This window comes from Phocoena sinus, chromosome 16 (genome assembly GCF_008692025.1).
Source record: "Phocoena sinus isolate mPhoSin1 chromosome 16, mPhoSin1.pri, whole genome shotgun sequence".
In the NCBI taxonomy this organism is placed as follows: Eukaryota; Metazoa; Chordata; class Mammalia; order Artiodactyla; family Phocoenidae; genus Phocoena; species Phocoena sinus.
This window is the reverse complement of record NC_045778.1, coordinates 49,324,409-49,612,766: the sequence shown is the minus strand read 5'-3', so window position 1 is coordinate 49,612,766 and position 288,358 is coordinate 49,324,409. Positions and strand designations below refer to the sequence as shown.

Below are 288,358 nucleotides of genomic sequence, written 5' to 3'. Positions count from 1 at the left end.
AAATTTAAATGTGAAGAGCAAAAATTTAGAATTTTTAGAAAACAATATGGGAGAATATTTTGGATGTAGAATCATGAACAGATTTATTAAATAAAGAATACCCACAAATCTTTAAAAGATTTATGATTTTGACTACATTAAAATTTTAAAGTTTTTTACAACAGAGGATAATGTAAACAAAATAAATAGGCTAGATACAGTTTGGGAGAAGATATTTGCAATTCAAATAATAACTTTAGAATAAATAAAGGACAGTTACAGAAGTATAAGAAAAGGATAAACCAGTGTTTTCAAAGGAGCAAAGGATTAGAACTGGTCTCTCCCTTTCCGTCTCCCTTGTGCACACACACATACACACACACACACACACACACACACACACAAAACTGCTAGCAAACATACAAAAATGCTTAAGCTTATATGTAATCTGGGAAATGTAAATTAAGACAATAAAGTGCCTTTCATACTATCAGACTGGAAAAATATAAGTCTCACATGGTGAGGATGCAGGAAAATAAGAATTTCTAATCTGGTAGAATGTGAATTGGTATAACCACTTGGGAGAGCATTCTGTCAATATTGAGGAAAGGTGGAAGTACATTCCCTATGACTTAGCAATCCCACTTCTGGATATCTACACTAAAGAAATAATGCACACGTGCACAAAGATACATCCCCAACCATGTTGACTGCAATAACCACAGAAAAGCAACTAACTAACTAACCGTCCCTCCATAGAGAAATGGAGAAACTGTGGTGTACTAGGCTGTGGTTAGAATGAATGAACAAGGTCTACACTGTATCAATACAACCTGAACAAGTCTCTAAAATACACTGTTGAGTGAGAAAAGTAAGCTGCAGAAGAATACAGACAACATAATGCCATTTAAGTAAATTCTGAATGTACATAAAATGATAGTAAACGTTGTTTTGGACATAGATATTTAGTGAAAGTCCAGAATCATACATGGGATCAACACATACCAACTTGAGGCAGAGATACCTCTACAGAGGGAAGAAAAGAAGGGATAAGAGTGAAAGGGGAGTGGGGAGGGTAGTTAGCTGTTTGTTTGTTTGTTTAAATCTGGCTTCTATTACAAGTGACCTAAAGTAAATGGAAAAATATTAACAGCTGTTTAATCTGGATGTTAGCCATATGGTGGTCTGTTTTATTTTCTGTCCTTTTGATATGTTTGAAATAGTTCTTAATTTTAAAAATTAAAATATAGAAACATTTTTTCAAAGCTAAGAACCAGAATTCAAGTCTTTTCCCTCTGAGTCTTCTGCAGTGCAGTTTAATATGACAAACATTTGTGCACATTCCCTGGGGCAGGTACAGGAAAGTCAGTTGTCAGAGAGATGTGGTCCCAAATTGAAGGACCACATGTCCTAATGAGAATGGTATCAATTATTCCTCAGCCTTTTTAGCTATTGTTTGGTACCTGCCACTGAGGAAAACAACTGCAGTTTTTCATTTGAGCTAAATATAAATGCAACAAGGAAAGACCCATCTGAAGGACTTTCTCCAAGGTCACATGCTTGGCTGTCATGTCTACAGGTGACAGTCACAAGCTCCCTCTGACTGCCAAGACGTCACTGGATGATGGTGCCTCTCACTGTGCACATGTCATAAACAGGGCTGCTGGGATTCTAGGCCATTTCATGGACTTCAGATAGCAGGAATTTTCTGCAGAGGCCATGTTCTCCCAGGATGACCCTGGATAATTGGCTTATTGGGAGAGAGATTGAAAAAAAGGATCTTACTGTGGATATGGTAAAAGGACCAGTGGTTGCCAGGATTTGGGGGGCTGTGGGTGGGGAGGATAAATCGGCGGAGCACAGAGGATTTTTAGGGCAATGAAACTACTCTACAGTAATGGATCCATGTCATTATACATTTGTCCAAACCCATAGAATGTACAGCACCAAGAGTGAACCCTAATGTAGGCTATGGACTTACAGTGTAGGTTCATTGATTGTAACAAATGTACCACTCTGGTGGGGGATGTTGATTTTGGGGGAGTCTACATGTGTGAGCAGGGGGTATATGGGAAATCTCTGTACCTTCCTCTCAATTTTTGCTGTGACCCTAAAACTGCTCTAAAAAAAGTCTTAAAAAAAGAGAAGCTCACAGTCTGGTGGGGAAGACAAATATACAGACCAAGATACACGGTCCGTATAAGAGGTAGAAACAATATGCTAAAAGAATTAGGGGCAAGGGAAGAAATGAGATTGCAGAGGATTTCTTGGAACCAACAAAATTTCAGATCAGCCTTATTTCTGGTCAATGACTATGTGAGGATTGTTCTTCAAATCCCTACCTGAAGGGTCATATGGTATCATCCCAAGTTGCTACTAACAGAGGATGCTTTACAGAATTGACACAGGAATCTGACAATTAGGCTTAAACCACTATCCCACTCCCTTCCCTTAACCACTCCTTCCACACCCCAGGCTATAGCATGCCTAAGAATGTTATCCCAGCATAGACCAGACAACCACGAGGGTGACTGCAGACGCAAAATTAGGTGGGTTAGATGGTTAGAAAGGAAGAAAAAGAGAGAGAGACAGAGAAAGAGAGAGACAAAGAACAGAGAACAAGTTCTAGCATTAGCAAGTAAGAATTACTGTTGTTTCATAATAAAGGCCAGAATCAAGAAGTAGGTTTCCCAGCTGAGACCAGGCTAGTTGGGACAGTAGCAAATGGATTGCAAAAGGAAGATCTGGGGGCCTCCTCACTTTCAGGTAAACAACTACAAAGTACAAATCAAAATCAGAATGTGTGTCCCCCAGGGTTTACTCTATGATTCTGCGCAGGCTAAACCACGGCCTGCAGAGATAGCCAGGCCTAACCCCTAGAATCTGTAAATGTTGCCAGATACGGCAAGAGAGACTTTGCTGTGGGATTAACTGTAGGCTCTTGATGGGGAGATTATCTTGGATTATCCAGCTGGGCCCTAAATGCAATCACAAGTGTGCTTATAAGAGGGAAGCAGAGGGAGATATGACAGAATAAGAAGGAATGTGACCACTGAAGCAAGATGCTCTGTGGCTGGCTTTGAAATGGAGGAAGGGGCCTTGAGCCAAGGAACGCAAAGAATTCAGCTCTAGAAACTGAAAAAGGCAGGGAATGGATTCTCCCCTAGAGCTTCCAAAGGGAGCCCAGCCCTGCCAACACCCTGATTTGCTCCCAGTGAAACTGCTTTCCCACTTCTGATTCACCAAGTTTGTTGTAATTTGTTACAGCAGCCACAGGAAATTAATGCAGATTTCTTTGGTTATCTTGCTAAAAGAAGATTTCTAGGCATTTTGATATGGCCTAGAGGTTGATGGCCATTTGACAAGGGTCAAGATTCTGGCCCCAAAGAAGGCAGGGGGCGGGGTGTGTGTGTGTGATATTTTGGGACAAAGATTTGCATGTAGGTGGTTAACTGGGAGTGCTCTGGGGAACAACATCATATAGGCGTGAGTGAAGCCGGCCTGGGCAGAGAGGGTTGTACTTTGGGGCAGTAGCACAGAGGCCCTAGCCAATCCCACAGGGAGCTCTGGAGCTGGGGTAGCCCTGCAAACACATCCTGAATTGAGCAAAGGGGCCGATCCTTTGTACCCCTGACAATGACCAGTTATCAGATGCAGGCTGTTCCCTGGGAAGGGGTTATGATCCTGAGTGATATTCAAAAGGTAATCCCTGGGGAGGGACCCAGCTGTGGGTCATCCATGGGCAACGCTCCTGGCACCTGGCGGGGGAGGGTACATGCCTTGGTCCTCAGGTAGGGGTCAGAGCAGTACACGTGGCATCTACCACAGCACAGGCGCAGCCCTCAACACAATTTTATCTGATTAAGTCCCTGTACAGAGACGCACAGGAAAGTCTGCTATTGAGTCTGGTCTCAGACCATTCCTTCAGAGACACAGTTCAAGTCGCTAAGTCTGTGTGATTCTTTGAGAAGCTTGCTGAAAGCAGCTCAGGGACACTTTGAGCAAAGAGGCTGACATAACTCTAAGTGCTTTGGTCTTGGACTGAGGTCTGAAAATAAAGCTCCCCATGGACTATTTGGAAAGCCTTCTGAGAAAGCCCCTGAATAAATACCGTCATCCCTTGTGCCATTGGTCACAATTGTTTTGGCCTGGTTTTCTGGGACTCGCACTGTGCCCTGGCTGATAAATGAAGCCATGTGGAAAGCACAGGGAGCCCAGGGCCAAACCCTGTCCCCGCCATCACCCCACACCAGGCACCAGCCAGCTCTGGCTTCACGCACCAATGCCGAGGCTCTAAGGCAAAGCAGAGCTGAGGTTGATTTCCAGTGAGCCTGCCCTCTGGAGAGACCCACTGTCAGAACAACCTCAAACAAGCTGCAGGCCTTTGATTCCAGCTTTTGTTGCTCTAAATCCTGCTAAAAGGGCCTGACCGCACTCATCTGCTTAAGTACTGCCCTGAGCATAATTTAGTGGTATTTTAGTGACTTGGAACCACTCAGGGGCTCAGAGGCGTCACTCCAAACTGACTGTGGTGTCTGAAGGTCTGGGCTCTGGTCTTACTTCTGACACTTCTTAACAGTGTGACCTTGTGTAAGGCACTGCTCTCTGAATCTGCTTCCCTTCCCTGTAGAACGGGTGGCGCAAAATTATCTCTAAGGCCCTGTCTCATCTTCATGCTCAGGGAATCTATCTCCTCCTATGGGCATGGAGGTTGCAGAGAATGACATGCATTTGTACAGATGCTGGCACATGCGAAAATCTGCGAATTTGGGAGCAAATTCCTGCCATCGGATTTCTTTCAAATGGATGAATACATGAAAATATCATGTTTACTTGCATTGGCTGCGTTTGCTCAAAATCAGCAGCTTGGTATTTACTTGCATCACCAAAATGGACCCCTTTCATCAGCCTGTGAATTTTCCAGGGGCTTAGGCATGAGCGGCTGTTACATTTTTTTAAAAATCCACAGGATTATTTTAGAAGTTTAGTGTCATGGCAGAATGGAAAGCCAGCTAACTTATTTATCAGAATGTTTGCGTTGCAATCTGTGACAACGACTCACCGTGTGACACTGGCAAGTCATTTAATCCCACTGAGCTGCTGATAGGGTTGCCAGTCAAGGTCAGCCCTGCCTCCCTCATGTGGTAACTGCAGACAACAAATGAAAAGGAGCTCATGCGAGGACTCTGGAACCTGTAAAACTTATCAACATTTACGCAATTATTATTATTCATACGCCACACAAGGGGAATCTATTCCATCAGTTGCCTTTGCTTGGGATGAGCCTTTTCTCTTCAAAGGAGAGGCTTTTAGTCAGTGTTGTCAGAATATGAACAGAGTACAAAGATTTATTTTGCCAGCTTATTGCTAAAATAGTTTGTGAGGTCACCTGCTCTTAGCAACCGAGATTGGTAGGGAAGGAACTAGCCCCGAATTCACCCAGAGGACTGACGCTCATGCCGGGCCCTACAGCTGTAAGGACAATTGCTTATTAAACCTGCAGTGCCCTGAGCCGCCGCTTCTGCTTTAGAATAGCCAGTTGTGTTCGTGCCCTCACGGCACACATTAGTCAAGCGGCTCTTCTGGTTATGAGGATGACTGCAGATGTGAATCCAGTCACAAAACGAAAATCGCAATCCTTAAGCCCTGAGCGTGCAAACCTGATTCCTTCCAGTTTGCAGCAAGGTCACAGAGCAACACCTCACCTGTTTCCTTCCCCCAATTTGGACTCTGAGAAAAACCCTACAAATGAAAAGACAACTCCACCAAAAGGTATCATGGCCATAAATACCGCATGATTCTGCTTCTAGATCTGAAAACATCTTGAATTCAACTGCCCTTCAAAAAGATTATTGAGAAAACATCACCACAAGCCAATTGACAGCCGATTTCCTAGTCTCACTGCAAGCTCCAAGAACCTAGATAAAGCAGTACTGGAGGAAATGCGAACTGTGCCAAGATCAGAATGACTTAGAGAAGCTCTGCTTTTATTGACATTTACTGAGTCTCCATTTCCCTCTTTGCCCTCTTGGGAAACACAGATGCTCAGTGCTGGTGTGTGGGTGGGGACAGGCACAGCACGTCTGGAGGGGCCAGGCTGAGGGCTGGGGGAAGTCATCACAGATTGGCAGGTGGCCTTGCGCAGAGCGAGAGGAAACTCTGGGGGGATGGGGTTTGTTGTTATAGAAACCAGAGTGTTCCTGGGTGCACACAGGCAGGGGCAGCAGAGAAGATAGTCAGACCTGGAACAGCGTGGTAGGATTCAGCGCCAACTGACAGGCAGACCCACGCACAGTGCACCTGAGCGTGACAGCAGAGCACAGGAGAGGGGATGGCCCTCTTCTGCTCAGGGTTGAAGCCCTGTCTTCCTTCCTCCAAGCAGATGTTGGCTGCCAGGTGCACCCTGCTCTCTCCTCAGCCAGGCAGAACTTTGCAGGTGCTTGTGATTACAGAGCCAGCAAGGGTTAGGTCTTCCGGGAGGTTCTTAACGGCCCTAATATCAGTTACCTGAGGGTTTCTAATTCTCTTCAGAGCCAATTAACTAGAATTTCCCATGATTTAAGGTAAAAGTTGGAGCCACTTGAGTTGCCTTCCTCTGTCCTGGTCTGAATTTCACAAACATGCAAACACACACATGCAGGTATACGAGTAACACAAATATACACAATCACCCAGACAAACACCCTAACACAGACATATTCTCACAAACCCACTCTCATGGGCCCTCCCGCATATACACTCACATTTCTGAGGTCAGAGAAGGCTTATACATCAGAGAATAGAGCTTAGCTGTGTTTTTTAAACATCGCGGCTGGGAAAGGGATGTTCGTTTCAGAATGGAGTGGTTGCCAAGCTCACAGGAATTTGGGCCTGAAGTAATGCATCTCCAGCTCTTCTTAAAATAGCTGGGATGCCTTGGTTATTGTTGTTTGTTTTGTAACTTCCCTGAGATTTGTCATGGTGTGTGATTTCAAAATAACCCTGCCAGGGACCCTGCGGTTGATACTTGCTGGCTCACTAGTTTCTCCAGGATGGAAGGGAAGTGTGTAGCACTGCAGACAGGAATAGGCCTGCCCAGGGTGGCCATCCTGAAGGTGAACCCCTTCCTGCTCTGTGCCCTGGGCCCAGAATCTTGACCTCAGTTGTCAGCAAGACTCTCCCTGCCCAGACACCTCATGTTAGAAATACCCGGTAGGGTTCTTTAACCCATGACCTTATAAAGACAACAAAAATGGCCAATTGAGAATGACTGACTCCAACTATGAAATGAGAACTGTGTGCACTTTGTTACACAGTCCCAAAGCTATCAATAATAGACACCCTAGTTCTGGAATCAATTTCCACATCCTTCTTACCAGAGATTTGTCTATAGACAAATATCTCTGCAATTCTTTTCAGATCTTTTTTTCTTTTCACTGTCCCAGTTCTAATCTATTTGGTGCCCTCTTCTGTGTCCTTTACCATTTAAGTTCTGAGCCCGTTTATGTTGATGAAGCAGAGAGATTGCTGTGTGTTTACCCAAATTCTTCTTTTTCTCCTGAGCACAGTGGAAAACTCATTTCCCAGCCTCCCAAGCAATGGGAACCATTCTTTGAGCCCTGGCCAAGGGAATGCGGCAGAGGTGATGATGTCACCTCTTCCGTGATCGCAAGGAGTTCAGCCCCCTCTCCCCCATACAACCACTACCTCATTGTGACGCAGGTGGGAAGTAAACTTTTCTTGTGTTATTCCAGTGAGATTTGAGAGTAGCTTGTTATAGCACTCGGAATAGATGCTTTCAGAGACCAAGGTTAGAAATACTAACTTTGAAGAATTCTTGGTTGCTATGTTTACTATGGCTTAAAGTTTAGACTGAGTACATTTCTTGTTGACTGTATATATACACACAGAGTAACTCCCATCAATACAATGCCTATTGTTTGGTGACCCCAGAAGGGCTTGCAATGCTGGAGTTCTTTGCTCTTTTCCATGCCACCCTGCGTTGCATTGCATGGGAAGGGTTTTAAATAGTTCATGGCATTTTAGAGCACATAATATGAAAGGGTGTTCCCCACTGTGCAAAATTCATTCCCCTCTGGTTCCTTCTGGGTAGTGGTATCAACCAAAGCTCAGACTTACCTCTTCCCATCTTGGTATGTGAGCCACGTAAGACTGTAGGCAAGCCTGGAAGACAGAGGCCTTTCTGGATCTCCCTTGTTTGAAGATATCTTTTATTCCTGAGAGATCCTCTCTGTTCATCTTCAGCATCTGTGGAGCAACAGGACAAAGTCATAAATAGAGAGGCAGTCATTGGCTGTGCATAAGCTGAGACCTCTCTTGAGCCCAGTAAGTTCAGACAGTTCCATTATTTTTGAGAACTGGAGAGCTGGAGCAGCAGTACAATATAGATTAGTGGAAAGGGCACAGAATTAGGTTATTGGCCTGGATTGATTGATTGACTGATTGATTGATTGATTTACCTGGATCTTAATCCAGACTCTTCCACTAACTTGCTGGGTGACATCAAACAAGTTGCAACTTCTCTTGACCTCTGTCCTTTTGTTTCCTTACCTATCATAGCAGGTAATCACTTTCTCTGGCTAACCTGATGGGATTCTTGAATTTTTACAGAACAAAACAGAAAATATGTATGGAAATAGGGACTTCCCTGGTGGTCCAGTGGTTAAGAATTCACCTTCCAATGCAGGGGGTGCGGGTTCGATCCCTGATCAGGGACCTAAGATCCTGTATGCCTTGTGGCCAAAAAAACCAAAACATAAAAACAGAAGCAGTATTGTAACAAATTCAATAAAGACTTTAAAAATGGTCCACATCAAAAAAAAAAAAGAAAAAAAAAAAAGGGCTTCCCTGGTGGCTCAGTGGTTGAGCGTCCGCCTGCCAATGCAGGGAACACGGGTTCGTGCCCCGGTCCGGGAAGATCCCACATGCCGCGGAGCGGCTGGGCCCGTGAGCCATGGACGCTGAGTCTGTGTGTCGGAGCCTGTGCTCCGCAACGGGAGAGGCCACAACAGTGAGAGGCCCGCATACCACACACACACAAAAAAAAAAACAGGCTTCCCGGGTGGCGTAGTGGTTGGGAGTCCGCCTGCCGATGCAGGGGACGCGGGTTCGTGCCCCGGTCCGGGAAGATCCCACATGCCATGGAGCGGCTGGGCCCGTGAGTCGTGGCCGCTGAGCCTGCGCATCCGGAGCCTGTGCTCCGCAATGGGAGAGGCCACAAAAGTGAGAGGCCCATGTACCACAAAAAAAAAAAAAAAGAAAGAAAGAAAGAAATATGAAGGAAGTTACATTGAGAAAAATGTAAGAAATTATTTAAAGAAAACGTCTGTATAGTCAAGTAGTTATATTATAGACTGGCCAGACCTCTGTCAGAAAGAGCTTCTCTTTGAAAATGGACATTTTTTTCTTGGGGTTCATTTGATGGTTTTCCCACTTTAGTACACGTACAAACGTGTGGTGCAATGGTTTATGAGTGGAATACATATCACCACTTTTCTGGCTACCTTGTCAGATTATAGAGCTCTTACTCAGTTCCAATATCTACTCAAGAGTATTAGAGTTAAGTTTGCCTATGTTAAAAACTATTAAAACCATGGCTAGACAATTCCATGTCTGGGAATTTATCCTCTGAGTAGATATAGGTGAGTAATAAAACATATTAGAGGTTCTTTGGCGTTGGAATAGCAAAAGAATACTAACATCTAGATTTGCACCACAAAGGAGGACTAGTTAAATCAACTGTGAACCATCCATGCACTGGCAAAATAGGTAGCTATGAATGTTGGAACTCTGATATACTGATACGGAACATTCCCGAAGAAATTTCATTAAGCTAAAAGAGCAAATTGCAGAACAGTGTAAGATTTGATATCACTTGTGTCAAAAAAATTTTTTTAAGTATTTGCTTGGGTCTGCATAAAATATCTCTGAAAGAATATCAAAATGCTGGTATTACTGTTTGCCTCTGTAGAAGAAAGTGGATTGGCTAGGAAATAGACCATAGAGGTGCCATTTCATTTGTTAAACTTAAAACCTTGTGAATATATTAACTGTTCAGAACAAAGCATAACAGAACCAAAAACAGGATTAGATTCCGTTTGTTTGTTTGTTTTACAATAGTAAGACATATATAAAATTGATCATTTTAACCATTTTTAAGTGTATGGTTCAGGGGCATTAAATAGATTCATATTGTTGTAGAACCATCACCATCCATGCCTAGAACTTTTAGATCCAGTTCATTTTTGATTCAGAGCTGCTGTACATTTCCATAAAGGACAAGAAACTTATATTCCTTCCCCAGGAGGGAAAAGCATCAGAGGAAGGTTTTTCTGAAGGCTTCTCAACTCTTCACTCCCCCTCCGCAAGGGTAGGTGAATGACCAAGCTGACTGATGATTTGGGAGAAGACTGCAATTCAGCCTTCTCTGGGTATTCTCTTTCATAGTATCCTGCCTCAGGACGCACATATTTTCTGCTCCACCAACAAGTAAACTCACGCAGGCAGTCCCTGCCCCTGCCCAAGAAGGCCTGCAGTTCTGGGAAAGTGAGATCAACTCAGGAAGAAAGCATAGAAAGCTTGTCTGGGTGAGACTCAGAAAGGTATGCCTTAATTTGTCCAAGACTGATTCTTAGCAATCAGCCTTCTAGAAGAAGAGGTGGTTGCAAAGATCCAAGGAAGCAAGTTACAGCCCCGGATTGAAAGCAGCCAATCCCAGGTAATCTCTAGGCTTGTATCTAGTCTCCTGAACAGGCCAGGAGAAAGGTGGTACTTCCCCAGTCACGAATCCAGGGATGAGCCTTGCTGCTACAGCTGCAGAGGCAAAGCCTGGACCCATCCCCCAATCCCAATTATGCAAGGGGAGGGGCCAGGGCCAAGGTTCTACCATTAGAACCTTGTGTTGTACTCTGACCACCAATCACTCCAGAGGACGGCTTGCTGTTTCCTTAATAATGCAGCTTTAAACTTCACAGCCTAAGAGTCAGGGTCTGTTTCCTGGAATCTGATGTCTGGCTCCACTGATCACTGTCTTCTGCCCTAGAAGGAAGAGGGCAGTGGGGACCCACACACCTGTTACTGTTCCTGTCTCTGTGTTTTCCCCAAGGAATACTGCTGGTGTGTCAGAGCTGGTGTGTCTCCTGTCTGGTCATTTGTCACATTTGTATGTAACATCCAAGTCAGTGCTAGTGGTAATATGCTGACATTTTCATATTTTGACCCCTATGTCTAAATCTCTGTCCACTCCAAATTTGGAAGGGGGATATGGGATTGCTTTATCATAACCTACTTAAACCCCAACAATTTTTATTAAATTGTTAAACTACGACTTTGGCCACTGTCTGCTCCTGTAGACTTTCTCCCAGCTATTTCAGAGAATCCCTTATGGGGTGTCTGACGTCCCATGTCTATTAACAATATTTCCTTGCGAAGCCACCAAGCCCCCACCACTGCTGCCCATGGTACCCAGGGATTGCTGCTCTGTGGCACATGGCATTTTGTATAATGCATTCATCACACTGGCCTCTGGGAGGGGCCCTGCTCTGCCCTTCCTCACTAGGACCCAAACATGTCCCAGACCATTCTTCATTCCCCACAACCTCGCTCAAGCTGAAATTGACTCAAGGTTTGGGGAAGCACAGGAAGAGAACTGACGATATGGTTTCTCTGAATCTATGCTGACTTACCGTTGCTTAAATGTTGACCTGCCTACAAAGAAGTCATCACACGCACCTTTGGAAGTACTACTCCAAGCATGGCCAGACCCACTACTCGAGTTTCAGTGAAAGAAAGGAGCTTCTCCTCCTCTCTAGTCTGAGATCAACCTTCTCAATCTTTATTTCCTGTCCTAGGATCTACTTCTTCCAAGGGTGACTGACAGCAGTGAAGTTCACTCCTTTCAAGAGAAACAGAGCCCTTCCCCACAGGTGTATTTCTGGGCAACCACATTACGACACAGCAGTCTTATAATAGTACTTTCTGAGTTAACCAACCTTCAGTAACACCATGGGCAGGAGACCAGAAGTTCAGTCCAGACTGAATACTGCCAAACCCAAACCAGTCCCCTCGGGAAGATGAGGTCATTTCCGGCTCACCATTCCCACCCTTTTGCCTTCTGGTCTCCTGTGAACATCGCCTGAACAAGAACACACCCATCCAAGTAGAACACATATATCTGCCAGCGGGTATAAGAAACCATTTTTCTAGGAGAAACATATCTGCAGAGATGCAGCTCTTTCTGCACCATCAGTAGTCACCTCTTCCCTTATCTTACAGAGGATCTTAGCCTCTGGAGATAATAATATCTCCATTTTAGAAAGCCACACTTACTTTACATTTTTTGTAGTATAAAGACTCATTCAGATGGCTTCCTAAGAAACAGAAGTCTGTACTTTTTAAATTTAAGTTTCTACTTCTTGAGTTCCATTAAACTACTTGTGGTTTTAAAATTTCAGTTTTTCCAGGTTGTATTCATTAAGGTTTCAAATAAAAGTCTCAGCCTGGGCACCACATACATGCTAATTTCAGTTGCAATCCAAACTCCTTAGCACAACTTTCAAGGCACAACACACTTGGGCCTATCTTACCAGCACATATGAATGTATCTTCCCATCATCTCAAACATGCACATATCTGCCCAAGTCGGGGAAAAGCCTTCCCAGAAGATGCCACCCTTACATCTTTATTCATGCCACATTCCCATCTAAAATCCTCATCACTCAAATCCTCCCTGATTTGATGAAGTCTTTTACTTCATTTGATGAAGTTCATTTCTCCCTTTGGATTTCTCCAAGGGTCCTCGCATTCAGCCACCCACCCACCTGCCCAACAGGAGTACATCAGAGGCCTAACCTTGTCCAAGAGGCCAAGTTGGCTCTATAGGGTTTCCAGAAATGGGTAACACATGGGTCGTCCCTCAAAGAGTTTACAGTTTTGTAGAAAAGTATACAAACAACAAAGTCATGTTATTTTTCCACTCAAGAACTGTTTACATTTCTTTTCTCACTTCAAGTCTTCAATACTCTTTCTCTTGTTCCTCATCCCCAATAGTCAGGAGAGTCATTTTGGACAACAACATTATTTACCGATTCTAGAGCTGATACACATTTGGTGGTGTTTTTTATCCTTCCAGTTCTTAGTCATTTCAAATACATTTGCTATAAACATTAAAAAAAAAAAAAGAATAGCCATTCTCTGATTCCAAACTTGTCCCATGCCGTACAGAGAAAATAGATGCAATCAGCTGAGGACACCTCATGTTCCCAATGCCAAATCCACCCGCCTACCTGCACTGGTAACCAGATTCTCTACCAGCCCTCTGTCCTTGCTCTTACTTAAGCTAAATGCTTCCATTTAGACGCAGATCCCTCTGCAATTATCCCCATTGTTTCCTACATCATCAGTTTTCCTCTCTATTGGCTCATTCCCATCCACACACAAATATGCCTTAATATCACACATTTTAAAAAATCCAAACACACTCCTTTGAGCCCACACCCTCCGCCAGCTACTGCTGCCTTTTTCTGCTCCTCTTCACAGCCATACTCTGCAAGAGGGCTGTCTATAGGCACCGTCATTGCTTCCTCACCGTCCATACTCTCCCAAACTCTCTCCACACCCAGTTGTGCTTTACCCACCATTTTGGCGAAATGGCTCCTGTCAGTCACCAATGGCCAAATCCCTTGGCCAGCTCTGTCTTCGTCTTTCTTGGCCTCGCAGCAGGGTTTGGGCTGACTGACCTCCCCTCTTCCGTGGAGTCCCTTCCTCTAGTCCTCTGGACCGCCCACTTTCCTGGCTTCCCCGCTGTGTCATTGGCTACTGCTGCGGAGCCTGCTTTCCTGAGTCCTTTTTTTATACTAAACTTCTAAATGTTGAGGACCTCAGAGCTCTGTCAGGAACTCACTTCTCTTCCTTCTCTGTAAACTCCTTCCCTAGCTAATTTCTTAGACGCTTGGGCTTCAAACACCAACTAGGCACTGATTACACTCAAACTGATGTCTCCAACCCAGAACTCTTGAGCTCCAGACTTACTGATCCAACTGCCTAGATCCACTTGGATGTGTAAGAGTCATTTCTAATTTAACCTAGGTTCACCCCTCCAAAAAACAACCTATTGATAATCCCACATACACCATATCCCCCCCCAGACAACGACAATCTTCTGCTCCCTGCCAAGCCTTCCCCATCTTATAAGTGATGCCACTAGCCAGGGGCAGGTTTTGTGGGCCTAAAGCTGAAATAATTTATAGAGTCCTGTTTAACATAAAGAATACAAAATTAAAATACAAATTGAGTATGAAAATAAATATTCATTCAGGCTGAGAAATCAAATGAATTACAAATTTCAAAATGCTGAAAAATAACATAATCATCACAAAATCAAGAAAGATCATGGAAGGACATCCCTGGTGGTCCAGCGGTGGGGACTCTGTGCTCCCAATTTGGGGGGCCTGGGTTCAATCCCTGGTTGGGGAACTAGATCCCACATGCTGCAACCAAAGATCCCACACGCTGTAACTACGGATCCCTCATGCAGCAACTAAAATGATCCTGACACCGCAACGACGATCCTGGGTGCCACAGCTGGGAGGACCTGGCATAGCCAAATAAATAAATGAATAAATAAATATTTAAAAAAGAAAGATCGGGGCTTCCCTGGTGGCGCAGTGGTTGAGAGTCCACCTGCCGATGCAGGGGACACGGGTTCGTGCCCTGGTCTGGGAAGATCCCACATGCCGCGGAGCGGCTGGGCCCGTGAGCCATGGCCGCTGAGCCTGCGTGTCCGGAGCCTGTGCTCTGCAACGGAAGAGGCCACAGCAGTGAGAGGCCCGCGTACCGCAAAAAAAAAAAAAAAAAAAAAAAAAAAAGAAAGATCATGTAATGTTTTATTAATTGCCTGCCTGGCACATTTTATAACACTTTTCTCCTTACACTTTGGCTGTGCTCTCTTTGACCGCCTCTTTGTATAAGAACACTTTCTACAAGCAAGAGAGATCAGCTTGTTTCTCTTGCTAAGTTATTCAAAATTAATTTTCTAAAATTATGGAAAAATTCGAAACATTTATTTTACCTTCACAACTCCTATTTGGTAATAAAGAAAATTCATTTAAAACTTGATAGGCATAGACTTTGGACTAATCAGAACTGTGGCAATAAGAATTCCCCTTCAAAAATGGACCTCATTTTGAGAGATTTTATGTGGCAGCTTTCATAGCCTTGTACATGTATGGTGGCTTGGAATGACCCATGAGTGGGGTCCATATCATTGCTTATCCAGGTAGATTTTCAGACTGGTGTTCTTGGTCACTTAGTGCCATGACCCAAATAGCTGCCCAGTACTTCTGGGTTCAAATTTTCTGATGTTGAAATATGTCCTAGACATAGTTAAGCCATCCTACTTTTCGGATTTATCCTACAGGTAGATTCTTTCCCTTTCTCTACACTCTATATCTCATCCATCAGTAATTCTTGTAGGCTTTTTCTACAAATTATTGCCCCAATTTAACCCCTCCTACAGCTTCACTCTTCTCCTCTATCCTGAGCCACTGTCCTTCCCCTTATGGACAACTGCCTTAGTCTATGGCCTTGCTGCTAGCTGGCTTTATTCTTGCTTCCCTGTCATCGGCTGCCTCTTTTCCTAGCATCTGGAATGATCTTTCTAAAGCACAACTCAGCTCCTATCACTCTCCTGGTTAAACTTCAAATGGCTTTGGGCTGCACTGAGAATAATACGCAGTTCCCTCAGGGTCCCGCCCATTCTGGCCCTGCCTGTTTCTCTGGGCTCACTTCCCTCCACTCCTCCCCCGCCCACCGTGCTCCAGCGACACTGGCCTAATTCCTGCCACTCCAAACGCACCAAGTTTATTCCCAGCGGGGCCTTTGTACTTGCTGTTCCTCTCCTTAGAATGTGCTTCCCCAGCTCTGTAAGCTGCCTAAGCTCATCCTTGGACTCAAATTCAGTGGCACCTGTCATGAGGCCTCTCCCATGGCCTTATCTCACATAGCACCCACCTTCCAGGATTTTACCATTTGCTGCTTCTTTACAGAACTTTTTAGTACAGTTCCTATATTTTAATAAATTTTTCCTTCTTTACTGGAACATTGACACTCAAACTGAGATGCACATTTTATTTCATAGGTTTAATAAGTACCTTTCTAAGGGATGAAGGTATAAAGAGTGAGTTTTAAGGGAGCCTTTTTCCAGAGCCTTAATTTCCATATGACTATTGACTGGCAGAGGAGACATCATGCCAGTCCTCCTTTCCCTACTCTCATCACAACTGTGCTTCTCTGCTTTACGTGCCATTCATCCATCCTGAATCTCACAATGGGTATAAAAGTCTGGGGCTTGCAGAAAGGGGCAATTGAAATGGATAGTTTAGAGAAAGTAAATGACTTTAATGATAGGATTTAAAGAATCATTTTCTAAGTATTATGATGTCCAATGCTTTGCTTTCAGCTAAATTAAAGGAGGCCAAGGGACTTCCCTGGTGGTACAGTGGTTAAGAATCCGCCTGCCAGTGCAGGGGACATGGGTTTGAGCCCTGGTCTGGGAAGATCCCACATGCCGCGGAGCCACTAAGCCCGTGCACCACAACTACTGAGCCTGCGCTCTAGAGCCTGCGAGCCACAACGACTGAGCCCGAGTGCCACAACTACTGAAGCTCGCGCACCTAGAGCCCGCGCTCTGCAACAAGAGAAGCCACCCAATGAGAAGCCTGCGAACCACAACGAAGAGTAGCTCCCGCTCGCCGCAAATAGAGAAAAGCCCACGCGCAGCAACAAAGACCCAAGGCAGCCAAAAATAAAAATAAATTAAAAAAAAAAAGGAGGCCAAGTAATTTTTTCAAAGATCACTAAAAATTATTTTAACGTGGATCACTGTGATTTTCTAAATAAAACTTAGAATATACAAGAATCATACACATATGAATATATAACATATTATATATTAATTATATATTATATTAATTAGAATTATATAAGAACTTAGAGTCCAAATATAAATAAATATAAGACTACAACTGAGAATATAATTGAGTTGAGAAAACAAAATCCTTTCCATTCCCATCTAATTAGTTATGTGAACCAAGTTTATTAATGCTTATGCTTATAAAAACAAAAAGAATAGAATTGATGTTGAATCCTGTCTCATTCTATCAGTAAGTAATACTCATCCATGAGTATATGAACTAACTGAAAAAAACCAGTCCCATCTATCTCATTAAGAGGAAGCTATTTCATAAAATGTTATTTCTTATGTTTAATAAGTACTTATTATAATTTGTAATATAGTTATGTTGTTTTGATCAATTATGTATTAATATCTATGTAATGTTAACTGAATCCAGATGAAAATTTCAACACTAAGAATTTTATAGTCACAATAATAAAAAGAATTAATTTCGATTTACAAAAGTATATTTGTTCAAGATAAATATCAATAAAAGACTTTTAAATATAAAAATATATTACATTAGAATGAAATTCTATGAAAGAAATGAAATGGAAATACAAGGAGGAAAAGGAAGAAATTAAAATTCGTGCCTATTAGAGATGAACCTGTTCATACATTTTAAAAATGGATAATGGCCATATAAATAAAAAGAGTTGGTTGGACACTGTTGGGCTGCACCCCGCAGGCCTATAAGGCCTGTGCTTGCCCAGTTTCAAGACCGAAGAAAGAGCCTGGAGTCAGCAACAGAGACATCCATAGTTTAACGAAGTGGGGGAGCTTACACGTCTGAAGCAAGGTCCTGGAGAGACACCCCACTGTGTCAGGTAGGACGTGGTGGCAGTCTTCACTCGCCGGGGGGGCGGGGCGGGGGGGGAGGGAGGTTACCAGTTATAGGGGAATTGACGTCAGGTGGGCTCATTAGTTACCAGGGAAACCAGTAGAGGGGCACGCCCCTCACGGCCCCTTTGATAAGAACAATCACCAGCTGGGGCCTGGGGCAAGTACGTAGGAAGGTCAGTCATGACTAGGGTGTAGGTGAAGCAGGCACTAGTCAGGCAGGAGATGTACAGAGAGCAAGAGAACAGCCAACTTGAGTGGCCTGACTGTACAGACACACAAAATGCTAAAACCTAGCTTCCAAGATTATATTCAGAGGGTGAAGTGTTATTAGGGATTTTATAGACTTTTCGATCTCAATAGGAGCAGAAAACCTTTATTAGATATACTTCTAGGATGCAATTATCACACATTCAACTCACATGTGTTAAGAAACACCTTCTGTCACCAAGCAGGGGCTGCCTGCCTTTGAAATCCACAATGCTAGCCACACGGTTAGCACTGCAAATCATAACTACAATGAGGTATCACATCACACCAGTCAGGATGGCCATCATCAAAAGGTCTACAAATAATAAATGCTGGAAATGGTGTGGAGAAAGAAGACCCCTCTTACAATGATGGTGGGAATGTAAATTGATGCAGCCACTATGGAGGTTCCTTTAAAAACTAAAAATAGAACTACTATATGACCCTGCAATCCCACTCCTGGACATATATCTGGAAATAAAACATAATTCGAAAAGATACATGCATCCCTATGTTCACTGCAGCACTATTTACAATAGCCAAGACATGGAAGCAACCTAAATGTCCATCAACAGATGAATGGATAAAGAAGATGTGGTATATTTATACAATGGAATGCTACTTAGTCATAAAAATCAATGAAGTAATGCCATTTGCAGCAACATGGATAGACCTAGAGATTATCATAGTAAATGAAGTAAGCCAGATAAAGCCAAATGTCATATATCACTTATATGTGGAATCTAAAAAAAAAATGATGAAAATGAAATTATATACAAAACAGAAATAGACCCACAGACATAGAAAACAAACTTATGGTTACCAAAGGGGAAAGGGTGGGTGGGATAAATTAGGGGTTTGGGATTAACATATACACACTATTACATATAAAATAGATAACAAATAAGAACCTACTGTATAGCACAGGAAACTATACTCAATATTTTGTAAAAGCCTATAAGGGAAAAGAACAGATATATATGTATGTATAACTGAATCACTTTGCTCTACACTTTGCGTTAGTTTCCGTACAGCAGAAACTAACTCAACATGGGGACTTCCCTGGGGTCCAGTGGTTAAGACTCTGAGCTTCCATGCAGGGGCATGGGTTCGATCCCTGGTCTGGGAACTAAGATCCCACATGCCACATGGCATGGCCAAAAAAAAAGAAAAAAAAAGAAAAAGAAAAAACTAACACAACATTGTAAACAACTATACTTCAATTAAAAAAAATAGCAGCCTCATTTAAAAAAAAAAGAAATTCATTAGATTAAAAAACGACAAAAATCCTATGTCTCTGTCAGATCGCAGGCAGGAAGGCTCCTTTAAATCAGGGAGGGATCCCTTCTAGGAAAATTAGAAAGGAAGCCTCCCTCTCCTGGCCCACTCTCTTCTTTGCATAAGACAGAGTTTTATGGCATCAGAGTAAAAATGGCTTTAATAGACAATGATTCATCCATCTAATTACCATAGAATATAAGATGCAGATCAGCTTCCCAAAGCAAAGGAATTGTAACTGGTTTATGGCGCCAAACCATTCAGTCACCTAGAGGTACAGTGTGCAGCTTGTTCATCTTCGAGGGGTCACTTTGACCAAGTGTGTTAGCAGAGAGCCACATACAAGACTGGCATCACTCCCCCGACTTTAAAGCTGTCCTTGTTGAATTGGGCTTTGGTGTTAGGTCATCAATCCACTTCGCAAGATGTTATAAGAAACAGTCCCATGTAAGTTATTAATGCATTGTTGGATTTATTGTAAGAATATTATTGAGGGTGTGATTCACTGTTTCACACAGCATCTTTACAAGGAGCCAAAGGGGGAAATTCCTTTCAATTTTTATCATCAAGGATAGTAATCTTTCTCCTGAGCATTTGCTTAGTTTTCTTCTTCTGAGTCCTCTACTTAATATTAGTGAGCAGATTCCACCCCTGCTGACTGCTGTGGAGTTTGAGGTGAGTTTGTGGGCCAGCACTAACAAGGATACTGTGTTCATGGCAAGCATTTTGTGGGTATGTATGCTCACCTTACTACTAGTCTTATTTTTTCTTCTCTATGCTAATTTTTTTTTCTCTCTACTTTTCTCATACACTGAATTAATCAGGACCCTCAGCTGAGAGTGGCTAGAAACTCAACTTAATCAAGAAAAAAGGGACTATATTAGGTCTACTAAGAAAACCCACGACTTGGTCTGGCTTTAGCCATGGCTGGAACTAAGAATTCAAAAATTCTCATCAGTGGGGACATCCCTGGTGGTCCAGTGGTTAAGACTGTGCTTCCAATGCAGGGGGCATGGGTTCGATCCCTGGCTGGGGAATTGGATCCCACATGCCAAGTGGCATGGCCAAAAATTTTTTTTTAATTTTAAAAATATTCTCATCAGTACTCAGTCTCTTTCCTTCCATCTCTTAGCTTTGCTCTCTTCTATGGTACCTCTGTTCTCAGGCTCCTGCCTCCCCACCTGGTGGCTCCTGGCACCACGAGGCTTATATCACCCTACAGACAGCAATGCCAGTGGAAGAAGAGCTTCTTTTTCCCCATGATTCCAATAAGATCTCAGGAATTGAGTTTCCATGGGGGACTTGACCAAGCCCCGGAGACCAGGCTCATGGAATTCTCATATTGGCCGGGTATAGGAACTTGTGATGAGATGGTACCAGTTCCACCTGAGAGGTAGATAGTTCTCTCCAAGAAAATGTAGATGAATAAGGATAAAATGGATATAGGGCAGGGACTTCCCTGGTGGTCCAGTGGTTAAGACTTCACCTTCCAGCACAGGGGGTGCAGGTTCGATCCCTGGTTGGGGAGCTAAGATCCCACATGCCTTGTGGCCAAAAGGCCAAAACATAAAACAGAAACAGTATTGTAACAAATTCAGTAACGACTTAAAACCAAAACCCCACAGTAACAATTTATATTAAATTTTATTTTTTAAATGGAAGCATGTGCGCTTTCACAAGTTCCCTCGTAGCTTTCTAGAACAAAGTGGGGTATTAATAAATACATGGGAAGTCAAATTGTAATCTGATTACAGTTACAGTTGCTTAGTGAACATGAAATCAGAAGAAGGGGAATTGCATGTATGATTCAAATATTTTATGGCTCCAGGCTCTGGGAGCTGAATCATCTGTCTGTACAACCCGGGACAGACAGGTCACACCTGAGGGTCAGCGCTGGAGATACATTGCAGGCTCTTTTTTCCTGGTCTGTCCTCTACTACAGCTACAGTTATCTGACCATCCTTCTGGGTTATAGTAATACCATTCACTCTATGAAGCTTTAGACAAGTCAGTGGAGACAGAACTGCCCAGCCTTGCAGCCTCAGGCCTGGAAGCCAATCTATCTTTTGCCTGTCTTTGTATACATCTCATCTCATCCATTATGGACTGACTTTATAGTACAACTCAGAGCTTGGGGGGATGCTGAACTTACTGAACATTTACAAGGGAGACAAAAGATTCCTCTTTTCTTTTCACAAAATGTTGTGTGCAAGGGGTGGTGGGAGGGCAGCTAGCATGCCCTTAGTTTCTGGTGGTGGGTCAGCCTTTGCCCTCAGATGGCTCACGGCCTTAGGTGTGGAGTGGTAGAGATGGATAAAACAATTACACTGAGTTGTGTATGGTACTCTTAGTATACAGGAAAGGGTAATTCAAGCAGCTTCTCTAGAAATCGTGGAGAAGGCAGTTCGATTTCTCAGGGGACCAACACTTCCTTGGAATCCTATGGAAGGATGCTGTGTGAATTGACATTAGCTCTTGTAATCCATTGTTATAAGGTTGGCTGAACCTCCACTATTACCTGCCTCCTATTCTTCAACCTGGAAAGGGGGAGAAATCAGGGATAATAGGCATCCATCATTGTCAGTTAATGCCAGGAAGCTTCACAATTACCCAGAATATGGAGGAGACAAACTCTCTCTGCTCGATAAGGCCAGATTTTTTTTCTCACCAGAAACAGGTCCAAAGTTCTGTTCAGAGAAGGAGTAGGAACTCCTCACCCAGGTTACACTGGAGTGGGTATTAGCGGAGGAAAGTTAGTCTTCTGGCTCACCAATAGTGTGTGATTTTAGATTATTGAGGAGGAAATTAATGGCAACCTGAAATGGAAATTTCCTCCCCCTCCCCCTCCCCTCCCCCTCTCCTCCCCCTCCCCCTCCCCTCCCCCTCCCCTCCCCCTCCCCTCCCCTCCCCCTCCCCCTCCCATTCTCTTCTGCTGCATCCCCCTCCCCTCATCCATGGGACCAGAACTCACACTCCTCCAACCTTAACCTTCCACCCTGGAAGATCAGAGAGAACTGGCTGGAGGAGAAAGAGCTGGAGAAGCGGGAGGGTGTCCACGGGAGAGGCCCTGAGTGCCTGCAGGGTGAGGACTTGCTCCTTTCTGGGGTGCAAGGAAATTAGGAGAGGGGGCAAAGCCAGGAGGACGATGCACAAATAACTCTCCTCTTCACCTCTGCCCTGGCCCCCAGCTTTTGCAGCTCCAGATCTCTGAGGCAATAAGTGAACATTTTAGAAAATAACTGAATAGCTCCTTAACGTCCAATACGTATTTGTTTTAGGAAAACGGGGCAGCTAACGGGCAGCAGCAGCTCCCTCTCTGTAGGCCACCAGAAAGCCAGAATCATCTAGCTAGACCACAACTCTGGTCCCAACAGTTTCTACTCCCAAGTAATTCCCTAGAGTCACACATTGTGGGAGAGAAGAGGAGAGACTGCCAGGTACCTGATTTGAACATTCCTAAAGACCTAAAGACAAAGCTTATTCCTTTTTTTTTTTTTTGTGGTACGCGGGCCTCTCACTGTTGTGGCCTCTCCCATTGCGGAGCACAGGCTCCGGACGTGCAGGGTCAGCGGCCATGGCTCACAGGCCCAGCCGCTCCACGGCATGTGGGATCTTCCTGGGCCAGGGCACAAACCCGTGTTCCCTGCAATGGCAGGCGGACTCTCAACCACTGCACCACCAGGGAAGCCCCCAAAGCTTATTCCTTGATTGTCCTTCTCCCTCTCCCCCCAGCAAAGTAACCAGATTTGATGTCTTGCCCAGAGTGAAATCTTAATAAATGATTATAAATATTTTTTGCCAAAATCAAGAAAATGATAAACATTTATGGAACATAGGCTCCCAGCTTGGCACTGTGTCAACAGTGGTGGAGGAGATAGGATGAAGTATTGTAGGTGATAAACACTGCATCTAAAGAGTTAAAGAATATAACACAAATGACACACCACAAGAAAAGCTAACCATTCAAGTGTTTATGAGAAAAACTTAGAGAGGTTAAGTATATTCCCAAGGGCACACAGCTGGTAAGCGATGGAACCAGCATTCTAGCCCTAAGACATCAAAGCATTTTGCCACTAAAGGCAGCAGCGAAGGAGCTCTGTGCCATTCATCAAACTCCAGGCTCCAGGGAGAAGGTTTTTGAAAAATTAGCGTCAAAGCCTGGGCTAGGATCTGGGTCTGTAACTTTTGGCTCAAATTATTGTGAGGTCTGGAAATTATTTCCAAAAAGAAAGAAAGAAAGAAAGAAAAATGGCCAAAGATGTCTGAATAATAGGCAAAGTTTCACTTTTTCTTACTGAAGCCTCTTTCTCAAATCTTAACGTGGTTAGCAGGTTCTGACACTGTCATTATTTCTAGCCAAACTTTTTAAATGACATCTTTAACTCAACAGGACAACTGTCTCCAGAATCATGAACTAGGGATGTGGGAGTCTTCAGGCCTTGTTCCCATCTTTCAGGGGTTGAAAGTTTTCTTTTTTAAACATTAATTAATTAATTTATTTATTTATTTTTGGCAGCGTTGGGTCTTCATTGCTGCGCACGGGCTTCTCATTTCTGTGGCTTCTCTTGTTGCAGAGCACAGGCTCTAGGTGCGCAGTCTCCAGTAGTTGTGGCACATGAGCTCAGTAGTTGTGGCTTGTGGGCTCTAGAGTGCAGGCTCAGTAGTTGTGGCGCACGGGTTTGTTTAGTTGCTCTGCAGCACGTGGGATCTTCCCAGACCAGGGCTCAAACCCATGTCCTTTGCATTGGCAGGCAGATTCTTAACCACTGTGCCACCAGGGAAGCCCAGGGAGTTGAAAGTCTTCAATCAACTCTCCCTTTCTTGTTATCCAGTGCTTTATCTTTTTTTTTTACTGGTGATCCTAAGGCACCTACAATTTAAGCTTCGTAGGCACTCCTTGGCAGCAAAGGCCATTAAAACCAGAAGCACAGTAATCAAAACTCAAGACTTAGTTTTATTAAGAAAAAGGCTCACTGAGATATTTGCACTTTGTCGTACACTGTGTCATCAGTTTGTCAACCCTGCCTACACCTCCTCCCCAGTAAAAGGGAAGTACAGGCATATCTCTGTTTTATCGTGCTTTGCTTTGTTATATTTTTTACAAATTGAAGGTTTGTGACAACGCTGCGTTGTCAGATGATGGTTAGCATTTTTTATCACTGAAGTATTTTTAAATTAAGGTATGTGCATTTTTCAGACATAATGCTATTGCATACTTAATAGGCCACAGCGTAGCGTGAATATAATTTTTATATGCACTGGTAAACGAAAAAATTCATGTGACTTGCTTTATTGTGGTGGTTTGGAATTGAACCCACACTATCTCTGAGGTCTGCCTGTACATATGCAGACAGAAGCCGAGATAAAAGGCCATGTGCCCGGATAGCTGGTAAGGAGGACTGCCCCAGCCCCTGGGACCAGTCCCCATGGGGTCTGCCGCCCGGCCTCCCCTTGGGTTCCAGGAGATCCCACGTGTCATTCCAACAAACCCAACTTGTAGTTTTAAGATCATTTTAATAGTGCTGGACAAAGACATCCCTGCTTGTTCCTTCTCCATTTGTCATTGGACTCCTTTAAGAGATTCTATGAGTTACAGTTGACATCTTTGCCGTGACACTCTAGTTTTATGAGTTTACTTACCAGTATGAAGTACAAGTTACTTGATTTTTGCTTTTATTTAATCAGGACATCTATTTGGCTTAACTCACAATGGAATATAACAGTAAGCCAGAGAGTAATTGGGGATATTTGAGATAGGAAAATATTATCTCGGGTTATAAATCTGAATTCTATCTCTAGTCACAAATTGTGAAGGGGATTTCCAGATAGCTAAAAAAAATGACTGGTTTCTTTTATTTATACAACATCAGCACATTCCATCATCTTAACTCTTAAAAATCTGAGCTGGGAAAACCAGGCAGACTAATTCAACGCTAATTTTACAGGTCAGGAAACTGAGTCTTAGAGAGGTTAAAAGTCCCATTAGGCTGCTTGGCCCAGAGAAAGTTATTTTAGGCCAGAATCTCCACCCCTGGCCTTGACATCGGTGGGAAATGGATATTTCCACATCTCTGCTGTTGATAGGAATTTCCCTCATTGCCTTGGGCAGGGACCGCTATTTCTGATGTGTGTCCTTAGGGACAGACAGGGCTCTCTTCATGGCAACAACTCATCCTGTACATCATGGGATGTTGCGAAGTATTAAGGTTTTTTTTTCCCCTGCTCCTGAGTTTGCTTTATGGAGCAGAGATAATACTAGTGAGATCTTAAGTTCTCAGCGCTCCAATTCAAAGAAAGTCCCATTCTGGCTACAGGACCACTCCTCTCACCTGCTACCACCCACCATCATCACCTGTGCAAGACAGGGCCCCATGGGGAGAAGAGATATAAGAGGGGACTGGAATCTGGAAGGAGGTTCCCTTTGAGAAAATGCATCATTTTCAAAGAGAGGCTGCCCCTCTCTCAGGGAGAAGGTCACCCACCATCTCTCCCTCCAGCTAGGGAAGTGAGGCCCCAGATAACTGTCTAAACTCTGGTGGATAGATTGCCATTTCGATCCCTAGAGATGAAAGTCTGCACTGCCTCTTGAGCTACAGACCCACCCCAGTGGTCTGAGCCCTGGGGAGAGATCAGGAGCAGGCGGGGAGGCAAAGAGGGATAAGAACGCCACCCTCAGGTTCTCATTCCCCTAAAGGCACATAAAATGGAGCCCTCTTGCTTCCAAAGTCTCCAAAGGGTAGATGAGAGTGGGCACCAGAGGGAGAACAGGGCTGCCAGGGACCACCATAGTGAAGGGCACAGAGGTGCTTGCCTCAGAGAAATGGGGGAGCTGCTTGGAGCTGAATAACTGCCCACTGGGGTCATTGTGTCCAGCACGTGTCCAACCCACAGAGAAGGAGCCGGGATCCAGGGAAGGACCTTGCCTCAGCAGCCATATTCAAAGAGGTCGTCTTGTGGCGTCTTCCATCTCCATACTCCACATGGAAGTGCCACCCTCCCAATTACTCAGAGAAAACCCTCGGGGTCATCTCTGACTCTCCTCTTTTTCTCACACTCCACCACTTTTCCAGCAGAAACATTTGGTTGGTTCTACCTTCAAAACACATCCACGCTCTGATCACCCTTCCTCACTTTTCCTTCTACCATCATCAAGCCACAGTCAAATGTCACCTGTCTTACTGCAATAGCTTTCTAACTGGTCTCTCTCTCTTTGCAATCAATTCTCATCAGAGTGGCCAGAAGATCCCTGTAAAACTTACATCAAGAGTTGTCACTCCCACCGTAAAATTTTACCTCCGTGAGAGCAAGGACTCAGTTTTGTCTGCTGCATCCCCAGAACATTACCTGGCACGGTGTTAATATTCAATATGTGAACATTAGCTATTGTCAGGTGTTATTAGGCATTATGACTGTTAGGTAATAAGTGAGGCATTATCATACCCCTCGTTTGTCCAGAAGATGCCTGAAATGGCCCAGGATGAGAACTTGGGTCTTTTACCTCTTAATTCTGCGATCCCTCTGATACATTCTGGGAACTTGACTGCTGCGTTCGAGGCAGGAGCTCCAAGTGGGAAGATTCAGACTCAGGTTTTCCCAGATCTCACAAGTCCCAGCTTTCATTGTTAGAGGCCGGAAACTGTACGTTTCTGTTTCTGTGGTTAGGCTACGGCTGCGTCTCCTGCACAGGATGTCAGTTAACCATGGCAGTACTCAGAAAGCAAACTGATGCAAGGTATTTCTTCTCAGGTTCGTCTCGGAGCAGTTCAATTACCAGTGATGAGGACGCCGAAGGAAGGAATAAACTGTTTTCAGCTGTTTTCAGGCGTTCTCATCTGAATCATAGGCTACCAGTCTGTTGGCATGAAATCCTGAAAATCAGAGATAAGGAAGAAATCCATTGTGAACCGAGGGCATTTAACATAGTTCAGTGGAGACTTTTGGTTCTACTAATTATTTGCTCTCTAGACTGTTAAATATAATTACCTGAAAAATCACAAATGTGCACATGAAAAAAAAAGTTCGAGAAGTTTGGTTTAGATCCTCAATGTTTTGAGAGGTTTTTGGTTTTTTGCTAAAACAGACATGTTTTGTTTTGGCTTCATATTAGAAATTATTTTTCACTTAACTGGAAGTCAGATAAATAAGTGTTTTGGTTATCCATTGCTGTATAACAAGCCACCCTTAGACTTAGTGGTCTAAAATAAGGATTTGTTTTCCTGATCCTGCATCAGGATCAGGTCCTAGCCTCTGCCTGCTTCCTTTGTGCCCACTCACCCAGCTGTATTCAGTTGGAGACTCAGCTGTGCTTACTTTTTTTCTATAAAGGGTCAGCTATTAAATATTTTAGGTTTCTATGGTCATAAGATCTCTGTCACAAATACTCATGTCTGTTATTATAACACAAAAGAAACAATAGACAATTTGTAAACAAGTAAGTGTGGCTATGTTCTAATAAAGCTTTATTTGTGACTCTAAAATTTGCATTTCATATAATTTTCATGAGTCACAAAATATTCTTCTTTTATTGATATTTTCCAACCATTGGAATGGTTAAAACCATTCTTAGCTCATAGGCTATACAAGAAGAGCTGGGCTCGATTTGGTGCAAGGACTGTAGTTTGCCAACCCCTATTTACAAGGTCTGGGATGGTCTCGCTCATATGCCTGGCAGCTGCTGGCTGTTGTCCGGGGCACCTTGGTTTCTCTCCACAAGGCCTCTTATCCTCGGCTTCGGTTCCTGGCTGTCCCAGGGCTGCATTCCAAGTGGGGGAAGACAGAAGCTACAAGGACTCTTGAGGCCTAGGCTCCAGTCCTCAAACATCAACACCGTTATATTCTCTTAGTCAGAGTAAGTCACAAGTCCTGCTCACACTCAAGGATGAGAGAATAGACTCCACCTCTTTTTGAGAGGAGCTGTAAAATATTGTGGCCATATTTTTCACTCTACCATAATGAGTAAATGTTATGGGTTAAATTGTGTCTCCCCAAAATTCAAATGTTGAAGTCTTAACTCCTAGTACCTCAGAATACAACCTCATTTGGAAATAGGGTTGTAGCAGATGTAGGTAGTTAAGTTGAAGTCATATTGGAGTAGGGTAAATCATTGGAGTAGACTGAGTGACCTTATTTGGAAATACGGTTTGTAGCAGATATAATTAGCTAAGATGAGGTCAGATTGGAATAGGGGATGGGCTCTAATCCCATATGAAATGTCCTTTATCAAAAGGAAAAATTTAGAGACAGACATGCGCATGGGGAGATCGCCATGTGAACATGAAGGCAGAGCTCAGGGTGATGTGTCTACAAGCCAAGGAACACCAGATTGTCAGTATGTTAGTTTCCTAGGGCTACTATAACAAAGTACCACAACGTGGGTGGCTTGAAGAACAGAAATTTATTGTGTCATAGTTCTGCAGGCTAGAAGTCTGAGATCAAGGTTTTGGCAGGGTTGTTTTTTTCTGAGGGCTGTGAGGGGGAATCTGTTCCAGGCCTCTCTTTTTGACTTACAGATGGCTGCCTTCTCCCTGTGTCTTCATGTCTTCTTTCTTTTGTGTGCGTCTGTGTCCAAATTTTCCCCTCTTATAAAGATACCAGTCATATTGGATTAAGACCCACCCTAATGACCTCCTTTTAACTTGATTAAATTTATAAAGACCCTACCTCTAAATAAGGTCACATTCTGGGGTACTGAGGGTTGAGATGTCAACATATGGACTTAGGGGGAACAGAAATCATCCCATAACAGCTAGTAAAACAACAGAAGCTAGGTGGGAGACATGGAACAGTCTTCCTCAAGACCTTCAGAAGGAACGAATCCTGCTGACACCTTGATCTCAGAATTCTACCTTCCAGAATTGTGAGAAAATAAATTTCTACTGTTTAAGCCACCCTGTTTGTGGTACTTCGTGATGGCAGGCCTAGAAAACTAATACAATAACCAGAAGTAAAAGGCAATTTTTCAAGAGCTGAAGCTGCAACTAGAAATCAATGACAGGTTGTAACACATTGAAGATCTGAAGTTCAGCACTCAAATGCTTCTATTCAAATCTGTTGACAGATAAAAATATTTCAGAAGTCACTTTGAGGGATTTTACATGTGTTAGTTACAAATACCAAGGGTTGGGAATTTTCACATATCACACTTTTTCAAAATAGAAATTCAGGCAATAGTCTTGATCTTAATTTATATTCCTACACAAACATGAAAACATAAATTGAAGCAAACCAACAGTCAAATATCAAAATAGGGCTTCCCTGGTGGCGCAGTGGTTGAGAGTCCGCCTGCCGATGCAGGGGACACGGGTTCGTGCCCTGGTCCGGGAAGATCCCACATGCCGCGGAGCGGCTAGGCCCATGAGCCATGGCCGCTGAACCTGCGTGTCCGGAGCCTGTGCTCCACAACGGGAGAGGCCACAACAGTGAGAGGCCCGCATAACGCAAAAAAAAAAAATCAAAATATTTAGGGATAAAAAGGGGTATTTGATAACAGCTAGTCTAACTTCACTTAATAGCTGAGAAAAATGAAGTTCCAAAAATATGTATGATTTATCTAAATCCAGGAAGTTAGTCAAAGTGTTAGGTCATTTCCTGGGACCCACTATGCAAGAACCGTGATTTTTTTTTTTTTTTTTTTTCTTGCGGTACGCGGGCCTCTCACTGTTGTGGCCTCTCCCGCTGTGGAGCACAGGCTCCGGATGCGCAGGCTCAGCGGCCATGGCTCACAGGCCCAGCCGCTCCGCGGCATGTGGGATCTTCCCGGACCGGGGCACGAACCCATGTCCCCTGCATCGGCAGGCGAACTCTCAACCACTGCGCCACCAGGGAAGCCCTAAGAACTGTGATTTTAAAATTCTTGACCAAGTGCTCTTTCTGCCAGCCAGCTAGCTTGTCTCCTTCTTTTAAATTTAACTGAGAAATGTCATATTGCATAATTTCAGTTTAGGGTTTATATATATTTTTACATATATATCCTCATCTTTGTCCCGAATGATAGGATTTATTATCTCAGTTTTATAGGTGAGAAATGGGAGCTCAAGATCACTCAAGATAACCAATTTGGACTTTCCTGGTGGTCCAGTGGCTAAGAATCTGCACTCCCCATGCAGGAAGGCCAGGTTCGATCTGTCTTCAGGGAACTAGATCCCACATGCCGCAACAAAGATCCTGCGTGTCACAGTGAAGGCCCAGCACAGCCAAATAAATAAATAAATATTAAAAAAAAAAAAAGATAACCAATTTAAGTGGACAGAACTTGAACTCAGGTCTTCAGATTCCAAACTTGATCCACTTTCTACTACACTTCAGCTGCCTCCCTAATAATGAATGAAGACATCTCAGAATACAAAGCCAATTGGACCACAGAATCAAGGAAATTAGATCTCACCTTAAGTTGTGAAACCAAAGCTTCACTGTAAAAGCGCTATGAGTCAACTTATTTTTTAAACCAATATTTACTTATAAATATATTTTATATATTTTAAATATATATGTATGTATGTACGTTTATATACATATATATTTCTCAAATTCCTGCCGTAAATTTGGTGAGAGGGATATGGATTCTCATTTTGTGGTATGAAAGACGAACTAGCATGGAGCGTATCCCATAGTGGGTGGAGTTTTCAAACACTGTTAACCATCGTCATCATATTGCTGTGCTTCCCATACTGTGAGATGTCACCAGTGTATTCACTCCTCAGTTGACCAGAGCACCCTGGTCCTTGAGCACCTGGGCTAAGAGGGAGCTATCAGTATTTTCTCATTTCTCATAACAGCATTAGAGAGTTGGGTTTAGTGAAGAGTGTGGGCTTAGGAACCAGCAGACCTGACTTAGACTCTGGCTCTGCCACTTGCTAGCTGGGTTGATATAGCCTAGTTACTTAATCTCTACAAGCCTCAGGGTCCCCATCTATAAAATGAGGACAGCAACTAGAAGTACTAGTACTCAGCACATGGTTCTCCAATATAGTCATCAGTATTTTTCATCTCATGCATATTATTAATTGGAGGGCATAGCTAAGCATTAAAGCAATGGAGGACAGGGAATTGGACGGTGACAGCCACTGGTGTTCATTGCCTAATCACACTGCACACCATCCAGAGCATTTTTATTTTGGAAATTGTTAGCGTATTTTATCCCTGTTATCAGTTAAGGGGTCAAGTTCCTCTTTCTGCTTTGGCTGCTAGAAAATCAGAACCAAATTAGTGACTTAACCCTAATGGCAGGGCAGGACTGGAAGGCCTGTGGATCTTTGACTCGACTTTTCTTTCTTCTTGATTATCATACTGTTCAGTTTGTATTTTTTTTTCTTATCATAGTTTTCATTTTCCATTGTATCAAATGGCTTCTTATAAATGACTTTAAGTCTTTTGTGGGACAAGGTCAGGCATGTAACTAGGTTACTGAAGAATTTTGACTTGTTGGAGTATAAACATGAAACATTTTGATTTCTTTCAATAGCTGTTCCCAAGTTCCAATTATACTCCATCGAATCACTCTTTAGGCTTTAACAGAAGTTAGGTATATTCCATAAGCTTCCTGTCACTTTCTGCTGTTACAATTTAGCCTGATACAGTATAAAACTTCAATCTCTTACGTGGTTCAAAGCTCTATACTTTTCCTCCCCACTTGTCAGGGTGCTAAATACATACAGAGGGAACTATACTCAGTATTTTGTAATACCCTATAAAGGAAAAGAATCTGAAAAAAGTAGATATATCTGTATGTGTAACTGAATCACTTTGCTGTACACCTGAAACTAACACAACATCGTAAATCAACTATACTTCAATAAATAAAAGAAAAGAAAGAAAAATAAATATATACACAGAGAGATTTATTGTAAGAATTGGCTCAGGTGATTATGGAGGCTGACAAGTCCCAAGATCTGCAGTGGCAAGCTGGAGACCCAGGGCAGCTGATGGTATAATTCCAGTCCAAGTCTGAGTCTGAAGGCAGGTGAAGACAGATGGATGTCCCAGCTCAAAAACAGTCAGGCGGAGATCAAATTCTCGCTCACTCAGTCTTTTATTCTATTCAGGCCTTCAACGGGTTAGATGAGGGCAATCTGCTTTACTCAGTCTATGGATTCAGATGTTAATCTCATCTAGAAGCACCTTCACAGACACACCCAGAATAATGTTTAACCAAATATCTGAGCGCCCTGTGGCCCATCAAGTTGACACATAAAATAAGCCATTGCAAGTGAAGAAGAGGAAGGAAGAAACGGAAAACTTGTCTTCACTTAACTAGTTAAGGTCCTCACCTGTTGCGTTGCTAATTATCCAGTTTATGCCACCCCCTGTTCCCCCTGCTGCTGTGTAACTCCCTGACCAAAACATTTGGCTCCAGCTCCATGTCCTCTGCTCCTGGGCTCTCCTTCCATCTCAGCTCCCACTGAAGGTGGCATAGGCAACATCCTCTTCGTGGGTACTTGCACTGGATAGACAAGGTGGAATAACAGCAAGATGGCTCAGGCCCAGCTCCCTGCAGTGCACTGTGTCCAGCTGTCCCATGGGCAGCTCAAGCTCATTGCCAGGCCCAGTGGCGGGCATGCAGCTCCAAGTGGTGGATAATTTCTCTGCACCTTCCACATCTCTCCAATCCTCTTTGATGCAGAGACAGAGGAGCTAGTCTGCTGTGAATATCCAGCTGGGGGAAGGAGATGCCAATCTCCTTTTCATGCTTCCTCGATCTCTATACTCAATTCTCTTGGCACCTGCCCTCCTTACCATGTAACATCTTATTACAGGTATAAATTAATTAATAATATTTAATATTATTAATTTATTGGTGATTCCTGGATATTGGAAATGTCAGATAGGGAGATGTTCTGTGTTTTCCTTCTCATAAATTCTAGCTCTGTTCCTGTTTTATTGAACTATTTCACTCTGTAATACATTGATCACCAGGCCTACCATATTTACTTTGGTCCAGGTACATTTACTTTACCTTAGTTCATTCAATTCAGTTCCATTTCAGTTAGAATCAACTCAATTCAAATTCTGAGAATTCTCAGAATTTCTGAAGCTGGTCTCCATTTCCTCTTCTGTAAAATTATGGGACTGCACAAAATAGATCAGCGGTGACATAATTGTGGCAAGTGTGCTACCAATCCTCATTCTGGTGTCCATGCCGACATGACTAATCAATCATGACACTTTTTTCTTGCCAAGTCTTGATCCTTCCTGAGACTATTTTTCAAAACAACCCTTCAGACTAGTAATGCTCAGTTGAGTGTAGTTGGCCCAGGAGAAGCCACTCAAAGGACAAAAGTGAGATGAACCTTGGCCCAAGTCTTGGCTCTGTCAGTTCCCAGGTATGTGACCTTGAAGAAGTCACTTAACCTCGTTGAGTCTTAGTCTCTTTTTCTGTTAAAATGGGAACAATAACCTCTAAATCACTAAATTCTAGAAAAAATCACCTGAGATAATAGATATCAGGCTTTGCAAATGTATAGGGCTTAACAAAGCTAAATAGTTCTTACTACAATGGTCTCCATAATCTTCCCATCTGGGACATTCATTCCCATTGTGGCTTGGAGCCAATTTTCTCTCTGTAGCTGAACTCCTGATGTCAAGTCTAGCCCTGGGACAGGTATTTAAAAATACAGACTGTAAGGTCAGCAGACCTGGGTTTGAATCCCAGATCTCTTCCTTCTTAGCTGTGTGAACAAACTGCTTTAACCCATCAGGCTCAGTTTCTTCATTGTAAAATAGGGAATATTAATCTTACCTGTATTAAAGGATTACTGTGAGATTTAAATGAGCTAATTAAACATTTATCCCATGATGTGGCATATGGTGAATGCTCAGTAAATGGTAATAAATAGGCTGGGTTGAGGGGAAGGTCCCATTACAGTTTAGAATTTGTCCTATAGGTGGGAAGTTTCACACCCTACATAGCCCTTCCACAAGACTTAAGAAAACCTTTCTAATCAACTTCATGAGCCATGAATTTAAGGGATAGGATTCCCTGCCTTTTTGATTTGGACTCCTCTTTAAAAAAATAAATCACAAAAGGGAAATACAGAAAAATGAAGCTGTACCCTTGACATACTGCACTATAGCCTATCTCCCCTAACCTTCACTGCAGCTGTGTTCTGCAGCTGAAGTTAGTGCTGTCCATTTTGGTCTTTCTGCAGGTTCTGGAAGGATTCAGTAAAAGTGAAATCCCTAAAATACCATAGACGAATGCTTGATTAAGCAAAGTCCTTTAACAAAAAAGTTATTTCCCCATAGGTTGGTTGAACGTTTTTCCATCAGCCTTTTGCTCAAGGAGGACCTTGGAAAAATACTTCTCAGGTGGGTTAAAGCTCAGGCAAACAAAATTATCCTTTATCCTTCACTCTAAAGAACAAGCAATTGCAGTGTTCTAGAATGTTCCTGGCATTAGCTACAGCAAGAAATGAGAGGAATTCTTGACATTTCAGAACTCTGATGTGGCAATTTCTTTGAACATTCTTTTAAAAGGAGGGTGAATTAAAAAAACAAAAAGATCTTTCAATAGTTTCATTGTTGTACCTGAGCATTCCTTATCCAGTGGATTTACTCTAATTATCTAAATGATTCTAAGGAAGACAGTTTCCCCTCCAGTAAGGGCACAGCAAAGTGATCCTTACGGAGACATGAATGTAAATTGCTTTGGGATGGAAAATTGACTGAATTTTAACAAGGGGCGTCTGCCAACAGAGAGCCTCTGATGCCTTTTATAAACCAGGATTTGGCTACATCTCTCTGTCTCCTCTTGATCTCAGGAGCCTGGATGTGAGGTGGGCCAGTGTTTGCGATGGTCCTGAGTTCCCTGAGCACTGTGCAGGGTACAAGCACTGCCTGGCTACCATGATCTCAACCCTGACTGAAACCCGTTACCGTATTTGGTCATCCTGAATGCTCACGCCATCAACAGAAAATGCATCATAGCAGCAGGGGCAGCAGCACATCCAGAGCAAAAGGCAAAAGTAGGAAGGGGAGGGAGACAGAGAGAGGAAGAGAGAAGGGCAGACAGCCTATGACTGACAGAAATACACTGAGCTCCATGAAGAGACACGCAGAGAAAAGAACTACCTACTGGCAGACACACAGGGAATAAAAAGCAGAGGCAGAGAGTTAGGCCAGAGAGAGGGGGGAAAAGAGAAAAGAGAACGCAAGGAATGGAAAGGGAGAGATAGAAATAGGACCCAAATTAGTATCTGCCTATCTACCTATAGGTATATACATGTATAGACATACACATATACAAATAAAAATACATATGTGTGCGCGTGTGTTCAATCCATCTACACACCAAAAAACCTTGTTTGTCCATCACCTAGTAGGATTTCCATTCTACATTCCCACAGAGTTTGGAAGTATTTATTGTTTTTTGTGTTTTTTCTGCCACGTGGCATGTGGGATCTTAGTTCCCCAGCCAGGGGCCGAACCCTTGCCCCCTGCCGTGGAAGCGCACAGTCTTAACCACTGGAACTCTAGGGAAGTCCCGGAAGCATTTATTGGATTTGGATGTAGAACATAAGGTACCTGTGAGCTCAACTACATTAATTTTCCCTCAAGTGTTCCTAATTTATTCATTGCCTAATTTACACTTACCAGACAAAATACTATAGAATTGCACTTACTAGTTTTAGGTTTCCTTTAATATCAACTCAAATTGTGTCCCCCTCAAAAGACATCATTTAGAACCTAGGTGCCTAGTCCACAGACAACCTTCACCCTCATTAGCCTCTTGACCCCTTTCCTCCACTGGCCCAAGCCCTGCTGGAGAAGATGAGGTTTGTTTAAGAACTGAGCACTTTAGTTCCTTACTTTTCCTTACTTGCTTCTCATCTGTGAGAAGCTCTAAGCTACATCCTCACTCGCTTGCCTAAAACATGGTATATATGAGTTGAAGTAACTGGGTTTCTCTCTGTATATATTTCCATTTCTGGCAGGAAGGGGTTCAATTTTCTGGCATAAATTCCTTTCCTGGATTCATGCCCACAGTCCTGGAAGAGTTTAGCTATCAATCCTTTAAAGTTTGATTGATTTGTCATTTTCTGATGCGGGAGTGAGTTTGTTAGGGGAAATTTATGAACACATTACCCTAACTGGCAAGGGCCTTGAGTGCTTGAGGATTTCCTGAAGAGACACTCCAAGAACCTTCTGTGGCTTTTTGTTTTTCCTTAGGATGTGGTGTGATCTTCACGGTCTATTTGTTATAATGCTTCCCTGACGTAAAACACTGGTAACGCGTAAATAAGCTCTCCCTGAAATACTTTGAATCTTTCCAATCTGGAAGTCTGAGCTTAAGCTCCTGCTTTAAATACACTGCATACAAATTATCCACTGGAAGAGACAGCAAGTTCCTATCGAGCCCAAAGAGTACCTTTTACTCAAGTGTACCCATTCTTAGCATGCCTGAGTACACAGATTTGGTCTTTAGAAATTTTGATGCTATGCTGTTGACTGCATAAAAATAATTATTGGTAGAAATAATTGTTGGATGGTGTTTTGCATCCTTCTTTGTCTCATTTAGTGCTTTTTTGCTTTGAATTTATTTTGTCCGATACTAACATTGCCCCTTCTGCGTATTTTGGTAGCATTTACATGGTATCTCTTTGTCCATCCCTTTATTTTCATTCTCTCAATGTCATCCTGATATTAAGTGTGTCTCTTACAAAACAGCAGATAGTTTGGTTCATATTGTTATACCCCATATAAGAGCATCTGTCTTTCAAAAGAGACATTTAACTCATATTTATTGATTTGGACATATTCCTGCCACTTTATTTCACGTTTACACCTATTCATTTACTGACGTGCTTAGCAAATATTTTCTCTGCTTTCTTGTTGTTTCTCAGATATGGAGTCTTTGTAAATTGCACTTGAGTTGTGGTTGTAACCATAGTGATGTTGATGAATAATGAAAAGTGCCGCTTTTGCTAGCATGCCTTGAAGAAAGAATACTTGTCCTGAAGTTAATGATGTCCGAACTTGGTGAATCTCCTTGAGAGTGATTGCCATCGGGGTCGTGCATAGTTGTGATGGGATTTAACTACAATAAAAGTGCTTTGGACTTGGAGTCAGCCTAGGGTTTGAATTTGCCCCTCATCGTCAACACACACACACACATACACACACACACACAAACACACACATTTGTTATGTGACTGTGGATATTTAATTAACCTCTGCACCCACTAATTTCCTCATCTGTAAAAATCCTAAAATGATTGAGGGGATTAACTCAGGGAACAGCAGTAACATGGGAAAGCACTAGGCTTATTGCAGAGTCTTAACAATGTCTATATAAAAATAAAAACTCCATCTCTCTTGGTTTGTGGTGCATTTCCTTTTCGAAGCTGGGGTCTGGTTGGTATGCAGGAAAAGGAGAAGGCATGTGAGCTATGTTATCTGCTTGTCATCACAAGGGGAGCCAAGTGGCAGGCCATGGATTGAAGCACATCCGGAGCACTGGGGTGGGCCTGGGAATTCCACAGTGAAGACTGTGAGATAGGAAGTGCCAAGGGGGGAAGCTGCTGAATGGCTTGAGCTTCTGCTGACCCGGCCAGGGTCTTATGGGATGAGAGATGAGGAGGGAATGTGGCTTCCAGAGCCACCAGATAAGGAAGAATGTCATCTCTCTCCATCTCACCCAAGTGTAAATGTCAGCCACCAGAGCAACTCATCCCACACCATCTCAGGAGCCCCAAACATGGTTTTGAAAGGATCTAGGACAAGCTCTGAGCTAAGTGGTACACTAGGAAACATTTCTTTTACTTTTCAATATGCTTTCTCACCTCTCAATTTTTTTTCTTTTTCTTCTTTTGCAAAACATAATTTACCAAGAGGACAGCTGTCCTTTGAAGGCAGGAGTTGCTTTACACATCACAAAGCTCTTGTGATCCCAGCCCCCTCGCCTGCCCCACCTAGTGTGCTCTGCCCAGGTTGGCGGTTCTGATCTGTCACTCACCCAAACTGCTTCCCCAGGGAGCCACTGGGCTGAGCCTCCAGAGGTCATTTCCTTGCCAAACATTCCTTTTCAGTGAGAGGACGTTTTCATCCCCTGGTAAACAATCCCAGTCCACACAAAGCAGAGAGGGGTGCCTGTCCCTCTTCACGCTCTCCACTCGGTCCTGAGCCCATTCCAACCCCAGAGGCGTCAGTCTGCTCTATAAATTCCTTTGTGAAACCTGAGCGCCTGGGCTCCGAAGGGGAGCAAAGATCTTGGAGGGGTTACAGTTTCCCTCCTCTCTAAAGATCTGCTTGTGTTGGCAGCAGAAGGGGATGTTCTTCCAAACAGGCTCTTCCCTTTCTTATGTGAATTCAGTTCACAAAGCACTGCCAGTCTCCTTCTAAGTGGGAGAGGTAAGATCACCTCCTTTGCAGGTCTACACAGGAAAGAGATGACAGGCCTGGGGGGATTTTCTGAGTTAAGAGGGTCTAACTTCTTTCTCCAACTGTCACTATTAGGAGGGACATGGCTCCACTTATGGGGGGTGTAGGGGTGGAGGCTGGGTTCAGCCTGAGCTTCACGTGATTTTTTTTTAAGAAAGAGAGAAAAAAAGGAAAGAAGGAAGGGAGGGAGGGAGGGAGGGAGGAAAGGAGGGAAGGAGGGAGGGAAGGAGGAAGGAAAGAAAGAAAGGAGACAGTAAGAGGATAGAAGAAAGAAGAGAAGGAGAAAGAAAAATAAAGAGGAGGATGGAGACATTTTTAGTGGCAGGACTTTCACTGAGCACCCTAGTCCCTCACCACCAACTCCTCCATTAACTTCCAGTTCATTTTTTGAATTCATATTGTATCATTTCTTAATATATACGTTTCCTTAACCCCAGAATTTAAAAACAAAGTAGTAAGCCATCAACTGGTAGAATCTTAGAAAACTCATCTTTGAAAAACAATGTATTGTTTTGGTGGCATTACAGGAGATAAAATGCAGAAAAGAAGTCAGCTGTGGCTCTCCTGCAAGACTTTCCATTTCCCCATTTGCCTGGGGTCCCCGGGAGCTTGTGGTCCAGGAGGTTTTCCCCTGAGTCCACGGGGTGGCTGAACCCGTGTGTGCCGACGGGTGCTACATTTTAATACTCTCATCAGAAACATCTCCGTGTCATTTCCAGTTGGATCGTGGCGGATGGTGAGAAAGCGGGTCATGGGAAAGCCATTCTGGCTGAGTGACTCTTCTTTCCCCCAACCTTCTACCTAGCTGGCAGCACCAGGCTAGCACTGGAGCCTCCTGAGGGAGCTCAGAACCATGCTGACAGGCAGGGCGCTGCTGGGCAGACACGCCTGCTCTCTGGCCTCCATCCAGCCCCCTGAGTCCAGGCTGGGGCCACCTTTTTTGTTTGTTTTTCATTAAACAATGTTTATTGAGTGCCTACTATGTGCCAGGGGCTGCTCTAAAGACTTGTGGAACACCAGTGAGAGAAACAGACAAACATACATTCCTTGCTTCATGGAGCTATGTCCTAAGGTTCCCATTTTACTAAGAGGTTTTATTTATTTATTTTAAAATTTTGAAAGGGACAGAAACATTGAAATAGTACAGGGAGCACCAGTAAGCTCTTCACCTAGATTCAACTGTTAATATTTTAAAGCTGTGCTCTTTTTCTTTCCACCTCTCTCTCAACACACACACAGACACACACACACACATTTTGCTGAACCATTTGAAAGCAGGTATCATGACACCTCACCCCTAAATAATTCAGAATGTATTTCCTAAGAATAAGGACATTCTCCTATACTACCTCAAAATCATTATTACACACAAGAAAACTATCATCAAGTCAAATACAGTGCCTAAACTACAGCCCAAATTCAGATTTCTTTAATTGGCCCCAAAATGTATTTTATGGCTTTTGTTCTTTAAATTACAGGATCCAACCAAAGTTCACGCATCTTGTCTGATTGTTCTGTCCCTTTTGTTTCTTTTACTCTAGAACAACTCCCCACTTCTTTTTTGTTTGGTTGTTCAAGTCATTGACCTTTTGAGGAGCCTAAGCTAGTCGTCTTGCTGACTGTCCAACATTCTAGATTTGTCAGAATGTTGCCTCATGATTGGATTCAGGTTAAACATTTTTGGTAAGAATATTACGTAAGTGATGCTACTTCTTTTTTTTTTTTTTTTTCGTGATACGTGGGCCTCTCACTGTTGTGGCCTCTCCCGTTGCGGAGCACATGCTCCGGACGCGCAGGCTCAGCGGCCATGGCTCACAGGCCCAGCCGCTCCGCGGCATGTGGGATCTTCCCGGACCGGGGCATGAACCCGTGTCCCTTGCATCGGCAGGCGGACTCTCAACTGCTGCGCCACCAGGGAAGCCCCCATCATTCTTTTTGACATGACATATCCCAAATTTGGAGAGCAGGAGCCCTTACAGCCGTTACAGCTGCATCTTTGGGCAAGTTCCCCATAGTCCATGAGTACCTCCTTGCTTTCCAGCACAGTGTAGTCTGAGCTCATCTTGTACCTTCTCCATTCCAGACCTGGAATCAGCTATTTCTCCAAGGAATGGGAGCCTATATATATTAAAGTGACCAAGGTATAAACCTCTGTATAGGAGGAGGCAAAACATGAAATGATACAGTGTGGGCATTTAAATACTTGGAAGGGAATAGACCACTGAATATCAGCTAGCGTGAAGAAAAATAACCAAGATACTTTTAAGCTGGGGATGGAGTACTGGCCTGGAAGTAGGGAGACTCGATTTGGATCCTGACTCTGTGTGTGATTTGGGATGAAGTACTTAATCTCTTCTAGTGTCACTTGCTCCACTGTGTTTAATTTGGGGACTGGGCTAGACAGTACTGAAACCCTTTCTATGCTCCAAAATTTGATGTCCTGAAGAGTTTAACAATACATAGTTATAAGAAGGGTTTTGAGCCCATAGAGGGGATTGTTCCTGTAAGATTTCAAGGGCAGAAACTTCACCTTTTAGCTTTTTCTCCTCTTGATCTAACAAAACTCATTGTAAATGTGCTCAATCAACGTTTTTGGTGGTGATGATCTTTCCTGAAGCTAGAATGAAACAAACAGACTGAACTGCCAAGATTTCGGTAAACCATAAAAAAACAAAACAAAACAAAAAAACTATGTTAAAGTGAGAGTTTAAGCATTGGGATGTTTACAAAGGGAGGTTTTAATCTTTAAAGTAAGAGGGTCCTACCTGCCTAAACCTGGCCCTTCCTGATGGTCAGCAAATGGACTCAATGACTGCTCAGTGCTTTTCCTGGCCCTCAAGTTCTCTTCTTCCCAAACTTAAGATGTTTTGCAGCATTTTCTCTTTTATTAGGAAACTCCAAACTACACCAAGAAAAATTTTTTTTCTAACACTCCTTAAAGTCAGAAACTGTATTTAAAAAATAATTCTCCTCTGCTTTAATAAATGGACTAGAAAGCTTAAATGGACTTTCTTTCTGTTTGCAGTGACAGAAGCACTTATCTCTCACCCCAAGTGGATGTCCTATGTAATTGAATGTGAAGTAATTCCAAAGTTGCATCAAAATCTTTTCAGAGTGTTACTATGACAATCATACTTCTTTTTTAAAAACCACTTCAATGCAAACTCTCCATCATCCCACTGTCCATTCAGTACAATTTCATCGCATGAAGTAAGCTTAGCTTTTCAGAAAGCTTAGGGGCAGGAGGGGGAGTCATTATGCACTCACATTAGCTGCTTCTTCCACACACCCATTCTTCTCCGAGTGGTAACAGGCAGTCCACTCATCTTTATCACCATCTCACAATGTTGGTTGTTAAAGGCTCTGCCTTCCTAAGACTGGGAATTAGGACAGAAGCCTAAAAGAGAACACACTGAGGAAATAAAGTCACTGACAGCTCTTCCTGCTTATTGATACCTTTCCTGCACGGACTCTGGCAAAAGCAAGAACCTGGGCAGAGATTCTCAGAGGGGAAGGAGGAGGGAAGGAGCCTTATCAATATCTCGAAGGCCTGGGAAACTTTGGAAAAGCATATTACCATTTCTTTCATTGGTTTGGGCCCCAGGCTGATCTTGACATTTCTATTCATGTTAACAGAGGGTGTGAGATCTTTATGTTTATCAAGTGAGGCATGTCTTAAAAATGGTTGAAATACACTGGGCAAGTGAAGGCTTTACCGGCCATTTCCTGTTTCAGAGGTTTTGGAGAATCAACTTTGTGGTCTGCATGTGACCTTCACACGTGAGTGTTGTTTATTTCTATCTTTTGATTCAGTGGTTTTGAGACCTCAATAAAACTTTAGGGGCCCAGAAATCATTTTATTCAAAGTTCTCCTTTGGTAACTTGAGGAGTCGAAGGGACTTGCTCAACTAGTCCCAGGGCAGAGGCAGGATTAAAAGCCAGGTTCCCTAATTCCTCATCCTACACCCTTCATCCTTTACAACTTCATATATATACAACTGCTGCCTTCCCTGACCCTCCTTGGCTTTGTGCCAGAAGAAGCATATTCTATTGTCTGCAGTTTTCCTTAAATAGCTCAGTAAAACTGAAAACTCCAAAAGGGCAGGAGAGTTTGTCTCTTGTGTGCATTGGTATATCTCAGCTCTAAAAAATGCCTGACACATAGTAGGGCCAAATAAATATTGATGAGTAAATTTTATGTGTGTGTGTGTGTGTTTGTTTCCCATAGTCGTAGTAAAGGCAAAGCCTTTCACAATCAGAATTCTGAGACTGGGATAAGGATGGCTTGACTGCCTTCTACATCTTCAAGGATATATATTTATGTACATATTCATTTAAATCTATACCCTGGAGCGATGTTCTCAATGCTGGGTGGAAATCAGAATCAACTGGAGAGTTTGTTTTTTGTTTTTTTCAAGACAATACCTGGATATTAAAGCAAAGATTCAGATTTCATTCACCTGGGTTGAGGTCAGGGCATCAGCACCTTTTAAAAGCTTCACAGATGATTCTAAGATACACCCAGCCTTGGAATCACCCCCTAGGAAAGGGCACTTCTGACGTGCCCTAACTGGGAGGTTACACTTGCTGTGGTTAGTTAGCGTTTGAAAGATGCTAATAAGTTGCTCACACTCCAGAGTAGGTCACCCACTTTAACTATCTTTACCTCTAATTAGTATTAGCAGATTGTTTGTTATTTAAGAAAAGAGGATTCAAGATATGTGGTTTGGCTAGAAAAGAATGTAAGACTCCTGCCAGGTGTCAACTAAATATTTAGCCTCACTATGTGTCAGGCACTTCGCTGTGCCCTTTAGAGTCCTAGGCCTATATTCAGTAATAGGAATTGGTCAGATCTTGTGTTGGGTCATCCACGAAAGGTTCTGTCATCTGATTAGACTAGAAAGTTAGCTGAAATCTACTGCTAGAATGCTTTCATTTGCCTCAAGTAAACTTTTTGTGCCGGGCACTGTCTTAGGATCTAAATGACCAGGGGCTGCTTCATTGAGTTTACAGAACAGTCATGTGGCTGTGTGTACCTGTTGGCTGACATGAATCCATATGTGTGGCAGAATTTGGCTGGAGACACAATTTACATAATTTACAACAAGGCACCTGCTGCTGTAAGGTGTGGAAGAGAGACCTACAGCCTTCACCTACATCTACCAAAGGAGGCCGCCCATATCTGCGAAAAGGCAGCTTGTACTGGGTTGCTTACAACAATGTGCATGCACTTTCTATACAGAGCCCTGGATACAGGAGGACTTTGGTCTTGACTCTGTCCTTTTTTTTTTTTGTGGAACGCTCACCGTTGTGGCCTCTCCTATTGCGGAGCACAGGCTCCGGACGCGCAGGCTCAGCGGCCACGGCTCACGGGCCTAGCTGCTCCACGGCATGTGGGATCTTCCCGGCCCGGGGCACGAACCCGTGTCCCCTGCATCGGCAGGTGGACTCTCAACCACTGCACCACCAGGGAAGCCCTTGACTCTGTCCTTTGAGAGGAGATAAAGGCAGATGCCACAACTCTGCTCAAAATGTCTCAGTACGTGTGGCTTTTCAAATGCAGGTGATTCCATCCCTGGTTGGCAGGGGAGGGGAAACAACCTTGAACCTCATTTGCTTCAGCCTTATGACCTCCCTTTGGTATTTCTGAGTGTGTAACTGAGCCTTGGCTTCCTTGTAGGGATACTTGGGTTCCTAGTTGCACAAAGTCAGCTATTTCACTGAGCCAAGAGTGGTGAGTAGCAGCTGGGACTGGGAAGGCAATTAGGAGGGATGGCAAAATGAGCAATTACAGGTGCAACAGCAGAACAATGTGGCTTCCAAGTCAGAATCTGGCTACAGTCCCCCAAGTCCTTCCTTTTAGTATCAAGGTGGGTGCTCTAAGGGAAAGGAGTATTAATAACAATAACATTTTTGTGCTATAAAATACTTTGGATTGTAGCAAATAAAAGGACCATTTTGAAACACAGCCTGAATGTCCATAAATAGGAACATGGTTAAATAAGCAAGGGTATGTCCACACAGAGAAATCCATATAGTTGTTGAAGATAATGAAACAGACTTATCTGTGCTGTTAGAAGATGATCTCTAAGACAAGGATCAAGTGAAACAAATCAAGTACCGAATCAACACTCAGCAAGATTGCAATTAAGCAACCTTCTCTCTGTGTTGTTTTAATTTTCAGCAACATATTTATATATTACTTACACAGTCAAGAAAATATAGTAAAAAGTCTGAGTAGAAGTATAATATCCTAAAATTTGGAAAGACAAAATAGTCCTTGGAGCTGAGCTGTGGCCCACGAACCCTGGTGGTGTCTGGGCATGTCTCTCAAACCCTGGGGGACAGCAATAGGTGCTTTAGGCCCTGCTTCTCTGCCTCTCACTTTCCTCACCTGTAAACAGGGTTATAAGTCTGGTCTTGTTGAAATGCATAAATCCTGAGGGGAGGGGAAAGGTTCGTCAGGTAACTCTGGCCAAGCTCAGGACTATTCCCCTGCTCATTCCAGCCATAGATAGTTGGCACTGGGTTGCTAAATCATTCTAGAACCAACTTGCAGGTCTCTTGTCTTAATTCATCTTGGTAAGGAAAGGTTATGCCTAGTTTGAGGTTATGATCAAGCCAAATATACAAATTTCAGAACTTATCCCACTAGGGGAACTTTTATGGGAGGGAAGCTCCTGAAAAACAAGTGACAGAGAACTCTCCTCTAGTTGCAAAGTTTGGTTCTCAATTTTGATGAATAAGAATGATTTGAAAATACAATTTTGTCTGATGTGTTGTTAGGGAGCTAAATGTATCTAGAATTTCTTTCTGAAGAGCAAAATCCTCTCATGTTTTATAATGACAAATTATGATTTTCCTCGTCTGAAGATACCCAAGGATCTGGCCAGCTGGCTCCTTCTTTAAGTTCTGCCCATTCCATCAACCCTTCCTCAAGCGTCATCCTCTGCAAAGTTTTAATACTTCTTGGACTCTCCTGCATACAACCAGTCAGGTTTGAGGGGATGATTAATTGACCAGAGGAAGGAATGGGCTTGGTGAGCCCTCCCACCCACTTTCACTTCCATTTTTTGAGGTGATCTGAACACAGAAGAGCCCTTTAATCAGTTTTGGTTGGGCCCTGAGTGGGTCTAGGTATGAACCACCATGGGAAATCTGCTCTGGCCTCAGTGATTCTCTGCTTCTGATGGATGGAATCCAAACTCTTCAACCTAGCATCCACCAACTAGCTGTGTGTCTGCAGCCAGTGACAACACATTTCTGTGCCTCAGCATCCTCTCTGCAGAATGAAAGCATTGGTCTTGTTTGAACTCTGAGGGCACTAACAGCTTTGGGATTCTATATCCAAGATGCTTAAACAACGCACAACCCTTCCCTCAAAGATATCTCCTAAGGCTCCCTTCAGTTTGGGTCAGGCCTGGAACAAAAAGCCATAACACAAATGGTAGGAAAACCTTAAATGGCCACTTCTTATTTAATGAGACCAATGAAAATGGTTATAGCTGTCTCCACCTCAAAGAAAATGCCAGGAAATTTCCTTTAAGTAAAACCTTTTAGGATAGAACTTTAGGAGACCAGAATATATAACAGGAGTTATTGCAAGGGTCCCTCTTTGCCAGCACTTTGTTTTTGGGGTGTGTGTGTCAATGTCTCATTCTGAAAGTTCCAGAAAAAACATCAGTTCAAGGGGGAAGAGATTGGCAGCCATGTTTGTTGTGTGGACACGTTTAAGGGAGTGATAAACACAGGTCAACATAATATCCTAATGAACACACTTGTTCCATTCAGACTCTCACTCCCCCACTCCTTTCTTTCACTAAGAAAAATTAGGTTTTAAATGGCTTTGGAGATAGTAATCTCAGTTTCTCCTTGAACTGTAAAGAGACCTAAGTATTTTCACATAATTAAACACCTCAGAGATGAGAAGCCAGAAACAGAGGTCTTTTCACCCCATCCCAAAGCAAAGCTCTTTGCTCCTCTGGCAACCTGTCTCAAGCATTCATGCATCAGAATTACCTGAGTGCTTTGAAAAATACAGATTCCTAGGACTCACCATAAATCAACTCAGAATGCCTGAGGTGGGGCCCAGGGATATGCATTTTTTATTATTATTTTTTTTTACTTACTAATTAACTTAATTTTTTCCAGGAATTTTAAATTTCCTTTTTTTTCCCCCACAACTCACACATACACACTGTATTTTATTTTTACAAGAGATAAACAAACTGACACCAAGCATTGTAAATGGATGACCGCAACAAAAGCAACAATGATTGCAATTACCAAACACGAAACACACTCATACTATGTCATAATATTGACATCCAGTCCGGGAATCCTCCACTGTAACAGCTCCTTTACTTTGCAGTGAAAATTGATTTGTATATTTTTTGCCTCTGAGTCCTTGTGGGATTTTTTTTTTATTAAAACGGAGAGTCACAAAAGTTATAATCATCCTCATCAGTTCACTCAGTCCCACGTAATTATTTTTTTTATCTTGATCTTTTGTTAGCACTTTTATGAATTCATCAGTTTTCCATTGACCAGCTCCCACAGGTTAGTCTTTTATCCATAGCACCTGAGCACTTTGGCTCTATGACCTAATCAAGGTTATATTGTTACTAATAACCAGTCTCATACAACCTATCTTGGGACATTTTGGAAACTTTTTGAATAAAAATTGCTCCAGTAAGCATGCTGTTTAAGAAGACAGTAAGCATGTCATGTGCTAATTATGGCCTGTGACACCATAAAATAAAAGTGCATTACTGAATGCTTTCAATTTCTTATAATGATGGGAAGGTGGCATGTCATGGGGCCTTTTTAGCCCCAGACATCACTCCAGAGAATTCCAAACAGATATAGACAAGGGCAATTAGGACCCGGATCCTTTCCTCTCAGGCTGTTTACCCATGGGAATAGGATGTCCTGAAGCAACACTTCCCCCAAGTGACGTGTCGATAAGTCTGGTTATCAGAAAGATATTATTGGCGGTGTGATATGCAGGGCATTTACATTTTCTTGATAGGGTTAGTCATATGAAAGCTGACAAAGAAGGAAAAGGAGCAGTGGTGTGGTGCAATGTCAACAGACAGCTGTCCCCTGGCTTCCCGATAAATAGGATGACTTGCATTGCTGAGCGGTGTGGTCACTGCCAAAGGAATGGCCCTCTCACATTTCTTCCTGATTCACATATTCAGTGGGGTTACTTGTCATCCCCTCCCTCTCCTGCTTCCCAGACACCGAGTCTGGAATGAAACTTCACCTGCCTCTGAGCTGGCCCCGGGTGGGGGCAGGGGTGTTACTTGGGTTCCCAGGTTGGAAGATTAGCTCACCGGGCCCTAGCTATATAAGCTGATCAGAGCAAGGGGGCTCCCCAGGGCCGACTCAACGTTTCAACCCCCAGGAGGAAAACAGACAGAGGAACTTTAGGTCAACATGATGGTTCTGAAAGTAGAAGAGCTGGTATGTAAAGCACATTATTTCTACGCAGTGAAAAATGGGGCAGCCTTGATTTTTATTTGAAAATTGAAATGCCCTTTTCTTTCCTGCATAATGTGCTGGTACTCCGAAAATGTCATATCTGGAAAATGGTTGGTTTATGTGATGAAATAAGTGAAACTGGAAAAAGGGAGCTGGCAGTAATGAATTCTCTACATATTTCCTATCTATTATCTTCTCCTTCGCTTTTATTACTAAAGTGTGTGATCACGTATAGTTATCAAAATACCTTAGGGGAGAAGTTCTATTGCAAGAATATATGTCTGGAAACTATAACTCAAGGCAAGGGACCATCAACCTAAAATGAAAGAATTTTAAATAATCGGTGGGGATGTGGAGGACAGATTGTGATTTTCCTAGGAGAAATGTGATTAAGTAGATTAAAAGTAGATTTAAACATTTCAACCTAACCTAAACCTTGATTTAACCAAGAGAGGGGGACAAGCATCTGAGGGCTATCCTGGAACACTGCAGCAACTCGTTGTTGCCTGAGATAAGAGAATGTGCTGCAGTGGAGGCCACCGTCAGCAGGGAGGGAGGGCCGGGGGCTGCCTGCAGCATCTTCTGTGGAGAATGACCCCAGGACAGGCCTGCTACTTCTGACCCTGCCATCTTCCCTTGTAGGTTACAGGGAAGAAGAATGGCAGTGGGGATGCTGGGGAGTTCCTTCCTGAGGATTTCAGAGATGGAGAGTATGAAGCTGCTGTCACTTTAGAGAAGCAAGAGGACCTGAAAACACTTCCAGCCCACTTTGTGAGCCTGCGGGAGCAACAGTGGAAAACTGAGAAACAGCGAGAGGCAGAGGTAAGACCCTTCCATGAAATTCATGACTGGGAGGTTGGGGACAGGGCAGAGGATGGAGGTGCCAGACAGGAAGGAGAAGAGAGAGAAACCAAACAAATGCAACCATTCCAAAGATGTTTCTTTACCAGATTCTAACCTATAAAGAGGTAACTTCTGTGGGACAGGTTGCAGAAAATAATTCTTTGGCAAGACTATGACCTCTGGATTCCAAATCAATCACTGTATGTTCTATGACTGTGTTTTGATTGAAAGACTTGGAAAGAGAAATGTGTCCTGTGAATTTCTGATGTCTTACACTGTCTGATTAATCCCAAACAAGGGAGCCTTCTTTTTCTTAGTAATGTGGTTTGTGGTCCATGGATCATTGTTTGACTGTGGCCGCTTTCTGTGTTGACAAAATGTGTTGCTGGGTGAATTTTCATTACTTACTAACCACAGATAAAACATGCATTTGTTGGCTGTAGTCCAGGATAGTCTATTTCATGAGCCCTGCTTAGTGGGCCACCTGAAAGACACTGGCATTGACATTTTAGAGCTCAAAACTTATTAGTGGAGTCTTTTGGGTAAAAAAAAAAAATTCATGAGCATGATACAAAATTCTACAGAAATCTGGGGTTTGTTTATGGAAATAATTACAAAATCATCACTTAGAGACTAGATCCTATCTCCAGTGAAAAGCTGATGCTATGAGAAAGGAAAGTGAAGATGAAGGCAATTAGCTGAAAAATTTGACCCCTAAGTACTTGAATAAGAAATCACTAAATCCAAGTCAAAGACTTATTATAAATTTTTTATCTTTTTGCGCAAACTGTTCACGTACTTAGCTCAGACCTTGCAGATTCTGTTTTGACACAACCAGAATGCTTGTCAGTAGAACTCACTGTATTTTGAAACATGGATTTCTTTTTTAGCTCAAGAAGAAAAAACTAGAACAAAGATCAAAGCTTGAAAATTTAGAAGACCTTGAAATCATCATTCAACTGAAGAAAAGGAAAAAATACAGGAAAACTAAAGTTCCAGTTGTGAAGGAACCTGAACCCGAAATCATCGTAAGGGCTGCTTGGTTTTGCAGTATTACACCTCGGCATTAGGCTACAGGGGAATAAATATCTGTGGAGGGTGTGACTGAATGTTGGAAAACCCATGGTAACTCTCACACTGTTTTTTCGGCTTTAGACAGAACCTGTGGATGTGCCTAGTTTTCTGAAGGCTGCCCTGGAGAATAAACTGCCAGTAGTAGAAAAATTCTTGTCAGACAAGAACAATCCAGATGTCTGTGATGAGGTAAGGCTTATACAAAGCACTGCAAAATCCAGCTCATTAGTTTTGTGTTTCTTATGCTTTGCTGCAGCCCTGCTAATCTGGTGCCAAAAATCAATCCACCTGAAACAGTCTCCCCAGCTGTTGCCACATATGCCAATAGCATAACAGGGGAGTGCAGTGGTCCAAAAAAAGAAAATGCTGGATTAGTGCTACGGATTGCATTATTTTTTGCACTCTAATATACTTCTGACTGCTTTTTCAGCTTGTCTTTAATTTTTAGATCTTTGGGATAGACTCTTAATACGGCAGGACCAACGAGTCACCAATGGAGAAACATATTATTAGCATTATCTTTGATTGGACTCAAATACATCAGCTCCACATAGGGAATCTGTAGACTGGAGTTCAAGTGCTAGCTCTATCACTACTGGCCTATTTGATTTTTAGCAGCCAATCTGCATTTTCTGGACCTCAGTTTCCTTATCTGAAAATAGAGGGCATTGGAGTGAAATGCCTAAAAGGTGTTCCAGCACAGTCTATTAATCCATTTATATGAAGCCATTTACCAGAAATCACTAATCCTTTTGTATCCTTTCCCCCATGAATTGAAATGGGGAATCATTTCTCAAGTTGAATGAAAAATGTCTCCCATTTTCTTAAAAATGAATTGAATGCTTTTTGATATTCAACCTATTAACCGTCCCAGATGGAAGAAAACAGCCTGAACTGCATGGCAAATACTACAAACACCATGAAGGCACAAAATACAAGAAAGGGAAATGTCAGCATTTAGGTAGTTTTGAATCTTTAAGCCCAGGTGCCTCGATGTAGACCTTGAAGCACTTACAAATGTATGTTGCAGGAGGCGCAAATCTCAGTTGCAGAATAATTGTTGTCGACAACAGGTTTAGTAAATTTGACATTTCTAATTCATAAAGAAGCACTCAAGTTTCTATCAGCTAGGTCATCAGAGTCCCCAGCTTCATACTTCTTAGAAAGGATTTATGCTCATTTTTATATGCATCGCTCCCTCTCTCTTTCTTAAATCTCTATTTTGACAGTATAAACGGACAGCTCTTCATAGAGCATGCTTAGAAGGACATTTGGCAATTGTGGAGAAGTTAATAGAAGCTGGAGCCCAGATTGAATTCCGTGATATGGTAAATATATTTCTTTGTTTGGATGTGAGCCAAAGTAAGTAGACTATATGAAACTTGAGAAAACCTACAATGGAAAAGGGGGCTGACTGTATTGAAAATTGATCCGCGAGAACTAGGCAGAAGCTCATTTCTCCATACAAAGGGAAGTTGGGAGATGGGACTAGGTCATGTGGGAAGTATTTTCTACACATACTGAAAGGAGAGGAGTGTTCCAGGGAAACGAAGGAAGTGAGAGCTGCTGGACAGAATTCAATATCCTCATCGAAGACTTGGGTCATTATCAAGTCAGTAGTAGCCTTACTGAGAAGTAACGCAGTCAACACTTGCCTTTCAGCCTCCATGTCCTTCCACCATACGTGGCCGCCTGCTCCTGGCCCCTTGGCTGCCAACAACATCTCAGAATTCTCTAGCTGCACACCTTATATGATAGATGCCGATTGCCATCTGTGAGATTTGGGGCTAGACTGCATACAAAATGAATTGCATCTACGGAAAGTAGCTGCTATTCAGACCTCAGTAATTCAACCACTGTGATTTCTACACAGACCAGTACACAGCATATTTTACGAACTGAAGATTGAGCTGGGAAAATGCTTTATTTAAATACAGCTCAATTTGACTTTTCAGCAAAGTGGAAAAGGGACTGGAAAAGTCCAAAGGAACTGGCCAAAATTGAACCCAAAAGACATACACACAGAAAAACAAGAAAAGAAACAAAATATAAAGTTTGTATAGAAAGACACAAAAATTCACAAGCATGGGATTTGGAGGGCCAGGGATACACCAGACTTACTCCTATGAGTAAGTGCAGTGACCATGAGTGATGATGGTGAAGGTACAGAGGGTGTGCTGGCACAAATGGCAGGAGAGAACCAGCAAGGGATGAGGAAAAAACAACAGGGACAAGGGAGAGGTGTCAGATCCAGATGAACATCTTTTGGAAGGGACTACTTTTATTCTGCCAGAATTTTAAAATACATTTGTCTAGAACTGTTGAGTCTATCTGGCAAAAGCGGTTAAAAGTTCCAGGCAGACTGTGGGTTGGAATATCTCTTCTGCCACTTACTAGCTGTGTTTCCTTGGGCAAGAAACTTGAATATTTCGGAGCCTTGTTTTTCTCATCTGCAAAACGAGCACAGAATACCCACTTCATAATGTTGCTGGGAGCATCATTGTGTCTGAAGTACGCGGCACTATGTTGGCACGAGGAAATTCCCAATAAATTGTAGTTCTTATCCTCTTTTAAAAAGATGTATTAGGTTTATTAAGAACCTCCTAACGATGCAAACACGCACATAGATACATACACAGGAGCGCATACGCTCACATTCACACACTTAAGAGTTTAGCCAAAACATTAGGCAAGAGCCTTCGACTACAATAGTTACAACTGGCAACCTCGACGAGGACAGCCCAGTGTCACCCACGGATGCCCTAGCAAACCTGGCGTTCCTGGGCTTTAGAAACGAAGTACTAAGTCCTCTGTTTAGGTTCTTCTTTCACTAACTCCTGTCCTTTTACCTACCCGGTATAGCTTGAATCCACAGCCATTCACTGGGCAAGCCGCGGAGGAAACCTGGATGTCTTAAAACTGTTGCTGAACAAAGGAGCAAAAATCAGTGCACGGGATAAGGTATCTCTCCTCCTTCTGTCCCCCTCCTTCTTCCCCTCCCCCACCCTGCCCCTCCTCCACTTCTCCCCTTCACACATGCCCTGGGGTCTGGGCTTCTCCCCTTCACACATGCCCTGGGGTCTGGGCAGCCTTTGTCCTCAAGCCCAGGGACACAGCAGGCTCTTGCATTTTGCAGTTGTACAGCACGGCGCTGCACGTGGCGGTGAGGACCGGCCACTACGAGTGCGCAGAGCATATCATCGCCTGCGAGGCGGAACTCAACGCCAAGGACCGAGTGAGTAGCCCGGCAGAGTTTGGCCTCCTAAAGCTTCACTCATTTACATATTTGGAATAACTGCCCCAGCCGGGCACCCTTGCGGGACCCGCTTCCTGGCCTCAGGCTCACCTTGTCTGCTCGCTCTGCTTCTCTAGGAAGGAGATACCCCCCTGCACGACGCCGTGAGGCTGAACCGGTACAAGATGATCAGACTCCTGATCATGTACGGCGCCGACCTCACCATCAAGAACTGTGTAAGTGCTCGAGCAAGGGGCCCTGCTTGCCAGCTTTCTAATGAACAAAAACATGGCTCACATACTTGAAAATATTCTTACAACGGCAGTGTTGATATTTCAGGGGTCTCTCGATGGTTTAAAAGCCCCTGGTCATTCCCATAAGGACATTGCTGAGTTTGGCAAGGACTCAGATCACCTGGTCAGAGATGGGGAAGCCATCGTGACTGCTATGACCTCGGTGCCTAATATAGCCTGTAGTAATTCTTTAAAAATTTGGCCTTGAAGATAAAAGATGGCCAAACCGCCCACGCTTACAGACATAAGCACAGTCTGCCTTGGCCATCCCTGGCTGAGCAAGGTTTGGGGTAGTCAGGAATAAAGACACCCACCATTGCTGAAGCTGTCAAAAATTCCACAGTGGTCAATGCAACCAAGGGCCAAGGAACTCAAATTAATCAACATCTAATCCAAGTAATTCTGAATAGTCCTCCCCTCCTTACAGCAGCATGACAGGCTACCACTTTTTCCAGGGGGAGCCATGCTTTTGCCTTTTTTTTTTTTTTTCCTTTTTTTTTTTGCGGTACGCGGGCCTCTCACTGTTGTGGCCTCTCCCGCCGCGGAGCACAGGCTCCGGACGCGCAGGCTCAGCGGCCATGGCTCACGGGCCCAGCCGCTCCACGGCATGTGGGATCTTCCTGGACCAGGGCACGAACCCGTGTCCCCTGCATCGGCAGGCGGACTCTCAACCACTGCGCCACCAGGGAAGCTCCATTGCCTATATTTTTGAGATAATTTCTGTTCATTCTCCTCTTTGGTTTATCTGCACATCCCTCAAAATACTTTCCTGTATTTAGGCCCTGAAAATGCTTGTATAAGTCCCCTTTATAAGTATGTATTAATTAAGCTTCATCTGTAAGCCAGGGAATGTAACCAAATTTTCCTCATGGTTCCAATTCCCACTCAAGCATCATCTAAGCTTTAAAAATATCACTGGGAGGGGGCACAGGTGCGATGCTACAAGGTGAGATGGTCCAGAATGAAGGTTGCAGGGCCACGAACTCAAATCCGCACAGGTTCCAGGCAGATGGCATAGATGACTTACATGGTGGCTGCTGGTGCCATGCACACAGCTTACTTAAAGGTAGCAGCCCTTCCCCAACTCAGCCCATTGCTGCTCCGTGAAACCACGGGAATTGTGCCGCCAGGTCTCCCAGTTTTTTCACAGAGATCACAAATTCAGCTGGGAAATCTCTTAATTTCCAACTGTTGCCAATTAATTCCAGGTTTAAAAAAAATCTAAGCTCTGTTTGGGCCAAAACAGGTCTCTAGCTTTATTTGCATCTCAAAGCTGCCAGTCTGCAATCTCTGGGATAAAGAGAGACTTCTGAATGAACAGAGATGGAAAATTTTAGGACTTCTCAAATTTAAAGACAAGAGTTGAGAGGTGACACCGTTTTAATTGTTGTAAATATCTTGAGATGTATGCTTAAGGTAAAAAACTTTTGGTCTCAAAAGTTATTTATTCATACATCATTGATATCATCTCCAAGAAAAATAAATTTCCTGGGAGAGACCAATGTAAGTTCTGAGCAGCTGTGAAAAATCTACCCCTTGGAGTGGTACTTGTGTACTTAAGCCAAAGTGTTGAAGCAGCTCATTCTCCACCAGTTTTTATCAATCAGGAATCATTTTCCAAATTGATAGGAAGTGGTTCTTGACCAAGAGGGATACTACTACCTCCCCACACCCATTTTGCAGGATACTGGGTAAGTATGGAGGCATTTTTTGAGTTTGAAAATAACTTGGCTTACTCTTGCTGTTTAGTGTCTGGGGACTGGGGATTTTTACCACCACCTGGGATATCCCACAGGAAAGAAAACCATTGCTAATCTGAAATGCCAAAAGCATTCCCGTGAGAAACAGTGAAGGGCTGGTTTGAATATAAACTGCAAATCACTCATAATGGAAAACATAAAACACTTCAATAACATACACCTATCCATTACCTCATTAAATACACATACATACACATACACATACATACATACACACACACACACACACACACACACACACACACACACACGAGATGAATTTATAGATGCCTCCCCCCGGAAGTCAAATTCCCTCCTCTATTTTGATTAGGCTGGGAAGACCCCGATAGATCTGGTGCTACAGTGGCATAACGGAACCAAAGCAATATTTGACAGCCTCAAAGAGAACTCCTACAAAGCCTCTCGCATAGAGACATTCTGAGGAAAACGATGATAGAAGCTTCCATTGGCTGCTCTTCACCGCCCCGAAGAGCAACTCATCATGAAAACCAGCTTTTCTTTATCAACCTGTTGTAAAGCGTCACCTAATTATGTTTTGAGAAAGCACAGGGACGTAGGTATTGACATTTCCCTTAGTGAAACCCACTCTATTTATTTGTATTTATTACTGTTTATTTATTTATTTACTGTGATACCACCGACATTCAGATCCTTTGTGGTCACCCATTTGGAGAACAAGCTTAGTTTCTATGGGATGCATCAGAGCCTCTTCCCATAGGTAGCCCTTAAACTGTGTTAACCAGAAGTGCTGTCAGTGCCGACTTACGTGTCACCTCGCTCATGGAAGATGTTTCAGGGTGTTTTTGAAAGACAAAGGGGATTATTGCAGCCTTCTTTTCTCCTGAACTTTTCATGCTGAAGTGTGAGGCCATGGAAAGCCTGTAGCGACAGGAAAGGGAACAGAATGAAAGTGATTCTGTGAGGACTGTAAAGCCCGCCATTCGACGCCTGGGCCTGGTAATTCTTACTAGGTCACACGCTGTACGTACCAAGGTAAAGAGAATGTCTTGAGTGTAAGTGGAAGGACCGGGCCGCTGGGCCGTGCAGAACTGAATGAGTTCAAAAGAGATGAAAGTAACTGCGAATTGTAAATGTGTAAATGTATATTATGCTCTATGTATATTTTATGTTCATAATAAAAGCAAATCTTAACTCTCTTTCCTCCTTTTAGTGAGAATCATGCAAAAAGGCCATTTAGATGGGGTTTTCTTTGTCTTCCAAGCTTTTCGTATTAGGAGTGTCCTGGAGAACCGCACCTCTCAGTATTTAACGTGTACACAGATCACCTGAGGATCTTGTTAAAATTCAGGTTCCGATTCCTCCAGTGTGGGTGGGGCCTGAGAGTCTGCATTTCCGACAAGCCCCCAGGCGATGCAGAAGTGGTGGTATAGCACAGCCACATTGAGCAGCACAGCTGTGAAAACCACAAAGATACCCAGGAGTTCAAGCTTTTTTGGCCCCAGTGATGGGGAGAAAGAGACCTCTGGTGGGCAAAATGATTACTGCAAGTTAAGGTGTTCCCTTAAGATGTTCCCCTGGGGCTTAACTAATCTGAGGATTAACAATTATTGTGCACACCCGCGGTAATGTCAAAGACTGCCCACGAGAAAACACACCTGGCCAATGATTGTTGACCTCCAAGGGGAGCGACTCTGCCGCCACGTGCTGGGCCAGGTGCTATGACTTGTGATGAGAAAACCAAATTGTCCCCGTCCTGCCTTCCTGGAATAGATCAATATTAAAGAAATAATCACAGAAATAAATATACGGTAACAATCTGCAGTAAGTATATAAAGAAGTAAAAAGTACAGAGTGCTGAGAGTCTAAGCTGTGGAGGCCCGTCATTCGATGGGGAGGCAGCGGAGAGGGTTTCTACAAAGACTTCTTTGAGGTGGGAGCCTTTCAGGGGAGTCTGAAGGATAAACTGGAGTTATTCAAGCAGTGTTCAGGCAGCAGAGAGAACACAGAAAAGGGCAAGGTTACGGGAAAAGTATGAAGGCCAACGTGAAACACTCGCACTAGTACCCCTCCCATAAAACACCCCAGATAGGATAAAACTCATAACCTCTTTGCTATGCCTCTAACACTTTGAGAGGGCGTGTAGGCACAGTCCATAACCAGAAGATCCTCCAGTTAGCTGATCATGGAGTTGTGAGGATGGTTTGAAATATTTTTGTACCTTTTCTATCTAGTCTCTGAAGAATCTGTAGAGTCCACCTCGTGGGGGGCGTCAGGAGCTTCATTCTCTCTGTTATCTCCCTCTCAACCCCCTTCTGCCACCCCCTGCTCTCCCTTGAGGGTCCTGGCTCTAACCCGTCAGATCCTTTAAGGCTTGGGGTCCTTCCATTTCTTCCAAGTTAAGCACCTACAACATAGGCAGCATCTCCACTGCTGCAATGTCTCCCACAGCATAGCTTGGGCGTGTTATTATTTACATGGCTAAGTTTTCTCTTGATGTCTTCCTCAAATTCCCCTCCCCACAAGAGCTGGAAGCTAAAGGAGAGAAGGAAGTAAGGGGTTAAAACACTTTTGTGTTGCTGTGTATAAAGATTTGCACTAGTACAGAGGTAGGGGGCATGAGAATCAACATGCAATAAGTCCCATTATAACAAGGCCAACTCAGTGACCTTTGCTAATGGAAAAGATAAACACTTCAGGCAAAATCTTCAAGTTTCTGTCACACTGGCGGTCAACATTTTTTTTTTTTTTCGGTACACGGGCCTTTCACTGTTGTGGCCTCTCCTGTTGCAGAGCACAGGTTCCGGATGCGCAGGCTCAGCGGCCATGGCTCACGGGCCTAGCCGCTCCGTGGCATGTGGGATCTTCCCGGACTGGGGCACGAACCCGTGTCCCCTGCATCGGCAGGCGGACTCTCAACCACTGCGCCACCAGGGAAGGCCCTGGCGGTCAACTTTTATAAGCTCCCTGTCTTCCCACCTAAGCCAGCTCCCACCTAAGCCAGACCCACAGTCTGCGTCTTGTGTCCTTTTACCAGTGAAGGGAATGTCCCACTGGCCGATGGAGACTCTTGGAAGTTGTTCTAGACTTTCCCTTTGCCTCATCCCTCTTTCAACCAACCACCAAGACTTCTTACCAAGCATACTACCTAAGGGGTGCTGTAATCTGTCCACTTCCTCTCATCCTAGGGGCCGCTCCCCTAGTTCAGATCACCACAGCAGCTCCCAGATTACTCAAATGCCCTCAGCTTACTTCCCTCCAGTCTGTTCCTCAAGTTGCAGCCAGGGTGATTTTTCTAAAATGCAAATATGATCAAGTCATGCTCCACTTCAAAAATTTTCAGTGGCTGTCCACTTCTCTCAGGATGAAATAAAAGTGCCTTAACGTTTTCTAAAACTCTTGAAATCTGGCTGCCGTTAACTCTTTATTCTCATCTATTTCTCATTACTTTCCTAGCTAAACAGCAAATTTCAACTCTACTGAATTTTCAGATTCTTAAAAAATCCAGGCACTAGCTTTTGTTCTCATATATTGTGCCAACTCCCTGGAAGGCTCTTCTTCCCACCCCACTGCATCATTTCTCCCCATTCCTCCCCTTCAGGGTAGCTGTATGTCCTCCAGGAAGCCATCCTTAACTCTTACTTAGACTTTGTTAGTCTCAAGTGTGTTCCTGCTGTACTTTTTTTCTCCATGTCATAACATCTGTCATACTGCCTTTATCCCCCAAATGAAAAAATTTCCTCTCCCCTTGAACAAGCAATACATGCTCGTTAAGTATTAAGCCAATTACAGAAATGAATGAAGAAAGCAAACATCACCAATAATCCTAATTTAACAACGCTGATCATTTCTGTGCACATTACATATGGGCACTGTACATTTAGCTTTATAACTCTTTTCAATTGAACAACTTATTCTAGACATCTTTATAAATGGTAGTCTTATGCTTCAATGTACAATGGACCATTTAACCAATCCTATCATTATTGGACATTCAGGTTGTTTCCATTTTCCCATTTTAGACATTGTTGCAATGAATATTCTTATCCATGCATCCTTTACACCTAGCCAGTTATTTCTGAAGAAATACATTTATAGAAATACCTATAAGGTTGGTATCAAATTAGCCCTTCCACAATGTTACTGCCTTTCCCCACAATCATGAAAATACTCATTTTATAAATGTTTTATTTTTTTCAACCCAATTAGCAAAAGAAAGATATATTTTTGATTCTTTTCCCTTGATTACTAAAAAAGTTCAGCATCTTCAGGTTTATTGAGCATTTTTCTGGGCCAATCTTCCTTGCTCATATTAAGTCAGGTTCCCTGGAAGCGGTGCTTGAAATAAGGATTCTTGTGGAAGTGATTTCTTGACACTGGTCTATAAGGGACTGAGGAAAACAGGACAGGGCAGGAGAAGAAAAGAGGCAAAGACATGGTTTAAGAAGTCTCTCCTAAACCTAATCCCATGGGGAGCTCAGGAGCATAAACTGCACCACAGAGGCCAGAAGGCCAGGCTGTAAGGCCCTGCTCAGGCATTCACCATGGGCCAACCTCCAGGGGAGGGTGAGGATAAACCATTAATATCCAACATCTGCAGCAACTGGAGAAGGGGTACACCAGCCTGGTAAAAAGGATCTGGAGCTTCCCTGGTGGCACAGTGGTTGGGAGTCCGCCTGCCGATGCAGGGGACACAGGTTTGTGTCCTGGTCCGGGAAGATCCCACATGCCACGGAGCGGCTGGGCCCGTGAGCCATGGCCGCTGAGCCTGCGCTCCGCAACGGGAGAGGCCACAACGGTGAGAGACCCGCGTACCGCAAAAAAAAAAAAAAAAAAAAAGGATCTGGATGGACACTAGCAGTATTTGTCATGTTGCATATTTGTTTTTTAAAAGCAATTTCTTTAAAGAAGCATATTCCTCTCTGGAATATGCACTGTAAATGTTCCTTCCTAGTTGTTCGTACTTTTCTAACACTACATTTTTATAGACAAATTGATCAAGCTTTTGTTTCCTGGCTTTGATGACCACGTTTAGGTCTTTTCCAATCCAAGCTTATTTTCTTTTTAAATAATTACCTTTTTCTTTAGTATTTTACACTTTAAAAAAATTTAAATCTTTAATCCACCTAAATTTATTATGCGTGTGTACTGGTTATGAGGTAGGGAATGGACTTGTTGTTTTTCCTAAATGACAGAATAACAGCTGACATTTAGTAGGTACATTCTATATGACAGGTTCTGCTCTGGGCCTTCTACAAATTTTAATCCACTTAACCCTTGCAATAATGCCATAGGGAGAAGAGAAGAAGGAAGTGAGGCACAGAGTGGTTACGTCATTTGTCCAAGGTTACAGGTAGTAAGTACTAGCAAGTTGGAATTTTAACACAGGCAGTGTGTCTATAGTCTTTGCACTTAACCGTACTGTACCATGCTGTCCTGCCTCTCCTGCCAGGTAACCAGTTGTTCCAACACCACTTACTGAACAATCCATCATTACTTCCTATAACTGAAGTGTTCCGGACTCCCAGCTCTTTCATTCTTCTATATGAATTTCTGTACCAATTACACACTGTTTTAGTTACTAGAATTCTGTTGTACTCTGTAATACTCAGCTGTACAAGTGTCTTTCATTGTTTTTCTACAAAATTCCCTAGCTATTCTCAAACTTTTTTCTTTCAAAATAGCAAGTCTAAAAAGAAAACCTATACACAAGCAAACAAAAATACATACACACTTTGTTTTGGATTTTGTTAAATTTATAGATTAAATCAGGGGAGAATTTAATGTACCACATCTCCCTTCATGTATTCCAGTCTAATTTCCCACGTCACTTTTATTTAACAGTTTTCCTCACAGAGTCCCATCATTTCTCGGTAATTTATGTCTTTGTGATTAGGGCCACAATTTTTGTTTTTGTTTTTTTCATTTTAAAGTAGACTTGTTTCATTTTTAAAAAATTTTTAACATCTTTATTGGAGTGTAATTGCTTGACAATGGTGTGTTACTTTTTGCTTTATAACAAAGTGAATCAGTTATACATATACATATATCCCCATTATCTCTTCCCTCTTGCATCTCCCTCCCTCCCACCCTCCCTATTCCACCCCTCTAGGTGATCACAAAGCACCGAGCTGATCTCCCTGTGCTATGTGGCTGCTTCCCACTATTTTACATTTGGTAGTGTACGTATGTCCATGCCACTCTCTCACTTTCCCCCAGCTTACCCTTCCCCCTCCTTGTATCCTCAAGTCTGTTCTCTAGTAGGTCTGCGTCTTTATTCCAGTCTTGCCCCTAGGTTCTTCATGACCGTTTTTTGTTGTTTGTTTTTTAGATTCCACGTATATGTGTTAGCATACGGTATTTTTCTCTTTCTGACTTACTTAACTCTGTATGACAGTCTCTAGGTCCATCCACCTCACTACAAATAACTCAATTTCATTTCTTTTTATGGCTGAGTAATATTCCATTGTATATAAGTGCCACATCTTCTTTATCCATTCATCTGTCGATGGACACTTAGGTTGCTTCCATGTCCTGGCTATTGTAAATAGAGCTGCAATGAACATTGTGGTACATGACTCTTTTTGAATTATGCTTTTCTCAGGGTATATGCCCAGTAGTGTGATTGCTGGGTTATATGGTAGTTCTATTTTTAGTTTTTTAAGGAACCTCCATACTGTTCTCCATAGTGGCTTATCAATTTACATTCCCACCAACAGTGCAAGAGGGTTCCCTTTTCTCCACACCCTCTCCAGCATTTATTGTTTGTCGATTTCTTGATGATGGCCATTCTGACTGGTGTGAGATGATGTCACATTGTAGTTTTGATTTGCATTTCTCTAATGATTAATGATGTTGAGCATTCTTTCATGTGCTTGTTGGCAATCTGTATATCATCTTTGGAGAAATGTCTATTTAGGTCTTCTGCCCATTAGGTCTTCTGTCTTTTCTTCGTCTTGTTTATGGTTTCCTTTGCTGTGCAAAAGCTTTTAAGTTTCATTAGGTCCCATTTGTTTTTGTTTTTATTTCCATTTCTCTAGGAGGTGGGTCAAAAAGGACCTTACTGTGATTTATGTCATAGAACGTTCTGCCTATGTTTTCCTCTAAGAGTTCGATAGTGTCTGGCCTTACATTTAGGTCTTTAATCCATTTTGAGTGTATTTTTATGTATGGTGTTAGGGAGTGTTCTAATTTCATTCTTTTACATGTAGCTGTCCAGTTTTCCCAACACCACTTATTGAAGAGGCTGTCTTTTCTCCACTGTATATTCCTGCCTCCTTTATCAAAGATAAGGTGACCATATGTGTGTGGGTTTATCTCTAGGCTTTCTTGATCTATATTTCTGTTTTTATGCCAGTACCATACTGTCTTGATGACTGTAGCTTTGTAGTATAGTCTGAATGCAGGGAGCCTGATACCTCCAGCTCCATTTTTCTTTCTCAAGATCGCTTTGGCTATTCGGGGTCTTTTGTGTTTCCATAAAAATTGTGAAATTTTTTGTTCTACTTCTGTGAAAAATGCCAGTGGTAGTTTGATAGGGGATTGCATTGAATCTGTAGATTGCTTTGGGTAGTAGAGTCATTTTCACAATGTTGATTCTTCCAATGCAAGAACATGGTATATCTCTCCATGTTTGTATTATCTTTAATTTCTTTCATCAGTGTCTTATAATTTTCTGTATACAGGTCTTTTGTCTCGTTAGGAAGGTTTATTCCTATTTTACTTTTGTTGCAGTGGTAAATGGGAGTGTTATCTTAATTTCACTTTCAGATTTTTCATCATTAGTGTATAGGAATGCAAGAGATTTCTGTGCATTAATTTTGTATCCTGCACTTTACCAAATTCATTGATTCGTTCTAGTAGTTTTCTGGTAGCATCTTTAGGATTCTCTATGTATAGTATCACGTAATCTGCAAACAGTGACAGCTTTACTTCCTTTCCGATTTGGATTCCTTTGTTTCCTTTTCTCTTCGGACCGCTGTGGCTAAAAATTCCAAAACTATGTTGAATAATAGTAGTGAGAATGGGCAACCTTGTCTCTTTCCTGACCTTACAGGAAATGGTTTCAGTCTTTCACTAGTGAGAAGGACATTGGCTGTGGGTTTGTCATATACAGCCTTCATTATGTTGAGGTAAGTTCTCTCTATGCCTACTTTCTGGAGGGCTTTTATCATAAATCGGTGTTGAATTTTGTCAAAAGCTTGCTCTGCATCTATTGAGATGATCATATGGTTTTTCTCCTTCAGTTTGTTAATATGGTGTATCACATTGATCGACTTGCACATACTGAAGAATCCTTGCATTCCTGGGATAAACCCCACTTGATCATGGTGTATGATCCTTTTAATGTGCTGTTAGATTCCGTTTGCTAGTATTTTGCTGAGGAGTTTTGCATCTATGTTCATCAGTAATACTGGCTTGTAGTTTTCTTTCTTTGTGACATCTTTGACTGGTTTTGGTATCAGGGTGATGGTGGCCTCGTAGAGTGAGTTTGGGAGTGTTCCTCCCTCTGCTATATTTTGGAAGAGGTTGAGAAGGATAGGTGTTAGCTCTTCTCTAAATGTTTGATAGAATTCGCCTGTGAAGCCATCTGGTCCTGGGCTTTTGTTTGTTGGAAGATTTTAATCACAGTTTCAATTTCAGTGCTTGTGATTGGTCTGTTTATATTTTCTATTTCTTCCTTGCTCATTCCAAGGCTGAGCATTTCTAAGAATTTGTCCATTTCTTCCAGGTTGTCCATTTTATTGGCATATAGTTGCTTGTAGTAATCTCTTATGATCCTTTGTATTTCTGCAGTGTCAGTTGTTACTTCTCCTTTTTCATTTCTAATTCTATTGATTTGAGTCTTCTCCCTTTTTTTCTTGATGAGTCTGGCTAGTGGTTTATCAATTTTGTTTATCTTCTCAAAGAACTAGCTTTTAGTTTTATTGGTCTCTGCTATCATTTCCTTCATTTCTTTTTCATTTATTTCTGATCTGATCTTTATGATTTCCTTCCTTTTGCTAACTTTGGGGCGTTTTTTTGTTCTTCCTTCCCTAACTGCTTTAGGTGTAAGGTTAGGTTGTTTATTTGAGATGTTTCTTGTTTCTTAAGGTAGGATTGTATTGCTATAAACTTCCCTCTTAGAACTGCTTTTGTTGCATCCCATAGGTTTTGGGTCATCGTGTTTTCATTGTCATTTGTTTCTAGGTATTTTTTGATTTCCTCTTTGATTTCTTCATTGATCTCTTGGTTATTAAGTAGTGTATTGTTTAGCCTCCATGTGTTTGTATTTTTTACAGATGTTGTCCTGTAATTGATATCTAGTCTCATAGCGTCGTGTTTGGAAAAGATACTTGATATGATTTCAGTTTTCTTAAATTTACCAAGGCTTGTTTTGTGACCCAAGATATGATCTATCCTTGAGAATGTTCCATGAGCACTTGAGAAGAAAGTGTATTCTGTTGTTGTTGGATGGAATGTCCTATAACTATCAATTAAGTCCATCTAGTTTAATGTAACATTTAACGCTTGGGTTTCCTTATTTTCATTTTGCATGATCTGTCCATTGGTGAAAGTGGGGTGTTAAAGTCCCCTATTATGATTGTGTTACTGTCGATTTCCCCTTTTATGGCTGTTAGTATTTGCCTTATGTATAGAGGTGCTCCTATGTTGGGTGCATAAATATTTACAACTGTTATACCTTCTTCTTGGATTCATCTCTTCATCATTATGTAGTGTCCTTCTTTGTCGCTTGAAATAGTCTTTGTTTTAAAGTCTATTTTGTCTGATATGAGAATTGCTACTCCAACTTTCTTTTGATTTCCATTTGCATGGAATATCTTTTTCCATCCCCTCACTTCCAGTCTGTATGTGTCCCTAGGTCTGAAGTGGGTCTCTTGTAGACAGCATATATACAGGCCTTGTTTTTGTATCCATTCACCCAGTCTGTGTCTTTTGGCTGGAGCATTTAATGCATTTACATTTAAGGTAATTATCGATATGCACGTTCCTAAGACCATTTTCTTAATTGTTTTGGGTTTGTTATTGTAGGTCTTTTCCTTCTCTTGTGTTTCCTGCCTAGAGAAGTTCCTTTAGCATTTGTTGTAAAGCTGGTTTTGTGGTGCTGAATTCTCTTAGCTTTTGCTCGTCTGTAAAGGTTTTAATTTCTCCATCAAATCTGAATGAGATCCTTGCTGGGTAATCTTAGTTGTAGGTTTTTCTCCTTCATCACTCTAAATATGTCCTGCCACTCCCTTCTGGCTTGCAGTCTCTGCTGAAAGATCAGCTGTTAACCTTATGGGGATTCCATTGTGTGTTATTTGTTGTTTTTCCCTTGCTGCTTTTAATATATTTTGTCTTTAATTTTTTTTGAGTTTGATTAATATGTGTCTTGGTGTGTTTCTCCTTGGATTTATCCTGTATGGGCCTCTCTGTGCTTCCTGGACTTGATTATATATTTCCTTTCCCATATTAGGGAAGTTTTCAACTGTAATCTCTTCAAATATTTTCTCAGTCCCTTTCTTCTTCTCTTCTTCTTCTGGGACCCCTATAATTCGAATGTTGGTGTGTTTAATGTTGTCCCAGAGGTCTCTGAGACTGTCCTCAGTTCTTTTCATTCTTCATTCTGCTCTGCAGTAGTTATTTCCACTATTTTATCTTCCAGGTCACTTATCCGTTCTTCTGCCTCAGTTATTCTGCTACTGATCCCTTCTAAAGAATTTTTAATTTCATTTATTGTGTTGTTCATCACTGTTTGCTCTTTAGTTCTTCTAGGTCCTTGTTAAACGTTTCTTGTATTTTTTCCATTCTCTTTCCGAATTCTTTTTCAGGTAGACTGCCTATTTCCTCTTCATTTGTTAGGTCTGGTGGGTTTTTACCTTGCTCCTTCATCTGCTGTGTTTTTCTGTCTTATTTTGCTTAACTTACTGTGTTTGGGGTCTCCTTTTCACAGGCTGCAGGTTCGTAGTTCTTTTTGTTGTCTGTCCCCAGTGGCTAAGGTTGGTTCGGTGGGTTGTGTAGGGTTCCTGGTGGAGGGGACTGGTGCCAGTGTTCTGGTGGATGAGGCTGGATCTTGTCTTTCTGGTGGGCAGGTCCACGTCTGGTGGTGTGTTTTGGGGTGTTTGTGGCCTTATTATGATTTTAGGCAGCCTCTCTGCTAATGGGTGGGGTTGTGTTCCTGTCTTGCTAGTTGTTTGGCGTAGGGTGTCCAGCACTGTAGCTTGCTGGTCATTGTGTGGAGCTGGGTCTTGGCGTTGAGATGGAGATCTCTGGGAGATTTCTGCCATTTGATATTATGTGGAGATGGGAGGTCTCTGGTGAACAGTGTCCTGAACTCGGCTCTCCCACCTCAGAGGCACAGGCCTGACGCCTGGCTGGAGAACCAAGTGCCTGTCATCCACACGGCTCAGAATAAATGGGAGGAAAAAAAAGAAGGAAAGAAAGAAGATAAAATAAAGTTATTAAAATAAAAAATAAGTATTAAAAAAATTTTTTTAAATAAAAAGAAAGAAGAGAGCAAGCAAATCAAAAAAATCCACCAATGATAACAAGCACTAAAACCTATACTGAAAACAAACAACAAAGGACAGACAGAACCCTAGGACAAATGGTAAAACCAAAGGTATACAAACAAAATCACATAGAAACATACACACTCACAAAAAGAGAAAAAGGGGAAAAAAAATATATCGTTGCTCACAAAGTCCACCTCCTCAATTTGGGATGATTCATTGTTTATTCAGGTATTCCACAGATGCAGGTACATAAAGTTGATTGTGCAGATTTAATCCGCTGCTCCTGAGGATGTTGGGAGAAATTTCCCTTTCTCTTCTTTGTTTGCAGAGCTCCCGGGGTTCAGCGTTGGATTTGGACCTGCCTCTGCATGTAGGTCACCTGAGGGTGTCTGTTCCTGCCCAGACAGGACAGGGTTAAAGAAGCAGCTGCTTTGGGGGCTCTGGCTCACTCAGGATGGGGGGAGGAAGGGGTACGGAACGTGGGGTGAACCTGCGGCAGCAGAGGCCAGCATGACGCACCAGCCTGACGCGCGCCATGTGTTCTCCTGGGGAAGTTGTCCCTGGATCACGGGACACTGGCAGTGGTGGGCTGCACAGGCTCCCATGAGGGGAGGTGTGGATAGTGACCTGTGCTTGCACACAGGCTTCTTGGTGGCTACAGTAGCAGCCTTAGCGTATCATGCCCGTCTCTGGAGTCCACACTGATAGCCACGGCTCGCGCCTGTCTTTGGAGCTCCTTTAAGCTGTGCTCTTAATCCCCTCTCTTCATGCACCCCGAAACAATGGTCTCTTGCCTCTCTGGCAGCTCCAGACTTTTTCCCAGACTACCTCCCAGCTAGCTGTGGCACACTAGCCCCCTTCAGGCTGTGTTCACGCAGCCAACCCCAGTCCTTTCCCTGGGATCCGACCTTGAAAGCCCGAGCCTCAGCTCCCAGCCCCTGCCCGTCCTGGCAGGTGAGCAGACAGGCCTCTTGGGCTGGTGAGTTCTGGTCAGCACCGATCCTCTGTGCGGGAATTTCTCTGCTTTGCCCTCCGCACCCGTTGCTGCGCTCTCCTCCGTGGCTCCGAAGCTTCCCCCCTCCGTCACCTGCAATCTCCACCCATGAAGGGTCTTCCTAGTGTGTGGAAACCTTTCCTCTTTCACAGCTCCCTCCCAATGGTGTAGGTCCTGGCCCCAACCTTTTGTCTGTTTTTCCTTTTTTCTTTTGCACTACCCAGGTACGTGGGGAGTTTCTGGCCTTTTGGGAGGTCTGAGGTCTTCTGCCTGCATTCAGTAGGTGTTCTGTAGGAATGGTTCCACATGTAGATGTATTTCTGATGTATTTGTGGGGAGGAAAGTGATCGCCATGTCTTACTCTGCTGCCATCTTGAAGCTCCTCCCTCAGGGGCATCTTTTAAAATGGTATTTTATAACATGTTATTGTTAATGAAAACTACTGGCTTTTGTATTTATTTTATAATTGACCACTTTGCTGAACTTTTACTGAAGGTAATGTCACCTTGTTGCAACTAAACCAGTTCATGTTCTAACAAAAGCAAACTTTAAAGAAGCCCACTTGCTGTTCTTCACTGGTGACCAGCCATCATGCCCTCCTATTTTGAATAACAGGATAAGCACCTGCTCATAAACAGAAAGCAAGCCCAACTGCAAATACATAACAAATGTATTTGAAATACAGGTGCTAAAAAGCACCTGTATTTCTACCCTTTGCCCAGTTGCTTTTCTTGAGTTTTTCAAGACTCACATTGTGCCATTAACTTTTCCTCCTTTCTAATGTAACATGAAAGACCTCAATATTATACCTGGTACAGTTGGGGCTAAAATATAGTCAGTTGGTTGAAAAAGTAGATCATTGTGGGGCATCAAAAAAAAGTTGAACATACATCCCCTTAAACATTTTAAGTTTAAAATATATAAACGTACACTCACATGCCAATCTTTTAAAGAAAGGTCAAAGCCTATTCTTGGAAGTATGGCTCCACTGATGGGAGATCTACAGTTTGTTCTTGAGTTCCAGTCTCTTTAAAGAAGAAAGAAAAGTGATATTTCATTAGGTTTGATTTGCATAAGTAGTAATGTTGAGCATCTTTTCATGTGCCTATTGGCTATCGGTACATCTTCCAAAGACATATTGGATATTTTTCAGATCTTCTGCCCATTTTTATTTTATTCACTTATTTATTTTTGGCTGCGTTGGGTCTTCGTTGCTGCACGTGGGGTTTCTCTAGTTGTGGCAATCGGGGTCTACTCTTGGTTGCAGTGTGTGGGCTTATTGTGGTGGCTTCTCTTGCTGTGGAGCATGGATTCTAGGCACGCGAGCTTCAGTAGTTGTGGCACATGGGTTCCGTAGTTGTGGCTCACAGGCTCAGTAGTTGTGGCACACGGGCTTAGTCGCTCTGCAGCATGTGGCATCTTCCCGGACCACGGCTCGAACCCATGTCCCCTGCATTGGCAGGTGGATTCTTAACCACTGCGCCACCAGGGAAGCCCCCTCTGCCCATTTTTAAATTGGGTTGTTTGGTATTTGTTGTTGAGTTGTATGAGTTTTTTATATATTTTGGCTATTAACCCCTCATCAGATATATGATTTTAAAATAGCTTCCCATTTAGTAGGTAGTTTTTTTTTTTAACCTGACAAAAACTTTTACATACTCACACACACACACACACATATATATGTATATTTCCAGATTCTTTTCCTTTATAGGTTATTACAAAATACTGATTATAGTTCCCTGTGCTATACAGTAGGTCCTTATTGGTTGTCTGTTCATTTTGTTGATAGTTTCTTTTGCTGTGCAGCTTTTTAGTTTTGCATTTGTTTCCCTTGCTTGAGGAGATATATGTGGAAAGATAATGCTAATACCTTTGTCACGCCCGATAGCCTGTTAGAATGGCTATTATCAAAAAGGCAAGAAATAAGAAATGTTACAGAGAGGATGTCGAGAAAAGGGAACCCTCATGCACTATTGGTAGGAATGTAAATTGGTCCAGTCACTAAGGAAAACACTATGGAGATTCTTCAAAAAATTAAGAATAGAACTACCATATGATCCAGCTATTCCTCTTCTGGGAATTTATCCAAAGAATATGAAAGCACAAATTCGTAAATATATACATACTCCTATGTTCACTACAGCATTATTTATATAGCCAAGATATGGAAAAAACCTAAATGTCCATCAACAAATGAATGGATAAAGATGTGGTGTGTGTGTGTGTGTGTGTGTGTGTGTGTGTGTGTGTGTGTATACACACACACACATATAAAATGGAATACTACTCAGCCATAAAGTTAGAGGAAATCTTGCCATTTGTGACACCACTGATGGACCTTGAGGGTATTATGCTAAATGAGATAAGTCAGATAGAGAGAGACAAATACTATATGATTTCACTCTTATGTGGGGAAAAAAAGAAAAAGAACAAACTAAATGAAACAAAAACAAACACACAGATAAAGAGAACAGAGTAGTTGTTACCAGAGGGGAAGGAGGAATGGGGGGGAAAGCAAATCGGGTAAGGAGTCAACTGTATGGTGATGGATGGAAACTTTTGCTGGCAAGCTGTAATGTACACATGAGTTGAATTATAATGTATACACATAAAACAATGTTATAAACAATGTTACCTCAATTTAAAAAAAAAGAAAAAAGAGAACTTATAAAGACTCTGGTAAAGCAATCCAAGTGCAGAATTTCCACTGGATCTCCTCTAAATCTAGTTGTCTTGCTCACAACTATTCTGACAGTTCTTTTTAATGACTCATCTTTTTCAAACTTTTCAAAAGCATTAATTTTCCAGGGAATTCCTTTTTTTCCCCTCCTGGTTCATCAGTTTTTATAATTTTAAATTAACTTATATTAATTTTACAATGCTAAATACAATGGCATAAACAGACTTGTGAATAAACACACACCTAACTTTTGGTGAATCCAAGTGGGGTGAAGGTGGAAGCAAGCTGGCACTCAAGGAAGTGGCAGACTCTGGGTGTGAGGGCTCAGCAGCAGTGGCCATGAGTTTTATGGAGGGAGTGTAGTAGGCTAATCCATCATATTGCTTAAGAAGAAGTAAAAAATGCTTTATTTTTAGAACCATGATGCTTAATATATATACAATATATAAAGAGAAATGAACATATACACATATGTGTGAAATATTCTTCTATTTGTATTTTGTCAAGGGTTTCTATTCTTGTTTATTTTTCAAAAATCAGGAGTGGACTTTAAATTTTATCAAATGTCTTACAGGCATCTATTAAGATGATTCTGATTTTTCTCATTTGACCTAGTAATATGATAAAGTGTAGTACATTGAAAAGAACTGAAAAATCCTTACATTTCTAGAATAAATCTCACCTGGTTATGGTATACTCTGTTTTACCAATATCTAATTTAAGGATCTAAATTCGTAAGTGAGTTTGGTGTAAAGCTTTCTTTTTAAAATTATCTATTCTCTGACTCTCAGAACAGTGTTCATATCTTCATTTAAATGATTTTCTTAATATCAATATAGCATAAATGCAGATATTTACAAAAAAGGCTACTTCTACTTAATATAATGATACTGCTATTAAAAAAATCATTTCCAAAGTTGATTGAGTCCAGTGCTTTGAGATTTTTACTATAGCAATTAGAAAAATCAATATTAGGTTTTCAGGGGCTTCCAACTCAAAGGAATCCTATTTCAAGGATATCACGGAGGTAAGAACCAGCAAACGAAGAGGCCAAGTGTGATTTTACATGCACTTTTCCTTTCCTTCCACAAATTTTATAGCAATTCCTTTTAGAAAGGACTTGGACTTGATGATTATAATGAAAGAGAGGCTTAAAGCAAGAGTAGATCAACTAAAAGCCAACCCCTTAACATAAGTTTTAAGAGTCCTCAAAATAACCACTTTTTGAGTAGTAAAATTTAAATAAGCCATGTATATCAAGTAAAGCTGAAAAGCATGAACTTTTAAATGAGCAAGTAACATTTTTAAAGAGTCTCTTGAATATTGAAACATCTTATTCAATTATACCTTCCATTTATCACTAACAGAAAGGATAAATGAACTAGTCTTTGCTTTTCTCTTAAAATATCTAAATTCTTTACAGGGACAGCCTTTTTTTTTTTAAATGCTTTACTAGGTTTTGCTATTTTAATGGCTTAAATATAAGACTGCTTTTATAGACTACCGGTATCTAGCTCCAAGTGAAAATAGTGAATCATATGGAGGTTCCGTTTCTGTTGCGGCTGATGGATTCTCAAAAGGCAGAAGGGAGTGCTGACAGAGACGGGGACTCATTTCAGCTCTCACACTTGGCTTTCTTGCAGGCTGGAAGAGAATCATCATCTACTTCTGATGTCCGAGGTTTCTTCACCGTGGAAATAATTCCAAAAGCAGTTTTTCTAGTTTCTATAAGATAAACAGGGAAACCAAAGTGCCTGAAGTTAAGCCATGATTTCAAAAGAGGTGGTTTTAACAAGCATCCCCATGTTACTGTGACTTACAGCATGAGTAAATGATGAAACCATAATAAACTGCTATGAGTGTTGATGCCATTTACAGTTCTCACCTTTCCCCACCACCAGCTTCTACAAATATCTGTATATTTTTAACATCTAGTTCATTCCAAAGGGACTACCCCAAGGGTAAAACTATATAGGGCAGGTTATCGCTAATGGTCTGTCCGAGGCATCTTAGGTAGCCAGAACCCAAGTTTCAGAGCTTGGTGCAGCACATGCTTAAAGTGTGGTAGAAACACAAATGAATCAAGACGGCAACTACAACAGTCTGCTTTCCTGGTTGTGTGTGTGCTCACTTCATTTTATAGCACAGACCATTCATTATCTGTGTCCCCCACTAGATCATAATTATACCTCTGAAGAATCAATCGTATGGCGAACATCCAACAATGCCTGGTTATTTAACAGGTGTTTAAGAAATACTTGTTGAGTGAACGAGGAATAACGCACATGGTTATTGATCTCTTATATATTGGTGACAATGAACAAAGAAGAATGGGAATTATTAAAAGTTTAGGTCAGGTTGCTAGTAGAGTTCAACTTAAATGTAGCTAACTTCTGCTAAAAATGTACTAAGGGGCCAGGCTCTGTGTCATCTACAGAGGATCTTAGGATGCCTAACACAGTACTTCTTCCTACCACACACTGAGATAGCACATCAGGGGCAAATATAATAGGAATGGAGGCACCACAAGAAGTAACTCTGCCTGGATGAATCAGGAAGGTATCATGAAAGAAGTGATGGTAAGAATAGGGAAGAAGGAAAAGGAAAGGAGAGGAAAGTGTTCCTTTGCAAAGGCATAGGGAGAGAGGTAAGAAGAATCTAATATACTTAGGGGACAATATGGCCGGTGTAAAGGAGGAGCATGAAAAAATTAGGGGGAAACGAGGCTAGTACTTGTGAAGGGCCACAGTGCCGTGAAAAGAGATTTAAACTGAGTCCTTAAGAAACAGGGAAGGACTGGGGAGGAGAGAAAGAGAGACCCCTTGCAAACAAAGGAGATAAAAATCAAAAGGATTTGATAAACATAAATTTAGTTAAGAATTATTTCTTATTTCATGTACAAAAGTCAATTCTAAAAGTTAAATATTACCTTCTCATTTATCAGGATTAATTTACCAAGTCTACTAAATCTTTGCCAGTTATTTAAAAGCATTTTAATTTATAAAAGGGACAAAACTGCTCTCAAGGTCATTAAAATACCAACATAATCAGAGAATCTCAAAATAAACAGAAATTGCCCGTGATTTCCAAAAAATGTTACATTTAGAGATGTTTATCACTATGATTATGAGTAAACGTCTAAAAATCAGTAGAATGAATAAAAAATATAAAAATTAAATTGTGAAAATCAACACTTTGTAACAAAACTAAATGCATTAGTTTCAAAATTATATTAGTTCCATCTCAGAAATATTTTTTTTTACATCACATGAACATTTACTTCTTAATCTAAGACAACAGATTATAAACCGTTGAAAAACAAGACTTTTATAATTATCAGATAAAGTAACTCTTTTAGATCTTGAACCTCTTTCCTCTGTCCCCTCCCCACAATCTCCTTAGAATTGCTATTCATTGGTTTCTAGAATCCCACAGGACCCATCTAACTGTGATGCCTTGTAGCAAGCTTTCCAATGTAGAAGCCCAGCTACTGCATGTCCCAAGTCTTCTGTTTTCCAGGTATCCATTCCTGCACTGCCTTCAACAATTGCTCTCATGATAAGGTTTTCACACCCTCCAAGAATTAACCATCTTCTGGTAGTGCTTCAGTGCAGTGCTGTCCTTCTTAAATGTGGCACTCAGGGTGATAGAGATGCCAGCCAGGACTTATCAGTGCAGAGGATAATGATGACACTTTGAATCTTCCTGCCTCAGAATCTTGTATTTCTTCTAATGTAACCTTAGGCTGAATTTGCAATCCTAGTAGACTGAATTTTGAAACTGCTGTCTCAAATTGATCCCAATGTCAACTAAAGTCAGGGTAATTATAACATCCTGGAGATGTGTTGTTAATTCTGCAGGGACAGCAGGCATACACTAGGACTGTCCTGGGCACAACTAGAATGAATGGGAATGCTAAAGTCCACAAGGCTTCTTTTAGTTTAGCTTCTGTAAAAACCTAGCTTTATATATAACTTATTTTGAATAGCTGAGTTTTTTGAAGCACAGATCTTCATATTTTTCCCTACTAACTTTTAAAAATTAACTTCCCTTCCTTGTCTCAGTCTGTTTTAAACCACTAATTGTTATCCAAAATCTTGACGATTCCTTATGTTCATTTAAAATAGACAAAAATAATGGCAGAACTACTAGTGTGAACCAACTGTTCCCTAATTTCAAGAAAATCCTGATAAAGTTTTAATTAATTTGGTCATTCCCAGAGCTTATGTGATGGGTCTAGGCTATGTAATACAACAATCTCAAACTAAAAATGTTGAAACCAAAAGCAAAATCATCTAATTCATGGTAATACAGTAACCAGTTCTACGAAGTGGAAATCAGATCACTAAATCCAGACGTAATACACAAGCTCTCAATAACCTAACTATTCATATGCTAAATCACCCAGTTTATATGTAGCAACCAATTCTGAAGTTTAACATTCATCTGGGTGATATCAAGTCAACTGCTTCTTGACCACTACCACCAGTGCTAAAAATTACAAAGAGAATGAAGATAAAAAGCAGATGACAGCAGATGAAAAGTGTACACTTTTTTTTTAAAAAAGCCTCATTTTTATTCTCCAAAGCCCTAGCATATCAAACACTTCTAGTTCAATTTTTATCATCTGATGAGTAAGAAATCCAGTGCATTCAAGTAGTGAAATTAAGGTGAGGAGGAAGGTATATATAAATGAAATGTGAGTAAAAAATGTGTAGTCTTGCATAATTCAACAGGTAAACCAAATATGAGAAAATAATCACAAGTTGTAATAAATGTGAAAAGTTATGATTTGAGTTTGTTAGCGGGATTTTTAAAAATGTATTTGGTGCTTTTGTGTTCCTCATAACTGGCTTAACATATATTTTTCACCGTTCAGTTCTCTAAAACAGTGATTTTCAGCAGGGAAAGCATGTCCCTATGGAGGAAAAAGGGAGATGAGAAGCCTATCAAAATGCAGGTGGGGACACACGTGCAGAACTGGAAAGAACGCATTCAATACTCATTTCTGGAAGGCAAACTATATTCATTCCACAAACTACTGAAAATAAAGCCTGAAGTAAAGGGCGAGAAAGCACTGATGGGTATGGCTAAACAGGTTCAGAAAAGATGATCCTAATGGAACTCTGAGGGGCAGGATAATGAAAGTAGATATGGCTCAACTGTTTCACAGAAATGACTGGCTCTTAACATGACCACTTGGTGTTTTTCTTGGAAGGACTTGCTCACCTCCGTGCAGAAGCACTGCTCGGCAGTTGGTGGACACTGCGGCCTTGGCGTCACTTTCCGACAGCCCAAACAGCAACCCTCTGGGGGGTCGTTAAAGATTTCAACCCAGCGTCAGCTGAGGACAGGAGACTAACAGAAACATAACTGACAATGCCAGTTCACCAGAGAGAGGCACTGAGAGAGACACTTTAATTCTATAGTTCTTACTCCAAATGGAACAGGCATTTGAGAAAAGACTCATTTAACTCTAAGCTTTTATAGAGTCCTCCTTTCTCCCTTTTTCTATTTCACCCTTAATCCAGAAAACAAAAGGATGAAGTTTTCACAACCTGATGTAATTTGGTTTTGAAGCTATTAATTGATAAATTTATAGTAAAAGGTTAAAAAATCTTGTTAAAGTATAACATACCAAATTCCAAATTTCCTAAAAGAAAATTTCAATGAGTTCTTATTCAGAAAAGGATACAAGTTTGCCACATCGTATGGGCCTCTTATTTCTAAAGGCTAAAATAAAATGAACAAAAAATAGATATGAAAGAAGTTATTCGTAACATTTCAGTGACTTCATCTGCAGTAAATAGGATGCTTAAGTATCTAAAAACAAGGAAGTCAACTGCATAAATTTAAGTCCTTATAATTTTGACGGGTTACTTACATTTTTGAAAATATAAAAGATCCCTGAAAAGCATTTTGCAACAATTTAAAGGAAAAACTATTTATATAAACAAAATTTGAAGCCCCAAAGGAATGGAGATAAATTTTACTCTTCACCAATTACAATGAGCAAATGCAATTAAAAACGAAAACATGCAATAAACCTTTATTACATGACTAATTTAACTTGAAAAGGGAAAAAATAAAGTACTTAATGCCAGACTTACCCTTTCAGCAGCACTAGATATAATTACATTCTACGAAATAGAAAGTAATCAATATTAATCTTAGATAAATGTCAAAAAATTGAAGTCTTATAATACAAATAACCAGTAATCAAGTTTTAACATAAATACCAACTTCTAAAGTTAAGGTAAATAAAGTGAAAGGATGAAAGACCTCATGTCAAACTAAAGGCAGCCTAAAATAAGAATCAGAACAAGAAGCCTTCCCAACAGTTCTTAGAAAAGATGCATTAGTTTAAAAAACTAGTTGAAAAGGTCATATAACCTTAATTCAACTCAATGATGACAACTGTATCTAGATGATTCTTTCACAGTAGGTAAACGGCCAATTCTTTACTGAAAGATAAAGACTTTCAATATAACTTTTCCCCCCTCATATTATTCTTCCTTAGGATATTTTTCTTTCTCTTAAAACTTGCAGAGCTCATTGAAATGGGAGAATTTGTTGCTGTGCATTGAGAACTTTCTGCTTTAAGGATATGGGGTCAACTTGATAACCCCAGTATATTAATAATAATAAACTGCTAGGTTTGAAAAATATCCTAAAATTATGGAACCATACCTTTCCTTTGCAGACCTGCATCAAATTGAGAGCGTTGGAAATTGTGTACCTTCTCATTGTGGAGTCTTTGATAGCGGGGCTATAGACAAGTTCAAAGCCCACACCTCGGTCAATTGCCTTCACAGGAAATGAAGAAAATAAACTGTTAAAGCTAAACACACACTGTCTTACTTTATTTTCACTGAACTTCCCCCTCACCTCACACCCCTCCCCCACACTGCCCACCTCCTGCATGTCCAGGTACAGCCTTGAATAAAGGCGGATTTGTGCCCGAATGGCACCATCTACAGGAGAAGAAAACAGATCTGTGGCTCTGTCTCAACAGAGTTTATCTTAGCTGTGGGGAAGCTGACTTTATATAAACAGGAATCATCAAGAGGCTGAGGAGAGCAACGTCCCAGTGGGGTGGCAGAAGGGCTACTACTCCATGAATTATCAAAAGGAAACCGGAGATGTGTTCCCTACACGCAGGATAAACTGTTTGCAAACATAGTAAACCAAGTAATTTGACCCAAGAATGAAGAGACAAAGAAATGAGCTGAAAAACGTCCAAAGAACAGGAGTGGAACACCTCTCGGGTAAGTCATTTATTATGCATATGTTGAAGGAAGAAACTAACGGGCCACAGTTGAGTGCCATGTGCTAGGCACTGTGCTGAGTCTTATGTATTTATTTAACCCCTACAATACCTTTAGAAGGCACTGTGGCAGAGACAGCTAACTGCCCCGCTATCTCTTCTCTTCTCCCCTTTTTCTTTACTAACAGAGCCTCTGATCTTAAACGGGGCTCATGGATGCCTGGCAAAAAAGATGAAAGCAACCTGGGCCCTTGACAATTCTGCCAAGCTTACCATACTAGCTTGGCGTTTTACATGAGAAAAAGAAACTTCTTTCTTATTTAAGATGTTTTTAATAGGCAGGCATCCACAGGTAAGAAAACAGCCTGGAAGAAGTGGCAATGGGATCTACTACACTATGCAGCTTCCCTGATGAGTGATTCAAATCTTCATCCATTCACAACAGATAGGTTTTTAAGCCAGCTGTGCGTGGGAATGGGTGAGCAAAAGCTGACATGGTTCCTCTCTTGTAAGAGCTTCCAGTTTAGTGCAGGAGACCATCAAATAATTACACAAAAACACAAAACTTCCACTGTGCTAAGTGCCATCAAGAAGTCTGGGAGTGGGTGAGGAAGGACTTAATTAACTAGCAGAGAGAGGAGCATTTGCAGAGGGAGGGGGCAGTATGTGAAGAAGCTCTAGGGTTGGAGGAAGCATGTAGCATGTAGAGAAGGTCAAAGGCTGGAGAGGAGAGAATGAGGAGAGCCCTGTGGTGGGAGTGGGGGCTGAAGAGGATGGGAACTGCCAAACGGAGACAGAATTAATCTTAATAGCCACACGAAGCATCTAAGGATTTTAGCATGGAGGGGATAATCAGAGTCAGGACGGCAAAGTCGCTTGGTTTCAGTGGTCTTTCAAAGGAGCAAAGGAGGAAAAGCAGGCAAAGACCAGGCAGTATGGTCCAAGTCTCTGCCTGGCAAACGATTTTCTATTTATTACCCAGAGGATGAGTTGGGACTGGTCCAGCTGTGACTGCTGGAGGTCTACTCCTGCGTGTTACAAGGACTGGAAAAACCTGTCTTCTTCAGATCTGGCAGTCCACCTTGATTTAATTCACATGTACTGGCAGATTCCTTCCACTTGCCCTTCCTGAACAAAGACTTTTTTCTTTTCTTTTGCCCACCCCGCAATCTTCCCTTTCCTTAACTTTTCTGCCTGCCTTGAGGTGCCCAGAATTTATTTTAGATTGCCCTATATATATGATATTAGTTTAATTAGCATTTACATGCTATTTTCCACACTGCAACCTCCCCCTCTCCCCTTTTCAGACAACTTTTTCCTGCCTCCAATTCTTTGGCTTGTGTTAATAGTATCTGGGAATGATGTCTGTTATGATACTCTTTGTGCCATAAATATATATCTCATTCTCCCTGCCCGACTTGTACACTTGAGAGCTGGCATCATGATACTTCTTTGTAACACAGAACTGTCTTTTATACAAAAAGCATTTAATATATTTATATTCTGAGTGAATAAATAGTAGCTTATGGAAAAGAGGTCATGTTATAATGCTGTTCACTATGGATTAGACATCACAAAAGAAACCAGGGTTAACTTGGCAAACTGAAATTCACAGATAAACCAAAACATGTCCTTTAACAGTAGTCTCAACTATCCCCCTGGCTATTTCTCTTACCAAAACTACTAATTAGCCAAAGAGGCTTACTTACAGGTATTTCTTTTCCTCATCCCTCTAGTTGCTGAACTAAAACACAAGTCGGTAGGATGGAGAAGAGGGGACATAAAAGACGTGGATGACACACAGAACTAGGTGACCAGGTCCCAAAGAATTCTGGAAAATTTGCTGCCCCCTCCTTGGGGACCAGATCAAAATACAAACTCCTTTTTTGGGGGTTGGAGAGGGTTAGATGGACATAATTATCCACTTAATTATTTTTTAAGAAAAAAGTTCTGATTCTGATCTTAGTACATTAATCAAATTCACTTTCAAGCTGAAAACTCTCAGAGAAACTGAAGATAATGTGCTACTGAAGGCTGTGAACATTTCTTTCATAACACCTTATTTAAAATTTTTAGACAGATGAAATACAGACTCATTACCTGAGCTCCTGCTTCTAAGCCCATTTTAATGTAAATTGTCTTAAGCTCATCACCTGATTGTTCCTAACAGCCTTTTCATAAAGAATGCCAGTGCCTGCCTGATTGGCTTTTGTTTGCATCTCTGACCAAAGGTTCTGGAATAGGCAGATGATTTCTTTACTAATGAGAAATAACAGTCATAACGATGCTACAAACCAAGAACAGGTGTGTGATATTTGAAAAGAGATGGTGGTGGTAAAATTCCAAGAACTAAGCAAAGCTTAAGAGAAAGAAGAGAGAAAGGAAATAGGGGGTTGATTACTGGGACAATACACAGATTCCCTGTTAATTTCATAAAAATTAGTTCTTTATTGAATTCGAAAGGATGATACTGCTGGTGTCATTCCTGGTTTCATTCTTTGAGATAGGTAACTTGTATATGATTCACAAATCAAGTAACATAAGAAAGCAAAAAAGCCTTCACTGTGTCTCTGCTCCCACTTGCCCCACCCACCCCTCCCATAATCACTTTCACTAACTTCTTGTGTCTTTTTCTAGCATTTTTTCATACAGATACAAGCAAATATGAATATGTATTATTATTTTTCCTCTCTCTTACCCCAAAGGTAGCCTACTACATTCTGGTTCTGACTTGAAGGGTTTTCCACGTCAGCTCCTAACTTCAGCATTGCTTTAGAGCTGCAGAGTACTCCACTGCAGAGGTATGGCATTTACCCAAGCCTCTGCTGATAGATTTTGGGTCGTTCCAGTCAATCTACAGCATAAACACTAATTTTCTAGTGTTTTGGGGGATTGCTGGATATTATGGGTTCAGTTGTTTCCCCCCGTAAAAGGTTTATGTTGGGGTCCTAATCCTCAGTACCTTAGGATGTAACATTAATTGGCAATAGCGTCATTGCAGATGTAATTAGTTAAGATGAGGCCACACTGGGACAGGGCGGACCCCTAATCCAGTAGGACTGGTGTACTTATAAGATGATGGCCATGTGAAGACAGACAGGGAGAAAGAACATGTTGTAAAGACAGAGGTAGAGATCGGAGTTATGCAGTTGCAAGCCAAGGACCAGCAAAGATTGCCAGCAAACCATCAAAAGCTAGGAAGAGACAAAGAAGGACTCCCCTAAGGTTTCAGAGGGACCATAACCCCAATAATGTCCTGATTTCAGACGCCCAGTCTCCACAACAGTGAGCCAATACACTTCTGTTAGTTTAAGCCACCCCATTTGTGGTACTTTGTTATGGTAGCCCCAGGAAACTAATACACTAGGTCAGAGGGTGAAGCATTTATAATTTTGATAGTTGTTGCCAAATTACCCACTGCCCCATAAGGACTGTTCCAATTACACTGCTACCGTCAAAGTATGAGAATGCCTGCTTTCCCACAGCCTCACCAAAGTATATCATCAAACTTCTGGGTTTGTGCCAATCAGATAGGTGATTTTAACGTGCATTTCTCTTAGCATGATGAATTTAAGCATCTTTTCATTTGTTAAAAGGCCATTTGTATTTCCTTTCCTGTGAAATGTCTTTTCCATATTCTTAATCCATTTTTTTGGATTGATCATCTCTTTTTTTTTTTTTAACCTTATCAATTTCTAGGAGCTCTTTATATATTACAGAGATTAGTCACCTGTCTATGATATAAGTGAAACTATTTCTACCAGTCTGTCATTAGTCCTTTTCACTTTGTTTCTGATGGTTTTTTTTATTTTTTGGCCACACAGACATTTTTTTGATACTGACAGGTTTGCTGGCACTGCTCCAAGTACTGGATCAATAAAGTACTTAACATAGTTAGGTTCACAATATGTGTGATGAAAAATAAAATTTATAGAGCACTCACACCCAACTCAAGGATATATGGCAAGATTCCTGGAACAACCTCACTGCTTCAGATACTATTTACTGGATTTCTCTCAGTGGGGACTAACTGGACCATGAAGACAGAAATGGATTAGGGTTAAAGGAACTGCTGAGGGGAAAACATCGGAAAGAGAGCATAAAACATACAATCACTGGAAATGGCTCAATAAACTTGAAGTTATTGTTGAATGGCACTAACACTGTAAAAAAAAAAAATCAAAGGTGAAGATACGTGCTGCTTAAAAAAATTCTTCTCAAAACCTGAATTCATAAAGATCATGTTTTAAAATATGAAATTATTCTGTGCGTAACAAAGAGCTCTGCTGTAAAGTAATTTTAAATAGCATTTCCCAGTGGGAAATGACAGCAGATTTAGAATCAAAGCTTAAGTACAAATCCCAAGTCAACCTTTGAGAGAGACAGGTACCTGTTGTGAGCCACAAACTACCTGAGTCTCAATTCCATCACCTGCATCACAGAGGTAATTCACATCTACCCCACCCTAAAGCTGCTGGGCTAGAGCAGGTGTGAAAGTGCTTAAGCCTTAAAATGCTAAATAATTAGAAGCCATCTGGCTATTCAAGAAGAGGAGTTGAATTCAACTTTTTTGAAACCCAACTATTACATGATAAAATGATTCCCATACAACTTACTTAAGACTCCAGAGGAGGGTTGCAGGAGATTTTAGAGGGAATTAACATAATTGAAATTATGGTGCCCTAAGCATGTGGTGAAAATAACAAAAGGATTGAGAGCTGAAAATTATACATAAGGAGTGCTTTGGTATGTTTTAGCTCCTGGGCCCTCCTTTATAATCCCAACCTTCTTTTTTTTTTTTTTATAACTTTGTTGAGGGATCATTGACAAATAGAATGCATACATTTAAAGTCTACATGTGATGATTTGATATACATACACTGTACACTGTAGAATGATTACTGGGATCAAGATAATTAACACATCCACCACCTGACATAGTTAACCTTTTTTTTGTTTTTTTGTTTGTTTTTTTGTGTGTGTGGTGATTGTGGTGAGAGTGCCTAGGATACTCTCAACTACTTTTGAGTTATAATACTGGACTATTAACTACAGTCACCCACGCTGTACATTAGAGCCTCAGAACTTGTTCTTTTTTTAAGTGAAAATCTATACCCTTTGACCTACAATCCCAACCTTCTGAGCTGATAATTCGTACATGGCTTATGGCCTCTAGGTTAAAGGCTAATGAATTAAATACTTTAATGCTCCTATTTCTCACCATCCCATCCAAATTAAGATACCTATACAACTACTATTATTTACCCTGAACAATAAGGTGGACACTTTTTATTGTATGCTTCTAGCTTTTAACTTAATTTTAATTAATTTAACTTTTAATTCCAGTTTCTCTTAAATAAAAAAGAGGTGAATGAATTAATAGGGATTCTTCTGCTTCCTGACCAATTCACACCGCAGCCTACTTCTACACTAGACGAGGGCTAAAAATAATCCTGCATAGCCTTCCCTCTACTCCATCATCTAGTTTTTATTAAACAACATATGTAAAATGTTCATACCAGATTTTTAAAAAAACAGACACTGTGTTAAGTACTGCCTATCCCTCTCACTTGTCAAATTTTTACTTTTCAGAATTCTTAAATTGAAAAATGTGGGAATGAAGCCAAAAATATCCATCAAAAAATAGCACCTTCAGGAACTTACAGATGGAATCAGAAGGTGCGCTGTCCTAGTGCTGCCGCCTCCAGTGCATCTCCTCCTCACGCCGCCCCAATGTCCCACCCCCCCGCACAGTGAATGCTGCCTGCCAAGCCCTGACAACCAGCTAAGGACTAACGGTTCACAGGATTTGGCTGTGTTCCCCAAGCTGTACCCAGACATGCAAAATTAGACATATACTCGTTCAATTGACAGATTTTAGGGAAGACCTCTTATAAGCAAGGTATTTGGGTAATGAAAAAAGGACCATGACACAGTTGGTGTTCTCTAGAAGCTCACAATCTGGGTTGGACAGCAGGGCACATTGCTAAGGAACCAATCAAAGGACGAAGCCAAAACAGACACTGGGCAGCTTATCACTGTTGTGGGACATGAGGAATTATGTGCTGTGCACTGCTGTCCATTCCATGGACTTGGCCTTAGCATCACATGCACTACCTCCTCCCAGCCAAGGACACAGTATCGTATGTGGGTTTACTCAGGCAAAGCCATCTAGAAAATGGCCTTCCTAGTTCATTAAGGTGAAGAGAAAAGCAAAAAAGTTGTAAGTTTAAGAGCAACTTAAGGAGGGTGCCATCTACATGGAAAATGGATTGGCAGTGTGAAGCTGGTAAAAAGCTTTGGCAACCTTCTAGAGACAGACACTACTAGCTCTGGGGAGCAACAACATGTGACGCCAGTAAGACTGTCATAACCTTGGGAACTGTGTTAGTTTGAGCCTTTTATCATGGTAGCTGGGGCACATCGGAGATCTCATCTGATGGGGAGTCAACCAGGTCTGTCCCACCCCTGTGTCTGGAGAGCTGAACAGCTTCTCCTTCTTCATTTTACCACTTTTAACAACATGTATCTCCAATTCTAAAATGTGATGATTAAGGGTCTTTTTTTTTTTTAGTGTTTACTTATTTAAGTACCGGCAAGAATGTGGGGAAACAATGATTTGAGCTTAACCAATATTGTTATATGTTCAGTAGTACTCTCATTATTGATCAGAAAAGAGCTGTTTTATAGTTTGCCCTTTAAATATTTAACTTTAAAATTCTGAATACTTTTCAAGTACAGCTTTAGTAGCACACACTTAGGGGTAGAACACAAGCCATCTTAAATTTTTCCACACTGCATTCAATTTTTCCATACCATACAGATCATTTTCTCCTCTCACAGTATCTCCCTACTCTCAGCATCAAGCTAATTCCTTAGCAGTGGAGAGGGAAACAACAATTGAAGAACTTGTGATTCTACAGAGACAAAAGAATAGGGGAGTTATCTATCCTGAAAATCCATAAATTTTTAATTTTCCAATTCTGACAGGATTGGGGATGTAATCTAGATTGTCTGTCAAACCTTTTTTCTCCTTCAACAGCACTTCTTGAGAATGGGAGAGAGCTTTGGAAGCCTCTATTCTAAAAAAGCATCCTAACTCCTCCCAGGATCTGGTTGTCAATGCAAATAGTTGACAGCTCTGCCAATCTTACAGCTCCCATTGTGAAACAATATCACTTTTATGATGGAGTAAGACATTAAAAAGGTGTGACAGGTGGAAGATAAGGAGTAGAGGAAAACAAGAGAAATTACGAGAAAAATTCTGTAGCAGAGGAAGGAGCACAAGATCTGTTGAATGCATGGTCCCCCTCTTAGGTTATCATAAAGGTAAGCCTGGGCTTTTGTGTGAGCCAGCACATTTCAATGCCAATTTTAATTTTGCAGAGACCACGCCTACCGTGCTTTCCAGGCCCTGCCCCCTCCAGTCCCTGCCACCCCACCTTTCCCGTTTGCTGGTGCCTTGGGAACCCTCTCTCTATTTTGTCCTACGCCTTTCTTGGCTGCTCTGTCTCCTTAATGTTCAACATTCAGACTGTAAGTGTCCATCATTATTAGCTATCCTCTTAGGAAATTTCCTTCACAAATTTGAGCTTCTCAGGCCTTTCAAACACATCTTGGTAATTCACTGGATATTTTTTATTTTAAGCTTTCTTTTCTACCTTTAGTCAGCTTAGAAACAAAAATCCTCTTTTTAAATTGCCTATTTATTACTAGCCTTTGTTTTTTCCCCTCTAAGAACAGCAGTTTCTTCTGCCCCTTTTCCAGTGTGTTAATGCACATGTAGAGATTCACATATAGAATGGAAACTGTGACACTTACCACATTAATAGGGGGTCTTTTGAAGTAAAATGGTAGCTTCTCTGTTACAGTTATGCAGACTAAATCCACATCTAAATGTGTACAAGCAACCTGTCAAGAAGAAAAAAACAGGTAAAGCCAAAAGGAAAATTGGCACATGTTAAGAATGGGGTAGGGTCAAACGTGATACAAAGAAATGTAAATAGATATGGCTCACTCCATAGGCATTACACGGTTCTGTGTTCAAATACATTTGTCCCTTTACAAAGTCAATGCTTAGCCATTCCTTCACATTTGGTTTGAATGGTTTAGCTGTAATCTAGCTGAAGCAGAGTGATATGTCTATAGACCATCTCAACAGATAGGGTCTAGAGACCCTCTAATTCATGGTCAGCTACATAAGGAGAGGTTGCTAAGAGAGGCTGAGTTTCTGGAAGGTTACTTAAGATTGTTCTAGAAAAAAGAAACTAACTGCTCTGAAATCCAAGAAAAAATAAATAAATAAGCCAAAAGGAATGGATGCATGGTCCACTTACCCCAGAAATTATTTATTTTTGTGCCAGTAATTGGCCCACGCCTGTGGCTCCTATCAGTCTATTGACTGGCCAAAGAAATACATGGCACTACTAATGGCATTTTGTTCAAATGCTAATAGAAACAGAGCATCTCCATAAATGGTCAAAGCAGAGCTGTTATAAATCAAATGACACTGAATGCATTTTTTTCAACTTTTAATTTCCCTTTCCTTTGTTCTCATTTTTGCTATTATTTGTTGATACTCTGCATTTACTTCCAAAAGAGATTTGAAGCTGCTTATAAAAAAAGACATGCAAGATAAAATAAATAGATAAGGAAATGAGCATAAAAGGAAAATCAGGGAAGGAACATAAAGCCAGGGAAAGGTTACTAGCATAACAGTGCAGGCCAAAAGACAGGGCTAGAAGCTGCATACCCGGCTCTCATTTTGCCATTATTTGATTTACAGCAATAAAAGGAATTGGCTGTTTTGTACCATGACAAAAATAAGCCTTACTATCAATGCTGGTGTAATCAGGCTTGACAAACAAATCCAAGGTGCCAGGGTGGCTGTGCTGGCAAACTAACATCCGTGGCACGGACCAAGAGAAAGGGGTCAAGAGGGGGTGACAATGCCCCATAGGGTCAGCTCAACCTTCAGCAGTGACAGGAATGTCACATCTTATCCTTTCTCTTCAGAATCCCCACTTCAGTTGTTCCTACCCCCACCCCAGGGCTCCAGGAAGCAGGTAGTGATCAGAGGCTGCCTGGCTTTAAGACAGTCGTAGTAACTTAGTAAGCCTGGGAAGTAAGGCTGGTTTGGCAGAAACACTTGGCTCATAAAGAATCTGCCCCATCCCAACTGCTACAGCTGTCCAACTCATAAAAGAGTCATTGAAAATTTGATAAGAATGGATGAAGTAAAGGTCTGAATAGCAGGTAAAACATAAAACACGCTCAGCTTCTGTTTGCCATTTTTAAACTACCAGATTAGCAAAGATCAAAAAGTTTAGCAATATACAGGTGACACAAAAATAAACAAACAGGGACTCACAGGGTCTTTAAATCAGTACAGGGTCTTGAAAAGCATTTCAGCAATAGGTATCAAAATTTTATAAGCACACATCAGCAAATTCCTATAAGTATAGGAATGTATCCTATAGAGACTAGAAATGCATTCTATAGCCATATACCTTGCAAATGCTTGAGGATATTGGTGAAAGGACGGTCGCTGCAACACCAATTACAAAAGTCTAGACACAACTAAACATCCCTCAATTTTACTTAAAAAAATTATGGTCCCTTTATGCAAGAGAATATGCTGACTCCTTAAACGGAATGAGGTACCTCTCTAGTGGATATTATGGAACCATCTCCGAGATATACTGCCAGGTGAAAAAACCATGGTATTAGGAAGGAAGGAGAGGAAGAGGAGAATGAAGAAAGGAAGGAAGGACTAGGTAAAAATACTTCTGAAAAGAAACACAAGAACTGCTAGCAGTGGTTGCCTCTGGAGAAAAGGGAGAGAGCGTTTTGGGTGGGAGGAAGGTGTACTTTTCAGTGCATACCTCTTTGCACTGTTTCAATTCATTATTACAAACACAAATTATTTTTCATTTCAAAAAGCTGATTCATTTCTTAAAAGCCTGTTAAACATTCTTCCCCAGAGTAAAGCTAAATTACGTTACTTTTTTATTTATGTATTGCTCCTTTTTTCCCTCTTTTATATAACAGTAGCTAATTAAAAAATATCCCTTGTGTTGGTTTAAGTACATGCATTACAATAAACTTTCAGTTACAAAGGATGGCTCCACTTGGCTCCCTCTGACACCTCAGACTTAAAATGTTTCAAACCGAATTCTTTTGTTATTTAGCTTTCTATTAATCCAAATGTTCAACTGATACATTTAGATAACTATAAAATAAGAGCTAATGTTCACACCATAATGAAATGCTTTCTAAATCATTAAAAATATTAAATTACGTCCAAATATATTTGTGGTTAAGAATTTGATTATAGTGGTTTTGGCAGGTTGTATATGAATTCATATCAATTGTTCTTAACCTTTTCTTTGGCCAAGGATTCCTATGAGGATTTAAGGAAGGTATTCCCCAAACTGCACATATACACACATACATTTATCTTTGATTTTATGGAACAAGCGGAATAAGAGAAGGGGGTTCAGTCTCCCCCAACTCCCCTTCATGGATGTCAGGTTAGTACATTCTAATATTTTATTCAAGGGAGAGCCAGGCTTGCCCAGGGAAAAAAGAGATGCCCGTAAATGGGGCCTCCCAAACTAAACTGTTTTAAGAAAAAAAACAAACCTCCCTGAAGAATTTATTTAAAATGGAGATTACCAGGCCCTACTCTCAGCAGTAAATTCAGTAAGCAGGGTCTAATAACCTGCATTTTAACAAGGTTTCCTGGGAAATCTGACACCAGTGGAGCCAGAGCATATCTTAAGAAGAACTGCCTTGAAAGATACGCCTCTTCAGTAGCCTCAGGTGTTAGCAGCATATACTACAATAATGCTCTGCAAAGAGTAAGGCATGGATTTTGGAAGCAGGAAGAAAACAGAACTTCTATTTTCATTTATTTTTAATTCCTTCCCTTAAAATGTTTTGTTCAGTGTGTGTATATTATTTCATAAAGCACACTGATATAATGGAGCATGCAAATAATTTTTTTATTGGAGTATAATTGCTTTACACTGATGTGTTAGTTTCTGCTTTATAACAAAGTGAATCAGTTATACATATACATATATTCCCATTATCTCTTCCCTCTTGCTTCTCCCTCCCTCCCTCCCTCCTTCCCTATCCCACCCTTCTAACTGGTCACAAAGCACTGAGCTGATCTCCCTGTGCTATGCAACTGCTTCCCACTAGCTATCTATTTTACATTTGGTAGTGTATATATGGCCATGTCACTCTCTTTGTCCCAGCTTACCCTTCCCCCTCCCCGTGTCAAGTCCATTCTCTAGTAGGTCTGCGTCTTTATCTGTCTTGTCCCTAGGTTCTTCATGACTTTTTTTTTTTTAGATTCCATATGTATGTGTTAGCATATGGTATTTGTTTTTCTCTTTCTGACTTACTTCACTCTGTATGACAGACTCTAGGTCCATCCCCCTCACTACAAATAACTCAATTTTGTTTCCTTTTATGGCTAATATTCCATTGTATATATGTGCCACATCTTCTTTATCCATTCATCATCTGTTGATGGACACTTAGGTTGCTTCTATGTCCTGGCTATTGTAAACAGAGCTGCAGTGAACACTGTGGTACATGACTCTTTTTGAATTATGGTTTTCTCAGGGTATATGCCCAGTAGTGGGATTACTGGGTCCTATGGTAGTTCTATTTTTAGTTTTTTAAGGAACCTCCATACTGTTCTCCATAGTGGCTGTATCAATTTACATTCCCACCAACAGTGCAAAAGGGTTCCCCTTTCTCCACACCCTCTCCAGCATTTATTGTTTGTAGATTTTTTGATGATGGCCATTCTGACTGGTGTGAGATGATATCTCATTGTAGTTTTGATTTGCATTTCTCTAATGATTAATGATGTTGAGCATTCTTTCATGTGTTTGTTGGCAATCTGTGTATCTTCTTTCGAGAAATGTCTATTTAGGTCTTCTGACCATTTTTGGATTGGGTTGTTTGTTTTTTTGATATTGAGCTGCATAAGCTGCTTGTAAATTTTGGAGATGAATCCTTTGTCAGTTGCTTCATTTGGAAATATTTTCTCCCATTCTGAGGGTTATCTTTTTGTCTTGTTTACGGTTTTCTTTGCTGTGCAAAAGCTTTTAAGTTTCATTAGGTCCCATTTGTTTATTTTTGTTTTTATTTCCATTTCTCTAGGAGGTGGGTAAAAAAGGACCTTGCTGTGATTTATGCCATAGACTGTTCTGCCTATGTTTTCCTCTAAGAGTTTTATAGTGTCTGGCCTTACATTTATGTCTTTAATCCATTTTGAGTCTATTTTTGTGTATGGTATTAGGGAGTGTTCTAATTTCATTCTTTTACATGTAGCTGTCCAGTTTTCCCAGCACCACTTATTGAAGAGGCTGTCTTTTCTCCATTGTATATTCTTGCCTCCTTTATCAAAGATAAGGTGACCATATGTGTGTGGGTTTATCTCTGGGCTTTCTATCATGTTCCACTGATCTATATTTGTTTTTGTGCCAGTACCATACTGTTTTGATTATTGTGGCTTTGTACTATAGTCTGAAGTCCAGGAGCCTGATTCCTCCAGCTCTGTTTTTCTTTCTCAAGATTGCTTTGGCTATTCGGGGTCTTTTGTGTTTCCATACAAGTTATGAAATTACATGCAAATAATTTAAAAGAAAATAAACATACACATATTGGGGATGTCAGATCACTATTTCTTTAAATTGATACAGTACACACTCAAGGTAGTTTGGAGACCATTGGACTAAATAACCTGAATTCTCCTCACCCTGTCTTGTCCTGAATGGGAGTAACAATGGAAAAGAATATGAAGAAGAATATATATGTCTATAACTGATTCACTTTGCTGTACAGAAGAAATTAACATAACATTGTAAATCAACTGTACTTCAATAAAAATTTTTTAAAAAATTCTAAATGGGAATAACTAACTCAGAAGCTCCTGAAACTTCTATGTATCTCTCTCTGCCAAATTCCACCATCACCCCCATCCTAAGAAGCCCCAGCCAATGGAATCTGCTTACAGTCTTTCATCTTTGCCTTATCCCCTGGGGTAACTATGGAGAAAAAGGATTTATCTATGAGATATCTTCCAGATACTCTGAGTGGAAAAGAGTATGTTATTTCCCATGGAAACAACTCTATTTAAGGTGGTTCGATTTTATACTACTAATTGTTAACATGTGTATAGGAATGCTTTTATAACTCATTTTGGAGACCTTAGTTACAGAATATCATATCTACGGACACTTGTTTACATTCTAGATAATCAACTTATAAACCAAACAAATAAAATCACTTAACAGAACATAACCTGTTAAGCAACAAACTGCTTGCATCTGAGCCAATTCCAAACCATGATATGCTTACAAAAGCTTTATAATTAAAAGAAAAAAGTCTTTTTAAATTGATTTTCTATATAAAACAGGGAGAATGTCAACTTCAACTGAATCTTAAAGGATGGGTAAGATTTGGAAAGATAAGATGTTCTGATTTTAAAAACTGTTTTCTCTGCAGTCAATTCCAAACAAATACTCTGTCAATTATTTATAGCTTTCTTCCATCTTCCAGAATATTTCTGACTGTTCCACCCATCATCATGAATTATGTGTTCACAGTTTTGAATTAAAACTTGTGAATAATCTGAGAAAAACAAGTAATAAGATAAATTCACTAAATCAAATTATAATGTATTCTAAGACTCCAAAGTCCTATCTCTATAACATAACTACCTTAAGTTTAGAGCAAATCAGTGAGCCTAAGTCTCAATTTTCTCTTCTACAAAATGGGGATAATAATAGGCCTTTGTCCCAATTATCCCCAGGATTGTTGTTTTCTCTAATCACCAGTAAATGGCTATGGAAATTTTAAGTTGTATGCTCTTCAAAATCCATTTGAAAAACAAGTGTACAATAAAAAACTGGGTACACTACCAACTTTTAGTCTACAGTATAACTGAGCTGTTAATATTTAATAACAAAACTAAATTGCTGTTTAACAAATTTGGACATATCCATGGTCCATCTTAGGGTTTCAGCACTGAATTAGAACCCCTGTGGAACTTAAAAAAAGATACCCAAACTCAACCCCAAACCTACTGGATCAGAATCTCCAACAGTGGAGATCTGAACGTGCCTCATTTTAAAAGGTTCCACAGGGGTCTCTGACGACTAAGAACTACTCAATCCTACTCCCCGTTTTTCTGAAATGAAATTCTTGAGAATTACTATAATTGAGGATTTTAGAAAAGGAGTCACCCAAAAACAGGAATTCACAGATAACTTGTACTATTTCTCTGCATTAATACATTAAGTCCCCTACATACAAACCTTCAAATTACGAACTTTCAAAGATGCAAACGTGCCCCTGTATGTCAGCTGTTGTACTGTAGTACTGTACTTTTCAAGGTACTGTACTGTAAGATTAAAAATGTTTTTATTTTTTGTGTTTGTTAGTTTTTTATGTATTATTTGTGTGAAAAGTATTATAAATCTATTACAGTACAGTACTATATAGCCGATTGTGTTAGTTGGGTACCTAGGCTAACTTTGTTGGACTTACAAACAAATTGGACTTACGAATGAGCTCTCTCATTCGTATATAGGGTACTTACCGTAAAAACAATTAAGAATTGTTAATGTGCCTTGAAAATGAAATTTGCCACACACGAGTCTCCTTAGTCAGCAACTCCATCTACTGGATAAACTTAGGGAAAATCTTATAATTTTAGAACGGACTTTGCTTAAAAACAAATTATGCTGTAAAAGTAAAACATCAAAGACCAGTGCTTTCTTTCCCCCCCACATAATATCCCTTTAGTGGATACACTTTTGGTAGATGGCTACCTAAATAAAGACAACGTTCCAAACTTCTTAAGGAGCTATACCTCACTTTACACAGTAAAACATATCCCTGAAAAACTATATTACATTTGATTTTTTCTTTTCTGTGATCACTTACAATGCCCAGTGTGTTGTCTCAAGTTGACAAAATGACCATACACATTAAACAATTTTCCTTCCTGAAAAGTCATAGAAATGGCCATTTGAAAAGGACAAAAGAAATTAAATTCATAAAGGTTCTCTTATACAAAAAGGAACAGTATCAGCAGATGGTTGATTCTGAAGGATTTCTAGAAGACCAAAGGCTGATACGATCATGCTGGCATATGGACCACACCTCAGAGCACACAAACGGGAAAGCTAAAACAGAGAAGGGATCTTCTATGCCACAGTAGAACCTTGCTCCCTTCTTCTGTCACAGGCAGCAGCGAATAGTAAGAAGGGCAGAAACTGAAGCACTTTTCGAGCTAGAAAGAGATGGACCATCATTTACCTAAGAGAAGTTTCAAACGAATGAATGAAGCAGAGATAAAGAAACAGAAGAAAACTTGATGGACTCTTTTAATCTCAGCCCATCAAATATCTAGCAGAATAAATAAAACAAAACAAAATATGTCACCCAAATACACCCTTGTGCAATTCCAGAACACCAAGTATAAATGAAAAATCCTCAAAGTTTCCAGATGAGATGATACAGGTCACCTACAAAGGTATAACATCAAACTTCTTATATAAAATAATGAGTACCATTTTCTTTTACTGTTACTTACATGAAAAAGTTTTTCTGTCTTTGGAAAAACTGCAACGATATCATACAGCCGGACTCTTGAAGAAGTTGCTCTCTAGTAATATAAAAAGAATGTTACCATACTTATGCAACAACAAATGCATATGGAATTCTGACTAATGTCCTGGCTGCACTTATATTTCAATTATGTAACACTTCTAATATGCCACTGACATTTCTGCTCTGCTTTGTATGTTGTCAGAAAAGACCTCCTCAGCACATGAGACTCCAGATACCAACTTCCAACCCACCAAGGAGGAAGGAATCATCCTCCTTCCTTCCTTCCCACATTGTTATGCTTTAACTGTGTACCAAACATTTTGTTTGAGATAGAAAAATCAAATTAGATAGCTGCTGCTCTTACAAGCTAGTGGAGAGCTTGCCAGAAATTTACTGAGCACCTGCTGTGTGTGGGGCACTGGGATACAAAATCACTTAAGGCATATGTCTGTTCTCAGTGGAACTCACCATTTTTTGGTGAGATAAGAAATACACGTGACTAAGTGTGATGTGATTAGGCTCACAATGAGAATACTGTTAAATACAAATTAAACTGCTAAGCATGCAAGAAAATACCCGAGAGTCCTAAGACAGAAGAAGAGGAATTTATCCGTTAAAGATTGTTTATAAAAGAAAGTCTCAAACTTATATGTGTATGCATGTGAAAAGGCTGGAAAAATATATATTCAAGAGTACAATCTCTGAGTGATGAGATATGGGATATTTCTTCTTTGCCTGTTGGCACCTTTAAAATTTTTTACCTCTTATTCTGTAAAAAGAAAAGGCATGATAAAAATTAGAGGAGGAAAGAGATAGGTTGAAGAGAAGCAGCAGGTACTGTGCTTGAGCAGGTAAGAAAACCTGCTGGGCAGATGTATGCTGAGACAGGGCAGGCTCCAGGTCTCAGAAAAAGTCAGGATCCAGGACTCTTTGTCCTCTGCTTGCCCACTCCCATCTGGGATGTGGACAAACAGGGGCCACCAGGATGTTCATGATAACAAGAGAAAATCAAACTCTTTGTGACCATAAAAAGTCAGCTCCATTTATGTCTCCCTGGGCTTAGATAACCAAAATGCTGCCTGCAGTTGTATAAAATCCCAAAATTTGGCTTTCTGTAATTTCTTTAGCAATGCTAATGTTAGAAAGGAGGCCAGCCCTTCCTTGATTATTCCTGTTCTATGATAGAGGAGGCCATTCCAGCTCAAGATGAAACAGCTTACCTTCTCAGAGATCTTTCTCTCTCCCTCACTGGACCCATCCCATCAGCACCAGGCATTCTCAAGTCTCCATCTAACAAACAAAATCTAGACAGCAGGTTCTCATCCACCAGCCTCCCTATGCCTTCTGTTCCTCCACAGAAGCAATTTTCTCAAGCAAAGTCAACAGCACACACTGGCTGCATGTTCTCACGCCCCTATCATTTCCGTGGAAATGGCTTTTACTAAGGCAACCAATGACCTCCATGTCATTAGGAGACTTGCCCATTCAACACGTTTTAGCCCTTCTCTGACTTAACTACTTCGGCACCTTGATGCTGCTGAGCCTTCTCACATTCCTCGTTGTCCACCTACTTCTCAGACAGTCCTGCCTCAGTCTCTAATCCTAGCTCATCCCTCATCCTTTACTCCACCATTAAATACCGAATTTCCTCAGGGCTCTGTCCTAGACCTTCTCTTCCCACATATTTTTACCAAGGAGTCTCATCCAGTCTCATGATTTCAATTACTCTCTACAGGGTGACCACTTCCAAATCAGTATCTTTAATTAGGGTCCCTCTTCTGAGGGTCACACCTTTTTTTCCAACCCCCCATTTGACAAGCTCCACTGGAACTCTCACAATAACCCATCACGTCTGAAACATGATGATCTAAACTTACTTCTCTTTCTATGTCCCATCTCAGGAAATGGTACCATCTACTTACCTGGCTGCTCAGGCCAAGGCAGGGAGTCATCACCTTCTACCCAATCAACAAATCCATCCAAATCCTGTCAATCCTCCCCTCTCCCCCAGCCCCAGTGCTCTTAAATCCCCTCCTTTATCCCTTCTAATCTATTCTCTATAATGCAAACTTCATAATTGTATTCCCTTGGTTAAAACCTTCAAAGGCTTCTTCTAATTGCTCACCCAGACCCACCTCCCTAACCTCATCCCAGGATAGACAGCTCATCAGGCTCAACTCAACTGGTGTTTCATTTTCCAGAATGCACCATGTTTCTTCTTGGACTCAGGACCTTGCATAATCCATCCTGTCTGTGGAAACATTCTCTCCCTCACTTGGCACCTATAACACTGATTCTTCTGGCCCCTGTTTGAACATCAGTTTCCTCGGTGGGCTTCCTGTTGCACATTCCCAGGACATTCCTTATTTGCTACCTCCCACTTTTTAAACATTCCTCTCATTTTAATTTATTTTTAATTTTTAATTTTTTTGCAATACGCGGGCCTCTCACTGTTGTGGCCTCTTCCATTGCGGAGCACAGGCTCCGGACGCACAGGCTCAGCGGCCATGGCTCACGGGCCCAGCCGCTCCGCGGCATGTGGGATCCTTCCGGACTCGGGCACGAACCCGTGTCCCCTGCATCGGCAGGCGGACGCTCAACCACTGTGCCACCAGGGAAGCCCCCCTCCCACTTTTAAAAGGATTGTGTCTGTATTATTCATAGCAATATCTCCAGTACCCACCTATGTCTACTTCATGTAAGTTCAATGAATACTACTTGCTGAAAGATTCTTTAATTGGGGTATTCTTATACATGTGCCATGAGTAGAAGAGATTCTGTTATACTATGTGAATTCTGAGCTAAGGAGAGCAGTCAAGTGTCACACGCTGGGGGTCGGGGGAGATGGAAGAATGGGAGGAGTTGGAAAAACAACAGTATTCAGCAGAAATCAATACAACTTACAAGGCCAAGAGAGAAGAAAAACAACTAACCTACCAAAACATTGCAGTGCGATGGATCCGAAACGATAATTGTCAGTCTAGTTAAAATCTTAATTGGTTTTGATTTTCCCTGTAATCAAAAAAGCACAAAATAGAAATGACTGATTTTCCTCCTTTAGCAGTGGAAAGTACTCATTAAAAGGTATTAACAATAGAAGATAGTGGAGATCAGTAAAACCTAGTCCCCACTCTCAAAGAATTTATAACACAGGTGTACCTAGTTTTATTGTGTTCTGCTTTGTTGTGCTTCACTGATATTGCATTTTTTACAAATTGAAGGGTGGCGGCAACCCTGTGTTGAGCAAGTCTATTGGCGCCATTTTCCAACAGCATTTGCTCACTTCATGTCTCTGTGTCATATTTTGGTAATTCTCCCAGTATTTCACACTTTTTCATTATGTTCATATTTGTTATGGTGATCTATGATCAATGCGAACCGGGGCCCTCGCAATGGAAGTGCCGAGTGCTCACCACTGGACTGCCAGGGAATTCCCTGATCACTGATCTTTGATGGTACTATTGTAATTGTTTTCAGTGAAAAAAACCATACCCATATAAGACATCGAACTTAATCAATTGTGGAAACGACCACAAAGGATTCAGAATATTATATAAACTTAGTTGATAAGGCAGTGGCAGGGTATGAGAAGACTAACTCCAATTCTGAAAGATCTGCTGTGGGTAAAATACTATCAAACAGCGTTGCATGCTACAGAGAAATCATAGTGAAAGCAAGAGTCCATTCATGCGGCAAACTCACTGTTGTCTTATTTTGAGAAACTGCCGCAGCCAGCCCAACCTTCAGAAACCACCACCCTCATCGGTCAGCAGCCTTCAGCACTGAGGCAAGACCCTCCACAGGCAAAAAGATTACAACTTGCTGAAGACTGAGACGACGGTGAGCATTTTTAAGCAATAAAATATTTTAAAATTAAGGTATATACGTTGATTTTTTTTTTTTTAGACATAATGCTACTTCACACTTATTGAACTACAGTACAATGTAAGCGTCAATTTAATATGCACCAGGAAACCAAAACATTCGTGTGACTCGCTTTATTGTGGTGGTCTGGAACCAGACCTACAATATCTCTGAGGTATACCTGTACAGCCAGAGAAAAAAAGATGTACATAATGTTTCGTGGAAGAGCTGAGTCTTCATGGAAAGCTAAGACTAGTAGACAGAGGAAGGGGCAGTACAGATTAGAGAACCACATATATGACTGGGCATGTCTGAGCTGGATGAATAAGTACTCTGTTTCTTAAACAAAACACTTACCTGTACAATTGGCAAAGTTGTAAAGAGTTCAGAAACAGCTACTGGTTTTTCAATTTCCTACAACAAAGAAGAATATTTTTTTTAAAAAGCTAATTTCTGGCACTCAGAAACACTAAATAAGTTGTGTGTATGTGCATGTGTGTGTTTTTTAATGAAGAAAGCTAAAGCAGAGAAGCAGCTGAGAACACCAATGGATAGGAGGGATGAACAATAGTTTTTAGAATGAAACAATCTGTAAGGAACAGTAGTTGGCCTAAAGGGAGATACACATATTTACTAGTATGTTTGGGAGGGAAATCAATTAGTAATGAGTCCATGACAGTACAATAAAAAAGAATATTGTGATTATAGTTTAATGAATAACAATGCACTTTTAAGAAGTTATTGAAAGTTACTTAACATCAAATCAACTTTAAGAATCCTTATACCATGCCCTAGCACTTCACAAAAAACTATCATTCGTACAAATACGCATCAGCTCAACTATTAACATTAAAATAAGATAATGCACAAAGAGTGCTCGTCTGTAGCTTCAATATTACCAATATACACAAAGTAACTATAAATGCTAGTTATTATTAACTTAAGAAATTGTATTTTACCTGTTTCTTTTCCTTAAATTCAACAACATGATTGATGGCAACAACTGAATAGCCCACTGAAAAGAAAAATTGAACATTCTTGTTAAATACAACAACCTCTTTTACACATAAGCTCATCCCAATTCATGTCAAGACTAGAAGGTAGTAAGAAGAATGGTTATGGGCTCTGGAGTCAGATGGCCCATTTTCAAATCTATGCATTACTACTTAGAAGTTACTTAAGTTACTACTTAGAAGTTACTTAACCTTAAGTTTCAAGTTCTTCGTCTGCAAATGGTGATAATAACAGAACTTACCTTATACGACTGGCAGAATTCAATTCAAACGCAAAGGATGTTTTAGAACAGTAGCTGGCACAGAGTCAGGGCTTTGTTTGACTTTGGTGGTGTATTATTAGCATTATACCAAAGACACTTTGTGCAACTCCTTTAAACCATCATTCTCCTTCGTGTCCTTTTGTTCATTTTCATCCCATCACGTGTATACTTTTTCACCTTCATTCTTACTCGTTTCTTTTGCTTTTTACCCTTTCTATTTCAAAGGCCCTTTTGCTAAAGAGAAATGTAGTAACGACTCCCTCACACCACTGTCCACATACGCCTTTGAGCTACCCACCAAGAGACTGGGAACTCTTTGAAGCCAGGGCCTTGCTTTATCAGCCTCAACACAGCCCTGTTTTGGACATGTGGACTATCAAAAACATGCCTAAATCATGACTCCAATCTTTAAGTTATTTAAACACCAATGGGAACAACAGGATATTAATATTAAAAGATAATGCATATTAATGCCAAAATAGTGGTCCCCCCCTCATTAGTTTGTCCAGTTTCCTTCTTTTCTTCCTCCCTCAATTATTTACTGAGCAACCATTACTTAACAGGCCCTGCAGAAACCTCTTTATTTTTAACTCCCTCTATTCCCACGTAGACATTTTACAGTCTAAGGAAAGAGACAGCAGTCGCGATTAACTCCAGTAATTAAAATGGGGGTCTTAACTCTCAGAGCTTTTGCTTCCCTTGGATTCAAATATGAGTAACATTCTAGCATTTTGGCCATGCTGCTCCCCTCTCACTCTCCTAGTATGTCCTCCGCCCCCACCAACCCTCCCTGTACATAAAATAATTCAAACACTCGCGACCCCATGTCCCTCCCTCACTTCTCGGACCCATAGGTGCACCAGCTTCCTGCATTTGAGTGTCAGAACACTGTCGTGAGACGCAGAAAGGGGCGATATTAAAAGCACTGACGTAGGAGACTATACTTGGAAGCCTTGGCTTCTGCCATCCATCAGCTGTGGGGCCCTATGCAAATTCCCCGCCCTGTCAGGGCCTCAGTTTCCTCAATTCGCAAGAAATAAGGAGCTAGACTGGGTAACAGCTCCCCAGTGCTTTCGAGTTTCCCGCGCCCAGGATCAGAGCTACACCGCAGGGGCCTCAGCTTCCAGGGACAGCCAGGAGACCCCATGAGACGGGAACGAGGCCCGCCCGGGTCCCTCCCGAGCGTGGCCTGACAGTCTGGGGGGACACAGAGACTGGGCAGGCACCGCGGCCCGCGAAGCCGGGGAGACTCACAGTGAGCAGCATTCTCCACTAGCCCGCGCAGCGCCTTCAGGTCGGAACCCGCCCGCAGGTCCAAATCCGCAAACGCCGCCATGGCGAAATCACGTGATGGCCGCGCGCCTATCTGCGCAGCCGCCGGGCCCGCCCCCTCGGGCATGCCGGGAATTGCAGTTTACCTGCGCGGTCTGCCCCGCCCCCCCCCCCCCCCCCCCCCGCCCCCTCCCGTGGACTAAGATTAGCAGGTTCCTCGCTCGCCTTCAAGTACCGGCAGAAATGAGTGTGTGGGAATCTACAGCCTCACTTCAATCCTTCTTCGTCTTCTTCCGAATGAGAATGTTTGGTTTCTCCCGGGGGAGTTCACATCTTCCACCGTTCCTCCTATGAAATAATGTAGAAAGTGATTCTTTCAAAATGTACGTATACAGCATTTATTGAGCGCCTACCGTGAACCAAACCCTTTTGCTAAGGGCCGGAAACGCTTAAAAAGTAGTAGGGAACCCGTTTTTCTTTCCCTCCCCTAAAGTCCATTCCGTTGTTTATAAAATGGACTTAACGGGGAAATGGAGAAACTGACCTAAAAGAGGACTGCCCGAGAAAAAGGTCTTTTTGCCCAATCACAACTGGCGGTGCCACAGCACGCTACTCTTTCTTACAGTCAACGCTCTCAGCCACGAGATGACAGGGTTCTCTCTAGGATGAGCGGTTAGCTCCAACGCTGGTTTAGCCAAAAACCGGTTAGACAAGGAGGGGCAAAATTAAAATGTTTTACAGTTTTCCATCTAAGAAATGTACAATCAAATCCCACACATTTGATGTTTCCACATTTTTGAACTTCGTGTAAATGAACTCTTCTTAAAGATTGATAAATCAGTGATCCGAGAACATAAAACTGTGGAGCTATAGTTTACATCAGTGCTTCTCAAACGTCTGTGATGAAGGGCCAGGTCGCTGCCGCCCCCCGCCCCCCGCCACAATTCTTCTAGGACCAGTACGTGGTCCATTGTGCATTACCAATAGGCAGATCTGTCCTCAAAAGACCAATCTAACATCTGAACTGCTCTGTACTCAGCTGAATAAGAAGAGTCCACTAACGGGGCTTGGGCATCCAGACAATGCCTAATGGCTGTGAAAGTTTCTAAACATTTCCAATTTCTGTGCTAACTTGCCACAAACAATACACAGTCTCTGGTCTATAGGGCCACATCTTGATTTGTACTCCTCTTCATGATTTCTTTCTTGGTCTCAGAAGAGAATTTTAAGAGGGATCTGTCCCATGTAATAACATGTAATTCTCCTTTTGGTTTAATTTAGTAAAGACGAAATCTTTTGCTTTCCCAATACTTGGTATTTCCTGAGTAAGAACAGAAGAAAAATGTACTTTTGCAAATAGAACAGTCATATAAAGCAAACCCTTTGCTTTTCATCAGAAAACCTGGTGTTAATTTCACAGGTCTTCACCTATGACCACAAAATCTAGATTGGCCAGAAATATGTGTGGTGAAGGTGAATAAGATGACTCATTATTTGATGCCAGCATTAGACTACAAAGAGCTTCTTTCTTTGAAAGTCATGGTGCTGTTGCTGTGAACTGTACCCTTTAGACTTCTTTTCTCATCTTCACCCTGGGCTTCAGTGACAAGGAAGAAAAAGGGCAAGAAGGAAAATGGATGGATAACACTTGAGCACTTTACTGAGGGCAAGTCTATTTGCTAAGTAATTACCTACATATCTATTTAATTTTCAAAGCAACTGTGAGTTAAGTCCTGCTTTTTAGCAACATCTGCATTTTACATCTGAGTCATCTAAGGCTTAGTTAATCGTGGTAGACCTACATTTGGATCCGGGTAGTTTGGTTCAGTTCTCACTTGGTGTACTGTCTCCTGGGCAAAGCAAGCAGAGAGGAGAGTTGGAGGATGGGAAGGGAGGAGGGAGAGAAGAAGAGGGAAAGGAAGAAGAGAATGGAGGGCTGGAGGAAGAGGAAAGAGGAAGTAGGGAGGGAGAGGGGAGGAAAGGATGGAGATGGAAGAGGGGAGGAGGGATGGGAAGAGGGAAAAGGGACGATGGCATAGGGGAGAGGAGCAGGGAAGAGGGGTCAGAAGTTGGCCTGGGGAGCTGGGTTCCTAGAGCAGAAAGGATCTGGAGTAGAAGACCTTGGAAATTTCTGACTGGAAGATAATTGTACTGTATAATTACAGACTTCCTATCTACTGTCTGATTTAATCCTCACAACCAGCCAATATTGTTATTGTTATTCCTATTATATCAAGTAGGAGTCCTGGGCTCAAAGAGGGTGACTCTTCAATTATTTCCTCTTCCTTAGGGAGCTAAGAAAGAGAAAATGGGCTTTAGCATCCAAGGCAATGTTCCAGCCCTTCTGGGTCTCCCTGAGGGCCTCTCTTGGGCTGGCCCCTCAGTGTCAGTGCATGCTCAGTTGGTCTGTGCCCTTATCCTCTTCTGACTTGGCTCACCCTTCCTGAGGGAGCTGAGAAACACTCCTCTGGGCTTCCTGTCCTCTGTCAGCTTAAGGCTGAGGTGGGGCAAGGCAAGAAAGCAATATTATAACATGACTTGCACAGGTGTGTCAAAAACATCTGGCAGGGTCTTCTCTTCCAGATTGAGGGAGAAGTTTGGGAGATTTGGAGGGGATATGGGACAGTTTCCTGGAGGAGGTGATGCTTGAATTAAATTTTGATGCATGAAATCGAGGAGCAACAAGATGCAGAGGTCTGGCATGTATCCAGAACTGGCATAAATTAGGTGGTACTCAGTAAAAAGTTGCAGATTTAATAAGTGAACCCATGACCTCTTGTTTACCTTCATACCCATGTCAACCCAGTTGCAGCACTGTTGGATGTATTCAATTACCTAAACACATGGCCAGAAATTCACTGAACTATGCATGTGGTAGACTGGCATGATACACCAGCAACCCAAATAGAACACCCCCTCTTATTCCCAATGATGGAGCACTTACTGGAGCTCCTGTGCCGATCAGAAAAAATGCCCTTCCTCTGACCAGACTCGCATTTGCCCCTGTTTATCACATGGCTGGTAAGTCTGTACCATGAATCACCTGCCCAGCTTTTCCCAGGGGCCCTGGTAAAGCGTACTAGAGGAGTTAATTGCTAAGTCTAGAACTCAAATGGGACTCCACAGGACATCACCAATTCAAGGAGCCTCTCTCAATAATTCCTCCCTCAGAAACTCCCCTTACTGACCTGATAGCATAAGAATTTGTCCATCTTCTAGGCTGTGAGGATCCCTGCTTGCAATGCTGGGTTTTTTATTTTTTTAAAGTGCAATTAAGATGAAAGTGAATTTTTTTTAATATCTATGTGTCTATCAAAAGTTTGAAAACGAAACACAGGTGAAGAAGTCTAGTGTATTATAAAAATTATCATTGTAAAAATAAGGAGTATTCCTACCTTTTTAAGATGCAAAGTGTGCTTGTGACAAAAGAATACAACTTAAGACGTTATTACGAAAGAAATCAAAAGAACTATGATTGGTATCTGGAAGAGATGTGTGATGGAAACGGATGGAAAGAAAAGGGCTAAAATTTCAATATGGTTGTTTTTTTAATGCAAGTAAAGTAAGTGATTGTATTAGTGTCAGGGTCCTCCAGAGAAACAGAACCAAGAGTGTATATGTGTGTATGTGTGTGTGTGTGTGTGTATATATATATATATATATATATATATATATATATATCGTGAGAGAGAGAGAGAGAGAGAGAGAGAGAGATATTTTTAAAAAGAAGTCGACTTGTGTGATTTTGGAGGCTGACAAGTCCCAAGACTGGCAGTTGGCAGGCGGGAGACCCAGGAGAGCTGATGGTATAGTTCCAGTCTGAAGGCAGGCAGGCTCAAGATTCAGGAAGAGGTGATATTTCAGTTTGAGTCCACTGAAAGGGGAACACCCCTGACTCAGCTTGAAGGCAGTCAGGCAGGAGGAATCCTCTCCTATTAGAAGGGTCAATCCTCTTGTTCTATTCAGGTCTTCAACTGATTGGATGAAGCCCACCTACATTATGGAGGTTAATCTGCTTTACTCAATCTACTGGTTCAAATGCTAATCTCATTCAGAAAAAACCTCAAATACACAGCCAGAATGTTTGACACTTATCTGGGCATCCAGTGGCCCAGTCAAGTTGACAGAACCACTGCAGTGATGCTGCCTTGAATTGTTGTGTATTATTTTTTGTTGGGGGGAAGTATAGTTGTTTTACAATGTTGTGTTAGTTTCTACTGTACAGCGAAGTGGAGTTCCCTGTGCTATACAGCAAGTTCTCATCAGTTATCTATTTTATACATATTAGCGTGTATATGTTAATCCCAATCTCCCAGTTCATCCCACCTCCCCTTTCCCCACTTGGTGTTCATACATTTGTTCTCTACATGTGTGTCTCTATTTCTGCCTTGCAAACTGGTTCATCTGTACCATTTTTCTAGATTTCACAAATATGTGTTAATATACGATATTTGTTTTTCTCTTAATGACTTCACTCCGTATGACAGTCTCTAGGTCCATCCATGTCTCTACAAATGACCCAATTTTGTTCCTTTTTGTGGCTGAGTAATATTCCATTGCATATATGTACCACATCTTCTTCATTCGTCAATGGACATTTAGGTTGCTTCCATGACCTGGCTATTGTAAATAGTGCTGCAATGAACATTGGGGTGCATGTGTCTTTTTGAGTTATGGTTTTCTCTGGGTATATGCCCCGTAGTGGGAAATTGTTGTGTATTAAGTGAAGAAAAAAACTGCTCAGGCAACTAAAACTTTGTTTTTTTTTTCCTGAAGACTAGTTTGCAAAGAATATTTATAGAAGGCAAAAGAAAGAACAGGTCCTAAACAGAAACTAGCATTTGCAAACTCTATTCTCAGTATGTTGGAAATATAGCTTAGAACTTGCAGGGTAAATTGCATGAAAAAACTAGGTTATTTCTGGCATTTTCTATTACAGTTGATAAGTAAGTAGATATATAAAAGTTGTGTTGAGAATTTTGATATGACTAAATATCTTTTGGAAATGGTGCTTAAACAAGGCACATCATTAGGAAGTGGCTTATTTTTGTGTATGGAGAAAAATTTTGAGCGTTTTAAAGTAGACGTGTTAGAATTGGTAACCATGACTACAGATGGGATTCCTGCAGCGGTCAGTGTTAACATCAGACTCATGAAACATAAGCACAATGTGACATTTTGTCAAGACACAGAATTTTAGCCAATTTATTATACTATAGGCCAGAACCACTTTGAGCTTTAAAACTTAAAATCTATACAAATAATAGCCATCATACTTGACCATGACCCACAGTCTGTGCTCAAAATAGCTGTAGTGCATATAGTGGATGCTGAGAAAATTTTGAACTGCTGAAAGAAATTTACTTATTGATGCTATCAAGGAAAAAAATATCCACCTCGGCTCACCAGTGGAGGCTGGACCAGATTTGCTTCTTTTGTCGAAGCTATAACCCCTTTAAATACTCTCTCTTCCCACCTTTTGAAAAAGCATATAAACTGATTTGTTCATATATAGCAAAATTGTGTCTTTGGCAAAATGATCTGGCTAGGAATAATCTAGCTCATTTTTGGCATAGAAACTGGTTTCTAGATGTGAAAATTATGGTCTAACCTCATAGTACAGCACCAATGTGGAGTTGAAGACTGTGATCCAAAAAAAATACTAAGATTTAAACCTTGAAACTTTATGACAATCTGCTTAATTTGCCCTTCTCAATTAATATCATTAATGTGACTAAAAATGACAAAAGGAAGTTTTTCTATTTAAGCACCTACGTAATAGCCTCAATTTTGCATCTTGGCCCACAAAACCTAAAATATCTACTATCTGTTGTAAACTACAGAAAACGTTTACTGAACCCTTCGTTATTTTTTTAAGTATTTTATTCAAGTATAGTTGATTTATAGCTGTAAAATTATAGCTGTGTTAATTTCTGCTGTACAGCAAAGTGATTCAGTTATACATATATATACATATATGTATATATATATATATATATACATTCTTTTTCATATTCTTTTCCATTATGGTTTATCACAGGATATTGAATGTAGTTCCCTGTGCTGTACAGTAGGACCTTGTTTTTAGCTGCTCAACCCTTTTTAAATCAGAGGTCCACAACAGTGTTCAGACCCTGTATTCTACCTCTCAGCTAATCCTAGGGGGGCACTTGAAAATTGTGTGGGTATGTTTTTTTTTTTTTTCGCTTGTCATAGTAATTTGTTGTTTTAATCTTATCATTGTCACTATAATTGAGAAGTGAGGTGGTTGACACTAGCTTTTAGTGGGAAGAGGCCAGAAGTGTTAACTATGATGCAGTGAATGAGAAAGTCTCATACAATGAACACTTGTCCCTCATCTTGTATGACTTTTGAATATCAAGCCAGGCATTCATATGGGGTAGAGCTTGCTTATCACTACCTGAGCCTAGAACCTAAATAGGTTTTACATATAAAAGCATGGCAATTTTTTCACAATTTTTATAGGCACAGAACTTTCTAGGAGTATAACTATTGAGTAAATAGAGGGAAGATTGTACTTTTCTTTGCTTGGAACTATGAGAGTTGGTTGGAACTACATATATAAGAGAACTATAAGAGTTGTTCCCAATTTCAAAAAATTATGTCATTGCAGCAACACTACTTTTGTTATTCGAGTTGACAATGCAGCACACCTGTATCACTATGCATTTACAGCAGTCACATTCATGGTGATTCATATATGTACATATTACCAGACATACCCACACATACATACATACATCATCTTATATGCTGATATATGTTAAATAAGTAAATATATATATGTATTTAGCCCTTACTTCAAAATATTATGCATAAGTTAGAACTATTGACAATATTCAGTTAGTTATCTTAAGTCTATATTTAAACATTTAAAAAATATAAACATATTTGTTATAAGTAGATATAGGCATCTGCTATATTTTTGATACAGTGGTGCCCAAGCATTCATATACTTAAATACATATTTATTTATTCTCTCCTCTATCACAAAATATTTTATTTAAAAAGCAGGTGCTATGGACTGAATGTTTGTGTACCCCCAAATTCATCTGCTGAAATTCTAACCCCAAATGTAATGGTACTTAGAGATGGGGCCTTTGAGAGATGGTTAGGTCATGAGGGTGGAACCCTCATGATGGGATTAGTGCCCTTATAAGAAGAGACATGAGAAAGCTTGCTTCTTCTCTCTTTGATCTCTGCCATATGAGCACATAGCAAGAAGATGACCATCTGCAAACTGGGAAGAGGGTCCTCACCAGAACCTGACTTCCCAGCTCCAGAACTGTGAGAAATAAATTTCTGTTGTTTAAGACACCCAGTCTTTGGTAATGTGCCATAGCAGTCTGAACTGACTAAAACAGGGGGTTCTGAATCTCATAAGTTGAGAATTTGTCTCAAATATAAAATCAATTGTGCAAAGAATTTATCTGTGTTCAGAAGTATTTTTATTTCTGCACAATAGTCTTTGGTTATAAAAATGAATAAAACTAAATATTGCTTCCAGTTGGAGGAATCAAGGTTGGATTCTGTACTGTAGACAACGATGCAAAATAATAATAATACCTGAAACTAACTCTGTACTTTATTTTGGTTCAGGAAAAAAATTCATCAAGTTTCCAGCCTAAAGCAAAGGAATAGGGACTTCCCTGGTGGCATAGTGGTTAAGAATCCACCTGCCAATGCAGGGGACACAGGTTCAATCCCTGGTCCAGGAAGATCCCACATGTCGTGGAGCAACTAAGCCCTTGTGCCACAACTACTGAGCCTGCGCTCTAGAGCCCACAAGCCACAACTGCTGAGCCCGTGCACCACAACTACTGAAGCCCGCGCACCTAGAGCCTGTGTGCTCCGCAGCAGGAGAGGCCACCATGATAAGAAGCCCGAGCACCGCAACGAAAAGTGGCCCCCACTCACCACAACTAGAGAAAGACTGTGCACAGCAATGGAGACCCAACGCAGCCAAAAATAAATACATAAATAAAAACTTTTTTTTAAATTTATAAATCAAAAGAATACTGATTTTTAAAAAATCAATTAAATATTTTTATTTCTCAAGTTGTGCATTTTCAATTTAAAATGTAGTCAATAACATAGTTTCCCAGCCTTAGCACTGTTGCCATTTTGGGCCAGATAATCCTTTGTTGTGGGAGGTTGTCCTGTGCCTCTAACTACTGATGCCAGTAGCATCCGTCTGGTTTAATAACAGTAGATGTCTCCACACATTGCCAAATGTATCCCGAAGGGCAAAATCCCAGGCCAGTAATATTTAAGTGTTCATGCCAGGTAATTGTAGGGTCAGTGTCTGATTTTTGGGGAGGGTGGTTTTAGAAAGTGAAAGGAATACATTTCCTGACCATAGGGGAGATGTGGTTTGCTTTTCCTCACGTAGTAGGGACCCTCAAGGAAGCGGGCAGACCTATTGCGGGATGGGTGCTCCGTTCACCGAGGGCCATGGACCCTTAGACTCTGGGTGTACAGCCTCAGCCAAGGTTCCCATGCTCCTGAAGGACACAGGAGCAGCAGTACTGCTTCGTGGGATTACGTGGGCTTAGACAACAGGGAGAAACAGAGCAGCCTTGTGGAATGGTCTGCTTTGGCTACAAGACTCCAGGTCCATCAGTGGAACCTCAGGGTAGGGCAGGGGAAGAGGGAGCCACAATAATGACGAGTTGAATTGCCCATCAGATAAATAGGGTGGGGGCTCAGAATCATATTTAATTTTAGAAAAATATGACACTTCTTACAGAGTAAAGGTCATATGTACCTTGCATGGCACACGTGATTCTTTATGATTGGCCCCCAAGAAGTCTACCCTCGCCGTTTCCAATGCATTTTATATGATGCAGTTATGGCAAGTGTTCCACATGTTAATGGACCCCTGTTGGCATCGCACTCCCCTTTGCTCCAGTCTGCTGATGAAACTTCTGCCTGAGGGCAAGTGTTAGCTCTGTGAATTCTCTGGTCTCCCCAGGAAGAGCCAATGCTTCTTTCCTCTGGACTCCCACATATTTGTTTCATACTTATGAGGCTTTTCATATTGCACTGTATCTGGTCTGTCTCTTTCACCAGGTAATGAACACCTGCAGAGTGGAGAATTTTGCCTTATTTGTTCATCCCTAGCACTTAGCACAGTGCCTATTAATATATAGCTGGTACATGTTTATTGAATGACTGGATCAGGGATAGTTTTGCCTGGAAATGGGGACATGAACATAATGGCAATTTTCATATCACATGTTATTTTGAAGACTGTAGAAGGATTCCTAAAATTCTACAGGGGATTAGAAAATGTAGTATAAGATGCAGCCTATCAAGTCTTCAATGAAAGACTTTCTTACTTCTTTCTATTCTATTTATCTTTAAATACCACGTGTCCCTCTATCTTCTGCCCAGTTCTCTGCTGCTCTTTTGAATAAAACTACTCCAAAAGTTGTATGCCCTCCCAGTTGCTATTTTCTCTCTCCTCATTATCTCTAGAACCCATTCTAGTCTACTTTTATTCCTGCCACTTCACTGGAATAGTTCTTTCCTTACTTGGCATTTGGCCGAGTTCATCAATTTCTTCTCCTTGAAACATCTTCCTCCCTTCCCTTTGAGCATCCAATCTCTCTTGGTTTTCCTCCTAACTCAATGGTCTCTCTTCAGTCTTTGTTGGTCTCTCTTCCTCTCCCCAACCTCAGGATGTTGGAGCATCCTAGGGTTAATTCCTCAGGCTTCTTCTCTATCTGCTCTTCTTCTTGAGAGATCTTCTACCGAACTTGTATCTGACTATATGACATCTCCACTTGGATGTCCAATAGGGTCTCCAACTTAACGTGTCCTTTTTAAAAAGAACTCCTAAAACAATACCTGGCATGTATTAGATGCTCAATAAATATTGACTCAGTCGAGTGAGTGCTCATATTATCTGTTTTTCTTTAAGGTGAAGGACTGAATTTTTCTTTCAATTAGTCCTTCAGATTTGGACCATGGAAGCTGACATTGTCCAATTTGTTCCCTGAAAAGAGCTTTCCATGGAAGTTCTCTCTGTGTGGAATTTGTATGAGGAATAGATTCACCACTAGAGGGTGAGCATGTACCACTTATATTTTGAGAAGGTCACGGTAAGAAAAAATGGAGTAGTTAGAAAAATAAGTTAAGTGTCCTTGGATCTATCCATTCTCTGATTTTCTGTTCATATTTTCTTGCTGTTGAGGAAAAATTTTAAAGGATACATTTACTTTGTAAAGAGAATGAACATTTTCTAAATGGAACCAAAGGAAAAAAAAATACATTTTTCTAGTTAGCATTAAGGGAAAATGCAAGTGAAAGTATCACAATTAAAGGACACATATATCTGAATCAAAACAAAACTCACCATTCACTTTTAAGATGAGGAATTATTTTAAATCATGAATGACTCTTGGTTATAGGCATTTTTCTACATTTTGACAAACATTTATTGAGCACCTAGTATGTAGCGGGAATAAGAAAATATCCTTGCCTTTGGGGAGTTCACAGTCTGCTGGAAAAGACAGTCATGTAAACATAAAGCGTAATGCACCAGTAAGTGCTATAATAAAGATGTGTAGAAAGTGTTTTAAGAGCCTTCAGAGCCTAGAAAGGATGAGACTAGCCATGGTGAGGGGGATTTCACAGAGATGGGGACATTCTTGTGTCCCAGACTACCATTTATCCCAACTGGGCCTCCCCATATCTCTGTTGACAGTTGCTAGGATGGGTGTTCTGGCTCTGTGCTACTGCTCTACAACCCAACTGGTACACAGTGTAGGATTTCGATATTTATATACACTAATCTTAGCACTATACCTATCTAAGCACTGTTTTCCTAGTCTTTTCTCATCCAATTCTGGGGTCAACACCCAGACAATTAGTTTAGTTGAGTGAACCAATAGGGTGTACAAGTAAGTAGCTGAAAAACTTTGGAGAGGTGCAAGAGTAGTCCTGTAGAAAGTCAGCCTCATTGGGCATTGGAAATTACTAGAGCCCCAGTCAGCATGACGTTAGTATGCTTAACTGACCAGTGTGTTGCCAATGAATCCTATGGCATAGAAAGCTTTATTTTCCTTGTGTTTCTTAAATTAAATCTAGACTGTCAGAGTATGCTGGTTTATGGGAAAATAAACTCTCCTAAGCTTATGTCCTCCGGCTGGGTATGTGTGGGCCTGCAGAGATATGATTCAGCACATATCTTTAGATGAGCCAGAGGTGTACCTACAGGAAGAAGAGCTTATAAAAAGACAATAATTCTTTTTTTTCTTTTCTTTTTTTTTTCCTTTTGCGGTACGTGGGCCTCTCACTGTTGTGGCCTCTCCTGTTGCGGAGCACAGGCTCCGGACGCACAGGCTCAGCGGCCATGGATCACGGGCCCAGCCGCTCCGCGGCATGTGGGATCTTCCCGGACCGGGGCACAAACTCGTGTCCCCTGCATCGGCAGGCGGACTCTCAACCACTGCGCCACCAGGGAAACCCAAGACGATAATTCTTATTGTAGGATGCGGTTACTCTTCTGTACTCCCCCAGAACAGTTTTGAGTGCAGGAGATTGCCAGTTGGAAACCTCAGAAAGCTGTCGTTTCAGGTACCCTCACTGACAATTTTAGGAAAATGCTGTTATAGGAAATGAGAGTCTACACAAGGTTTGGTAGTTTTTAAAGTAGCAGAGTTATTTTTTCAATGAAAGAAATCAAAGGGATTAAAAACTAAAGATGTGATTTGATTTAGATGCCAACCCCTCTCTTATTATCTCCAGTATAAGAGCCAGAGTAGGGTGGCAGGGGGAAGGGAAAGGCAGCAACACCTTGATACGGATTTTAAAACCCCAGGAAACCAAGGGCAAAACAACACATTTAGGTGAATGTTTAGGTATTTTTATGAATATTTTGTGAAGCTGTATCTTTAGCTTTTTTGTGTGAGAAAATTATGGAAAAGGATAAATGAGATTTTAATATTTTTATTAAGATATGATTATTTGTTATTCAATGTTAGAGGGAAACAGAAAGAATTCCAAATTGTTCTGTCTGGATTTTGGAATGATACAATGATAGATGAAATTTAAACTCAGCATAGCAAGGTAATGCTGCAGAAGGTAAGATTTTCAATAACTGTGTTTATGCACTGTGATAGCTTATGAATTAAAAACCTAGCAACTCTTAGGAAATACACTCAGCCATCACCAGGGATAATATAAGTGACTTCTGTATAAAAAGGGGAGTTTGGACCTGATGCTATATTGCAAATGGAAGAGGAAGTAAATTTGAAAGTAGTATTTTACTGATTATTTGGTGCATTTATATGTCTACAATGAAAAAGCAAAAAACATCAGAAGCAGCTATGAAACATAAGTGGGCTGGGTAAGGGCTGACCAGAGTGTAGGGGGCAAATTATATTGACTTTAAACTCAAATAAAAAATATTGCTTTTCAAATTCTTTGTATAATTAATTAATGTGGAATATTACTTAAAGAGCCAAGACATAAAGTAAGCTGGCCCTGATTAGAATACTCAAGGGGGATAAAAAAACGAGAAAAGTCAAAATGAGTTAAAATAAGTTAAAAAGTTAAAATGAGAAAAGTCCCAAGTAGCTTGTGAAATTTACCACCTTAAGGAATTTTTAAGAGGCCTTGAGACAATTCTAAACCTCAAAAACCAAAAACCTGAGACGTTTCAATGCAGTCATGAGTGATTTTGGACAAGTCATTAAACTTGTCCCAGCCTCTATTTCCCTCTCTGTATTGCAGGGTGAACAAATGGTTTCTCAGATGCCTTCCAGCTACAAACTAGTTTTCTTTTGTCTGAAATTATGTTTAATACTAACTTAAGTAAGGTTGAAGAAATTTCCTCACCCATCCTCTTAACCATGAAATAGTATTTTTTTGTGGTCTACATGCTACGCTGCACTCTTCCTCTGAATGTGTTGATCCGCTTACCCCAGACAGAGGAGAGCCGCTGACATGTTCACAGTAGTGAAAGAGCTGTCAGCATTGGCCCATGATTTAGGGATTTATTATTTCTACTTAAAAAAATTTTTTTTTCGAATGTGTAGAGGGAAGAATATGAACATAGTAATCAGATAAACCTGGGTTTGAAACCTCTTACCAGCTGATTGCAATAGCAACTGTGTTTCCTTATCTGGAAAAACAGGGCTAACACCCACCCTGAAGAATGAAGAGTGTTACCCAGCACTCACATCAATACATTTTGAGGTTTCTGTTCCTTTTCTTATTTATGATCCGCTAGGGTCTAACTAGAAAAGAAAACGGATTTGATTATTCTTAGTCTTTAGACTAAAGAAATCACTGCTGGCTTCCGATAAAATCTTTAAACAAAATGGAGTGAAATAAGTCTCACACATAATAAAAATCAGCCACTCTGACAGGGTTTCAATACCAAGGGGATTTTAGGCAATAGGCATTAATTAAATCAACATACACACCCAGGATTCTGCAAAACATTTATAACCGGTCATTTCTTCTCTTACGTGCAAGATTTCCAGAATGCCATGGGAGAATTAACCCTCATTTTAATATATTAGGCACTGAAGTCTGAATGTAAAAGCAGCCAAGGTCTATTTTCAGAGCTGAGAGGCCTGTTTCTAGACGCCTGGAGTGTTGGTCACAATGGGTTTAAGCCCTCTGGAGGTCCCTTCCCCAGAACCCCCATCTCCTTCTAGGTGTCAGGACCCGGGCGTCCCTCCCTCTCCCTTTTCTCCTTCTTCTGAGCTCCCACCCCCACCCCCATTCAGCCGCTTCTCTTTTTTCCATCTTCGCTTTCTCCCATCAGTGGTCAAAATAGGAAACGGAAGTATCTGTTTGTTGCTTGGTGGAGTGCTAAGAAAGGTTTATTTTAAATCAAGATTAAAGAAAAAAAAAATCCCTCCCCGGGTTCTTCATTTTGCAATGAGTCCGAGCGTCCGCGGGCTCCCTAGTCCTCCCCCACCAAACTGTCGTTCACTAGTGAGGAGGTTCGGGTCTGTCGGAGGGAGTGTGAGCCTCCTGCGGAAGATCCTCCGGCAAAGCGGCTCGGGATCCCGAGAGGCACGTGGAGCACCGCCCCCCGCCCAGGGCCGGGGGGCGCGGGAGAGACGGCGGCCCCTGCCCAGCCGGGGAAACCCGTCCCGGAGCCCGGGGCGGGCGGGCAGCGGCCGGCGGCGGCGGCGGCGGCGGCGGCGACGGGGACGCGGCGCGGTTGCCGCAGGGGAGCGGCGGCGGCGGCGGCGGCGGGCGCGAGGGGCGGGGCGCTCTCCGCAACTTCTGCCGCTGCCTCCCGGGCGCTCTCGGCCGAGCCACTCGGCGGCTGAAGTCTGCGAGCGGTACGAGCGGTGTGGTGCGGCCAGCCGAGCCCGGCCCGCCGGCCCCCGATCCCGCGCGTCCCGGGGGTCCGTTGGGTGCTGGAGGCGCCTCCCGCAGGGAGTCCCCGGGTGGCCGCGCTCCCGCGTCGTCCGCTGCTGTTGGGGGACCGGGACGTGCGGGGCCGCAAGGCCGAGCCGGGGCGCCCTCCAGCGGACTGCGCGGGCCCCATGGCTGGGCCGAGCGGAGCGGAACCGACGAGGTGAAGCCCCCGGGCCGGCAGCCGGAGCGCGTGGCGGGGGCGCCGGCTCCATGGGCAGCGACGCACAGCGGCACGATGATGGACGTTAACAGCAGCGGCCGCCCGGACCTCTACGGGCACCTCCGCTCTTTTCTCCTGCCAGAGGTGGGACGCGGGCTGCCCGACCTGAGCCCCGACGGCGCCGGCCCGGTCGCGGGCTCCTGGGCGCCGCACCTGCTGCACGGGGTCCCTGAGGTTACGGCCAGCCCCGTGCCCACCTGGGACGCACTCCCGGACAATGCTTCCGGCTGCGGGGAGCAGATCAACTACGGCAGAGCCGAGAAAGTTGTGATCGGCTCCATCCTGACGCTCATCACGCTGCTGACGATCGCCGGCAACTGCCTGGTGGTGATCTCTGTGTGCTTCGTCAAGAAGCTCCGCCAGCCCTCCAACTACCTGATCGTGTCCCTGGCGCTGGCCGACCTGTCGGTGGCCGTGGCGGTCATGCCCTTCGTCAGCGTCACCGACCTTATCGGGGGCAAGTGGATTTTTGGCCACTTCTTCTGCAACGTCTTTATCGCCATGGACGTCATGTGCTGCACGGCCTCGATCATGACCCTGTGCGTGATCAGCATCGACAGGTAAGGGCCGGGCTGCCCCGTCCCGGAGTCCGCCTGGGGATGTGCTGGCAGCTCAGCCCCACACACTTACCTTTCTTGGTCGGATAAACCAGACTCCCCTGCGGGAGGAAGGGCTGTGCTTAACCACCCCCCCCCCCCCCCCACACACATCAACCCGACACCAACCAAACAACTTCAGTTACAGCGTAGCCTATATACACCTTTAAAAGAAGAGCTCGAAATGTTCTGGTTTACGGTAGTGAGAATTTTAAGACCAAAGTTAAGAGTATTTTAAGCGTTAGAAGTTCCACCAGGGGGTCCCTTGTCTTGGTTTTCAGAAGGAAGGGATGTGATCCTCTCTGAGCCTGACAAACCCTTGCTGTGAGCCTGAAAGAATCAGTTCTTTAAGAAGTCAGCGGGAGAAAAGCCACCTTGCTTTCCTGATTGCACAAGCTACTTCTCAGGCCAATAAAAAGACCTAGAATGGCCCCAAAATTGGGGGGTCTACATGTTTTAACGTTGCACCTCTATGATTGCTGATTCTGAGTCACATTCTTTTGGAAGTCTGGTTTTACTGTCTGGCAAGGCTGTCTGTATCCTCCAGGCTTACTGGAGCCTTATTCCCTGTCTGAATGGTTGGTTCTAGCATTTCATCATATCCCTTGGGAATCTTCTCTTGAGAACTCCCCCACTGGAGTAATTGAAACAGAGGCTGACTGTCTGTCAGGGATGCTGGGGGAAAAAATTCCTGTCCTGGATGTCAGATTGGAATAGGCGACCTGCAAGGTTTCTTCAGACTCTAGGATTACAAGATTCTGCAGTGGAGCTAGTCGTTGGTCCTAGAAATATTGAAGTACGGTCCTAATGCTCTGGCAACAAAACAACTCTCTGCTTCTCTGGAGACTGAAATAGTAAAACCTTAATATTCACAGTTGTAATTTTGCTAGTGTTTTAAAACCAGCACAGGCTGGTATCCTGTTGTGTTTAATGATACAGAGAAACAGTTGCTTATTTTCTTAGTGGACCTACAGAACCTTTAAATGTGTAGACCTTACAGCAAAGGAGAAGTAATTGATGCCTCCACACTTAAAATGAGAGTGTCTCAAAGGATGGTGTAGCACGAAACTGAGGTTTTCCTCCTTTTCCTCCCTGTAAACACTGCTATATTGTGTGTGGGGGGTTTTTTTGTTTGTTTGTTTTGTTTTTTAATATTTAACATGTTGTGCTATTTTACTGCTTGGCCAGGGTTTATAGTTACTGAAGGAAGGGAATATTTTCAGGGAAGAAAAATACATCGTATTTGCATTTAGTTAAAGATCTAGATTATTTTTAAAAATTGATCCTGCCATTTTGTATGTTATGTTCGGAGCTTCTAATAGCAAACAAGGAATTATTTTTAAGAGTAGAGCATGAACTGCATATGTGAGAACAGTAGCTCCAAACTTGACAGCTGAAGTTCCGAATGACTGTAGTTAAGCATGACCACAGATATGCATTTACAGTCTGACTGCAGTCTGGCTGTGGCAACAGGAACTGGGAGAGTGCACTCAATATACACAGTAAGTATATGCTTGAATTAGAAGGGTAAAAATCCGACTGTTCATCCAACGAAAATGGTGCTTCTTGCATGAATGGAGTCCTTTTAAATGGAACTTAGTGTAATAAAGCGAATAACAGTTTCTGCTGCAAGTAATGCATTTATAAGCTTTTTTCATTTCGTAGTTGATAAATGATAAACAAACAGCACAGTGTGCTGATTTGTCTCCTAGGATGACCAGGTTTGGGTGGGCCCATGCTGAGATTCCTGTACACGAGCTAAAGGTTTTCTTTCCTCAGGATGCACGTGTGACTTAGCAGCAGCAGGAACATCTCCAGTACAAAGACGAGGTTAAGCCTTTCTTTTTTGTAACATCTTTATTGGAGTATACTTGCTTTACAATGGTGTGTTAGTTTCTGCTGTATCACAAAGTGAATCAGTTATACATATGCATATATCCCCATATCCCCTCCCTCTTGCATCTCCCTCCCACCCTCCCTATCCCACCCCTCTAGGTGGTCATAAAGCACCGAGCTGATCTCCCTGTGCTATGCAGCTGCTTCCCACTAGCTATCTGTTTTACGTTTGGTAGTGCATATATGTCCATGCCACTCTCTCACTTCATTCCAGTCCCAGCTTACCCTTCCCCGCCTTGAGAATGTCCTCAAGTCCATTCTCTACGTCTGCGTCTTTATTCCTGCCCTGCCTCTAGGTTCTTCAGAACCATTTTTTTTCTTTTTTTAGATTCCATATATACGTGTTAGCATATGGTATTTGTTTTTCTCTTTCTGACTTACTTCACTCTGTATGACAGACTCTAGGTCCATCCACCTTGGCCAGAGCTTCTAATTTCTTTGTCAACTCTATCCTTATGATTGTCACAAATTGTGTTAACATAGGGATAAAGATTCTGTCTCTTAGTTTTTTTTATGAGAATTGCCCCATTGGTGAATTCTGCTTAACAGTTATCTTAGAAGATGAATATGTCATTTATTTAGATAAAATGAAGAATTTATAGCATCGGAAGACACAGATTGCCTTTCTTCCAAGAACACACAGAACTAAAAATGAGAAAAAGGAAAATGCATTCGTGATCGGTTGATTGATAAGGTGCATTATTTCTATTTTTTCTTCAGTTCCATTGTGGAATATGGCCAATGATATAAAAATGTGCTAAGAAAATATGAAAAAAATTTAATCTTCATTCATTCATTTATCCATTCTCTCTCGGGTACCTAATATGTGTTATGCTATGCTTCATGCAGCATAAGCAAAGATGAATAATAATATTCTGAGCCCATGCTATGTTACAAGAATTTGGTTACCTGTTGGGCATTTAACCTGTCTAAAATGGAACATCTGATTTTTCTTAACCCCTCCCCACCATGCTGGGATGCTTTTCCAGCCTTTTCCAATGGAATTTCATGCCCTTCTTCTTCGCAGGCTTCAACACTCTGATCCCCACCGTTTATAGATAGTGACCCATGATCATTGAAAAAGTAGCAGCCATTGGATGGAAACTACTTTGTCTTTCCACCACCAAACAATTTTTCCTGCATCTCTACCCTTTTTATTTCCTTCCAGTTGAAAAACAAGAAGACACTGTATCCCAGCAAAGACCAAACCACCTGCACTTCACATCCTATTCCCTCTCACATTCTGGAGGACTTGGTTTTTCCCTTGAGTCCTCATCTCTTCTTTGCCTTCAGTGTTGCCTCTCAACAGGGTCAAGCTTGATATTCCATTTTTAAGAACTCCTTCTTTGGCTTCACTCCTCCCTCCAGTTACTGCTCCACTTCACAGTTAAGCTGCTCAAAGAACTGTGACCACAACCTGACTTTATTTCCTTACTCCTCAGATAGGTGCGTTTGACCCTCACTAGGTCTGCTGTAATACTTTAACTGGCCTTCCTGATTCCATTTCTGTCCAGTCTTCATCCATTGCCTATGAAGAAGCTAGAATGATCTATTTTTTTAAAAATGGTTTTAAGTGAGATAACATTTCCCTGTAGTGAAATGCACAGATATTAAATGTACATTTTGATGAGTTTTGACAAATGTATGTACCCATGTAACCAACACTCCAAATAAGATATAGAATATTTTGTCATCCCGGAAAGTTTCCTTATGCCCTTTTTAGACTAATCTTTAAACAAGAGAAGTCAAATTATCTTTTATATACAGTTTAAAAACATGCAGAACAGTTCTATATATTGTTTAGGTGAACTGACATAAGGAGTCAAAGTATAAAATAGTTCAGAGGAATGGTGAGCACCAAATTCATGAGAGCAGTTATCTCTGGTGGGGTGGGTGGAGGTGTAATCAGGGAGTAACATACATATCAATGATATCGGTCATACGTTGTTTCTTAATCTTGATACAGTCTTGTTATCCTGCATATAACTTTCTGTACTTATGAAATATATTTTCAAACGATTTTTTGAAATACATACAGAAAAGTGAGCAATCCTAAATGTAGAGCTTGATGCATTTCCACTAAGTGAACTCATGGAGGTAATCTGCAGCTAGATCAAGAAATTGAACATCACCAACCTCCTAGAGGTCCCCTCTTGCTCTTCTCCAGTTTCTAACACTCCCAAAGATAACCATTGTCCTGACTGTTAGCATCATAAATTAGTTTTTCTTGGACAAAACCTCATAAAATGGCATCGTATAGTGTGTACTCTTAAATCTGGCATCTTTTGCTCAGTAATAATGTCTGCTGTGCGATTCATCCGTAGTTTTTAGCCTGTCAATGTTTTATTCATTTAGTTTTGCTGAGTAGTATTCCATTTAATTTGCTTATCAGTTCACCTGTAGATGGACATTTGCATTGTTTCCATTTTCTATATATCACTAACAGTGCTTCTATAAATATTTATTTATGTCATCCTGTGTACATATTGTCATTCCTTTTGGGTAAATATAACACTGGATAATAAGGTACCTTACTGAATTTTAATTCTATATACCCCCCTGACATCTTTTGTGTTATTGTCATGCATTTTAATCTACATATTTAAAAAACCTATTAGATATTATCTTAATTGTTATTTTAAGCAGTCAGTATTCATTCTTATTTACCCACATGGTTACCTTTTCCACTGCTCTTTATTTTTTCCTATATTATCATGCCTTCGTCTGGGATCATTTCCTTATGCCTGTTAGACTTTCATTAGCATTTTTTAAAGTGAGGGTTTGCTGGTGACAGATCCTCTCAGTTTTTACTTATCTAAAAATGTTTTAATTTTACTATCATTTTGAATGATATTTTCTCTAAGTATGGAATTCTATGTTTCAGTTTTTGTTCAGCACTTTAAAACATTATTCCATTATCTTCAGGCTTCCATCATTTCTGTTGAAAAATTAGTCATTTACCAACATTGTGATTACTTCTTTGAAGATAATGTGTCTTTTGTCCTCTGGCTGCTTTCAGGATTTTCTTTTTGTCTTTAGTTTTTATACATTTTTCTGTGATGTCCCTAGGTTTGGCATTATTGATTATTTTCTGTTGTTTATTTGCTGTCAACCCTGCTGAGGTTCTTAGTAACTTTTGTATTTGTGTATTGATATCTCTAATGAGTTTGCTAGTATCTCTTTAAATACTTTTACTATCCTCTTCTTTCTTCTTCTACGTCTTCAAAGTTACATAATTTAGATTGTTTTACTTTATCACACATGTATCTTACACTCTTTCCTTTCTTTTCCATTTTATATTTTTCTCTGTTCTTCAGCTTTGAAGAATTTTGACCTACCTTCCAATTTATAATCATCTCTTCCGCTCTGTTTAATAGGTTGTTTGGTCTTATCTATTGAGTTCTTAATTTTAGAGTACTAGAAATTATATTTGATCTTTATTTTTTGCATTTGATCCTTTTTATTGATTCTAACTCTCTGGTGAAATTCTTTGCCTTTTCACTGAATTTCTCCAACTTGTTATTTTACTTCTGAGCATATTAATCATAGTTAGACTCTTTTTCTACCAACTCTAATATCTGAATCACTTGTGGTTTCTTTGTGTGTGATCTCTCTCCCCCCCCACCCCGCCCCCAGCTCTGGGTTTTGGCTTTGTGTCTTGGCATGCTTAATAAACTTGAATTGTATACTCAACATTTTGTATGAAAAACTGTGGATGTTGTATATGATGTTATTCTACTCCAAAGAAAATAGCTTCTAGGCAGGCATATTGGGGGACTGATTATTGTAATCCAGTTAGGGGCTTAGCTGACTGTAGGCTTTGTTTTAGTTTTGATAAAGCTGTGTCTGCCACTGGCCAATGCCTCTTTCTAGGGTGTAGCTTTCTTGGAACTTCAGCTAAGAGCATAGGGGGTTCTCAATGACTTCTCCCCTTGGCTAGTTCAGAACTCTGTTTCTTTCTCTCCTTAGCAGTGTGAGACTATCAAAACTCTCACTGAAAGTTTTTTTGGGAGAGTTCTCCTTGGCTTCTTAGCCTCCTGCCCTGCACAGCTTCAGAATTCAGCAAATGTCTTGAGAGGAATACCAGCCAAGTGTTGGGCATAGTTTTCTGTTCCTTCCTTCTTATTTGGATCTTGGCATCTCAGGTCTCTAATTTTTGTTTTTCTTTCCTCAAGAGACTACCAAAATTTCTTCTGGTATTTTTGCCTCTTAATAGCATTTCTGTTGAGGCTTTTTGCCTGGATCCTCAGCTCCTTACCCCTCACCTAGTTTAGGCAAATGTCCCAAGGGAAAGAGTGGCTGCAGAATTTTGGCTCATCTCTTTGTGTTTCTCTCATTTCTAGGATTTTGTCCCCTCCACTCCTGGTTTTCTCAAAAACTCTGTTATGCCTTTAGGGAGGGGTGTGTGTGTGTGTGTGTGTGTGTGTGTGTGTGTGTGTGTGTGTGTGTGTATTTGTGCTTTATCCAGCTTTTCTAGTTGTTTTCAGCAGAAGCATTGGTCTGAAGCATTAAGCAACCCCATCATAGGTAGAAGTGGATGTGTGCCTGAAAGATTTTAAATGTATGCAGATATAGAAATATAATGATGTAAATTTTGTGCTTAAAACCCTTCATTGGCTTTTCATTTCACTAGGAATACAATTCAAAGTCTTTAGCACACCTACAAGGTCCCTGATTTATTCCTCCCTTACTTCCCAACAACATTTTGTACTGTATTTCACCTTGCTTTCCATAGTATAGTCATATTGACTTTTTCAGTTTCTCCATCATGTCAAATTCTTCCTACATCAGGCCTATTCCATGTACGCCCACCAACTAATATATTTGCAATACTATGATTTCACATCTGGAGTTCTGTTCCCTAATACCTATTTTTTTTTTTTTTTTTTTTTTTTTTTTTTTTTTTTTTTTTTTTTTTTTTTTTGCGTTACGCGGGCCTCTCAGTGCTGTGGCCTCTCCCGCCGCGGAGCACAGGCTCCGGACGCGCAGGCCCAGCGGCCATGGCTCACGGGCCCAGCCGCTCCGCGGCATGCGGGATCCTCCCGGACCGGGGCACGAACCCGCGTCCCCTGCATCGGCAGGCGGACTCTCAACCACTGCGCCACCAGGGAAGCCCCCTAATACCTATTTTTTGATCCCAACTTGGATAGCTTAAAAGTGTTAAACCCTCTAAGATGGCAACAATTAAAATGTCTGAAAAATACCAAATATTGGCAAGGATGTAGAGCAGAGGGAACTTTCGTACGTTACTAGTGGGACTGTGAATTGGTGAACTACTTTGAAAATAGTTTGCCATTATCATGTAGTGTTGATGATACATACACCCTATGATTCTGGGATTCTGTTATTTCACCACTAGGTATATGTCAGAGAGACTCTTGTCACCAAAAGTCTTGTACAAGAATATTTATAATATCCACAAATTTGGAACTCCCAAACTTGAAATAATATATAAGTGTATCCGTAGTAGAATGGATAAATCAATTGTGGAACATTCACAGAATAGAATACTATTGAGTAGTGGTTATCAAACTTGAGCATGTATCAGAACTACCTGGAGGACTTATTAAAACACAGATTACTGGACCCCATTCCAAGAGTTTCTGGTTCAGTAAGTCTGGGGTGGAGCCCAATTATTTGCATATTTTCATTTAAACAAATTCCCCAATGATTCTGATGCTCCTGGTTTTGGGACCTTACTTAGAAAACTGTTGCTATACAGCAATGAAAATTGTTGTAGTAAAATGAATCTCACAAAGTAATGTAAACAATTTTTTATTATAAAAATTTTGAAACTTATTTAAGAGTCGAGAGTATAGTATAAAGAGCCTAATCTATCCATCGCCTAGCTTCAACAGTGATGAATTTATGACCACCGTGTTCAAAGTATACTTTGCAACTCCTCCTTCCTCACAGTATTTTAACTCAGATGTCAGACATCATGTAATTTCACCCATAAATTCTTTGGGGCCACAAACATAATGCTGAGCAGAAGTGGAGTCCAGAAGAACACATGATTCCATTCATATAAAAATGAAAGAAACAACATTGTTTAGAGACATACATTAAGTGTAAATATCGTAAAGAAAAGGAAGGAAGTATACATCATGAGAACAAGGATAGTAGTTAATTACTTCTGGGTGGGAAGGAGGGGTGTTGTGATCAGAGAGGTGTGCTTTTGAGGTGGTGTAATGTTTTATCTCTTGCCTGTAGAGGTAGTTACATGAGGGTTCACTTTAAAAATTACTATTAAAATATTCATGTATATTTTAGGCACTTTCCTACATATGTATTTTGTTTTACATTAAAGGGACAGAAGTATTTATTTGATGACATCTTGTGAGGTGTATATGGATTTACATCAGATGTATGGTTAATCTGAGCGGATACAGTTATTGTTTTAATGCTCTCAGCATCCATTAGTTTTTAGCCTCATGTTTGAGGGCGGGGGTCATTTTTGGGTTGTCCACAGTTACAGGAACTCCTGTGGCTAACTTGCAAGAGCCATAATCTTTAGTTCTGACTGGTGTCTGGCTGAAACCTTGCTTCCTTGCCAGGTACTATGACTCATTTGCTTCGATGATCTGAGTTCTGCTCTTGGCCTTAATTCTGCTGTGATCAGCAGTGCAGGGTGCATTCTGGTTTCTCTGGATCCCCTTTATCTTTGAAGGAAGTCATTCTTGCTCACCTCTAAAATTAATTTTCAGCTTGTATACACACTTTAAGAGTTGATAGAATCCTCTTCTTTCTGTCTTTTTCTCCATCTTGTCACCTGGGCTGTGAGTATGGTGGCTAGAGCTCTGGCCTTCATCTTGGTCAAGACAGACAACCAGAGCCACACTTGGGAAGGAGAAGCAGTGCACTGGGAGGGTAGCCGGGATTCTGGAGGACTGTGGACTCCACAGGATTGCGGGACTCTGACTTCTTACTGATGGATGAACAGATACCATCATGTTGTCTGTCATAACTGCTAAACCTAAGTGCCAGTTTCTTATCTTATGGGCTTATCCTTCACACCATTGTCCATATACACTTCCTAAAACATCACTGTGAGGTGTCACTGTGTCATTCTCCTTTAGGAATAACAACTACCATTTTTGAGGGTCTTTTGTGCTACATAAATTTCTAGAGATTCACATAATATCTCATTTAATCTTCACAACACCTTTGTAAGGGCATTTATTGAGGCCTGTGCTGTCATTGAGGTCGGCTGGCCAAAGGTATAGGAGACAGTGTGAACATTTTAAATCCCGTTCTGTAGATGAGGAAGCTGAGGGAACACACACACTGTATGTGGCAGGAACACCATCTGAATCAAAAGCCCATATGTGTTCCTCTACATCATTGTAGCCATTGTCTGCTATATAAAGAGAACATTGTTAAGATAGCATTCAAGGCCTCTTGTGACTTGACGCAGCCTTCTTTATAGCCTCAATCTGACTAATCCCATCATAGGCATCCTCCCTTTTAACAAGATGTCAGAACAGAACTAATGTTCTTACCCCCCAAACTTCTTCCTCTTCCAAGGTTCCCATCCCAATAAACGGCATCAGGCTGCACCCATTTGCTTTGCCAGACATTTAGGTATCACTTTTGAAACTTTCCACCCAGCCCCCCACTGTCACCAGTGCATCGCCAAGTCCTGCTCACTGTCCCTTCACTTTTCTTCTCCCCAGTCCCAGCGCCAGACACTCAAGCCAAGCCTCTGCCATCTTTCACTTGGACCACGCGAAGCAGCCTCCCAGGGCTTTCGTGTATCTACCCTTGCTGCACATTAATGCAGAGTGTGTAACCTTAGCTGCACGTTAGAATCACCTGGGCAATGCTCGGAGCCCATCTCTAGAGATCCTGATGGTCTGGGTGGGCCTTGGCATCAGTATCTTTGAAAATATCCCCCAGATGATTCTAACGTGTATTCAGCCAGAGGGAGAAGCCCTGAGTTAGCGTGATCTTGTAAAAATGCAAATGCGATTCTATCCATGGTTCCTAAAGTTTACTTGCGCATTAGCATCACCTAGGGATCTTCAAAAAATTCCAAAGCCCATACCCAGCCCATACACAAACCCAACTGATGCACAGTCTCTGCGGGTGAGACTCATGCATTATATTCTGGAAGCTCCCTAGGTTAACCCAATGTGCAGGTCTGGGCACTGCTGAACTATGCTGTTCTCCTCTTCAAACTCTTTAATGGGTTAATGAGTTCCCCTGCTCTTGGGATAAGATCCTAAAATTTTAATATGATTTAAAAGATCTTATAATCTGACTTCTGCCTATCTCACTAGATCAGGGGTTGGCAATTTTTTTCCACAAAGAGCTAGATAGTAAATATTTTAGGCTTGTATGCCATATAGTCTCTGTCACAGCTCCCCAACTCTGCCACTGTAGTGTGAAAGCGGCTATAGACAATATGTAAATGTACGGGCATGGCTGTGTTCCAGTAAAACTTTATTTATGGCTATTGTAATTTGAATTTCATAAGATTTTTGCCATGTTATTAAATATTAGTCTTTTTAATTTTTTTCAACTATTTAAAAATGTGAAAACATTCTTAGCTGGTGTGTGTGGGGAGGCTATACAAAAACAGGAAGGGACCAGATTTAACCCTGCTGGAGTTTGCCGACTTCTGCCAAAGATTCTGTTCAAGTCAGTTCAATTCTCTAACTATCGTGTAGATCGTCTCTCTTCCTCCCCTGCCCCCCTTCCCCCCCACCCCCCATATTCTGGCAACTCTGAGCTTCTTTCTATTCCTTGAGATTTTGCAATTCAGGGACTTCACAAGTCTTTTTATTGCCTACTCCCCACCCCACCCCGCTGACACACTTATGTGCCTCTTGGGCTGGTTCATTCTTATCACTCTTCAGACAGGTCCTCAACTAGATGTTACTGCCTCATGGAAGCATTCCAAGAATCTCCAGACTATCTTAGACAGTCTTATAACTCCCTGCATGTTTTCTTTCTTGCACTCACCTCAATTTGTAATGACTGGTTTGTGAAATTAATTGTAATGGATTCATGATTTGTGGGGTCATCCATACAGCAGCCATGGTAGGACCAGGGTCTCTCTTGTTGGAGACTGAATCCCCAGCCCCCAGCATAGTACTTGGCACATAGTAGGTGTTCAGTTAATCCGTGTGGATTGACTGAGGAAGGAAGGAAGGAAGAGAGGGAAGGTGGGTGCCTCTGATTCCCAAATGTCTGGCCTTGCCTTCTTCTTTTTTTTTTTTTTTTTTTTTTGCAGTACACGGGCCTCTCACTGTTGTGGCCTCTCCCGTTGCGGAGCACAGGCTCTGGACGCGCAGGCTCAGCGGCCGTGGCTCACGGGCCCAGCCGCTCTGCGGCATGTGGGATCTTCCCGGACCGGGGCACGAACCCGTGTCCCCTGCATCGGCAGGCGGATTCTCAACCACTGTGCCACCAGGGAAGCCCTGGCCTTTCCTTCTTATTCTCCAGCTTCTTATGAAATATTCTTCTTGGTGAAGTTTTTTAGGGAAACCAAATTAGAGTCAGGAGATTGTATAATGAAACAGAAGCAGCGTGGAGGCAATGGGACAGTCCCAAGGGGTCGTCCCATCAAGCCATAGTAGGCTGGGGAGTCACTTTCTGCTCTCCACGTGGGTGAGGAACACTGACATAAACAAAGCCCTAGTGATGCAAAAGATTTAGCAGCTTAGAGCCAGGAGTCAGCTCTTTATTGTCATCATTGCTGTGCCATGAAGCAGGATGAAAAGGCAGGCAAAATTAAGCAAAAATCCCAGATCCTTTTCGTTTCAATGAACAAAACATATTTCGACCAAGCTCATGCATCCCAGAAGGAAAGCCATAGGTGTCAGGCATGAAGGAGATACCGAAGTAGGGAAGCACAGTAACTGACAGTCGCAATATAATTTATTGAGCACGTACTATGTGCCGGGCCCAGTGCCACGGGATTTATGTGATGCATCTCGTTTCATCCCCATGACCACTCTGTGGTTACTCTCATCCCTGCTACTCCTGCAGGATGAGGAAAGGGAGGCTGAGAGAGGTTAAGTAACTTGCCTAAGAGCACACAGGAGGAAAGCAGTGAATCCTGCTTGTCTGAGGGAAGGTCTGACTCCAGCTCAGAGGGGTGTTGGCTTTGTGAACATCATCTCTGAACCATGTCAAGTGATAAGTGTTTTCTCCTGCTGTTCAGACAAGACAGTGATGATGTTAATAATAATTATTATTATATTCATATCAGTCCGTCGTCTCTTATCTAATATCCCTGGGGCCAGATGTGTTTTGTCACATTTTTCTCTAGTGTTCATCCATGGTATCTCCCACTCCAGTCCATCTGTTAGCTTTGGGGTTATGGTCAAGGTGAGGTCGCTGTGGAATGTTAAGATCCACATCTTCATAGTTTTAAGTTAGATGAGTAGGAAGTCCTAACAAAGAGGCCAAGTGTATATACGTGTGTGTGTGTGTGTGTGTGTGTGTGTGTGTGTGTATGTGAGAGAGAGAGAGAGAGAGAGAGAGAAGAGGGGTGGAGAGAGGGTTAGGTAGGTGGTGGGGATATGGATGGAGAGAGAGAAAGAGAGAGAGGGGAGGTGAGAGGGACAGAGAGGATACATGGGTGAGCAAGCTAGAGGAGATGGTGGGGGTGAGATTTATTTACTAAGCAAACCCTTGTTGTTTGCCTACTGGGTATTGAAGTACTGTGGGGATACAAAGCTGAATAAAGACGCAGCCTCGTCCTCAAGAGGTTATCTAGTTGAGGCTAAATTAAGATTATTTTATTCACACACCAGAAAATTTGGACCTTTAAAAAGTTAGGTTATACATGTTGCTTTGCAGTCAATCCCTGTGCGATATGACCTTTCTTGAAAGAGTTTATGAGTCATTTAGCTTCTGTTTGCAAACAATTGGCTAGTTTGAGCACTTCCATCAATAAAACCCCCAGTACTCTATGGTCTGTTTTTGAACAGCCTTTCTGTGCCTGGAGAGTTCTTGTTAAGGACTGCTGCAAAACGAGGACTGCTAGGTCAGAACTAAGCGCTCATGCTTCTGATGTTGCCTGTTGAAGTACAGGATGCCAGCCTCTGGGGACTGAGCAGCTGTGGGACTTTGGGGGAACATCTCCAGTGCATCTATTTGGGGAGCTTATTTTTGCCCATTTAGCCGGTTTGTATTCTCACTTTCATCCTGGCCTCTGTTCTGATTCAAATTCTGTATTTCTGGGCATTCTGATAATATTTCCCAATCTTTCAAAGAGAGGCAGCTGGATAGCTTTCTTCCTCCCAAATGGTTCTTTCATCTGGAGCATCAGGCAGAACCGTCCACCTAAAGGGGGCTATCAGTATTTATAGTCTATCATGGGGAGACTTAAATGGCATGCTTCAATCCATCTATAATCAATCCAGCCCAGCTGCCTGAATATTTCAGAATTGCATTTTGGGAGATGTATGTTCTATACGTTAGGTTTGAAAAAGTCTCTGATATTCTCAAGAGAAGTCTTTGCAGATTCTCCCGTTTAATAAACAGATTACCTCACGGTTTTATACTTGATAGATTTCTGAATACTGCCAGGCTCCTACCACTCTGGCTTCCTTTCTGGGTCACAAAGGTGATAGTCCTTTGTTAGCAATTTCTTCTTCTTTTTTTTTTTTTGTATTTTATTTTATTTATTTTTTTATACAGCAGGTTCTTATTAGTTATCCATTTTACACATATTAGTGTATATATGTCAATCCCAATCTCCCAATTGATCACAACACCCCTCCCCTGCTGCTTTCCCCACTTGGTGTCCATATATTTGTTCTCTACATCTGTTTCTCTAATTCTGCCCTGCAAACAAGTTCATCTGTACCATTTTTCTAGGTTCCACATATATACGTTAAATACGATATTTGTTTTTCTCTTTCTGACTCACTTCACTCTGTATGAGAGTCTGTAGATTCATCCACGTCTCTATAAATAACCCAATTTCATTCCTTTTTATGCCTGAGTAATATTCCATTGTATATATGGACCACGTCTTCTTTATCCATTCGTCTGTCAGTGGGCATTTAGATTGCTTCCATGACCTGGCTATTGTAAATAGTGCTGCAATGAACATTGGGGTGCATGTGTCTTTTTGAATTATGGTTTTCTTTCGGTATATGCCCAGTAGTGGGATTGCTGGGTCATATGGTAATTCTATTTTTAGTTTTTTGAGGAACCTCCATACTGTTCTCCATAGTGGCTGTATCAATTTACATTCCCACCAACAGTGCAAGAGGGTTCCCTTTTCTCTACACCCTCTCCAGCATTTCTTGTTTGTAGATTTTTTGGTGATGCCCATTATAACTGGTGTGAGGTGATACCTCATTGTAGTTTTCATTTGCATTTCTCTAATAATTAGTGATGTTGAGCAGCTTTTCATGTGCCTCTTGGCCATCTGTATGACTCCTTTGGAGAAATGTCTATTTAGGTCTTCTGCCCATTTTTGGACTGGGTTGTTGGTTCTTTTAGTATTGAGCTGCATGAGCTGTTTATATACTTTGGAGATTAATCCTTTGTCCGTTGATTCGTTTGCAAATATTTTTTTTCTTAATTTTTTTTTTTTTTTTTTGCAGTATGCAGGCCTCTCACTGTTGTGGCCTCTCCTGTTGCAGAGCACAGGCTCCGGACGCGCAGGCTCAGTGGCCGTGGCTCACGGGCCTAGCCGCTCCGCGGAATGTGGGATCTTCCCAGACTGGTGCACAAACCCATGTCCCCTGCATCGCCAGGTGGACTCTCAACCACTGCGCCACCAGGGAAGCCCCGTTTGCAAATATTTTCTTCCATTCTGAGGGTTGTCTTTTCGTCTTGTTTGTAGTTTCCTTTGCTTTGCAAAAGCTTTTGAGTTTCATTAGGTCCCATTTGTTTATTTTTGTTTTTATTTCCATTACTCTTGAGGTGGATCAAAAGAGATCTTGCTGTGATTTATGTCGAAGAGTGTTCTTCTTATGTTTTCCTTTAAGAGTTTTATAGTATCCAGTCTTACATTTAGGTCTCTAATCCATTTTGACTTTATTTCTGTGTATGGTGTTAGGGAGTGTTCTAATTTCATTCTTTTTTTTTTTTTTTTTTTTTTTTTTTTTGGCGGTATGTGGGCCTCTCACTGTTGTGGCCTCTCCGGTTGCAGAGCACAGGCTCTGGACACGCAGGCTCAGCAGCCATGGTTCACGGGCCCAGCCACTCCGCGGCATGTGGGATCTTCCCGGACCGGGGCACGAACCCGTGTCTCCTGCATCGGCAGGCGGACTCTCAACCACTGCGCCACCAGGGAAGCCCTAATTTCATTCTTTTACATGTAGCTGTCCAGTTTTCCCAGCACGACTTATTGAAGAGACTGTCTTTTTTCCATTGTATATCCTTACCTCCTTTGTCATAGATTAGTTGACCATAGGTGCGTGGGTTTATCTCTGGGCTTTCTATCCTGTTCCATTGATCTATATTTCTGTTTTTGTGCCAGTACCATGTTGTTTTGATTGCTGTAACTTTGTAGTATAGTCCGAAGTCAGGGCATCTGATTCCTCCAGCTCCGTTTTTTTCCTTCAAGACTGCTTTGGCTATTCGGGGTCTTTTGTGTCTCCATACAAATTTTAAGATTTTTTTGTTCTAGTTCTGTAAAAAATGCCATTGGTAATTTGATAGGGATTGCACTGAATTTGTAGATTGCTTTGGGTAGTATAGTCATTTTTACAATATTGATTCTTCCAATCCAAGAACATGGTATATCACTCCATCTGTTTGTATCATCTTTAATTTCTTTCATCAGTGTCTTATAGTTTTCTACATACAGGTCTTTTGTCTCCCTAGGTAGGTTTATTCCTAGGTATTTTATTCTTTCTGTTGCAGAGGTAAATGGGAGTGTTTCCTTAATTTCTCTTTCAGATTTTTCATCATTAGTGTATAGGAATTCAAGAGATTTCTGTGCATTAATTTTGTATCCTGCAACTTTACCAAATTCATTGGTTAGCTCTAGTAGTTTTCTGGTGGCATCTTTGGGATTCTCTATGTATAGTATCATGTCATCTGCAAACAGTGACAGTTTTACTTCTTCTTTTCCAATTTGTATTCCTTTTATTTCTTTTTCTTCTCTGATTGCCGTGGCTAGGACTTCCAAAACTATGTTGGATAATAGGGGTGAGAGTGGACATCCTTGTCTTGTTCCTGATCTTAGAGGAAATGCTTTCAGTTTTTCACCACTGAGAATGATGTTTGCTCTGGGTTTGTCCTATATGCCATTTATTATGTTGAGGTAGGTTCCCTCTATGCCCACTTTCTGGAGAGTTTTTATCATAAGTGGGTGTTGAATTTTGTCAAAAGCTTTTTCTGCATCTACTGAGATGATGATATGGTTTTTCTTCTTCAGTTTGTTAATATGGTGTTTCACATTGATTGATTTGCATATATTGAAGAATCCTTGCATCCCTGGGATAAATCCCACTTGATCGTGGTGTATGATCCTTTTATTGTGTTGTTGGATTCTGTTTGCTAGTATTTTGTTGAGGATTTTTGCATCTATATTCATCAGTGATATTGGTCTCTAATTTTCTTTTCTTGTAGTATCTTTGACTGGTTTTGGTATCAGGGTGATGGGGGCCTCACAGAATGAGTTTGGGAGTGTTCCTTCCTCTGCACTTCTTTGGAAGAGTTTGAGAAGGATGGGTGTTAGCTCCTCTCTAAATGTTTGATAGAATTCACCTGTGAAGCCATCTGGTCCTAGACTTTTGTTTGTTGGAAGATTTTTAATCACAGTTTCAATTTCAGTGCTTGTGATTTGTCTGTTCATATTTTCTATTTTTTCCTGGTTCAGTCTTGGAAGGTTATACCTTTCTAAGAATTGTCCATTTCTTCCAGGTTGTCCATTTTATTGCCATAGAGTATTGCCATAGAGTTACTTGTAGTAGTCTCTTAGGATGCTTTGTATTTCTGTGGTGTCTGTTGTAACTTCTCCTTTTTCATTACTGATTTTATTGATTTGAGTCTTCTCCCTCTTTTCTTGATGAGTCTGGCTAATGGTTTATCAATTTTGTTTATCTTCTCAAAGAACCAGCTTTAAGTTTTATTGATCTTTGCTATTGTTTTCTTTGTTTCTATTCATTTATTTCTGCTCAGATCTTTATGATTTCTTTCCTTCTGCTAACTTTGGGTTTTGTTTGTTCTTCTTTCTCTAGTTCCCTTAGGTGTAATGTTAGATTGTTTATTTGAGATTTTTCTTGTTTCTTGAGGTAGGCTTGTATTGCTATAAACTTCCCTTTTAGAACTGCTTTTGCTGCATCCCATACATTTTGGATCATTGTGTTTTCATTGTCATTTGTCTCTAGGTATTTTTTGATATCCTCTTTGAGTTCTTCAGTGATCTCTTGGTTATTTAGTAACATATTGTTTAGCCACCATGTGTTTGTGTTTGTTACATTTTTTTCCCTGTAATTGATTTCTAATCTCCTAGCGTTGTGGTCAGAAAAGATGCTTGATATGATTTCAATTTTCTTAAATTTACTGAGGCTTTATTTGTGACCCAAGATGTCATCTATCCTGGAGAATGTTTCATGCACACTTGAGAAGAAAGTGTAATCTGCTGTTTTTGGATGGAATGTCCTATAATTATCAATTAAATCTATCTGGTATGTTGTGTCATTTAAAGCTTGTTTCCTCATTAATTTTCTGTTTGGATGATCTGTCCATTGGTGTAAGTGAGGTGTTAAGGTCCCCCACTATTATTGTGTTACTGTTGATTTCCTCTTTCATAGCTGTTAGCAGTTGCCTTATGTATTGAGGTGCTAATATGTTGGGTGCATATATATTTATAATGGTTACATCTTTTTCTTGGATCGATCCCTTGATCATTATGTAGTGTCCTTCCTTGTCTCTTGTAACATTCTTTATTTTAAAGTCTATTTTATCTGATATGAGTATAGCTACTCCAGCTTTCTCTTGATTTCCATTTGCATGGAATATCTTTTTCATCCCCTCACTTTCAGTCTGTAAGTGTCCCTAGGTCTGAAGTGGGTCTCTTGTAGACAGCATATATACCGGTCTTGTTTTTGTATCCATTTAGCGAGCCTGTGTCTTTTGGTTGGAGCATTTAATCCATTCACGTTTAAGGTGATTATTCATATGTATGCTCCTCTTACAATTTTCCTAATTGTTTTGGGTTTATTTTTGTAGGTCCTTTTCTTTTGTGTTTCCCACTTAGAGAAATTCCTTTAGCATTTGCTGTAGAGCTGGTTTGGTGGTGCTGAATTCTGTTAGCTTTTACTTGTCTGTAAAGCTTTTGAGTTCTCCATTGAATCTGAATGAGATCTTTGCCAGGTAGAGTAATCTTGGTTGTAGATTCTTCCTTTTCATCACTTTAAATATGTCATGCCACTCCCTTCTGGCTTGTAGAATTTCTGCTGAGAAATCAGCTGTTAACCTTATGGGAGTTCCCTTGTATGTTATTTGTCGTTTTTCCTTTGCTGCTTTCAGTAATTTTTCTTTGTCTTTAATTTTTGCCAGTGTGATTACTGTGTGTCTTGGCGTGTTTCTCCTTGTGTTTATCCTGTATGGGACTCTCTGCGCTTGGGTGGCTACTTCCTTTCCCATCTTAGGGAAGTTTTCGACTATAATCTCTTCAAATATTTTCTTGAGTCCTTTCTCTGTCTCTTCTCCTTCTGGGACCCCTATAATGCGAATGTTGTTGCGTTTAATGTTGTCCCAGAGGTCTCTTAGTCTGTCTTCATTTCTTTTCATTCTTTTTTCTTTATTCTGTTCTGCAGCAGTGAAATCCACCATTCTGTCTTCCCAGTCACTTATCCATTCTTCTGCCTCACTTATTCTGCTGTTGTTTCCTTCTAGTGTATTTTTAATTTCAGTCATTGTATTGTTCACCTCTGTTTGTTCTTTAATTTGTCTAGGTCTTTGTTAAATTTCTTGCATCTTCTCGGTCTTTGCCTCCATTCTTTTTGCGAGGTCCTGGATCATCTTTACTATCATTATTCTGAGTTCTTTTTCTGGAAGGTTGCTTATCTGCACTTCATTTAGTTGTTTTTCTGGGGTTTTACCTTGCTCCTTCATATGGTACATAGCCCTCTACCTTTTCATTTTGTCTGTCTTCCTGTGAATGTTAGCAATTTCTTGACAGAAAAATTGCGTTTTCTTATTATGGGAGTCCTAGGGGATTCATCTATTCACATCTTCAGTATTTATTGATTACTTAATCTTCATTGGTTACTTTTTTATATCCTCAGCAAAAGCAAATAAGGCCTCTGCTGTCTTGAATCTTACATTCTAGTAAGAATAAATAGGCAAGAAACATATAAACTAAACACACACACACACACACACACACACACACACTGATTCATTAGTAATAAGTGCCACATGGAGAATTAAAACAGAGTGATGTCTTAGAGTGGTTGATCATGGAAGGCCTGTCTGAGGAGGTGACATATACATCATGATGTAAATAACGTGATGGAGCTGCCTGTGTGAAGATCAGGAGGAAGAACATTCCAGGCAAAGGCAGCAGCTGGTGCAAAGGCCCTGGGCCAGTGTGATTGGAGTAGAGAGATCAAAGGAAAGCCCAGAAGGAGATGAGAGTAAAGCAGTGGTCACAACTCATATTGGGATTTGGGACAGGTAAAGAGATTGGATTTTATTCTAAATGCAGTGGAGGCCTTGGAGAGTTTGAAGTCTTGGGTGACATGATCTGGTTTGTAATCTTAATAGTTCCTGGTGGTTACTTCGTGGAGAATGAAATGGGAAGTAGTGTGAGTGAAAGCTGGGAGACCAATGGAAAGGCTTCTGTTGTTAAGATAAAAGATGATTGAGAGGAGTGAAGATGGAGCAAAGTGGAGGAGTTCAAGATACGTCTGGGAGGCACACTGGCAGAACTAACTGATGGATTGGATCTGGGGGGTGAGGGACAGAGAAGAAAAAAGAATGACTAATGTGCTTTGGGCTCAAGCAACTCAGTCTATGGTTATGCTGTTGATCAAATAAGAGAGTAGCAGAACTGTTGCTGAAAATCAAGAGTTCTATCTTGGTTTAAAAAAAAATTTTTTTTAATTGATATATAGTTGATTTACAATGTTGTATTAATTTCTGCTATACAGCAAAATAATTCACTTATATATATATAATACACACACACACACACACACACACACACACACACACACACATTCTTTTCCATTATGGTTTATCACAGGATATTGAATATAGTTCCCTGTGCTATACAATGGAACTTTGTCATTTATGCATTCTATATATAATAGTTTGTATCTGCTAACCCCAAACTCTCAATCCTTCCCTCCTCCCACCCTTGGCAACCACAAGTCTGTTCTCTATGTCTGTTTTGTAGATAAGTTCATTTGTGTCATATTTTAGATTCCACCTATAAGTGATATCATTTGGTATTTGTCTTTCTCTTTCTGACTTCACTTAGTATGCTCATCTCTAGGTCCATCTATGTTGCTGCATATGGCATTATTTCATTCTTTTTTATGGCTGACCGCTACATTCCATTGTATATATGTACCACATCTTCTTTATCCATTCATCTGTTGATAGACATTTAGGTTGCTTCCATGTCTTGGCTATTGTGAATAGTGCTGCTGTGAATATAGGGGTGCACGTATCTTTTTGAATTATAATTTTGTCTGGATATATGCCCAGGAGTGGGATTGCTGGATCATGTGGCAACTCTATTTTTAGTTTTTTTTTTTTGAGGAACTTCCATACTATTCTCCATAATGGCTGCACCAATTTACATTCCTACCAACAGTGTAAGAGGGTTCCCTTTTCTCCACACCCTCTCCAGTATTTGTTATTTGTAGACTTTTTAATGATGGCCATTCTGCTTTCTGCCTGTGGACGCCACTGAGTAAGCATCGTTGATGTCTCCCCGCTGCTCCACTGCCGTCATGTCTAAGTCAGAGTCTCCCAAAGAGCCCGAACAGCTGCGGAAGCTCTTCGTCGGAGGTTTGAGCTTTGAAACAAGTGATGAGAGCCTGAGGAGCCATTGTGAGCAGTCGGGAGCGTGCACAGACTGTGTGGTAATGAGGGATCCAAGCACCAGGTGCTCCAGAGACTTTCGGGTTGTCACGTATGCCACTGTGGAGGAGGTGGATGCGGCCATGAAGGCAAGGCCACACAAGGTGGATGGAAGAGCTGGGGAACCAATGAGGGCCGTCTCAAGAGAAGATTCTCAAAGACCTGGTGCCCACTTAACTGTGAAAAAGATTTTTGTTGGTGGCATTAAAGAAGACACTGAAGAACATCACCTAAGAGATTATTTTGAACAGTATGGAAGTGATTGAAATCATGACTGACCAAGGCAGTGGCAAAAAGAGAGGCTTTGCTTTCATAACCTTTGATGACCATGACTCCGTAGACAGGATTGTCATTCAGAAATACCATACTGAATGGCCACAACTGTGAACTAAGGAAAGCCCTATGTCAGCAAGAGATGGCTAGTGCCTCATCCAGCCAAAGAGGTCGAAGTGGTTCTGGAAGCTTTGGTGGTGGTTGTGGAGGGGGTTTTTGTGGGAACGACAGCTTTGGTCGTGGAGGAAACTTCAGTGGTCGAGCTGGCTTTGGTGGCAGCCGCGGTGATGGTGGCTATGGTGGCAGTGGGGATGGCTATAATGGATTTGGTAATGATGGGAGCAATTTTGGAGGTGGTGGAGGCTACAATGATTTTGGCATTTACAACAATCAATCTTCAGATTTTGAACCCATAAAAGGAGGAAACTTTGGAGGCAGAAGTGCTGGCCCCTATGGTGGTGGAGGTCAGTACTTTGCCAAACCATGAAACCAAGGTGGCTATGGCTGTTCCAGCAGCAGCAGGAGCTATGACAGTGGCAGGAGGTTTTGATTACTGCCAGGAAACAAAGCTTAGCAGGAGAGGAGAGCCAGAGAAGTGACAGGGAAGCTACAGGTTTGTGAACTCAGCCAAGCACAGTGGTGGCAGGGCCTAGCTGCTACAAAGAAGACATGTTTTAGACAATACTCGTGTATGGGCAAAAAAACTCGAGGACTGTATTTGTGACTAATTGTATAACAGGTTATTTTAGTTTCTGTTCCGTGGAAAGTGTAAAGCATTCCAACAAAGGGTCTTAATGTAGATTTTTTTTTTTTTGCGCCCATGCTGTTGATTGTTAAATGTAAGTCTGATCATGGTGCTGAATAAATGTGTCTTTAAAAAAAAAAATGATGGCCATTCTGACTGGTGTGAGGTGATCCCTCATTGTTGTTTTTGATTTGCATTTCCAAGAGTTCTATTTTGAATGCTAAGTTTGATGTCATTAGACATTTGGATATAAGAGTCTCGGATTCCAGAGAGAAGTCAGGACTGGAGATACAAATTTGGGCTTCATTGGAAATGATATTTAAAGCCATAGGGTGGGCTCCAGCTACCCGTCCTTAGCAAGATAAAATGTTTAGAGGTCAAGAGAAGAGGAAGAGCCAGCAAAGTTTAAAAAGGGATGGGCAGTGAAATAGGAACACCTGGAGAGTGCTATCACGGAAATTAAGGGAAATGTTTTGACAAGGATAGAATATCACCTGTGTCAAACGCTGTTGTAAGATAAAGCTAGAAAAATGGCCAATGAATTGGGTGACCTTGAAGTCACTGGTGATCTTGAGAAGAGAGGTTTCAGTGAAACAGTGGAATGGAAGCCCTGGTGGAGAGAGGTGAGGAGAGATTGGGAGGAAGGAAGGAGAGACATTGACTAGAAACAGCTCTTTCAAGAAGTTTAGCTACTCACCTGGGAGTCGGGAAACCTGCATTCCAACCCTGTATCTGCTGCGTTGTACCTTCGTGATAATTGTTTATGTGCCTGTCTTAAATTCCATTAGAATGGGCAAGAACTTTAACTTCGATTTTCCTGGCATTTGCAGAGTTCCTGGCACACAGTAGGTGCTGAATTGTATTTGTTGAATGAATGGATCAATGGATTAAGGAATATCCTACTAGAGTAGAAACACTTTAGGCTCAAGACAGTGTCTGATTCATCTTCCTCAGGCTCAGGTACACTAGTGGGGATGCAAAAATATCCCTGAATGAATAAATGAGTCTGGTAAACTTGGGAGTAGAGTAGGGGAGCTTGGTGTGGAAAGGTCAGGGATCCGGGCTGTTTAGACCAGGATTCCCGTAGGACTGGGGAAGGGCACAGAAAGCTCTGTTAAGACAGAAGCCAGGGGACAGGATACAGATTCTGTTTCTGTGACTCCTAACTGTGGCCTTGCGTAAGTCACTGTACCTTATTTCTAAACCTCGTTCCTCATGCATGGTAGAAATATCTCCATGAAGTTAACATAAGGAATAAATGAGATTATATACTTGAGGAGTTTAGCCAAGGGCCTGACTCATATAAAACAACCACTGATTGAGAGCATTGTTATTATTACTAATATTAATATTAATAATAGCTGTGCCAGGGAATTGAGTTCTACCAGCTAGTCAGGGCAGCTCTCTGGGACTGGAGAGTTGTTTGAATGGGAAGGTTCACTGATGCCCTTTCTGAGTCTTTTCTTCTTTCATCCTAAAAGGAAAAAGTATCAATAAATCTAGTTTGCCTTTAGGAAAAGTCTATATGGGGTCTTGATGAGGCTTCAGGGAATGCCAGCCTGCCTGCAAACCACCCTACCTGTCCAGTGATGCCAGAAATAGGGGCCAAGGTCAGTTCCATGATTTCCTTCAGATGCTGCTTGAGGCACGTCAGGGACTTGAGTTCATTCATGCTTGAGGTGCGCTCAGTGGGCCAGTCGGGAAGGATAAATGATTGGTACCTTGTATAATGTTGTAGAGAATGGGGAGGGGAGGGTTTGTGGTGCACCATCACTCCTCAGATAACATCCTAGCTGTCTCCTGCACTTGCCCTTTCCTCTGTGTACTTCCTATGTGTCACAGGAAGTATAGGGGCTGCTTCTATTTTCCTGCATATACCATGTCCTCCTTTGCTTCCATGTCCCAGTACATTCTGTTTCCTCTGCCTAGAGTGCCCTCCTCTTTTCTGCCTATTTCCCAAGCATTCTTCATGATGCAGCGAAAGTGTCATGGTCTCCAGGAGGCTGTCCCTGATACCTTGATCTGGCTTAGGTGCTCCTCCCGGGCTCTCCCTGACCACTCTGAGCTTCATTCTCTATTACCATCAGGCTGAAATGTAGTTGATTATATTTCTCTGTCCCCCACACATCAAGTGCTGAGGTTCGTGGGGACAGAGACATTTTATTCACCTCTGTCTGCTTCCAGCTTCTGTTGGTATGTGGAAAGTCTCAATAAATATTGGCTGGAGAAGTGAACGAACGAACGAATGAATGAATGAAACTGGCAACAATTGACTATTTAATTGTGTCTTGAGTATGACACGGGAAGGGAAAATGAAAGAGGGACATAGAAGCCACACCATTTATGACACAGTTCTGCTTCGGCGGGTCTTGTTTCCTTACTCCCTTGAGTGGGTACCTCATCATAGCTGCCAGAGCCTTTTTTCTATATCTTTGAAGGCACAGTTCTGCTTCTCATAGCTTATGAAGATGCTATGGATTTCATTTCCAGCATGTCCTGTCACCAAGGTCTCCCTGTAAGGAGGGTCAGTATAATAGGGTTTTTACCTGCAGAGCATATTATATGAGCATCCCCAGCAGCCATATTGGGTTAGCTTCCAAGCCCCAGGGGCAAGATTAGACACTGGAGACAGTATGATGGGATGCACTACAGCCACAGATATTTCAGATATACTTGTACAAAAAGAAATCATGTTTGGAATCTAACCTTGCCTCCAGAACCTCTCATTGCTCCATCTTTGGTGAGTCTGAGGCATTTTTCCATTTATATGCTGGTTCCTGTCTTGATTCTTCTTCCAGGGAATAGCTCCTACCCTGGTAAATTCCTAGGAGACTGTTACATTCCCCTCAGGTATCATTGGTGTGTAGCCTTGTGATAGATTATAGAAATAGCTCCCAATTCTTCCCATGTCTGTTGTGCCTTTCAAGTGTGACTTTACAGCCCTTCCCATATTGACTCTTGGCGTGGCCGTCTAACTTGCTTTGGCTGATGGGACTTTAGCAAACATGATGTAGGCAGAGACTTAGAATTTGCTTTCTTTTGCTGGTTTTGGGAACCCTGTGACCGCTATCATGTGAGGAAGCCCAGGCTGGACAATGAGAGACCCAGGGCTTAGTCTTCCGACTTCCCTGGCTGCCAGTTACCACTCAGGTGAATGGAGCCATCCTAGACTACTCAGGCACCAGCAGGTCTACCACCTGGCCACAGACATAAGCAAACCCACCCGAGATGGACTGACGTTGCCTGGCCCAGAACGGCCCCCCTAACCTGCCAAATAGGGAGCTGAATAAATGGCTGGTGTTTAACCACACGGTTTTCGATTAGTTTTTACACAGCAAAGGCTAACCGACAGCAAGCCTTTAGTATTTTGACCCTCCTTTCCCCTGAATTTATGTTCCCATGTTGATTTGTTTGTGTTATAGCACAATGTCCATAATGTTCTCTGGATGATTGTTTATAAGTCTACCTTCCCAGTAGACCTTGGATACTCCAAAAGCAGCAGTGGTGTCTGGAGGGCTAATAGGATTTGCTCACCTAAGGCCTATCCCAGCGTCGGGACCAAGAACGCACTCTGGAAATGTGGACGGGCCAGATGAGAATGTGCAGCTCAGTTGTGATGTCTTTGGGTCTTGGCTTCTGTGTCACCAACAGTCTCTTCGCTTATTTCTTCCCCACTCCCCAGCTAGGTATCCAAAACCTGATGTTTGCTATACTCGTGACATTTTGTATTTTCACATTCTCTTTTATAGTTATGGTGGTCTTTTTCCCATCCTTATCCTATCTTTGTGTATCTATAGATAATACAGTCCCCCAAGTTTTTTAAAAATAGGATTATATAGTCATAAAAGATACTGCCGGAATGAATCCTTTTGATGGAATCCAAGTTTCCTTTTTCTAAATTATAGTTTTCAAATGGCATTACATGATGATTGATTTATATTTTCTTTGATTTTATTTTCAATGTGGAAGATTTATATTTTCAAAATGAACAATTTTTACACTGAAAGCTATTAATTTCATCTTGTCTAAAGTGATAACTTCAAACAAATTCGTTTAATGTGTAGCTTCGGTAAAAATCTATGATTGATTGTTGGCATTTTGGGAACCCTAGAAAGTCAGTCATATGAAGGAGTCCTTCAGAGTCAGAATGAAGGAAGAGGAAGGTAACTCAGGTAATCGTCATTAACAACTCCCCAAGAAATTTTTGTTGGATAAATGCCCAGTGGAGGATTAAATGTTGCCTTGTATCAGTCAGACTCTGGGCTACATGCTGACCGTCTCTTTGAATCTTCCCAACAGCCAGCCCCACGCGGTAGGTTCTATTATCACCATTTTACAAACGAGGAGAGGCTTAGAGAGTTTAATCAGGTTACCCGGAGTCAGAACCTGGAATCAAACTTGGGTGTATCTGATTTCAGCACTGGCGTCTTAACTCTTATGCTTCACAGAGAAGTAGATAGAAAATATGGTCTATTCCTTTTAGGTCATGTATCCTCTTTTAAAGATAAAAATCAGATAACATATCTAGACCTTGGAGGTTCATCTAGGAGCATGATATCAGCACCTTGAAATATTCTGTACAGTGATAGCATAGGGGCCGACCTTGGTGTGTATGTTGCTCCATACCCATTCCTAACTGCCCAGAAGTTCCAGGTTTGGCATGTCAGTGGTCAAATTAACAGATGAACAGAATCAGTGAGTGTTAAAACTGGAGGAGACCTGTGCTAGTTCCCATCTCCAGGTCTTACCCTCTACCCTTCTCCACTCTGTTCTCCTCCCTGGGAAACTGATATGTTCTTTGACTTCTTGTTGAGTTCAGCCAATGGCAAGTCCAGGGAAGGATATCAAAGGGAGATCCAGCCCTTCCTGCATGGTGATCACCTTGCACTGACTGTGTCCCTTGATGGGAAGTCGCTGCTCCTCTCAAGGTGGCCCTTGCTCCATGACTCCTTCCTTTTGGGTCCTGTAACTGCCTCCTTCCCTCCTGCCTTTGGACCTGGGATGGTGATTATTCTTCTGTGGCTGCCCTGTCCTTTGTAGTTTCCCTACCTCCTGCCCATACCTCCGTAAGTAGTCACCTTGAATTATCCTAATTTGAGTCTATTTCTTGCTGAGACCCTGATTGATAGAGAATTCTAGAGATTATGTAGTCCAACCTTTACATTCTATAAAGAGAAAACTGAAGCACAGAGAAAGTAAGTACCTGTTGAAACAATTAACTAAGTGGCAGAACCAGAACTTGGAAGGCACACTGGACTGACTTGTCCAGTGCCTCCAGTGACAAAAGACAGTGACTGGCACAACGTAAGTTGAGGAAGTTGTTCATTTATTTCCCTTTTTTGTAGAGCAACTTTTCTGGGTCACGTCTTCCTGTGATGACTTTGGGCCATGTCATTGCTCAACGGCACTTGGGCAACTTCTCAGCTATGACTTTTGCCTTACCTTGGGTGCTCTAGAATAAAAGAATTCATGAATAGTCTTCTGTGTTTATCTGATTACAAATTTAAAAGCAATGGAGGCGGGTGGTTTGCGTGCGATTGTAATTAATGACTTTCAGGGTAAATGCTTTCTGTTCTTTAGGAAAGGCAGGATTTTCATCAGCTTAATAACATCCACAAACCAATATGGCAGTGAATCAGGTTCTTACCATCAAGGGAAGAATATCATTACACTGTTTATTGATAACAATTATTGAACTGTATTCAAGTTGTAATTACTGAAACTTGGCTTTTGTCAATGCACTAGCACAAGATAAATAGTCAATAAATAAAAGTCTGTTGAATTATTGAATGAATGAATATTCTTATTGTTTAGTGGGAGATGGTTTAAAGTTACCAGTAGCACCTGATCTGTCTAGAGCAGTGCTTCATTCTTTGACCTCTCAGGTGTTCTCTGTTGGCTACTGAAATCTGATAAAATTAATTAAAATTTTATTGATGCCCTTTTTTTTCTTGTTCCTTTTCCATACCTGTGTTGATGTAGAAAGAGCACTGCTTTCAGAATGGAAAGGCCCTGCTTTTTGTTCTCATTCTGTGACTTCCTTATTAACTGTAAGGTATCATTTCACTCTCCCCGTTGTGAAGTTGGGTTGGTAATACCTTTCTCTTAGGGTATTTTGGTGGTAAAAATAAAAATGTATATCCAAGAGTGCTTTTCTTGTAAGTTGTGGAGATTGTTGCTTTTACTGTAGTATTAGGGTGTTACAGCTGTCCTTTGAAACAACAGACTTGGCAGGACTGTGGGGTCTGTGTTGATGTTTTAATCCTTGTGTGTACTAGTTCAGATGCTTGGGATCTTCTCCCGGTATCTGTAAAAGTCACTTGTAGTTCTTATGATTCTAAAGAAATAACTCAAGAAAATGATCAGAAACCACATTTCCTATAGTGGATATCCCCCTTTTGTGGATTGGGTCGTTCTAAGGGCCTCCAAGTCCTTGCTCCAAATAATAATGGTCTGAATTCATGTTCAGTTCCTCTTCTCATCAACTCTTTCCCCCCGCAACATCTCTTTCAATGTGTTGGGATCCTTCCTTCCCTCTTTGCCCACACCCTCCAACAACAAAAACAAAACCTAAAAGCCGTTACTCTCTTTTTTTTTTTTTTTTTTTTTTTTGCGGTACGCGGGCCTCTCACTGTTGTGGCCTCTCCCGTTGCGGAGCACAGGCTCCGGACGCGCAGGCTCAGCGGCCATGGCTCACGGGCCCAGCCACTCCACGGAATGTGGGATCTTCCCAGACCGGGGCACGAACCCATGTCCCCTGCATCGGCAGGTGGACTCTCAACCACTGCACCACCAGGGAAGCCCAAGCCGTTACTCTCTTAATCTGCCTGGGAACAACTTAAAAGATCTGTGTTATTTTATTATGTAGAACAATTTGTTTCCTTTCAGCCCCTTTCTCTCTCATCAGATTAGCCTAGAACCTTCCCTTTCACGACCTAGGGGCTGTGTCATCCTAAGCAACAGAATGACTTTTTCCCCCAGAGGTGAATTCTTCACTTTCTTAGAACACAGAAGCAGCTGGAGTAAATGTTTCCCCCTTTTTCAAAATAGGAGATTTTCCTTCCTGATAAATATAGATGTAGTTATGATTAATAAAATGCAAATTTACTTAAGAGCATTTAAGCTATCATAGCTTTTCGTCATTCTGTACTTTTTCAGACAACCGATACTAAAAGTACAATTACTACTAAGTGTGGGCTTGAAAAATGTTTTGACATTTAAAAGGGGTCCTCATTTTTGAAGGAGGATAGGAATCCCTGGGATATACCTTTTAGATTGTGAGATACTGCCTGAACTCTATTCCTCCCCAGAACTAGTGGGAAGCTAGCTGGTGCCAGTATAAGTGAGGTTCTTTGAGCAGGCTCTAGGATGGAACTGAGGGGTTTTGTTTCAGGTTTATACAGTGAAGGATAAGGCTGAGCTAAAGCTAGTGTCCAGGACAAAAGTGAGCTTGGGAACCACGAGGACAGTTCGAAGCAGGTAGGCCACAGAAGTAGAAACCATATATCAGGTTAAGCCTTCATGGGGCAACTTGGGGTTGTGACTCCCAATTATCCACAAATCATTGGCTGTTTGGGAGAAGTTATGGCGGAATGGGGTATGCTGTTCGAAGACAATGTCCCAAACCCAGCAGATCCCTCTTGACTTGGTTCCCAGCCCCATGTCTGCTTGCCATAGTGGATAAAGAAGCAGTATTTGTGAAAAGGAAGTAGGAGAGATTTTCTGGGAGGGAGTGCAATAAACACGTATTTCCATAGTGGTTTTTATTTCATCTTTTCATTGTTGTTTAACAGCTTTAGTGAGGATAATTTACATACCATAAAATTTACGTGTAAAGTACACAGATCAGTGATTTTGAGTGAATTTATGAAGTTGTGTATATATCACCTCGATCCAGTTCTGGAAAATTTTCAGTACATCCCCCAATTCCCTGTGCCCTTATTTCCCATTTCCCATTCCTAGGCAACCAGTCTTCTGCTTTCAGTATCCATAGATTTGCCATTTTTTTTGAAATTTCATGTAAATAGAATCATACAATATGTGGTCTTTTGTGTCTTGCTTCTTTCAGTTGGCATAATATTTTTGAGGTTCATCTATACTGTAGTATGTATCAGTAGATCATTCCTTTTATACACACACACACACACACACACACACACACACATATTTGCAGAATAGTATTCTGTTGAATGGATATACCATGTTTTGTTTATCTACTCAACAACTGAAGGACATCTGAAATGTTTCTACTTTTTTGGCTGTTATGAATAGCTCTAAGTCCTCATGTGGATATTGTTTTTATTTTTCTTGGGCAGATAACTATGGGTGGAATTACTAGTAAGAATATGTTTAACTTTCTAAGAAACTATTGAACTATTTTCCAAATTGGTTGTGCATTCCCAAAAGCGATGTATGGGAGTCCAATTTCTTTATGTTCACACGTCTTTTTTGCTTATAGCCACTTTAGTGGGTGTATAGTGGAATTTAGTTGTCATTAAATTTGCATTTTCCTATCCATTCCTGATTTTGAGCAATTTATTAGCCAATCGTGTATTTTCTTTGGTGAGATGTCTATTCAAAACTCCACCCCCCTTTTTAGTTGAATTGTTTGTGGGTTTTTTGTTTTTGTTTTGTTTTTTGATATGCGGGCCTCTCACTGCTGTGGCTTCTCCCGTTGTGAAGCACAGGCTCCAGACGTGCAGGCTAAGCGGCCATGGCTCACGGGCCCAGCCGCTCTGCGGCATGTGGGATCCTCCCGGACCAGGGCATGAACCCACGTCCCCTGCATCGGCAGGCGGACTCTCAGCCACTGTGCCACTAGGGAAGCCCTGTTTGTGGTTTTATTATTGAATTGTAGGAGTTCTTTATATATTCTGGACACAAGTCCTTTATCAGATATATGATTTGCAGATATTTTCTTTCATCCATATATTTTCTTGGTAGTATGTGAATTATTTTATTCATTTATTGTTGGCAAATATTGATTATCACTTACTGTGGAATGGATTCTGTTCAACACTTTGGGAATAGAGAGCAAACAAACCAGACCAAATCCTCGTTCTCACAGAACCTTGGATCTAGTGGAGGTACTCAAACAACACATAAACTAAAAAGTGTAATAGTAAGTAATTTGTGCTTTGCAGCAAATTAAAACATGGTGAGGTGAGTAGAGAAGTGCCTTTTTAGAGTGAGTGGTGTGGGACACATTTTCTCCAGTATTTGGACATTTGAACAAAGACCTGAATAAAATTAGGCTGTAAACTGCATGGCTGTCTATGCAAAGGGTCCCACTCATAATCTTTACAAATCATGACTCTAAATTTCATTGCTCTGGGACAAAGTCCTAGGTCATGAACACCAGGGATGATATTCAAGATATTTAACTATGACCACTGACCAATTACAGTGGATGTGGGTATTAGGGCTGGATGATGGAGATAGTGGGGGCCACTCAGACAGCGTGGGGCAGTAGCTGTTTGCCAGCTAGAATGGAAGTTTTATATTAACAAGTGGTACAGTCATACCAGTGTATATACCTGGTATGAGATCAGACTTACACCAGACATTGTCATGCAATTTGAGGGAAAGAGGAGTTGAGTCAGGGGAGGGTCTCAAAGTATCAGTGTGGAAGCACCAAGAAGAAACCAACCCAGAGTCTGGCCGGTGGACAGGGGACTTTTAGGGGTCCTGATCCAATGCAGACAGGCATGGAGGCTCAGCACGGCTCGAGGTCTTTCTCTAGAGTATTAATTCACAACCTGGGCTCCTATGAAAATCATCTGGAGACCTTTTAAAAAGTGTCTGCACCTGGGTCCCAATCCAGGCCAGTCAAATCAGAATATCTGCAGGTGGGGCTTAGGCAGCAAGCATTTTAAAAGTGCCCAGATGCTTCTAATGGTATCTACATTGAGAAGCCCTAGGGAGAACCCATTTTGCTTTGAGCAGGATTGCATCCAGTCCTGAAGGAGGTAAGTAAAATGAAGATACTGTGGAGCATCTGCAAACATGCCTTCTTGTGTTGCTTGAGGAAAAGCAGAGAGAAGCAGCAGCAGCAACTCCCGTTTTTTGAGCACTCATTAAAGCACATGACTTCATGTAATCCACTAATGATTATCCTGGTAGACTTTGTTCCCTTTATACACGTGAGCAAACTGAGGCTCAGAATCACATGATTACATGTGTGATTACTCAAGATCACACAGTTCATAAGGGGAAGAAGTCCTCCTTTTCAGAGGATGAGCGTTCTTCATGTGACAGTCCTGGAAACCTTCAGTTTCTTACTGCAAACAGAATTGCAAAACCTGAAGTTTGGAAAAGAGGCTTCCATGTTCCCACAACGTATGGCCCAAGAGAACAACGTTAAAAGTCATACTTTGGGGCTTCCCTGGTGGCGCAGTGGTTGAGAGTCCGCCTGCCAATACAGCAGACACGGGTTAGTGCCCCGGTCCGGGAAGATACCACATGCCGTGGAGTGGCTCGGCCCGTGAGCCCCGGCCGCTGAGCCTGCGCGTCTGGAGCGTGTGCTCCACAACAGGAGAGGCCACAACAGTGAGGGGCCCACGTATCACAAAAAAAAAAAAAAAAATTCATACTTTGTATTCTTAGAATATTTTTTTCCATTTTGATTATTGTTATTTTTGGTGTAGTTCTAACAAGATTGCTTATCTGGTTTCCCAGTTGTCAGATTAGAGGCAGAAAATCAGAAAATGGAGAGGAGTTCATCAAGGCAGGAGCATTAAAATGGCACTTAAGTTAGAGGCAGAACTTCAGAGTGAAGGAGGAAACAGCCTCCTCCTCTGAGATGAGTGCATTGAACTGGTTAATCTCTGAGTTCCCTTCCAGCTCTAAAATTCAATGTATTTAAGATAAAATTTATAAAAAGCTGCCAAAAACACATACAAGAACGAGAAAAACCTAGAAATCTGGACCCAGTCTGGAGGAAATAATCCTAGAGAAACCAATAGCTCTTGAGAGCATGTGAGAGCTGTGTCACAGGCAACATAATACTTGATTCTTTGGATGATGGCACTGAGTCATCAGGAAAGCATTAGATTTTGTCCTGCAAATGCTGCATCAGGATGCAAAGAAAGCACGTTACTTTTGAAAGATTTAATTCAAAAATGCTTATCAAAATGTTTGCTGCCCAAACGTGTACTGTTTGAACAAGCTGCTCAGTGGGACATCTTCCTTGATATATTTTCCATGGTTTTATGGGGCTTTTGTTCCTCAGTGGAATAATTCAGATAGTTACGACAATATCTTGCATCTACTGGTTTATACTAATTCAAAGTATTTTTCCATCCTAGATCCTAGTTGGTACTTTGACAAGATTTCTAGTTCTTCTTATGGTGTGTGCTTGGTACGAAGCATTCTTGCAGTGCTTCTCACATGGCTTTATGGTGAGCTGTATGAGTCTGTTAGACTCACGGCTACTTGAGAGCAAGGACTGGGTCTTCTTCATTTTAGTTTCCTTTGAATATCGATAAATGTGTGTTAGATCAGCGAATCAGCAAATGAATGAACTACAAAAGGATAAAGTTCCTCAGTGGCCCTGCCCCTAAATCCTGTAGATTTGTCTTTCACAAGGCAGTGTCTCTTGTTTACCTTTCTTTCATGCCCATCACCCCTCCCCTGTTTTTTTTACTGCACTCCAAAACAACCACTGAAAAATAAATCCCCACATGCTGGTTGTAGAAAGTTTAGAAAATACATAAATGAATACACGTGAAAAGGAAAAAAAAATCACCAGGAGTCCTGTTATCCAGAAATAACCGTCACTGACCGTTAGGGGGTATCCTTCCAGTCTTTTTTCCTAGACATTTCTTGTATAACCCAGGTGTCAGCTGCCACTCAGCCTCGTCTCTGAGCTTCCCCAGAAGAATCCACTTGCACAGAAGTATTTATAAGCCATTTCTAATGTATTGTAAATTTTCTTTGGCAATGGAGTCTTCGTTTTCCTTTTAATCCTCCTCTCGCTTTTGTGGGCTCCCATCTTACTAGATCCTGCCTTCTTCCACCTACCTCTTTCCTAGACTTCTACTATCTTATGGAAGATACTATTTTATTTTTCATTATTCAGAGAACTTTTAAGCTTTTGCGCTCATACCATCAGTTTACTTAGTAAATTGTGGTAGTGGAGGTGGTTGAGGGAGGTGATAATTTTTTTTCTCTTACATATCAATGTCTTTCGAAAGTGGGTTCATGCTTATTTTTCTCCCCCATTTAAAAAACTGTGGTAGGGTACAAATAAAGTTTACAATCTTGACCATTATTAACTGTACACTTCTCTTCATCTTGCAAAATTGAAATTCTGTACCCATTAAATAACTCTCCATTCTTCTCTCTCCTCAGCCCCTGGCAACCACCATTCTATTTTCTGTCTATGAATTTGACAACTGCAGGTACCACATCTGTGTGGAAATCAGACAGCATTTGTCTTTTTGGGAATGTTTTATCTGTCTCAGCATTACGTCCTCAAGGTACATCCACATTGTAACGTGTCGGAATAACCTTCCTCTTTAAGGCTGAATAATATTTCATTGTATGGGTATATCACATCTTGATGATGCATTCCTCTGTTGATGGACACTTGGGTTGCTTCCACCTTTTGGCTATTGTGAATAATACTGCTTTGAACATGGGTGTACACATGTCTCTTCAAGACCCTGCTTTCTGTTCTTTTGGGTGTATAACCAGAAGTGAAATTGCTGGGTTATATGCTAATTCTGTTTTAAAATTTTTGAGGAACCACCATACTATTTTCCACAGCAGCTGCGCCATTTTAAATTCTCACTGTAGATAGAATTTTATGTCTTGCTGTTTTCATTTAAAATTATTTTGGGTGCAGTTACCCCACAATTAAGTCATTATTCAAAAGTATGTTTTTTGGAGACTGCATAATTGTGTACCATAATTTAGGTAGTTATTTCCCTATTTAGTGATATATTCAGGTTAGTTCTGGGTTTTGACTGTTATTAAAGAGTATGATGAAAATACTTGTTGGTGTCTTCCTACCACCGCTGCTGCCACTGTCACTGCCGCTGCTACCGCTGCTGCTGCTGAGGCTGAGGAGTTTGCCGAAGCCCTGGCCTCAGAATCAGCCCAGTCTTACCGCCCAGGCACCAGGCACCAGCTCCGGGAGCACTGACACTCTGACCAGTGCAGAAGCAGGAGCTGCCTCAGCCTGTGGAGCAGCGGAGATAGCGCCGGCTCCCCTTCCCCTCCCTAACCGCTTCCTTTCATCGTCTCAGTCATGGGGAATGCGGTGACCACCAAGAAAGGCAGTGAGGTGGAGAGCGTTTGCTTTAGACAAGTGTTTTAATACCTCCAAGCTGTACTGTAAAACTGAGAAGGATGAATTTGATAAAGAGGCTGTGGTCTTTTCCAGCTTTATAATTCAATGATTCCAATACACTTATTAAAAGAAAGAAGGTATATTTAAAAAGTAACAAGACTTGGGAATAAATTATAGAAGGCTCTCACAAAATTACGTGGGTAGAGAAGTGGCAAGTGAGCCTCAGTGTGAGCAAATACAAGAAAATGTATTTAGGGGAAATTATTGATCTGTACTTAAAGAATGATAGCCTCTGATCCACCAAAGGGCAGATAGCAGAAGCAAGAAGAACTACAGTCCTGTAGCCTGTGGAACAAAAACCACATTCACAGAAAGACAGAGAAAATGAAAAGGCAGAGGACCATGTACCAGATGAAGGAACATAATAAAACCCCAGAAAAGTAACTAAATGAAGTGGAGATAGGCAACCTTCCAGAAAAAGAATTCAGAATAATGATAGTAAAGATGATCCAGGACCTCGCAAAAAGAATGGAGGCAAAGATTGAGAAGATGCAAGAAATGTTTAACAAAGACCTAGAAGAACTAAAGAACAAACAAACAGAGATGAACAATACAGTAACTGAAATGAGAAATACACTAGAAGGAATCAATAGCAGAATAACTAAGGCAGAAGAACTGATAAATGACCTGGAAGACAGAATGGTGGATTTCACTGCTGCAGAACAGAATAAAGAAAAAAACAATGAAAATAAATGAAGACAGTGTAAGAGAACTCTGGGGCAACATTAAACTCAACAACATTCACATTATAGGGGTCCCAGAAGGAGAAGAGAGAGAAAAAGGACCCAAGAAAATATTTGAAGACATTATAGTTGAAAACTTCTTTAACATGGGAAAGGAAATAGCCACCCAAGTTCAGGAATTGCAGAGAGTCCCAGGCAGGATAAACCCAAAGAGAAACACACCAAGACACATAGTAATCAAACTGAAAAAAATTAAAGACAAAGAAAAATTATTAAAAGCAACAAGGGAAAAATGACAAATAACATTCAAGGGAATTCCCATATGGTTAACAGCTGATTTCTCAGCAGAAACTCTACAAGCCAGAAGGGAGTGGCATGATATATTTAAAGTGATGAAAGGGAAGAACCTACAACCAAGATTACTCTACCTGGCAAGGATCTCATTCAGATTTGATGGAAAAATCAAAAGCTTTACAGACAAGCAAAAGCTGAAAGAATTCAGCACCACCAAAACAGTTCTATAACAAATGCTAAAGGAACTTCTCTAAGTGGGAAACACAAGAGAAGAAAAGGACCTACAAAAACAAACCTCAAAAAATTAAGAAAATGGTAATAGGAACTTACATATTGATAATTACCTTACATGTCAATGGATTAAATGCTCCAACCAAAAGACACAGACTTGCTGAATGGATACAAAAACAAGATCCATATATATGCTGTCTACAAGAGACCCACTTCAGGCCTAGGGACACATACAGACTGAAAGTGAGGGGATGGAAAAAGATAGTCCATGCAAATGGAAATCAAAAGAAAGCTGGGGTAGCAATACTCACATCAGATAAAATAGACTTTAGTATAAAGAATGTTACAAAAGACAAGGCAGGACACTACATAATGATCAAGGGATCGATCCAAGAAAAAGATATAATAATTTAAAATTTTTATGCACCCAACATATGAGCACCTTGATACATAAGGCAAATGCTAAAAACCATGAAAGGGGAAATCGACAGTAACACAATAATAGTAGGGGACTTTAACACCCCACTTACACCAAGGGAAAGATCATCCAAACAGAAAATAAATAAGGAAACACAAGCTTTAAATGACACAACAGACCAGATAGATTTAATTGATATTTATAGGACATTCCATCCGAAACAGCAGATTACACTTTCTTCTCAAGTGCACCCAGAACATTCTCCAGGATAGATTACGTCTTTGGGTAGTACAGTATGACTGTACTACCCAAAGCAATCTGCAGATTCAGTGCAATCCCTATCCAATTACCAATAGCATATTTTGCAGAACTAGAACAAAAAATCTTAAAATTTGTATGGAGACAAAATAGACCCTGAATAGCCAAAGCAATCTTGATGGAAAAAAACGGAGCTGGAGGAATCAGGGTTCCTGACTTCAGACTGTACTACAAAGCTACAGTAATCAAGACAATATGGTACTGGCACAAAAACAGAAATATAGATGAATGGAACAGGATAGAAAGCCCAGAGATAAACCCACACACCTATGGTCAACTAATCTATGACAAACGAGGCAAGGTTATACAAAGGAGAAAAGACAGTCTCTTCAATAAGTCGTGTTGGGAAATCTGGACAGCTACATGTAAAAGAATGAAATTAGAACACTCCCTAACACCATACACAAAAATAAACTCAAAATGGATTAAAGACCTAAATGTAAAAATGGACGCTATAAAACTCTTAGAGGAAAACATAGGAAGAACACTCATTGACATAAATCACAGCAAGATCTTTTTTGGTCCACCTCCTAGAGTAATGGAAGTAAAAAAAGTGAACAAATGGGATCTAATGAAACTTAAAATCTTTTGCACGGCAAAGGAAACTACAAACAAGACGAAAAGGCCACCCCCAGAATGGCAGAAAACATTTGCAAATGAATCAACAGACAAAGGATTAATCTCCAAAATATATAAATAGCTCATGCAGCTCAATATTAAAAAAAACAAACAACCCAATGAAAAAATGGGCAGAAGACCTAAATAGACATTTCTCCAAAGAAGACATACAGATGGCCAAGAGGCACATGAAAAGCTGCTCAACATCACTTATTAGAGAAATGCAAATCAAAACTACAATGAGGTATTACCTCACACCTGTTAGAATGGACATCATCAGAAAGTCTACAAACAACAAATGCTGGTGAGGGTGTGGAGAAAAGGGAACCCTCTTGCACTGTAGATGGGAATGTAAATTGATACAGCCACTATGGAGAACAGTATGGAGGTTGCTTAAAAAACTAAAAATAGAATTACCATATGACCCAGCAATCCCACTACTGGGCATATACCCAGAGAAAGCCATAATTGAAAAAGACACATGCATCCCAACGTTCATTGCAGCACTATTTACAATAGCCAGGTCATGGAAGCAATCTGAATGCCTATCGATAGATGAATGGATAAAGAAGGTGAGGTATGTATATATAATGGAAAGTTACTCAGCCATGAAAAGGAACGAAATTGGGTCATTTGTAGAGACATGGATGGACCTAGAAACTGACATACGAAGTGAAGTAAGTCAGAAAGAGAAAAACAAATATCGTATATTAACACATTTATGTGGAATCTAGAAAAATGGTACAGATGAACCAGTTTGCAAGGCAGAAATAGAGACACAGATGTAGAGAACAAATGGATGGACACTAAGTGGGGAAAGCGGGGGTGGTGATGGTGGGATGAATTGGGAGATTGGGATTGACATATGTGCCCTAACATGTATAACATAGATAACTACTAAGAACCTGTTCTATAAAAACATAAAATAAAATTCGAAAATACTTGTTTGCTGCTATGATTATTTTCTCAGGGTAATCTCCTGTAAGTAGAAATTATAGGAGTTTGTTATTTTTAATACTTAGCATATGTATTGCCACGTTCTTCGGAAAGATAATACCAGTTTAGTTTTCACCACCAAGAGTATGTGAGAGGTATCTGTTTCATTGAATTCTTGTCAACACTTGGTAGTATCATTTAAAAAAAATTGTTTTTTAAACTTCGACAATTTAAGAAACAAACATGGCATCCTATTTTATTTTGTCGTTTTGATTAGAGATGTCCACGTTTTATCATATCTTATCTGGCCTTCTATTTCTTCTTTTGTGAATTGTCTTTGCCTGTGTGTTCATCTTCATTTTACTGATTTGGAAATAACTTTTATTTCTGATTATAAAAATACTGTGTTCATTGTAGAAAATTTGGGGTATGCAAAAAAATATAAAGGAAGTAAAATTTTACTTTTACGACTTAGAGATAAATACCATTAAAATGGTGAATATTCAAGGAATCTTTTTTCTTTGTATCTCAATATCTATACTAATTAAAAATTAAGTCATAGAGCTCTCTATATTTGGAAGCTAATCCCTTTTTTGTCATTGTTTGCTTTTTATTTTTGTGTAGTTTTTTTTTTTTTTTTTAGTGGTACGCGGGCCTCTCACTGTTGTGGCCTCTCCCGTTGCAGAGCACAGGCTCCGGACGTGCAGGCTCAGCGGCCATGGCTCACAGGCTCAGCCGCTCCGTGGCATGTGGGATCTTCCCGGACTGGGGCACGAACCCGTGTCCCCTGCATCGGCAGGCGGACTCTCAACCACTGCGCCACCAGGGAAGCCCTGTGTAGTATTTTTAATACAATCAAAACTATCTTGTTTTATTTCTTAGATTGCATTTTTGCTTAGGATGTCTTTATCCCTTGATAATTTAAATATTTGTGAATTATTTTAGCTATTTTGTGGATTTTTTTTTTTTTTTACAGTCAGTTCTTTCATTATTTTCGTTGTTGTAAGGTTTAATACATACTGAGGTCTGTTTCTGGGCTATTATCCTACCGGATTAATTATCAATTCTTATACCACTATCTTGCTGTTTTAATTTTTTATTATCTGATAAGACCATTTATTTCCTTTCCAAAATTTCTTGGCTAAGATCATCTAGGTATTCTTCTAGATGAGCTTTAGAATTACTTGACTCATTTTGAGAAAACAAATATCCTATTATATTTGAAAGATACAATTTCTTTATAAACTTTTACTTTTTAATGACTAATATCTTGCCTGATCATTTTGGAATTATTAATTATGCTTTTAAAAATTATTCTTATTTTAAAGTCTCTCCCTGTTTGTTCCAATAATTCTTCCTCTGGTGTTAGGTCTTGTTGAGTTTGGTGATTTTGGTTGTCCCCAAATGTTTTGGAGTTCTTGGTTGTGGACTCATCTTGCCTGTCTGCTAATGGTGTCTCTTTCACTGAAGCAGCCCAGTAATGATAAGGGAAGGAGGATGCATTTCCAGGTGGGCTGTTCTACTGGTCAGTGTTTGGGGCACAGGGGTGAGTGGGGAGTGACAGGTTTTGCCTGTCTGTTCCTACTGTGATAGCTATCTCCTCTCAGATCACACTATTGGTTGCCCTGGATCCCTCTCCTATATCCATCCTACTTCTTAGCTTAGAACACCTCCAGAAGCTCTACCACATTGTTCAGCAGTCATTTTCTCTGAGTATTTTGGACTGTGTTTCCTCTTTTCATCTGATCCAGTCTACTTTCTATCTTTAAGGTATTCCATATGAGTTTTGGTTCTAATAATTAGTGATGTTGAGCATCTTTTTATGTGCTTTTTGTCCATCTGTATGTCTTCTTTGGAGAAATATCTGCTTAGATCTTTTGCCCATGTTTTGATTGGGCTGCTTGTTTTTTTTGATATTGAGCTGCATGAGCTGTTCGTATATTTTGGAGAGTAATCCTTTGTCGGTTGCTTTGTTTGCAAATATTTTCTCCCATTCTTAGGGTTGTCTTGTCATTTTGTTCATGGTTTCCTTTGCTGTGCAACAGCTTTTACGTTTAATTAGGTCCCATTTGTTTATTTTTGTTTTTATTTTCATTACTCTAGGAGGTGGATCAAGAAAGATCTTGCTGTGATTTATGTCAAGGCATGTTCTTCTGCCTATGTTTTCCTCTAAGAGTTTTATAGTGTCTGTTCTTACATTTAGGTCTTTAATCCATTTTGAGTTTATTTTGTGCATGGCCTTAGGGGGTGTTCTAATTTCATTATTTTACATGTAGCTGTCCAGCTTTCCCAGCACCACTTATTGAAGAGGCTCTCTTTTCTCCACTGTATATTCTTGCCTCCTTTGTTATAGATTAGGTGGCCATAGATGCGTTGGTTTATATCTGGACTTTTTATTCTGTTCCACTAATCTATATTCTGTTTTTGTGCCAGTACCATACTGTTTTGATGACTGTAGCTTTGTAGTATAGTCTGAAGTCAGGGACCCTGATTCCTCCAGCTCCATTTTTCTTTCTCAAGTTTGATTTGGCTATTCAGGGTCTTTTGTGTTTCTGTATAAATTGTAAATTTTTTTGTTCTAATTCTGTGAAAAATGCCATTGGTAATTTGATAGGGATTGCATTGAATCTGTAGATTCCTTTGGGCAGTATAGTCATTTTCATAAATAAATTAACATTAAACTATACTTGCATTCCTGGGATTAACCTCCTCTGTGGTCATTATGAATGATTCTTTTAGTTTATTTTAAAAATGTTTGTCAATATTTTGTTGTGATTTTCACATATGTACTTCATGACACTAATAATTACTTGTTTAATGGCTAGACTGTAAGTACCAGGAAGACAGAGAACATATTTTTTCTTATGTTTTAGCATAGTGCCTGGTAGATAAAGGATATTAAAATTAAAGACATGGGACTGGTCCATAGTTAATTTCAGCAATTTGTTTTTAATGGGAGCTAGTTTTCTCAGATATTAGAATTATATTAGATTTATAAAATGAATTAGTTGGTTTTACATCTTTTTGTTCATATTAGAACATCTGGTTCTGGAGCCTTTTTCTTCCCTTTAATTTTTCAGTTTCTTTCACTACTAATTAGTCTCTTTACACTGTGTACTTCTTTGGGGGGGTTATCTGTGAAATTTATATTTTCCTATAGACATTTCAGGTCAGCTGAATTGTATACCCTACTTCATCTGAAATTAATATGGCCATCTGCTTTTTTAAAATTAGCGTTTGCCTAGTGACTCTGTTTATCCTTTAACTCTCTGTGATTTTAATAGATGTGTTTATTTTAAGCTATCTCTTGTTGAATATTTTTAGATAATCTGAGGGTTCTTGTTAATTGTTAGATTATTTACTTAAGTGATTTTATAAGTCTTACATCTTTGTTTTTCATGACGGGCGGTTATTTTTGTGGGAAGCAGGGAGTGGCTGCTACTGGAATGTTGGCCAGTTGTCATTTTCTGTGACATTTTCTTGTACAACTCTGAACTTTCTGACTTTGGTTTCCTTCCCTTTGGACTGTTTTGGTTATATCCATCCTGCTGATTTTCCCCAAACACTACTTTGATCATTCATTTCCCCTTTGAGAATCTCCCCGTTGTCTCCAGAATAAACTTAAGACCCCTTAGGTGATGTTTAGAGCCCTCTAACCATAAGGTGTATCTTCTATTGTTTCTCATTAAGCCCGTTCACAAATTATTATTCCGCTGAATGAGTCTTTGTATCCCTCCTACTCCCTCCACAAACCTGCCTTGTAGTTTTTTGTGTTTGAACTTTGTTCAAGATTTTATTCACGTTTGGATATTATTTTCCATGTATCCAAATGCTAGTGAGCATCCTCGGCTCAAGTTGGACCGACTCCACTGAGTCTTCCCTTATTAACAGCAGGAAGTGGGCTTCCCTTCCTGTGTGAGGGAAGGCAGAGAAAGGGACAGGAAGGTGCCCATGGGTAGATATGATCATCTGCATCGTGGTTCTTGGGATGGATGGGGCATTCATGGTGTTCACTGTATTTGTAAAGATAAATAAAATAAATGAAAAAGAGAGTCATACATGGAGCAATGTTGATAATGTGTTATAAATGAAGAATTATGATTATTTCCATCTGGTATGGCTGTAGCCAAAAAAACGTCTTCTATTTATAGACTTTATCTGTTATCTCCCCAATTAGACATAGAAGTCTTGGAACCAGGGACTTGGTGTTGCCTTATTTTTAATCCCCCATTGGACCCTGCAAGAAGATAAGCTTGGCTCGGAAGTCAAGAAACTTAAATATTGGAATCATGCTATCATGTTTATAGTCCTAGCACTGAGAACTTGTGTGATGAACTTGTTTGACACTTAAAAAAAATTTTTTTTTAGTGTTTTTTGAGTTAAAAAATGGTTTCATGCTCCGTTTCATTTCATCCTTTCAACAGAGTCATCTAACCTTTATGGGTCATAGATGCCTTTGAAAATGAGGAATTGGAGTTACATGATTATATGGTTTCTTCCCTCTTCAAAGTTCTTTAATTTCATGATGTATTTTTTGTAGACTATACCGAAAGCAGACTTGGAGATTTCTCAGGTAAATACCAAAGAATTATAGGGAGCGGCTGTGACTAGATACTTCAAATTTGAAGAATTAAAACTCTTGTCAAATACTGGAATAATTTTCACATTTGTGAGGAAAGATCAAGAAACAGGAGGATTATCAAGCTTCAGTTTACTGGAAATGATAATGATATCTTGACTGAAAGAAAAAACTGGAAGGGAATATTAACAGTTCACTTTAACACTTTCTCTTTGGGCTCATTAGATATAGGGTAAATACCAAATGTACATCTTTATTCTAGGTGCAGTTTTAAGGGCTACAACATACTTTAATTTAAGCTAGCCTTATCTCAGGTTGTTCTCTCTCCTCCCCTCCCCCCTTCAGTGCATGTGAACAAAAAAGTATATACACACACTGGACCATGCATTTTTCTTGAACATTTCCTGAATCTTCTACCTTGAGTCTTTCCATTTAACCCTCCTATTGAATTCTATTCAGTATTCAATGTGCAACTTCAATACTAATTATTTATGTAACTTTTCCTTTAACTTCCCAGTTCAAATTGATCATCCCCCAATCTACCTCCTCATTCCTTCAGGTATTATATATAATTACACACACACACACACACACACACACACACACACACACTTTGATGGCACTTCCCAGGTACTGCCTTATTGTAAATGTGCATATGTCTGTCTTTTCTAGATTTAAAGCTTGTGGACAGGTACTTGGTAATATTTTTCTTTGTGTCCTACCTAGGAATCATAATAGTTACTGGCCTATGGTAATTGCTCACTAAAGAGAATAGCTTGGAACAAAGTTTTCTGAACCCCCCCTTTTAAATGAAATATTATGTAAGATTCAAATATGAAGAAGAGATTAAAGGGACATTTTGTTAGTATAAGCTGTTAGTTTGAATTTGCGACATTCGATTACTATAAAGTCATTCAAAAGATCAATAAGGCTGATTTAATAAACTTCCAATGAAATTTGTGTTTATAGAAAACAGTTCTAGTCACATCAATCTAAGCATCTGATTTAATTTTCTCTCTCTTTTCATTCTGTGTCTCTCTGTATCTCTTTCTCTCTCTCATATACACACACACTCTCTCTTTACATAGTATCAAGAAAATCTGGTACCAGTAGCTGCACATGGTAGTATTTTTTAATAGCTTGCTCTTCAATTTAACTGTTACAGTAGCTCAAAAGAGTAGGAAATGCTCATTTCAAATTAATATCACAGCAAGTAACAAGTGCATGCAATTATTAATTGTTAAGTGTTCAGTTTAAAGAGTCAATTAATGTGTTCCTTGGCCATCTTAATTTGTCACCATTTAGCAGAAAATACCATATGAATGTATCTTGTCATTTGAGTGGAGCACACGGCTGTTGTGCTGTATTGGCTTGTATGATTTTATGTGAGTAGACATGGATAGGTCTGAATTTTAGCAAAACAAAACAAGAAAAGACCTGCAGTCTTCTTAATCAGCATCACATTCCCAAGAAGTTCAAATATATCCACAAGGAGACTTTATCGTGAGGGCTCCAGAAAAAAGCAGAGGTAACGAGGCAGCACAAATGAAATCATTTGGGGTCTGCTTTTTGTTAAAATTTGATAGAGAACACAAGTGAGTGTGGCTGATGCTTTATAGCACAGTTCCAAAAAAATGATTGATATATTTTAACAATGAAATTTGAACCAAATATTTGCAGAACCCTGGTAGCCATGTTTGACTACTCACACAACTAGGATAAAAGATGTTGGCATTGGAAAGTTTCATCATGTCTAACCCTTTCATTTTTCCAGATGGGAATCGCAGTGGTGTGTGAAAGTCTCCAGCACAATGTTTAGTGTCTGCATTAAATGTTTATTTTCTTGAACTAATGAATAAATAAATGAGATAAGAGAAAAAATGGTAAGTGTTAATACTTATTGAATATTTACCGTATGCCAGACACTCTGCTAAGTGCTTATAACAAACCTGGGATTGTACTATTATTATTCCCATTTAACAGATAAGAAAACTGAGGCATAAAGAGATCAAGTAACACGTTCAATGTTGCCCAGCTTATACATGGCGGAGCATGGATTTAAATTCTGGCTCTGTGATCTCCCTAAATCCAAACATTTAACCACGGCACTATACCAGCAAGATGCATTTAGCAAGCACAGTGCTTTCTCTAGTGGCTTATTTTTGTTTAATTGTAGCTGATTTTATGCAACCATGCAAGGCTGATCTTTCTGTTTTATTCACCATTTTCATTGAACTACAGTGATTCTTAATTGTCTGTTAACCTTCAGCTGTACATTTGCCAAGAGCATTTAAAGAAAGAGATCGTGTCTGGGCACTTGGATTTATAAAGTAGGTTTGATGTTCCCAGGGAGCCTTTCCACATTCTTTTCAGTTCAGGCAGATGCACTGATGTGTGTGGGGTGTCCTTACTGACAGTTTTATCGTGGGCAGAACAGACAAAAATAGCATTGAAAACCAAAGTCCTTGGTTATTTCTTTTACTTTACATTTCAGTGATGGTTGATTTTGTAGCTCAGCAGGACTAGTTTTGAAGACCATACAGGAAAAAAAAAAATCACAAAAGGAGAGTCAAAGTAAAGGCCTTGAGAATTGCTGGGTCTTTATGCTGCTTTGAAGAGCTTTTTGTTGTGCAATAATACAAATAGCTTAGAAAGAAGGAAATAATATTTGTTTAAATGATCATTGTTTACTTCTCGTTTCAGTAGTTATTTAGCTGGTGGATGTACTGAGAACCTTCATAAGGAAAGCCTCATATTCTTTGTGGGAGAAGGATGTCAGTGCATAGTTATAGTACGATATGATATGATAATGTTACTTCTCAGGTGCTATAGGATCTCAGTAATGAGAGTGAGCAGCTGGAGGTGGGGCACAGAAGGGAAGAGCTTCACAGTGGAGGTGACACTTGAGCAAGGTCTTGAAGGATGAATAGGAGTTTACTAGGTTAGGAAGTGGGGATTAGAAGTGTACAGACTCTTCCTGACATTTGCATTTTGGCCTATGACAGTGTTTCCCAGCATTTTTCATTGACTTCTTCTCTTTCTTTATCTTCACTTTATGTCAGAGGGGAAAAGCAACCACAAGTGACTAACTGAAATAAGATACTCTTATTTTTTTCTATTATTTTTGATAAGAGGTCTTAAAAAAAGCAGTTAATTCAGTTTGTTTGGTTTAGATAGTACCTTTATTCTTATACTAATACATTGATATCACAATGTATTAGTAAAAAAAATGTGCAAAGAGAATTGGGTTCCTGCAGAAGTAGACATCAGGAGCAGTCATTTTCTTTTGGGCTTTATATCTGGACCCAATTGAATTCTTGGCCTCCAAATGATTGGTTTTATCTGCTTTTCACAAGATTAGTACAGTCTTTTGTAGCTACACATACGTAGGTTTTTCCTGTAAGAATTTGAGATCTTCCTTGTTATGTTGTGTCCATGATCATGGATTTTTCAGAAGAGCTCTATTTAAAATGTTCTGCTTTGTTGACCCCTTAAGAATACCACGGATTGATTGGTTTTAGGTTTGGAATGTTAACTTTATATACTAGGCAACTAGCGTTGGTTATCAAATCAAGCGTGAGGTGTGTGGCATGATGGCAAGGCACCTACATGGAGACATTTTCCTGACATTTTCAGTTTCCTCGTCTGTAAAATGCGAGTAATAATGGTACCTCCCTCACAGGGCTGCAGTGGAAATTGGGGGAGCTAATGTGTAAAATACTTAGCAGCCGACGGAAGTGTTGGTTCTTCATCCCCAACCCCAGCTGCCAGTGGAAGGTAGTGAGCTTGGTCTGCACTGTTTACTGATGGACCCTAAGCATGCCAGGTAATTGCTATAACCTTTGGCTGCCTTTGACAATGCCGTCAACCACTCGGTAATATTAGTAGTCTTTCCTGTGCCAGGCCTCTTTCCACTACAGCTGGCCGTTGTAGCTCCAGGGTAATTTAATAGTAATAGAAGGTGAATCATTTATTCAGTAAATATTTATTGAGTACCCACGACCCAGACTCTGTAGGGGTTGTGAATGGTGATTTCCCAACTAACTAGGGTGTGGACCCTGCCCTTGGGAGGGTACGCTCATTGTTGTAAACAAATAGTAAGGCAGCAGGAGGCCATAGCGAGAGGTAAACTAGTGAAGTGGTTAAAGCATGCTGATTCTGGAGCCGGGGTGCGTGGGTTCACATCCCAGCTCGTCTGCTTACTAGTTCGCCAGCCAGATACCCTCTCTGTGCCTCAGTTTCCTCATCTGTAAAATGCGAATAATCATAGTGCCTCCCTCGCGGGGCTGCAATGGGGATTGGGTAAGCTAACGTGTGAAACACTCATTACTGCAGCTGATGGAAGTGTTGGCTCTTCATGCCCAACCCCAGCTGCCGGCAGAAGACGGTGAGCTTGGTCTGCACCGTTGGCTGAGGGATCCTAAGCCTGCTAGGCACATAGTAGGCATTCCTCCTGAATAAATACGTCGAATGATAAGGGAGGGTGTGACGATGGGCTTTGTGAGTCTAGCTGAGTGAGTAAACGATGGAGTTACGGGTCCAACAGGGAGTCAGAAACTTTCTAGTTTACTCAGTTTCTAGATTTCTGTCCTGCTCCTTCGGAAGAGAGATCGTTATGATTAAAGAATGCCGTTTTTATGAGAAGGTCTTCCTGAGAAAATGCAACAGCGCAGAAGGTGGTTCTTCCCGTGTCCTCTGCTGTAGGGGAAGGAGGGCTCCCAGCGTAACCTTTCAGCCCCTGAGGGCATCTTATGCGGGGCTGGCCTCCTGGGGGTTGTTGTGGCCACTCCTGTCATCTGCTTCTTCCCTGCTCTTTTTCTCTACATTGAACAAACATCTTGAAGGTAAATGTCAAGACTAGGAGCTTAATGTGTCACATTGAGTGCAGCTGTGTGTGGAACTGCACTTTGCATTTTAATGTCCTGCTTATTCCAGAAAAGTGGCATTTTACAGATTTCCTGTATTATTCATGAACTTAAAGGCTTTGTGGTTTTAAAAATAAAAGTTCAGGTAATAACCGAGAGTAAAGGGAAGTTAGACTCTGTCAGGGTTTCTCACCCTTTCCCCATCTCATCGCTTTTCCACTTTTTAAGCATTTCTTATCTTGTTCCTATGTCATGTACCCTGATGTCAGGAACAGACACACATGGAGTGTTAACCCAGGCATCACAGCTGGCCTCTTTATTAGCTTCAAAGTTCCCAAGAGAATGTGTGTGGGAAGAAAAAATATCACTGACCTGTGTAGAGAAATATGAACAGGTCTCTAGCAGCAGGCGAGTATACCCAGCCTTTTCCTGCGGCTGAAGCGGTTGAACCTTTCTTAGCTGAGGCCTACCCTTGGCCACTTGGCATTGACAGAGTGTGAAGGCCCCCAAGGTGGTTATCCTGCTTGTTGGGTGTGTGGGCAAACGCTGAGCTGGTGGTCCTCCAGCTGCTTTTCTAAATTATGTGTTTTTAATGAAAACACAGGTTGGTTCAGGTTGCAGATAAACCTGGGCAGAATGTGCTGAAGAAGTTCCTCCCCGGAAAGGCCTAGAAGGAGCAGGATTTTAGCTGGAAGCCGGGTGGTGTGAAAGCTCCTCACAGAAAGGCCACATCCCCATGGGCACATGAATCTAGGTTGGGAAGCACGCTCCAGGGGCAGGTACATTCTCACGTTGGGTTGCTTAGCAGGCCACACGGTGACTGTTTCCTAGCTCTCCTGAGAAGTGCTGCTGAGGGCTGGAGGACTTTGTGGATCTCTGTATTCAGGGCTCAGTCCTTATCGTCAGGCATTACAGTGCACTTTGAAGAGCAGTAAGAAATATTGGGGAAAAAACCCCCATGATTTTAAGACTGCGTAAAGAATAAGGATCAACTATAAAAAAAGTCACAAACAATAAATGCTGGAGAGGGTGTGGAGGAAAGGGAGCCCTCCTACACTGTTGGTGGGAATGTAAATTGGTGCAGCTACTATGGAGAGTTATCCATTCTATATATAATAGTTTGCATCTGCTAACCCTAAACTCACAATCCATCCCTCCCCCCCTCCCCTTGGCAACCACAAGTCTGTTCTTTATATCTGTGAGTCTGTTTCTGTTTAATAGATAAGTTCATTTGTGAAAACACTATGGGGGTTCCCCCAAAAAACCTAAAAATAGAGTTGCCATACGATCCAGCAATCCCACTCCTGGGCATATATCCAGAAAAACAACTATAACTCAAAAAGATACATGCGCCCCTATATTCATATGGCAACACTATTTACAGTAGCCAAGACATGGAGACAACCTAAATGTCCATCAACAGATGAATGGATAAAGAAGATGTGGTCTATACATACAATGTAATATTACTCAGCCATAAAAAAGAATGAAATAATGTCATTTGCAGCAACACGGATGGACCTAGAGATTATGATACCAAGTGAAGTAAGTCAGAGAAAGACAAATATCATATGATATCACCTATATGTGGAATCTAAAATATGACAAAAATGCACTTATCTATGAAACAGAAACAGACTCACAGACATAGAAAACAAACTTACGGTTACCAAAGGGGAAAGTTGGTGGGGAGGGATAAATTAGGAGTTTGGGCTGAGCAGATACAAACTACTATATATAAAATAGATGAACAACAAGGTCCTACTGTATAACATAAGGAACTATGTTCAATATCTTGTAATAACCTAAAAATTAAAAAAAAATACGTAACTGAATCACTTTGCTGTATGTACCCCAGAAACTAACACAACATTGTAAGTCAACTATACTTCGATAAAAACAATAAATTTTAAAAATGCCCAAATTCCAAAATTAATGAAAGGAAAAAATACCTGGCCATATACTAGTGAAGTATTAGTGATTGCCTGATATAACATGTATTATTTTTAAAAGTCCTTAAATGATATTAATAAAATACTGTTTATGTTCATTGAAAAACAAAAGGATCAACTATAGTAAATATTATTTAAAATACATCACAAAAATGGAGTCTGGAGGTGTATTGCTGGAAGTTAACACTTTAACCACAGGCAAAGTGTTAGGATTGATGGGGGGAAAATATAGGGGTGCCATTCAATTATTCAGATAATATTTATTTAGTGGCTACGTACCAGGTAACAAGTCATGTACTATATGGAGGTGTGTGTGTGTATCAGAGAGAGAGAAAAAAGAGAGAGAGAAAGAAACAGACAGACCGATGGGGGACCTTAAATAGGTGAAAAGGAATTTGCATCTAGGATTTAAAAATCCCTTAGACTCTTCTTGGCTTTCACCAAGAAGACAGCATTCAATGTGTATGTCTCTGCCACTTCTTCAGTTCGATTACCTCAATTAGATATTTAGGTCTGTCTGAGTGATCAAACACCTTTGACGTTTCTTATACCTCTAAGTGATGTCTGTGGGACAAATAAGTCTTTTGCTACAGTTGTTTGTGTGTTTCCTTCATTCATTCATTCATTCATCCAACCAATATTTAATGCCCGTCAGCCATCGTACCAGGGTTTGGATTTCATGCTGATCAAGGAAGAACATGGTTGCTCTCCTAATGCATCTTCCCTTACTGAGGATCCAAACAAATAAGTGTGTAGTCATGGTCCAGAGTAGTTGATGCTGTGATGAGGAGATGCTCTAGGAGCTCAGAGCAGGGCTCTCAGTAACGCTGGAGAGTCTGGAGGAAGCTGCGTCCAAGCTGGTATGTAGAGAATGAGTAGGACTTAGCCTAGGAAAGACTGTGGAGCATTCCGGGCAGAGTAGCATCCAGTGCGATAGCTGGGAGCGTGAGTGTTCCCCAGAGTGGTCAAGAGCACGAACAGCTGATGCGTGAGCTGGGCAGTCGAATAGAACTATATGCACTTGTGCTAATGATGCTGAGTCACACGACCAGCTATTACAGATTCTGAATTGAGGCTTTATCCCGACTGATCATCTTGGAGAGTGGCTTAGTTCCACAGAGGACCAAGTAGAAGAGTGGTCAGATCAGCACACATTAATTCCCATTCCTTCAACAAACCTCTTGGCTTCCTTACACTTTACCGATATTGGCCCAGTTGTGCTCACGACTCCATTTGTGAGAATTCTGGGTATCTTTTTAAACTATGTATTAATAGAATTCATTCTTTTAGCTGCTGTTTATTGAAGACAACCTGTGTGCCAGGAACCGTACCAAGGATTTTACAGATGTTCTTATTTAAACCCTGTGGTGTGATGTGATCCTGTAAGGGAGGAGCTGTTATCCCTGTTGTGCAGATGAGGACCGGAGGCTCATAGAGCTGTAGAGCAGGGATTCAAACCCAGGTTGTTTATCTCAGAGGCTGGGCTTGGAATCCCAATGCTTGAGCGTCAAAGAAAGAACAACGTGGAGGTATTTAGTACGTTTTGCGGGGGCCATTAATGGATCTTTTCAGAGTCCTTTGTGGTTAATTTTAAGGTAATGAAAGCGTTATAGGATGTAGATGGTTATATCCCCTGAGGTGGTTGGCAACATAATTAGCTAGTTTTGTGTGTGGTGTATTTTATGACATAATGTACAAAATGGCATGCTATTCCACATCATCTCTACAATAGGACTTGTCTTAGTGAGAATGTAATTAATCCCCATCTTTCTGTGTGTAATTTTGTTGTACGTGTCACGAACTAAATTTTCTAGAACTCTTGCTTGAAGTCACATGATAAAAATAATAATTATATAGTAACCTTTCTCCTCTGGGCAGACCTGGTTGGAAAGATCCATGGTGAAGAGCCAGAGCTTAATGGAAAATGAGAGGAGATAATAAGAGACAACTCAGGCTCTTAGGAGTTTGAGGGGGCGCCATCGTGATTACTGAAGCAGATGACGAGGAGAGGCAAACAAACCATTCAAATAATGGGGTGAACAAAATACTGAGTAAATTTTAGCATCAGATTAAAATCCAGGCTATTTCTGGTGGTATTATGGATGGACTAGTTATTCTGTAAAGCCTATCTAATGCAAAACCCTAGAATGCCAGATAAAATTAAAAGGAATATATGTCATTTAAATTGCATGGCTGATCTGGCAAGAAAGTGAGAGGAATCCTTATAAGCCTGAAAGGGAGAGAAAGCAAGCAGTCAGAGGGGGAAAACCAGCATGGAAGCTGGTGGCCTCCCTTGGGAGAGCTGCTGATTTTTGGCGACCTAGAACCTTGACTGCAAAGACTGCAATCTGTAGGCAAGAGATAAACCCTGGGTTTTTACAAAACGGGGAATGAGATTGAAGCTGCCACTCGAGTTCAGGACCCTTGCAAGGATGCCCTGTGGGTGTGGGGATTTGCAGGGAGTTAGCAGGGAAATTTGCTTTTCTTAACCCTGGCACCGTATGGTGCAAAATCTCTCTTAAGGATTTGTAACCAGAAGCAGGCACTGATGAGGTTTAGGTTCAAGTTCGTACTACTCCTGAGGTGTAAGGAAAACAAACCAAAAACCCCAAACTAGAATTTGGTATAAAGGGATGATGGATGGACAATGCTGCCCGGCCTGGCAGAAATGGATGCAAATGGTCTCTGGAGAAACACATGTTCATTATAGGCCTCAGAGAGTCCCTGCAGTTAAAGTCCCAGTAAGCCCAGGCTCACAATCACCACATCATAAAACTCCTCAGGAAACCAGGCACTGCTGGCAGACACTACTCACAGCCCAGTTGGGTCTGTAGACTTTAGATGTAATTATAAAATACTGAACCTCAGATACCCATGTTTACTGTTTTTAAAGAAGTAAAAGATGGAATGGAAAGTATGAGCAAGGAACAAAAACAATCAAAAATAACCAGGCAGGGCTTCCCTGGTGGCGCAGTGGTTGAGAGTCCGCCTGCCGATGCAGGGGACACGGGTTCGTGCCCCGGTGTGGGAGGATCCCACATGCCGCGGAGCGGCTGGGCCCGTGAGCCATGGCCACTGAGCCTGCGCGTCCGGAGCCTGTTGCTCCGCAACGGGAGAGGCCACAACAGTGAGAGGCCCGCGTACCGCAAAAAAAAAAAAAAAAAAAAAAAAATAACCAGGCAGATTTGTGGGAAGAGGAAATAAAAGGCCCCAGGATGAGTGTTCGAAAATTGTCCGAGCCTCAGATGAGCTCTCGGGAGCCTCAAGAACATGGAAAGGGGCAAGGGTTTGCCTTGTTTTGGAGGATCCTGGTTGAGTCTACTTGGCCATTCCAGGGCACTGTCATAGCTTTCTCAGAGTGCCTTTCCTCTGGAAGGATCCAGGCATCTCATTCCTTGATATCTAGGAAAGGTAATGGGACATGATTCTAGGGAGTTAATTACTTAGGAAGTCAGTAATTCTAAAGACTTTTGGAGAGGTCTGTATTGACCATATAGTACTCTTCTGATGTCTTCTGGATTTTCTGTGGAATATGAGCTCAGTTTTCTCGTTGTTTCCATAGGAGAATGTCTTAAACTCTTCTTCTCTTTGAAAGATATATTTAAAAGCAAAACTCCAAAAAATTGTGGCTCATTGGTTTGACTTAAATTCCTTATTCTCACTATTCAGCTTTAAAATAAAGGAGACATAATAGAGACTTGTCCGATATATACAGCGAAGAGAAAAAAGCAGGTTGTAGAATTTGTAGGGTATGATCTCATTTATGTGAAAAGATTACATATCAACACGTCTGAATGCAGTATGTGCAGAGACTTTCGAGAAGAATATGCCGTTATAGCGATTTCTTCTGAGAGTAGTATTGGGAATCTAGGGCAGAAATGGGCAAGGAGACTTTCACTTTTGAATTCATACCTTTTCATATAATTCAAAATTTTTGCTATGGGTCTCATATTACTTTCTAATATAAAAACTGAAAAGGTTTCAATTAAAATTTCAAGTCCTATATGTCATAGATGTAAATATTTATTCCTTGTAAGGGAGTTTTGATTGTCCTTGTTTTCTTCTTCAAGAGTACCAGTGGTACTCTTAGGAGAGAGGGAGAAACTTAAGACACACGGAATCCTACAATGTTTTAGGCACTGGGCTATGTCTGTCTCTCGCTGGGACAAACAACTACAGCACCACCTAAAAAACTAACAAAAAATCAAATAACTTCCCATAATTCCATTGGATTTTACTTCTTAGATTTACAAATGTAGGGAGCTTGATTTTGTCAGTCTTAGTGATGAATGACCTTCACACTGGACATGAGTCTGTTCCATTTCCCTGTGGCATTGTGTCTCTCACTATTCCTTCATACCCCCTGAGCTGCTCTGTGTTTATTCACTTAACCCTTTATCGCACATTGATGAATCCCCTACTATGTGCCCCTTCTATACCATGTACTGAATTCCATACTTGAATTTTTAAAAGACAAGTAAAATCCCTTTGGTAGCATGCAATTTTGTGAGTAAGACAAATAATAACATGCTGTGACAAGTATAATGATATCAGCACAGTTCTCACTTAGCCTGGGTACCGGGCTGGAGGGTGAGGAATAAGTGATGGGAACGGAAGTTAACCAAGGTCCACTCTGAGGACCTAGAGTGTGGAGGTAGAAGAGAACATGGACTGTGTGGCAGGGATTAGCCTTGCTCGCCAGTGTTTCCATCATCCTCCTTTTGGACACGTAGCGGATTGACTTCCTGTCCCACTGTGGTTAGTTAAAGCTACATAATATGCCATAGCCAGTGGAATGTGGGTGGAAGTGACAAGCATTCCTTCTGGGTGGGAGCGCTTATCTGTGGGTGTGGGGCTCCAGAGCACACTTCCCCTGCCACGGGGATGGTGGAAGCATGCCTTGACACAGAGATGTACCGCTTAGCCACCACTAAGGTGGAGAGCTGGACTCCCATGTTGCCTGGACTCACAGAAGATGTGACATGAGTGAAAAATAAACAACTGTTGTGATCTTAGAGTTGCTTTTGCTCAGAACATAACCCAGCTTCTTTCAACCAACACAGTATGTGAGAAACAAAAAGCAGGTGTAGGGCAGGAGTAGCCCGCGGTGAGGTTGGAGCAGAAGGCAGGGGTCAGATCACAGCGGGCCTTGGCTGTCGCTTGCTATTTCCTAGCTGGGATGTAACACTGGCCGCTTTCCAAAGTCACATCCGATTTTCCTTCTTAGCAGACTCAGAAACGTAGAGAGTTTCGTTTTGTCATTTCTGATGATGTTAGTCCCTCTTCCCCTGTCATTTGTAAACCTCTTCTGTTCCAGCATTCTCTGCTCCAAAGGGGAAGAAGGAGGAAGAGAGCTTGCTGGAATTCTGGGTTTTTTAATTATTATTATTATTTACCATTTTGGCTGTCTTGGTTCTTCGTTGCTGTGCGCGGGCTTCTCATTGCGGTGGCTTCTCTTGTTGCGGGGAACAGGCTCTGGGCGCGCAATCTTCAGTAGTTGAAGTACGCGGGCTCAGTATTTGCAGCATGCAGGCCCTAGAGCATGCGGGGTTTGGTAGTTGTGGCTCGTGGGCTCTAGAGCACAGGCTCAATAGTTGCGGCGCACGGGCTTAGTTGCTCCCCAGGAACTTCCCGGACCAGGGGTCGAACCCATGTCCCCTGCATTGGCAGGTGGATTCTTAACCACTGCACCTCCAGGGAAGTCCCTGGAATTCTTTTTATGAATCTTCCGGGGGCACACACGTTTCCCCAGGGACCATGCTTGGGGGCTGTGCAAGGCAACAGCGCCATCAAGTGGCCTGTGTAAAATCCTCCCTCCCACTGGCACTTCACCCGTGTTCCCTGCCAGGATCCGGGTGGCAGTTCTCCCACTTCCAAGTAGAAATTTAGGGGTGCCTGATCTCCTCTCTGACAGGTGGGACAACACCAGCTGCGGGTCACCCAGGAGCAAGGCAAAGGTCAGGTTGCCTGGGGCTGGAGGGAGAGTGTTCTGAAGTCTGGAGGGATATTGCAGTCAGAGCTGAAAAATCAGGTTCAGAGTTGAGCCATATTTGGACGGTGGAAGAAACACGAAAGCCCTGTGTGAGAGGCGGTGGGTGCGGGCAAGTGGGAAGTGGCCTGGATTAGTTATAGAGGTAGAAGGCGAATATCTAGCGTATGTTTCTGTGGGGGACCGCAGTTCGTTTAAAGGGGTCATGTTTGAGCATCGGGAGCCGTGAGCCTTGTCTTTCATTTTAATATTACAGTCTCTGTTTTTAGGATAGTCAGGAGCCTCAGCATGTCCAGTGGTCTAGCCTGCTGGCTGACACGGCTGGCGTAGAAAGAGTCATGCCATTGTCCACATCCTTTGGGATCCATGGTTCAGCTAGTTAGAATCAACTTCAGGGGAATCAGAGGAGGAAAGAACAAGTAGGAATTGTACACTTGGGAGTGTCTGTCCATGGAGGACTTTCCAACATCAAGTGAGGAGGAATCGATGAAGAGGCATGTGTGGATGTGAGGTGGCATTGTTACTTGTCGATACAAATTGTGTCCTCTCATTACTGATCCTATTTGCTTCTCACTTCCTGTTCAGCTGCCACAAAACATAGGGGATTCAGGAGCCAACTCCCTGTTTCCCACAGTGGGAATTCCTTGTGTGCAACTGCCAGTTGTCTTTTCCAATACATTCTACCATTTTTCTTTATTAACAAGACGCTGGTTGGTTTGGTTGGCAATGCTTCCACTTGAACTACTATCTTCCCAGCCTCTCTTGGCACTAGAGCGGTCATTTTACACAGTCCTGGCCAAGGAGACTGAGATGGATGTTCTTGGGGGCAGCTCCTGGAGAAGGGCTTACAACTGGACAGTCTTGGTTGGCTTAATCTTTTGCCTTTTGGCCTTTCTCCTGTCTTTTTGCCTGGAATGTGGAAGTTATGCCTCTCTTTGTAGGAGCTATCTTAAGGTCACAAAATAAGTCTGTTAAGAATGGGAATTTAGAAGAATAGGTCCCTGATGGCATTGCAGAGTCACCATACCTGTTTGGGACCCCTGACCTCCATGGGAAAACAAACCCCACTTTGGAGAGGTTATTATGTTCAGCCCAAAGCATTCCTAACTGGTACACTCTCACTTACTCTATAAAATAATAGTTATTCTCATTTGCCATGCTGTAGGGAATTCTGGCCAGACCTCAGCTAAACTAAGACCTCAAATAATTGGATTTTCTTTATATCTCTGTACAAGAATGGCTGTTATTCAGAATAATAACACCGAAGCTGCACAACTTCTAGAATCATCAAATAAAATTATGTTATAGTAAGTAGACTATACTTATTTAAGTGGAAGTCTGCCTAATATATTTTAGAAAGATTTTTCACAATTAGGAAGAAACATTAACTTTAGAATTCAATTAACAAGACCATCTTATTCCCTAAGTATTCTGGTTAATCAGCATTTTTATACCTGATAATTTTATTTTACTCTGCTTAAATGCTGCTTTTAAAATTAAAAAACGATGTTATGTTCTTTCAACCTATGAGAAGTTCTTTCAACCTATGAGGTGTGAAGTTTATGAAATTACTTACATGACTAAATTAAATTTAGGTCGTGAACTTAAAAGAAAGAAAAAAGAATTCAGCTTCACATCTTTTTGAAGGTTAATAAAATTTATCCAGTTAATTGCAGGATATAAAGATTGCCAGTATTCTACTTTTTTCAAGTAAATATCCTGAACTAGAGCTAGCCAGCCTACAACTATATGAGTGTGCTTTTTAATTAAAGTATTTGAAACTAAAAAGTTAATCTAAAGAGGTAATAGAATGAGACAAGTTCCACCCAACAGATCTGAGTGATACTGGATATTAAAGTTAGCCAGACCTTTTAAAATTAAAATATTTATGAAGTTAAGTCCTCAAATATTAAAGGTATGATATAGCATAAGGGACACATCAGAAGGAATACAGAACGAGTAGAAACTATTGTCCCAAACTTCCAGGTCCAGTATGGTAAGCAGTAACTACATGTGGTTAGTGAGAATTGTGATGTGCTGTATGTGTAAAATATACATTAGATTTCAAAGGCTTTTTTACAAGGAAAAGACTGTACAATATCTCATTAAAATTTTTATATTGTTTATATGTGGAAATTATATTTAGGAAATATGGGTTAAATAAAATATTAAATTCAAGCTCACCTATTTCTTTTTACTTCTTTTTTTTTTACTAGAAACTTTAAATCTGTGGCTCTCATTATACATTTCTCTTGGCCAGTGCCTGTCTACAATAAGGAATTGAAACAGACTCTCAGAGACATAGGATAAAGCTTGTGAATAGACAGCATTGTTCTTATAAATGAGGAAAAAATGACATTAAAAAGCTGTCAGAAATTCTTGAAAGAAGTCTGCTTACTAGAATTTTGTGTCCATAGAGTCTCTCCTGCATAGAGCAGCCCGAGTGAATGTCGCAAAATGTAAGTCAGGCCCCGTCTCCCCTGCTCAGCCCTCCAAGGGCTTCTCATCTCATTGAGAATAAAACCGAAGGCCTCATAAGGGCCTGCCAGGCCCCACAAGGTCTGGCTCCTGGCCAGATGTGTCACTTACATCTCCCTTTCTTGCTCATCCGATGGTGCTGGCCACTCTGGCCCCTCAGCTAGCTTTTGGACATGGCCGCCTGCCGCTCTCAGGGCCTCTGCATATAGGATTCACTTTTCCGGATCTTCCTGTGACTCACTCTCACCTGTCTCAGGACTCTGCTCAGATAGGCCTGTCCTCACCTCATCACCTGTCCTTGCCCACTGCACTGTCCTCGCTCTCAGTCCCTTTTTAATCCATCTACCTGACACCTAACACTGCCTGGAAAAGCCATATCCGATTGTTTCCTTGCCTTTATCACCACCGTATCTCCATTGCCTAGAACAGTAGTGGGAAGCAGGTAGGTTCTCAATAAGTACTTGTCAGCAAATGAATGAATGAAAACACTTTAAGAGAAGCAACCAAAAAAGACGGAAAAAAAGTTTGGAAGGAAATACACCACAGTGTTAATCAGATCTGTTTCTGGGGTAATGAGAGTATGATAGATTTTAACTCTTTTCTGCTACCTCCCCAAGTATGTCCCCTCTTCTTCCTTGTTAAAAGAACCTTATTTTGCAGCTTCCCTGGTGGCGCAGTGGTTGAGGGTCCGCCTGTCGACGCAGGTTCGTGCCCCAGTCCGGGGGGTATCCCGCGTGCCGCAGAGCGGCTGGGCCTGTGGGCCATGGCCGCTGGGCCTGTGCTTCTGGAGCCTGTGCTCTGCGATGGGAGGGGCCGTGGCAGTGGGAGGCCCGCGTACCGCAAAAAAAAAAAAAAAAAGAACCTTATTTTGTTCAGGTGCCCCCTCTTCTACACGTGGTCATGTTTCACTCAGCCACTCATGGTTGTCTCGTGTTTCTATCTGTGATAGGTTTAGTGATAAATATGTGATGTCATTCACAGCTGGAGAGCTTTGAGCAGAAGGCTGTGGAGAAGGCCATCTGGGAGGGTTTTATTGCTTAAAAAGAGATGCTCATGAAGAAACGGTATGTCAGAGTCCCACTGGGTTTGGTTTGTGTGTGATGCTTGGAATGGCGGTTGCCATATCCTGTCCATGGAGCTGCCGGTCCCAACACTGAGGATGTCAGAGTGAAAAGATGGAAGGAAACCCAGTCCTGCATGATGTTCTTGGGCTGGCAAATTAAGTACCTCAGAGCCAGCCAGCTTTGTGACTTCATGTTTGGGGAGATAATAAATCATTCTCAGTGTTTAGGCCATTTTGAGCTGGTTTTTCTGAAAAAAAATTTTTTTTTCCTAGCCAAATGTATCTAACTGATCCTCTGTTATAACAAAATTCAAGTGAAGCAGCCTCCAAATTATAAACCTGTCAGACAAAAGTGCAGAAGTCATAATAAGAAATACGGTTGTAGAATCTCCCTAAGGAATAGGCTACAGTAGGGACACAATTAGCCCAAAATGAGCGCTCAGTACTTGAGAGAAGAACAACTCCAACAAAGAAGAAACACCTTGAATTACCAATATAATTATATAAGCTTGAATCATAAATCTAACACACAAATGTGAAAAAATGATTCTGCTTTTCACATAATCTATGCTGGTTCAGGCACATTTGGAGTCCTGAGTTCAAGTCTGTAGTCATGCTGTAAGATCACTGACAAATTCTACTGAAAAGAAGGATGATTTGTTTTCAGTAGAACTACTATTTTTGTCTGGGAAACTATCCCTACCCCTATTCTTACTCCATGTGTTTTGGTGAAGTGGATGCCCCAGTCCGGGGTGTTGGGTGTTTTTCCTGGCCTGCATGATTTGTTCAGGGATGGATGTGTGAACTGATCAGAGCCAACAAAACACAGTAAGACATTTTCTGGCTGTGCTGGGGGAAAGCATACACTTTTGAATCAGATTGAACCTTGCAAAATACAACTCTGGAGCTGCTGGACACCATATTGCCATTCACTGAGCTTGAGAATTAAGCCACGTTGATGGAAATAGAGATGAGAATTGGAGAGAACCCAGATTCTGGTGACATCATTTTGGGCCCCTGGATTGAGACGTGCCTGAAGTGTGACCTGAACTTTTTTTATCTGTGAACGCTTACACCTGCCTTCTTGCTTAATCTTGTCTGAGCGTGGAGTTCCGTCATTTCCAATGGAAAGGACCTAACTGAACAAAAGATGTGAGAAGATCCCAAATGGCTGCAGTCATTTGAATAGTTGTCATATGGAAAAGATTAAGAATTAGTCTCAGTTGCTCTAAAAGAATAACAGCCATGGAAGGGAATCCATCAAAAGGTATAGTTGTCCTGGACTTAGCGTAGAACTTTTTAAACATTTGTGACCATCCAACAGTGTAGCTGTTTGCTTCAAGCAGCTGTGACTTCTCTGTCAGTGTATGAATTTAACTAAAAGCTCGTCATGCTCTAAGTGGGAATTTCCATATTGAGTTAGGGTCAGGACTTCTAAGCTCTTTCCAGCTAGATATTCAATGATTCTCCAATATAAATGGGAAACAGGGATTATACTAGACCAGGTATATGGATGCGCTTTGTAACTGATTCAGTAGAAAAGTGTGTATTGGTTAAGGGGAGGCTCTGGAGAAAAACCCATGTTTGAAACCCAGTTTTGAGCTTTATTAACTATGTGACATTGGGAGAGTAAGTTAACCTCTCTGAGCCTCAAATTCCCCATTTGTAAAATGGGGATAATACCTACCATTGAGGGTTGTAAGGACTGAATCCAATGCTGTGTATAAGCATTTATCACAGAGCCTGGCATGCTGTATGCTCAGTAGATATGAGCCGGTATTATTCAAATGCTATGAAAACATGAGGCAGAATTATTTTTGCTCTTCTTGTTCTTTTAGCATAATCATTCTGGGGATAAAAGGAAAAAATAAGCCATATTTCATTAAACTTACACAATGGAGGGTGAGTTTATGGGCAGACAAAAAGAACACAATTTTTTCCCCCATACATGTAGAAAGTAAGTTTATCAGCTATGATTTTTAATTCTGGAAGGTTTTTACTTTAGTGTAAAGACACATGTCGTGAAACAGGACTAAGGGAAAGAAGAGAATAGAAATAGCCTCTGCACTAAAGTTGTAGTGTTTTTTTTTTTTGTTTTTTTGGTCATTGAATTTTTAATTCTGTTTCTTTTTCAATAAACTCGTCCCATCTGATGACTTTCCTAGAAAGGGTGAGTATTACCTGGACAAAGCACTTACATGGGCCAACATGAAAATTACAAAAGGAAAAAGGATAAAGAGATTGCAACATTTGATTGAAAAATATTAATAAAAGTCTTATTCCTTTTAAGTAGTTCCCCTCTCTCCTTGGGGGGATAAATGTCCCTTTCATATGCCAGATAACCTTTAAATTAAAGTTGTAGTGGTTTTTTAGTGATTAGTGTGCCAAAGGAGGAAGGAAGAGGAGGGGAACGTCTCTCTCTTACTGATGTACGTCGTGATCCTAGGAGAGGGAGACAGCTAAGCTATTAGACTCTGCGATGGCTCATATAGACTACTAATACTGAATATTATTTCAAACTGATAAGTAATGCCATTTTGTGGGGAAACAGTTTTTAAAAAATGCAAGAATAAAGGATTAAAACGAAAGACAAGAATAAGTAACCAAATACCTGATGCCTATTTGCTGTTTTAAAGTATTATGTAGATAAGAATAAAATTGTGCTGCTATGATGTGGAGGTTTTGTTTTTAGGAATTTCTCTTAATATCCTCTGAAACTTAGGAGGTTATTGAATTATTTGATGGTAATTTTGTCATCAGTTTTCAATTGAGATGCCTTCCCAAATATTATTTTTAAAGATATACTGATTTATGGCTCTTCCCAAGAGGTTTTTCTTAATTCTTTCTTATATGTTTTAATTTACTTTGAAAATTATTGGTCTTTCTATATGATATCTTCTTCCTCTTTTTGTTTCTTTCCTCTTTTAATTTCTTTCTCATCTCACGGCCCACAAAAGGGATTTTCAATTTTACTCATTTTGTTCAAAGCACTGACTCTTGGCATTTGGTGTTTCGCCAACTGGTTCTGATGTTACTGTTGTATTTTTGCTTTGGTTTTTAGAACCTAATTTTTTAAATTCCTTTTGTAGGTTGGAATATATTATATCATTGATTTTCTAATTGCAAAACATCTTTTGTTCATTGTTCTCATAATTATTTAAAGTATGTATTTGGTTATAGTTAGTCATGAGGTATAAAGCTGAGTATGTTTAAAACTTTAAATGAGAAAATGCATTTTGGTAAGTACATGCTGATTTATATTCTACTCTATTTCAGTGGAAATATGTGAACATTTGTGATGGGCCTAGGTCAGATAAGCAATTGAGTTCAGAAAGAAAATACGTTGGAGTTATGTATTCATATGCACACATAATATGCTTTTGAAGATTAAATATACTTGCTAGTTGATTGCTTTGGGGGAAGATTCATGGAAATGGGCAAATTAATTATCAACAATAATGAATAGAAAAGAGTATAGAGTAAATTTCATTTGTAACTTTCCATACAATTCATTTAAGGGGAAATGGTGTTTTCAAAATATTAAATAGAGAGACATGTGTCTTTCCCAAAGCTATATATGCCATATTTTTCTACGCTTTTTAATAACTTGAATATCAATGAAATTAGACTGCTGTGCATGATATTCTTAACGCAGGAGTAAAATGATGTTCAGATTCAAATGGTGCAGCAACTTGGGGTACATTAAGGAAACTTGCCTTCTTGTCTTTTCTGCAAGGATGGCTCAAGGACACACACCTTCAGCCGTTGCAGGATTTTTGTGAACTGGGCCCTGGGCTCCAGATAATGGGAGTGTTCTTGGCTAATGGGAAGAAACATCAATTCTGTGCTGTGTGTCAGTGGGACCTTGAGTGGCTGAACACCAGCCTTTGCCAACCACATCCTTCCTTTTCTTCAAAGGCCAACTGAAGGACAGGTGGCCCCTAAGTTTTAGGGTTCATATCACCAAGATGTTGGAATTGTTTCATCCTTTATATGTCTGGGTGTTCGCATCTGAAGTGTGGATGTCCTCGATTGGTGGGTGGCATAGGTAAAAATGTTGTTGATACCAGTTGAATTTATTTATCCTATTATTTCTGGATTACTGGATAAATAAACGATGACTAAGCCTTGCAATGGAATGCTATGCGGCTCTGAAAAAGCATGAGGGAACTCTCAATGCACTAGTGTAAAAGTATCTCCATGATATATTGTTAGGTGAAAAATGCAAAATAGTGTATCCAGTATGCTGTCTCACGTGTAAGAAAGCGGACGTGAACACGTATTTCTATTTGCTTGCCTTTGTACAAAGAAAAGCTGGAGGAGTGCACAGGATTCTAATAAAAGTGATACATATACGAGGATGGAAATAGGATTTGAAGTAAGACTTCTCAGTATACACCTAATTATATGTAAAATTTTGAAGTATGTGAAGATGCTACTTATCCAATGAAATAAGTTAACATTAAAAAATTTAAAAAGAAAATATCACCCTGGATGCATGAAGCAAATGGATTAGGAAGGAGGAGAAGAGATATGGAGGGCCGATTTAGAGGCTGTTGTGGTGATCCCTGGAGAGAGAGTGATTCTAGAGTGGTAGCAGTGGAGACAGACAGAAGCGGGTAGGTTTTAGAGGCACTGAGGAGGTAAAACAGGCAGGGCTGTGTCGATAACGGGGAGGGGAATGATGAAAGAGGAGGAGTCAAGGGTGACTCCCAGGTTTCTGGACCACACCACACCCTTAGATGGATTCACGAATCAGGGAAATAGACGAAGGCTCAGTTGGTGGAGATGATGATACGTTTGCACATGTCGAGATGGGGCCAGACCCATACAAGGTGTTTAATAGAAGTCTGTTGAACAAAGGAGTGAATAAAATATTTCAGAGATAGCAAAGTAGAGACGTGAAGGAGGCAGTTGGATTTGTCAGTCCGGGGCTCCAAGGGGAGGTCTGGGCTAGGGATTCAAATTTTGGGATCACCAGCCAATAGAGGTTTTTGAAGCACTGGTAATTGTGGAGGACAGCTAGGAAATTAGAAATAGAAGAAAAGTGGGGTTGGGACGCAGCCTTGAGGAATTCCAAAACATCAAGGCCTGCTAGTGGAGGACAAGGCAGCAAAGAAGACTGGGCAAGAGTGGGCAGAAGGGTGGGAAAACTGGGAGAGTGTGGCAATATTGGACCAAGGAAAGAGTTTCAAGAAGGAGGCGGTGAGTGTATACTGAGAGCTGCAGAGCTATCGGGTATGATGAGAATGGAGAAGTGTCCTCGGGATCTAGAGAGGGCATCAGTCATCCCAGCGAGATCCATCTCAGAGGCCTCTTGGGTGAAAGGTGGATTACAGTGGATTGAGAACTGCTTACTTCAGATACTGGCCCACCATCTTCCCTGTCATCCTGGCTTGAAAACAGATGAGCTTCTTCAATTCCTCCTTTATCTTTATCCCTATCCCTCATCCTTACTAAACCATTTTCAAGTTCTGTTTACTCTGTCTCAACATTATCTCTTGCTTCTGTCTTCTTTTCACCATTCGTACTACCACTTCACCAATTCAGATCCAGCCAGCAATCGCACCAGTGAATTCTACAAACACCTACTGTGTGCTGCTATACTCTGTTGTATGTAGAGATAACTCCCCTCTAGTCTTACTTCCTTTCTCAGATGCTTTGTATTACAGCCCTCTTACTCTCTTATCGGATCGACTCAGGTTACAGTTTTATTTGCCCATTCCTTTCTTTAAAAGGGGGTTCGGAGGAAAGGAAGTCAGCTATATATTTTGAGTGGCTGTTAGGTAGAGAGTGGGGCAAAAGCTTTAGTTACATACATGTTCTCATGTAATCATCATAGTGAATCACAAGATAGATATTCTTTTCCTGTTGCTTTGTGTATGAGGCAGAGAAAGCTCAGGAACGTTGAGGATCTTTTTCAGAATACTTTAGCTAGTTAAAGGGACAGAGCTAGAATTCAAACCAGATCTGCCCAGTGTAAGGTTTAGATTGTTTTCATTGTCTCTCGAGGTTAACTATCATTTAGCCACTCCAGAGATGGTACCTGTCCATGCAGCCTAAGATAAGGAAGGGGGCAAGGCAGTGCCACAGAAGTTGAGGGTGGAGAGCATTTTGAGAAAGTCTGGGCAGTCTGCAGTCACACTTCAGGGAGGACAGAAGTCGAGCCTTATCAGAAATGAGAGGGCTTCCCTGGTGGCGCAGTGGTTGAGAGTCCGCCTGCCGATGCAGGGGACATGGGTTCGTGCCCTGGTCTGGGAGGATCCTACATGCCGCGGAGCAGCTGGGCCCGTGAGCCATGGCCGCTGAGCCTGTGCGTCCGGAGCCTGTGCGTCTGGAGCCTGTGCTCCGCAGCGGGAGAGGCCACAGCAGTGAGAGGCCTGCGTACCACAAAAAAAAAAACCAAAACAACAACAACAAAAAAAGTTAGAAATGAGAAAAAAACAATTAGAATTGACTAAAAGGGAGGTAACCTTTTATAGTAAAATGCTTTTGAGTGATGGGGGTGGAAACCAGATTATTGGGAGAATCAGAAGGAAGTGGGTGGGTAGGAAATAAAAGCAGCTGAGATAGACAAGGTGTTCCATAAAACTGGGGTGAAAAGGAATGAGAACTATGGAGGATTGAATGGAATATAATATAGACACACAGTAGAAACACATGCACCCACCCATACATTTATACCTGTAGGTGGAACAGAATAAACCTGTAGACTTGGAAAGTTAGAGAGAGAGGAAGAGAAATAATTTAGAAGCTGGGCCTTAGAGGAGGGAAGAAAGCACAGGCCCACAGTCAGTGTTCTTTAAATACGTCCTTGCATGGGGAAGGTTTAGATTCTGTTGAATAAAACTTGTGTAGGAATCTCCTGCTTGAGATAACGGGGATCTTCAACCCAAAGGGACATGCCAATCTCGAATTTCAAGGAAAAGCTGAGGTCCAGACACCTAGCCTGGCAGGTAGAGGTGAAAGGGCTTCGAGGTTGTGATCACAATGCAAATCTGTGTTGCAGCTTGCCCCCAACCCCACCCTGAACTCCCTAGTCCCCTCCCCTGCCTTATTTTCCTCCATTGCACTCATAATTATCTGACCCTACTATATGCTTTTACTTATTTATTTATGAGTTTTCTCTCCGCCCCACACCAGTTTGTCAGCTTCATAGATTTTTGTCTGTTTCATTCACTGCTGTATCTCCCCAGTCCTTAAAGCAGTACCTGGTGTACTGCAGATAATAGTCTTGGAATGAATAAATTAATCAGTCAAGATGGAGTCAAAGTCCCAGTGTAGGCATGGAATGGATTTTAGAGTTGCTTCAAACACTAGTGTTTGTGGCTCACTTTTTAGAGGATGCAGGTGTCAAGTTAAAACAGTAGGGTTGGACAGACTCATTCCTAGTGGTGTGGTGAAGGACTTGACAGCGAATCCAATTTCTAAGGTCATGTGCTAGTTAGGAGAATAAGGCATTGTTACCGCTGTCTCAATTATCTACTGTTGCCTCATAAACCACACTGTAACTTTATTTATTATTGCTCCTAATTTCCTGGGTCAGGAACTTGGGCAGAGTGCATGTGGGTGGTTTGTTGACTCCAAAAGGCATCATGTGGGATTACTCACTTGGCTGCACTCAGCTGGTATCTAGGCTGGACTGAAAGGTCCAAGAAGGCTTCATTTATGTCTCACTCCCCAGTACTTCCCCACGTGGCACTGTCTTTCTTAACAGGGTTAGCTTGGGCTTCCTCACAGCATGGTGGACTCCTAAGGGGGAGTTTTCCAAGCAGTGAAGGTGGAAGCTGCAGAGCTCTTAAGGCTCAGCCTCAGAAGTTACACAGTATCACTTGCCCCACTCTTGGTAAAGATAAGTCACAAGGTGAGTTTAGAATAAAGGAGAGGGGAAGAGTTTACCTCTCAGAGAGAGAGGGGACAAAGAATACACAGCCATCTTTAGTCCACCGCATCTCATTAGGAGATTATATTGTTAGGATGCTTAGAAGTGGCTTTCTCTCCCAATTTACTTTGCAATCCAAGAAGTTAGTGAGAATTCAGAGAGCACAGATAATTTGCAAAATTTTCTGAGGGATTGAATACGGTTAAATTAACAGTTAATTCCAAACTTGCCGAGTTCATGGAGAGATTTGTAAGGAACCAACTGGCAGGTGAGTTAAAGGATTGGTTGAAATCATTATTTTTAAAAAGGGCTTGCTATATTTTAGAGAAATAATTTAATTTTTGTGAAAATTAAATGTGCTCATTATAAAAATTTCAAGCAATTGTAAAAAATACAAATAAAACCACAAATCATCCAAACTCCCTGTGCAGAGAAAAAAACCCACGATAACATTTGGTTAGCATCATTTTAGTTGTCTCTTTGTTCTTATGTGCACTTAGAAGGATGGCTGGCTGTCTGGTTGGCTGACTCTACAGGCAGGTAGATAGAAAGTTGATAGATAAAATCTTATAAGAATGAGATCACACTATACATGTTATTTTCATGAAATATTGAAACTGAGTTTACTTGAATTTAAAAGAAGAAAAATGAAAAAGAAGGAAGAACTTCGAGTAAGAGCTATTAATTTTAGAGCTAGTAGTTCCTAAAAGATTGTATGAAGGTCATGGGGAAAATATGAAAACCGGTGAGAAATTGGATTTACATAAACTATATATTAAAATTTTAGACAGTATCAATTGTTCCCCACTGTGAAAGTTGACATGGTTAGAATTCTAATGCTGTATCCTACGCTGTTTCCCTCAGCTCCTGATTCTTGTGGTTTATATTGTTTTTACTTTGTGAAATTTACATTCTGTTTTTCTAATATCATTCCCATAGGTGTTAGTTTCTACATTTAAACAGGTTCAGTGATAACCTTGGTTTAGAATCATGGTTCTAAATTCTTCAATTTGATTCATCTTTTGGTTGGATGAATTTTGGTTTCCCCCCACCCCCAAAAGGGATAAACCCATAAAGGGCACTATATCCCCCCAAATTCTTTCATGTTTGAGAAAGTCTCCTTGTTGATTTCATAACCTTAAATAGCAGGTATAATGTTATTGTACACTCACAGCTTTTTAGACTTTTTTAAAGTTTGTCCCGTTACGGATTGATGCTGTTGAGAACCAGCTTGATTTTTTTCCACCCTTTCATATTCCTCGATTTCTTTTTTCATTTCAGATGTCTGCGTACGTCTTTCCACGTTCTGAAGTTCAGTGACTTTACCTGGATAGATCTCGTTGATAATAATTCTGTCTTTTTTCCCCCCACTATGTTATGTGTCCCTTGGATCATAACATTCAGCTCTTTCATTAAGGAAAATATCCTTTTTATGTATTGTACCTCTGTTTACCTCTGCACCTCTGTTTTCAATTTTGTTGTTTATGTTTGTTGGGTTCTTTCGTTTCTTTGGGAACACCAGTGATGTTTACGTTGCATTCTCTTTGTATGACTGTTATCTTCTTTTTAATTGCTTGAATGCATTTTTCCCTCTGTGTTTTATTGATTGTTATTACCTCAAGCCTTTACTTCATGCCATTGATTTGCTTTTCAGGTGTGTCTGTTCTATTCCATGCTGCTTCTAATTTATCTATTAAATCTGCACTGGTGGTGTTTTGGCCTCAGTTTATTTCCTTAACTCTATAGTCCCCTTTTTTAAAAAATTTATTTTATTTATTTATGTTTGGCTGCGTTGGCTCTTTGTCACCGCAAGCGGGTTTTCTCTAGTTGCAGAGAGCAGAGGCTACTCTTCGCTGCGGTGTGCGGGCCTCTCACTGTGATGGCTTCTCTTGCTGCGGACAACAGGCTCTAGGCGCATGGGCTTCAGTAATTGTGGCTCACAGGCTTCGTTGCTCCACGGCCTGTGGGATCTTCCCGGACCAGGACCAGGGCTCAAACCTGTGACTCCTGCATTAGCAGGCGGATTTTTAACCACTGCGCCACCAGGGAAGTCCCTACAGTCCCTTTTTGTGTCTTGTTCTGTTGTTTTAACACCTCATCTTTGAGCGTCTACTGTAGTGATAACATATACTTGTTAAGCTCCTTCACAGTGAAAAGTGTTTGTAGGAAAACTGCTTCTCTTCTGAGGGTTGTGTTTTCTTTTTGAACTTTGTTCTTCAACAGTCTTATGCATATTCAGTTGCTTCTTCCACCAGGGTTATTTTTGTAGCATGTTGGTATAGTTACTGTATCATTTTTCCCCATCTTGCTCATTCATGGGTTATATAAAGCTTAATGTTTGTTCTGACATAGTGTGGTTGACTTCTTCTTGATATTCAGCCCTATTTGATATCGGTTAATTTTATTCTTTAGACTAGCGTTTATTGTATCTACTTCTCCATAGCCTGAAGGTGCAGTGCTGGAGGAAGGGAAGGGAGTAGACTTCACTGCAGCTGACTGTAGCCTTTAATGGAGGGCTGTTCTTTTTTCTGAATTCTCATTCAATGTCCTGTACCGGAGTACTTTCCACTGAGCTGAGGGTTACCCCTTGTGGACCTTGGTGTATCCCGGTTCAGCCCAGTGTCCTAAAAGAGAGCAAATTCTGGTGGCCCTTCTTACCTTTGCTGAAATGGTATGTTGGGGCTTCTGTTCACGATGGTTTTTCATTACATTTTTTCAGGCTGGCTTCTTACCACCTCAGTTTGCTTCTTTCCAAATAAGAGGGTACTAGTCCGAATTTTAAGGATTTTATTCACCTACCCTCTTTCTTCAGTACTGCTCCTGGGGGTGACGTGGGATTAGAAGCCCCTTAGTACAATCATACAACAGAAAAAAAAACCATATATATATATTTCCCTTCCTGTAATCTTTGAACTTTTTAGCTAAGTTTTATGCCATTCCTTCGTTTTTGTTTTTGTTTTTTTTTTGTGGTACACGGGCCTCTCACTGTTGTGGCCTCTCCCGTTGCGGAGCAGAGGATCCGGAAGCGCAGGCTCAGCGGCCATGGCCCGCGGGCCCAGCCGCTCCACGGCATGTGGGATCTTCCCGGACCGGGACACGAACCGCTGTCCCCTGCATCGGTAGGCGGACTCTCAACCACTGCGCCACCAGGGAAGCCCCATTCCTTTGTTTTATTGTTGTTGGTAAGTTTGGGGCTCATTCTTTGCCTTGCCACTTCTCTGTTTCTCTGAGTGGAAAAATTCTGTGGTGGGAAAATTCAGGGTCTGTTGTAAGTTCAGATACAACTGCAGTGATTAACACCAGGCATAATGTAGGGGTCACTAGTGATCTCCTATATTGTTCATTTTCATGACTTTCTGTAATTACCTAAAAACACTGCTTTCGTAGTTTTTAATAGACATAAAGAGTTTTATGTAATAGGTGACTAAAAAACCAAGTGTACAGTAAGAGGACCCTTATGTTTTTGCATTAAATGACAGAAAAATTCAGCAGAAAAACCATTGCCTTATGATAGAGTGCAGACAACATTAGTCTCACTGGAAGGCTTGTCTCAATTTGAGTAGGTAGCAAATAGGTCTTTGCTGAGCTCCCTTGGTGGGATATTTTCTGTCTCCTTAGCTTCTCTTATGACCAAGTGTCTGTGGTAGGCAGAGTTCTAAGATGGCCCCGAGATTCCCCTTCCCGAGTGTGCATGCTCTGTATACTTCCTTCCCCTTGAATGTCAATGGGCCTGATCTAATCAGGTGAGTGCTTTTCAAAGAGGGTCTAAAGATCAGAGAGGTTGAGAACTGCAGCCGATGCTTGAAGGTGGTAACCTCTGTGAGTTCTGTAGCTACAGGAAAATGAATTCTGCCAGCAAACACATGTGCTTGGAAGAGTACTCTGAGCCTCATGTGACACCTCAGCCCTGGCCAACACCTTGATTTCAGCCTGGTGAGACCATGAGTAGAGAACTCAGTTGTGCTGTGTCCAGACTTTTGACCTACAGAACTGTGAGGACACCTACAGGATTGGTGTCAAGTCACTAAATTGTGGTAATTAATTAGGTAGCAACAATATATGAATATTTTAAAAGCGATTTGCTTTATTTTAATTAATTCTGATTCTCTCCCTAAAGGGAAAAGCTCATTTCTTGTTTCATAATTTACTTTTTCAAAGAGGAAGCTTTTGTTATGCTTTCCAAATTTTGTTGAATTTTGTTACTTTTTTGTCCCCGCTCCTCTGCCCACTTCTCTTCCTCAATACTGAGGTCAGAATAGGGATTTTAGATTGTTTACTGGTTTTAACTATAATTACAGCTTGGACACACTGATGAAAATGGTTTAAAAGTATAGTGGAACCCCATTTTGAAAATAGTTTTATGCCACTTGATCATGCTGTATGATCCTTTCAATGTGTTGTTGGGTTCCGTTTGCTAGCACTTTGTTGAGGATTTTTGCTTCAATGTTCATCAGTGATATTGACCTGTAATTTTCTTTTTTTGTGCTATCTTTGTCTGGTTTTGGTATCCGGGTGATGAAATACATAACTTATAAGGACCTACTGTATAGCACGGGGAACTCTACTCAATACTCTGTAATGACCTATATGGAAAAATAATCTAAAAAAGAGTGGATATATGTGTATGCATAACTGATTCACTTTACTGTGCAACTGAAACTAACACAACATTGTAAATCAGCTACACGCCAATAAAAATAAAAAGTTTTAGAGAACAGGTCAACATCCAGTTCAATGGCATATGTTAAGTCCATGGTGTTTTTTATTTTAAAAATTAACTTTATTTATATATATTCTGAACACTACACAAGTCCTAACTGCACAGCTCACTTAACTTCTACAAAGTGAACATACCTATGTACACACCCAGATAAAGAAATAGAACATTTCCAGAACATGCCCCCTCCCCTCAAGGCAACGACTCTTCTGGCTTCTATCACCATAGGTTAGTTTTGCCTCTTTTGGGACATTGTGTTCTCTTTTGGCTTTGGCTTCTTTAGCTCAGTGTTATGTTTGTGAGAGTCATCCATGTTGATGCAGTAGTTGGTTCATTCTCGTTATTTTATAGAATTTGCTGTGTAAACGTACCACAATTTATGTACCCATTCAACCGTTGCAGAATTGTACTTATTTTATTCTTGTAGAATGGGTTGGTTTTATTTGGGGTTATTACCCTTAGCACTGCTTTGAACATTCTTATACATGTATTCTGATGAATGTTCGTTGTATACGTAGAAGAATTGCTGGGTCACAGAAAAAAAAATATATGTATTGGGTTTTTTTTCTTTCAGCTTTAGTAGGTGTTAAGAAATGGTTTCCCAAAGTTACATCAGGTTACACTCCCACCAGCAGTGCATGACAATTACAGTTGCTACGTATCTTCACAAAACACTTGGCACTATAATTTATTATTCTTACTATTATTGTCACCATCATCATTATTTAAAATTTTAACCAGTCTGATGTATGTTGGTATTATCTCAGCGTGTTTTTAATTTGCATTTCCCTCATGACTCATGATGTTTAATACCTTTCCATGTGTTTATTGAAGCCCAGTAATTTTCAAACTTTGGGTCATGCTCCATTATTGGGTCATGAAATCAAATTAGTGCATTAAGACCAGCATTTATAAAATCTGAAGTAGAATAGCATGCAGTAGAAGAGAGTGAATTGCAAGTTGTCATGGTAAGTATGGTATATATTTATACATATGAAACTTTGTTTCAGTTTCATATGTATAAATATATGCATCTGTATCTATATACCTTCATAGATGTACACCCATATGTATATCAATTTCTTATTTGTATACATAAATACGTATATTGCAACTGTGGGAAATGTATTTCTTGTTGTAAAAATATTCTTATTTCTTATTGTCAGAAAGGTTTATGAAACCCTACTGTGTATTACACATTTAAACAAATCTACAACTTGATGAAGACAAAAACCATACTTACCTCATTTGCATTTAGCACAGTTCTGAAAGATAGAACTCATAACTGAGATATTGGAAATATGATTTGTGACAATTTTGTTAGGCCAAACTGGAAGCACACCATTAAGATGAAATATGAAAAGTAAAAGTAAAGTCCTTCATACAGTAAGTGTAAAGTCTTTGTAATTGAATGAAGGAAAGTTACCCTAAAAGTGCATGGGGTAAAGAACCAGAATCATCAGTCCTAAATACAGAACCCTGAGTCTCCAGACCTCGAAAGAGAATCTGTGGATGGTGGCCCCAGAGTCTGTACGTTTCAGAAGATTCTTGGTGAGTCTGATAATCTGATAATTTCGGGAACCACTGATGTAGGCTGGAGCTTGCAGTGAATTTCACCTACTGTAAGGGAGGAGGTCTCATGGAAGATTCTAAGTGTGCAAACCTTTTTTAAGCCTAACATTCCCCAAACACTGTATTACAGAGTAATTCTACCCAGTTTCCTTTACCCTATAAAGTATTATTCTATAGCAACAAAACTCAGGAGAAGCCATTTAATTAAAGAACCATTATCTATAATTTCTATACAGTTAGGATAGAAGACAGGCAGCGAGTTAATCTGCTTTCCAATCCCTCTCCACGTGTATTTTAACTCCCTAATCCTCTTTTTCTCTAAACCCCCACTATAATGGAACCCCTAATGTGAGCTGCATACATTTTTCAATTATATAATACTTCGGTGCCTTTGTCTCTGAGATTTACTGTACTTTCACATTTGTATGCATTTTAAAGTAAAATTCTGAAGGCTTTATAAGCACAGCACTTTCTAATTAACAGTGAGCATAAAATGCTAGTGTGACAAATGTTAACCATGCATATTAGGGAATATTTAGAATCAATCTAGGTTGCTTCCCCCCACCCCGCCCCGAAAGGTCAGGTTTATACTTATACTATCCAAGATTGGGGAGAATGAATTTGTAATTTGGACAAACACTTCCCTGAATACCAATATTACTTTATGTAGTAATTATGGGATTTTAAATGCCAGTGAGTTCTGTTTTCTTTGTGTGAACTTGTGAATGTAATAGAACACTTTTGAAAAGCTAATCGAATAAAACTATCTAAGATTTAATTATCAGCTACTTACAGATTTTATGCACCAGATCATCTGTGTTGCCAAAATCACTTACGTGACTTAGGACTTAAGAATTCTCTTAAACCTTTCATTTTGTTCTTAGAATTAAAATGGCTTTTTAAAAATTATATGCAGTTAAAAAATTATGCATAAAAAAGCAAAGAGAAAAAATTGTAAACTAATCAAATCTCTACAACTCAGATAAAATTGCTATTAATATTTTGGTGGATATTTTCCGAGACATCTCAGTATATATACATGCACACACACTCATACAAACACCTAGTTTTACATAAACAGATTAATAGAATATATGATACTCTGTTACTTGTCCTTTAGGGCTAGTCATTGTTTTCTATCTACTTTTGGTTGGGTTGTTTTCATATCAGTAAATAGATATATACATCATAATTTTTAATGGTTACATGATATATACACGCACACACTATAATCTGCTGATAGATATTTAGATTGCATCTCTTTTCTCCTCTATTATATGTTTAGTTAACATCCTTCCTTGCACGTTCATCATTTTGCACCTGTACAATTGTATTCCCAGGACAAATTCCTAGAAACCTGACTGAGCCAAAAGGCAAATGTTAATGTATATTAATTACCAAACTGCCCTCCAAAACTGTTACTTCAGTTGAAACTCCTGTCAGCAAAATGATAGAGCACTTGTCCTTATTTTAAAATTTGTATATCTTTAATTATTAATGAAGTTGTACATATTTCCGAGTGCTTATTGGATATTCTTATTTTTTTGTTTAATTGCTTCACTATTTTTGTTGAGATGGTTGTCTTTTTCTTACTGACTTGTAAGAGATCTGTGAATGTTGAGATATTGTTATTTGGACTGCAAGTTTGTCATTTGACTTAATTCTGTATGTAGTGATTTTTAAATTAAACTAAATGTCATTTATTTATTTATTTAATAAAATTTTTGTCAAAAATTTATCGATGCATCATTTGATAGTTTCAAGCTTCTGTATCATGGTTAGCAATGATCTTTGGCCGGATTGCAGAAATACCTGTATTTCCTCATAGTAGTCTTAGGGTTTAATTTTTTTACATGATCATCTTTGATCCATCTGGGATTTATTTTTGAATAAGGAGAAAGATAATTCAGATTTATTTTTACCCCAATTGCTAGCCAGTTGTCAGACTTCATGAATATCTAATCTTTTACTCTGATTTAAAATGACTTGCTTTCTGATATTAAATTCCCTTATATATTTGAATATACTTCTGGGATCTATTTTGTTCTATTGATCTATTTCTGAATAATTATTATTGAATTTTTATTTCTGTGGCTTTGTACTTTTTTTTATAAGCATCCCTTCATTTTTCATCTTTTTCAGATTTTGTCTATTTTTGCTTATTTACTTGATGAGCTTAAAAATCATTAGGTCGGACTAACAAAAGAAATGCTAAGATTTTCAGCTAGAGTTATATATTTTTATATTAATTAAGGGAAAATTGGCACTTTTGTAATACTAGATATTCTTATTAAAAATTTTTTTTTCTCATGGATTCAGGCATTCCCTTAGGTCTCTCGGTATCATTTTATGTTTTCTTCGTATAGGCCTTGGTCATTTAAAAAGATTTTTCTAGATATTTTAATTTTTTGATTGTTGCTGTGAATGAAATTATTTTCTTCCATGATATTTTATGATTGTTAATCCTTTTTTAGAAAGTTGTTGACTTTTATTTGTTTTATTTCCAGACACTTTAACGAGCACTCATATTTTTTTTCTGATCATCTTTTGGTTGATTTTAGCCTTTAAAAGTCCCAGGTGGTATCCAGGAGACTAAAAAAGAAAATATAATTCCCTTTACTGTAAGACATTACTTGAGGCCGTTAGAGAATGGAGCCTAAAATAGGGAAGTTTATGGAATATAATTTGCATATCCAGGAAGGACTGAGTCCTCATCACTGAAATGTAATGTAAGTCAGACTAAATATATTAGGATGAATAAGTATGTCGTTCTTAGGAGATTATTTAATACTCTGAGATGTCATTTGATACTCAATTAATTAATCTCTCAGGATTAATCTTTGTAGATTTGATATTACTTATGTGAGCAGGAGAGAGGCTAGATTTAAGTAAGCCTGAAGATATAAATCCCTGTTTAAGTAATGAAAATGTGAAGGATGGAAGGGAAAACGGAACTGACTTCCTCAAGAATCGGAGTTTGCCAGGTTGTGAGTTCCAGGCTTGCTAATTTTTTGTATGACCCCCCCCAAATACAATATAATTTATTTTCTTGTCATGAGTAATCCTCCTTCTCCCTCCTTCCAACAAACACCTACAGTATTGCTCTACCTACCTACCATCCCAACCCCCCAGTAAGTAGATGTAAGATGGTCTGACAGTGCCATCTGGTGGCCACCTGGGAAACTATATGAACTAATCACTGTCATTGGACCTCCAACCTGGGTTGGTACAATATCCTGGAAGCCAGGTCCAGGCTTGGGAACAAGCAGTTTATGCCTGTGGCTACAGGCAAAGGGAGAAAATAATCAAAGTCCAAGCCCTGGCAAAGGCTGCCTGGGGAATCTGGGAAGGAGCCCAAAGGCTCCATTCACAGGAGTTGATAGAGAGCAAGGATTAGGTCCAAAAAGAGAGGTTTGCAAAGGAGTTCCAGCAGGAAAAACTTGGAGAGAGCTCCTGAACCAAAGCAAAGAAGGGGAGATTTTTTTTTTTTGGTGGAAACTCTGCATTCAGCCTCAGGGCAGGGATGAACTTGATTGTGAGCGTGCAGTCAGTTCTAACACCTTTCTTCAGGGCTTTCCTCATCTACCTTTTTTTTTTTCTTAAATTTTTTTTCCCCATAGCTTAAACTCAGATAATTTGGCAATTCTACGTAAGGTCGAGGCTACTTCACACTTCCCTTCTCTCTATATTTCCCCTCTTCTTCCCTTGCTCCCTCCTTCTCACTTCCTTTTCTCTTTTCCCTTCCTTTTCAGCTCTTATTCTTGAGTTCTCAGGAGAACCTCCCTCTTTCTCGTCCTTCATTCTATCCAGGAACCAAAACATAATCCTAGTTACAGCTGAAAAACCTAGAGATAGTGCTTGTGAGTCAGCTTTATCAAGGACAAGGGAAGGCAGAGGTGAAATGAAGAACTGGTACCACTAACCCCTGCATCCTTGGGAGGAGGGATCAGAAGTCCCTTCAACATTACCACGAGGCTCAGTCCTTCCATTCACCCCTTGCATGATCTCCCCATGTGCCTGCATTCACGATTTTTGTTTCTTTTGTTCACTGCCATATTCCCAACATTTAAAACGGCATCTGGCATATAGAAGGAACTCTATTGATATTTGTTGAAGGATGGAATGAATATTCTCACTGTATAAGCAAATCTGGCTTATTCATTTTTTACTGTATTTCAATTTTGCCTTGTAAGTGTTGCATTGATGCTAATTTTCATTGTGAAAGCATGATTTGTGACTTTTGTGAAATAATTCAAACATAACGTGAGGCTATTTCTATCACAAAAATAATTATTTTTAAAATTCCAAACCACCAAGTGACCTACTTTCATAAAATAACTTTTCATGTTTCACGAGTGTATCTTTTATGTACATAAATGAAGTAGAAAACCAACAAAATGGCCAGCTTTTACCTATCTTAGCTTCTCACGTGCTCTTTGAATCCTCTCTCAAATAGAAGCTAAGACTATTAAATACAGAGGAGAAAACAAATTTGGAAAGCGGAAAAATACCAAGCATTTGACAGAACATCTTGCCAACTGTGTTTTCTCTGTTTGCTGAGTCTCTTTTGCGTTATAAATCCTTGATAACAGAGACAGAGAAATATCTATTCTCTATATAGAACTAAGCACAGAATTTGCCTAATATTTTTCAGAATTATGCCCTTCCTTGTGATCCTCCTTAGAACTGGAGAGACGAGGCAGGCTGCTTTCGTTTTATAGATTGTTCCTCGGACATAACTCTGGCGTGAGAATTTTCTGGGGATAAAAAAATGATCACTTGCTACTTTTCATTCCAAAACCCTAGGATTTCCTAAATATCTCACAGCTCTCTCTGATCTTAAAGAAGTGCTTTCATTTCAGTGCAAAGGGGAACTGAAAATGAATTCAGAGCTGGCCTGGATTAAGACAACAGAGGAGATCAGTGGGTGTGTAATATCCGAGTGTGGTAGAGCTTGGCTAACTCACGAGGATGCATCACAACATCCCATCAGGCCTGACATTTTGTTCCTGGCTGATTTCAGTGGCAGTGATCATGGTGCGGGGGGAGGCATATGTTGAATCTATAGTTCATTGACTACACAGTCTGTGAGAAGCTACAAGGTATGAAAAGAGCATGGACATGCTGGCAGTGCCTTTGGCTGACTGTGTGACCTGGAAAAAAATAGGTAACCTCTCAGAGTCTTAGTTTACCTTTCTATGAAATGGGAATAATGATGCCTACCTGGAAGGGCTGTGTGAAGAAGAGAGCTACTAGGTACACAGCCTAGTCCCTGGCTGGTGGTACTCCCCAGTTGATCTGCTGTGATCACGGCAGTCACGTGTTCTCTTTCCATTTCTCTCCCAGGTACCTTGGGATCACGAGGCCGCTGACGTACCCCGTGAGACAGAACGGGAAGTGCATGGCCAAGATGATCCTCTCTGTCTGGCTTCTGTCCGCCTCCATCACTTTACCACCACTCTTCGGCTGGGCTCAGAATGTAAATGATGACAAGGTGTGCTTGATCAGCCAGGATTTTGGCTACACGATCTACTCCACCGCAGTGGCATTTTATATCCCCATGTCCGTCATGCTTTTCATGTACTACCAGATTTACAAGGCCGCCAGGAAGAGCGCCGCCAAACACAAGTTCCCCGGCTTCCCACGCCCCGAGGAGCCCGACAGCGTCGTCTCCCTGAACGGCATGGTGAAGCTCCAGAAGGAGGTGGAGGAGTGTGCAAACCTTTCGAGACTCCTCAAACATGAACGGAAAAACATGTCCATCTTTAAGAGGGAACAGAAAGCAGCCACCACCTTGGGGATCATCGTCGGGGCCTTCAGTGTGTGCTGGCTGCCGTTTTTCCTCCTCTCGACGGCCAGACCCTTCATCTGTGGCACCGCGTGCAGTTGCATCCCGCTGTGGGTGGAGAGGACATTTCTGTGGCTGGGCTATGCAAACTCTCTCATTAACCCCTTTATATATGCCTTCTTCAACCGGGACCTGAGGACCACCTACCGCAGCCTGCTCCAGTGCCAGTACCGGAATATTAACCGGAAGCTCTCGGCTGCAGGCATGCATGAGGCCCTGAAGCTTGCCGAGAGGCCTGAGAGACCTGAGCTTGTGCTGTAAGGTCATTTATCACTGTTTTCCTTCTATCCCCCCAACCCTTATATGGGACTCCTTTTGGAAGCACATCGTAGAAAGCTTCCAGAATCAGTAGCAAGCTAATTTTCTACTAAGCGTATCAGATTTGCATTTAGAATACTGTAGACTCCAGTCTTCCACCCAATAGAATTCCAAAAGCCAAAGATAGGTTTTTAGTTGGATTGGAAGAAGAGACTGATTCGCTGATGAATTGCAATTGATGTCAGTACTGACAAGGAAGGTGATGTTTTTTTATCCTTTCTCCATAAATTGGATGTTATTTAGGTCCTTATAGCTCTGATTCTTGTAACATTATCATTTTAGTTGCTATTACTCTTAGATCCAGTAAAACTGTTTTGATGACTTCGTCCTTCACTGGTGGAAATCACGAAGGAGGTGATATTTGGGGTGGGTCTCGAATAGAGAGTAGGATTAAGGGATGGCAGGGGTGGAGGTGGGTTTGGGGCTGCTCAAAGCAGAGGGGACAGCATGAACAGAGGGACACAAAAATGGATGGAGGTGCATAAAGAATCTGGGGTGTGTCTTCAGCAGGACCTGGAAGCTGGGTAGATTGGGGTCAGCTTGGAGGGCAGGTAGGCAAAGTGGGTATGGGGAGAGCTGAAGGTTTTTGAGCTGGAGTGAGACAAGGTATGCTGTATAAATAGGGGTTCACAATAGGAGAAGGGAAGTGGGTAGGACACCAATGTAAAAGAGAGGTCTCCTGTCAGGAGGGCCTGCACGAGGAGGGTGGGAGAAGGGCCTGAGTAGTCTGGGGCAGTATGGAATGGTTCGTGTGGGGAGATGCCAGGATGGAGCAAAGTCTTGAAAACTACAGAGCTTTTAGAAAGTACTACCCATCTTTAGGAGTTGGGAATTGATAGAGAGTTGCTGAATTTGTCTGGGAAGCACTAGTAGCTTTCCAAGAAGCAATCACAGTGGGCATTGGGATCCAAAAAAGGACCACAAAGGGCCAGTGGTGATAAGGAAATGGGTTTTACATGTAACACACATATGACTGAATTTGGCACTGTAAAGCAGGAAGGAGACAATATAGCAAAGTTGGCAGGTCCAGTGAAGACCTTGTTTTAAATTTGAGGTAGAGGAGACATCTTCATGTTTGAAAGCTGAGGGGAAGAAACTGGATTGAGGAAATAGAAGGTGCTGGTGAGAGAGAGATTAGATCAGTGTTGGATGTGAGAGATGAGTTATCCCTCTTCACTGAACATGGTTCTCTGGAATAGACCAGAGAACCATGGATGGTGGTAGCTTAGAGGGACCTCCTCAGTCATCTTGCCCAATCCCTCCATTTGACAGAAGAGGTAACTGAGTCCTGGCAAGTGAGATATCCCACAGTGATGAGCGTTACCACTGGGTCTAGATCCCACATCATGTGAGTCTTGCCTCTATATACTCTCCATATACTAGCCTGTCTCTTGCCTCTATATACTCTCCATATACTAGCCTTATTTGTGATCAAGATGGCCAGGGAGACCTCTGTGCTCTCTGTCTCAGGGGAACAGGGTCCCAAAGTGCCCTCATGGATTACAGTAGACTCTAGGATATATCCCAAATGACTCTGAAAACCTCAAGGGACTCAGCTTGTTCTCTAACTCATCACCAGGATGAAGGAGGCAGAAACATCTCCTTAATATGGATAAGGGAAATCAGAGATCATCATTTCCTGTCCTAGGAACTCAAAGTTGTAAGACTACAGATATGCTAATTCTTGAGCTGTGAAATAGCTTCACAGGTATTTATTTTTACTTCTATTATATACACTCTTTGGTACATATGAAATTGTTCGCAGTAAAAAATTAGAGTTTTTTTTTTAAGAAAGAATACAATCTTAGGTTTCAGAATATATGCAGTGAGCAACCTATATCCCCAGGGATCTTTCCAGGCCTATAAGATTCTTACTGAATTGACCACTAGTGTTCGTTCACCAGGACCAGATTCTAAATTCCTTCAGGGAAGGAGCTACATCTTAGTCAAATTTCTGTTTGCAGAATCTAGTACAATGCCTGACACTGTACTAGATAATAAAAGTAATAATTTCTAACAATTATTGAACACCTACTACATGCTGTCATGGTGTATATCGTTCTACCTGTAAAGTAGGTGCTCTGGCATCCCCAATTTTCAGAAGAATAACTGAGGCTCAGGAACGTAAAGTAACTTACCTCAGATCACATAGCCCCTAAGTGGCGGGTATGGTATGAATCACTCCAATGCATGTGCTCTTAGCTATTACGCAGCACTACTTGTCAAATGACTTGAGTGTGTAGGGGTGAAGAGCTATTGACTGTTTTGAGCTGGGGATTTTAGCCATCAGCTCTCTAAGAAGACATTTAGAAAAAACTTGTTAATAGAAGTAAGTTAAGTTTATTAGACTTACTGTAGCTTAGGAGGACACCTCCTTGACAGAGACTTGATAGCTTCTCAGATGGAGGGAATAAGCAAAGGATATTGATAGAGTTTTAGAGCTTGGGCTGGGTCATGTTAAGGTAGGGAACTAGTAAGGACTGGGCAGGGATTATGACATGATAGCTTTGGATTGGTGGGTGTAACTAAGTGAGGGCCTTTTTTTTTTTTTAACTTTTAATTTTATATTGGAGTATAGCCGATTAATAATGCTGTGATAGTTTTGGGTGCACAGCAAAGGGACTCAGCCATACATACGCATGTATCCATTCTCACCCCAAACTCCCCTCCCATCCAGGCACCTCGATGCCAGTATTCATGAGCAAACTATCAGTAAGTCTAATAGTCTTACTATTGACGAGTAAGCTTGTTTAGTTGGTCCACAGTCTTATCTTTTGGAAACAACTATTTCCTGGAACAAGTACTGGGTGATTTTGCCTGGCCCCAGAGTTGTTTAGCACAGGAGCTGGAAAGCATGTTGGTTTCAGTTCCCAGGAGTAACATGCTGAAAGATGCGTTTGAAGAGAGTCTCCCTGGCAGCAGTGGGAAGGGCGGATAAAATGGAAAGACTGGTGGCAGGGCGTCCAGTTAAGTAGCCAGTATAGAAACTAGGAGAGAACCGTTGAAATCCTGAACTAGGAAACACCACTCTGTTAGTTTTCTTCCTATACAGTCAGAGAACTTGAGAATAGTTTTATTGATTATTTAAGCTAATAATTCACACATAATTCAGATAGTTTACAAAACGCTAATTTTCAAATGTCACACAAACAGGCTTTCCAGTTTGAAATAATAGTCACCCACATATATTGATGATTCACTCTCACGTATTACGCTGAGCACTCCATGTGAATTATGTCACTTAATCCTTATGACTTTATGAGACGTGGGTTCCTTCATCTCCGTTCTGTTGGGGAGGTCAAATAATTTTTTCAGCCATCCATGTGGAGCTGAATCTGAGCACAGGACGTCTGTGTTTAAATGTACTTTTAACTTCCACAATACTATGACTTTTATGAAAGTAAATCAGCCAACATAACATCCAAGGATATTTGCCTCTGTGTCTTTAGCTAATGCGGAGTCTTGGGTATTACCTTCCTGTCAATCTAAGACAGGGCTCAGCAAACTTTTACTGTGAAGGGCCAGATGGTAAATATTTTAGGCTTTGCTAGCCATACGGTCTCCACTGAAGCTACTTATTTCTGGCTTTGTAGTGAGCAAGCAGTCCCAGACACAAGTAACCAAATGAGTATGGTGGTGTACCAATAAAACTTTATTCACAAAAACAAGTAGCCAGCTGGGTTTGGCCCACGGGTCATAGTTTGCTCTCCCCTGGCCTCAGAAAATGACTGTGTCCTCATTACATCTCTCCGTTCGAATTTATAATTATTGATCTTATTTATAATTATGGAATGTTAAAATCATTTGGGATGAATGGCCTAACTATTTATTAAGTCTAGGAAGTTTCTAATTAGAGAGTTGGAATAGCTGCTATTTAAAAAATTCTATACCAGGCTGCTTTCTTTTCAGTTCCAAGGTGGGAGGACTCCTTTTTAAATTCTTGTTTATAACTGTGCCAGGCATTGAGGAGGATACAGAAAACACACGATGTCTTTCCTGCCTTAGTGCATGTATTTCTATTGTACAGACTGTACATAAACACACACGTGCTCATTCACGCTTTTTGTGTTGAGAACACAGGAAAGGTGGAGACAGGAAAAGCTATAGGATTCAAAAGAGAGGAAAGTAACTCAGTGATTTCCCTAACTGATCAGAGAAGACTTCCGGAAGGATATGGGCTCGAGTACATCTATGAACGTTAAAGCATTTATAACTAAAGGAGACTAGAGATGGCATTCCACATGAAGGAGACATTTGCTATAGAGGCGTCAGTGTGGGACCTTACGCAAAGGACAGGCTGCCCAAAGCTAAGCATTGTTGTAGGGGAGATTTAGGGATCATAACGGAAAGGTCGAATAAATTAAATTATGAAGGATCTTCCATTCCAGCCCCAGAAATTTGGGATTTTTAGTGTAGATAAGTGGTTCTCAACCTGGGGTGATTTTGCCCCCAGGGGACATTTGACAATGTCTGGAGACATTTGGGTTGTCACAACTGGGGGAGGGGAAGACCTCCTGGCATCTGGTGGGTAGAGGCTGAGGACGTTCCTAAACATCCTGGCTTACACAGGCAGCCCCCAGAGCAAAGAATCACCCAGCCCCAAACGTCCATAGTGCTAAGGTTGAGAAACCATAGTGTGGGCAGAAGGAAGCCGTCAACTGAATCTCTGCAAGTAGGAAAATGGAATCACCAAAGCCATGGAGACTGATTTAGTGGCATCATGTGGAATGAATTAGAAGCTAGAGGCTGGAAGTAAGGCATCTCTTCGTTGGCTTGTTTTCTCCAGAAACATTTGAGGGCTTCTTGTGTACAAGGCGTGGCGCCAGGAATGTCTGGGATATAAGGATGAATAAGTGACAGTCCTTGCCTCTGGAAGCTCACAGTCCAGTGGGCTGGGTGGCTGTAGATGTGGTGGTGGCTGGTAAAAGACTAGTAACCAGAACTCCCACCATGGTCCATGCTCTGCACAGCTGCATTCAGGTAAACACCAGTTGGATAACCCCAAGCAATCCTAACTCTACTGGAGTCTCTGGAAGAATAATGTGGCATCCAGTCCATAGCTCACAGCAAACCTTAGAACCCTTTGTCCCCCCACCCTATCTCTCTAGCGCTCACACTTCTTGGCCAACCTAGAGACTCCGGGCTGCTCCCTCCAATCTCTCTAGCTCTTTTCTTCCCCTCTGGCTGCTTGGGTTCTAGTCTCTTTTACTTTTGTCCCTAATTCCACCTTCTTGGCTCTATTTTTTCTCCTATATAATAGTTTTCCTCTTTTCCTGTAAAAACAGTCTACTGGATTGTGTATTGCTACTTCCAAATATTTCCCCATTTTCTTGATCAACATAATGAGAGGCTCAGGAGTCTGGCAGGCACTCAGGAGTCTTCCTTGGGTAGGGAGTGAATAGAGGGAAAAGGCTATAAATACTTCACTGGTAATTGTAATTCACTAGTCTAAATTACAGTCTTTGTCACCTTTTCACCAGTATTCAAATACTGGTAATATAAAACCAAATGTGATAATGTGATAGAAGCAGGGATTTTTTTTTTTAATTTGATGGCTTTATTTATGGATTTGCTTTGAATCACCATAAATGGCTTTTAAGTGTCACATTTAGATGACTTTTGTTCTTTGACACCATTACTGTGAACAATATTGAATAGCAGTTTCTAAAATACTTCCATATAAAAGAATTTCATGAAATTGTTTTGAAGTAACTCTGCCTTCCCTTCTCCCTTCTTTTCGTCAATGAGCCTCTTATAATCCCTGTCAATTGCAGTTCTTGTGGAATAACCTTGAGTTCCTGCCATGAATTCTGTCAATATGCTGCTCCCTGGTTTGTACTGAAGCTTTGGAGTTCAGGGTGCTTCTACCTTTTCTTTACAGAAACCAGTGATTTTTTAAAAAAAGGATGAAACGGGTCCCAGTGGAAATTAGGAAGAAGCATCAAGCACCTGGTTATCTGTGGTGGGATGTTGTCTTAAAGACAGAAACAAACAAAAATTTGGCTGTTTCATAGATTTTCTTTCCCCAGAGTGGTATTTTCCTCATCATTAACTAGCTGGAATTCAGCTCTTTATTTTTATTAAATCATCAGTTAGTACTAATAATAGCTTGTTCGCATCATGCTTTGTAGTTGCCTACATTTTAACTTCGCAGCCTCTTTAAAGTAGGAAATGCAGGCAATTGACCTCTCTTGCTTTTTCTAATATTTGTGTTTGTTTGTTTTCTTAGTAGACAGTAAATACACATAGCACAAAATAAAATGAAGCAGTACAAACATACCTACGAGAAAAATAAGCCTCGGGGGCATGTCTTAGAAAGAAAATATCCATGGTGGAAATCATGAAGGAGGTGATATTTGGGGTGGGTCTTAAATAAAGAGCAGGATTAAGGGATGGCAGGGGTGGAGGTGGGTTTGGGACTACTCAAAGCAGAGGGGACAGTATGGACAGAGGGACACAGAAATGGATGGAGGTACATAAAGAACCTGGGGTATGTCTTCAGCAGGACCTGGAAACTGAGTAAATTGGGGTCAGCTTGGAGGGCAGGTAGGCAAAGTGGGTGTGGGGAGAGAGGAAGGTTTTTGAACTGGAGTGAGACAAGGTATGCAGTGTAAATAGGGGTTCACAGCAGGAGAAAGGAAATGGGTTGGAGACCAATGTAAAAGTGAGGTCTCCTGTCAGGAGGGCCTGCACGAGGAGGGTCGCATTGAGACTAGAAAAGAGGCCAAGGATGTCTGGACATTTGGAAGTTGACTAGCAGGTGGGTGGTGAGGAAAGGGGGACTTCAGAGATGGTGCTGGAGCCAGGAGAGATTCAGTAAAGTTCACGAGCCGTTGCGAGCTGCAGAGGAAGTGGAGTCTCCTCTATGGGACAAGAGGCAGAGGCCCCAGGCTAAGAATAAGTGTGGAGCCCCACTGGGGACACAGCCTTTTTCCAGTGCCTGCGCCTACATACCCAGCAGCCTGGAGCCACGGGACCAAGCTGAAGCGCGGTGCTTCTCCTCAGGCACCATCACATGGGGTAAGGCACAAAGCGAGAGATGGTGTCTTATGGAGAAACTGATCCTGTCACCAGGGAAACCCATCCGACAAGTCTTGACAGCCAAGTGAGAGGGGCACTTTCAATGGGATGGGAAGGCAGAGGCCCTGGACCCTCTAAGACCTGGCTCTCATGCACATGGATATAGTTCGGTAAGTTGAGTCCTGTGATCGTACAGAGGTAGGAGAGTGTGTATCTAGAGGGACTGTGGCTCTACACTACGGAGAAAGAGACTTCCTCAGCTGTTGGCCAAAACTTCTCCATGACTCATGGCACTTCTGTGAATCTAGGAGGAAGGAAGTCAGGGAGGTGGGGTTTCCCAGTCTCTGCACACAGGGTTTGCTATAGTGCACCCTCCTAGGTTTGACGGGGAGAATACTCGCACTGTAGCCAACATTATTATTTTCAAGTATGGCAAGTGCAGCAGTATTTTGCAAGGATTATTGAGAGTAGAGCCATTTTGGGCTAAAGCTATATTTTAAAAGTGAATTTCTAAAGGGTTATCTGGAGCTGATTTGCAAATATATCAAGGCCCTGGCAACTTATAGAAGCTATGAAATGTATGAAAAGAGCCATAGCACTTTTTCTTTCCCCTTAGATGCTCATAACCCCTTAGAAACCACAAATAATTCAAATTACTGAATGCAGTAAAAATTAAATCCACCCACCACAAAATGAAAACTCACATTTACAGTTCTGCTAAATCATTTTCTTGCCTCCTTTTTCTCTCTCTCTCTCTCTCTCTCTCTTTCTCTTTATAGACAAAACTCTGACTACTGTAGAAAAAAAAGTCATGATTCATGATCAAAAGCAGAATAATGGAGATGAAATAAACAAGGCAAGACAGAGGTGGAAACAGAACGAAATCATTTGCTGAGACTTCGGAATGGAATGAGGCTTCTGTCCTTTCTTGGGATGGCTAAAATGTGACCAGCAAAGTATACCTGCTGTTCAAAGTATATTATGAGGGGGATGGTGACCTCTCCTTTTTTTCCTGTGGATCACTGCTATGGTGTGCAGATGAAAACAGCCCAATCAGCTCAGCAGTAAGCACACGCACAGAACTGAGTTCCAGAAAGGAAACAGTTTCTGGTGCTTTGCTTCTGTCCAAGTCCGTGCAAGTGAAGAAAGTTCCCATGCACGCTTCCCATGCTTCTGAGTCTAGGCCTTGTGGTGAATATTCAGGAATCATGTATGAGACAGATGTATTTTTGTTTTGGTTTTTGTTTTTGAGACAGATGTATTTTGTTGTGGGACAGAAGGGTGTTTTCCCCAGCAAACTGCGGTAAGCATAGTGATGAATACGTTGCATGTCCACGTTAGAAAACAGAACCCCGTCATCAGCTACCACAAATGATCTCCCAGAGCACTGTCTGTTCAGCTTCTGTCAAACAGTTTGGCTTTTTTGCAGGGTCCCTGTGACGTCCCCACCAGTGTACTTTCTTTGTTAACTCACTTCTCTCATTATGGTGTTAACTCAGGAACATCTCAGGATGGAGAGAATAGTGAAACCTGGATAAAGCTTTTTCTCGCACTTGCTCTTCTTCTGGGGGATCCTGAGAGGTGAGGGCAATTCCTCCTGTGGGGAGTTTTCCCTGGATGAAGAGCGGGGGCTACCTCACCACACCATATAGTAACATGATTGTTGGCACAGAACTTGTGACTGTCGTTTACACCTGGGTGCAGTGGGCCCACAGGCTGGTCCCTAACTGGGAGGATTGGGGGAGGAAGTATGGGGATAATGGGGTTTCCATGGAAGACTGTGACGCTTCTGGAGATAGAACATCCACATGTTAATTCTCACTGAGCAGCGTTTTATTAAACTGTGTGCATCGGAGGTCACCTGGGCCAGTGTTAGGAGCCCTCCAGAGTACCATTCTGTTCCTTCTGGAGGATTGGTTTTTGTGTTCTCTGTATCTTAAATCAAATGTGCGCCTGGGCAATTCTGTTCTTCTCCTCTCCCTCTCCCCAAAGTGGTAGACATTCAGGGCAGGTCAGGAAACAGAAAAGATCCCTTTGTAGATAGTGTATATTTTTAAAATGGTTCTGTGTAATATGTATGAGCTAGGGAGACAGAAAGACAGTAGATCAGAGAAGAGTACCTCTAAGGGGACAAAATGAATGCCAACCTTCATTTGACAAAAGAGAACTGAAAGAGAATATTATTTTCCTATAATATATATAGCTGTTCTCTCACAGGATAATGTGGAAGTCCAACGTGGATGGTGGATTTCTTCCAACTTTCACTGACATTGCTTCTTACAACACACGGGGAAGGGTCTGCCTTTCTGAAAGGGGAGGTGGGCACTGTCCTTTCCAACAAAGCTTGTACAAATTCCTGAACCACAGATTTGCTAAAGTAACTGTAAATAATTATATTCATAATTTAAATGATTATTTCTGGTCAGATAAATGTTGTTAAATTTGAAAATGTTTTATTACATTACATCAAATAAAGTTTATTTGTAGCTGTAATAAAGCAACTTAAATGACTTTTAATTGAAGGTCTGATGTTATAAATGTCGCTCTACATGGAATAACAGAAGGGCAAACTTTATATATCTGCTACAATCCTAACAGGTAGTTAAGACAGTTCTGTAATTAATTGCATCCATTTTGTAACTTTAAAAAAAAAATAGTGACTCCTTGATTTGATTAATGAGCATTTATTGGGTTCCTGCTACATTCAGCACTGTGAACATCGAGGGAAACAGAATGGACAAAGTAAGTCCTTCCTTTTGAGGAATTTGCCATCAGAAGGCAGACATTTCTCAGCTTGTCACCATATAGTATAGTAAGTGCTGTAGCGGTTTGTAGGGAACGACATGTTTCTTTCCTGTAGTTTAAGACAGGACATTACGGTTAATTGGGTTGATGCAGGTTTTCATATGTGTTTAATTTTTTTTATTAGGACCTTAGATTTTCATATTGGCTCTTTATCCTGCCTGACTTGAATGCCTGATCCTTGAACTCTCTGCTTCATTCTGGCTACAGAGGCTGGACATTGGACACTGTGCTTTCCATGTATGGCAGCCAAAGGAAAGGAAAAGGTAGAAATTGAGAGAGAATGAGAAAAAATGTCAAACAGTTTATACTATTTCACCTATGATATAATTTGTGCCAAAGGTACAGCTTTTGTTTTAACTAAGAATTGGGAAGATCACTGAGGTAAACATTTTACATATATTTTTGGACTGTTCAGCAAGAATGACTATTCTAATCCCTCTTCTCACTCTAGGATATCAGCTGTCATCTTTTGGTAAGACTGAATGTTGGGAAAGGATTACTGAGCAGTAATGTACTTGTAAGAGATAACATAGGGACTGTTGCCTTAGTTTGATTCTGTAAATACTATACAAGAGGCACTCATAGAGCCTAGGTTTTCTGGAAATTGTTTCATAAATTCTTAAAGCGTTTACCATGGTGTTATGTGCTTGAGATGCCTGTAAGTGGTTTTATTTTTTTCTGTTTTTCTTTTTTGTTTCTTTTTTGAATTTTTGAATTTTATTTATTTTTTTATACAGCAGGTTCTTATTAGTTATCCATTATATATATATATATTAGTGTATATATGTCAATTCCAATCTCCCAGTTCATCACACCACCACCCCTACCCCCCACCGCTTTCCCCCCTTGGTGTCCATATGTTTGCTCTCTACATCTGTGTCTCAATTAGTGCCCTGCAAACCGGTTCATCTATACCATTTTTCTAGGTTCCACATATATGCATTAATATACGATATTTGTTTTTCTCTTTCTGACTTACTTCACTCTGTATGACAGTCTAGATTCATCCACATCTCTACAAATGACCCAATTTCATTCCTTTTTATGTCTGAGTAATATTCCACTGTATATATGTACCACATCTTCTTTATCCATTCATCAGTCAATGGGCATTTAGGTTGCTTCCATGACCTGGCTATTGTAAATAGTGCTGCAGTGAACATTGGGATGCATGTGTCTTTTTGAATTATGGTTTTCTCTGGGTATATGCCCAGTAGTGGGATTGCTCAGTCATATGGTAACTCTATTTTTAGTTTGTTAAGGAACCTCCATACTGTTCTCCATAGTGGCTGTTTCCATTTACATTCCCACCAAGAGTGCAGGAGGGTTCCCTTTTCTCCACACCCTCTCCAGCATTTGTTGTTTGTAGATTTTCTGATGATGCCCATTCTAACTGGTGTGAGGTGATACCTCATTGTAGTTTTGATTGCATTTCTCTAATAATTAGTGATGTTGAGCAGCTTTTCATGTACTTCTTGGCCATCTGTATGTCTTCTTTGGAGAAATGTCTATTTAGGTCTTCCACCCATTTTTGGATTAGGTTATTCATTTTTTAAAATATTGAGCTGCACGAGCTGTTTATATATTTTGGAGATTAATCCTTTGTCCATTGATTTGTTTGCAAATATTTTCTCCCATTCTGAGGGTTGTCTTTTTGTCTTGTTTGTAGTTTCCTTTGCTTTGCAAAAGCTTTTAAGTTTCATTAGGTCCCATTTGTTTATTTTTGTTTTTCTTTCCATTACTCTAGGAGGTGGATCAAAAAGATCTTGCTGTGGTTTATGTCAAAGAGTGTTCTTCCTATGTTTTCCTCTAAGAATTTTATAGTGTCTGATCTTACATTTAGGTCTTTAATCCATTTTGAGTTTATTTTTGTGTATGGTGTTAGGGAGTGTTCTAATTTCATTCTTTTACATGTAGCTGTCCAGTTTTCCCAGCACGACTTATTGAAGAGACTGTCTTTTCTCCATTGCATATCCTTGCCTCCTTTGTCATAGATTAGTGGACCATAGGTGCGTGGGTTTAACGCTGGGCTTTCTGTCCTCTTCTGTTGATCTATATTTCTGTTTTTGTGCCAGTACCGTATTGTTTTGATGACTGTAGCTTTGTAGTAGTATAGTCTGAAGTCTGGGAGCCTGATTCCTCCAGCTCCATTTTTCTTTCTCAAGATTGCTTTGGCTATTCAGGGTCTTTTGTGTTTCCATACAAATTGTGAACCTTTTTGTTCTAGTTCTGTGAAAAATGCCAGTGATAGTTTGATAGGGATTACATTGAATCTGTAGATTGTTTTGGGTAGTATAGTCATTTTCACAATATTGATTCTTCCAATCCAAGAACATGGTATATCTCTCCATCCGTTTGTATCATCTTTAATTTCTTTCATCAGTGTCTTATAGTTTTCTGTATACAGGTCTTTTGTCTCCCTAGGTAGGTTTATTCCTAGGTATTTTATTATTTTTGTTGCAATGGTAAGTGGGAGTGTTTCCTCTCTTTCAGATTTTTCATCATTCGTGTATAGGAATGCAATTTCTGTGCATTGATTTTGTATCCTTCAACTTTACCAAGTTCACTGATTAGCTCTAGTAGTTTTCTGGTGGCATCTTTAGGATTCTCTATGTATAGTATGTCATCTGCAAACAGTGACAGTTTTACTTCTTCTTTTCCAATTTGTATTCCTTTTATTTCTTTTTCTTCTCTGATTGCTGGGGCTAGGACTTCCAAAACTATGTTGAATAACAGGGGTGAGAGTGGACATCCTTGTCTTGTTCCTGATCTTTGAGGAAATGCTTTCCGTTTTTCACCATTGAGAATGATGTTTGCTGTTGGTTTGTCATATATGGCCTTTATTATGTTGAGGTAGGTTCCCTCTTTGCCCACTTTCTGGAGAGTTTTTATCATAAATGGGTGTTGAATTTTGTCAAAAGCTTTTTCTGCATCTGTTGAGATGATCATATGGTTTTTCTTCTTCAATTTGTTAATATGGTATATCACATTGATTTGCGTATATTGAAGAATCCTTGCATCCCTGGGAGAAATCCCACTTGATCATGGTATATAATGCTTTTAATGCATTGTTGGATTCTGTTTGCTAGTATTTTCTTGAGCATTTTTGCATCTATATTCATCAGTGATATTGGTCTGTAATTTTCTTTTTTTGTAGTATCTTTGTCTGATTTTGGTATCAGGGTGATGGTGGCCTCATAGAATGAGTTTGGTAGTGTTCCTTCCTCTGCAGTTTTTTGAAGAGTTTGAGAAGAATGGGAGCTAGCTCTTCTCTAAATGATTTATAGAATTCACCTCTGAAACCATCTGGTCCTCGACTTTTGTTTGTTGGAAGATTTTTAATCACAGTTTCAATTTTCAGTGCTTGTGATTGGTCTGTTTATATTTTCTATTTCTTCCTGGTTCAGTCTCAGAAGGTTGTGTTTTCTAAGAATTTGTCCATTTCTTCCAGATTGTCCATTTTATTGGCATAGAGTTACTTGTAGTAATCTCTTAGGATGCTTTATATTTCTGTGGTGTCTGTCGTAACTTCTCCTTTTTCATTTCTAATTTTATTGATTTGAGTCCTCGCCCTCTTTTTCTTGATGAATCTTGTAAATTGTTTATCAATTTTGTTTTTCTTCTCAAAGAACCAGCTTTAAGTTTTATTGATCTTTGCTATTGTTTCCTTTGTTTCTATTGCATTTATTTCTGCTCTGATATTTATGATTTCTTTCCTTCTGCTAGCTTTGGGTTTTGTTTGTTCTTCTTTCTCTAGTTCCTTTTGGTGTAAGGTTAGATTGTTTATTTGAGAGTTTTCTTGTTTCTTGAGGTAGGCTTGTATTGCTATAAACTTCCCTCTTAGATCTGCTTTTGCTGCATCCCATAGGTTTTGGATCGTCATGTTTTCATTGTCATTTGTCTCTAGGTATCTTTTGATTTCCCTTTGATTTCTTCATTGATCTCTTGGTTATTTAGTAACATATTGCTTAGCCTCCGTGTGTTTGTGTTTTTTACATTTTTTCCCCTGTAATTGATTTCTAATCTCATAGCATTGTGGCCGGAAAGGATGCTTGATATGATTTCGATTTTCTTAAATTTACTGAGGCTCGATTTGTGACCCAAGATGTGATCTATCCTGGAGAATGTTCCGTGTGCACTTGAGAAGAAAGTGTAATCTGCTGTTTTTGGATGGAATGTCCTATAAATATCCATAAAATCTATCTGGTCTATTGTGTCATTTAAAGCTTGTGTTTTCTTATTAATTTTCTTTTTGGATAATCTGTCCATTGGTGTAGGTGAGGTGTTAAGGTCCCCCACTATTACTGTGTTACTGTCAATTTCCTCTTTTATAGCTGTTAGCAGTTGTCTTATGTATTGAGGTGCTCCTATACTGGGTGCATATATATTTATAATTGTTGCATCTTCTTCTTGGATCGATCCCTTGATCATTGTGTAGTGTCCTTCCTTGTCTCTTGTAACATTCTTTATTTTAAAGTCTATTTTATCTTATATGAGTATTGCTACTCCAGCTTTCTTTTGATTTTCATTTGCATGGAATCTATTTTTCCATCCCCTCACTTTCTGTCTGTATGTGTCCCTAGGTCTGAAGTGGGTCTCTTGTAGACAGCATATAGATGGGTCTTGTTTTCGTATCCATTCAGCGAGCCTGTGTCTTTTGGTTGGAGCATTTAATCCATTCACTTTTAAGGTAATTATCGATATGTATGTTCCTATTACCATTTTCTTAATTGTTTGGGGTTTGCTTTTGGAGGTCCTTTTCTTCTCTTGTGTTTTCCACTTAGAGAAGATCCTTTAGCATTTGTTGTAGAGCTGGTTTGGTGGTGCTGAATTGTCTTAGCTTTTGCTTGCCTGTAAAGATTTTGATTTCTCCATCGAATCTTAATGAGATCCTTGCCGGTTAGAGTAATCTTGGTTGTAGGTCTTTCATCACTTTAAATATGTCATGCCACTCCCTTCTGGCTTGTAGAGTTTTTGCTGAGAAATAAGCTGTTAACCTTATGGGAGTTCCCTTGTATGTTATTTGTCGTTTTTCCCTTGCTGCTTTCAATAATTTTTCTTGGTCTTTAATTTTCGCCAATTTGATTACTACGTGTCTCGGTGTGCTTCTCCCTGTGTTTATCCTTCCTGGGACTCTCTTCACTTCCTGGATTGGGTGGCTATTTCCTTTCCCATGTTAGGGAAGTTTTCGACTATAATATCTTCAAATATTTTCTTGGCTCCTTTCTCTCTCTCCTCTCCTTCTGGGTCCCCTATAATGCGAATTTTGTTGCGTTTACTGTTGTCCCAGAGGTGTCTTAGGCTGTCTTCATTTCTTTTCATTCTGTTTTCTTTATTCTGTTCCGCAGCAGTGAATTCCACCATTCTGTCGTCCAAGTCACTTATCCGTTCTTCTGCCTCAGTTATTCTGCTATTGATTCCCTCTAGTGTATTTTTCATTTCAGTTATTGTATTGTTCATCTCTGTTTGTTTGTTCTTTAATTCTTCTAGGTCCTTGTTAAACATTTCTTGCATCTTCCCTATCTTTGCCTCCATTCTTTTTCCGAGGTCCTGGATCAACTTCACTATCATTATTCTGAATTCTTTTTCTGGAAGGTTGCCTGTCTCCACTTCATTTAGTTGTTTTTCTGGGGTTTTATCTTGTTCCTCCATCTGGTACATAGCCCTTTGCCTTTTCATCTTGTCTATGTTTCTGTGAATGTGGCTGTTGTTCCACAGGCTGCAGGATTGTAGTTCTTCTTGCTTCTGCTGTCTGCCTTCTGGTGGATTAGGCTATCTAAGAGCCTTGTGCAGGTTTTCTGATGGGAGGGACTGGTGGTGGGTAGAGCTGGCTGTTGCTCTGGTAGCCAGAACTCAGTAAAACTTTAATCCTCTTGCCTGATCATGGGTTGGGCTGGGTTCCCTCCCTTTTGGTTCCTTGGCCTGAGGCGACCCAACACTGGAGGCTACCTGGGCTCTTTGTTGGGGCTAATGGCAGACTCTGGGAGGGCTCACACCAAGGAGTACTTCCCAGAACTTCTCCTGCCAGTGTCCTTGTCCTCACGATGAGACACAGTCACCCCCCCGCCTCTGCAGGAGACCCTCCAACACTAGCAGATAGGTCTGGTTCAGTCTCCTGTGGGGTCACTGCTCCTTCCCCTGGGTCCCGATGCACACACTGCTTTGTGTGTGCCCTCCAAGAGTGGAGTCTCTGTTTCCCCCAGTCCTGTCGAAGTCCTGCAATCAAATCCCACTAGCCTTCAGAGTCTGATTCTCTAGGAATTCCTCCTCCCGTTGCCAGACCCCCAGGTTGGGAAGCCTGACGTGGGGCTCAGAACCTTCACTCCAGTGGGTGGACTTCTGTGGTGTGAGTGTTCTCCAGTTTGTGAGTCACCCACCCAGTAGTTATGGGATTTGATTTTATTGTGATTGCGCCCCTGCTACCATCTCATTGTGGATTCTCCTTTGTCTTTGGGTGTGGGATATCTTTTTTGGTGAGTTCCAGTGTCTTCCTGTCTATGATTGTTCAGCAGTTAGCTGTGATTCCGGTGCTCTCGCAAGAGGGAGTGAGAGCACATCCTTCTACTCTGCCATCTTGAACCAATCTCTGCAAATGGCATTATCTCATTCTTTTTTATGGCTGAGTAATATTCTAGTGTGTGTGGGTGTGTATCACATCTTTATGCATTCATCTGTTGGTGCACATTTAGGTTGCTTCCGTGTCTTGGCTATTTTAAATAGTGCTGCTGTGAACGTTGGGGTGGATGTATCTTTTCAAATTAGAGTTTTTGTCTTTTCCAGTTATGTGCTTAGGAGTGGGATTGGTGGATCATATAGTAGCTCTATTTTTAGTTTGGTAGCTATATTTTTACTTTCCTAAGAATCTCCATACTGTTTTCCATAGTGGTTATATCAATTTACATTTCCACCAGCAGTGTAGGAGAGTTTCCTTTTCTCCACACCCTCTCCAGCATTTATTCTTTGTAGACTTTTTTTAAAATTAATGTATTTTATTTTATTTATTTTTGGCTGCATTGGGTCTTTGTTGCTGCACCCGGGCTTTCTCTAGTTGCGACGAGTAGGGGCTACTCTTCATTGTGCACTGGCTTCTCATTGAGGTGGCTTCTCTTGTTGCGGAACATGAGCTCTAGGTTTCTGGGCTTCAGCAGTTGTGGCACACAGGCTCAGTAGTTGTGGCTTGCGGGCTCTAGAGCACAGGCTCTGTAGTCGTGGCTCACGGGCTCAGTTACTCCGTGGCGTGTTGGATTTTCCTGGACCAGGGCTCGAACTTGTGTCCCCTGCATTGGCAGGCGGATTCTTTTTTTTTTTTGCAGTACGTGGGCCTCTCACTGTTTTGGCCTCTCCCGTTGTGGAGCACAGGCTCCGGACACGCAGGCTCAGCGGCCATGGCTCATGGGCCTAGCCGCTCCACGGCATGTGGGATCTTCCCGGACTGGGGCATGAACCCGTGTCCCCTGCATTGTCAGGCAGACTCTCAACCGCTGTGCCACCAGGGAAGCCCCTGCCCATTTTTTGATTGGGTTGTTTGGGTTTTTTTTTTTACATTGAGTTGTGTAAGTTGTTACTGTATTTTGGAAATTAACCCCTTGTCAGTTGCATTGTTTGCAAATACTTTCTCCCATTCTGTAGGTTGTTTCTTCTTTTTGTTGATAGTTTTCTTTGCTGTGCAAAAGCTTTTAAGTTTGAATAGGTACCATGTACTTTTTTTTGTTTTTATTTCTTTTCCTTGGGAGGCTGATCTAAGAAAATATTGCTATGATTTATGTCCAAGAAAGTTTTGCCTATATTCTCTTCTAGGAGTTTTATGGTATCATGTATTATATTTAGGTATTTAAACCATCTTGAGTTTATTTTTGTGTATGGTGTGAGGGTGTGCACTAACTTCATTGAGTTACATGCGGCTGTCCAGCTTTCCCAATACCACTTGCTGAAGAGACAGTCTTTTCTCTATTGTATATTCTTGCCTCCTTTGTCTAAGATTGATTGACCATAGGTTTATAGGTTTCTTTCTGGGCTCTCTATTCTGTTCTGTTGAATCTATATGTCTTTTTTTTGTGTGCCAATACCACACTGTTTTTCTTTTTCGTTTTTTATTTGGGGTATAGTTGTTATACAGTGTTGTGTTAGTTTCTGGTGTACAGTGAAATGAAGTAGAGCTCCCTGTGCTATACAGCAGGTTCTCATTAGTTATCTGTTTTATACATATTAGTGCATATATGTCAATCCCAATCTCCCAGTTCATCCCACCCCACCCTTTCCCCCCTTGGTGTCCATACATTTGTTCTCTATATCTGTGTCTCTATTTCTGCCTTGCAAACTGGTTCCTCTGTACCATTTTTCTAGATTCCACATATATGTGCTAATATAGCATATTTGTTTTTCTCTTTCTGATTTACTTCACTCTGTATGACAGTCTCTAGGTCCATCCACGTCTTTACAAATGACCCAATTTTGTTCCTTTTTATGGCTGAGTAATATTCCATTATATATACATACCACATCTTCTTTATCCATTTGTCTGTCGATGGGCATTTAGGTTGCTTTCATGACCTGGCTATTGTAAATAGTGCTGCAATGAACATTGGGGTGCATGGGTCTTTTTGAATTACTGTTTTCTCTAAGTATATGCCCCGTAGTACCACACTGCTTTGATTACTGTAGCTTTGTAGTATTACAAAAAAGGAAAATTACAGGCCAATATGTTTGATGAATATAGATGTAAATATCCTCAACAAAATTTTAGCAAACCGAATCCAGCAATACATAAAAAGGATCATACACCATGATCAAGTTGGATTCATTCCAGGGCAGCAAGGATGGTTCAACATATACAGATCAATCAGTGTGATACATCACATTAATAAAAAAAAGACAAAACCACATGATCATTTCAATAGATGATCAGAAAAAGATCAATAGAATAGATGCAGAAAAAGGATTTGATAAAATTCAACATCTATTCATGACAAAAAGTCTCACCAAAGTAGGTATAGAGGTGACATATCTCAACATAATAAAAGCTATTTATGACAAACTCACAGGCAACATAATACTCAACAGTGAAAAGCTGAAAGCCTTCCTGCTAAAATCTGAAACAATGCAAGGATGTCCACTCTTACCACTTCTATTCAACATAGTATTGGAAGTGCTAGTGACAGCAATAAGGCAAGAAAAAGAAATCAAAGGTATCCAAATTGGAAGGGAAGAGGTAAGTTGTCATTATCTGCAGATGACATGATACTGTATAGAGAAAACCCTAAAGACTCCAGACAAAACTATTAGAAATAATAAATGAATTCTGCAAGGTAGCAGGATAGAAGATTAATATACAGAAATCTGTTGCATTTCTTTACACTAACAATGAAATATCAGAAAGAGAAAGTAAAAAACAATCTTGTTTAAAATCACTTCAAAAACAATAAAATACCTAGAATAAACCTAAAAAAGGAGGTAAAAGACCCATGTGCTGAGAACTATAAAACATTGATAAATATTTCTTAATAGGAAGGAAGGAAAAAAAGGAGAGAGGGAAAGAGAAGGAGGAAAGCCAACGTTGACTTGGCATTCTTTTTAATTTTCAGATGAGGAAATCCAGGAGACTTGGTATAATCAAGTGACACGTGCAGTGAGTGGGCAGGAAGGAGCTGGAATTAAGCTTTCCTATGTGCAACTTAGGGCAGGCCCTCCGCTACATGGTGCTGCATCTTTAGCATGAGTTTCTCATGTCAGGAGAGCGACCTTTTCTTAATTTTCTGCACTAGTGAAGCAGTGCCATGTATGTGTTATGGTCCATATGTTGAAACTTGTTTATCTACAGCTAGCCAGATGGTCCCTAACAGCTTACAAAGAAGCCATTTGGAAACTTTCATCAAGTCAGCACATTTTGAAAGCACTGGGAGTAATGCATATTGTGATGTCATTCCTTACTCTAAGCAGAGTAAATCCAAAAAGGAAGGCCTTGTTAGTATTACACGTGAGGCATGCAGACCTTGGGATCTCATGCCCAGAGACAGAAGTTTATTTAATTGGGTCTCTCTTTCAACTTGCTTTGTCTACACTTTCTCTGGAGAAAAAAAGTAATTTCTTAACTTAAAACACTTTGCTTTTTAAGCTCCTGCTGGCTAATTACATTAAAAAAAGAAGACAAAACCAAAACCCTGCTTATACAATGCAAGCAAGAGAGATGTGGTGTGATCATCAATAAAAATCTAAAAGCAAAATTTATGATGTCTAATCCAAAACAGAAAGGGAGAGAGGTTGATAACTTATCAGAAGTAGACTTAACAGGTAACAGTTATTCTGGGCATCTGGCACTTTACAAAAACCTGAGAAGGAATTAAGACATCTTGTAACTATGGCTCCCTGAATAGACACATGAAATCTTAGATTCTATTCAAACTATATAATTTGTGCTCAGAGATTATGGAACAAAAGGAAGGTAATGGACAAGAAATACTCAGGAGACAATAAAGAAATGAAAGACTAATCCATGTTTCTTCCTCTAAGAAATTCATTTATTCATCCATTCACTCATACAATCACATAAGTATTTATTAATATGTCAGAGGTTATCTAAACAGTAGAACTAAGTGGTAAGACAGAAATGCATTCCATTCTTGTGAAGCTAAATGTTTAGCAAGGAAGCTGAAACGTTACACAAATGATTATAATAAATTATGATGTCTACTATGATAAGGCACATGCAGGGAGTTCAAAAAGAAATGCATACTTCAATACATTTGTATAAATATTTAAATCTCAGTGGAGGAGAGAAGTGGTAATTCAAAATAGCAGATGGCAAGAACTATCTAGAATTCATTTCTGTTATGTATTATATGATATTTTTGGTGCCAAATTACCTTTCTTAATTACATTTTGATTGGGTTATTATTAAAATGTTCTTTAGAGCTACACAGTCTCACAGTGGGAGAGATGGTGCAGAGCTATGAGGAGAGGCAGCAGAACATCAGTGTAGATATAAAAGTTTGTCATGGTTAATTCACAAGTGAATAATCCACCCATAGGTAAATGAGATATACTGTATACACAGCGAATTACAGACCTAGAGGATCTCATGGCTGATCTAGTACAACCCCCTCCTGGTTAGCAAGTGAGAACATGGTAAACTAGAGCTGTTTTGTCTGAAGTTGTTTACAAAATGTGATATAGAGCAGTGCTTTGCAAACTATCTTTGGTGAAGGAATGTTTTTTAAATCTGTGACACAGCTATGCATTTAAAAATATAATAAAAATGATTATTACGAGAAAAGTGAAGTGAAAAAACCTACAAAATATAAGTTCAGTTTTTTTCCTTATTAAGTTCAATAGATGTAAAACTGCATTGCAGTAAATATGGTCAGAGCAAACATCACGTGGAGGAAAAGAAATGAATCACAAAAACCGACCATCATCCACTGGGAGTGTGCAGTTACTCAATTAGGGAAAGCCTAGCACTTCCCCAGCTGAGAAATGACTGTAGCATAACCATGACATGTGCAGAACACCAAGTGTGCAAGGCACGTATGCAAGGCAGGACACAACACATGTGATGAGTGTGATATAGGGAGAGTGTACTGATGGGGCGGGTGAGGAACAGCTCACCCCTGAGAACTACCCCTGGGGTAGTTACCCACGGTCACAAATCACAGCCTTTAAACAACTGAACTTTCCCCCGCTCTGTGTTTCTGCTCTTTAATTATCTACAATTGAATTGAATCCAGAATGCTGACCCAAAGGCAGGGAAAACTGTTTAATTTTTTGGAATGATTCTGTTAACTGAATTTTTCTTAAGTAAGGCAAAGAAAGAGACTGAATTTTGATAGAATGTCAGCCACAGAGTTTGAAGGCGAAGGGCTCTGATATTAGAAATGTTAATTCTAACATTAGCCATACCACCTTATATCTTAAACCCAGTGTTTTCTGAACTTCACTCTGAATAAGAATGATCCAGGGAGCTTATTAAACATAAAGATTCCTGGGCCCCATTTACAGAAATTCTGATTCATTATGCCCTGGGGTGCAGTGGAGGGTGCCTAACAGGTGATTCTGGTACAGCTCATCCGGGTTCCAAATGCTGAGAATCGCTGTTCCCACAGATGCTGGAAAACTGAATCATCTAGCTGATTCTGTGTGCAATTAGTATGGAAAGCGTGATGAGTGTGAAACAATATTTAAATCATTTGTATATGGTTACAGAATCTTGTCAGAGGAATACACAAGATTCTCACAAACTCTCTTGTAAGTACCCTTTAGGATTCCATGCTACTGTTGGTACCAAAAATCCAGCAAGTTTGTGGAAGGAAATAACCCACAGGCCATCTTAGATAGTTTTCAGTTATATTTAAAGACATATGGGTTTTAAGTTTAAGTGCAGACCTGGCTAATTCCTACATTATTGAGGAATTCCTGGTGTAAACTAATTAATATTGGTGCTAGCACAGGGTCGGCTAAGAATCAGTGCATCATATTTCTGTCCCCATGGCCAAGCAGCTGATCAGAATGTTGTCAACAAAACAAAGAGTTGATCTTTGTCAAATATGTGTTGAATATTAGCCATTGAGAATGAGATGTTGACCTTGGCGAAGGTCCAGGCTTTCACCATCGTGTGTGTGTGTGTGTGTGTGTGTGTGTGTGTGTGTGTGTGTGTGTGTTATGGCAGCGATTGATACAGCTTACATTAATTGAGTGTTTTTTACTCACCAGTCATTCTGCTAATCCTCAAAACAACTCTAAAAGGTCTTATCTCCATTTTTTGGGTAAGGGGACTGAGGTTTACGGAGCTCAAGGACATTAACTTGTAAGTAAGAAATGTGAGCTTTCCAGCTGATGTGTACTTTTCCTTACGTTCTCCCTTCCACAAAATGCAAAATGCATCTCACTGGTTACTGACTGTTTTTGTGGGCCTGGAAATATGCATCTGAACTCAGAGGGGACTCACTCTTGCTTCTCCAAATACTTCATCTTACACTGAATACCCAAAAGCAGTTGTTCAAGGTTAAATCCCAGATCATGGTGAAGGGAACAAAGGCTGTGATTCCTGCTTCCAAATCCTTTTCTTGGATTCCTGCATTTCTAGGTACCTAGTATCTCAGTGCTTTCTTCTGGTTATCCCTTTCTATTGCAGCCTGCCTGTGATGGTTAATTTTGTGTATTAATTTGACTGGATCATGGGGTGTCCATATATTTGGCTGAATGTTTTTTTCAGGGTGTTTCTGTAAGGGTGTTTCTGGATGAGATTTGAAGCCATAGATTGAGTAAAGCAGATTGCCCTCCCCAATGTGGGTGGGCTTCATCCAGTCCACTGAGGGCCTAAATAGAACAAAAAGATGGCGGGTGGGAAAACTCACTCTACACCTGACTACTTGAGCTGAGACGTCAGTCTTCTCCTGCATTTGAAATGGGACCATCAGCCCTCTGGTTTTCAGGCCTTTGGACTCAGACTGAACTGCATCACCAGCTTTTCTGGGTTTCCAGCTTGCAGATGGTAGATCGAGGGACTTCTCCACCTCCATAATCACGTGAGCAATTCCTTATAATAAATCTCTTTATATATGTATGTGTATAAAACTCTCTGTCTCTATATATGTATAGATATTGACATAGATATCTATATATATGCATATATATATCTCAATAGAATATTGGTTGATATGTATGTAAATAATATATATATGATGTATGTATATTAAAAACCTATATATAATATATATAAAATAACACTGGTTCTGTTTCTCTGGAGAACCCTAATACACTGCCCTAACTGCTATTGCCCTTTAATGTGTGCCTTTCTATAGTCTCCTTATTAAAACTTAACTCACCTGTATCCCATTCTCTCATCTTTTGCTGTCTCTTTATGGTCAGCCAGTTGGTCAAATACACTAATCCATTATTCAGAGGCAATGTCCCCTTCTTACAAGATACATTCCTTGGATCAATGTCTGAACCTGAGAGAGTGTTTATAGAAATTTCAGACAGTGTTGGCAATAGTAGCTCAAATCAGACCTTTTTCAGTTACTTACAGACCCCCCACGGTCCCTTGAAGCTGAAAGCAAGCTGTTAACCAAATCCATCTACGCCATGGGCCAGGTCTCTCTCCCGCTCCATTGGAGCTGAGAACTGAGAGAATTCCCTAGTTTTTTAAAGCAAAGACAAATGAGGGTAATTAGGTAGTAGCTGAGGTTTGTCAGGAAGATTTGGCCAGTTGCCCCCAGTCCTGGTCTTTGGGAGATCTGTACCTGTGAGACAGCTTTGACTGCTTTTTCTGGCTCAAGAGAGCAATTCTATTGAGGAATGTTGCCTCTCATCCCCGTTACTCCATCGACTTTCTCATCAATGGCTCTGAATGGAATGTTAGAATATATTTTAGATGTGGAGATAAAATTAACACCTGAAACTATTTCTGGGTGCATAGTCAAAGATTACTCTTTATACTTGTTTGTTTGGCTCTTAGAAATTTAATTGTAGCAAGCTTTTAAATATTGGCTTTTAACTTATCTGCAAAAGTAAAAAATTTAGTAAATTAAATCAATTAAGGGAACATTTGGCCTAATTCCCAATCATCCATTTGGATCATGAAAAGCACAGATCTTTCGGATGTAAACTATCTCTTCAGCGTTATAACATGAACTGTAGTGGAGCGTGAGCTTTTATAGCAACACTACCTAATATAGGCTGAGGTAAAATGTTTTCATTTCCATTTCACCACAGCAAAGATGAAAAAGGGCACTAATTAATTTATCTACCATTGGTGAGGAAAGCTGAGAAAAAGACATGTTTTCTTGAAAAATATCTTAACCAGAGTTTTAGAACGATCTTATTAGACAAGTTTGAGTTTCTGAAAGAAGTTAGCTTGAATTGGGTTTCTGACATGAGCACCTAGGAGAATCCTGCCTTATAGAGAACCTCTGCTAAAAGAATATTGCAGAGGCTCTCCCAGTCTATTTCTAGGGTCTCAACGTTCAGATTTTTGAAAGCGGACATTTTGCCTCACCAGCCACATTGTATAATATTTTATATTTCTCTACCTACTAATTATGACATAAAATGTATGTATCAAACATGGCATATGTGGACAATTGGAATTCCTGGGACTATTTGCCCAGGGTTACTGTTGCAGGTAGGTTTTCTAGACCTGAATGATCTTAAGTCGGGGCCAAATGATATAAAGATAAACCTATTTTTTAATCTTCCATGTTTATTAATCCATTCACAAATGAAAGTAGACAACCCTCAGAATGGGATTGTTTTACAGATAATTCTCATTTTCAGTACATTTTCTTTTTAACTCTGAAATGTTAAAGAATTATCTCGCTGGAGGAGGTCTTGTTCAAGGGAGGTGGGCACCTTTGGCAAAATGGAACATCACAGCTAATCTTTAGGAGACACTATAAATACCCTGAGGGAAGAAAGTTAAGTAACAACTGCTGCAGTTGTGGCAACAGAGATCTTTGCACGTAGAGGATTCTTATAATATGGGAAAGAGACAAGTTAGTGGAGAAAGAGGGAGTTGCAAGAGCTCTTTCAGTATAAACAGTACACGGTGCACCAAAGCTCTGGCTCTCCTAATGATCTTTTTAATCCCTTTTTTGGGAATATAATCTATTTTTCCTTGACATTTCAATAATTAGAATTATTGAAAAAACAGGATTCATAATTGTTGAAATTAACTTGACAGTCACCTTTGAAATAATGTTTTACTCAAAAAAGTGTTAACTGAATTTTTATAAGGCAGTTTCCACAACCAATTCGAGTCTGCATGCTCTATTTTGGTAAGTTTCAGAAGAATCAGTAATGCGTCAAGTGAAAGCAAGAACACGTCCCTTTACCCATTTCTCCTTGCAAAGAATATGCCTAGTTTTCAGTGCAGTGTACCACTGGTGTATCTGGCAGAATTGAAATGGCTAAAATTTTTAAGCAGATTTCCAGGTGATTTAGGAGGTTCTGGCTTGCTTCCCACCAGTAAGACACAGAGATATGGCTAAGAGTGGGCTCATGCCTAAAAGTGTTCAACAAATAGGCTCACCTAAGTAGGTTTAAAACTATGAAACCTAGGTGTCCCCAGGCTTCAGGGAGCTCCCCTCTCCTTTGAGACCCCGAGTCACATACAGCAGCAGAGGTTCCCCAGGTATCTGAGACTCCACGAAGAAATCATCCACGTCCTATCCATTCTGATTCTTACTTATCCCTTCAGTCAGCTGTTTCTGTGTGAGCATTCTCCATCCTTCTTAGGTCACTTCTTGCTTTGGCAACAGTCTCTCCTTCCTGCTGCTCTTGTATTTCTGCTACACAACAAGGGTAGGTTTGGGCCTTGCCTATGTCATAGATGAGATCAGGCTGTAACAGCAAGCAAACATAACTGAAAGTGTGTTTGTGGCACAAGGGCATTGCAACAGAAAATATTATAGTGGATCACGCCCATAGAGCCCAGTGGCCATGCCTCTCTACAGGAGGGAATTTGCCTGATGTCTCCCCCCTTAGCTTCCAGCTTCACCAGCCTACCTCCCCACAGTGGGAAGGCCTTGGACAGGCCAGTCTCTGTTCATCCTGTTAACGTGTAAAGTGAAGTCACTTCTAAAGCTGTGTTTAATCTATTCTAAGATGCCATCAGTCGTAAAGTACAGCATTATTCTATATACCTCTTGACCAGTCAGGGACTTATTTACAAAGGCACTAATTACAAAGGTGTAGGGGAACCAGAAAGGGAAGTGTAGAAACCTAGGGCTAACATCTGAGGAACTGTCACTACCTTAGTATAAAAGAAAGAGGGATGGGGGGTGTTACATAAACCTGGAAGGGGAGTGAATTGTAGAGCGACAACCTAAGTCAGGAGCTCACAGGCAGGGAACAGGTAAGTGAATGCTCCGTCCGCCTGCCCTCCCTCCCTCCCACCCTCCCATCTCCTGCCGGGGGCCTCTCCACTGGTCCAACCCAACCTGAAGCCGGTGGGCACAGGAGCACGTCCATCTGCCTCACAAGGAGAAGTGTGGGAAGTGGACCTGAACGAGCGAATGGAAGACATCTCTGCAACAGACACCAAGACAGAATAAATTCTGCCAATTAAACTATGAGACACTGCTCCCTTATCACTTGAAAGTTTTATTTTACACCTATTGAAAGAGTTCTGTTAGACATAAAGAAAGGGATTTGTTTTTATCATGTAGTACTTTTCTGGATTTAAGATAACTTTCTTTTTTTTTTTTTTTCCGGTACGCGGGCCTTGTCACTGCTGTGGCCTCTCCCGTTGTGGAGCACAGGCTCCGGACGCGCAGGCTCAGCGGCCATGGCTCACGGGCCCAGCCGCTCCACGGCATGTGGGATCCTCCCGGACCGGGGCACGAACCCGTGTCCCCTGCATCGGCAGGCAGACTCTCAACCACTGCGCCACCAGGGAAGCCCGAGAACTTTACATTTTAATGCTAAACGCAAGTATCATCTTTTTGAGAACATTTTGTGGCAGATATTTTTTTTCCCCAAAGGTGATCACAGTAATAACTCTTGTCCCACATGTGCTTCTAGAAGCTTACTACTGCCGCATTAAGTGGGGAAGTCTAGTTTCTCATTCCTTGAATCTAGGCTAGTTTGTGACTTGCATGTAAGCAGTGGAAAGCATCCGATGTGGCACTGCATGACTCCTGAAGCCAGGTCTGAAAAAGATGATACAAATTCCACCTTGTTTGCTGGAATATTTGCTCTAGAGCCCAGAGCTTCCATGTTAGCAGTCTGGCTGGTCTGTGGCCGCCATGCTGCAAGGAAGCCCAAACTATTCTAACTCAGAAGGATCACATGGAGAAGCCCCGAGACTAGCAAAGAGAGAAAGACGCTTTGCCAGTTTCCAGGTGCTCCTGCACCCTCCGTCTCTGCTGTTCTGATTCCAGCCGCTATGGGACCGCAGTCTCATGAGAGATTTCTTAACCAGAAGCATCCGATCAAGCTCTTCCTGAATTCCTGGCCCACAGAAGCTGTGAGAGGTAATAAAATGATGGTTGTTTTAAGCCATTAAGTCTCGAGGTGATTAGCTATGGAGCAACAGTAACCAAAGCAATTTTAAATGCCAGTTATACTCAACAGATGTAGTACCAGTGATGTCTGCAATTAACTGAGGTGATGACACTATGAATAACTGTAACCAAGTCTGCACATGCACAGGCACTGACAGCTATGTCATGTCAGCCTCCTGGCCAACAGCAATTGTGAGATGCCATATATTTTAAGATGGCTCCTAGTGAGAAAAAAATGTGCACTTCAGTATTGAAGAAATGTGGTACTGTTGGTGTAGAGGGAGGGACAGAGCCAAAAGGGCTGGGGAACTGGTTGGCAAGGTGACTTATTTTGGAAAAGCTTAATATTTTATAGTTAAGAGGGTACATGCTCATTTAGCAAGTAAATAAATAAATAAAGATCAAATGAGAAAAAAACCATTAAGACCACAAAATCACCAAATCTCACCATCCAGAGATAAACTTCCAGATTTCTAAATGTACATGGACACATGTATAGATATGTGGACATATGCTTTATAAATGAATTCATCCTTTACTGCAGCCTACTTTTCTCCCCACTCAGAAGTGTGCTGATTTCGTGTTTCCACCTCAAAAGATAAAAAAACTACAGCCTTAAATTTTAATGGTAGCCAAGTGTCTCATTTACTTGACCCATCACATAGTGACGGACATTTTGTTGTGTTTTGTTTTTTCAGTTTTGCTTTTATCATTATTAAAACAACGGGCATGTTTACGCATTTTCCCCCCTATGCTGTAACTATGTCTTTGTGGAGAATTTCTACATACGAGATCTGGGATTGAATGAGTTGTGCCATTATAATTGCGGTATGGATTGATAAAAACGCCTTCCAGGAAGATATCCATTCATACCCCTATCAAAAGTTTTGGAAGAATGCCAGTTTTTTTTCCCCTTTGCCAGTGAAGGAGTTCAGGGCATGTCACCCCAAAATACGCAGATTTGGCATGTTGCTTATTTTGCATTAAAGGCACGTGAGAAACAGCAGAGGCAAGATGGGCATTCAGACCCTCCTTTTTATTCCTGAAAGCAGGATATAAAACTCCCATGGGAAAGGTGTGATCTCTGTGCCAGGAAAGAGGAAGACGTTCTTATCACCAGAGACACGGAACTGAGGCAGAAAGAACTCTGTACAAACAGACCTTGTTCAAATAATTCTTACCTTCCTTTAGCCTCTCTACAGTGTTTAGTTACTTTTCCACAATTGCTTCTTTTTTTCAACCTAATATAAAAGCATGTAGGTTCTGCCATTTCTTTGGGTCTTCATTCCTTATGAGGGTTCCTGTGTCATGTAAAACTTAATTTAAATGTGTATACTTTTCTCCTGTTAATCTGTCTATGTCAGTTTAATTCTCAGGCCCAGCCAACAGTAGTAAGAGGGTAGAGGTAAAAATTTGCCTCTTCTAGACCAACATTTGATTCACCTGATGCCAATCTTATGGTTTAAAAAGATTTGTTTTTTGTTGTTCTTTTTTTGTTCTAGAAAATAATGAAACTGAACATCTTTTCATCCATTTTAATTTGTTCTTTCATTAATTGATTATTCATAGCCTTTGACCATTTTTCTTTTTATAGTTGATTTGTAAGAGCTCTTCATCCTGTAGTAGTAATTCTTTGTCCATCCTGTGTGTTACTAGTTTTTTCTAAGTTTTTTACACTTCTATAATTGTGTTATTTTGTTTTTGTTTTTGATGCCAGGAAGTACTTAATTTCTATGTAAGTGCATTTTCTTTTATGGTTTCTGGCTTTGGTGTCAAGTTAGGAAAGACTTGTTCCACTTTATTGTTATTAAAAGTGTGTACTCAGAGTTTTGTTTCACTTTTGACATTTATTAAAAATTTTAATCTACCTGGAATTGAATTCATGAGATGTAATTTTTCCCTTAAGGTGCCAGTTGCCCCAAATTATTTAGTGAATAGCAAATCTTTCCCCTGTGATTTGAAATGCCACATTTATCATACACTTGTTGGAGGAGGTCATGGTGAGGACGTGACTACTAGTTGACCTGCAAGCTGGACCCCGGGCAATCAGAGACTTCTCGCCCCCTCCCCTATCCTCCGAATGCATGTACCACCTACTCTGCCCACCTAGAAGCCCTTCAAGGACACAGCTTTGAGAGAGTATTGTGTTGTTGAGACCATCTGGACTGTATGCATGACTGAACCCAGTTAAGGCCTCTGTATAAACTTTTAAGATTCTGGGGGGCAGGTGCAGAGAGCTACTCATCTTGCAGCCACCCATGGCAAGCATCGTTAAGTTCCCTTCCTTATTAAACCTGCCACCCACCAATAGGGAGTGGCTTGCCTCCTCATGGAGGGGTGGGGGGGACAGTTTCAAATGTCACCCAGGAAGCTCCTGAGTTTGCAAACCAACAACACTAAGCTTTCATAATACTTGAGTCTGTTTCTGTGATTTTCTACTCCCTCACCGCCCCGCTTCACAGTCTGTCTTTTCCTATGCCAATACCATCCATGTTGTTGCTGTTGTTATTATTACCATTACTGCTAAATACAAGATGTCACTATGTAACAGGGAAAGTGCGTGTCCTCTCCCGACCTCTCCTTTGTTATGGTCTTTGCAGATGAACTTGAAAGTAATTTTTGTCACGTTGTAAAATAATCCTGTTGGATTTTTTTTTTTTTTTTAAACAAATTTAATCTCTTAGTTCTGGAGGCTGGAAGTCTTAAGATCAGGGTGCCAGCCTGGTCGAGTTCTGGTGAGGGTCCTCTTCCAACTTCTTGTATCCTCACATGGTGAAAAGAGGGTGAGAGAGCTCTCTGGGGTCCCTTTTTTAAAATTTCTTTTTGCAGTATGCGAGCCTTTCACTGTTGCGGCCTCTCCCGTTGCGGAGCACAGGCTCCAGACGCGCAAGCTCAGCGGCTATGGCTCACCGGCCCAGCACTCCGCGGCATGTGGGATCTTCCCAGACCGGGGCACGAACCCGTGTCCCCTGCATTGGCAGGCAGACTCCCAACCACTGCGCCACCTGGGAAGCCCCCTGTTGGATTTTTATTGAAATTTCATATAATTTGTAGTCTATTTTAAAGAGAAGTGACATCTTTACAACACCAAATCTTTCTGTCCAGAAGCAAGGTATGTCTTTAAATTCATTTTTATTGAGGTATAATTGATAAAGCATTATATCAGTTTCAGGTGTACAACATAATGATTTGATATTTGTATACATTGTGAAATGATCACCACAGTTGTATGAATTCTTTATATATTTTGGATATTAAACCCTTATCAGATGTGTGATTTGCAAATATTTTCTCTTATGCAGTATGTTGCCTTTTAATTTTGTTGATGGCTGCATTTGTTGTGCAGAGGCTTTGTAATTTGATGTAGTCCCAGTTTATTTTTGCTTTTGTTACTCTTGCTTTTAGTATGAGATTTAAAAATCATTGCCAAGACCTATGTATTTCAAGAAGCTTACTGACTATGTTCTATTCTAGAAGCTTTATGGTTTCAGGTCTTATGTTCAAGTCTTTAATCCATTTTGAGTTAATTTTTGTGCATTGGTAGAGTTTTATAACTTGTATTACTGTATATTTCTTTTCAGTTATTTTTCTATTTGATTTTCTTTGTTTTTAGTTGTAAACGTGGTAGTTTTCTCACTAGTTATCACTGGTAAACGAAAAGACTGACTGCATTTTTGTATATTTATTTTAAAACTAGCTACCTTACTGATACTCTTAATAGTTCCAAAAGTTTTACAGTTCGTTTTCCTGGCGTGTATGAGTATAAAATTATATTAGCTGGAAATTATGATAATTTTGCATCCTCCCTTCAAGGATGTATACCTCTTATTTCATTTCCTTGATTAATTGCATTGTCTCAAATGTTCAGAATAGTACTAAATAATTGTGACGATCTAAGAAATCCTTATTTCTGACTTTAATGGAAACATTTCCATTATTTATCCACTAAATATTGGCCTTAACTTTTCAATATGTATTTATCTTATACATTCAGGCAATATCCATTCCATCCAACTTCACAAATTTTTTAAAAAATCAGGAAAAGATTAGGAATTAAATGTTTTTGGCAGCCAAAAGAGTATGTTAACTTATTTACTTATATCAAATTATCCTTGCAATCTAGAATGAATTACAGTTATTCATGATCTACTATCCTTTCAGTGTCTTATCCAATTCTATTTACTAACATTTTGTTTAGGATATTTTTTTGTTGACATTCATAAGTAAGATTGGTCAGTAGCTTTCTTTTAGTTTAGTAAGATTTGGCAATAGTGTAATGTTGTTTGTACCATGTATTTGGAATATTTCCTTTTCCTTTAAACTGTTCCAGGGCTCAGTAACAAAATTTATTCTGTATAGATGTTTAAAATTTGCTCACAAAATTATTCTACGAGGACTTTTTGATAAGTGGCTTTTAAAAGCTTTTTCATTTTCTTCTTTCTTTCAAGTTAAGAAAGACTTGTTTCAGTCTAATTTTATTAAAAGTGTTTACTCCTACTTTTGTATTGCTTTGTTAAAATTTTCTATTGTTAATTAATTTTGTGCCGGTTTTTCTTTAAATATATATATTATATTATATTTTGGGTTAAATACTAATTAAACATTTTATGCTAACATTTTGATAAAGAATGTATTTCAAGCAACACAAGTTGGACAACAATAACAAAATACTTGGCTGAGTTGGCCACAGCTGAGGTAAATTTTACCCAGTGACAGTTATTCCAATTTCACAGTTGTATATTATTGTATAAGAATTGCCCAAGGAAGGGAAAAACAACAAATAACACACAAGGGAATCCCCATAAGGTTAACAGCTCATCTTTCAACAGAAACTCTGCGAGCCAGAAGGGAGTGGCAGGACATATTTAAAGTGATGAAGGAGAAAAACCTACAACCAAGATTACTCTACCCAGCAAGGATCTCATTCAGATTTGATGGAGAAATTAAAACCTTTACAGACAAGCAAAAGCTAAGCGAATTCAGCACCAACAAACCAGCTTTACAACGAATGCTGAAGGAACTTCTCTAGGCAGGAAACACAAGAGAAGGAAAAGACCTACAATAACAAACGCAAAACAATTAAGAAAATGGGAACAGGAACATACATATCAATAATTACCTTAAAGGTAAATGGATTAAATGCTTCAACCAAAAGACGTAGACTGGCTGAATGGATACAAAAACAAGACCCGTATATCTGCTGTCTACAAGAGACCCACTTCAGACCTAGGGACACATACAGACTGAAAAGTGAGGGGATGGAAAAAGATATTCCATGAAAATGGAAATCAAAAGAAAGCTGGAGTAGCAATTCTCATATCAGACAAAATAGACTTTAAAACAAAGACTATTAGAAGAGACAAGGACACTACACAATGATCAAGGGCTCGATCCAAGAAGAAGATGTAACAATTGTAAATATTTATGCACCCAGCATAGGAGCACCTCAATACATAAAGTAAATGCTAACAGCCATAAAAGGGGAAATCAACAGTAACACAATCATAGTAGGGGACTTTAACACCCCACTTTCACCAATGGACAGATCATCCAAAATGAAAATAAATAAGGAAACACAAGCTTTAAATGACACATTAAACAAGATGGACTTAATTGATATTTATAGGACATTCCATCCAAAAACAACAGAATATACATTCTTCTCAAGTGCTCATGGAACATTCTCCAGGATAGATCATATCTTGGATCACAAATGAAGCCTTGGTAAATTTAAGAAAATTGAAATCATATCAAGTATCTTTTCCGTCCACAACGCTATGAGATGAGGTTCCTTAAAAAACTAAAAATAGAACTACCATATGACCCAGCAATCCCACTACTGGTCATATACCCTGAGAAAACCATAATTAAAAAGAGTCATGTACCACAGTGTTCATTGCAGCACTATTTACAATAGCCAGGACATGGAAGCAACCTAAGTGTCCATCGACAGATGAATGGATAAAGAAGATGTGGCACATATATACAATGGACTATTACTCAGCCATAAAAAGAAATGAAATTGAGTTATTTGTAGTGAGGTGGATGGACCTAGAGTCTGTCATACAGAGCGAAGTAAGTCAGAAAGAGAAAAACAAATACCGTATGCTAACACATATATATGGAATCTAAGATAAAAAAAAAAAAGGTCGTGAAGAACCTAGGGGCAAGATGGGAATAAAGACACAGACCTACTAGAGAATGGACTTGAGGACGTGGGGAGGGGGAAGGGTAAGCTGTGACAAAGTGAGAGAGTGGCATGGACATATACACACTACCAAACGTAAAATCGATAGCTAGTGAGAAGCAGCTGCATAGCACAGGGAGATCAGCTCGGTGCTTTGTGACCACCTAGAAGGGTGGGATAGGGAGGGTGGGAGGGAGGGAGACGCAAGAGGGAAGAGATACCAGAACATATATATATATGTATAACTGATTCCCATTGTTATAAAGCAGAAACTAACACACCATTGTGAAGCAATTATACTCCAATAAAGATGTTAAAAAAAAAAGGGTGAGATCTTTACAATGATAAAGTGTTATTAAAAGTTGGTTATTATATGTCAATAAAGTGTAATGCTGTAGATGAAAAAAAAAAAAGAATTGCCCAAGGTATGCAGGGCTGAAAAAAGCTTTTCCTCTTTTTGGAAATTAAAAAGAAAAATTGTCTTTATCTTACTTTTTGGGATACATGAATATCTGTATGCCAGATTTTCCTATTTTCTTTCCTAAACCAAGAAGACAAACCAACCCTCTATGAAAGAATTTGTCTTCATGCAACAGCAAAACCTCATGGGCAATTTCGTAAAGACCTGACTGACTTATGTGGGCAGAACTTAATGGCCTGGTGCTTCACGGAGGTTAAGAGATGTCCCAGTGTGGAGGAAAAGAGACACGAACAAAAGAGAGGGGACCAAGAATGGCTTCCACTGAAACTGAGATCTAAATTGACCATGACCAAAAGCAAATAAGCGACTGAAGGCTCACTAAGGATATGACACAACTTTTCTTGCCATCCTATTGCAACTGAGGACACAGCGTTCTAGAAAACTCACACTGTATCTAAAGTTTCTGGAAGGATTTCCTCATTTATGATTAGATTCATCACCTAACTTTAACACTAGGCTGTGTGATGAGTGCTTTCTTGTGTTTGCTATTACTTATAATGTTGAAAACACAATTTCTGAAGCTGAAATGGAATGTTTATGATGTGAAAAGATTTTGTATGGTTCTTTAAATGACTGAAATACATAATTAGGGTTAAAATGCTTTTAAAAAATATATTTGGTCTAGGCATTTGGTTTAGGAAAATTATTGGAAATAAGGTAAAGATTTATGTACACATCAGTTTATCTCAACATTATTTCTGTAACATTTATAAAACCATCATCCAAAAGTGGTGCTATAAGTGAAGAAACACAGATTAGTAATAATAACAAAGGAACATAATTCAAAGAGAGTTCAAATTCTGTATTAGGGTCCTTTGATTATAAGCAACAAAAAATAACTGTAGCTAACTTAGGCAGCAAAGGAATTTGTTGTAAGGATGTGGGTAGATTATGGATATGAAGGAAAAGTCGAATATCTAGTTCTTGTAAAAGACAGTTCCCAGGCTACGGTGGTCCCCCTTGCAGGAAGGAATGGTTCCTGCATTCCTTGGAAGGAATGGTTATTACAGGGCACTGTCATCAGAATGAACCAGCCCCAAATGTTTTCCATCTTTTTGTCACTTTACTCAAGATTCAAATAATTGGGAAGGAAGGAGATTCCAAATAGCCTTACTTGGGCCCTGTCTACCATTTGGCTAAGAGAACACAGATACCTTGAGTAACAGTTTTATCAAGACTTCAGAGAATAGGAAGTGATAACAGAGACTAGCCATCTCTGGGACACAATAAACTACATTCTCAATTTCCCTTGCAGCTAGATGGGGGCTACCTGACCGAATTCTGGAAAACAGAACGGAGTAAAAGCGATGTACTCCACCTCCAGGTCTGGCCCATTAAACCTCCTGCCGGGTCCTTGGTGCTCTCTCTGCTTCCTTACCTCCAGGCAGGATGTAGAAGGACCAGTGCAAGACTCGGAGACCCTGTGGGATATCAGATCCACCTTATGGAAGGAGTTGAGTTCCTGTGTCACCACCTGAAGTTCACCCACTGAACACCCCAATGGACAGTGACATGAGCGAGTCCTAAACTTTAATGATGTTAAACCACTGAGATTTGGGGGCTGTTTGTTTCAGGAGCTAGGATTCCCTAATCCTAAAGGATGAATGTTGGGCAGGCAAAGAAACCCACCTGATTCACTTCAATTTCTGTACTTACATTTTAAGAACACAGTGAAGAGGCTACACAGACCACTGCAATACTTTTTACCTCCCACATCTCTTGTCCTCCAAAATTCTCAGAAAATCCCTCTTGCACTCCTAGCACCCACACACCTCTTGTTCTTCAACTTCAGCTTCACCTCTTTCCTTCTCAATCTGCATCACAAAAGCTCAAAGACTCAACAGGCAAAATAGAGCTCCCCTCTGAGGGTGGGAGAGAGAGAGAAACAAAACAGCTGTCAAGTAATGGGGAAAGACTGGGAAAAGTCATACATTAAGAATACTGTAGGGCTTCCCTGGTGGCGCAATGGTTGAGAGTCCGCCTGCCGATGCAGGGGACACGGGTTCATGCCCCGGTCCGGGAAGATCCCACATGCTGCGAAATGGCTGGGCCCGTGAGCCATGGCCGCTGAGCCTGCGCGTCCGGAGCCTGTGCTCCGCAACGGGAGAGGCCACAACAGTGAGAGGCCCGCGTACCGCAAAAAAAAAAAAAGAATACTGTAATATTTATGACAGTGAAATTTGGAAACCACCTAAATGTCAAACAATAGGAAAATGGTTAAATAAATTATGTCATACTTGTTACTGGTTATATGAACAAGATAGTCCCTATGCTCATGGAGCTTATAGTCTAACAGCCATTAAAAATAAACATGTTTTGGAAATATAGTTAATAATATGTTGGGCTGCACCCCGCAGGCCTACGAAGCCTGTGCTTGCCCAGCTTCAAGAACAAAGAAAGAGCTCGGAGTCAGCAACAGAGACATCAGTGATTTAATGGAGGGGGGAGCTTATAAAAGCAAGGTCCTGGAACAACACCCCACCACGTGCAGCGAATGACGGGCAGGACGCGGCGGCAGTCTTCGCTGGGGTTGGTGGGGGAGAGGTTACAGTTATAAGGCGAATTGATGTCAGGTGGGCTCATTAGTTACCAGGGAAACTGGCAGAAGGGCACGCCCCTCCCGGCCCCTTTGATAAGAACAATCACCAGCTGGGGCCTGGGGCAAGTACATAGGAAGGTCAGTCAGGTGAGTAAGATATAGGAGAAGCAGGCCACTGGTTGGGCAGGGGATGTTCTGAGAGCGAGAGAACAGCCATCTTGAGTGGCCTGAGCGTACATAATACAAAAAGAAAATTAATGGCACAATTTCAAGTGAAAACTTCCAGGTAAGAAGCTGCATTTGCATATATAGTAGTAAAATCCCAATTGAAGAAAAACTTATATGTGTAAGTCCTTGTGTATGTATGTATACGTGTGTATACCAAACTGTTAAAGTGGTTATTACTGAATATTGACATTATAGATGATTTTTATTTCCTTTTTTATACTATTCTATATTTTCAAAATGTTAAGTATATTTTTAATAGTAAATGCGATTTACAGCCTATTCTTTTCCCTTGCCTTGTAATTTTCTGCATAGAATGTATAACTGGAAAAAAGCATCAATTAATTCACAGTATTGATATCACTGTGTACTGAGAGACTGTCTGCAGAAGTGGCTTCCTAATTTAGTAGACTTTTGCCTCCAATAGATCTGTAGACCTGAATATATGTGTATGTGTGTGTGTGTGTGTATGTATTTATATCATAAATGGATTTTTACAACAAAATGGATTATTCCCAAAGTGTAGTTTGAACATGCTTTCCTAGACTGTCACCATGGACTCTAATGAGACTGAGCTTACCTGCCCTTCAAAATACAGGCTTACCTGCCCTTCAAAACACAGGCATATCAGATGGCTTTTAAGCAAGCAAATTCATGTCCTTAAAGTATGGAGATGTAATAAAACTAGGCCATCCCGTTCAAATTTATTTAGTAAATTTGCTTTGCTTTCTTCTTGTCAATATGGAAATCTGTAGAGATATTAAAATGTAATTTATGTTGTGCTTAAAGAAAATAACTGTTGCTCAATACAATACAAAGCCATTGAATGCTAACACCATGCCCCTCCTTGAACTACCAAATACCATTGAGAGGAGTGAGTGAATTATCGGAGGTGATTTTAATTTAGATTACTAAAACATTTCCATAGATACAGAAGTCTGAGTTGATTAAACTTTAAACTTATCTGGCTATAGCACTTATTATATTATGGTTGAAATCACAGGAAAGTACTTCAATTCATTGGATAATTATGAATGAATAGGGAAAGTACTTCAATTCATTGGATAATTATAAATGAATAGGGAAGGATATGACGTAGAAAATTTGTTCCAATTATTTAAGTGATAACTGTATGAAGGAAATTAAGAAGCTGAAGTTGTCTCAACATATCAAATTGCCAGGCAGAAGCTTTGGAGATGAATGGCTTCATGGTGCCTATGATGCCTAATTATCTTCTGAGACGTTGTTTCCTTAGTTTAAGAGATAAAAAGATAAAGATAAAAACATGCAAATTCAACTAATAGAAAGGCTGACCTATTGAATATTATGTGTCTCTAGCTTATTTCCTTAGCTGTTTTTAGAGAAGTCCCCCAGCAAAAGTGTCATTAGGTGTCCTAAACAGATCTTCCTCACAGAGCTTTTCTTTGTTTGCAGCTACTCTGTAGTTAGCCTCCCTGATTAATGAGCATGATTAGTGGACAGTTACACATTTAAAGCGCTGACATCCACAGAGGATGTTTAATAGTGATCCCTGTTTTCAACTTAAACTCAATCTGGGAGTTATGTTTCTTTTCCCAAAGCTAAGAAATGAAACTTCCTTTATGCTGTAAAATGAATCAGAACAGGGACGTGGACTAACGTGGGTAGAAGAGCTAGGGAGAGAGCATCTTTTGGGGGAAAACCCATTTAAATATTTTCTGCCTGTCCATGTGCTTAAGTTTAACTGTGTTGTAAAACTGTACATGGATCTTGTTACAAATTGGGATTAGTCATTCTCATAAAATCGTCGGCATCTCCATAACGGCATGTCTTAAAGAACTGTTCCATCTATTGTAACAGACAAATATCTGCTCTGGATGCTCACCCACTGTCTATGGACAGAGGAGAAGACAGTTATAAAGCTCTTTCTTTAATTCACAATCACTGCTTCCCTAGCCAGTCTCCCATCAGTGAAACAATGCTCAGCTCCCAATGATAGCCTGATATTGAGCAATTTGTATGCTTACATTCCTAATATCTCTTGCTGTCATCTCTTCAGGCTTCATCCTTTTCTCAGATACCAGGAGGAAGTTAAGTTTGAAATCAATTGATAATGTCAAGCATGACTATAAGGTCGTTTCACAGAGGTAGTAGGAAATAAAATTCTTAAATAATACAGGTCTGTGAGAGTATAAGATTGGCAACTTATATTCTTAGGGCAGAAGTAGCTTTCCTTCCTTCCTTCCTTCCTTCCTTCCTTCACTTCCTTCTATACCTTATCTTACTCTATATAGGACTTGAGAAAATTTCTATTCACTCATTCTAAGCCTTCCTAAACTGCATGGCTATAAAGAGGAGAGGTGTGCCACCTCTGTCTATTTTGCTATTTTATCTTCTCCAATACCTGAGAGAGGAAGAGGATGACTTATGTTCCTTCTGCACCTTAGTAGGGTCTATCCAGATTTAAGTTTGGCAAATCAACCAATACTTCATTGTTTCTTTAAACTGGCACTTTTAAGGCAAATTTATAATAAGTTAAGTAGTATTTTTTTGGTTCCCCTCCTATTTGCTCAATGTTTAAAATGAGTTACTTTATTTAAGCCCCCAAATAAGCTTATCATTAAGATTTTATTATCTCCATTTTTCTCCTATGGAGAAACTGAGGCATAGAGAGATTAAGTCACTGGTCCAAGATCTCATGAGTGATGGGGGCCGTGTTTAAACTGACTTGAAACTCAATGCTCTAAACCCCCAAACTCCTTCTGCACATACACTGTGAATTGTAATCAAAATGTACTAAATATTTAAGCCAAACTTAGGGAGTTTCTGGTTAAATACTTGTAAAAGCATTTTTACTCCTCTTTCCTCCCTTAAAACTCACCTAAAGTGGCAAAAAGAATGAAAACCAGGGGGGAAAAACCCCTTATATTCAATGAAACAATAAAATGGCCCCAACTGCAACCTACCCCAAACTGCCCCAGATTTCTCTCAAATGTCCCAAACCTAAAGACTCATTCTATAATTCTTTAGATTCCCAGGATATCTTCTATGCTATGACAGGACACAGGTCCCTAAGTGAGGAATGCCCTATGGAGACCCAGGTTAATAGTTCTCACTGGCAGTGATGCCATCTCTAAAAGAAAAGCCTCACTGACATTCCTTTTTTTTTTGCGAATTTAATTCTCTTTTTTATTGAGATACAGTTGCTTTACAATAATATATAAATTTCAGGTGTACAAGTTATTGATTCACAATTTTTAAAGATTATACTCCATTTATAGTTATTATAAAATATTGGCCATATTCTCTGTACAGTATATCCTTGTAGCCTATTTATTTGAAACACAGTGGACTGTACCTCTCACATATGAGGAAACTGAGGTCCAGAGAGGTTAAAGTGTCGAAGTTTACCCTGGGAGTAAGGAAGTAAAAGGTAGAGCTGAGATCAGAGTCTAGGATATTCCTCTTGTCTAAATCCATCCAAACAGCAGCAGGATAAAGGAGAGCCGGGAAGCTGTTTTTCACCTACTCATAACCTAGAAAAGACTTGATGCACAGCGGCACTAACCCTCAGAGACAAAGGGGAGACATCCTCCCAGGGCAAAGCATTAGGTCTCCCACCTCTGGACCTGCCCTCTGGCAGATTTCAGCAGCCACACCCCCTCCTCCCTCCACCTTGATGTCCCTGTCCGCACCACCACCACCCCCCCACCCCCACCCCCACACCCCGGCCACTTCTCAGCTCCTGATCTGAATCAGTTGGGGCTTCTGAATTCCTAGGAATGGCAAGAGGAAGCACTTGGGAAGGAGCAGAGCAGTCAGGGCTGTGATTTGAATCCTTCTTCAGCTTTTGGCTTTTCCATGTAGGTACTAGAAATATGAGTCAGGAGGATAAATGTGCGTAATCAGAGCTTAATTTATTGTCTAACCAGTGGCACAGGTCAGTTCTGAAATTCTGCAGTACTCAAGCTCTAAATCCCAATACTAGAGTTTCTTATACACTTAACTCTGCCTCCTGCATAATTCTGAGTATGAGTCATCCCCTTTCTCCCTCTCCCAAGCATCCCTTTCAGTTACACATCTTTTGGTTCTAACTCATTTTGCCCCTGCCTATCCCTGGGTTTATTATTTACCAGCAGTTTTCATTACCATTTCAGTATTTCACTGGGGATGAGAAAATATTCCACTGTGATGCTGAACAACACTGAGCAGAAGTGTTAACCTCCATGAATTTTCACTCCTAAGGAAGGCTGGAGAAAGATAGAGAGGGGTCTGCCTGTAGCTGAAAGTGATGGGTCCACAGCAGAGGCTGTATATATTCCAATCTCTTTGGTAATCTATATGTTTCATCAGCCAGGAATGTTGACGATGAGCACTCTTTCAAAGTGGGTGAAGGTGTCCAGATGGCTGTTTCCTTTCATTCTGATTAAAACTGTTAGCTTAACATATGCACCGGAGCTCCCAGCCCACCATATAAATTGAGATAGACTCAGTGAGACTGTGTCCACAGCCATGAACCTGAATTGACTTTGTGGATTGCTCTAGATCGCTCTCCCCTGTCCACATTTTTCCTTAGCTAATAGTTGGCTCCATTTAAAGAAGACTCACTATTTCCATTTTAAAGGGTAGGAAAAAATGCATCACAAAAAGAATCAACCCCAAAAAATTACCAACAGAAAGGAAGAGTGCAGACAAATAAGTGTACATATTTTTTAAGAAATTACATTATGTTTTCCAAAAGAGAGCTCAAAGGGTTCTGTGAAGAGACTATAATACATCAAGCAGGAAATGAATAGTATGCCAGTAGAATTTAGGGAAGAACTGCAAGAAAACAAAATCATTACAGAGATGAAGCACACTTCAGAAGTGACAAGAATAAAGGACACAGTGCTGAAAACACAACCGGAGGTAAAACTGGTGAATAGGCTTGAGGAATCACAAAGACAAAAAGGAAAAGACAGAGATATTAAAAAGGGTATATGGGAATTCCCTGGTGGTCCAGTGGTTAGGACTCAGTGCTTTTACTGCTGAGGGCCCAGGTTCAGTTCCTGGTAGAAAAACTGAGATCCTACAGTGTGGCCAAAAAAAAGAAAGGAAAAGAAAAGAAAAGAAAAGTTAAAAAAAAATGGTCAGATTGGAAGACAGAGAAAGCATAATCAACAAAAGTATAATTGATTTTCTGAAGAAGAGAACAATAAATGGAACAGAAAAAGTATTCCAACATATCATTTATGCATTAAAGGAGTATTGATTGCATACTTACATAACTCTAGACATAAGGGAAAAATTATCGAGCAAAAATATAATAGAAGACAACTTTTTTGAACTAAATAAAAACATGAAGTTACAGATAAAAAAGACACAGTTTATCCTAGGAAGAAAAAAATAACAACCTTGATATAGAATAACTGAAGTTAAGGCACATCTAGGAGAAATTACTATATTTCAGGAATAAAGGAAATTCAGTGGTCAGAAAATTTAGATCTTATACAAGGGAAAAATACGTTTGATCCCAGCTTTCTTAACGGGACCAGTCAGTGTCTGAAGACAATGGAACAGTATCTACCAATATCAAGTGGCTTGGTTATGCAAGTGGAAAGTTGTAAAACAGACATTCGAAATCATGTGGTATCTGTGATCCAATCTTGAAATATCTACAGGATGACAAAATGTAGCACATTAAGAGATAGATGGTGATGTCATGATTTGTGGATAGTGGTGAAACTCATGGAATTAGAGACCAAACAGCTATGAGAAATACGACCACAGAACAGACTGTAATATTATAAACTTTGACAATGTAAAATAATTGTGTAACTAATAAAAAGTGGGAATTGAGGGAGGGATGGTGGGAGAAAGTATGGTGTTAATTTCCATATCTTTCAAGAAGGGAATGAGTAGGCATTAACTAAACTTAAGATAAGTAATTTTAAAAGAATCTTAGCCTAGTTTAAAAATATAACTCTATGTCTTTTCATTTGGGTTCCTTTTTATAAATTAACTCTCAGAAATATTGATTTGAGATTTAGTAATTTTTCAGTTGTTCTTTGGTACCTTCCGGCAAATTTCAAGAACACTGAATTTATAGTGAAAAATTTTATCTTGCTTAAGAGATAGGTTTTAACATGATCCCAGAATGTGAATATTACATGTAATCAAAATTTTCTTTGAAAATCTCAGAAAGTGTGTGGCAGTGAAGGCCACTTTTGCTTAGTAAGTTCAGCACGGCCAATTTAATCTCCAGCTTTGGAAGAAATCATTGTTGCCTCATTAGAGTACTAGGTAAGGTAGTTAAGTTTGTGTTTGGAGGCATATTATGCAAACAGTATGTCCTCTTGAATGCCAAAGCTCGTATTCAGTTCAGCGAGATACTTGCACTACGGAGGTACCTTGTCGTTGACTGTGAATGAGGAACAGATAGAAATGTCTCTCATGCTCCTTAAGTGAAAGGGAAGGTAAGTTGAAATGTCTGCACTATGTAAATTTTTAATTTTCCTCTGTCTCTTTCTCTCTCTTTATATAAGTGTATGGTTGTATATGTGTAAGTTAAAGAAATGCTTAGTGCTGACTTTAAAAAAAGACAGCGTAAGATTTGTGAGTTTAAGTTTTATTCGGGGTCTTGCTGAGGACTAGAGCCTGAGAGTCAGCTACTCAGTAGCTCTGAGGAAACTGCTCCAAGAAGGTAGGGGAGGAACAAGTTTATACATGATTTTTGGTTAGGAAATTCATGCAGTCAAGCATACATCTTAGTAAAAGATTGCTGCTAATCGTGAGGAACAGACATCTCAGATTAATGATTTTAGTGCTTTTCTGTGTATGGGAAGATGCGAGAATCTGGGGTCATTGAAATTCTTCCTGATGTATGCATCTAACTATTTGAGGGCTTGCTTCTCAGGAAGCACGGTGCCTCATCCTGTTTTTCATCCTGAATTCCTTTCTGGGTTTGCTGTTGGTGGTCAGCTGCAGTGGGTTCTGACTTAGCCCTTGTAGAACTGAGTGGTGAGTATATGTTCTTTGTCTTAGCAATCTTAATTTTTGCTGTATCCACATTAGACAATGTGACTCCATGGAAATATTTTAATGAAAACAGCAGGTAGTGTAAGTTCATTTTGCAAAAGTTTTCTTTCTTTCACTCTCTCTTCCTCCCCTCCCTCCCTCCCTTCTTTCCTTCCTTCCTTCCTTCCTTTGTCTTTTATTTTTGCTTGCTTGCTTGCTTCCTCTTTCTATCTTTTATCTATTTGTTTTGTATCTGTGTACATCCTTCTGTTCATCCAACCATGCATACAGTTACGTGTGTGACATATATGTGTATGTGTGTACTTAGATGTGTGTGCTTGTATATATATATATGTTTATATTTATGTGTGTGTATAGAGAGATAGATATAGACATATCTGATTTACCTGAAATGATGTCTACCATGTGGTTTTAATGCTAATCTCCAGTAGGTGGGATTTGGGTACTTTTTTATTGTCTTTTTTTTCTACCATTCAGTATTTCTAGAATTGTTTCATGAGAATGTATACATTTATAGAACTATTAGTCTTTTTTTTCTACTCTCTATACATAAAGAATTACACAAAATTGACTCCTAACATGTTATGCTATTATATCTACAGGTAGACCTGCACAAGCTCTGCATTTTGTACTTAGATCAATAGGGAGCTGGCAAAAGCTGATAAGCCAAAGAAGAGGGTCTTGGTGTCTCTCCATGCTCCATCTCTTCACCTGTTAGCCATCTCTGTTGGTTTCTCCTATGGAGCAATCAGTTCCCAAAGATTTACTGATTGTGTTGCTCCTTGGGCTGTCATCTTGGAGGTGATCTACTCTCACTGGGGACCATTCACTGTCTGCTTGTCGTTAGTTATCAGCTTTCTAATCATTTCTTCTCTTTGTTCCTTCACTTTCTTCTTTCACTTTGCTTTTATGCTGCTCTCTGCTTCTTTCCTCCCTGCTTTCCTTCCATTTCTCCCTACTCTTTCTGTGGTGCCATGCATTCTATGCTATGGCCTCGATTTATTTCATTTGGACTTTCTTTTCTACTTTCTCACTCATGGGGTGGGGCTCTTCATGGCACTCCTAAGGGTAGTTTGTTATTTTGCCCAGGAGGAACTGATATAGTGGACTCTGCCATCAGAGTCTATCTCTTTCCAAAAAAGCACTCTCTATCCTCGTTCTCAGGATCAACTGAAAGCATCTTTAGTAGAAGCTACAGGACATGGGATCAAAGAAGAAAGGCAAATCGATCCCCTGGAATGCTGCCAAACATTCTTATCCCAGGTGCAGGCATTGCCCAGGGAAAAGAGAATCAGATTCGAGAACATTACGCTGTAGTCCTGTTTCCTTCATCTTTCTTCTTAGGCATATACATGTGTGTCTGAATCACTTCACACCTAAAACTACCACAACATTGTAAATCCACTATACTCCAATATAAAATAAAAATTCAAAAAACTAAACAAAACAGAACATTGTATCTTAAACATATTGTTTCTCCCTTCTTATCTCTGCTCTCTCTTCCATGAATTCCCAACAGACATTTTTGGAACTCATGTAATTTTTCTTGCCTCTTTACTTTTCCATGTTTTTATCTCTTTATCTCTTTGTGCTGTTTTTTTTTTTGTTTTTTTTTTTTTCCAGTACGCGGGCCTCTCACTGTTGTGGCCTCTCCCGTTGCGGAGCACAGGCCCCGGACGCGCAGGCTCAGCGACCATGGCCCACGGGCCCAGCCGTTCCGCGGCATGTGGGAACTTCCCGGACCGGGGCACGAACCCACGTCCCCTGCATTGGCAGGCGGACTCCCAACCACTGTGCCACCAGGGAAGCCCTCTTTGTGCTGTTTTATGTGAGACTCATCTGGGGAAGCATCAGCATTCCTAATGTTGATGCTGTTGGCTGTTGGGCTGTTCCTAATGTTGATGCCGCAGGCTGTTGGGCTAATGTGGTTTTTGGGAGTGTTCAGTTCCTCGCAGGCTGTTGGGCTGAGGGCCTCAATTTCTTTTCAGCTTTGGCCAGAGGCTACCTTCAGCTCCTTCTTGCCTGGCCCTTTCCATATGGCAGCTCGCAATATGGCAGATTTCTTCTTCAAAGAAAGCAACGGAGAGAGAGACTCCTGGAAAGATGGGCTAGTTTTATGTACGCATAGTCACCTACATTCTATTACCTTTGGCATGTTCTCTTGATTAAAATCAAGTCACAGGACCCACCCACAGAAAGCATGGGAGTCATGGGCTCACCCTAGATTCTGTCTGTCACAGACACCTCTATAATTTAATGCAAAATGAACCTACATAACCACTAAAAATAGAGTGTTGCCTGTACCCTTTAAGTTCTTTTTGTACCCCTTCCCAATCATTTTTTCCCTTCTCCCTAACGATAACAACTCTGTAAAACAACCTCATTTTTTCAAAGAAAACATATTTATTTATATTCCACCTAAGAATGCATCCCTAAACAGTATGGATTAGTATGGGCTATTTTATTTATTTTTTTGTTCGACTTCTGATTTATTTTAAGGATACAGAAAAAGAACTTAACAACTTTTATTCCCACTAGTCCCCTACTGCCAGGCATAACATCTTCCAGACACAACAGGAGGGAATTCACTCATGCATAATAACTCTTTTTCACTATGACCACTGCATCTTCCTGACCCCAGCCGCTCTACGTGGCACATGGTACTGCCACATGAACAGACCAATTTATTTCTTCCCCAAATTACATTGAGATATATACACTCTTATCGGCCAGTTTGTCTTGTTGGTTTGTGTGGATGTTAAAGTTCTCTGTGCTTTGTTCTCTTACAGGTGTTAACTAGAACACTTTTGATAGGGTCAGAACTCAATCTTTTTTTTTTTCTTTATTGAAGTATAGTTGATTTACAATGTTGTGTTAGTTTCAGGTGTACAGCAAAGTGATTCAGTTATATGTATGTATATATATATTCTTTTTCAGCTTCTTTTGCATTATGGGTTATTACAAGGTATTGGATATAGTTCCCTGTGCTATTCAGTAGGTTCTTGTTGTTTATCTATTTTACATATAGTAGCGTGTATCTGCTAATCCCAAACTCCTGATATACCCCCTCCCTCGTTTTCCCCTTTGGTAACTGTAAGATTCTTTTCTATGTCTGTGAGTCTGTTTCTGTTTTGTAAATAAGTTCATTTGTATCATTTTTAAGATTTCACAAAGAAGCGATATCATATGATATTAATCTTTCTCCCTCTGGCTTACTTCACTTAGCATATTATTCAGCCATAAAAAAGAATGAAATAACGCCATTTGCAGCAATATGGATGGACCTAGAAATTATCACATTAAATATCAGCTATTTTAAATGGAACCATCTTTCTTAAAGTGTTCCAGGTTTGCTTTGTTTAGCTCAACATTAGGTTTGTGAAATTCACCTAGGTTCAGTGTGTAGCCTCATCTTGTTCATTTTTATTGTGTTATAATAGTTCATTGTATGAACACCTCACACTTTATCAAGTTTACTATTGATGGACATTGGCTTATTCCAGTTTGAGGCAATTGTAAATAATGGCGCAAGGAACATTCTCGCACTATGTGTACGCTTACACTCATTTATGTGGGATATCTATCTAGAAGTGGAATTCCTGGGTCATAAGGTCTGCATATTTTCAATTTTAGTAGTTATGCCAAACTGTTTTCCAGAGTGGTTCTTCCAATTTACACCCTCCACCAGTAGTGGGTGAGAATTCCTTTTGCTTCCCATCCTGACCAATAGCTTGTATTGTCAAGTTTTTCGTAAAAATTGTTTTTAGTTTTAGCCCTTCTAGTAGGTATATAGTAGTACCTCATGTGACTTTAATTTGCATTTCTCTGATCATCGATGAGGTTTCATGTGTTTGTATATGGTTATCAGCATTTTGGATAGACTTTTCATATAGTACCTGTTCAAATTTCCTGTTCATTTTTCTGTTGAGTCGTCTGACGTTTCCTCATTCATTTGTAGGGATAATTTTCTTTTTAAATGTGCATTAGACATGAGCACTTTGTCAGTTATAAATAATATTAATAACTTCTCCCACTCCATGGGTTATCTTCTTACTATCTTAAAGGTGTCTTGATTTTAATTTATTCACATTTGTCAGAGTTTCCCTTGATAGTTACCATTTTGTGTGTCAGGTTTAAGAAGTCTTTCCTTTTCCTTAAACCATGAAAATATTCTCTTCATTACCTTCTAGGAGCTTTATATTTGGCCTTTGCATTTAGATCTACAATTTACCTCGAAATCACTTTTCTGTATGGTGTGAATTAGGGGGTTATGTTTCTTTTATTATAAATGGATTTACAATTGTGCTGGGACCATTTATTGTAAGTAATATCCTTTCCCCACTACCCTGCCATGTTATCTTTGTCATAAATCAAATTTCCATAAGTGTATGGGTCTGTTTCTGGGCTCTCTATACTTATACTTTCTGCTATTTCTATCTTTTCATCAATACTGCAGTCTAATTTTTTAAAATAAGCTTTATTTTTTAGAGCAGTTTTAGGTTCTTAGCACAACTGAGTGGAAAGAACAGAGATTTCCCATATACCCCTTGGCCCTCGCACATGCATAACCTCCCCTATTATCATCATCTCCTACTACAGTGGTACATTTGTTACAATTGATGAACCTACACTGATACATTATTATTAACTAAAGTCCATAGTTTACATTAAGGTTCATTCTATGTGTTGTATAGGTCTATGGATTTTGACAAATGCATAAAGTTATGTATCTACCCTATAGTATCATACAGAATAGTTTCACTGCCCTAAAAATTCCCTGTGCTCCACCAATTCATCCTTTTTTCCTTCCCACCCCAAGCCCCAGGAAACCACTGATCCTTTTGCTGTCTCCATAGTTTTACCTTTTCCAGAATATCATATGGTATGGAATCCCACAGTATGTAGCCTTTTCAGACTGGCTTCTTTCATTTAGCAACATGCATTTAAGGTTCCTCTGTGTCTTTTCATGGCGTGATAGCTTATTCTTGTTTAGCACTGAATAATATTCCATTGTCTGGATGGACCGCAGTTTATTTATCCATTCGCCTACTGAGGAACGTATTGGTTGCTTCCAAGTTTTGGCAATTATGAATGAAGCTGTTAGAACCATCCATGTGTAGGTTTTTGTGTGGACGTAAGTTTGCAACTCCTTTGGGCAAATACCAAGAAGAGCAATTGCTGAATCATATGGTTAGGGTGTGTTTAGTTTTGTAAGAAAATGCCAAACTGTCTTTCAAAGTGGCTGCACCGTTTTGTATTCCCACCAGCAACAAATAAGAGTCCCTGTTGCTTTACATCCTTGCTAGTATTTGGTGTTGTCAGTTTTCTGGATTTTGGCTATTCTAGTAGGTGTGTAGTGCTATTCCATTGTTGTTTCAATTTGCATTTCCCTGATGACATACGATATGAAGCATCTTTTATATTGCTAATTTGCCATCTGTGTATCTTCTTCGACAAGGTGTCTGTTAAGGTCTTTGGTCCGGTTTTTAATTGGGTCATTAGTTTTCTTATTGTGCACAATCTAATTTAATGTAGCTTTCTATCTTCATAAATAAAGTCTCCTACCTTGTTTCTTATATAAACCCCCCGCACCAAACCCAGCCATTAAAAATAAGTTACTAGGTTTGTTTTGCCAATACATTGTTTAGGATTTCTTGTGTCTGTGTTCAGGACTGAGGTTTTGCTTGTAACTTTCTTTCTTGCAGCATCTCTCAAGTTTTGATAATAAAGCTATTATGGAATTGTTACCGAAAGCAAGTTCACATGCCCGATGCACAGTGAGGCCAAACGAACTGAAACATTGAAGTTTCAAGCAGAGAAAAGTTTATTGCGGGACCAAGAAAGGAGAATGGGTGGCTCACGCTCAAAAGACCTGAACTCCCCAGTGGGTTTCAGGGAAGAAGGTTTTATAGGCAAATTTTGGGTTGCAGGGAGTCTAACTCTCCTCTGATTGGTTGGTGCTGAGGTAACAGGGTGGTGTTCCAGGAATCTCAATCATTAGCCTTCTAGTTCCAACCAGTTTGGGGTCCATGTTCTTGTGTTTAGCCTGTAGTTACCAATCTCCACCTGGGTGGGGGCCATAGCTCCTGTAAAAGAACTCAGAGGTGTGAATCAGATTGCTATGAACATCTGCCAAAGAGGAACTAGGACCCCGCCCCATCACTGCATTATCATTTTTCTGTGTTCCCTCACTCCTCTAGTTGCTAACTGTTTGAACCTGCCCTTTGTAACTCAGAGAAGGTCTAGGAGGCTGAAGTCTTTTTCCTACAGACAAGAAATGGGGAGCACAGAAAGGCCTTTATATACACTTGGGAGGGCCCCATAGGGTCCTGCATGGTTTCAGAATCATAAAATGAATTGGGTCGTGTTCACACTTTGTGTATATTCTTTGGTAATATTTTCCTGTGAGCCAACTTTCTGTGAGCCTTGTGGGGTTCCAAGGTTTTTAATTACAGAGTCAGACTTTTAAATTGTTAGTAGACTACAAATTTACTATACCTTCTGTATCCGTTTTTGTAAGTCTTATTTTATAGGAATTTATTTAATTCATCTCTTTAAAAAATTTTTTTTTAAATTTCTTTATTTTTTGGCTGTGTTGGGTTTTCATTGCTTGCTCTAGTTGTGGTGAGTGGGGACTACTCTTCACTGCAGTGCACGGGCTTCTCATTGCGGTGGCTTCTCTTGTTGCAGAGCAAGGGCCCTAGGTGTGTGGTCTTCAGTAGTTGTGGCTCGCGGGCTCTAGAGCGCAGGCTCAGTAGTTGTGGCGTACGGGCTTAGCTGCTCCGCGGCATGTGGGATCTTCCCAGACCAGGGCTTGAACCCATGTTCCCTGCATTGGCAGGCAGACTCCTAACCACTGCACCACCAGGGAAGTCCCCATCTCTTTTTTTTTTTTTTTTTAGTTGACTGATATCTCCAAGAGTTGATAAGTTTATTCCTTTTATTAAAGCACACACATTTTGGCTTGGTTGATATTTTCTATTGTATGTATTATTTCTAGTTCATTAATTTTGTTATCTTCCATCTTCTATTTATCTTCATTTGGTAGGTTTTTGTAATTTCTTGAGATGGATGTTAGGATGTTTATCTCATTGATTTTCAGTCTTTCCTCTTTTCTAATACATGCTTTAAAATTATAAATTTGCCTCTAGTTGTTTTTCATAAGTTTTGATATGTCATTTAAAAAACAATTTACATACCTTCAAATTTCCATTTGAATTTTTTTCTTTGACTCCGAGGTTACTGAAAAGTGGTATTTCTGAAGTTGCAAACAAATGAGGATTCTCTGTTATCTTTTTGTTATTGATTTCTTTGTGGAAATAATTGTTTGCAAAAATAACATTAGGTGATAGTATCTTCCTCCAGTGAAGATCTAAGTTTGCTTTTGCTAGGCATCTGGGGACATAGGAATCCAGTATAAGCTTCAGAGGTTGATATGATTCGAAGCTGAGCTGCAGGCTCTGTGAAAGCCTGTTGATTTCAAGGAAACTCCTACTCCTTGAGTGTAGCTCCTCAGGCCCTAGAACAAAGCTAGGGGCATTCACCTGTCTTCACCTTTGGCATACCCTGGACTTACTACTTAGCTCTTTTAGACCATTTTGCTCCCACCTCTCAGTTTTCTCCTGGAACGGGCAAACACTCATAGCAGAACAGCATCCTCCAACACTCTTGGACCACCAATTATCCCAGAATCTTTGCATCACACTCCTCAATATCCCGTGAGCTCTCCAGTGTCCCTAAGCAGATGTGTTTGACATTCCACCCTGCTTCTCTAATTGTCCCTGGTGGAAAGGTTTGTCTGTTTTCCTTAGTCTGTAATTATTGAAAGTGGAAATTTTATTTAGTTCTATTTCATGTCAGGTTAATTCTGGTAGTAACTTGTTCTTATCTTATACTTAAGAAGGAGCCTCTTTTATTTCTTTAAATATATTAAACATACTTATTTTGTATTCTGTATCTGATAATTCCAATACCTGAAGTTTTGTGGATTTGATTCTATAGGGTTTTTTTTTTTTCCACCCAGTTGTTGAATTTTTACTATAGTGTCTTCTTACCTCATAAGATTAGGGATTTTTTTTCATTGTGTGCTCAATTTCCTGGGAACTTTATCTTAAATTCTTTGAGTCCTCTGCCTAAAATATGTTAATACAGAAAGGATTTTCTTTTGCTAATGCCATGTTCCTGGGGGCATAACAAACCTAAACCACTTTAAACTAAAATTTTAGTTTAGGCTTTCCTGGGCCACACAGGCTATTTGAGTTTTAGCCCCAAATTTGCCTGGTTATGAACTTATGATTAGGAATTCTAAGGAGCCTTTTCCCCAGCTGTTTCCACGGCCAAGGCCAAGGGAGTCAGGCATTCCTGTCCTCTCCTTCAAGGGTGAAAATCCTTGGTGGGGGGAGCAGTTTCAGGTTTAATTAGAGTCTCTGACTGACCTTTATCTTATTCTCATAGGTTTGTTTCCAGCCTCTTTATGCCTGTTAAATCCCAGCTCTAGACCTCCCAGGATTAATGGTAGATTGGTGCTTACTTTTGACCCCTATTTCTTCTTTCCCCACAAGCTCAGCTATAAATTTTTAAAGGTTTTAAAAGATTTCATCCAGAATTTTAAGTTTTAGGGCTGTTTCAGGAGCGGTTTCCATAAAAATCTGCCCAGTGATCAGAAGTCCCTCCCCTTGTCATTCTATACTTTGTGATTCTAAAATGACTTTGTTACTGATTATTACATTATGGTTATGCTTGTTACACAACACTCCTTCCCTATCTACATTTGCCTGGGGTCTATAGGAGTCCAATACATTTTGACCAAAAGGAGGGGGGATACAGCCATTAGTCTGGATGTTTAGTATATTACACAGGTCAAACATTTAGGTAATTGATTAGATTCTTCATCACTAAAATGTGCAGTGTTGTTTAGATACATCAGTAGTTTGCATGTCCTGATTTGCTGCTATCATTTTAGATATATCAATAAATATGAATAATTCATTTATTTTGATTTTGGTGCATCTTGTCATCTCACTGCTGCTTTCTTTTTTGTAAATATGCCAAGAGGGGAGGCATTATTTTAGAACTAGATGTTAGTATAAGGGTATGGCTAAGCTACAGTGGCATGAAATTCTGATTATAATCAATTCCTTTCTTGGCATATTCTCCTGAGGATGGGATTACATAGCAGAGGACATTAGCATCACCACTTACACTGATGCATCTATTTTGGAGCATTAAGAAAAATGAAGAATCCAAAGAATAATTTGGAATTGTTAAGGAGTTTACTTACTGGGTGATTTCTGTTACAATGTTTTAATCCCATTTTATCCACAAGGAATCTCATACTAGTAATCAAATGACTTACTGATTTATTGAGAAGTACCATAAACTAGGAGAAAATAGAAGCAAACCCATTAGTTCTTATGGATCAACCAAGCTTCTTCCTAGAATTTTGTTCATATAGTTTCTAAATAATGAGAGATGTGCTCAGTTCATAGCAGCGAGGCCCATAACGTGTATTTCTCTGCTTGTTCTACACGTTGAAATAAAATGGAGGACTTCCCTGGTAGCGCAGTGGTTAAGAATCCACCTGCCAATGCAGAGGACACGGGTTCGAGCCCTGGTCTGTGAAGATCCCACATGCTATGGAGCAACACAGCCCGTGCGCCACAGCTACTGGCCCGTGAGCCACAACTACTGAGCCTGCATGCCACAACTACTGAAGCCCACACGCCTAGAGCTCGTGCTCCGCAACAAGAGAAGCCACGACAATGAGAAGCCCGTGCACCACAATGAAGAGTTGCCCCCACTCGCCGCAACTAGAGAAAGCCCTCATGCAGCAAAGAAGACCCAATGCAGCCAAAAATAAAATATAAATAAATAAATAAATAAAATGGAAACATATTCAGTAACATCCATCTGAGGTCAACAAAGCACAATGAGCAGAAGACCTAAATAGACATTTCTCCAAGGAAGATATACAGATTGCCAAGAAACACGTGAAATGATGCTCAACATCACGAATCATTAGAGAAATGCAAATCAAAACCACAATGAGGTATCACCTCACACCAGTCAGAATGGCCATCATCAAAAAATCTGCAAACAATAAATGCTGGAGAGGGTGTGGAGCAAAGGGAACACTTTTGCACTGTTGGTGGGAATGTAAATTGATACAGCCACTGTGGAGAACAGTATGGAGGTTTCTTAAAAAACTAAAAATAGAACTACCATATGACCCAGCAATCCCACTACTGGGCATATACCCTGAGAAAACCATAATTCAAAAAGAGTCATGTACCACAATGTTCACTGCAGCACTATTTACAATAGCCAGGACATGGAAGCAACCTAAGTGTCCATCGACAGATGAATGGGTAAAGAAGATATGGCACATATATACAATGGACTATTACTCAGCCATAAAAAAAAAAATGAAATTGAGTTATTTGTAGTGAGGTGGATGGATTTAGAGTCTGTCATACAGAGTGAAGTAAGTCAGAAAGAGAAAAACAAATACTGTATGCTAACACATAGATATGGAATCTAAAAAAAGAAAAAAAGATTCTGATGAACCTAGGGGCAGGACAGAAATAAAGACACAGACGTAGAGAATGGACTTGAGGACATGGGAGGGGGAAGGGTAAGCTGGGATGAAGTGAGAGAGTAGCGTTGACATATATACACTACCAAACGTAAAATAGCTAGCTAGTGGGAAGCAGCCGCATAGCACAGGGAGATCAGCTTGGTGCTTTGTGACCACCTAGAGGGGTGGGATAGGGAGGGTGGGAGGGAGACGCAAGAAGGAGGAGATATGGGGATATATGTATATGTATAGCTGATTCACTTTGTTATAAAGCAGAAATTAACACACCATTGTAAAGCAACTATACTCCAATAAAGATGTTTTTAAAAAAGTAAACATTTAAAATAAAATTTGAAAAAGGAAAAAAAAAGCACAATGAGCACTAGAACAAATTTGTTATTGTTCTAAGCTCACTGGTTTCCACAAATATTATCCTCCTTATATGAAAATGAGAGACCATAGTAATTCACCTTAAGAAGGAGGTGAGGGATTGGGGATTATATTCAGGAATGAAGATAGGTTTGGCTCAGACCACCCACGCTCTGCTGGTTGAACTAGCCCACACTTCCTCTGATGATGATAATAAGAAGAGTAACAATTAAACAGACTTACGTTACTGTAGCATTTTGTAATGTGCAAAGAGGTTTTTTTTTTTTTTTTTCTTGCGGTACGCGGGCCTCTCACTGTTGTGGCCTCTCCCGTTGCGGAGCACAGGCTCCGGACGCGCAGGCTCAGCAGCCATGGCTCACGGGCCCAGCCGCTCCGCGGTATGTGGGATCTTCCCGGACCGGGGCACGAACCCGTGTCCCCTGCATCGGCAGGCGGACTCTCAACCACTGCACCACCAGGGAAGCCGGCAAAGGGATTTTTATTTACCTTCTCTTAATCTGATCCTACCAAGAGCCCCTTGAAGTTGAAGAGGCAAGGATTATGAATTCCTCCTTTTACAAAGGAGGAAACCAAGGCTTAGGGAGATTCCATGACACACCTGAGACTGAAATCCAAATATCCTGATTCTCAGCAGAGTGTCCTGTCCCTCCACCAGTCTAGTGATTTGGCAGGACTCTTGCTGCTGTAGGAGAATGCAAACAAAACTAAGGGAGCGTTTTGGCCACATGACCTGGACGTGGTCTGTGACATGATTCCCTGACACTCTTATGTTATGAATTTCCTGAGGATTCTCATGTTATAACCTCTCTGTGCTTCACCAACACCTTGAGCCTTAATTATTTTGGAATAAAACAAACACATCAACAACTTTTCCTAGAAGGTATTTGGTGAATGCAATGAGTGGGGGGTTTGGAAAAGTGAGAGGGAGGGATGCTTTGGAAGATTTTTCTTTTATCTTTTGTTTATTTCTGTTATTAACCCAGTTAATCTTGTTTCCTTGCTTCTCAATGGTATGAAGTTCTCTGGAATATTCCTCCTGTTTCTTGTCTCTCTTTTTTTTTTTTATCCTGCTGTTGGTTGACAGTGGATGGAGGTGGCTGACATCCTGGAGCACAGTGAAGTGACAAATAGCATTTCCTGAAGAAACTTTAGCCAAGTGATGTGAGGGTTTGACATCTTTTCCTTCTCTTGTATGAAGATCTAAGCTCTCCCGTCATTGACTTTTCTAAGCCCTGTTGGGGTTTTGCCTTACTGGTCTATGTCCAAGAGGAGATTAGCTTCCTGAAACATTAACTTAGGAATTGTCCATTAGAGGGATTCAGAGTGGCAACAGAAGACAGCGCCCAGACACTCATCGGACTATTGATTTAGCATGTTTGAACCAAATGTTTCCAGTTCTCATTGAATTTGTTTTCTTTTTTTCTTTTCTTTTCTTTTCTCTTTCTTCCTTTTTTTAAAAAAAAAAAATAATAATGGGTCCTTCTCTTTTTCAACTACCATATCCAACCTGTATGGCCCATCTTTTCAAGTATGTATCTCCATTCCTGTCTCTGGAGCCCACTGCCATTGCCCTGGTTCAGGCTTATGCAGTTCTCAAATGCATCAATCCATCAACGTTCTAACGGGTCTCTTTGCCTTCATTTTGGCTCCTCTCCCACCTGCCCTTCCTTGTGCTCTCCAAGAGGGATTGTTATAAAATGCAGTTCTTATCATGGTATTCCCTATTTAGACTCTTTCACCATCGTCTCCTTATAATTTTCACTAGTTTAGCACAGAAGACTTTCCGGATGTTGGCTCTTACTTCCTTTAGAGCTTCATTTCTCACTCAGGTACCCTGTATCCGGACAAACTAAATCACTTGCAGTTGCCTGAAGATGCCATGGTATTTGCTGCCTTTGACCTTCATATCTGTGCAGTTCCATGTCCCTTACGTCCTTGTCCACCTCATGCACCTGGCTGGCTTTCTCACATCCTCGCAACTCCAGAGAAGCCTGGTTTTCTCTGGCTAACTTCCCCTGCCTCTTCTCTCCCCCAGCCAGCTTAGATGCCACCACTTTCACCTGCCGTCCAGCCTCACTTGTCCCACAGCATATGTCGCCTGGGACTCTAGTCACCTTTGAACTTGTCTGTCTTTCCCACGAATCTGTAGATTCTTTTTTGTAAATGTATTTTATTATTTAATTAATTAATTTTTGGCTGTATTGGCTCTTTGTTGTTGGGTCTTCGTTGCTGTGCACGGGCTTTCTCTAGTTGCGGTGAGTGGGGGCTATCCTTTGTTGTGGTGCACGGGCTTCACATTAAGGTTGCTTCTCTTGTGGCGGAGCACGGGCTCTAAGCGCGTGGGCTTCAGTAGTTGTGGCTCGCGGGCTCTAGAGCTCAGGCTCAGTAGCTGTGACTTGCAAGCTTATTTGCTCCGTGGCATGTGGGATCTTCCCGGACCAGGGCTCGAACCCGTGTCCCCTGCATTGGCAGGCAGATTCTTAACCACTGCACCACCAGGGAAGTCCTGAACCTGTAGATTCTTGAAGGAAAGAGCTGTGTCTTATTTGACTTGGCATCTCTAGTAACTCTCTAGGTTCTTTTACATGATAGGCACTTAAAGAATGAAAATGAGCAAAAAAATGACCCCAGAGATATCCTGGAGAAGTTATGTTAATTGTGCCATGTCAGGGGTAACCCTGCTGCACACCCAGGTGCTGGACTGATTCTAGAACTTTCACAGTCAAGGATGACGTGGCAGTGTGGGCATGAGAACTGGTTCAGCTCCTGCCTGTTTATGCCAAGTGGCTGCCCATGTGTTATGACTCAGGGTCAAGCAGGGTCTCTCTCCCTCCTGCTAGCTCCAGATGCCTGGAACTGTGCTGTGAATGCAATATTTCCCCAGGAGAGTCATTGCCCCATTAAGATTTCATCTTTAAATGTCAAATACAACCGAAGTATGAGTGGCCATAAAGGTGTTCATACCGATTCTTTAGACAACTGAACTAGAGAGAGACTCCTTGAAAAAGTAATCCCTAAGGCCACACAGCTAACAGTGACATCTGGGCTAGAACCTCAGTGTCTTGGCGTTCTGTTCGGGTGTTCCCTATGATATGATTCTGCGGTCCTTCTCAGTTCTATGTGTGGAAGGATGACCTAGCATGGTGACTGCAGTGGGCTCCGTACTTCTGAGTCAGGAGGTCTGTGCAGATTTGGGAATCTCCATTCAGCATCACGATCTGGGGAATATTGATGCAGGTTGGAGGTGTGAAACTAAGCTTGTGAGAGTGAAGAAGTTCCCTCCCAGGATTAATCCCCTCTCAGGTAGTTTGTGCATCTATTGGGTAACTTATGTCTGCCAGGTAGGCTTATAGGGGTGGAAATATGTGAGAAGGGCAAGGATTATCATCTGCTGCCTTGTGCTTTTTATGTAAAATGTTATTTATTTACTTTTTTTTAAAAAGAGCAGAAATGGGCTCTACCATCTACTTGGAAACAGTAAGTAGAAGTAAGTGGAATAGCAGTGCCCTCAGGGCTCGGCTCCCGGATGTTCTCTCCCATGTTCTCTCTGGCCAGTCCCAGCCCGTGGAGTCTTGGGGAGCAGAAGTTGATCACTTTCCAAGCCTCTGTGGTTGGGGCTATTTTCAGCTTGCCTCTGGGTTTCCTGTGTTTTATCCACACGTGAATCACAGAAGGGAGTGGTACCTTATCACTTGCCACAGGATTTCTAACCTTACTTCAGAGTTTCCCAATATTGTTGAAAATGGTTCCTCTTTCTTCTAACTAGAAGATTTTCTTTTAAAAAAGGAGTCTGGACGGGTGTCTTCTGAACATATGAAACTTCCAAATTAAGTAGAAAGCTGTTTAAGACATCTTGCTTAGGGCTTCCCTGGTGGTGCAGTGGTTGAGAGTCCTCCTGCCGATGCAGGGGACGTGGGTTCATGCCCCGGTCCGGGAAGGTCCCACATGCCGCGGAGCAACTGGGCCTGTGAGCCATGGCCACGGAGCCTGCGCTCCATAACGGGAGAGGCCACAACAGTGAGAAGCCGCATACTGCAAAAAAAAAAAAAAAAAAGTCTTGCTTATAGACCAGAGGGAGCTCTTTTGAGCTCCGCTCAGTATTGGTGTTGAGTGCAGTCCTTGCAGGGTGATCGTTTGGTTCTAACACTGAAGAGTGCATGAATTGATCACTTCAAGCTTCAGGGACCTTAATGGAAATCTGATCCAACCATTATATTTTACAAGTGAGGAAATGAAGGCCAAGCAGCAGAGGATAGAATAAGAGGGTATTAGGTGCCTATGAATAAAGGGTTTCCTTATTTAAAAGGCATTTGTGATTCTCTGATTGACCAATTTCACAGGCTTTCCTCCATCAGGGTTGCAGCCCACAAGACAGTGACACATCACTGGACAAGTTGGTTCTGAGATTCTCCAGGGTTTTAAATCCAGGCGCTCTCTCGGTGGCTCTCTGAGCATTTTAATTTGATCTTGTCTTTGTTCATAAACACGTGATATAGAGAAAGGGAGGGCCTGTGATTTAGAAGGGCAGCAATTCTGGGCACATTCATAATTCACTTCTTCTGAGGGGAGGAGTTTGGGGTTTCAGCTAATAGTGGAATCATTTATCTTTGTCAGAGAGGGGAAGCCTTGTTTCAATTTACCCTGGGTCTCAGTGTTAGATATATGTATATATGTATATATGTTCATACACACTGTATGTATGATGTATGTATATATTACTACATGTATGCATACATATTAGTATATATATGCACACACATTAGCACATATATATATATGTTTAGACACACACACTGTCTTTCTGGCCCTGAGGTTGTGCATGTTGCCTGATTTTATGGTGTCAGTGTCTCTTGTCATCTCAGTTGAGGACACCCCACTCTAAATTTCAATCCCGTGGAAACTAGACTCTCTCTCTGCCTCTCAGTGACTTTTAAGGAAAGGACCGTGCTAAGGGGGCTAAATTAGACACCAGGGGCACTCAGACATGGATCTCTTATTAAGTCTCCCAAAAGGATCATTTTGATATCCCACCCTTAGTGGAGATAACATTTTATCTCCTTACCAAAAGAACAGGAATTTTAAAAACATTTCATCAACCATGTCTTTAAAGGTGATAGTAAAAAAAAAAAAAAAGTTTTAAGTATAAACTAAATCTGCAATAGCCTTTAATGCTTTTCCCTTTTTCCCTTCCTTTGCTTTTTCTTCTTTTAACATCTTTATTGGAGTATAATTGCTTCACAATGTTCTGTGAGTTTCTGCTGTAAAACAAAGTGAATCAGCTGTATGTATACATGTATCCCCATATCCCCTCCCTCTTGCATCTCCCTCCCACCCTACCGATCCCACCCCTCTAGGTGGTCACAAAGCACCAAGCTGATCTCCCTGTGCCGTGCAGCTGCTTCCCACTAGCTATCTGTTTTATGTTTGGTAGTGTATATATGTCCATGCCACTCTCCCACTTCATCCCAGCTTACCCTTCCCCCTCCCCATGTCCTGAAGTGCATTCTCTACATCTGCATCTTTATTCCTGTCCTGCCCCTAGGTTCTTCAGAACCATTGTTTTTTTAGATTGCGTATATATGTGTTAGCATACGGTATTTGTGTTTCTCTTTCTGACTTACTTCACTCTGTATGACAGACTCTAGGTCCGTCCAACTCACTACAAATAACTCAGTTTCATTTCTTTTTATGGCTGAGTAATAGTCCATTGTATATATGCGCCACATCTTCTTTATCCATTCATCTGATGATGGACATTTAGGTTGCTTCCATGTCCTGGCTATTGTAAATAATGCTGCAATGAACATAGTGGTACGTGTCCCTTATTGAATTACGGTTTTCTCAGTAGTGGGGTTTCTGGGTCGTATGGTAGTTCTATTTTTAGTTTTTTAAGAAACATACATACTGTTCTCCATAGTGGCTGTATCAATTTACATTCCCTCCAACAGTGCAAGAGGGTTCCCCTTTCTCCACACCCTCTCCAGCATTTATTCTTTGTAGATATTTTGATGATGGCCATTCTGACTGGTGTGAGGTGATACCTCATTGTGGTTTTGATTTGCATTTCTCTAATGATTCGTGTTGTTGAGCATCCTTTCATGTGTTTGTTGGCAATATGTATATCTTCTTTGGAGAAACGTGTATTTAGTTCTCCTGCCCATTTTTGGATTGGGTTCTTTGTTTTTTTGATATTGAGCTGCATGACTGCTTGTATATTTTGGAGATTAATCCCTTGTCAGTTTCTTCATTTAAAAATATTTTCTCCCATTCTGAGGGTTGTTTTTATATCTTATTTATGGTTTCCTTTGCTGTGCAAAAGATTTTGTTATATTAGGTCCCATTTGTTTATTTTTGACTTTATTTCCATTGCTCTAGGAGGTGGGTCAAAAATAATCTTGCTGTGATTTATGTCACAGATGGTTCTGCCTATGTTTTCCTCTAATAGTTTGATAGTGTCTGGCCTTACATTTAGGTCTTTAATCCATTTTGTTAGGGAGTGTTCATTCTTTTACTGTAGCTGTCCAGTTTTCACAGCACCACTTATTGAAGAGGCTGCCTTTTCTCCATTGTATATTCTTGCCTCCTTTGTCAAAGATAAGGTGAGTGAAAAATGCCAGTGGTAGTTTGATAGGGATTGCACTGAATCTGTAGGTTGCTTTGGGTAGTATAGTTAATTTCACAATGTTGATTCTTCCAATCCAAGAACATGGTATATCTCTCCATCTGTTGGTATCATCTTTAATTTCTTTCATCAGTGTCTTATAGTTTTCTGCATACAGGTCTTTTGTCTCCCTAGGTAGTTTTATTCCTAGGTATTTTATTCTTTTTGTTGCAGTGGTCAATGGGAGTGTTTCCTTAATTTCTCTTTCATATTTTTCATCATTACTGTATAGGAATGCAAGAGATTTCTGTGCATTAATTTTGTATCCTGCTACTTTACCAGATTCATTGATTAGGTCTAGTAGTTTTCTGGTAGCATCTTTAGGATTCTCAATGAATACTATCATGTCAACTGCAAACAGTGACAGTTTTACTTCTTCTTTTCTGATTTGTATTCCTTTTTTTTCTTTTTCTTCTCTGATTGCTGTGGCTAAAACTTCCAAAACTATGTTGAATAATAGTGGTGAGAGTGCGCAACCTTGTCTTGTTCCTGATCTTAGAGGAAATGGTTTCTGTTTTTCACCATTGAGAATGACGTTGGCTGTGGGTTTGTCATATACGGCCTTTATTATGTGAGGAAAGTTCCCTCTATGCCTACTTTCTGCACGGTTTTTTTCATAAATGGGTGTTGAATTTTGTCAAAAGCTTTTTCTGCATCTATTGAGATGATCATATGGTTTTTATCCTCAGTTTGTTAATATGGTGTATCACATTGATTGATTTGCATATATTGAAGAATCCTTGCATTCCTGGGATAAACTCCTCTTGATCATGGTGTATGATCCTTTTAATGTGCTGTTGGATTCTGTTTGCTGTATTTTGTTGAGGATTTTTGCATCTATGTTCATCAGTGATATTGGCCTGTAGTTTTCTTTTTTTGTGACATCTTTGTCTGGTTTTGGTATCAGGGTGATGGTGGCATCATAGAATAAGTTCGGGAGTATTCCTCCCTCTGCTATATTTTGGAAGAGCTTGAAAAGGATAGGTGTTAGATCTTCTGTAAATGTTTGATAGAATTCACCTGTGAAGCCATCTGGTCCTCGGCTTTTGTTTGTTGGAAGATTTTTAATCACAGTTTCAATTTCAGGACTTGTGATTGGTCTGTTCATATATTCTATTTCTTGCTGGTTCAGTCTTGGAAGGTTGTACTTTTCTAAGAATTTGTCCATTTCTTCCAGGTTGTCCATTTTATTGGCATATAGTTGCTTATAGTAGTCTCTCATGATCCTTTGTATTTCTGCAGTGTCAGTTGTTACTTCTCCTTTTTCATTTCTAATTCTGTTGATTTGAGTCTTCTCCCTTTTTTTCTTGATGAGTCTGCTAATGGTTTATCAATTTTGTTTATCTTCTTAAAGAACCAGCTTTTAGTTTTATTGATCTTTGCTATCGTTTCCTTCATTTCTTTTTCATTTATTTCCTATCTGATCTTTATGATTACTTTCCTTCTGCTAACTTTTGGGGGTTTTTTGTTCTTTCTTCTCTCATTGCTTTAGGTGTAAGGTTAGGTTGTTTATTTGAATCGTTTCTTGTTTCTTGAAGTAGGATTGTATTGCTATAAATTTCCCTCTTAGAACTGCTTTTGCTGCATCCCGTAGGTTTTGGGTCATAATGTTTTCATTGTCATTTGTTTCTAGGTATTTTTTGATTTCCTCTTTGCTTTCTTCAGTGACTTCTTGGTTATTTAGTAGTGTATTGTTTAGCCTTCATGTGTTTGTATTTTTTACAGTTTTTTTCCTGTAGTTGATACCTAGTCTAATAGCGCTGAGGTTGGAAAAGATACTTGATATGATTCCAATTTTCTTAAGTTTACCAAGGCTTGATTTGTGACCCAAGATATGATCTGTCCTGGAGAATGTTCCATGATCACTTGAGAAGAAAGTGTATTCTGTTGTTTTTGGATGGAATGTCCTATAAGCATCAAGTCTATCTGGTCTTATGTGTCATTTAAACCTTATGTTTCCTTATTTATTTTCATTTTGGATGACCTGTCCATTGGTGAAAGTGGGGTGTTAAAGTCCCCTACTATGATTGTGTTACTGTTGATTTCCCCTTTTATGGCTGTTGGCACTTACTTTATGTATTGAGGTGCTCCTATGCTGGGTGCATAAATATTTACAATTGTTATGTCTTCTTCTTGGATTGATCCCTTGATCATTATGTGGTGTTCTTCTTTGTCTCTTGTAATAGTCTTTATTTTAAAGTCTATTTTGTCTGATATGGGAATTGCTACTCCAGCTTTCTTTTGATTTCCATTTGCATGGAATAGCTTTTTCGATCCCCTCACTTTCTGTCTGTGTGTGTCCCTAGTTCTGAAATGGGTCTCTTGTAGACAGCATATATATGGGTCTTGTTTTTGTATCCATTCAGCCAGTCTATGTCTTTTGGTTGGAGCATTTAATCCATTTACCTTTAAGGTAGTTATTGGTATGTATGTTCCTATTACTATTTTTTAAATTGGTTTGGATTTGTTATTGTAGGCCTTTTCCATCTCTTGTGTTTCCCACCTAGAGAAGTTCCTTTAGCATTTGTTGTAAAGCTGGTTTGGTGATGCTGAATTCTCTTAGCTTTTGCTTGTCTGTAAAGGTTTTGATTTCGCCGTCAAATCTGAATGAGATCCTTGTTGGGTAGAGTAATGTTGGTTGTAGGTTTTTCCCTTTCACCTCTTTAAATATGTCCTGCCACTCCCTTCTGGCTTGCAGAGTTTCTGCTGAAAGATCAGCTGTTCACCTTATGGGGTTTCCCTTGTATGTTATTTGTTGCTTTTCCCTTGCTGCTTTTAATATGTTTTCTTTGAATTTAATTTTTGATAGCTTGATAATATGTGTCTTCTCATTTTTCTCCTTGTATTCATCCTGTTTGGGACTCTCTGTTCTTCCTGGACTTGATTGACTATTCCCTTTCCCATGTTAGGGAAGTTTTCAACTATAATCTCTTCAAATATTTTCTCAGACTGTTTCTTTTCCTCCTCTTCCTCTGGAACCCCTATAATTCGAATGTTGGTGCATTTAATATTGTCCCAGAGGTCTCTGAGACTGTCCTCAATTCTTTTCATTCTTTTTTCTTTATTCTGCTCTTATTACAGTTATTTCCACTATTTTATCTTCCAGGTCACTTATCCATTCTTCTGCGTCAGTTATTCTGCTATTGATTCCTTCTAGAGTATTTTTTTTTTTTTTTTGCCGTTCGCTGGCCTCTCATTGTTGTGGCCTCTCCTGTTGCAGAGCACAGGCTCCAGAGGCGCAGGCCCAGTGGCCATGGCTCACGGGCCCAGCCGCTCCGCGGCATGTGGGATCTTCCCAGATTGGGGCACGAACCCGTGTCCCCTGCATCGGCAGGCGGACTCTCAACCACTGCGCCACCAGGGAAGCCCCCTTCTAGAGTATTTTTGATTTACTTTATTATGTTGTTCATCATTGTTTGCTCTTTAGTTCTTCTAGGTTCTTGTTAAATGTTTCTTGTATTTTCTCCATTCTATTTCCGAGATTTTGGATCATGTTTACTATCATTACTCTCAATTCTTTTTCACTTAGACTGCCCATTTACTCTTCATTCATTTGGTCTGGTGGGTGTTTACCTTGCTCCTTCTTCTGCTGCATATTTCTCTGTCTTCTCATTTTGTTAATTTTCTGTGTTTGGGGTCTTCTTTTCACAGGCTGAAGGTTCATAGTTCCCTTATTTCTGGTATCTGCCCCCAGTGGGTGAGGTTTGTTCAGTGCCTTGTGCAGGCTTCCTGGTGGAGGGGACTGGTGCCTGTGTTCTGATGGGTGGGGCTGGATCTTGTCCTTCTGGTGGGCAGGGTTGTGTCCAGTGGTGTGTTTTGGAGTGTCTGTGAACTTAGTATGATTTTAGGCAGCCTCTCTGCAAATTGGTTGGCTTGTGTTCCTTTTTAGCTAGTTGTTTGGCCTGGGGCGTCCAGCACTGGAGCTTGCTGGCCGTTAGGTGGAGTTGGGTCTTAATGTTGAGATGAAGAGCTCTGGGAGAGCTCTCACAAATTGATATTATGTGGGGATGGGAGGTTTCTGGTGGTCCAATGTCCTGGACTCGGCCCTCCCACCCGAGAGGGTCAGGCCTGACACCTAGCTGGAGCACCAAGGCCCTACTAGCCACATGGCTCAGAAGAAAAGGAAGAAAGAAAAAAAATAATGAACACACAAAACCCTAGGACAAATGGTAAAAGCAAACCTAAACAGACAAAATCACACAAAGAAGCATACAGATACGAACTCACAAAAAGAGAAAAAGGAAAAACAATAAATAACAAATAAATTAAAAATACAAAAAAAGAAAAAAGAAAATAAAAGGAAGAGAGCAACCAAACCAATAAACAAATCCACCAATTATAATAAGCATTAAAAACTAAACTAAGATAAACATAAAACCAGAAACAAATTAGATGCAGAAAGCAAACCCCAAGTCTACAGTTGCTCCCAGGTCTACAGTTGCTCCCAAAGTCCACCACCTCAATTTTGGGAACACTCATTGTCTATTCAGGTATTCTGCAGATGTAGGGTTTATCAAGTTGATTGTTGGGATTTAATCTGCTGCTTCTGAGGCTGCTGGGAGAAATTTCCCTTTCTCTTCTTTGTTATCACAGCTCCTGGGGTTCAGCTTTGGTTTTGGCCCCACCTCTACATGTAGGCCACCATCAGGAGTCTATTCCCTGCCCAGACAGGAGGAGGTTAAAGCAGCTGCTGATTAGGGCTCTCTTGCTCACTCAGGCTGGAAGAGGGAGGGGTATGGTAGTATAGTTGGAATGCAGGGTGAGCCTGCAGCAGCAGAGGCTAGCATGACATTGCAACAGCCTGAGGCGCACTGTGTTTTCTCCTGGGGAAGTTGTCCCTGGATCTCGGGACCCTGGTAGTGGCATGCTGCACAGGTCCCAGGGGGGTGTGGGTAGTGACCTGTGCTTGCACATAGCATTCTTGATAGCAGTGGCAGCAGCTTTAGTGGTTCATGCCCATCTCTGGGATCTGAGCTGATAGCTGCGGCTCACGCCCATCTCTGGAGCTCACTTAGGTAGTGCTCTGCCTTCTGTGGGCATGTGGGGAAGGAATCCCTTTTCCTCATGCACCCAGAAACACTGGTCTCTTGCCTCTTTGGCTGGTCCAGACTTTTTCCTGGACTCCCTCCTGGCTGTGGTGCACTAGCTCCTTCAGGGTGTCTTCACAAAGCCAACCCCTGTCTTCTCCCTGGGATCCGACCTCTGAAGCCTGAGCCTCAGCTCCCAGCCCCCGCCCACCCTGGCGGGTGAGCAGACAAGCCTCTCAGGCTGGTGAGTGTTGGTCAGCACCGATCCTCTCTGCAGGAATCTGTCTGCCTTGCCCTCTGCACCCCTGTTGCTGCGCTCTCCTCTGTGGCTCCAAAGCTTCCCCCCCACCGCCCACCCCCTGTCTCCGCCTGCGAAGGGGCTTCCTAGTGTGTGGAAACTTTTCCTCCTTCACAACTCCCTCCCAGAGGTGCAGGTCCCGTCCCTATTCTTTTGTCTCTGTTTTTTCTTTTGCCCTACCCAGGTACGTGGGGAGTTTCTTGCATTTTGGGAAGTCTGAGGTCTTCTGCCAGCATTCAGTAGGTGTTCTGTAGGAGTTGTTCCACATGTAGATGTATTTTTGATGTATTTGTGGGGAGGAAGGTGATCTCCGCATCTTACTCCTCCACCATCTTGAAGGTCTCTCCCGCTTTCCTTCTTATTTAAAATTAATTGTCTTAGAGTCAAAGACTCTTCCCAGTGAATAGACAGCATGAGCTGACTTACTGTGCAGTGTCAGGGCATTCCTCAGCTGTTCACCTCTATTAACCAATCGCATTCCCTCAGTGATCTGTGGTTTGCTCCCGTCTCTCCTTCAAGGCTCTGCTCAAACCTCCCCTTAAAAAGCAAGGCCTTCCCAGGCTGTTCTTAATAAAACAATGATCCCTGACTGCCCCTTCTCAGCACTCCCTATTCTCTTTCCGTCCTTGCGTTTTCTTATCGCCAACCACTCTATTTGTTGGTTTGATGGTTGTCAGCTGGCTCCACTAGAAATTGAACTCCCTAAGGATAGGGATTTTTGTGTGCTTTGTTCACTGCTGTGTCCTTAGCACTGAGACTCTCTGATGCATAGTAGTTGCTCAATGAATGTTTGTTGAATGAAATGTACAAGCAAATGAAATACTTAAATAAAGTACTACTATTTAGTACTTTAGTACTTTTACTTAATAGCAAAAAAATAAAAAATAAACACATAAACAAAAGCTGAGCATATGCTATCTCCTGCTTCTAGCACTCCTGGATTCCATCTTCTAGGACAGAAGAAAAGAAAGTAAGGTACTTACCAGTGTGGGACCAGAGTCTGTGTTAGACAAATAGGTTACGGACAAAAAAAGACAGGGAACACTATACTGTCTCTTGTAACTAGGAAACAGAGGGATGGGTCTGGGGATGCAAAACAGCTTAAGAACTGTGGCTCTCTCTCACTCTTCAGCTCTTTTCTGAGCTTCTACAGTATGTCTTGGCCTCCTTCTTCTAGTGCCATCACAGGGCAGAGGACATGGCTGCTGGGAGCTCTGGGATTGTATCATTACAGCTCTCAATCAAGGGGGGAAAAGGAGTATTTTTTTCACTGTCTGCATGTAAAACTCTAGAAAATAACTCCAACTGGTCTAATTTGGCCCAACTCCTCCAACTAGGATCTAAGCTCCAAGAAAGCAGGAACTTTTTCATTTTTTGCTCACTGCTGAATTCCAAGATCTTAGAATAGCTCATGGCACAAGATAGGCACTCAATAAATAATAACTGAAGGGGTGAATGAATCACTATGACCAGGAGCAGGACACTGATTGGCAACTGTGCTCTAATCAGAGAGGATGGGACAGGTGTTGTTCCCCCCCCCCCCCCCCCCGTGCCCCACCAAAAATATTAACTCAGGGAAGGAAGGGATACTGGACAGCTAAAATATTAGGTGCCTATCTTAGAGTATAAAATCTTTTTTTTTTCAGTCAGAAGTGGTGATTTTCCATTAATCTTAGAGTCCCTTCCTGGGAGAGAACAGTCTTTGGTTGAAGGGATTAAGCATTAAGGTTGAAATGAACTGTGGGCTTCTTCCAGTTATAAGCATGATGGGACAAAATGCCATTGTTTCTAGGTGCATAATTTTTACAGAAACAAAAGGATTAAAATGTAAAGGGACTGAAGGATGAATACATAGGCAAACAGATGAAGTTAGTTAACAATATTCACACTTGATTTCTAAAAATTTAAATGTAGGAAGGAATAGATGCAGTACATTTTCATAGATTGAAAGAATGAAAAGTCCTTCATGAGCAACTCCACAGCATTTACTAAAAATTTCTAAAATTGTTTGTATTTTTTGACCAGCAAAACTAGGAATTTTCCTAATTTTTCTAGATTTTCAGAAATCTCTTCTAAGGAAATAATAAGAGATGTACAAAAAATGTATGTAAGGTCACAATTACATTTACTTATAATAGAAAAAGAACCATTAAATAATCTATGGTGTATTTATATATAGAATAAGATAAAAATCATGTTTTAGGACACTAATAACACAGGAAATTGCTCACAGTATACTGTTAATTGAAAAATGCATGATTGTAGATCCTGATGTAGAATATGATTCCATTTTTATAAAAAAGGAAACCATCATGTTAACAGGGTGGTTCTCTTGACAGAGAATATTAAAGTATTACTGGTGGATTTGACTTTATTTTCTTCTTTGTGCTTTTTTGTGAATTTTGAATATTTACAGTAAACATGTATTAGTTTTGTAACATTAAACATAAAAATATTTGTTCTTCAATCTTCTTCGTATATAAAGCTTAAATAGCTAACCAATCTTACGAAGTACTCCTAGTTATATTCAACATCCTGACATTTATAGAGAGACATTTTAAAATGCATGTATCCTGTGGACCTTTTATTTATTTTTGGTTGGAGGAATTTGATCCTGCAGCATTTGTTTTTGCAATAACTGCCCATTTCTCCACTTTTTAAATGATCTGCACTGAAATTTCCTGCAAGAAAAAGATGTGTAGAAGTTACTGCAGGGAGCCCACAGTAAATATATCTGGATGTGAAACTTTAAATGTAACAAAAGTGTTGATTTGCTTTTGCTTATAAAATCAACCACCAAATGGGATGCTAGCAAGTACTGTGAACAGCTCAACAACGGGATCTATGGATAGAATTAGAACAATGTGGGAGGAAAGTGAAAGGTGATTTCAAGAGGACTGGTTAATTAAAGGAGTAGCAGAATGGTGCCATGCAGGTGGGAAATCAGGAACATTTCTTATTTTCATGCAAGCAGACTTGGGGAAAAGAGACAAAAATTAAACAGAAATAGAACAAATCCACTGGATTACTCAGGAAAATGTTTTCCTAAATCTGTCTTCAGTGCACCAGAGTGATTCCACAGGTCACAATGTTGTACAGTTTAATTCAACCCAGAAAAAATGCTTAGTGTCACTACTGATTCGTTTTTTATGTTTGGTTCTTAAAGATACCCCAACTTTTATTTTAATTAGTGTGTTTTATTGATGGTAATGGTTTCGTGTTTGTATAACAAAACGTTGACAGAAAATAATATGTTGTTTACCTGGCAGAAGAATAAAGCAGGCAGAAAAAATTGTGGAGGACTAGTCATTCAAGAATGGATGTAGACTTAAATTAGTGAAAATTGCAGCAAAGATCTTCATTAAGATTTTAATCACTGGGCTTACCTGGTGGCACAGTGGTTGAGAGTCTGCCTGCCAATGCAGGGGACATGGGTTCGTGCCCCGGTCCGGGAGTATCCCACATGCCGTGGAGCGGCTGGGCCCGTGAGCCATGGCCGCTGAGCCTGCGCGTCTGGAGCCTGTGCTCCGCAACGGGAGAGGCCACAACAGTGAGAGGCCCGCGTACCGCAAAAAAAAAAAAAAAAAAAAAAAAAAAAAGATTTTAATCACCTTAATTTTGCAAGGACTTACCATAGTTTCAGCAAGAAAGCTTGAACTCAAAAGAAGATAGATTACTCAAAATAGGTTTCCAAAAAAGAAAAAAAAAGGTTTCTTGTAGGGAACTTAAGGAAGCAACAATATGGGAGGACTGTTTTGCTCAGAATAGTTGAAAAGTTGGAAAACTCTGTATGTTTAGTAATAGAGCAGTGGTTATATGGTGCATTATGATATAGTCACTCTCTGTGATATAAGTATTAAAATGATGGTTAATAACACTCTGAGGGAGCATATAAATATTTACACCCTAATGTTAGTTAAAAATCAGAACATTAAATTATATATGTAGATAGACATCCATGTATATTTATAAATAGCATATAAGGAAACATTCTAGTACATACTAGAAAAATCAATGGAAGGAAACATTCTAGTACGTACTCCATTTCATTATTTTTTTCTTATCCATGCTAATAATATCAATTAGGATGGTGGTGTTTTATTTTTCATTTTCCAAAGTTTCCATATTGTGATTATATGAAAAATAACTTAAAAAAATTTACTCATATTCATCTCTAAAATTAAAAAAAAATTGCTCTGAGTCAACTCCTCTAATTATCCTTCTAAAATTAAGCTGACATCATGTTAATTTTTTAATTTTGTAAAACATAACAAAAAGTATCAAGTTTATTATATTTTTAACACTGGCATGGAATATTATTGTTTCCCAAGGATTCTAAATTTATTTTAAGGCACAGACATTTTTTTTCTACTTAGGATTAGATGAGGTAATACATTTGGAAATTATTTAAAAAATAAAAGCCCTATAAAAACGAAAGCTACTCTTACCATCATCTCTATTATTCATGGTATAAGATTGTGAATACAGTAGACACATGCCCAATAAATGCTTATTTGATGGATGAGTGAACTCATGAAGGCTAATGGCAACCGAGCCAAAAGACGGTTTTTCCTGGGTGCTTAAGGACTGGGTAACGTTAAGTGATAATTGCATTACAGAGTTGTCTGTAAGGGGGATACAAGGATCTTCCCAAATCCAAATTTATATCTGGTTTAAGCTGAGTTGAAGGGAATGTCAAAGGAAGCTTGTATTGAACGAGTCCTTTAAAGGCCGTCTAAGGGCAGCGTGGAGGGTGGGAGGTTAGATCTGTTCACCTACATCGAGGAGGGTAGGACGGAAAGAAGGATAGTGTGGGCTCATAGGAACTGCAATTCTTTAATTATTTTTATTTAGAAGTACTTGGAAGAGCCAAGAGAAGATGCCAGAGCTGTCCATCACAGCAACTTCTCCCTGCTCACCAGCAAAGGCTGCAGCCAAGATTGATGTCAAAGTCCCCAGTCTGTTAAGAGTGGAGTTGAGGTAACCACCTGGGTAAGATGGATTTTAAATTTTGGTTATCTATTTAGGATAAAGAATCTACCTACCTTGATAGGATTTACTGGACTATTTGAAAACTGAGTCTGTCAGGTGAGGCCTAGACAGAAACTGGCCTATTTGAAAAACTTAGTTTAATGAGGAAAAGGATACCTCACATTAAGGAACAAAACTAGAATTTACAAGAGGTTACACGTTTGTTACAGAAACGACCCTTCTTCAACAGGTGTGAGGTCACATTTCTCCTTAGTGACCAAATTTGACTGCCTGTAGAAATTCCACTGGTTTCCAGGTTTCCCTATGTTGGTATTTCTGGGGCTTCTGGGAAACGCTCACATCACAGACATCGGTCATGGTTCTTGTTGCCACCTCTGCCCTCTGTCAGTTCATTTCCTACCAACTCGCCCCCAGCTTGCTGCTTCCCAGCCCTCTTCGTCCTGCAGCTGGATGGCCCTTGACTGTTTTCCCCAGGTGGGCACAGTCACTTCCCTTAACCCCCCATAACTGCCTGTTAGATGGTCTGAGGCTTTATGAAGACTTAGGGGTTTCAGAAGGGAATAACAGCAAAGAGAATGCAAAAAGGATTCCAGGTGCGGCAGGGTTCAAAGCCCCTCCATGAGGTCATCTACAAGGTGTACCTTTTTCCCCAGATCCCCTTTCAGTGGAGTCCCCAGCTTGCTGCCTAACGATCCATAGTGCAGTGCCCTTGAGCACGTTCTTACCTAGAGTCTAGCCCCCCTGCCATAAAGACCTCCAAACATTCATGTTCCCTACCTCTCCTTCCAAGATGACTAGAGATATTCATTCCCTGTAGAGAAAACTCCACAGGAAGAAGGTTTTCTCTGAAGGCTCTAGAATAAACCAGAAGTCTGAAGTTTGAGCATATTCGTTTTCCTAATTCAGTTTTTCATGGCGCCAACTGTGCAGTGAAGAACCCAGGCCCAGCATGGACAGCAGCAGTCCTGGCCTGTTCCTTTTTACCTTCTCTCTTGCACTGTAGGTGAAGAGAGCATCAGGACTCCACTCAGGCTCCTCTGTGATGCTGGTTCTTCCATCCCATCTTTGCAACTCCTGGACACAAATGCTAACAGAGACACACTTTGCCCTGCCACATGCACTCGTGTATATGAATACAGCATTATAAATCACACTTAGGGAAGAAATGTTTCTCTATTGGCTATATAAACTATAGAAACAGATCTGTTCAAAGATCTGCCCAATTTACATTTCTAGACAGACCCCTTGGCTTCAGATGGAACAGATTGCTTCTGGGTTTACGTTTAGGTCTTCCCCAGAGCCAACGGGTGGGCATTGCACAACCAAAGGACCCACTCAAGTGGGTTGTCACAGAACTAAAGAACAGTCATCAAAAGCTCAAGCCACTACTCTTGAAGAGGGAATCTGCCTGCAACGCTTCCAGCTTGAAAATAAAATATACTAAAGAAGAATTATGAGGAAAAACTAATCCTACCAAGTATTAATATGCATAATAAAGTTAGAGTAATTAAGTCAGTTTATAATCAAGGTGTAAATAAAAAATCAGTGAAACAGACTACAGATTCTAGAAATAGACCTGCATATGTTTTCAGACTAGACACGCTGGATAGTATTTGAAATCACTAAGGCAAAATTACATCATATAATAAATTATTTTTGGACAACTGGAAATTTGGAAACAATCCTTATGTCATGTCTTATACCAAAATAAATTCCAAATTATTAAAACATTTATACTTAAAGAATTAAGTAATGAAAGGGCTAGAAGAAAATACCAGTACTTAAAAAAATAATTTTGGAGTGGGGAAGCTCCTGGGGTGTGACATAAAACCCAGAAGTTATGAAGCACAAAGTTGACAAATTGGGTTACGTTTAAAAATGTATAAAACTTTAGTATTTTAATAATACTTGTAAACAAAGTAAAAAAATTCAAAGGTCAAAGTGGGAAAAATTGTGGATGCAAATGATAAAGATATTGTCATTTCCTCTATATGTACATAATCTTACAAATCTGGAAGAGTGACTGAACAGTCCAAAAGAAAATGAGTCAAGGATATGAATAAGCAGTTCATGGAGGAAATGTGTTTCTGTAAAACTAAGGCATTATAAATGCACACTGAAGATTTATTGTGAGTAGGGATATTCCCAATTTTATTCATAATTAAAGAAATGGAGATTAAAACAATAAAATCCCATTTTCAGTTAGTGGTGAATACTGGGCATGGGCCAAGCTGTGGAAAAGCAAACACTTTACCTTTAACTATTGTTGAGATCAATCTGACTTCATCTATCAGAATTTACAGTGTACATACTTTTTAAGCCTAGGATTCCACTTCGAAGATCCGCTTGCACAGCTACACAAATAAATGTGTACAAACAATTTAACTACAGCATGGCTGGTAACAACAAACAACAGAAAGTCACCTAACAGTCTCTTATGAGAGGATTCATTAAATTACAGTCTGCCCAAACAATGTTCAGTTCTTAAGAAGAACAAATTAGATCTGAGCATACCGATATGGAAAAATGTCCAAATACATTAAGTTTAAAAAGCAAGCAATGGAACAGTGTGCTCTGTGTGATCCCCATTTGAATATTTAAAAAATTATTATCTACAGAATCAGTTGCATATGTATAAATCATTTCTTAAAGGATATAAGGATATAAGTCAGGTGATAGGAGAGGAATTTTACCTTTCATCGTATACCATTCTGCATTATTGAAGATTTTACTCTGAATATGTAATATTTTTACAATATGTGGTGAATCTAATCTTTGGGACCAGTCTTGGCTAGGGCAGCCCGTTATGTAGAGGAGCTCTAGGTTGACGAAGCTGGATGGGGTAAAAAGCACATGGGATCACTCCAGAAAGAATGACTTCTTACCGCCTGCCACTCTAAGGAATACAGTGTCACCAAGAACATTTGGTTAGCACTGAGGTGAAATGGGACGGTCTCTAAGTCACACAATTCCCATCTTTCCTCTTCTCTGAGCTGTGGCGCGGTGCAGAGGGTGGTCCCTGGCACAGGTCTTCCTCTCTGGGTTCTCTGGGGAGCCAGCTCTGCCCTAGGTTTGTGCTACCTTGTCATCGTACCCCAGGTCTCCCCATCCTCTTGAAAAACAAAAACAAAAAGATGGTAGGAGAGAGTAGCCGTTGTAATTGAGAAGACTCCTTAGCTTCCTCTACTAGGCTATAGCATTAAGATTCTGGAAAGGTAAGAAGCCTCCCATGTCTAATTACTATAAATGTTCTTATACTTTAGAAAACATTAGCTTAATGACAACAGCTTGAGAATTGCTCAGGGAGTGTTAGGAAAAATGAGAAATTTTTGACACAGCCCGCATTGATTATCACTAGGGGAAGGAAGGACTTATAGAAGGAACTCTGGAATTTGACAGCTCTTGAATGTTTTTTGTCTTTCTTCTTTCTCCTTCTCTGGGAGGCCAGACATAATCCTTTCAGCTGAGTTTTCATAACTGCCTGAGGAGGTGGCTGTTGAATATTTTTTTCAGCTTGCTTTCTTTTTCTTCTACACCCAAATAGCGTTTAGGCCCCAGTCAATGGTGTGCAAATGATAGGATTCTCATGACAGGATGAGAGGCTAAGGACCTGGAAAATTTCATTAATGATAAGTCACTGCCCTCAGGGAAAAGCTGGAAGGGAGCCCAGTTCAACTTGGCAAGAGAGGAGGGTAGCCTGAGCCCCACTGGGCAGAGCGAGCAGCTGCCTCTGGCCAGCACATTTCCTCAGTCCAGAGGTATGTCCTCGAGAAGTCAGTCTTCATAGCTGCAGTAACGATTCGAGGTGCACAGCTCCCACTGGGTGGGAAAATGCTAGGGTGTGCAAGCCAGATGCTGTGCGTGTGTTAGGGGGTGTATATGTGGGCTGTGGACAGGAAAAACTGGGACCAATTGTATTATTTCTCCTTTGGACTTTCCAAGCAGGCTCCCTGTTCAGGTGGCTTGTCTGGGAAGGACTAAATTCTCAGTCCCTCTCAATGCGATGCAGTGATGTACCTACATGGTCACCCTGCAGAGCGTGTGTGGTGTGTGTGTGTGTGTGTGTGTGTGTGTGTGTGTGTGTGAGAGAGAGAGAGAGAGAGAGAGAGAGAGAGAGAGAGGGAGAGGGAGAGACAGACACACGGTAAAAGAAAACGATAGAGCTAGAGATACTCTGAGAAAAAGAGGCTTGAGCTTCATGTGAACTAGTTCAGACAAAGGAATTTTTGCCATATGTTTGTCAGGTAAGAGCTTCCATTTCATGCAAACTCTCTATTAATTAGGGTATAAGCTAACTTCTGATAAAACGGTTGTCTGTATTTGTTTCTGAACTCAAAGGGTATTCTCCTAACCATCTCATTGGCATAGCATAATTGGTGACAGTAGAGTGTCAGAGCCAAGGAATTGAGAGCTTCTGCTTCTCACTTCAGCCCGAGTCCTCTCCTCCCTAGAAGGTTCTCTGGGAAGGGGCAACCATATGGAACATGCAGAGAGTAAGCTGAGAAAAACACTACATGTTTGCAAGAGGGTTTGGGTTTGAGCTCTCAGTTCATAGAACTCTGGGAAAGCTAATGGGACTGTATCAGCCTAATCTTTAATTCCCCCCCAGCTGGTTATACCCAGTCTATCACATCCGCAGCAGCAGGGGTACGGAACTACAGAGCGAGGGAGGAGAGAGACTGTAAGGAAAAATGCAGTTGTTTCACAATCCAAGGTCTAAAATAGCGGAGGCTGCAGATGGGCTTGAGCTCTGCTGTGGACAGGGAACAAGGGAGGGCAGAGTGGTACGGAAAACAAGCCTTGGGCCAACTTTCCACTTCATCTGCATGGCTAAGAGCAGGGAAGGGAGCTACGGCCAAGTGCATCCCACTCCCAAGTGGGCATTTGACTGCACGGAGACCCCGCTCAGCAGTGAAAGTGCCGCCATCAGTATCTTGGAGTCTGATCATCAGACCAGTCTGAGATGTCACTCCTGTTTCCAGTGGTGTTTGCAATGGGAAGGGAAGAAGCCAGTGTGTGTATGGGATGGGGGGTGGGGAGGGTAGAAGAAGGAACCTCAGAGCTGGAGGTTTGCGGAGGACCTCAGAAATCATCTCGTCCAAACCACACGTGTTGGAGATGAGGAAATATATTGAAATGAAGTGAATTCTACCAGCAGATCCAGGATTAGAACCAACGTCTTTGGCCTGGAAACCCTTCTAGTTGCCCTAAACCACTTGCAGCTGTGAAAGCCGCTGAGGTGACTCTGCAAATCTCAGGAAGAAAGAGCCTTGTTGGGAAATCATGTGCTGCACGGGTCCGCCTCACACTCTGGACCGCATTTTAGAGACCCATCATAAAAACAAATATCCCACCGATGGACAGGCTACCCACAGTTTAATTATCACAACATTGCTTTTATGATGTGAACTTATATGTTTATAAGGATATTTTTTCTGAGATGTCACATAGTTCTGGATACTGTAGAGAAGAATTGTAATTAAAATAGAGCTAGTGATGGCTCTTTTAAGTTTGGGCTTTGAGACCAGGCCCACTGAAGTATATAAGAAATCAACTACTGTATGAAACGTGGTGGTTTTAAAAGCTCACAACTGCTTTTTCACAAACCACTGTCCTCATTTAGCAAACCCGTGGAGATGGATAAGGTAGACCTTCCCAACTTAATGACTGTTCTTCAGAATAATTTCGTAAAAATAGACCTAGTGCAGCCCAATTATTTACACTCTTGTCTGAAAAGCAAGTGAAAGGTCTGAAGCATGCCTTCAGGAACTAGTCCTGGGGGGTGGAATTAGTGTCACTATGATTCTCTTGTATTTTTGATTTTGAAACCTATTTATGAAAATACAGGCAGACCTCAGAGATACTGCAGGTTTGGTTTCAGGCCACCACAATAAAGCAAATATTGCAAAAAAGCAAGTCACGTGAATTTTTTAGTTTCCCAGTGTATATAAAATTATGTTTACATTATACTGTAGTCTATTACCTGTGAAATGGCATTGTGTCTAAAACATGTATCTACCTTAATTAAAAAATCCTTTATTGCTAAAAAATTAGACTATTATCTAAGCCTTCAGCAAGTCAAAATCTTTTTTGCTGGTGGAGGGTTTGAAATATTGTGAGAATTAGCAAAATGTGATCAGACGCTGTTGGAACAATGGTGCTGATAGACTTGCTCAGTGCAGGATTGCCGCAGACCTTCAGTTTGTAAGAAACACAGTATCTGTGAAGTGAAATGAAGTGAAACGCAATAAAGTGAGGTATGCCCGTAAACGGAAAAGGTGTTGGAGGAAAAGCCATGAGTTGGGAGAAGTTGATGAGTGAGGAAAACTTAGTATATGTAAGCAGTTGCTCTAAAACTGGACCATGATACAAACACAACAAAATCATTATAAGTAGAGACTCCAGAAGTTTAGAGTTCTGTTGGAACCAGTTGATCTCTAGAGAGATCAAGATCTAGCTTATTCCTCATTTGACAGACTATTTGGGGTGCACCTTCATTTTGTTGGTATACATAGAGAGGTCACGAAGTTGTCCTCCTATATGATAATATCTGTTACTGTATATTAGTCAGAAGATGAGATCCTACACCCCTACTTGCTCCAATTGTAAGGGTCAAGATTTTACCATCTGCTGAATTCAACAGTAGGAAACATGAAGTGGTAACATGAGAAATCTTAGACTTCAAATCCAGATTTCAGGGTTTAAGTTCTGAACTGGCCACTTCTTAGATAAGGAACCTTGGGCAAGTTAACTTTTGCCTTGCGGTGTTCCCAGTTGGAAAATAGGGTCTGTTTTTACCAATGTCAGAGAATAGGTGTGATGATTAAATGAGAGAACATGGGCATAAACGTGCTTAACAAAGAGCTTGGCACATGGGAAACTCAGTGAGTGATGGTAGTTAATTAATATACTAGCTTCTGGGACATTATATGCATTTTAAAATAGTAGCTTCATTTCTCTTCCTTTCCTCCTTGAATCCAAGGGTCTGCTTCTCTTAGGATCACATTGCTAGTGGTAGCAATCATCATTGCTTGTTAAATGGTGTGATAGGCAAAACATGTTTTTCATATTTTATGGCCCATATCACCATATAAGCACAAATATTTTCTGTGACTAAGTCAGATGCTCTCAGTACAGGAAACAAAATTCCTGACGGGGACCAAGATAATCTAAGAGGCTTCTCCATGTGTTATCAGAATAACATGATAGATTGAAATCTTCAGAATATTGAAAAGTCAAGGGTTCTTTTCTTTATTAAAGTTATTTGGGAAGGTGGTCTGAGAGTAACATCAATGAGGACCCCAGCCTAGCAGCAAGCTAATTATTTCTGGAAACTACATAAATCCTTTCATTTAGTGAAATGTATTCTCATTATGAGCGTAACACCACTGACTTGCCAGCGCCATGGTGATGAGCCCCACTCTTGCCAAAGCTCCCTTGGCACATTGCTAGAAGAGATCACAATTCTTCTGAGAGGTTCAGTATCACATGGAGGATACACATAGACTGTTTGAAAGACAAATTGGTGGGCTTCCCTGGTGGCGCAGTGGTTGAGAATCCGCCTGCCAATGCAGGGGAAACGGGTTCGAGCCCTGGTCTGGGAAGATCCCTACATGCCGCGGAGCAACTGGGCCCGTGAGCCACAACTACTGAGCCTGCGCGTCTGGAGCCTGTGCTCCACAACAAGAGAGCCCGTGCTCCACAACAAGAGAGCCCGTGCTCCACAACAAGAGAGCCCGTGATAGTGAGAAGCCCGCGCACTGCGAAGAAGAGTGGCCCCCGCTTACCACAACCAGAGAAAGCCCTCGCACAGAAACGAAGACTCAACACAGCAAAAATGAGTAAATAAATAAATTTAAAAAGAATAACAACCCAAGCCAAGCTGTAGGATGTTATTTGAGATTCAAAATAGATTAAGTCTCAGGAAGATAAATAAACCAAGTGCCCACTGTTTTAAAAAAAAAAAAAAAAAGAAAGACAAATTGGTAATCATCTAATCCGTGTGCTGTGAGGCTTTTAAAAAATTACATGGAGAAGGCGCCTATAATGAAGAAGTATTCAGCCTCTTCCCATTCTACTCTTTCTAGCCATTTATTAGGCATTTCCTGTATGCCAGGTACTCTGCTAGCCTTTAAAAAATATTATCTAATATAATTCTTACAACAACTCTGGTATGAATTATTCTCTTGATTTTAAAGATGAGGAAACAAGAGGTTAAGAGAGGTTCAAAATGCAGCTCATAAATGGTGGAGTTCAGATTTGAATTTAAGTCTGACCCCAAAGACCAGTTACACTAAATTACTTTGCAAGTGGGTTTGTGGTACATGGGTGGGCAGAGGCCTTTACCTTTAACCTGTGGTCAGATGCTGGTCTTATAGTCAACAAGTCCTGTGGCTACTGAAATTGTCTTTGAGGTATGCGTTTGAACAAAGATTTTCCTTGGCTGCTATGTTTCAGGCTGCATATCCTGCAGAAGTTCTAGAATAAATTGGAATAGGAGTCTTACCTGGTTCCCTCAAAGCAGGAATGGAACCAGACTCACAGGGAACTCTGTTGTCCCAACTCATTCATTTACCAACGTTTAGTCGGTGTATTCAGTGCCTACTCTCTGCTAGGCAACTGCAACACATTTGTGAGCAAGATACACAAGACTCCAGCTCTCCTTACACCCCGGTTTATATTTTAGGCTCTGAAAGTTCCAGAATCATGCTGGATTTCCAAAGAGGAATGGAGTTTGCCAGTATGAAACTCTGTAGTGGAGATAGTCCAGTGATTTGATTGCTTTTGTAGACTACAATATTTCTTCTCTATTCCTCGAGTCTAAGTAAATGTCAGGAATACTGAAAAAGTTGAAACTGACATGTTTCTATCAACAAATCCATATGGTTTGGATGCAGAGGGATGAAACAGGCTTAGAAATCACCCACCCTCCAGGTATGCTGCTCTGCTTGTATCATTTGTGACCTATGTTGGTGCTTTGGGTATTCATTGGATTCTTGCTGTGTCAGAATTGTAAGTGCAAATGCAGACCTCAACTCTTGTTTGTTTCTGCCTTGGAAGTTCAGATAAACATGTCCAAAGGTTCTCTGCTAGACAAACATGATACTTGTTATAAAGAGTCTTTTTTCAGTAACAGAAACAATGGCCCCCTCCAAAACCCAAACAAAAGCCCCCAGAACTGGGTTTTCTGAAATCTACCCTTCCCACGAACCCCCAGGCAAGTATGTAGCTGACCATTTCTTTCTTTATCTCTGAGGCCTGGAAGAGGAGGGCAGTCAGCATAAAACTTCTACTCTGAGAGGAGGCTGGAACACAGTGGCTAAACTCAGGAATTCTGAAGCTGGAATGCCTGAGTCCAAACGTTCGGCTCTGCCTCTAACCAGCTGTGTGACCTTGGCAAGTTACTTAACCTCTCTGTGCTTCAATATTCTCCTCTATAAAATGTGGATGATAAGAAGAGTACCTACCTCATTGTTGCCCTGTGAAGACTAAAGGAGTTAAAACATGTAAGTCATTTAGAAAGGTGCCTGGCACACAGTGAGTGTTCAAAGGTAGCTATTATTGATTGTGAGGTTCATTGTGTTGTGAATCTTCTTAATGTGTCCTCCCAGACAAATACCCGTGAGTCCCTCCAACAAGCCACGTACTTAGGACTAGTCTGAGAATTCTCTGACCTGCTGTATTCAATAAACCACAGGATATGTCCGTGAGATGCTTCCATCTGGAGGGTCAAGGGGCAGATGGGGGTAGGGGAAGGGAGAGAAATAGTGTGTTGCTTTCTGTTGCCAGCACTAAATGGACCCTTGTTTAAAAGCTTGGGAGTCTAGAATCCTTCATTATGGTAGCCTCATCATTTGGGAAGGAAAGTAGGAAGTAAAACACAAGCTAAAGAGCTATACATTTTCCTTGTCACATGTATTGGAACCTGAGGCCATTTGTTAGCTAGAATTTACCTAGGACTTAAAATGTGGCAAATTCTATTTTGGAAACCGAGGTCTGTATAGTGGTTTAGGTAAAAGTCTCACTTAAAATTCATAAGACATTTGCACCTAGTGAGGGAAGCAGTATGTAACTGTATTTAAAAGCCACTGCTCTTTCTAAATTGTGCTTTTAAATGTTCCAGGAGCAAAGGCCCCAATAAGGAATCATTTTTGCTAAGCACAGCTAAGCCAGAGAGGTCAAGTGGTGTAGCAAGCAACTCCTGGGCCCGGGGAGGAGGGCTATTCGAATGAATCAGCAACTTGGTTCCTTCATGAGTTTTTAGGTTGAGTCATGATTAATGGCTAGAATAGCCATTTGGGGGAAACTCTTGGGGATTTCAAAAGTCTCAATTTTCCTCTTTCTGATGCAGAAAAAGAAATAGAGTATGGAATCACCACAGGTAACACCACCCCCAGGAACAGATAGCAGTTTTCTTCACCCATAGTATGAATATTTAGAGAGAACTAGCCTCAGTTTAACTCTGTCAGCAGGACACACACTGTGTTATATAACACGCAAACTACAAAGAGTTAGGAGGGGAGCCCTGGCCTCAGGAATGGAATTATTTCTCTTTTCGAGAAAATAAAAATTTTCCTAAACCAAGGTTTAGTTAAGTGATGATGGAAACAAAATTTAGTGGCAAGAGGTACTATTCTTCACCTATCTTTGTTTCAATATTATTTCAAAATACAGTCAGCCCTCCCTAACCGCAGGTTCCGCGGATGAGGAGGGAGGAGGGACTGTACTCGGCCATTTTCTAATATATCAGGCACTGGAGCATGCATGGATTTGGGTATCCATGAGGGGCCCTGGAACTAATCCCCCACGGATACCGAAGGACAACTGTACCTGCTCATCGTGTGATCTTAGGTAAGTTACTTTCCTCTCAGTGCCTTAGTTTCTTAATATGTAAAATGAGATTAATAGTAGCACCTATTGCATGGGGGTCTTGCGAGGATTAAATGAACTGACACATGCAAAATGATTAAAATAGTACCTGCTCGCTCACAGTATTTGCTTTTATTGCTATTACAATATACATTTATGTTTAATAAGTACTGTGTTTAGATGACCAAATACATTATTCTTCTAATAGTTCCTCTGAAGAGAAAAATCATCAAGCAGTGTGGAAGTATACTTTATCTCATTTTCCTCTGTCAACCCTGCCGAATGGGGACCTACTTGGTCCGGTCCGCACACCCACAGCAGACTAGGCTTTGGAGAGGAAGGGAGTAGTCTGTGTAGGGCTGATCTTTTATTTTTCAACCTATTCAGCAATGGCAAACATCTCTCACACACAAACTCTAACTGGATGATTTGTTTCATTTATCAGCATCACTTATTCCCACAAGCACTTGGAATGGCATTAGAAAACCACTCTAGACTGTGACATAGGTATACTGCTTGGGATTTTAGACGGGGATCTTAACTTTAGAAATTCAGTAGCGCCATAAGGATAGACGCAAAACTCACCTCTCCTGTATCTATAATAATTCTCTACTTATTGTTCCTGGAGAGACACACAGGTTGCACTGTTCCTGTCACATCTGTCTTGAAAGAATGTTTGAAAGATGAAAATGGTAAAATAGCTGAGAGAATATCCAAGTGGCATCCTGATTAAGCAGACCACTGAGCCATTTTCTGTTTAATGGAAGCAGAAGTGGCTCTTTTCTGCTTATATCAAGGCTTCCTATAATGTGATCAGACATCCTTGTTCTCACCTTCTTGTCCCAGCTTCTTTGAGGTTTGGGCTCCTACCAAGAGCAGCATAACATAGGGAGAGGGAGTCCTATTTTTCTCAGGAGAATGATGAAAGGAAAATAAGATGGTGAGTCAGCCGGCCGGCAGGCGGCTACTGCACAGGGAACACTCGGTACTGCTCGCCCTCTCCTCCACCTGGTATCCTGGCTGTACCTGAATTAGCTCCTATTGCTGCACACAATGCAACAGACTTGATAGAGGGGTTCTAGGCTCACCCCACTTCCCTCATCTCCTGAAATTCTTGACATTGACTGTCCTCTATGGCTAACTCAGAAGTATCAGAAACTGCATGAAGAGCATGGCTACTCTAAGAAGGGGCTGGAAGCCTGGAACTCCCCCTGCCCAGGGCCCCATAATGATGCAGTAGAAAAGTTGACAAAGAGGCCTTTGACTTAGGAGAGGAGAGATGTTACCTCATAGCGATGCATTAAAACGACAGAGCTGAGTGTTCCTGCCACCAGTGCAGAATTAAAATGGTCAGAGTTAAATGGGATAGAAGGACGTGTAGGGAGATAGCCAAGAGTAAAGAGTAATTATGCACAGTTGGTCAGTGTAATTGCATTTATACAGTCTGGAAGGTTTGCCACCGAGCCGTGTGGGGTACCTCCACTCAGCCTTTCTCAACTGAACACAGAAAAGGATTTGGGTGCCGATTTTCTCAGATTCCCTAAGGATAATATAGAACATTCTAGATGCATAAGAGAGACATTAATTTATGACATACAGTGGATGCCTTAGGGCAATAAATCTTAATTCTCTCAGGTTAAGAAAGTGTCCCCACTGTTCTTGGCATAGCATGTTTCAAAGATGGGGCTAGTAATATAGACAGCCCATGGTTGGGGATGCCTCTTTGGTCAGGGGGTAGGATATGTTTTCTTCAACCCCTCGACTCAGTTCAGGTTTTGGCATGTATATAATTGTGAAATGCCATTCATTCATTCACTCAACAAGTAACTGAATCTCTTGCCCTTTTCTAGGCACTGTGCCAAGAGCGGGGGTTAGCATGGTAAACAAGAAACAGACAAACACAGGTAAATGATAATCCACGCTATGTTGGGGAAAAATAATGGGTTTGGGAGTGTGGATGGTGGGTGTGTCAGGAGGTAGGCATACTTTAAAGAGGGATGTTCCTAAACATACAAACATCGCCTCAGCTTGGTAGATTCACCTATCTGGCAGGTGGTGGTAGCCATTTACGCAATGTTTATGCATCTATGCAGAGAAAAAAATGTTATCTCACTGCTTCACAGTTATTTCATAAACACAAACAGTTCCTTCTCAGGATCTCTGCCATGGTGCTGGGAATCTCTGCATTGCCAGCACATAAGAGAGGGCCTGGGACATAGCAGGCATGCAATAATGTTCAATAACATTAATGGATAAATGAAAGGGACTTTTAGAACCATAGGATGTTGAATCTGTGGTGTCATAGAATAGGTCAATTCCACATTTTCTCTACTTATTGTTGAATTTTTGGCAATAATAAAGCACTTTCATTTTTTTCTTGATCTTATTTTCTGAAATCAAAAAAATCACAGAGAATGTAAACTCCTGAAAAAAGTTGCATTTCTCTTCCATATAAAAGGGTTTCAAAACCTCAGGTTTCCGGTGTAGTGAGTATTATGTGTGTGTTGATTTTTGCCTGTGTTGCTTCAATTCCTGTCATGTACTTCTGTGGCGATATGGCATTGGATATCTGACCTTAGAATGCTTTCCAAAACATTCTACCAATTTATTCCTATATTTATAAAGAAGAACCTTGCAATATTTTAGAGCTTTTTCTTTATCTTTAAACAACTCTAAAGCTTACTTGTGACATAATTTTCTCCTTTACTACTAAAAGAGCTATGCCAAGTGTATGAAACAATCATTTTGACATTTCTTGAATTTCTTTTAGAACAAGAAAAGTTATATATTTATTACTCTGGTAGAATGATATGTAAATAATTAAATTCTAGAAGATCAATAGTTTGAGACATCAGTAGTAGGACTGGGTGATGGTAAAATTTTATGTGTCAGTTTAGCTAGACTATGGTGCCCAGTTGTTTGATCGAACACCGCTTTAGATACTGTTGTGAAGGTACTTTGTGGATGTGATCAACATGTACAGTTCCAGTTGACTTTAGGTAAAAGAGATTACCCTTTATAATGTGATTGGGACTCATCTAATCACTTAAGACCTTAAAAAACAGAAACTGAGGTTTCAAGAAAAGAAGGAATTCTGCCTTAAGACTGGAACATAGAAATCTTGCCAGAGTTTCCAGCCTGCTGGCCTGCCCTGTAGATTTTGGATTCAAGACTACAGCATCACCTCTTGCCTGAATTTCTAGGTTGCTGGTCTGCCCTAGGGACTTCTTTTTAATTGACGTATACTTCACTAACAATATTATATTAGGGATTTTAGGCTTACCAACTCGCATAATTGAATAAGCCAATACCTTAAAATAAATCTTTCCATATATATAAAATAGGATATACCATATATAGGTATATACCACACATAGGATATATATGTGTGTGTGTGTGTATCTCCTATATCTATATCTGTCCATGTCTCTCCATATATATGGATATACACATACACATATATTTATGGATTCATATACATATATTTATGGATACATATATATATATGAATGATTCTGCTTCTCAGGAGAACGCTGACTGTTGCAGACTGTTAGGTTTGACTGTTTGATTCTTCTCTCCTGCAATCCAGTTGGACCAGGGAAAAATTGGTAACAGTTTCTAGATTTCTACTGCTCTGATGTGAGAGCAGAGAGATTAAAAAGGAAGCCAAGGCAGTGTCCCACTCTTAAAGCTGCCCCCTCCCGAAAGGAAAAAAGCTTGGTGCTGGGGAGAGGAACACTGAGTATACCCATTCATTTGATTCATTTTGTTGTATATTTGGCAAAACAGAAAAGTATGGGTAAGAGTTTGAATCTTCCTAAACCATCATATGGGTCTGGCAAGTATGCTGTGGGTCATGAGCCTGTCCTGGAGGGAGTGGCAGTGCCTCAGTCCTTCTCTATATGATGGGGCTCAAGGGGCAGTGTCACTCACAGCATTCATCTCATGACAGCATTTTTGTCATCTCTGGTACATGACGTGAAATGATGTGAAGAGGAAAACTAGAAAAGGTATAGTGGATATAGTTCTAGAGTCACAGGTTCAAATATTTTGTAGCTAAGATTGATTTTGAGATATTTCTTGGTTATTGGGGTATTGGTACTTGAGGTAACTCACTTTGTTCTATTGCCCTAGCCTGTATCTGTAATAGAACCAGCCAAACATCTGGAGATTCCAAAGGTTGATATCCAGCTGGTTGCATATATCATTGGTTGTATATCTCAATGTAGTATATACCATTTTTCACCACTACCCATCACTTCACTCACTGATGGTAACAAAATGTCTCCTAAATAGCTAGAACCAAGATTCAGAAGCAGAGTTTCTGTTTCTCCCCCATCCTCTCATCAATTTCATGTCGTCCCATCCTGGACCTTCCATCCTGCAGCAGCATTTTTTCCTTTCTTGTCCCATGTTCTGTCAACCTGGGTGGCAGGGTTAGCTCCATACTCTGTCCCTTTGTTCTTAGGATTTTATTTCCATTCCCTTTTCCCCAAGACCAACTTTACTCCACATTTCTAATAGCATACATTTTACCTACCTCTCGTGTAATTCATTTTTCCTGTATTTATACAAGATCTAAATAGACCCTGAAATCTTGATCACTGAAAGGCTGGGTTGGGGAAGGATAGTGTAATTCAGGTCGTGGAGTTTCATTCCAATTTTACAGAAGATAAATGGGGTTACATGTCTTTCCCAGGACACACAACTCCTACTACTTAAACTTATACCTGGTCACTACTCTCTAACTTGATTGCTGGCATCAGCACAAAGAATGTTGATGTTTTATTATTCTAGAGTATGGAAGATTGCTTGAATTGTCTCTCCTAGATCCTTGGGCTATGACAAAGTGAGAGAGTGGCATGGACATATATACACTACCAGATGTAAAATAGATAGCTAGTGGGAAGCAGCCACATAGCACAGGGAGATCAGCTCGGTGCTCTGTGACCACCTAGAGGGGTGGGATAGGGAGGGTGGGAGGGAGGGAGATGCAAGAGGGAAGAGATATGGGAACATATGTATATGTATAACTGACTCACTTTGTTATAAAGCAGAAACTAACACACCATTGTAAAGCAATTATACTCCAATAAAGATGTTAAAAAAAAAAGAATGAATAATAGAACTAAAATGAATCTTAAGATATCTAATAGGCCTCACTGCTTTCAGGTAGTTTCTAGACCAGAAATGGCAAAACAAGTTTAGACTCATATAAATAGTCTAATTAATTGCAGGCGACTGCCTGAAAGCCTATGTTGATATGAATTCTGTGATCAAATCCAGGCTCTGGATTTGCCATGATTGATTAGTGATGTCTGACACGGGCAAGGGATAGGAAAGTGCTGATACTCCTGATACATAACTTCCATTCCTGGTTAAAATCAGCAGAGATGGAGAATTACTTCTTCAGTTTAAAATGACTTCACACAATGAGAAAGGGTTCCTGGTGAGCAAAGGCAGGGGAAAATTCATCTTGCTACAGAGGAAAGAGGATGTTGACAAATAGCCATATTTTTTGAGTATGATAACTTTTCCAAAAATGTGCTAAAATAGAACAGTACTCTTGAGATGATTATATGGACTGTGAGAGAAACTTTAAAGCCTAATAGAATGCCTTTGCTTGTTTTCCTAGCTCAGAAGGACACAATACTTAGAGTGAAAATATGAAGTCAATGAAAATTGGCATTCTTCACAATTGAGGGAAGTTGATCTTTCCATAGTCAGAAAACATTCTTAAATTGGACTTTCAGTGCTCTAAATTTAAACATAAATTAAAAAAAATACTGTTTTCCATTTAATGGAAAATCCATTTCCTCATAAAAACAGAACTTGCTGTTCTTGGTTCAGATAGCTTCAGAGACAGTTTTTTTTGTTGTTTTAAAATATGGTTACCCTATACTTAGCTTAGAAATAAACAGAAGCCAAAATAAATTTTTTTCAGAGATGTTAGCCTGGAAATATGATTCTGTTGTGGCTAAGGTCCAACAAAACGTCTGAAGGACTAATGATGTCTTTGTAAATGCAGGCAAATGGATTTACAGCCCCCTTCATAAAACGTGCATAGTGACAGCAATAATAATCACACCTACTTTTTGAATAATAAGCCACCATTTATTATCATTTATTATTATATGCCTGCTTGCTTCCTGACTTCCTTCTTTCCTTTCTTCCTCTCCCCTCCCCTCCCAGCTCTTCCTCTTCTTGTTTCCACGAATACTGAGTTCCTATTATGTTTCAGGAACTATATAATACTCAGGATATGATGACATTGGGTTTCCAGATAGACAAGGATTCTGACTTCACAGAATTTACACTCTCGTGGGGAAAGCAGGGTATTCATTAAGTATTAACAATGATGTGTTGTGTCAGGATGGGCAGAAATGTCTATCTGTATCCTTTTTGGTGGACAAAGGGGAAATTTGGGGACTAGAATAGAGTGATTTCAGTGTGCAGCTATTTATTGCTTACTACTATGAGGAAGGGAGAGGACAAATGGATATTGTTTTGCAAGGAATTGGGTTAAATTCATATTAATAAGAGAAATCAAACTTTAAAAATGTATATAGACCAGACATAGAGAACAGACTTGTGGTTGTCAAGTGTGGGGGAGGGGGAGGGAGAGGGGTGGACTGGGAGTTTGGGGTTGGTAGATACAAACTATTACATTTGGAATGGATAAACAACAAGGTCCTACTGTATAGCACAGGGAACTACATTCAGTATCCTGTGATAAACCATACGGAGAAGAATATGAATAAAAGAATGTCTCTATGTGTTTAACTGAGTCACGGCAGTACAGCAGAGATTGCCACAACTTGTAAATCAACTCTACTACAATTTAAAAAAAAAGAAAAAAATGTATATAGACCAGATATCTTGATCTTTAGAAAGAAATTTACCTTTATCGTGGTAAGTTCTGTCCTGTCAGCTGGGTTTGATTCTGCTGTAGTGTGGGGACTGCCAGAAAGTGGCTCCAGACTTCCTCACTTTCTCTCTAATCCCTACGTATAGGTCTCTCTTGATTTCAGGAGGGTGGTTGAGGGTGATGAACATTATTGTGCTATTGGATGTTAATTGTTACCAATATTTTTACTAAACAAATTAGTCTGTCATGAATCTAGCTATAGCTTAAAGAGTTTTAATCAAAACAGCATACATTTGTGGTTTTTCAAAGCTGTATCTTAGTTTAAAAAACACAATGGAGGACTATTACAACATTGAAGATGAACAATCAAAGCCCTTAGTTTCTTTAAAAAGGAAGAGGTGGTTGTCAATGATGAAACAATGAATACTTCTTGGGTTGGTGCAATTAAAAAATATCCAAATATCTCAAGACATAAAAGCTGTGTGCTTCTATCTTTTACTCCATGGACTTGTGTGAACTGGGATTTCTACATAATGCCATAGTGAAAATAAATATAAGAATAATCTTGGTACTGTACTAGAATCAGAAATATTCCTAATAGAGGCTTTGTAATAAAAGAAAAAGCCACTTCTTTTAGTAAAATATTTTATATCCAAAATTTATAACAAAAATGTATGATTAAATATATAATTTTGATCTTAATAAATTAAGATGATTTAAGTCTCTAATATTTTTGTTACTTCATAAAGTAAAATACGCTGAACATTTCTAGCATCATTTAACACATCTGAATGACTTTTCTTCTTTGTTTAAAATTATGTTCATTCAATCATGGATTATGTCATATAAGCGCCTATCTCAATGTGTTCAATGAACTACCTGTTTTTTTGTATGTTTGTTTTGGTTTTTTTTTTGTGATACGCGGGCCTCTCACTGCTGTGGCCTCTCCCGTTGCGGAGCACAGGCTCCGGATGCGCAGGCTCAGCGGCCATGGCTCACGGGCCCTCGCTGCTCTGTGGCATGTGGGATCTTCCCGGACCGGGGCACGAACCCGTGTCCCCTGCATCGGCAGGCGGACTCTCAACCACTGTGCCACCAGGGAAGCCCGATGAATTACCTTTTAATCAAATACCATGGTCAGATGAGTGGTGGTGGCTAGTGGTGGGGAGGGTGCTGCTTTAGAATGAAGGCTCTTCAGTAGGAGAGTAAGACTACTAATTTCATAAGTGTGATGCAGTGGGATTAGAAGAAGCTTAGAGAGAGTAAACAAACATTTTAATCATGCAGTTATTGGAGTAGCAACATAGAGGAATGAAACCAGTCCTTGATGGGGCCCATTGGTGGAGAAATCTAATCAAGCAGCACACACCTGAGGTTGGCCGGTTCCTTCCCTCTTATGGCTAATGTATCACAGGTGGAAAGTTGCAACCCTATAGAAAGTTACAGAGAAAGATTATGCAGCCAGGTAGGCCAGGGCCCTGGAAGGAGAGATGCTGAAGTTCAAATTTATGCTTCTTATGCTCTCGACCTGTGTTTCACCACCTCAAGTTGGAGTTGGGAAGGATGACCTCTTAATTCTTTCATTTTATACCTTCCTTTGGAACAATGCAATTCATTGAAAATAAACAAATGCATCTTTTAAAAACCATTTTACTAATAAAATTAAAATCTGAACTTGTTACATAGTTTTTGCATTTGAACTTCACCTGGCATTTCCCTCCTGTTCTTCTTCCTTGATTCCGTTCCCTGCCACATGGTAATGCAAAACGCTAACCTTGTATATATCTTTCCATGCTTAAGTAGCTCTCTTGCATGTTTCTTTTTGTCATTGTTTTAGAAAATGAGATATTATTCCCATTTCAGTGCATTTGGATTTTATCAATTAATAATTCCTATGGAAATTTCTCTAGGATAATTGGGTTTTCTAGGTATAGAGACATATATCAGGAATAACATTATTTTTTTTCTTTTTTAATGTTCACATTCATTGTTTTCCTTTTTTTTCCTTACTGGATTTTCTAGATGCTTCATGGAAATAATAAAGAATGTTGGTATTATATATCATTTCCTCTGTAATACTGGTTAATTTAAAATACTATATGACATTAGGATATCATATCAGCATCTGTTGATATGATATAAATATTTTGACATGTCATCAAATTCTGTTTGCAAAAATTTATTTTTAGTTTTGGCATCTATGTTCACGAGGAGAATTGGTTCATTATTCACTCAAATGTTGTTTATTGAGCACCTGCTTTATGTCATGTATCAGTCTTGGTACTAAGGTTGTAGTATTTAAGCATAAACATCCCTGTCCTTATTGAGTTTATATCTAAGGGAAAGGGTTCTTTCTTGTTCTCCTCCCCCTCCTCCTCCATCCCTTCTTCCTCCTTCTCCTCTTCCTCTTTTTCTTCTTCTTTTTTATTTAATACCTTTATCAGTTTTGATGTTAGAATAATTTTATCTTCCAAAATTTAACTGAAGAAATTTTCATCTTCTTCCTAGGAATGGAATAAAGTAAATAAATATTTGTCTGTTCTTTAAAAGATAGCAATACATGGCTATGACCCCATCTGGTGTTGATGCGTTTTTGAATGGTCGATTTTTAATCTCCTTTCCAGTTTTATGATGATTGGAATATTTGAGTTTTCCATTTTTTCTTAGGTCAGTTTAAAACATTTGTGTTTTCAGGAAAAGCATTTTCAAATGTGTTTTGAATGTATCGTAAAGTTTCGTGATACATTCTCTTACAATTCCTTTAATTGCTCCTACATCTGTGGTTATATTTCCTTTCTCAACTCTAATATTGCTTTTCTTTTGCTCTTGTTTTTTCTTATTCAAGGGCCTGATGGAAAAAATTATCTATTTTTTCCCTCCAAAGAACCAGTTTGTGGATTTCTTTATCTTTTTTCAATCCTTTCTTTTTCTGTTTTCTATTTTATTAGTTTCAGTTTTTATCTTTATTCTCTCATCATTGCTTCTTGGTTCATTTTATGGTTCTTTTTTTCCAATTTCTTAAGATTAGTACTTAGCCCCTTTGCATTATTCTTCCTTACTCATTCTTCTTTAATAATAAAGGCATTTAAGGCTATAACATTTCTATGAAGTAGAGCTTTCCCTTTATCCCATAGATTCTGAATAAATGGTTCTCTCGTTGCTTTCTAGATGATACTGATTTCTCTTTTATTGTACTTTTTTGATCTAAGACTTACTAGAAATATGTTTCTAAAATTTTTCAGTGGTAATTCTTGTCACTTATTTCAAGTTTCATTGGTGTATGATCAAAAAGACATAGTTTGTAAAAATCTTCATTTTTGGAATCCATTAAGTTT

At 40.6% G+C, this 288,358-nt stretch overlaps 3 protein-coding genes and 1 pseudogene across 13 annotated transcripts; 3 read left to right on the top strand and 1 right to left on the bottom strand.

The window, feature by feature from the left end:
- Positions 1 to 47,915: 47,915 nt before the first annotated feature.
- On the top strand, positions 47,916 to 56,519 carry ANKRD1 (ankyrin repeat domain 1). 2 transcript variants are annotated; one of them, XM_032608910.1, is made up of 9 exons: positions 47,916 to 48,139; positions 48,800 to 48,979; positions 49,891 to 50,028; positions 50,156 to 50,263; positions 51,304 to 51,402; positions 52,937 to 53,035; positions 53,211 to 53,309; positions 53,447 to 53,545; positions 55,673 to 56,519. In XM_032608910.1, the coding sequence occupies exons 1-9, from the start codon at positions 48,113 to 48,115 to the stop codon at positions 55,781 to 55,783; spliced, it is 960 nt and encodes a 319-aa protein (XP_032464801.1). In that variant the 5' UTR covers positions 47,916 to 48,112; the 3' UTR covers positions 55,784 to 56,519. The 2 variants fall into 2 exon arrangements, with proteins under 2 accessions (XP_032464801.1, XP_032464800.1); XM_032608909.1 differs by having other exon boundaries at positions 47,996 to 48,139; positions 52,937 to 53,309.
- Positions 56,520 to 66,285: 9,766 nt separating this feature from the next.
- RPP30 (ribonuclease P/MRP subunit p30) lies at positions 66,286 to 99,903 on the bottom strand. Of its 2 annotated transcripts, XM_032608937.1 has the most exons (12): positions 99,796 to 99,903; positions 98,225 to 98,280; positions 97,623 to 97,679; positions 96,339 to 96,413; positions 93,385 to 93,456; positions 85,581 to 85,670; positions 77,183 to 77,299; positions 76,603 to 76,632; positions 76,188 to 76,225; positions 75,722 to 75,801; positions 72,119 to 72,217; positions 66,286 to 70,875 (listed from the first exon to the last, which is right to left on the bottom strand). In XM_032608937.1, the coding sequence occupies exons 1-12, from the start codon at positions 99,875 to 99,877 to the stop codon at positions 70,868 to 70,870; spliced, it is 804 nt and encodes a 267-aa protein (XP_032464828.1). In that variant the 5' UTR covers positions 99,878 to 99,903; the 3' UTR covers positions 66,286 to 70,867. The 2 variants fall into 2 exon arrangements, with proteins under 2 accessions (XP_032464828.1, XP_032464827.1); XM_032608936.1 differs by lacking the exon at positions 66,286 to 70,875 and having other exon boundaries at positions 70,877 to 72,217.
- Positions 99,904 to 114,460: 14,557 nt separating this feature from the next.
- Positions 114,461 to 218,487, top strand: HTR7 (5-hydroxytryptamine receptor 7). 9 transcript variants are annotated; one of them, XR_004346234.1, is made up of 4 exons: positions 114,461 to 115,005; positions 194,274 to 195,032; positions 205,043 to 205,181; positions 218,343 to 218,435. XR_004346234.1 is itself a non-coding variant. In XM_032608628.1 (4 exons), exons 1-3 carry the CDS (start codon positions 114,461 to 114,463, stop codon positions 202,277 to 202,279), a joined length of 1,416 nt encoding a protein of 471 aa, XP_032464519.1. In that variant the 3' UTR covers positions 202,280 to 202,283; positions 202,893 to 204,615. The 9 variants fall into 9 exon arrangements, 7 of the variants coding, with proteins under 7 accessions (XP_032464519.1, XP_032464522.1, XP_032464521.1 ...); XM_032608628.1 differs by lacking the exons at positions 205,043 to 205,181; positions 218,343 to 218,435 and adding exons at positions 202,168 to 202,283; positions 202,893 to 204,615; XR_004346235.1 differs by lacking the exons at positions 205,043 to 205,181; positions 218,343 to 218,435 and adding an exon at positions 202,893 to 204,615 and having other exon boundaries at positions 194,274 to 195,292.
- LOC116741696 lies at positions 135,831 to 152,626 on the top strand (annotated as a pseudogene).
- Positions 218,488 to 288,358: the final 69,871 nt, after the last annotated feature.

Excerpts from the sequence above, each read along its gene's own strand:
- ANKRD1 (XM_032608909.1), top strand. The coding sequence starts at position 48,113 with ATGATGGTTCTGAAAGTAGAAGAGCTG. Across the intron at positions 48,140-48,799 it reads TTCTGAAAGTAGAAGAGCTG|GTTACAGGGAAGAAGAATGG; the intron begins GTATGTAAAGCA and ends CTTCCCTTGTAG. Across the intron at positions 51,403-52,936 it reads AGATTGAATTCCGTGATATG|CTTGAATCCACAGCCATTCA; the intron begins GTAAATATATTT and ends TACCCGGTATAG.
- HTR7 (XM_032608628.1), top strand. The coding sequence starts at position 114,461 with ATGATGGACGTTAACAGCAGCGGCCGCCCGGACCTCTACGGGCACCTC. Across the intron at positions 115,006-194,273 it reads TGCGTGATCAGCATCGACAG|GTACCTTGGGATCACGAGGC; the intron begins GTAAGGGCCGGG and ends TTTCTCTCCCAG. Across the intron at positions 195,033-202,167 it reads GAGAGACCTGAGCTTGTGCT|GGAAACCCATCCGACAAGTC; the intron begins GTAAGGTCATTT and ends TCCTGTCACCAG.
- RPP30 (XM_032608936.1), bottom strand. The coding sequence starts at position 99,877 with ATGGCGGCGTTTGCGGATTTGGACCTGCGGGCGGGTTCCGACCTGAAG. Across the intron at positions 76,226-76,602 it reads TATCTAGTGCTGCTGAAAGG|CCTTTAGAAATAAGAGGCCC; the intron begins GTAAGTCTGGCA and ends ATTTTATTTTAG. Across the intron at positions 75,802-76,187 it reads CCATACGATGTGGCAAACTT|AGGGTTGCTGTTTGGGCTGT; the intron begins GTATCCTTTTCT and ends ACGACCCCCCAG.